This window comes from Pinus tabuliformis, chromosome 8 (genome assembly GCF_031772625.1).
Source record: "Pinus tabuliformis cultivar Carrire ecotype Pingquan chromosome 8, CPIR1, whole genome shotgun sequence".
Classification (NCBI taxonomy): Eukaryota; Viridiplantae; Streptophyta; class Pinopsida; order Pinales; family Pinaceae; genus Pinus; species Pinus tabuliformis.
Window position 1 is genome coordinate 1,695,895,495 of NC_142294.1, and position 288,358 is coordinate 1,696,183,852.

A 288,358-nucleotide genomic window follows, 5' to 3' on the forward strand; every position below is an offset into this window, starting at 1 on the left:
TTTCCACTAAAACTTGGACCTTTGTCATTTAAAATAATCTTAGGAATTCCATTAGTTTTTGAGTTGCGTCCATGAATTGTTTTGTATTATACTTTCTTCAAAAGAAAGAGAAAGATATCAAAAATGGGCATACTTTGTTAATCAATCCACTACCATCATGGTGACATTCTTTTATTCAAATTTCATTAAACATGTAATAAAATGTATTGAAGCTTCTTCCCAACATTGACATGGTATAACTAATGGTTGTAGGAGACTTGGGGTCTTTATTGTCTCTTTGTTATTCAGTTGGAAGACCATACATTTATCCACAAACTATTGAACATCAATTTTAACTCTTCCTAGAAAAAACCATTCTTGATATTGTGGTACTTTTTCAAGAACCTTGAATGTCCTCCTACTAGAGAAGTGTCCAATTCCAAAATGACCTTATGTCTGAATTGGGAATTCTTACATAAATAAAGGTAATATTGCTAACACAAAAGACCATTCTTCCACACAATTTATCTAATTCACATATGTCCTCCTGTAGTTGTTGAATGATCTTGCATACTTTCTAGACTCACTTCCATTTTGTCATTACTTCTTCCACCCAATCAAATTGTGGAATAGAAATAACACATAGTAAACCCTCGGTTTCTTCCTTTTTACTTGATAGTGCATTTACCACTATATTATGGTTTCCTTTTATGTAGACAATTTCAAAATAATTAACTATCATATTTCTAACTCATTTTTGTTGCTCTTCTAAATATAATTGTTGCTCCAAGAAGTACTTCAAACTATCAAGATCTAATTTTACATTGAAGTGTCTTCCTATTAAGTAAGGGCACCATTTTTAATTCTATGTATTTTGACCAACATTTCATTTTTATAAATGTATATAAGTAATTTATTTCCTTTAAGTTGGTTTCCTTCAAAGGAAAGTGGCCTTCCTTATTGCATTAAAACTACACCAATGCAAAATCCTAAGGCATGACACTCCACACAAAAAATGCTTTTGTAAAGTTAGTTGTGGTAAGGAAAAGAGTCATACACAAAGCCTCCTTAAGTTTTTTAAAGGATTTGGTTATTTCTCGGATCCATGAAAATGCTTCGTTATTTAATAATGTTATTATAGGTGTTGTTATTTAATTATAATTCTTGAAAAACTTAAAATAATAAACTATCAATCCTAAGAATCCTCTAATTTTCTTTGAGGTTTTGGGATTTCCCATTCCATCATAGCTTTAATTTTGTTAGGGTCCACATCGAAACCTTCATGAGATAAAATATGACCCAAATATTGCCCCTATTGAACCCCAAAGGCACACTTGGAAGGATTTTCATATAGTTATTACTCTTCCAATAATTTTAGGACCATATCAATATATTGTACATGTCCTTTCCAAGGTTTGCAATAGATTAATATGTCATCAAAAAATACTAACAAAAAATTTGTGTGAAAGAGTTTGAAAATAGAATTCATCAAGCTTTGAAATGTTGGTGCATTAGTAAATCCAAATGGCATAACCAAAAATTCATAATGAACCTTACATTCTCTAGAAGCTGTTTTTAGAATGTCCTCTTGTCTTGTTCTAATTTAATGATATCATGAATGGAGATCCAAATTAGTAAAGAAAATTGTTCCATACAATTCATTCAATAATGCATGAATGATAGGAATAGGAAACTTATATTTTATGGTCATTTTGTTGAGTTACCAATATTTTGGACACATACCTCATGCACCATACGTTTTTTAAGGAGCAACACTAGTGAAGAGAAATCAATAGCTAGGTTGAATGATTTTAGCCTCTAACATTTCTTGAATTGTGCACTCCATGCTACTCTTCTATGCATATGGATACCTATAAGGCATAATGTTAGGTGGTACACTTCCTAGTTTTAAATGAATAGCATGGTCATGATCTCAAGTAGGAACAAGATCCTTAGGCATCTCTCCAAATACTTTGGAATCGTTGTTGATAATTTTTGGAGATCCACTAGAGAAAAGAAAATAAATGTTTGAACATATAAGGAGCAAAAATATGCAATTACGCCATGGTGTCCCTTTTTTAGTAATGTTTTCATGTTGTTAGAGCTTATCACTTTTTAGGGTTTCCCTTGGATACCTATAAGCTTAATTTCCATTCCTTCCAAAGAAAATCTCATGAAAATATTTTGAAAATTAAAGGTTAATGTTCTCAATGATTATAACCAGTGGACCCCTAAGACAAAATAACTAGACCCACATGAATTGAAATCATGGGACTATCTAATAAATATTGCCCCATATCTAGCTTAATATCGTGGCACTTATCTACATAATTTATTATATCTCCATCTACAAGCATTACTTGAATTTGCAATGTTGGAAATACAAAGCAATTGAGAAGTTTTGCTAATTTGTAATTGATGAAGTTATGGGTACTACATAAATCAATTGACAATGTTACCTTTTTCCTTTTGGTATATCCTTTTGTTGTGAGGGTTTATGGATTATCAACACTATCCAATGCATGACAAGATATAGTTGGAGTAGTCTCTTCTAGATCCAAACCTTGTGACGGTTCCAGTTCTTGATCTTCTTCCTCTTCATAGTTTATATAAAATAATTTATTCATGTTGCATTTATGCCCCATACTATACTTGCCATTAAAATTGAAACATAGTCCCTTTATTTTTCTTTTAATTATTTGTTGAGGTGTCAACATTGTTGGTTGAGTGAGGTTAGGATAGGGAGCATGATTCTCTTTATAGTTTTTAGTGAGCACTAAGGGATCCCACCTTTGTAAAATATGGGTTTCAAACTAAATTAAGTGGGGCCCCTTAGTAAAAGTATGTCAATAATAGCTCCAAGAGTTAGCTCAATCGGTCAAATCAAGTGCCTCGCCAATGGGAGGTCACAGGGTCGAATCCCGAAAGCTCTTGGGGTTAGGTCAGTAAATAGGCCGAGGGGTGTTGATGCCCTTCGGGTGGCGTCCACTCAGTGTTTAAAACCCTGGACGTAGCAGCTACCCACTGACCCGGGTATCCGTGAACCAGTAAGTGAAAAAAAAAAAAAAAAAGTATGTCAATAATCTCCATATGGAACTTTTTTTTGCACATGGAAGTTAATGGTTTACTATCCTTCTTTATGCATATGATATCAATGTTGAAGAGTATTTCTATAGTTGATTAATTATGATGCAATGTTGCTCACATGCACATGATTGTGTGATGCATTTTGAAAATTGATATAAGTATTTTCACAACATTTTGACTACATATATGAGGTAGGTATTAACATGATATGAATTTCATTCTTTATAGAGTGGGAATTACATTATTTGATGTTTTTATAGTATGTGTGTGTGAATACTGAATCATTCTTTAGTAGATCATAATTGGAAATTGATCGTGAAACGATTGCATGATGGTAAAATTTATACATTAAAGTTATGCCAAGAACCATGTCATATCATATTATAACTTCTTAAAATTGTATTAATCAAATGATATATGTCTTAAGTTTGAATAAAGTAGTAGTTTTTCTAACCCCAAGGGTTAGCTTAAGTGGTATAGAGCCAAACATGAAGTTTGTTTATATTGTTGCTAGTTTTTGTTGATCACAAGTCCAACTCTCTTCAATTCCCCTAAAGTGAGGCCCCATAATCAGGGTTGGAAGTTTAACCACTTTATCATCCATGAAATGTGGGTAAGTACTCTAGGATTTCTTGTCCTTTCATTCCAAGTTTAAAAAAAGGCAGTAATTTTTCTAGAAATTTTATCTCCAAATGATTTTAAAATGTGAAAATCTACATTCTAAAATGCATGAATGTTTTATGTTCAAACCATTTGTATCATTTGTGTGTGTGTGTGCGTGCGCGCGCATGCACACACAGACATGAATGAGAAAATATTATATTACTTATTTTGCACAAATTTTTGTGTGTGCGTGTAGGCACACGCACACACACATGAATGAGAAAATACTACATTACTTATTTTGCACTAAGTTTTATACTGAGTGAACTTTTAAATTAGGAATATTGGCTAGAGTAACATGGTTTCTTTTCATATATGAAATGATTTTAGCCCAAAATTAAAAGAAGAAAGATATAAGTCTCGAGGATGGGCCATTATATTTTGTTGCACAAGATACCTAAGTCTCTATATCATTATGGGTATTATATTGAGTTAATATATTTATTGTGTGAAATGAGGTTATTAAAAGTAAATACATGAAGTTTGGATTATGATATATTTTTTCGAGTCTGTCTCCACAATCTTATATTATTTGGTGGTAAAAGAAATATGATGAGACTCTTAATTAATGATAGTTTATAATAGGTTGGATTTATATTTGCAAACTCGAAGCAACCTTGGTGATATTTTGAATGGAAATTCAAAGTTATGATTTTAATCTATGACTATAAATTCATTCACCCTTTCATACTATCACTCTCTATATGTCATTTGATTCAAAAGAAAATGGTATTAGTTGATTATTTCGTAATTATATATCCATAATTTAAGTTGAAATTACACTCATATTATGTGAAATTTGTATATGATAAAAGAGAGTCATCGTAATCCCCCATGTTTACATTTTGTACTTTCCTAATTTGTTGTCCCTTACCTCAATATTCGTTGAATACTATTGGCATATAAGTTGAAAGACATATGGGAAACTAAAATGAATTATTTTAAAAAGGAATATGAAGTAGAAATAAGAATTTGAATTTAGTGTTTCATAATGTTAGGTCCTTGTAATACTAGTGTAGCCACATATTGTTATTGGTGTGCTCGATTGAAACCCACTATTGTTATTCTTGATCCCTTACATTATTAATTTTATGTAGGCCCTAATTATATTTTAATGGTTTATGTTTGAACCATTTGTATCATCGTTGTGTGTGTGCATGTGCGCGCTCATATGAATGAGAAAAAACTATATTACTTATTTTGCACCGAGTTTTATGCTCAATGAACTTTTAAATTAGGAATATTGGGTAGAGTAACATGATTTCATTTCATATATGAAATGATTTTAGCCCAAAATTAAACAAAGAAAGATTTAAGTCTCAAGGTTGGGCCATTATATTTTGTTGCACAAGATACCTGAGTCCTTATATCATTATGGGTATTACATTGAGTTAATATAATTAGTGTGTGAAATAAGGTTATTAAAAGGAAATACATGAGTCCATCTCTACAATCTTATATTATTTGTCGGTAAAATAAATATGATTAGAATTTAAATTAACAATATTTTGTAAAAGGTTGGATTTATCTTTGCAAACTTGAAACCGCCTTGGAGATAAATTCAAAGTTATGATTTTAATTTATGACTATAAATTCATTCACCCTTTCATACTATCACTCTACATATGTCATTTCATTCAAAAGAAAATGGTATTACTTGATTATTTCTTAATTATATCTCCATAATTTAAGTTGAAATTACACTCATATTATGTAAAAGTTGTATATGATAAAAGAGAGTCATTATAATCCCCCATGTTTTCATTCTTTACTTTCCTAAATTGTTGTCCCTTACCTCAATTTTCATTGAAGACTGTTGGCATATAAGTTGAAAGACATGTGGGAAACTAAAATGATTTCTTTTAAAAAGGAATATGAAGTGTAAAAAATAATTTGAATCTAGTGTTCCATAATGTTAAGTCCATGTAATACTAGTGTAGCCCCATATTGTTATTTTTGTGCCCAATAGAAACTCACTTTTGCTATTGTTGATCCCTTACAATATTATTGTTATGTAGGCACTAACTATGTTTTGACCCTTTAGACTCCTATATACCAAGGAGGTATTGTCATTTGATTCGTCCAAGCATTATTTATTTATGTGATATAAAGGGAGGTTTCTCCCTCGAAGTGGCTTATTATCTAGTCATTGATATATTTTTTCTTATGTTTATGTGCTATTTTGATCTTGTTACATAACATTTGGTATTAGAGAAATGCTTCTGCGTCCTCATCCCTTCGATCTTGAGAGTGCATTTGCAACAACATTTTTCTTCCCTTTTTTTATTAAGGTCCCAATTCAAACTTTATTTCCAGAACTTGACAAGGAAGAAAAAATTATATTGGAGACTAAAGAAATAACGAAAACAAGAATTTGATAGCTTCAAAATCAATCAATTTCAACGTATCTCATTAAGTGGAAGAACTCACATGTCAAAGATTCCACATGGGAGGATGATTATTTCATACATAAGCATCCATAACTACTCAAGCATTGATGACAACACTTTTTTGAGGCAAAGGGGCATGTTAGGTCACTATAATACTAGTGTAGCCCCATATTGTTATAGTTATGCCCCATAGAAACTCACTATTGTTATTGTTGAGCCCTTACATTATTATTGTTATGGAGGCTCTAATTATATTTTGAGCCTTTAAGCTCTTGTATATACCAAAGAGGTCTTATCATTTTAATCATCCAAGAATTTCATTTATGTGATGTAAAGGGAGGCTTCCCCCTCAAAGTAGTTTATTATCTATTCCTTGATCTATTTTTTCTTATATTTCTATGATACTTTGATCTAGTTACATAAAACATAATTGGTGATATAAATGATGATACAAGAAGTATGTTTAGATGCAAACAAAGTCTATTTGAGATTTCCCTCTTTCATAAGAAAGTCCCTTCTCATTTTTGCTACACACTTTGTCTTTTATACTATGTTATATGTCTTATTTAGCATATTTAATAAACCTTAGTGGAGTGTGTTTTATGACATTTAGTATGTTTCTTTAGCATATTTATCGATTTTATGAATGATATATATGATATGTTTTAGTAAGGGAAATGTCATGAAAATAAGGCCTAATGTAAGTTGGCAAGAGAGATGGTGAGAGTAAAAACGCCCAATGTAGTCTAGTAAGAGGGATGGAAAAAAAGAATAAGATTCTCAATTAATTTTGAAGCTAATATTGAAGAATTCAAGCAACTCATACAAATTGGTCACATTGACTTAGAAAGGAAACATGTTTTCCCACCACCCTTTACTCAACCTAATGAACCATCATGTTGTAGTGTTTTCTTCTCAATGATGTACGAAAAGAACCCACTTAATATTGTGGATGACAAACAATCTCAACAATATAAATGGCTGCTAAACATTGTAGATATGCAGCAACTGATAGAAACAAAACCTGCCAAAATTCTGATCTATGCCACAATCATAGTTAAACAGCAAAATAAAGAGTAATAACCCCAATTATCCAATGGAAACTAGATATGTAAAGAATAATTTTATAATAACACCTGTGAAGAGAACATATAAATGTTACCAATCCCCCTCTATGGGATGGGTTCTTGGCTATCCTCAAACGTCTTCAGCTTTTGTAGAGTCTCTCTCCTCTATAATGCATAAACCCAACAAAAATATGGTGTGCAACAATGAAAATAATCAGAGTTACAACAGTGAGTGCAACAATGAAAATAATCAAAATTGAATAATGAATGGAAAACCATTCTATTTATAACAAAATATTGGGTTATCCTCGAATAATGAGCAATAATAAAATATTATTGATCCCATTCTTGGAATAACCACTTGGAATATTTTATTATATTTGTTTAGGAGGGAAAAAAGTATTAAAATTTTTATTTAGAAATAATACATAAATAAATTATTTATTTATCATCTCAAGGAATTAGTTAAGGAATAATAAACAAATAAGGATTTATTTAATTATTCCTAAGGGATTTAGTCGAATTTAACAAAGAATAATTATTAATTACTGATTAGTTAATTATTCTTAGAGAAAAATAAGATAAATAATGATTTATCTGTTTATTTTTCATGATTGGGTCAAATTTGACAAGGAATAATAATAAAACAGTGGTTAAATTAATTATTCCTAGAAGAAAATCAAATAAATAATTATTTATTTAATTATTCTTCATGGGTTTAACTATAAATTACTTAATAAAGGTGGTTTATTAGGTAATTTCTCACAGTGAAATAAATTTTACTAGGGTAAAATTGGCTTTACATGGTATACTTTGATCCATCTAGTAAATTAGGCTAGATGATCAATTTTTTGGTGATAACAGATTGCCTCCCAACGTACGAGTGTTAGGAGAAAAACGTATGACTGAAGTGTGTTGTAAAGACACAATCACTTAGACAACGCAAGGGAGTCAAGGAGAGAGAGAGATAGAGAGAGACCAATGAAGTTGAATTTGAATTTGAGAGAGGATAGGGACAAAGGGGGAGAGACTAATGAAAGTCTCATTTTATGTTATGGTACCGGACCTCAATGAGGTGGGGGAGGCATACCCATACCCGCAAAGATAACTTAGTACAAAGATAATGGTTCGCCTAGAAATATAAAATTGAGCAATGAAGTACATGTTGAATGGTACATGACATATTGGCATATCAGAGCCAGAAAATAATATAATGTGTACCATATACATAATGCACCTAGTAAAAACATGAGTTAGGACTGAATGCAATAATATCTAAGTACATGAGATACAAAGCCCCTTCCCTTAAGAAATGGGAGGGAGGGAGGGTAGAACGACCGCTGAAGCCCTGTTGAATAGGGAATGGCTCTGTAAAACTGAATGGATCATCTGAAGGAGACGTGCATGCTATGGAAACTATGATCAGTAGCAACCAAACCCATCAACTCTGCGAAACTGCATCTAGGGCTGTAGCATAATAGGTATGCATCCAGGCATGTGGGGGGCTACCTGAAGGACCACCCCCGCATGAGGTCTGAATCATCTCACACACCCCTCAGAATCACTGGTACAATCTATTGCACCACTCGACCATCAAGTGTATGGATCACGAACATGAAACAAACAAGTCAAAGGGAAATAATGATAGTCTATGCTCAATCCAAGGCACCAAAAAAGAATGGAAGTTGGAACCAAAATACAACGTAATCTAGGTCGTTCTTCTAGAATAAATGAGCTGATGTCGATAGAATAGGGCCCACAATGGATGAGGCAATAAGGATCCTCAACTAAAGCACGAGGGAAAATAGTAATGTGACTGATGGATTGACACCAGGGATAATAGGGAAATGGTACTGAGAGACAAACAAACGACTTCCCTTGTCAAAGCATAAAGTGCATGGTTGACCTGGCAGCAACTGACTCAACTCCGGAGGGGATGGGGACAGTATGACTGGGGGCCAAAATGGGAAACACATGATGAACGATATGCAAGTATGGATGGAATGCGGTGACATGATATGATGGGACATGAAATAGACTCCAAGAATGCAAGGGTGACTTATCGTGGATGCTCTGAACAAGGGTGACTCATCACGGATGCTCTGAACAAGGGTGACTCATCACAGATGCTCTGAACAAGGGTGACTCGATGGCACTGCCACACAGACTAGGCCCGATGGGGACCATGAAAACATGAGTAAATGATGGTTACTCACGATGAAAACTAACATATGGTATGACAAGTATTAAGAGGAGGTGGACCTCAAAGTACAAGTGTCGCTTTATGAAGAAATTTGATTTTGAGAGGCGATGAAGTGACCTTTGTTGGAAAAAAGGCTTCATGGTGAAGTGTTGAATCATCAAAAACTGAGGAAGACCCATTATAGAGTGTGGTGAGAGCTTTCCAACGGTGCTAACGGTTTTTCAAACTGAGCTTTGGTCTAGTTGCAATGTGCGATATAAAAACTGTGAGTTTTCCTATAAAATGGTGTTTTCCCTCCAATTTGAGAGGAGGAAAAAGCGCTAAATCTTATGGAGATCGTAGCAGACAAACCTACCATTGGAATTCGGATCTATTACCTTAAGGAAAGTGGCCTTACTTGTCTAAATATGGCCTTAATGCTTCTTGGAATGATGGTTCCTGGTGAAGAATTAAGGGAAGAGGAAAATGATAATGAACTACTAGAGGAGGTCTAGAATCATCCTCACCCACTAAGTCAAACATGGGGACTCTATGGACATAGAGTATAATATTTGAAGATATGGTATCAAACATCTATGATATGTTATGTGCATATGGCTTGCCGGAGATGTTGGTAGGACAAATTATCCAAGGAATGGGAGGATAATCGACCATACCTAGATTTGTTGGGATCTAGGCTGAGACTCAATTGAGAAGATAGCCAAGGGAAAACCATCATGCCCCCAAGCATGGGATACTACCCCCAATCATATGTGATGGAGGGGACTGATCTGGTATGCAAAGGTGGGAATGATTCCCATAGTAGGAGGAGTTTGTGGAGCGCCATTGTGTTCTAAGTGCTAGAAAAAGGGATTCAAGCATCTCGATCCAACTTGGCATGAGATCCTCCAAAGGGGATGTAGGGGCTTATGTTTCCCCCCCAGTCTACTATGGGCATACTAGATGTATTTAGAGTTATGGGATCCAAACACTTATATGATACATAATATGATTATGCATTTTATATGACGATAATGGTTCGCCATTTGTTTGGTTATCTTTTGAGGTATACATGTGATAAATGCTAATCTAGAATGTTGTTTGCAATGGTATCTACATAGTGATTTTGGGCTCTAGGGACATGAATGAAAGTAATGGTTTCAAACTCACGTACCAATAGCTTCACTCGTAGATATTTTCTAAATAGGACTTGGTTATGCACATGATACACACCATTCAATTGCATGACAAGTAGCAAGGAATCTAAACGAACATGAAGATGAAGGATACGATGAGCAAGGGCATTGACTAAAAAACCTATCACTGCATCATATTCAGCTTGATTATTGGTGGCATATCCAATGCACATGCCATTTGAAAGGACTAACGTATGAAAGGGGGTAAAAATGGCCCAGGCCACTGAGGCTATATTCCAAGAGAAGTGACTTGCACCGTTGGCATCACTAATATATGGTGTGGATGATGGATCCATCTGAAAGGTTCAAAAGACAATGGATGAGATGATGAAATCTACCTAACTTCATGGCAGAAATAAAGACACACAAATCAAAGGGATGTGCTATGAGTGAAATTTCTTGAGGTAGAGTGCATTGAGAGAATTAGGAAGGAAATGGCCTTCAAAATCCTCTAAAGAAATTCCCCCTTACTTAAGGGTAGGGGTAATCAGGGGTAGAAATAGCTTCCATGGTGTCCTCATCAGGCTAGGAGATGGGTAGACGGGAGGAAAACTGATTACATGACATGACGGCATTACCTGGTGCATCAACCTGAGAGAGAAGGTTCACATACGCATCGTCTTGAATGGTAGACAACAGAATGGTAGATGAAGGGTCTACTGATGTTCAGACTTGGGATTTTGTCAAAGGAGGGTCATTAGAAATGTGCGCAACAACCTTAGGAAGGTTTGTTGGCGAGGAAATCAAGGATGCCAACAGGTAAAGCATAGGGCTTGTGGTGTTCGTCATCTCAACATTGGGGGGAGGGATCACAATAGTAGGTCCAGAGTTTCCATGTTCTAGTTGACTGGTGGTACCAGAATCCACAAGTAGCGGAGTAGAGGCTGTTGGCATTATGAGATAAGTGTTGTCCTTGATGGCAAACCTCACTGATGACAAATCATAGTACAGAAGGTCAGCAGCAAGGAATTGATGATCAGACTATAAGAAGAAGAGAAAGTTCATACACGCAGGTTCGTTATGCCCAAGTCGCGTGTACACGCAGGTTGGCTTCAGCAAAAGCGCGTGTATGTGGAAAAGTACCTTTGGTCCATGGCGGTTATTCCTTGGAAGTTGTGCCTATGGTTTTGGACCTTGGCGTCTCGGCAGACGTGTTGATCCCTAGTTTTGAAGTTGATGGTATTGGATTTCTATGGTTTTGGCTCTTGGTATTGAACAAGGCCTAAGGCTATATAAAGGGAAGGAAATCATTAGGCAAGTGTATCTGAAATGTCTTGAATATCTGATGAAGCATTAGATCCAGTATGCAGGTTATGGGTTGATGATGCATTGCTTGATCTGAGCTAAGGAGAGATCTCATCGGTTGATGGAGAGCAAGATCTAAGGAGAGATTGGGATCAAATGGTTTGAAATGAACTATCTTTATGATGCTTATTCTAGATCTACATACTGACGCATGTATTGTTCTATAAGTATTATGAGTATGATTGATGTCTGGTACAGCTGCAAGTTATGAGAAATTATTTTTAGATCTGTACGCGGGTTGTCTTTGGCGAAAGCGCGTATACACGCGGGTTTGATTCATCGAAGTAGCGTATACATTGTAAAGCTTGATATTTGAAGTTGCAGATGGATCTGATGGTTATTACAGAGTTCTGTGTCTGCTCTGTGTTCTGGTGACTGTTGTTAACAGGGTTTCAGTGATTCAGAGTTTGATGATTGTTTTGAGCTTCAATGATAGTTATGGGTCCAGTATGAAAATTGGATGAAATGTGGCCTTTCAGATTATATGTTGTGCTTCAGTGTATCCAGTCTGAAAATTGATGAAACGTGGTACCTGGAGGAGAGAAGATTGTAGGCAAGCACCTACGTACTAGTATCTAAGCTAGTACAAAAGCTAAGGGAGATCTTTGGAGCATTGTAGCAGGTAGCAGCCTGTGTACTAGTAAATGGATCGGCTAGTACAAAAGCAAAGGGGGTTGTAGCTCCCGTACTGGTATAAGACTGCACCAGTACAAATATTGTAAAAGTATTTTCTTATTAAGAAGAAGATTGAGATGACTTGCAGCAGGTGGTTTTCACCCACATTGGGTTTCCACCTTATATCTTTGTGTTCATGTGTGCGGCTTTTGTGTGATGATCTGTTCTGTTATACTGCACCTGTTTACTGTTAATATGGTTAATAATGTTCTGATGCATTTACTGAAGATAAGCTAACTGAATCATAAGATTTCTAGATATACGCTAGTTGCTTTAGACACAGCAGCGTGTACACGCGGGTTCACTTAACTGAAGTAGCGTATATGTTTCTAAGTATGAAATGAAAAAGTTTTAATGATCTGATAATACTGATTCACCCCCCCCCTCTCAGTATTATTTCCAACAATTGGTATCAGAGCAGGTCCTTTGATAGAAGCTTGATCGCTTGAAGGAGATCCGTGGAACAATGGGAAAGAAGCTTAAGAAGAAAGCTCATAAGAAGAAGAAGACATCTCAGAAGGACTATGACAGTGGGAGAATCAATTGGGGATTAGGTATAAGAGGCTCTTCAGATTCAGAATCAGATTCAGAATCATTATCAGGTATGAATGTGTTATCCTCTGATGTTCCTGCTATATTTCCTTGTGAAAGTGATGGAAGTGATAGTGAAACTACTGAACATGCTTTTATGGGTGAGCAAGAAAAGTATCAAATAGAGGCAGTATTTAGAAGGCTTACAGACAAAGTTAAAGATCAACAAGATCTATTGAACAAAAGGGAATGTGCTTTCAAAGAAGAAGTTACCAAACTAAAGGCCCAACTAGAAGAAGGAAACAAGGTAAGAAAGCTACTCAAGGACAAGGAAGACCAATGTCAAAAATTGCAGCATGAAGTGACATCATTAAGAAAAGAAGTCAACGAAAGAAGCACAACCATCAAGAAACTCAAAGATAGATCCAGCTACTATGAAAATCTTGAAGCTACGATCCTCTCACTAAAGGAAGATCTTGAAGAATCCAAGAAGCAGAATGAAGATCTACACCAAGCAATTGAAAAACAAGACAACGAAGTCATCAGCTTAAAATCACAGTTGGAATGTGCCTTCAGAGTTCGTCAAATTCAACAGGATCTGTATGAAAAGCAAGAAAAGGAGATACTCAATCTAAGGCAACAAATGGAATAAGGAAGAAAAGATGGAGAAGACATGAAGAAGCAATGTCTAGAAAAGGAGGAACAACTTCAAGTTGAGGTAAATATCTTGAAAGGTAAATTAGAAGAAAAGGATAAACTTTTGAGATTTCAAGATAGTACTAAAGCCTTGGATGATATTCTTAGTAGTCAAAGGTCTCCTGCAATCAAGACTGGTCTTGGTTTTCATGAATCTGTTGAAGGTGAATCTAGCTCACAAGGTGAGGCAAGGAACTCTAAAGAGAAAACTAAAATGATCAAAAGGGAGATGAAAGGTCAACCCCATCAACAATCAAGGAAAGAGACTCCTCAAAGAAAATCGTTTACTCCTCCTATGAATAATGTTGAATGTTATGTATGTCATAATCTTGGACATGTTGCAGCTAGATGTGGAAGAAGAAGGGTTCAAGACCATCATGTAGAAAGATCATCACATTCAAGGTACTTTAATGGATATTGCTTTGCTTGCAATATGTTTGGTCACAAAGCTGCTGATTGCTACAGGAGGAATATGAAATATGTAAGATGTTATGCATGTAACACGCTTGGACATATAGCAAAGGAATGCAGGAACAAAGGATGGACATCACACCAAAAGGAGAAAACCTCATCACACTTGAAGATATGGAGGAAGAAGGAAGTACAGTCAGCACAATGTACTGAGACACAGCACAGCACAGACATATCAGACTCAGGGGGAGCTGAAAGTGTAAAACTTCAGTGTCCTGAATCTCATACGCAAGTTTCTTAAAGGGAAGTCGCGTATATACGCGAGTTAGACACTGAAAAGTCGCGTATATATCAGTCTGAGGAAAAGCAGTGGGGACAGGCTCAGAAAAGGGATCTGACATGATTCAGTCCATTATTTGCTCTATTGGTTAATTGTTACAGTCTGTTGAGGATGTGTAAAAATGTTTTGATACCTGTAAGATGTCTAGAAGTGTTTTGATCCTAACTTGATGATGATGATGTCTTGATGCTTATTGCTGATATATGCATGATCAGATCTAACAGATGGCACAGGTTGAGGGGGAGCATATGCCTTTAATAATTCATTGTTGGCATATTCCTTGGTGATGATTCTTATATGGCTAAATGATATATCTTGCTATGATGTGGTTGTGAGTTGTCTATGATAAAATCTCATATGATTCTTGGGGTTACATAGTTGATGATCAGATCAGATTTATGGTTGATTCTTTGATGATGCATATATGGTGCTTACATGGTGATCTTCATAAGGACAAGGAGAAGTACAAAGCTTGAATATACATCTTCCTCACTTGATGATGGGTCACTCATATACTGTTGTTGTCATATGCATAAAAATCATACAGTTATAATGCAGGCACTCTTGTGGATAAGGATTGTTGCTGTTGATGATATCAAGAAGTTTTGTCAAATGAGCTTGAGCTCAAGATACATAATGCTGATACATGGATGACTACTCAAAGTTGCTTTATTGGAGACATGGTGATGAGTTCTTATCTATATGATGATAGGTTGATACTTACATATGTTGATTGATGCAGATGTTCCCAAGTAATGATACTTGGATCATGTAGATCTTGAAGTTGATGTAATGGCTATGGTGGTTTCACATGTAATGTGAATGATTTCATGATGATGTTTAAAAGGAGGAGTTGACATCTATGTTCAGACATACCTTACTGCAGGACATTTACAGGTTGCTGATATGAAAATGGTTGTACGCGAGTTTCATAAGGCCTATCCGCGTATATACGCTTGTTTATGTGGATGAATACGCGTATATGGAGTTTTGAAGGAAATCAGCAGGGACAGATGTTGGTTGCAGAAAGTCTGATATGGGTCCGACAGAGATCATCTGGCACAGATTCAGGGGGAGCAGATAATCTTCCAATGATGCATTGTTGGCATTATCTTAAAACTTTTGGTTCTAGTTCACATTTGTTGTTGGTTTCAAGTGGAACAAAGGCGAAATTGGTTGCTGATCTGAATGGTGATTATCAGATGCTGATAGTAATTTTCATAAATCTTGGTCTTTCGTCTCTATGTCATATATCTCTTTTGTGGTATCTCTTTCATGGTGTCGAGGTCATGTAATGGCCTATTTTGGTTTCCCCACTATGCCTGGGATGATTGATGCAATATGATTGGTTGTCATATGTAAACTTTTGATGTATCCCCACTTGGTTGGGTGGATGAGTCAATTTTTGTATATCCTCACTTAGTTGAGAGATGGATGTATGTATGAGTCTTTGGTGATAGGAAGGTCTTTTATGATGTATAGAGTCATGTTCTTCTTAAAGAACATCTTTTGCAGATCTTGCCTACAGTCAGGAAGAGCATGTACAACACACTTCAGCGGTACAGAGATTCAGCATGTTCTCAGGGGGAGCATGGACAGATTGGTACACCTTGGCATATACAAAGGGGGAGACTATTCAGAGATTTCAGCAGGTACTCAGGGGGAGTATGGACAGTGGAATGATTCAGCAAAGGAAGAGAATATCTTGGTCCACCCTTTTCCCTTGATGTCAAAGGGGGAGAGTGATTTGGTGTTGTTGCCATCAAGTCCAAAGGGGGAGATTGTTGGCATTATGATGCATGTGTTGTACTTGATGGCAACCCTCTCATAGAAGAATATCTCACTTATGTATAACTGGGTGAATCTTCAGAAGAGATATCAGATGTGACTGATGGAGGACAGCTCAAAGGAATCAGATGATGAATCTTCAGAAGAGATATCAGATGTGACTGATGGAGGACAGCTCAAAGGAATCAGATGATAGTTCTAAGTTAGCTTTGCCATCAAGTCCAAAGGGGGAGATTGTTGGCATTATGAGATAAGTGTTGTCCTTGATGGCAAACCTCACTGATGACAAATCATAGTACAGAAGGTCAGCAGCAAGGAATTGATGATCAGACTATAAGAAGAAGAGAAAGTTCATACACGCAGGTTCGTTAAGCCCAAGTCGCGTGTACACGCAGGTTGGCTTCAGCAAAAGCGCGTGTATGTGGAAAAGTACCTTTGGTCCATGGCGGTTATTCCTTGGAAGTTGTGCCTATGGTTTTGGACCTTGGCGTCTCGGCAGACGTGTTGATCCCTAGTTTTGAAGTTGATGGTATTGGATTTCTATGGTTTTGGCTCTTGGTATTGAACAAGGCCTAAGGCTATATAAAGGGAAGGAAATCATTAGGCAAGTGTATCTGAAATGTCTTGAATATCTGATCAAGCATTAGATCCAGTATGCAGGTTATGGGTTGATGATGCATTGCTTGATCTGAGCTAAGGAGAGATCTCATCGGTTGATGGAGAGCAAGATCTAAGGAGAGATTGGGATCAAATGGTTTGAAATGAGCTATCTTTATGATGCTTATTCTAGATCTACATACTGACGCATGTATTGTTCTATAAGTATTATGAGTATGATTGATGTCTGGTACAGCTGCAAGTTATGAGAAATTATTTTTAGATCTGTACGCGGGTTGTCTTTGGCGAAAGCGCGTATACACGCGGGTTTGATTCATCGAAGTAGCGTATACATTGTAAAGCTTGATATTTGAAGTTGCAGATGGATCTGATGGTTATTACAGAGTTCTGTGTCTGCTCTGTGTTCTGGTGACTGTTGTTAACAGGGTTTCAGTGATTCAGAGTTTGATGATTGTTTTGAGCTTCAATGATAGTTATGGGTCCAGTATGAAAATTGGATGAAATGTGGCCTTTCAGATTATATGTTGTGATTCAGTGTATCCAGTCTGAAAATTGATGAAACGTGGTACCTGGAGGAGAGAAGATTGTAGGCAAGCACCTACGTACTAGTATCTAAGCTAGTACAAAAGCTAAGGGAGATCTTTGGAGCATTGTAGCAGGTAGCAGCCTGTGTACTAGTAAATGGATCGGCTAGTACAAAAGCAAAGGGGGTTGTAGCTCCCGTACTGGTATAAGACTGCACCAGTACAAATATTGTAAAAGTATTTTCTTATTAAGAAGAAGATTGAGATGACTTGCAGCAGGTGGTTTTCACCCACATTGGGTTTCCACCTTATATCTTTGTGTTCATGTGTGCGGCTTTTGTGTGATGATCTGTTCTGTTATACTGCACCTGTTTACTGTTAATATGGTTAATAATGTTCTGATGCATTTACTGAAGATAAGCTAATTGAATCATAAGATTTCTAGATATACGCTAGTTGCTTTAGACACAGCAGCGTGTACACGCGGGTTCACTTAACTGAAGTAGCGTATATGTTTCTAAGTATGAAATGAAAAAGTTTTAATGATCTGATAATACTGATTCACCCCCCCCCTCTCAGTATTATTTCCAACAAAGGCTCCACTACAAGTGGCCTCGTATTCACGAATCACCCCAAGGCAATCACAAAATTCATCGAGATGAGGGCAACAATGGGAATAATGACCATGAAGATCACACAGGGCACAAGGGTGGTTTGTGCGAAGCATTTTGAGTTTCTTAGGTGGGACCGGTATGTTATCATGGACTTCCGGAATATTCGACTCAGGGAACGCTTCATGAACCAATTGTTAAGTTGAGGAAGTTCAGGAAAATTGTTGGTGGTGTGTCCAACAACTTCACACAAAGCGCACGGGGGTGTCGACTTTGGGGCCTTAGGGGCTGGAGGAGGTTGGGGAGCCTTTTCCTTTGAATCTTTCCTTTTGGCTTTGGCCCCTTGGCCAGATGCTTTCACAATAGAAGTTGGTTCCTATTAAGGTTGTGATGGGACTGAAGAAGCGGCAGGGGTCATGGGGAACAGTTGAATTGGGGGCAAAGTGTGATAAGGTCTTGGCTAACCAAGTGCAATGTTTGCAGGGGGATTGATGTTCCATACTGGGATCCCTAGGGTCATGTTAGGAAGGACCAGTGAAGCCATGAAAGGTATGGAAAAAACTCTCAGATGGGGGAATAAGAAAGGTATCTGGCCAGCAGGATAATGTCCCGGAGGAATAGCTCCTGGATGGTTAAGACCTGCAGGAATAGTTCCTGGTGAGAACATAGGAGAGGCACCCACAAATGGACGAGGACCTGGGGGAGTGGGTCCAGAGGGTTCAGCTAGAAGAGAAACAATAGGATGTTGAGGAGCTAGCTATTGGTCAGGTATACCGCATTGTTTAAGAGCAGCACGTGATGCTTGTAACATGTAAACACTCATGGAAGTAGGTTCAGAAATGGCAGGGGGAGGACCAGGGAAAGCACCCAACAATGACGAATCTTTATAGACTCTGGGTGAGACACTGGTGCAAGGAATTGAAGGTTGGTTGTCGGACATCAATGAGATGATGGACTCAAGGGAGGTCACGGATGTCAGCTTGTAGTAAGTCCACTGATCAATGGTAACGATCTTCCCTTCATGGGGGAAGCACATCTTGCAGAACACCACAGATGCAACAACTGACATGGCATATGTGTAACTACAACCTAAGAGAATATTGTAATCCAAAGGGGCATTGATGACTTCAATGTCGACATGGACAGTATTTCCCACAAGGGTCACTGGATAATTGCGGTACATGTCGAGGGGATGGGAGGAGTTTCCATCCCAAGCATGCAAAGTGATGGTTGGGGGGGACAACTCAGGTGACTTAATTTGTTTCCAAACAGCAGCAAACATCACACAAGTGGATGCTCCTTCATCGATAATGCATCTAGAGATGATGGAATTATGGATTCTAACTGGTATCTGGAAAGCAACTGATGAAGGTAATGGGGGGTGCTCTGATGTATCAACCAGAAAGACAATCAAACGATCGTCAGAAGGATCCTCTGCACCCAAGGTAGTTAGTAGAGCTTTCTTTTGGGAAGGGCACGACTAAAGGACTTCCAATGTCATCATGGAAGTAGGTGATTGTGCCAAGTCGTCTACTATACTGTATGTATGGGAAGCTTTGTTAGAAGCCGCATTATGGTGCAATAGTCCCTTTGGGATCTTGGGAATAGCCTCAACTTTAGGTTGAGGGATTTGTAAAGGACCATTTGGTGTCGTAAGAGGCTTAGCGAATACTTTGTTTTTGGACTCAGTAGCAGATGAAGTGGAGGGCTTTTCATATTGGCGCGACCAAGTTTGGAGGTTGATATTGGACAGGTTAACCTCATCAAAGTTCACCATAAGGATCCGGTAGTCACCAAGACCAGAAGGTTGGGAAAGATGGGTTTCTTGACTTGCCTAAGGTTGAGCAGCAACAAATCCTTGCTGAGGGAAAGGATCTGTGAGCATGGTCGATTGAGATGGTGCAGGATTCTGAGGCAATTGTTGATCTCGAGAAGTTGATTAAGCTTCCCACATTTGGCGCATCTGAGGTAAAAGAGGACACTCATGTGTATAGTGGCCATGTACACCACAACATGCACAAGTCTTATTCATACGAATATATTTTTCTTCTTGGGATATCCACCCTGTTTCTGGTTGTTGGTGTTAGGCTAGTGCCCCTGGGGTTCACTAGGCTAGTTGCCTTGGTTACCCTGGTTACCCTTGTTACCCTTCCCCTTATTCTTTTTCTTCGAATTTTTGGGATTGGTATCACTCTATTGCACAAACACCTAGCCCTGAGGGGGCGGTAGCTACTGGGGCTAAGGATGCATGGGATGCTATGGCGCTAATGCTTAAGGGGCTGGAGCGCTAAGCTGTGCATAAGGAGAAACAGTTTGGTATAGGAGTTGGGGCCTTGGAAACATGTTGTTGGTAGGAGGGGAATAAATGTTGGAGCAACTAGTTCCCCCCTACAGATAGCCATAACTCTACTGAGAATATGGCGAAGAGTGTGAAATGGATCCAACGATATCGTCAATGGTGTGAGATGCCCTCGGTGCATTGGCACTTCCAGGATGATGGAGGTCTAGAAATTTCTTGATGAAATATAATCTAACATTAAAGTAAAAGAAGCCAACATAAATCACAAGTAATTATCAAGGTGGAGGAATCAAACCCTAATTCCTATAAGTATTGATTTCTCAACATCTAGTAATAGGGCCAACCAAGCACTAATTGCATCAAAAACTTAAGACATGAGGATAATAATATGCTATCAATGAGACTTAAAACTTTGGAGCATCCCATGCCTTAGTGTTTATGGTTTTTTGAACTATTTTTTACAATTCATGTATGTATCTTTATCACTATGGGCCTACATAAGTGATCACATATAATAGTAACTTGTGCCTAATAACAATAAAGATTCCAAGAAGCACATGTAGCACCAATTCCATTAAGCATGGTTTTTGCATATTTCTTGTAATTGTAATTGGATATACGTTTGTAACTAAATTTAATATTTAGAGTCTATGAGATCATAGTAAATTCTTTTTTTATGGGACTCGTCCTTACCTTCCTTTGTAGGGATTTGGCTCACAAAGTACTTACCAATTGGAATAAGTTTAATAAGGAAAAAGATTTCAAATACTACATAGGAAGAGTTGGAAATGAACATTAAAGGGGTATCTTAAGGATATGGAGGGTATAAATATCAATAGTGGTATGAAAGCATAAATTATCAATTGGTTTCTAACCAAAATATTTTTCAACCTAGAAGCTAGATTTAGGGTGCAATTCCTTGAGTCAATCCAATAGCATATTCCCTCACTTGCATACTAACATCATCGATCATTTTGTGTCATACCTTATGAAGCCTCTCAAAATATTCATAATAATTGCAATTTTTGTAGCTATAGTGTCATAAACCTATGTTTGGATTATAGAAAATCATGTAGATTCACAAGCTAATTCAATTTGCTAAAGCAAGAGACAAGAATCTACTTCTACTCTTTACAACAGAAGCCCATAAAGATCGAGAAAATAATAATCGACAAGAGGAAGATAATCAATGGCACATAACACAATAAATATCCGGGGAATCCACAGCTCAAAACCCCACTATTTGTTTTTGTTAATCTAGAAAGTCAAGATGAAATTACAATGCTTGTTCTCTTTAGAACAATCCCAACACTCAGTAAATTCAATCTCCAACTCATAAGCAAGCTCAAGGCCAAAGCTTAGCCTTTTCACAAGCTCTCCAAGTCTCTATTCCAATGTGTAATTCCTATGAAGGATAGCTTGTATGTAAAGGGAAATAAAGCCTCTAAAAATAGCGCAATCCCTCAAGGATCAGTTCCTGAATGCATGCACTATCAGTGCAACTCAAAAAAAATATAAAACAAATAGTACATTGTCCCTACACTCTAGTCTCAACTAGGTCTTTCTCAGAATCGACATGCATGATTTTCTAATGATTAAATATTCAGTTAACTAGAGTAGCACTGGTGGAGTTCATTAGTGTCACCACTAACTGTTAACTCACTATTAGCTCTCTTAATCGGTTTGAGAACTAATTTAACCGAACTGACTCATGAAATTGAGTCTTTTATTTTACAGCTCACAATTATCTCACACTGGACTCCTACAAAGTAGGGAGAACATATACATGACTTCCAAAATACTTCCAACACCAATTTCCTAAGTCAAGTAATTTTAATAAACTTAATTTAACTATTTTAAGTTGCTATGAGAATAGAATTTGAATTTAATTCAAGGACAAATTAACTATAATTTCTTGTTTCCATTTCTTAACACTCCCTCTCAACAAGAAAGGGATTATCAACTACCCCAATCCTGTCTCTGTGAAACTCGAATTTATATCTTGACAATGCCTTTGTCAAGATGTCAATATCTTTCTCCTCTATGGGAATTTAATCTAATGACATGATCCGCCTCAATACACAATCTTTCAGATGATAATAACGGATATCAATATGCTTGGACCAATCATTAAACACTGGACTTTTAGCGAGTTTCATACAACTCTGATTATCACAATAAATCATTATTGGATCCATCTGCTAACCAAACAAACCAACCAAGATCTTCCTCATCCAGATAGCCTCACATGTTGCCTAACTTGTAGTCGAGTACTCTTCCTCCGCCAAACTGAGTGCAACCGATCTTTGTTTCCTTTTGTACCAAGAAACTGTCATTGACCCAATACAAAAGATCCCTCCTAATGTGTTCTTCCTGTCAGGTGGACTCCCTACCCAATCTGCATCGGTGAAGCCTTGAAGCTTCACTCCCTCTATCCATCTGTACCATAAGCCAAACTGAGTAGTTCCTCTAAGGTATCTCAATACATGCTTTGTTGCCTTCCAATACAGCTTGGTAGGCCTAATCATTGCTTGACTAAGCTAGTTAACCGAATAGCACATATTTCGTCATGTATTAACCAAGTACATGAGTGAACCCACAAGCTTCTTGTAAATAGTAGCTTCCACTACTTCCCATAAAGTAGCATCCTCCTTCCTCCGTTTACCAACTAGAGGAGTCTCCATGGGTTTACTGCTCTCCATGTGGAATCTCTTGAGTATCTCGTTGGCATACTTTCCCTGAGATACAAACAAATCCTCCTCAAACTCTCTTCCAAGGTCCTCCTTGCAATATTTGATGAGCTACTCATCACCTGACAGTATGAGATCATCTACATAAAGTACAATGATCAATAGCTTACCTTCCACCACTATGTGATATGGGTTCGTTGTTGAAGTTTCTAAGTCTATCTATTAGAAACCCTTCATGTACTTTATTGATTTATTCCTACCTACTTGTTCTATTAATTAAAAAGCTATTTACCATGTAAATACTGGAAATAAATACAAGTACATGATCAAAACATTACAGAGCATCAACTAAAGGAAACAAAAACAAGCACACAAGTGACACATTGTTTTTGGACTAATGTCCCCGGAAAAACCCAATGTGGGAAAAATGGTGTAGCTATCTGAGGGTTTGATTTATTAAGAAGTTTTAGAATACAATCTGGGTGCCAAATCTAGCTCAACCAACAGAGAATTCCCTCGGCAGTAGTACCTCTCAGTTGGAGACATATATCAGCCCCAATCTGCCCCACGAAATCTCAGCGTCAGCCTCTAGGGACTGCTTCAAATCTCTCTCGCCCAGTGTTAGCCCAGCTTCACTCTGACTTATCTTGTGTCAGCCTCTGGAGGCACTGCGTCAGCCCTATGGCCCTCTGCGTCACTCACGTTGGCCCTATGAGGCATTACGCAGCTCCTGGCTTCCTCTTTGTGAGCCCTGGTTGGCTCTGTGTGAACCCTTGGTTGGTTATACGTCCCTCTCTCTGGCTACTGCGTTGATCCTCCCGGTGCTATCTTTGCCTCTCTGCTTCTGTATTCACTACCCTTCAGTTGTAACTCTGATCACTCTCTCAACTTTCTCAGCAAACCCAGCCCCAAAAAGTCGAAATCTTGATCTCTTGGTGTGTTCTCCAAGTTACCCTCAAGCCTCCTTTTATACTTTTCTCGTTTTCAAATCAACAGCAGAGATTAAGTTCCTAGTCAATGGATAAGATTAGATCTGGCTTGATCCATGACTTTTGGACCATTCTAACACCGTTTTGTATTAATTCACATTAATATTTTATTTTCCCTAAGTTTAGACATAGGGACTCCATTAAAAATATCAACTATTTTAATATCTCCCAAACTGTCTAGAATATGTCCAAACCATTTCTGGGTATTGGAGATCTCATTTGCCTTAGCTCTCCCCCAATTTTCGTGGCTAAAGCACATCCGATGCTACCCCAAATCAACACTCCCTCTTAGTGAGGATTGTGCTCTAACAATACTCCTCACTAAGTACCACCCTGATCATCCGGCATTGGTCCCTCTGTTAATGCTAGGCCTGTTGCCCATCATTTGTACTACTGCAACCTGTACTGCTACCCATGGCCCTGCCACTACCACTGTTGCATCTGTACTACAACTCCCTCTGCATCTGTGATGTTGCCCATGGCCCTACCACTGCCACTGCTACATCTGCACTGCAACCCCTCTCATCATGTTGCATCGTGTTTCCCATAGCACTACCACTTATAACTACAACACTGTAACTCAGTTACTAAGAAATAAGTAACTGATCTCCCAACTCTGACATCTCTGTCAAGCTAGAGACACCCTCGATGTTGAAACTCCGTCTATCACTGACAAGTGCTCCGTCTCTGACCTCTGTGCTATTGCAACAACTCCATGCATATCGCATCGTTCCACACCTCTTTGTGCCATATTTTACTAGTGCAACACTCCTGTTCTTCTCACACTGCTACCTCACGTTGTCCTACGAATCCTACAATGTAGCTCCCTCTATCGATCCATCTACATCCGTCTCTACTGACATCCGCCAGTACTGCTACTCCTCTTTGGGGCTCCCGTAGAAAGTTGTTAATCCAAGAGGCTAGGTACCTTGAGGGTCCTACCCCTCATCGCCTGTAGTCCGTCTGACTACAGCTCGATGTCTCCCCACTTCCGCTCAAGTGGCGCATGAGCACTCATGGCACAATCATCATTTGTCTACACTACTTTCTCCGCCCTTGCTGGTGTTGCCTTGGTCTCGAAAGCCTCTCCTTTGCTCTTCTTCCTCAGACACTCACTCGCATAGTGACCCAGTTCCCTACAGTTCAAGCATTTGACCTTGGAGAGGTAGTTCTTCTTTCGTTTCCCCTGCTTTCCCTCAGATGCTAGGGCAGCATCCTCCTCTTCCTCCTTCTTGATTCTGATCCCCTTGTCTTTGCTTCCCATCTTGCTTAGCCTTCTGATCTCTTCTTGGCGAAGATCCACCCACATTTCCTCCCAATCTGGAAGGGTCGCCCTGCCCAGTATGCTCTGGACAAATGCCTCCCAGTCTTTTGAGACTTTGTTTAGGGTTGTTCTCACCAATAATTCTTGATCCGGCATGGCCCCTATGGAATTCATCTGATCTTGGTTCTCCTTCAATCGACCGAGGAAGGGGTTGATATGTTCTCCCTTCTGCATTTGGTATGATCACAACTGATTTTCTAGTAACATATTTATCTTCACAGAAGTATGTTGGTACAGTTTCTTTAGGGCCTCCCACATCCCATTTGTCATGTCCTTTTCGGAAATATGTGGTACTACATGGTCCTTGACCCCATCAAGAATGATGATCTTGGCCCTCGCCATTGCCTCCTCGTACTTGTTGTTATCAGTTAGGTCAACTGGGATAGTTATCGTCCTCAAGGCGAAGTGCTTGACACGAATTCTGTCTAGAACGGATAGGATTTTGGCCTTCCAGACTATGAACTTTAAGGCTCCGTCTAGCCTGTCTTGGTCTCTTACCCCGTTCACTGCCATCTCGCTCCTCCTATAATTCCCTCTTGGAATTTCTTGGTGTGACTCCCTCTGAACCTCGATTTCCCTCCTGGAAACCCTTCCGCCAATGTCAAGATGCCCCCACTCGGATTGTTAGCGCATCTGCACCACTGATCCGGATTTCTCTGCTAGAAATCCTCGGTAGCAACTCCCTCCTCATTGGCCTTGCCCTATTAGGTATTGTTCTGAATACAGTACCCCACTAGCTCCACTTTGAAACTTACCCACAGCCTCCTAAACCTTAGAAAACTGAAGGTTGGATCTCCTAGGCTCTGCGCAATCCCGGCACCGACAAATCAGCTTCCTCAACCAACTACGTCAACCCTCCTAGCCTCTGTGTGGCTCTACGTGAGCCTGTCTTTTCCTCCCATAGCCTCTACGCTACCTCTTCTTGGCTCGAACTTGATGATGCAAGCACTGCGTCACCCCTTCCTTGTTTCCTCTCTGCTATGAACGGATTTTGTCACTCGGGGCAGTTGTTTTCTGTTGTTTTTGCTTTTCTCGATTGATGTCCTTAGTTCTCATGTGATCTGCAACCACGCTCTGATACCATGTTGAAGTTTCTAAGTCTATCTGTTAGAAACCCTTCATGTACTTTACTGATTTATTCCTACCTACTTGTTCAGTTAAGTAACAAGTTATTTACCATGTAAATACTCAAAATAAATACAAGTACATGCTCAACGCATTACAGATCATCAAATGAAGGAAACATAAACAAGCACATAAGTGACATTTTTGTTTTTGGACTAACGTCCCCAGAAAAACCCAATGCGGGAAAACTGATGCAACTATCTGAGGGTTTGATTTATTAAGCGATTTCATAATACAATCTAGGTGCCAAATCTGTCTTACCCAATAGAGAATGCCCTCGACAGTAGTACCTCTCAGTTGGAGATAGATATTAACCCCAATATGCCCCACAAAATCTCAACATCAACCTCTATGGATTGCATCATCTCTCTCTAGCCCAGCATTAGCCCAGCGTCACTCTGGCTTAGCCTGCGTCAGCCTCTGGAGGCACTGGGTCAGCCCTCTGGCCCTCTGCGTCACTCACGCTGGCCCTCTGAGGCACTGCGCAACTCCTGGTTGCCTCTACGTGAGCCCTGGCTAGCTTTGTGTGAACCCTTGGCTCATTCTGCGTCCCTCTCTCCGACTACTGCGTCGATCCTCCTGGTGCTATCTCTGCCTCTCTTATTTTGTATTCAATACCCCTCAACTACAACTTTGATCACTCTCTCAACTTTCTCAGCAAACCCAGCCCCAAAAATTTGAAATGTTGATCTCTTGGTGTGTTCTCCAAGTGCCCCTCAAGCCTCCTCTTATACTTTTCTCGTTGACAAATCAACGGTAGAGATTAAGTCCCTAATTAATGGCTAAGAATAGATCTGGCTTGATCAATGACTTTTGGACAATTCTAACACAGTTTTATATTAATTCATATTAATATTTTATTTTCCCTAAGTTTAGACTTAGGGACTCCATTAAAAATATTAATTATTTTAATATATCCCAAATTGTTTAGAATCTGTCCAAACCATTTGTGGGTATAGGAGATCTCATGTGCCTTAGCCTCTCCACCAATTTTCGTGGCTATATCACATCCGATGCTATCCCAAATCAACATTCTCATCCGCTTCACTCTTCATGAAGCCCAACCCAGTGAAGTAGATATTTATCCTAGTGTACCAAGCACGGGGTGCTTGCTTCATCCCATACAACGCTTTCTTGAGTCGGCACACATGTGACTCACAGTCAAAGGTTTCAAAACCTTTGGGCTGCTCTATGTACACCTCTTCCTCAATCATTCCATTGAGGAAGGAAGTCTTCACATCCATCTGATGGATCTTCCAACCCATTTGTGCTGATAGTGCCAAAATAGATCTGATTGTTGATTACCTTGCAACAAGAGAAAAGGTCTCATCATAGTCAATCCCCTCTACCTATGAAAAGCCATGGGCCACAATTCTAGCCTTATGATTCTCCACACTACCATCTGCAGCTTGCTTTACCTTGTAAATCCAACAAGATCTCACAATTGACTTGTCCTCTAGTCTCGGGACCACATCCCAAACACTGTTTCGAACTATGGATTCATACTCCTCCACTATCGCATCAACCCAAACTGGTTGTTGCACTTCTTCCTAAATGGAAGATGGCTCTATCAACACATGTACCCATAAGTGCCATGTATCTAGTGTACCTCTCTGGTGACCTCCTTTGTGTGTGCTGAGAAGAGGGTGTTCCCGCATTCTCCCATGCGTCATCCAACAATATGTCAACCTCTATAGTGTGCTTTCTTACCTCTTTGGAAGACTCTGCCTAAGTGGATGTCTCCACTCTCTGAACCTCCACATGTGGTTGTTCCACATCAATCTGAGTGTCCCTCAACCTTAGGAGCTAAAAGCTCCTCATCCGCATGTAGCTCAAGCTCCCTCTTAAGGGATTCTCGCATGGCCTTCTCCTCATCGAACTTGATATCCCTATGAACCAATATCACCCGACTGGTTGGCGTGCACACCTGATAGTTGTGGGTTGTACCAGTGCACCCCACAAAGATCCCCAACTCTGTTGTTGGCTCAAGCTTCTTCCGTGCATCTTTAGTCACATGGTAATAAACTAATGGCACAAAAATCATGAAGTGACCAACATCTAGCCTCTTACCGGAATAAGCCTCCTATGGTGTCTTCATCTCAATTATTCGATGTGGGCTATGGTTCTGAACATAAACTGATGTGTTGCATGCCTCAGACCACAAGTGTAGTGGTAGGCCCTGATCATGCAACATTTCCCTTGTTGCCCCTACTATGCTCTTATTCTTCCTCTCGACAATCCCATTATGTTGAGGGTTATGAGGTGTCATCAACTCTCATTTAATCCCTTCCATTGCACAGTAGTTCTTAAACTCATTGGAGACATACTCACCACCGTTATCACTTTGTAGAGCTTTAACCTTCTTGCCAGATGCATTCTCTACCAATGCTTTGAACTCACAAAACTTTGTGAAAGTTTGATCCTTTTTTTGCATAAAAAATAGCTAGCATTTACGAGAATACTCATCAACAAATATAACATAATACATGTGTTTGGTCTTGAATGTTATCAAGAATGGTCCATACACCTCTTAATGGACTCTCTCCATAATAGACTCTACTCGACTATCTATGTCTCCAAAGAAAGACTTGGTGTATTTTCCCAAAGTACAACCCTTGCATGTATCAACTTGCTCAAGCGTACCTTTGGGAAGACCGGTAGATATTTGCTGCAATATCTTCAAAGCCCCATGATGCAAGTGGCCCAATCACCTGTGCCACAACTCGCTGACGTCTCATCTCAACATATTTTCCACTTTTGAACTCAAAGGAGCACAATCCTTTACCTCTATCTTATAAATATTCTGAACTCGAATCGCTATCTTATTTACTTGACCCATGGCTATGTGTTGAAGGAACGCCTTTCCTTTTGAAAAGATCACATCATAGTCTCTATCTTCAAGCATGGCAACGAATACCAAGTTCCTCGTCAATACGGGTACATGAATAACATTCTTCAAGGTGAGTGGAGCTGCATGCTCCCTCTCAAAAGTAATAGTGCCCACACTAGTAACACTATACTTACTGTCATCACCCATCTCGATATGCATCTTGAGATATTTCTCCTCCAGTTCACTGAATAACTCTTTGTCGCCAGTCATGTGGAAAGAAGTTCCACTGTCTAAGTACCAGAATCTTTCCATCATTGAAGATGCCATGCATGCAATGAGGGAAAAGTCAAATTCAAATTGGGAGGCCAAGGCGTCACCCACAGTTCCTCCTAGGGACTTCCCCTTGGACTTCTTCAATGGACAATTTGTAGCAAAGTGACCTATCTTGTGACAATGAAAGCATTTAACTTTTGTCATGTCCTTCTTCTTACCTCCATGATAAGAATCTGATTTGGAATGGTAAATTTTACCTTTCCCCTTCCTCACCTTAATCGCTAAGGCATGGTTCTCTTCATCATTAGTCTTTGATGAAGAGTTATCCCTGGTGTTCCTCCTGGACTCATCCTACATCAAATCCGACCATAGTCATTCCCAATCTGGCAGTTTCTCCCGACCATTAATAGAGTCTTGATAACTATGCCAACTCTTTGGGAGTCCAAGAAGAGCAAGACTCACCATATCCTCCTCGGCAACCGTGATTCCAACACTTCCAAGTTCATCCCAACATTGAGTGAACTTGGTCAAATACTTTGGAATCATCTCTCCTTTCTCCATCTTGATTTTACGAAGTTTATCCTTCAGTGCCATCTTCCTTTGATCATTGTTATTCTGATACAAGTTCGTCAATGTTTTCCACATAGCATGTGGGATTTCCTTTCCATGGAGACTCGAGACAATATGATCTCAAACTCCCTCAAGGATTATCTGCCTTGCCTTCGCCACACACTTCTTCCACTCAGCCAAGTTTTGTGCATCAGTAGCTGTTGGCTTAGGAATTGCTTGATCAATGAATTCCTTCAAGCCATTATCTTCTAAAACAGCCTCCATCTTTCCCCTCCAAGATATAAAATTTGAGTTGTCTTCCAAGGCATACTCAAGCCTCAACCCATGGAACGCTATCTGTCAATCCTGAAGTATGTATGCAAATTTGACTTTCACCTATAACCCAGAATCTCAAAACTTTGAAATCTCATCAGAGAGTTGATTTTAAATCAGCGATAACTCCCTCATCCGAACTCCGATTCGGCCAATTTTTTTTTTTAATTTGGGTTCTTTTCCCAAGGAATCCAAATCTGCAATTTGTTTCTAAAAGATTTGTATAGAAATTTTCATATTTTATCTGCAAACTCTCTGCCCAAAAAAAAATGTTGCTCCTATACCATCTAGAAAATCTTGTAGATTCACAAGCTAATGCAATTTTCTAAAGCAAGAGACAAGAATCTACTTCTACTCTTTACAGCGGAAGCCCATAAAGATCAAGCAAACAATAATCGATAAGAGGAATATAATCAATAGCACATAACACAATAAATATTCGGGGAAAGCCACAGCTCAAAACCCCACTATTTGTTTTGTATTAATCTAGAAAATCAAGATGAAATTACAATGCTTGTTCTCTCTAGAACAATCCCAGCACTCAGCAAATTCAATCTACAACTCATAAGCAAGCTCAAGGCCAAATCTTAGCCTATTCACAAGCTCTCCAAGTCTCTATTCCAATGTGTAATTCCTATGAAGGATAGATTGTATTTAAATGAAAATAAAGCCTCTAAAAATAGTACAATCCCTCAAGGATCAGTTCCTGGATGTATGCACTACCAGTGCAACTCAAAAAAATCTAAAACAAATTGTACTCTGTCCCTGCACTCTAGTCTCAACTGGGTTTTTCTCAAAATCGACATGCATGAGTTTTTGATGAGTAAATATTCAGTTAACTAGAGTAGCACTGGTGGAGTTCATTAGTGTCACCACTAATTGTTAACTCACTATTAGTGCTCTCAATCAATTTGAGAACTAATTTATCTGAACTCACTCATGAAACTAAGACTTCTATTTTACAACTCACAATTAACTCACATTGGACTCCTATAAAGTAGGGAGAACATATACATGACTTCCAAAATACTTCCAACTCGAATTTCCTAAGTTAAGTAAGTTTAATAAACTTATATTTAACTATTTTAAGTTGCTATGAGAATAGAATTCGAATTTAATTCACAGTTTAATTCAAGGACAAATTAAATTGGAATTTCTTGTTGCCATTTCTCAACATGGATTTCATTCCATATTAATAATTCCATAATTACATGTAGTGTGAATAATCCCATAGGCCTAAAAAATGTGATACAAATAAGAGTTGTATAAGACATTACATGCACCAAAATCTTTATTGATCTTGAATATTAGATTTGCGGTGCAAGTCCCTAGGTTGATGTAATGGAATCCTTCCTAAATTAGATATCATAACCATCAGTGATTTCACATTACACCTTTGGGTTGGCTTGTAGTTGTTATATTGGGATTTTACTCCACCTTAATACCACTAAGTGCATATGTGTTGCATATGTTGTGAATACTTCCACATGTGTAACAATTTTGAGGCAAAGATTATAAACCATTACTTGAACTAAAAGCTTTTGCTAATCCAATGGTAGCATTTTCCAATTCAAAGGTAACATCGGGGTGCAAGTGCCCATAACATATTCCTTCACTCTTGTACCAATATCATCAGTGATCTTGTGTTTTGGCTTGTAGTTGAAGGCATGCTAGTACAATGACATATCCCTACATTAGATTTTGTTTCACATTAAAACTATCCTAATTGTGTGTTGGGGTGTGCATTGTGAATATTGCCAAATGGATAACAATTTTGAGACAAAAATAATAAGGCATTACCTTAACCAAAAAATATTCCAATCTAAAAGTTAGCATAGTAATGCAAGCCCCTAAGTTGACATGACAGTAGCCTCCCTCAAATTGGTCCTAACATCATTAGTGGTTTTGTGTTATGCCTTGCGGGCTTTCTTTGGCTTGTGGTCATGGTCTATTCCATAGTAATACTTATGATTGTGTACAATTTTATTGTGAATAATGCCACATATACAGTGATTATGAGATATAGAGAGTTTACAAGGCATTATTTGCACCAAAAGCATTGCCAATCTAGAAGTTTGTTACCTTGCAAGCCATCTTTCTCATGGTTGTTATCCATGTGACGCCCATAATAAATTACAACTCTTACCACCATAATAATTTTCCTATGTTTTTTTTTTCTTCCACATTAATACTCATAATTGTGTGTCACTATTTGCATCAAAGCTTGTGCCAATCCACTATGCTCACTTTGGTACTAAAATTGCACTTTGATACTAAAAACATTAACAACTAATTGATGATTTTGTGACATGCCTTATGGGTAATCTTTGGCTTATTTCTTATTTATGGAATTTTTTTAATAATTGCAAGTTTTACTACTACAATGAGATATCCCTATGTTGGGATTTTAGACCACATTAATTTTCTTCTTTTTTTGTGTGGGTATGTTGTGAATATCCCCATGTGCATATTAACGGTAAGAATGATGATTTTGAAATTCATTACTCCTACCAAAAGCTTCATCAATATGCCAATTTCCTTCAAGTGCAAGTGCCTAAATTGTGGTGATAACTTTCTCCTTCATTGTGGTACTAGCATTGTCAATAGTTATATGTCATGCCTTAATGGGAACTTTTTGCTTCATGGTTGTTTTTCAAAGAAAAACCTTGCAAAGTAGCCCTGAAGCACCTCCCTAATTTCATTGATGATAATTAGTGTAACCATTGATGCAAATAATGGCCCTTGACCCAACAAAGACATCAAGTGAGGCACACAATAGAGGCAGTGACCCTAGGAGATCAACCCAAATACCTACATGTATCTCAAAGCACTCAACCACTTGAGATAGCCCACCAAGGTTTTTTGGAATGAGTAATCCTTGTTCACTGTAATTTACCAAATGAAGACACATTTGTGTATAACAATATATATTTATTATTGAACACTCAATGATGAATTTACAAGGCTTGGGCAGTTCTCCCTTATAGGAGTTGACTGGCCACAAACCTAAAGACACTTCCTTTTGAACTAAGTGCCTTTTCAAAACTAATTGGGTAACTTAGTTTAATTTAATTAATTTATTAATTATTAATTAATATTTATTATTTTATCATATATATATATATATATATATATAGATATATATATATATATATATATATCTATATATATATATATAGATATATATATATATATATATATATATCTATATATATATATATATATATATATATATATATATATATATATAACATTTCCTCTCCCTTAAAAACGCCTTGTCCTCCAAGCATAAGAAATGTTGGTTGTCGTTGGAGAAAATGTTTTGTCTCCCATGATGAATCTTCTTTTGGAATTTTTCTCCATTTAATAAGGTACTCCTTAATAGTCTTGGATCGTATTATATTCTCTCTGGCAGTAATATGCCTTCAGGTTCTAAGATGATCCTTCCTTCTTCGTCAATCTCGGGTATCTCTGTTTGAGTTGTTTGATTTTGCCCCAATACTTTTTTGAGACTTAATAAATGGAATGTGTTGTGGATTCGACAATTGTCTGGTAACTTCAATCCATAAGCCACACTACTTATTTTTTTGATTATTTAGTATGGTCCATAATATTTAGGAGATAACTTAATTTTTCCCTCCTTGTTTTAATAATAATTGCTTATAGTGTTGAATTCTAACAAAGACCCAATCTCATCTTCGAACTCTCTTTCGGTGCAGTGTTGGCTAGCTTGTTGTTTCATTCTATTACGTGTCACTGTTAAATTTTCTTTAAAAAGTGAATAACTAGTTGGATTTCTTCTAAGTGGTTCCTTAATGCTTGAACCTTAGAATCGTGTAGCGCAAAATCCTTCCACTTGGGTGGTTCATAGCCATATTGGGCTTGGAAGGGAGCATTTTAGTTGAAGTACAATAGGTGGTATTGTACCACAATTATGCCAGGTGTAGCCACTAAGACCATTTGTTTTTTTGTCGGTGATGAAACAACGGAGATATGTTTCCAAACATTTATTTACAACTTCAGTTTGACCATCTATCTACGGGTGATAAGTCGAACTCATGTTGAGAGATATTCCTTCTTGGTGGCAGAAATCTTTCCAAAAATTGCCTTTAAATTTTGTGTCTCTATCACTGACAATAACCTTGGGAAAACCATGTAGTTTGTAAATGTTTTTACAAAACGTCTGCAATTTGCTTAGTTGTGTCATTTTTTTATTTCCATGAAGTGAGCATATTTGGTGAGTTTTTCAACTACAAAAAATATCTTGTCCTTACCATCAAACATAAGTAGTCCTTCAACGAAATCCATCGAGATTTCCTCCCATTTTTTATTTTGGATATGTAATGGGTGAAGTAACTAGGCGCTGGGATATTTTCACCCTTATTTCTCTAACAACATCACATTCTGCAACATATTTTTGGATTTCCTTACCCATACCCTTCCATTAGAATGATTGTCGAATGTTGTAGTAGATTTTGAAGAATCCAACATGCTCAGCTACTAGGGAACTATGAGATTCTTTTAAAATTTTCATTCTAAATTTGGATGATGGAATTAGATAAATTCTACCTTTGTACCATAATATGTCATTTTTCCATTCAAAGTTGGCATATTGACTGATATTTTCAATCATAGCACCACAGTCCAAATCCTTGGCATACTCAGCTCGTATTTCGTCTAGCCAATCAGGAACAATTACCAAGGCGGTGCATGTTGTGTTGTCCTCATATTTTCGTGAGAGTGCATTAGCTACGACATTTTCCTTTCCCTTTTTGTGCAATATTTCTAGGTCGAATGTCGAAAGTTTCTCCATCCACTTTTGTTGTTCTGTTGATAATGTTTTTTGTTGAAGTAGAAATTGAATACTATTGTGATCGATTCGGATTGAGAACTTACTTCTGAGAAGGTATTGTTGCCATTTAGTTAAAGCGTGTATGATGGCAAGCATCTCTTTTTGGTAAGTCGATTTCAAGTTTTCCCTTTTGTTAAGATTCCTACTTTCGAAGGCTATAGGATGGTTGTCTTGCATTAATACTGCTCCAATTCCAAATCCTAAAGCATCACATTCGACTATGACTAGTTTAGAGAAATCTGGAGTTGCCAGTACTAGTGTGTTTGACATCACTTCTTTTAGTTTCTCGAAGCATTCATCTGCCTGGTTACTCCATTGGAAAGCGTTATTTTTTAACAAGTTTGTCAGTGGTGCAGTAAAATGTGCGTAGTTCTTTATGAACCTTCTGTAATACCCAATTAAACCTAGAAATCCTCTCAGTTTTGATATGTTCTTGGGTTTGGGCCATTCTTTAATTGCTTTAATTTTGTTGGGGTCCACTTTGACTCCTTCCCTGGAAATGACGTGTCCCAGGTATTCAACTTCCTTTTGCCCAAAGGTACATTTTGATAACTTGGTGTAAAATTGATTCTTCTCCAATACAAAAAGTACTTCCTCTAGATGCTTGAGGTGCTCCTTCCACGTTTTGTTGTAGACAAGGATATCATTGAAGAAGACTAATACAAATTTTCACAAGTATGGATGGAAGAGTTCGTTCATGGTTGCCTGGAAAGTGGTTGGTGCATTTGTTAAACCAAATGGCATTACCTTAAACTCATAGTGTCCTTCATGAGTCCTGAAGGCAGTCTTTTCGACATCTTCTAATCTCACTCGAATTTGATAGTAGCCTAATCTCAAATATAATTTTGAGAAATATTTTGCGCCATGGAGTTCGTCTAGCATCTCATTAATGAATGGAATAGAGAATTTGTGTTTAATAGTAATTTTATTTAATCCTCTATAATCTATACACAACCGAAAAGATCCATCTTTCTTCTTGACTAATACTATTGGTGCAGCATATAAACTTCTACTTTTCGTAAACTCTGTGTTTTAACAAATCTTGTAAAAGTCTTTCTATTTCTATTTTATGATGATGGGGGTAGCGATATGGTTTTACGTTTACCGGTGTCAAATCTAGGTTGACTTCAATGATATGTTCAATTTTCCTTTCAGGGGGTAATTTCATCGGAAATTCTTGAAAAACCTTGTCATATTTCTGGATTAGGGATGTAATTTCAGACTATTGGTGAATCCATTCCATTGATAATAGTTCTAATTGTTGACATTGTGCGATGAACACCGAGGCTCCCTTGTGAATGAGCTTCTTCATTTGCAGAGTAAGAATGACTTGGGTAAGTGGAGCTTGGAATCCAAACAACTTATACTTCCTTCCATCCATTTTGAACTTAATGAATTGTTTTTGGTGGTTCGCAGAATATGCCCCTAGTGTTTGCAACCATTGTACTCCTATGACAGTGTCTACACCTCCTAAGGGAACCCTATAAAAATTGGACTCCATTTCATATTTGTCCAGTTGCATTTTAAATTTATGGTACTTTCATACTCCATCTATTATTTTTCCATCTGCCACCATAACTTTTAAATCTACTATCGGATAGGCATAAATGTGCAGTCTTTTTGCACCATTGGCATCTATAAAGCTGTGTGTACTTTCTGAATCATTAACACGATAACATTTTGTTTCTTAATATTTCTTTAAGCTTCAATGTTTGTGGTTGAGATATCCTATGATAGCTACCAAAGAAATTCTTGGCATATTCTCCTCTTCTGAAGCTGGATTAGGAGTCTCATTCTCTTCATTTTCTTCATCAGAGCTATCCTTTGAAGATTCCTTTGTTTGTTCTGCTTCGAAAATGTAAAGTTTTTTCAAAGTGCATCTGTGACCTAGAGAATATTTATCTCCACATGTCCAAAAAATTTCCATCTTTTTTCTTTTCAAAATTCAATTGTTGTTTTCCTCCTTCACATATATGTGGCGGAATGTACTTACCAGTGTTCTTTCAAGATGACTTACTTGTCTTCCCTTTCGAGTAGTTGTTGGATTTTTCGTTAATGGCATATGGTGTTTTATGGAGCTTATATTTTTGCTCAATAATTATCATTGCATGTCTAGCTTCTTCAATGGTTTTGGGTTTACATAGTTTTAATTCTTCTCGAATATACCCCTTAAGTCCACAACTATACATTTTTAGCAGCTCTTCATTGGAAAAACCTCTTTGTCTTATAGCTCATACTTCCCACTCGTGGGTGTATTCACTTACATTTCCTTTTTGTTTGAAGTGAACGAATCTTTCGTAAACATCGTCTTCTTCTTCTTCATGGAACCTTTTGAGCAGAACTTCCACAAAAAATTTGCAATTGAATGCATGAGCTTCACATTCGTTGGACCACCACATGAACCAATCATATGCTTCAGCCTCCAGATTGTTGGATGCGGTCATGACCTTCTCCCGTTTGCCTCTTGGAAGGTTTGCTCTAAAGATAGCATCCATTATATTTACCCAAACAATGATGCATTTATGGTCTTTACCATCGTACTTGAGCAAATCCCTTTTAATTTTGTGAAAGTCTCTTACGGGAAACTTTGTATAACACTGACTTCCTTGGAACTCTATATTCAATACTCGTGGGGCTTCGTGCATAGATGGAAATTCATGGTTTGGGAAAACTTCACCTTCTGGAGTCTTAGGACTTTGTGGTGACCCTTGAGTGCTTAAGGGATTAGAAGGTGGATTAACTCCTCCCATAAACTGGCTCATTTTGCTCTTCAATTCTTTGATATTATCTGTCATGTGGTCTTGACTGCTAATTAACTTTTCCATCTTGTTTTCTTTCAACATTGTCAAGGCACTTGTGCATCCTATCCAGTTCATCTTGAAACTTCTTTAAATACGCATCATCACTTCTATTCCCCATTTTGTCCTTTTTTTAGTAGAACCACTTTTTTTTTAATAAATATATAACTATATTAAGATTACATAATATATTTTTTTAATGAATATATCAAAACTTAGAAAAAGGTGATTTTCTAACTCACGTGATTTCAAACTGGCACGAACCTCACAACTCGGATGGTGGTCACGGTTGGGGAGTCATGTTGTTTGAATTCTAACATGGGTCAATTTTTATAGCGGTTGACGGGGCGCAGAGTGGGAGCCCAGCACCAAACGGATCACGATGTTGTAGGTTGATGTGGAACAGTGGTGTCGCACTTTTGGGGAAGGGGTCGACCCAAATGGTGGCACAACGACCATGTTTAACTACGTTGTGAACATCGCGGGTTGTAGCATTGGGTTAGCGGACAGGACTTCGTCGAGAGGTGTCAGCATTGCATTAGGATCCGAGGGCATACAGGTCAAGGGAAATCGACAATGAGAAGGAGATACTGGGGGGGAAAGCGATGGAAGCAGGGGTAGCGGAACAGTGGCAGAAGGTGGAGGTGGAAGGAATGCATGCAGTGGTAGGATGACAGTGCAGGAAAAGACACAGGCAGAAACCTCGGGCATGGGATTTGACTGCTCTGATACCGCTAGAGAGTAATTATTGCTCATTGTAATTTACCAAATGAAGACACATTTGTGTATAACAATATATATTTTATTATTCAATATTCGATGATAAATTTACAAGGTTTGGGTGTAAAAATTTCTGTTTTCCCACCCCGGTTTTCAGTTTCACCTTATTTCTCCCATGTAGTTAAATGCCCATTCCCATAACCATACATTTAACAGACTGAAAAAAATAAATATGGCTGAAAACACAAATTCTGGAAATTTTTCAGAATGCTGGAAATTGCAGAAATAAAAATCAGCAATTAAAAACAGCCATTAAAACACTGATATTTTTGGTCAACTTGACCCTGGAAAAACCCCCTACAACTCTTGGGGAAAACCAGTTTGAGAGCTCTTCTTTATTTCTGAAAATTGTCTTTTTACAGTGAGAATTATTCAGCAAAAAATCAACAAGCAAATTTACAACTTATCTCCTTTCCCGTGCCTCACAGCAATCTGGAAATTACATCAAACAGGACAACAATAAATGTTGTACGACCTCCGTTTTGTGTGCAGAAAAATCAGCAAACTGCTCCTCGATTTTTGTGCAAAAATCTGTCTTTCACTATGTGCTGAATCAGCTGTACAAATCTGCTCAACTGCTGCCTTGGAATGTGTGCCAAGCTGCTGTCTCCTTCTCCTTCCTGCTCAGAAACCTCTCTTGCTCTCTTGCTCTCCTTCTCCCAATCTGCTCATGAAAGAATGAATGACCTTTTCCTCCTTTAATATAACTCCAAGTGACTTTTGGGTGATCCAAGTGACTTTTGGGTGATCTCTAAATCCAATGGCTGAAATAGATTTAGATCAATGGTTGAGATTAAATGCTCATTTAAATCTCACTTTCTATTTTTTAATTCACCCCACTTTAATAAAGACCCACTTAGTCATTTATTTCCAAAGTCACTTTTCCTTTCTAATTTTTCATTGACTTTATAAAAGTCACTTTAAAATTAGACTTAATAACTTTATCACTTAAAGTCACTTTTAAATTAGATTTAACTTTATAAAATTATAAAGTCACTTTAGGAGAAAAATTAAATTCTTTTGGACACTTTTCCCTAGGCCAAAGATCAAAGCCTAAGGGAACCACCTGTCCTCCGGTACCAAATTTCAACACTCCCTCTTACCGAGGAAGGTGTTCCTCACCACACCCATCTTGTCTCTGAAGTAGACATGCTTGCCCCGTGGTAAGGCTTTGGTAAGGATATCTGCAACCTGCTCATCAGTGGAAATATACTCAAGCTTCACAGCTCCCTTCTGAACATAGTCTCTGATGAAATGATATCTGATCCCGATATGCTTTGACCTGTCATGAAATACTGGATTCTCCGTGAGTTTAATGCAACTCTGATTATCACAGTAAATCACTGAAGGTCTCAACGGCTGACCAAATAAGCCAAACAACATCTTGCGAAGCCAGATAGCCTCACAACTAGCTAGACTGGCTGCCATATACTCTGCTTCCGCTGAACTCAGTGCTACAGACTGCTGCTTCCGGCTGAACCATGACACTACTGCTGAACCCAACCCAAAACAACACCCTGAAGTGCTCTTCCTATCAGAAGCACAACCTGCCCAATCAGAATCAGTGTATCCTGCCAATCTCACTCCATCTCCCTGCCTGTAGTCCAGACCATAATCCACTGTCCCCTGCAAGTACCGCAAAATGTGTTTTGCAGCCACCCAGTGAACCTTCCTAGGCTCACACATAAACTGACTCATCGTGTTGACTGCAAAACAGATATCTGGTCTAGTGTTGACCAAATACATCAAGGAACCAATCAGCTGCCTGTACAATGTGGGATCCACCAACTCGGAATCCGAAGCATGAAGCTTCTTCCAGTTGGTGATCATCGGTGTCGACATGGGTCTACAATCCTCCATGTGGAATCTGCTAAGGATGTCCACAATATACTTCCCCTGCCCCAGGAAGAAATGCCCCTCCTCCTGCCACACCTCCAAACCCAAAAAGTAATGCATCAAGCCGATGTCCTTCATCTCAAACTCCGCCGCAAGATCTCTCTTGCAGTGCTCTATGAGTCTCTCTGCACCTGTAATGATCAAGTCATCCACATACAGCACCAGAATGAGAGGCTCCTCACCAATCACAATAAAGTAAAGGTTCGGATCTGCCTCACTCTTTGTGAAACCCATCCCCTGCAAGTATGCATCTATCCTGGAGTACCAGGCTCTGGGAGCTTGCTTCAGGCCATAAAGGGCCTTCTTCAATCTGCACACATGGGACTCCTTCCCATGCACCTCAAAGCCCTGTGGCTGCTCAATGTACACCTCCTCCTGTATGAAGCCATTGAGAAATGCGGTCTTCACATCCATCTGGTGGAACTTCCAAACCATCTCTGCTGCTATCGATATAATGGAGCGGATCGAAGTATATCGAGCCACGGGAGCGAAGGTCTCCTCATAATCAACTCCCTCTACCTGGGAGAACCCTCTAGCCACAAACCTCGCTTTGAATTTCTCAATGCTGCCATCTGCAGCATGCTTTACCTTGTAAAGCCATCTGGAAGTAACCACGGATTTTCCCTCAGGCCTCGGCACCACCTCCCAAACATCACTCTTCATGATAGAAAAATACTCCTCCTGCATGGCCTCTCTCCAGACCTGCTGGCTAGCTGCCTCCTCATAGCTAGAAGGCTCAGAGTCAAGGATGCTGGTAACCATCTCCATATAGCTACAAAACCTCTCAGGTGGTCTACTCTCTCTGACCGGCCTCTTCGGCTCAGCAACAGATGTGGCATCTATCAAGGTGTCCTGAAGCCACTTGGGCTTCCTCTTCCCTGAGCGCACTTCTCCCACCGGAGAATGAAACTCCTCCTCATCATCATCATCAGTAGCCTGAACTCCTGACTGTCTGTCTGCTGTCCTCCTGCCTGCACCTGAACCTGTAGAAGCTGAGGTACCGTGTGAACTGTCCATCAGTGGACTCCCTAGTGAACTGCTCTGCATGCTGCCCGGAGCACCACCCCTCTGGCTCGGCGAGCCACTGCTCACTGATGGACCCGACATCCTCATAGATGTACCTCCGGATCCTCCTGATCCCTGCCCACTGGATCCCTGCGACTGACTCAACTGCTGCTGAGGGTCTGGCTGATCCAGATACTCTAACTCCCGTGACCTCCTAAAGGCCCTGTCCTCCTCGAACTTCACATCCCGTCTGACAACAACTCTCTTCTGTGCAGGAATGTAAATCCGAAAGGCCTTTGAAGTCTCACTGTAGCCCACAAAGATACCCTTCTCTGCGGTGGGCTCTAGTTTGGTCCTCTTCTCCTTGGGTATATAGGAGTATGTAATGCATCCAAAGATATGAAGATGACCAAGATCAAGCTTCTTCCCAGAGAAAGCCTCCTCCGGAGTCATGTGCCCCAAGGCACGATGCGGACTCCTGTTCTGCAAGTAAACAGCTGTGTTGCAGGCCTCTGCCCACAAGAACAATGGCAACCCCTGATCATGTAACATGGCTTTGACAGCCCCTATGATGGATATGTTCTTCCTCTCTGCAACTCCGTTCTGCTGGGGGTTGTAAGGAACAGTGAACTCCCTCCTAATGCCTGCCTCCGCACAATAGTCAACAAACTCTCCAAGGGTGTACTCTCCTCCATTGTCTGACCTCAAGGACTTGATCTTTCGACCTGTCTGAGTCTCCACAAGAGCTCTGAACTCCTGAAACCGCTTGAAGACCTCACTCTTGGTCTTCAAAAAATAAATCCAGGTCCTCCTGGAGTGATCATCAATGAATAAAACATAGTACTCATATCCACTCAAGGGAACATGAGACATCCGACCGCTCACATCGGAATGAATCAAATCAAGTATCCCCGTCGCTCTGCTGTCACTGCTGGGAAAAGGGGATTTGGCAAACTTGCCCATCGCACAACCTCTGCAAGTATCAAAGTGATCAGTACTGAAATCTGGCACACCGGTAGTGATCTCCCGCAATGTCCTCAAGGCTCCATGATACATATGTCCCATCCTGCGGTGCCAAATCTCACACAGCTCAGAACTACTAGCTCTGCTGTTGGTACTATTGCTCAATGCCAAAAGGGGTTGGAAAGCAAACTTGTACACCTTTGCATGGCGTACACCTATCACTCTAGCTGAATCAGCTGGAGTGCCCCTGGGATACATCAACACCTGTCCTCCCCTGAACAGTACCTCATATCCTCTGTCCTCCAAAGCTGAGACGGATATGAGGTTCTTCCTCATCCTTGGCACATAAAAAACCTCTGACACCTTCAAGGGAGGTTTGGACTCTCTCTGAAATGTCACTGTCCCCACCCCGACTGCTCTAACAACTCTGTCATCACCGAGTACTACCTCGATATCAGTGCCACTCTCTGAAAGCTCTGAGAAGTACTCACGGACCCCTGTCATGTGACGTGAAGCCCCACTGTCCACATACCAGATACCTGAAGATGCTCCGCTAATCGAGGGAAAAGCATGCTCCCTCTGAACCTGTGTGGCAGGTGATCCTGCACTAGAGGACTCACACGTAGTGAACGCAAACTCTCGATCAAAACGACCAGCAAAGTACTCAATCTCTGCTGAAGCTGCCACGTCCTGGTTCTTCCCCTTCTTCTTCTTCTTCTCCGGACGCACAACTGCATAGTGTCCCATCTTTTGACAATTCCAACACTTCACCTTGGAATAGTCCTTCTGTGTGTTCCCCTGTTTACCTTTACCTTTGCCTTTGCCCCCACCACCGCTTGTGGAAGCCTACTTCTTCCCTTTGCCTTTCTTGCCTCCTGCCACCAGTGCTACGTCCTCATCCTGCTCAACTGGCTTGGCTGCCCCAAGCTGTCCTTTCCTGATCTTTGTCTGAATGCAATCATCCCAAAACCTCTCCCATGTGGGAAGGGTATCACGTGCACAAACCCCATCAGCAAAGTTCAACCATGAACGGGGGAGGCCATTCACTGCAATCCGCACCAACTCAGTGGGTGGAATGGCCTCTCCAATCGCTGCCAACTCATCTCTCACATTAGTAATCTTTGTGAGATATCCAGTTGCACTATCATTACCCATCTTAATGTTCTTCAGCTTCTCCTTCAAGACCATCTTCCGGTTCTCATTGGTACTCTGGTAGAGATTGGACAATGCTGTCCACATCTCATGGGCATTGCTTTTTCCTCTCACATGAGGAATGCAATGGTCTTTGATTCCGTCTAGAATCAGCCTCTTACCCTTATTGTTCTTCTTTTTATACTCAGCCAACTGAGTAACATCAGTGGGCACAACAACAGGGTTCTGTGCGGTATGCACCATGATATCCCAGACTTCTGCCTCCTCAAAGATACTATGCATTCTCTCCTTCCAAACGCTGTAATTTATATGCCCATCCAGCCTATCCTCCACCCTCAATCCCAATGACATCCTGCTGTCCTAAAACTGAAAAATAGCACTGCTGTAGTAAAGATAAAACTGTTGTTTATGAAAAAATCAGCTTGCTGGAATTTTCTGAGTGAAAAATCAGCAACTGTAATTTTTCTTTTTGCTGTCCCAAACTGCCCTTCAGCACTCAAGCTTTGATACCATGTAAAAATTTATGTTTTCCCACCCCGGTTTTCAGTTTCACCTTATTTCTCCCATGTAGTTAAATGCCCATTCCCATAACCATACATTTAACAGACTGAAAAAAATAAATATGGCTGAAAACACAAATTCTGGAAATTTTTCAGAATGCTGGAAATTGCAGAAATAAAAATCAGCAATTAAAAACAGCCATTAAAACACATTAAAACACTGATATTTTTGGTCAACTTGACCCTGGAAAAACCCCCTACAACTCTTGGGGAAAACCAGTTTGAGAGCTCTTCTTTATTTCTGAAAATTGTCTTTTTACAGTGAGAATTATTCAGCAAAAAATCAGCAAGCAAATTTACAACTTATCTCCTTTCCCGTGCCTCACAGCAATCTAGAAATTACAGCAAACAGGACAACAATAAATGTTGTACGACCTCCGTTTTGTGTGCAGAAAAATCAGCAAACTGCTCCTCGATTTTTGTGCAAAAATCTGCCTTTCACTATGTGCTGAATCAGCTGTACAAATCTGCTCAACTGTTGCCTTGGAATGTGTGCCACGCTGATGTCTCCTTCTCCTTCCTGCTCAGAAATCTCTCTTGCTCTCTTGCTCTCCTTCTCCCAATCTGCTCATGAAAGAATGAATGACCTTTTCCTCATTTTCCTCCTTTAATATAACTCCAAGTGACTTTTGGGTGATCCAAGTGACTTTTGGGTGATCTCTAAATCCAATGGCTGAAATAGATTTAGATCAATGGTTGAGATTAAATGCTCATTTAAATCTCACTTTCTATTTTTTAATTCACCCCACTTTAATAAAGACCCACTTAGTCATTTATTTCCAAAGTCACTTTTCCTTTCTAATTTTTCATTGACTTTATAAAAGTCACTTTAAAATTAGACTTAATAACTTTATCACTTAAAGTCACTTTTAAATTAGATTTAACTTTATAAAATTATAAAGTCACTTTAGGAGAAAAATTAAATTCTTTTGGACACTTTTCCCTAGGCCAAAGATCAAAGCCTAAGGGAACCACCTGTCCTCCGGTACCAAATTTCAACATTGGGTGGTTTTCCTTTATATAATTTCACTGGTCACAAGCTTAAAGGCACGTCCTTTTGAACTAAGTGTCTTTTCAAAACTAATCGGGTAACTTAGTTTTAATTATTATTTAATATTTATTAGTATAATTCATAGCATTTTTCCTTGTGGTTGTTATCCATGTGATGTCCATAACAATTGCAATTTTCCTAATACAATGTCATTTCTCAATATCTAAATTCATAGTCAATTGTTAATAGTAAATGTTGGGTGTTTAAGGTGAATAATCCACATGCATAGCACTTGAAAGACAAAATTGATTTATAAAACATTAGCCACACCAGTAGCTTTGTAATTTTAGAATTTAGTTTTCATTTTCAAGTCCATATTTCAATGTGATCAGAGTGTCGTGCACTTTAATTCTAACATCGTCCACAATTTCATATCATGCCTTATGGGACCTTTTCCTTCTATGTGTTTGTATGGGTTGTGAATAATCCTACATTCATTACAATTATTCCATGCCATGCATTATGGGGTTTTTCCCCTCCAGGTGTTTGTATGTATTGTTTGTGTCAATATGGCTTGTAATGCATTATTCAAACCTAAAGTTTCTCAATCCAAAGGTTAGCTTTAGGGAATAATGTTTTCAATTGATATGATGGCATCCTTCCTCCCCTCATTTTAGAACTGACATCATTCACAATGTCTATTTATGCATTAGGGACCCTCTTTGGCTTTGTTGAGGAATCTAGGGAATCTAGGTAGGATGAGATTATTCTGACGGTGATAACTATTTGTGAGGTACTTTTTACTCTTTCTTATTAGCACAATCTTCTCTTATTATTATTAGAGTTTGTTTTCTTACTTCATCAAACAGTTACCAAAACGAAAGAGACAAGAACACAAGATGTTGGCTCTCATCTAGAGCAAAACCTCCCTCTCCTAGAGAGGAAAACCCTTCTGCAAATTTCTCTTATTGAAGCTTCAATTAAAAAATGTCAAACCCTAGACCCTTGAAAAGTATAGCCTCCAAGCACAAGACACAGTCTCTGTTTAGAAACTTCCTTTTTGTCCTTCAATCAGTGCCTCCTACACTACACCTTGATCTATTTCTTCGTACTTCTTCCGGCAATTGAGGGTACTTTCCTTCGCTCCTTTTCTGGCAACTACAGAAGCCTCAGGTCTCCTTAGAGACCTCTTCTTTGTTGTCTTTCCTTCTCTACTTCGCTTGGCAGTCTTCCTTCTCCTTGATACTTAGGCTAGAGAATGAGGCTCTTCTTTCGGTATATTTCTGAGTTAGAGGTTGATCCTCTTAACCCTACTACATATCTAATTTCTTCGCACATGTGGCTGATCTAGGGCTTGAAATTGACCTTTTTCACTTGCTTTTTCCTTCACTTTAGGTGTCCCCTTCTTGCTAGAGATGGAGGCTTATTAGGTGTCTTTTCTTAGCCTAATCAAACAATGTTATGTTGTTGTACTTGTGGATCTGATGTGACGGCAGAACTATCCTCTTTTCTTTGCATGTGTGATAGAATTAGGCCCCAAAACAACCCTCCAAATTTCAGATCCCTTTCTCTCCTTCTTTGTTGACCTAGAAGCACCTTCTTGCTCCTTTTCGCACTTCTTTCTTGACTCTTTCCCTCACTTATTTCAGAGATCACTTGACGATCTATTTGAGAGGTCAAACTTCCCTATATATAGGAGATTTCCCCTCCTATTTGGATTGACTTGAGCCAATGAGGCCGACTTGACTTTAAGTGCACCAAAAATTTATTTCTAAGCCGACTTGGATAAGAGACTTGTCTTTGCTTTGGAGGATCACATTTGACATCTTTCTTTGACTCTAATAGATTTACATAGTGTAACATGCCCACATGGGTCTTTAACAATTACATTGACTCTTTGACTTTCCTAGAAGCACTTAAACATGTGCTTGACCTATCAAATGGGCAAGAAACCCATTCTTGATAATGACAAAAATAACATTTCTTCTTCTTTTACAAAGTACAAAGATCAAAATTACATTTATGAAGACCGAACCTAGTTACATTTCTTCAACACTCCCTCTTAACTAGGGAGGTATTCATAAATCATTACAAGGTGTTTGGACATTTTCAATCTAAATAATTCACATAAGAGAAATCGGATTGGCAATCCATCTGTTATAGCATCATAGTAACCAACATTGTTTCCACAACAAGGCCTTGACTGACAGCTCTATCTTTCATTAGATCAGAGCACAATGTTGGTGAGACCAATGACTATAGACACCTTCATCATTGTCTCTCAAGGTACATACCCACCCAGGTGTTCACTAAGTATGACCTTCTAGGACTATTCTTGTCTTGGGTTCCCAGCCCTCAAAGAATATCGGTCCTCTTGCCTACTCTTGTCTTGGATTCCCTACACATCCTCAAAGAGCATCGAATGCCGCATGATTAGCCAATCCTCCATTCTTTCTTCCCAAGTGAAGACACGAATGTTGTGTCATCTTTCCCTCTCAACTAAGGAAGATATGCCCATTCCTGTAAAGGAATGTACCCAAGTTCCCTCTAACCAGGGACTTGCCCAACCTCCCTCTTAGTTAGGGACTTGTCATAGCTCCCTCTCAGCTAGGGACTCTCCATTTTCATCAGTAACTTCTTCTTGTGGGTACTTCAGTTGTTTTATCAATTTCTTTCCTTCATGTCATGAAATTTAGTCGAGCTTCTTCCTTGTAGGGCATCAGCCATCGATCACTTCCCTTCTTAGCTCGTCATGTCATTCCTTTCTTCATGGAAGGTGGCCTTCTTGATACATATTTGGAACCTTTGTTATATGGATACTTCTTTCTCATCATGATTTTTCAGGAATTTCCATCCACCACATGAATGCTAGTTGTACTTGTACTTACAACCCTTGTTCCGGTAGCCCTGCATGAACTCATCCAGATATTATTCAAGAAATCAAAAATAACCTTAAATCAAATAGTACCTTACAATATATGGCTTATCATCATGACTTTTTGTTGGCTTGAATCATCATCATCCTGCATGTTCATATCTCCAAGGCCCCTCCAGGTGTCAAGGGTCCTTTGATCATTTTCTTCCTTTGTCAGAATTATTGTGCCTTCTTCTAGGAGATGTCTCAACATGTTTGTCGGATGTTGATTCCTAGTGAACATGGTGTCCTTTTATTCCTAATATCTTTATCTCATATGCTTCTTTATAGATTTTCTTATTCAACCACCTCATACTCCATATGAGGACATTTCTCATGTTGACCTTTATCAGTGAGTGAACCATGCCTTCGCGAATTTTCCTCAATGAAAGCGATCTACCCTATTCTTGACCATGCTACCAAAGAAATTCCCCATGCTCATTGATACAAATGATGACATGACTTTAACTGAAAACATAAATGCATACATACCTCATCATAGTTCTTTCCTTGATCATCTCAACATCCTTTGACAGCTTCCTAGATTGAGATTACCTCAATCTCCTTTGCTTTGCTACATGTTTCCTTGCCTACATATCATCCTTTATTGAATCCCCATAAGTGGAATTCCTATCAAGACATCTTTTCGTGAAAGTCACGAACCCTCTATTGAAGTTTCCACCGAAGGATCCTTGCAGTCCTCATCTTGCAAATGATCCTTTTTGTTGATGATAGTGGCCTTCTAAGATGATTCTTCTTGATCATGATCATTCCTTTATGCATTGATGAGGTTATCCAATGGTTACATCCTTCCTACATGAATATCTTTATCTGAGTTATCTCTACATAATGCTCCTATATTCCTGAAGATACCATTCTCATAAACCATGCATTCTATCCTACTGTTACATGTTCCTATGATACCCAAAACTTTAAAGAAGACTTATGTGAAGAAGTTGATCTCAGTCATAGTATAGGTCCAGAGGGGTTTCCTTTTGTGTCTTTTCTTCTTCTTTCACTTCTTGGGTAATGTGGGCTTCTTATCGTTTCCTTTTATTGTTGTCCTTCTTGAACTTAGGACAATCCCTTTTATAGTGTCCATATTCTTGGCAGCCAAATCATTAGGCTTTGGACATATCTCTTTTCCCTTTTTTCGGTGGACTAAACTTGCCAAATTTCCCTTTTCTCTTGGCCATAGCAACAATTGTTTGCTCCTTTGATCCCACATCATCTTTGGTTGTGAGTCGAGTCTCTCCAATTTTGTAGAGAGACCAAAGTTCATTCAACGAGGTAGGTTCCTTCTTGGCATATATACTTGATGTGAAGTTGCCTCATTCCTCAAGTAATGCATTGAACACCATAGTTGTCATCTCTGTCTAACATAACTTCTCCTAGTTCTTGCAGCTGGTCTCTCATCTCAGAGACCTTCAAGAGGTAGGGAGTTATTCCTTCTTCCTTGGAGATCTTCATTTTATATAGTTCATTACGCAACAATATCACTTCTCCAGTTGTACTAACTGAGAATAGCTCCACCAGCTTATCATAGATTTCTTTAGATGTTTCAAGTTTGGAAACATAAGGAATGAGAGGGTGCTTGATGGATTCTATCAAAATCCTTTGAGCCTTTGTTTCATCCTTATTATACTTTGCTAGGGCTTGATAATAGTGAAATTCCATTTGATGTAGTCCATAACTTCATTTTCTTATAGAAGTAGACTAGTCCTCTTTTTCCATGCAAGGAAATTAGTAGTCCGAACCAATTTGTTGCTCTCCTTGCAGAAATACATTTTGATATGTTCAAAAGAGGACATAAAAATACTTACTTGAGAGTGTTAGTGATGAAGAGATCTCATTGCTTCCTTAATGATTGAAGTTTTGGCTTCTTGGATCTCAGAGTTCTTCAAGATGCTTCCTTCAAGTTGCCTTGTGAGAGATTTGCATGTTGATGAAAACTTCTTAATGTGTAGATCTGGAGATCTTCAATGATGGGCTTGGATCTGAGTACCTTCCTTTGAAGATGATGAGTCTTTGATGTAAACCCTTCTTGGATGTACCTTCTTGTAGAAGCCTTTAGATGGAAGGCTTTCTTCTTTCTTTGTTCCTAGGATGGTGGTCCTTCTTGATGGATCTAGAAGAGGAGATGGTAATCCTCCTTGTCTTTGAGGGATCTGGAACCCTTGCTTGTAGATCTAATGCTTCAACCTTCTATGTGTTCTTGAGATACCCTTCCTTGATGCGTCACCTTAGCTTTGATACCATGTTGAAGAATTAAGGGCATCTAGGTAGGATGAGATTCTTCTAACAATGATATGTGTTCTTGAGATACCCTTCGTTGATGTGTCACCTTACCTCTGATACCATGTTGAAGAATTTAGGGCATCTAGGTAAGATGACATTCTTCTGACAATGATAACTATTTGTGAGGTACTTTTACTCTTTCTTATTACCACAATCTTCTCTTATTATTATTAGAGTGTGTTTTCTTACTTCATAAAACAGTTACCAAAATGAAAGAGACAAGAACACAAGATGTTGGCTCTCAGCTAGGGCAAAACCTCCCTCTCCTAGACAAGAAAATCCTTCTGCAAATTTCTCTTATTGAAGCTTCAATTGACAAATGCCAAACTCTAGACCTTTGACCAGTAGATCCTCCAAGCACAAGACATAGTCTCCTTTTAGCAACTTCCTTTTGTCCTTCAATCAATGCCTCCTACACTGCACCTTGATCTCTTCCTTCGCACTTCTTCCAGCCATTGATGGCACTTTCCTTCGCTCCTTTTCTGGCAACTGTAGAAACCCTAGGTCTCCTTAGAGACCTCTTCTTTGGTGTCTTTCCTTCACTACTTCGCTTGGAAGTCTTCCTTCTCCTTGATAATTAGGCTAGAGAATGAGGTTCTTCTTTCAGTATATCTCTAAGTTAGAGGATAATTGTTAATTTTAGGTATGTTCTATGCCTAGAGCAGTTTATTTCAATTTTCACAATTAGCTCCATATCTTTTCCAGATTAGCAATCACATCAGCATTAAAGTAAACTGCAGATAGAACATAAACATAAATCACAGAAGACAAGCCAAGACAAGAGGACACGAGATGTGGCGCTAGCCAAGGAAAACCCCAATGTGGGGAAACCCTTGATCAATTCTTCTTATATGTTCTTCAATATTTCAGCAGAAAGAGAGAGAGAGATAGTATGTTTACAACAGAAGTCAACACTTTGACTTATCTAGATAAGAGCATAGATCATCTCCAAGAAGATGATACATGAGATCAGTTGAAGACATGTTGCTTCAACTAATTCTCCAAGGTGACTCCTTCACCTATCATTGTGTTGCATTTCGTCATCATGTTGCACCTCACCGCACTACACCATGCTGCACCCATCATCACTATGCTGCATCTCATCATGCTTCATTAATCATGATTGTACCCATCACTATATTGCATTATGTGCCATTGTTGCACCATGTTGCCATCCTGACCTATGTGTTGGTTGCACCTTGCTTGCTTGTTGTCCCTTGCTTGCTTGTTGTCCCTAGCATGCTTGTTGTTGCATGCTAGTTGTCCCTTGCATGCTAGCTATAACATTGCATGCTTGGTGTATTTGCTGCTAAGTACCATACAACTATCCCAATGTTAGTTAGTTGTCCCTTGCATGTTTCTCTCCTTCGGAGACAGATGCTCTGGTTGTTTCGGAAGTTCCCAGCAGTTTTGGCAGTTCCGACTGTTCCCAACAGTTCTAGCAGTTCTGGCAGTTCCGACTGTTCCCAACAGTTCTAGCAGTTCCAGCAGTTCCGGCTTTTCCGGCAGTTCCGACATTTCCGGTTTTTCTGACTTTTCAAGCATTTCTGGCTTTTCCGTTTTTTCTGGCAGTTTCGGTGTTTCCGGCTTTTCCAGAAATTCTGGCTTTTCTAGCAGTTCCGGCTTTTCCAGCAGTTCCAGCTTTTTCAGCTTTTCCAATAGTGCTTTTCCGGCAGTTCCCGCTTTCCGGCAATTTCGGCTTTTCCAGCAGTTCCGACTTTTCTGGCCTCTGGATCAGGGCAGTGTTGTCCCTTAGGATCTCTCCTCCTACTAAAACCCAAAGACAAGTAGAGAGAGGAAGAGATCCCAAGTGTGTTGAAATGACTTGAAGGCCACCTCTATTTATACTAAAACGTTGAGCACATGTGGGGTTTATTTGGTTGCTGGCCGACCTTGACGAATTGTCTTATAACACATATAAATTCATAACTCCATGAATACTTATCGAAATCGAATGATCTTTAGATCAATCCTAGACCTCTCGATGAGAGGGATCCACGAAAAATATTAGCTGCCATAAATAAGATGACCCACATGGAGTTTGACCCTAGTTGCCAATTTTAACATTAATCCTCCTAACCCTACTACAAATCTAATTTCTTCGCACGTGTGGCTGATCTAGGGCTTGAAATTGACCTTTTTCACTTGCTTCTTTCCTTCGCTTTAGGTCTCCCCTTCTTCGCTAGAGATGGAGGCCTATTAGGAGTCTTTTCTTAGCCCAATCAAACATTATTATGTTGTTGTACTTGGTGGATCTGATGTGACTGCAGAACTATCCTATTTTTCTTCACACGTGTGACAAAATTAGGCCCCAAAAATATCTCCAAAATTCAAATTTGTTTCTCTCCTTCTTCGTTGACCTAGAAGCACCTTCTTGCTCCTTTTTGCACTTCTTTCTTGATTCTTTATCTTGTTGATTTCAGAGATCATTTGATGATCTATTTGAGAGGTCAAACTACCCTATATATAGGAGATCGTCCCTCTTATTTGGGCCGACTTGAGCCAGTGAGACCGAATTGACTTTAAGTGCACCAAAAATTCATTTATCAACCGACTTGAGCCAGTGAGGCTGACTCGACTTTAAGTGCACCAAAAATTCATTTATCAGCAGACTTGGAGAGGAGACTTGTCTTTGCTTTGGAGGATCACATTTGGCATCTTTCTTTGACTCTAATACATAGATTTACATAGTTTAACATGCCCACATGGGTCTTTAACCATTACATTAACTCTTTGACTTTCCTAGAAGCACTTAAACATGTGCTTGACCTATCAAATGGACAAGAAACCCATTCTTGATAATGACAAAAATAATAATTCTTTTTTTGACAAGTACAAAGATCAAAATTACATTTATAAAGACCAAACTTAGATACACTTTCTTCAATGGGCTTGAAGTTGTTATCTATGTAATAACCACTTTAATTGCAAACCTTATCAATGTAATGGTATCTCTCTATACTAGTATTTTGTTCCACATTAATACTCTCATCAATGTATGTGTCACAATGTTTGTGTTGAGTTAGTATAGTAAATATCCTACAAACATAACAATCAAAACATAAAGATGGTTTATATGACATTCACTGCACCAAATGCTTTGCCAATCCAATGGTTGGCTTTAGGGTGTAGTCCCAATATAACTTTCTCCCTCACTCTAATACTCCTCAATACTCTTTTGCCAATCCAATGGTTGGCTTTAGGGTGTAGTCCCAATATAACTTTCTCCCTCACTCTAATACTCCTCAATACTCTTTTAGTTGTGGTTGTTCAATGTATATAGTGAATATTCCCACAATGGTTGGCTTTAGGGTGTAGTCCCAATATAACTTTCTCCCTCACTCTAATACTCCTCAATACTCTTTTAGTTGTGGTTGTTCAATGTATATAGTGAATATTCCCACATACATTTCAATTGGAATATAATGATGGTATATATATGTCATTATCTGTACCAAATACTTTGCCAATGCAAAAGTTAGCTTTGGGATGCAAGCCCCCAAATAGGTCTGAGACTAACATTGTTGGTTGTTTCATGTTATGTCTGGTAGCCTTTTATTTGGCTTGTATTTGTTATCTGTATGTTGTCCATAATAATTGCAAATCTTACGACTACAATGACATCTCATATTCGAATTTTGGTTCCACATTAATACTCATCGTTTGATTGTGTCTCCACATTAATAATCTCCTTTTAATTGTCTGTTAGGTGTGTATGTTGTGAATAATCCCACATGAATAATAATTGTCAAAGCTAATTGTGTGGGTTGTGAATAATCTCTTGGACCAAAATTTTCCCAATCTAGAGGCTAGCTTTGGTACGTTAATCATGTACTAACATCAGATCATGGAAAATTCACATGGGAAAAATCCAGTTATGAAAAACACTTGTTTAAGTGCAAAGCTATTACAGAAGAATCTGTGCATGTCCACGTAAAATATTTACCAAATTTTCAAATTTAATTCAGTGCAGTATAGTCAATGACGCATAGCAAAGCTGAACTAAACTGACTATTCAGCCGAACCAGATTTACATTGTTTTTCTGTACCGGAAACTTCAATTCAGCGAAATTTGATAACTATGTGCCGCGTACGCCCAAATTGGCTTGTAGTTACTATTTATGCAATGTCCATTATAATAATTCTTACCACAATAGCATATCTTTGTGTTGGCATTGTGTTCCCCATTAATATTTGCCTCTCCTTCTAGGGCTACTATGCTTAAGCCCATAGTGGCAATGATGGACTCTCCAAGAGTTCTCTTGTATGTTTCGGCTTGTTTAAGGTAGAGCTATTATCACGTTCTTGGAAACACAATCCTCGACATCTAGGGCCAAAAAAACAACCACATTGGCATATCTGTGTTGGGATTGTGTTCCTTGTTAATATTTCCTCCCCTAACGCTACTAAGCTTGAGTGCAAAGTGGCAATGGTGGACTCTCTCCCGGAGTTGCCCTTTTGTATGTTTCTACATAAACAAGGAAGTGGTATCATCATGCTCTTGGACACAAAATCCTCAACATCTAGTGTAGCGGCAAAAACAACCACCACCCTCTAGAAAACTATTAGAATTGTCCAAGTTGGAGACACGTAGTAATGATTGTTTTGTCCTGCGCTCTTTGTTAATCGGAGTTTGTTTTGTTTCTTACTGTTTTTAAATGTCTCAATATCTGCAGCAATAGGATAATGACCTCACTCTTGTAATCTTCTTAAAAGGGTTTAACTGTGTTTTTTCACCTTTTTTTAAAAATCAATAATCAAATTTTATCTTCACAACCATTTTCAAAATAGCGTTGAGGAATACCATATCTTAACATGCCTTGAGAACCATACCATATATTTTTACCATTTAGGTAATGTAGGGCTTGTAGGAATTGATGATGGTCATGACGTGCTTGAGGAATTATAGTATATACAATAGTGTGTGAAGTCACTAGAGAACTATTGCTGATGATAAAACTACTGATAATTTTTGTGCGGTCTTCTGCAGGAAGTCTGTATGGATCAAATTGAGAACCGTTGCTGATTATTCTGATAATTGTGACGACGTGACCACAGAAGTGGGGTCTCCTGTAGACGTTTGAGGTGGTCATACATCCTTCTCTAAAGATGCAGATTTAAGTAAACCCAATGCAGATCTCCAGAGTGACACACCCTAGCGCTTGCTTGAGTAGGATTTGCATAAAGCTAAGTTTCTTTATAACAGAGCTATCTTTTGTTATCCTCTCCGGGGAAGAAAATTTGTCCTTAGTACGCCCATTTTTATGCATTCAATAAAAGGTACCCATTTTGGACATTATATACTTTTGATATAATGCTTCTCAACTGCTGTACTGCGCTACTTAACACATTAAGCTATGTTCTGAACGAAGGAGTATTGCCATTTTGATCCCCTAAGTATACTTTTAAAGTATTCATGTAATACACAATAGTACAAGGCCCGTGCACGATAAAAGCATGACTAAAATCCACATCGTCAAAACCTTACCATCCAAGTACCCAAATAGAGTCGTTGAACGAATGGCATCCTGCTCTCCACGACAAGGGAAAAAATGAATAACGATGGTTTTATTACACAAGAAAGATTGTCCTTAACAGACCCGCTGTTACGCATTCAATACAAGGTACCCATTCTGGATATTACATACTTCTTGATATAATGCTTCCCAACCACTGCTCTATTTCGAAACATTAAGCTACAATCTGGCCCAAGAAGTCGAAGTAAAGGTATTGACATTTTGATCCCTTGGTGTTATTTTAAAATATTAATGAATTACGTAATAGTACAAGCCCAGGCCACAATAAATGTATGACCAAAGTCTACATCTTCAAAATCTTACCATCCAAGTAACCAAAGAAAGTTGTCGAATGGCATACTGCTCTCGATGACAACGTAAAAAATGAATAATATGATTTTATTACAGAAGCTGCACACAAACTTGACATGCCAAAACAGGTTCGGTCAAGAAATATATGAGTGCAGCAGAGCTATGGAAAAAAGGGCTCATTCCTAAAACTCTAATCAGTGTGTGGCTAGAAGGCTTCCGTCATTATAAACTAGAAGACATTTGCACGAGCAGACCGTAGCGCTTCTTCCAAGTCCTTCATAAACCTGCATGCTCAAAGCCACGACAATTAAGTAATAATTTTTAGGCAACAACTTATAATTAAAATATTTTGGCTATTCTACCTTTTGGAATTAAGAACCACCGAGCCTCCAAGAATAATACGTGTTCCTGTATTGGCCGCATTTTGCAAAGCTACTGTGCGTGCTTCCTCATATGTTGTGCCACCAACAATGAAAATGACAACTTCTTGTGGCCTGCAGAAAGTAAAAGCCAAATAAGGGTGAACTAGCCGAGAACAACAATCCAAGATAACTTACATCGGTATTTGATTCCGCTGGTTCTGGTTTACATGGCAACCAGAGACCAATTACATACCTGACCTGCTGATAATGGTTTCCAATAAATGGATAGTCAATGTCTCTCAGACGTCCCTTCACTATACTTTCAATTGTGTTGTATAAAAGAGGTTGGTGCTGAGTATAAACATTTTCTACACCCTTCAAACATTGTATAAAAGAATCTGTCAGCTTAACAAGAAGGTAAGTAGCCGCAACCCCTTGTAACAAAAATTCAATTGCAGAATAAAAAACTAAAAACCACCAAAATCATATGTTGTTCACGCTCGAACAACGTCTTGCAAATGAAATTCCTTCCATATTCCATTGGTTTGCAATTAAATTAAAAAAACAAAACTGGTATTATTAGTGACATAGCAATCAAACCTTCAATCCACGAGCCATATTACGGGCTCTATTGAAAAAATCGCGATTCCCAAATAGATCGCCAGTTCGCTTATCAACGCCAGCCTGTTTTAACAGAAAATGAACAAGCTGCAGGAGCACAAAATGGTTTCATAAGTAAATAATATAAGACAATAAATACCTTGAAATGACATTAATCCCATGATTGTCATTCTAGAATCTCAAGGAATCGTCCAGTTAGGTTACCCCAGACTTGTATCTGGTTGGTCGCGAAGCCAACTTGTGCACAAGCTGCTCCAGCTGAATTGGACTCTCTTTCTCATAGCGCAAAGCATACAACATTACCAAACGTAAGCGGTCCACGTCAGAAACACTTTCATCATTCAAGTGATTCATAACTGCCTGCACATTAATCAGCAAAGTATAGCTTTACCAACTAGTTACAAGGTATGCCAATTAGCATTTATGCCACAAATATAATTACTGCAAGCATGTTAACAACTCTCTGGACTGTTAGAAGCTGTACTGCTCTTTTGTGGGATGCTCATTGTTAATACAGATGCAAATTTTCAAATGACTCATAAATATAGACATTTATGTCAAGACTAATCTAGGTTGCTTATTTCTTAATTTTATATTAACTTCAAATCCCAGAGGTTTGGTCAAAAATAAAATGTTGATATCATGAAAATACATTAATCATGATGCTAAAGCTCAGAACGGACTCTGGAAACTACTTTGCTTCATGACATTTTCCACTTTGAACTCCTGTTGCATCTGCAGAAATAGCTATGACAACCTATTTTATAGTCTTCCTTTGCAAAAAGGGTCTACAAACCAATATCATTTTCATTGGCTAATCGCTATACAGATTTTCCTAACACAACTTAACACATGCATTCCACTTCCTCTTTTAAAGACCTGTATTTGGAAAGTTTTGCTTGAAACTCCCCACATCAAAGCACGTCCAGAACTCATTTTCAAATGTGATTTGTAACCGTGCTCACTTCAGCTCTAAATAATAATATCATCCAGAAACATAGCCACAAAATTTTCAAGACATGATTTGAAATATTATTCATCATCCCAGAAAGGTATTACAGATATCGGTTCTGTCACCCCTCTTTTCAGCAGGGGCAAACTTTTGGTGAGAAGAGCAGTTTGCGGCATGGCATAGCCCTTCTTCATGATCTTTGCATTCTGATTTTTGGGTTCATTCACATTTCCGAAGGCAGTTTACATTGAACACACCTCCTGAGACAGTTTCGGAGCTATTTATAGACACTTGAGCATCTCATGGGTGTGCCACATGGACAGGTATGCAATGCTCTCCTCATTGGTCCATTTGGAGCTGATTGACACATGATTTGATGACCGGTTTGCACTTATGGCAGCTGCAGGATAATTTGATGGTGATTAGGATGACTTATGATAAGGTGACAATCACTTGAGACACCCTTGATGATGTGGGATTGCCTTGAGGGTTTGATTTGAAGAATTAATGAACTGGATTGAAGATTAATCCCTTGGGTTTAATGATCCAATTTGTGGCTTAAAGGGACATCCCCATGGTTTGTGGAGGCACCCTAACCCAAGGCATGACCATGGGCCATCATGCGAGATACTATAAGGAGGTGTTGGACCATGTTTTACATGATATATGGCACTGTTTGAAAGGTGGCATCCATCCAAGGTCAAGTCACATTAAAATTAGAGGAACATTGGAGCCTTGGAGGTGAAATATTGGGGTCCTCTCCACTCTGTAAGCAGCATCAAAGTAAATCAAGCAAAAATCAAGGTGGATGTTGGACCATGATTGGAGGCTTGGACCATAAGATTGTTGAAGACCATTGACTTGGGGTTGTTTCATCATGTATTGACTTGTTGACTTCGAAAGGTTACCTCAAAAGTCAACATGTTTCATGGCTTGGTTCATCCTCTTCAAAGATTGTTGACTAACTGCACCCACATCTGGAGGGCCTTTGGAGGCAAACTAGGCAGCTTGGACAATTTCTTCTCTTGATTGGGAGTATCAACTTCCCTTTTGGACTTATCTCATCATACTCATTGTACATGTGGCTTGACCACTTTATTTTCATGTTGTGTTAGATTACTTGATTTTAGGAGTTAGATTTAGATTGCTTGATTTTAGGAGTAGATCTAAGGAAATAAATCAAATATTGATATTTTATCGTAAAGAAAGTTAGATCTCACTCTATAAACAGAGGAGATCTTCCTTGCTCTATACACAAGGGGGATGTTGCTTGCAGAAGCTCCTTGCCCATAGCTGTTGCTCATTCATCTAGATTACTCATTCAGTTTCTCATTCACATACATGTGCCTACAAACCATGATACATTAGATGTTTTCCTCACTTTTAGATCCCAAATGCAATCATGTTGACATGCAAATTGTTGATGGTGTACACATCTGAATTGGATATTGTTGTGACTTTTACTGGGTGGTGACAGAGATCTTTGCTAAAGTAGGATCAACCAATGTTTCATAATGTATAATTTACTGGTATGTCCCATCTTACTGTGATCTGACAAAATTTAACTTGAGAAGTGTGTCATCTCCCATGGTCAATGTGTGCTATTGGCTTACTTACTGAGGGAGCACTTCATATACCCCTTCATACATAACACTTTCCACCCTATTCCCTTCACCTCCATTCCATTCATGAAAAAGGAGTTTGGCCCTTCACGCTTGGCTCTTCAAGGTCATTGTTCAAAACGTCTATATATGAGAATGAAAGCTTGAAAGTTGAAATGCCTAGTAAGTAGAAAAATGCCCACGATTATCGATAGAATATCTAAAAGGGCAAAGAGGAAAAGAGCAAAATGAATGAAACTGAAAGAATGTAAAGCCACCTCATATAAGCCTATCTCCATAATCCCTAGCTTGTCTAAAGAAAATATAAACAGAAGGGATGTGTTCAATGAATAGAACACCAGATAAAATAGAAGAAAGGCATAGTGAAAATGAAGATAAGCAATGACAATCAAATGATGAAGCTCCCTCTCAAATGCAGATACAAAAAAGAAGAAAAAATCCTAGCTCTTGAATGTTAGATAATAAAAATGATGGAAGACCAACACCTCTATGACTTGTGTGCAGTGTTCTCAGAACCCGACTGGAGCAGACTGAACTGGCTAGTCTAACCATTTTCAAAGGAAAACCAGTCTGAGACTCTGAACTGATGTCATGGACCAGAAAAAGCCGATTCAGTACCAAATTTACCTTTTTCCACCGAACTGACCAGTTTTGTACAATGCAACCAAGGACCTTTTGAACAAAATTTTTATTAGAAAAGCACAAAAAATTATGAGTGAGGAAGCCTAGTATTTGACCATATTTCCCTACTAATGCTATGCAATTAAAGGTAATGTTAAATTCTGTTAATTTAATGTAACAATGGTATGTTCTATGCTTAAGAGCAATTTTCTTCAATTTTTTTGTTAGCCCAATATCAATATCCAATTTAGCAATCACATCAGCATGATAGCAAAATGCAGATAGAACATAAACATAAATAGTAGAAGACAAGCCAAGACAAGAGGACACAAGATGTGGCACCAGCCAAGGACAAACCCCATTGTGGGGAAACCTTTGATCAATTCTTCTTATATTCTTCAATAGTTCAGCAGAGAGAAAGATAGTACAAATTACAAATCTGATAATTTATGACAGCACCAAGAGGCCCTAACCAGAGAAGTCAACGCTGGTCAAATAGGGCAGAATTCTTCCTCTAAGCAGCTCGGTCAAACCCAGTCAACTTCGGCCTCCAACAGCAAGCCCAATCAGCTCAAAACAGTCCAAAAAAGTCTAGTCAAATGCTGGTCAACGAAAGTCAAACTGCGCCCAGCCCTAGGGCAGTCAACGCTGGTCAAATGAAAAGTCAGATCACCTTGATTTTAGTGCCCAGATCTATGGCCTGCTAGGAAGAGGATACCTCACCCAATCTGCAGTCAAAACAGGTCAACGCTAGAGGTCAACGCAGTCAAACAGCAATCCTGCAGTTCAGTCAACGCTGGTCAACACAATCAAACAATCAAACAGAAAATCGTCCTCCTTCCTTTGCACGTGTGAGAGACAGCTGCCCAGATTTGCATACCCAATCACAAGAGGAGAGAGAGAGATGATGAGATGAGATGATGATAAAATGACTTGAGGTCTCCTTTTATATGCAACGTTGAGGATGAGTTGGGGGTTTGAATGCCTGTTTTGCTTGCTGGCCGACCTTGACAATTTGTCCATAATATAAATAAATTCGTATTTTCATTTGTACATGTTTGAATCGGATGATCTTTAGATCAATCTTACACCTCTCGGAGAGAGAAATCCAAGAAAAATATCAGTTGTCATAAATAAGATGACCCATGTGGAGTTTGGCTCTAGTTGCCAATTTTAACAAATTCTTGAAGTAAAAGTGATCTTTTTACTTAAATTTTTAACATTACCATTAATTGACTCAAGATGTTTGAGAGTGGTTCCAATCTCATTGGATTTCATATAGAGAAGGTATATTTTTAGATTCCACTTAAAATCTAGCAAACTTAACAATTTTCAAGATTCCAAGATTAGGAGGATTACAACATTTCCATTGGACTTTGTCAGGTATGACTCCTCTATCATTACCTTACTAAAAATGTACCCATCAATCAAACAAAATCTTGACTTGACTTGCTAAGCTTTTTCTATCTTATTTTAATGCTTAGAGGGTGATATTGATGACAAAGATCCAAATATAAGCAATATTCTGATGATATGTAGGTATTTGTTATTGCAAGATTTATTTGGATGCTAGAGGGCATTTAGGGCCTATTTGTTGATGTATTTTAGATTCAGAGATGGATTGCACTCTGTGCTATTTTAGTTGTGTACCCTTACATGTTGCTATATAAATGAGAACTTTTTCTTATTTATGTATAAATGCTTTGGATTCATATGGATGCACACACACACACACACACATATATATATATGTTTTTCGTTAAAATTTTGAATATTTTGTGTTTTTGGTTGATTGGTTTTTTGGTCTGGTTTTTCTTACCAAATCTAGTCAATTCAATTATGATAACATTGCTTGATGGTCATGTCATGGAGGATCCTCTTTTCATTCCCTACCAAAAATCATCACTTAACATGCCTTATTTTATGTTAGAATTTCTAAGTCTAACACGTTAGAAACCCTTCATGCACTTTACTGATTTATTCCTACCTACTTGTTCTGTTAATTAACAAGTACATGCTCAACACATTACAGATCATCAACTGAAGGAAATAGAAACAAGCACATAAGTGACACCATTGTTTTTGGATTAATGTCCCCGAAAAAACCCAATGCGGGAAAACTGGTGCAGCTATCTTAAGGTTTGATTTATTAACCAAATTCATAATACAATCTGGGTGCCAAATCCGGCTCACCCAACAGAGAAAAATCTTGGCAGTAGTACCTCTCTACTCGGAAGCAAATATTCTGGCTGAAACCCCAGATAAACACTCTGGCAACTCCACAGCTCCAATATGCCCCACGAAAACCCAGCGTCAACCTCTAGGGACTGCGTCATCCTCTCTGGCCCAGCGTCAGCCTCTAGGGACTGCGTCGTCCTCTCTGGCCCAGCGTCAGCCCAATAACCCCTACGTCAGCCTTTGGAGGCACTATATCAACCCTCTGGCCCTTTTGTCACCCACGTTGGCCCCTCTGAGGCACTACGCAACTCCTGGTTGCCTCTGTGTGAGCCCTGGCTAGCTATGCGTGAACCCCTAGCTGGTTCTACGTCCCTCTCTCCGGCTACTGCGTTGATTCTCCCAGTGCTATCTCTGCCTCTTTGCTTCTATTGCCCCTCAACTGCAACTCTGATCACTCTCTCAACTTTCTCAGCAAACCCAGCCCCAGAAAGTCGATATCTTGATCTCTTGGTGTGTTCTCCAAGTGACCCTCAAGCCTCCTCTTATACTTTTCTCGTTGACAAATCAATCACCGAGATTAAGTCCCTAATCAATGGCTAAGATTAGATCTGACTTGATCCATGACTTTTGGACCATTCTAACACAGTTTTATATTAATACACATCAATATTTTATTTTCCCTAAGTTTAGACTTAGGGACTCCATTAAAAATATTAATTATTTTAATATCTCTCAAATTATTTAGAATCTGCCCAAACCCTTTCTGGGTATTGGAGATCTCATGTGGCTTAGCCTCTCCACCAATTTTCGTAGCTAGAGCACATCTGATGCTACCCCAAATCAACACTCCCTCTTAGCGAGGACTATGCTCTAGCAATAGTCCTCACTCAGTATCACCCTGATCATCCAGCATCGGTCCCTGTGTTGATGCTAGGTCTGCTGCCCAACATCCTCTACACTACTGCATCATGTACTGCTACCCATGGCCCTTCCACTACCATTGTTGCATCCGCACTGCAACTCCCTCTGCATTCGTGTCGCTGCCCATGGCCCTGCCACTGCCACTGTTGCATCTGCACTGCAACCCCTCTCATCATGCTGCATCATGCTGCCCATAGCACTACCACTGCTGACTACTGCACTGCAACCCAATTACTGAGAAGTAAGTAACTAATATCCCAACCCTAACATCTTCATCAGGCTAGAAACACTCCTAATGCTGAAGCTCCCTTTGTCATTGACAAGTGCTCCCTCTCTGACCTTCGCACTGCTGCAACAACTCTATGCATCTCGCACAGTTGCACACCTCTCTGTGCCATCCTACACTGGTACAACACTCCCGTGCTTCTCACACTGCTGCCTCATGTTGTCCTGGGAATCCTGCACTGTAGCTCCCTCTCTCGCTCCATCCGCATCCGTCTCTACTGACATCCGCCAGCACTGTTACTCCTCTTCGGGGCTCTCATAGCAAGGCCTAATCTAAGAAGTTGTGTACGTCAAGGATCCTGCCACTCATCGCCTATAGTCTGTCTGACTACAGCTCGATGTCTCCCCACTTCCGCTCAAGTGGCGTGTGTGCACTCATGGCACAATCATCGTCTGTCTCCACTTCCTTCTCTGCCCTTGCTGGTGCTGCCTTGGTCTCGGAGGCCTCTCCCTTACTCTTCTTCCTTGGACACTGGGTCGCATAATGACCTAGCTCCTCACAGTGGAAGCATTTAACCTTGGTGAGGTCCTTCTTCTATTTCTCCTGCTTTCCCTTAGATGCTAGGGCAACATCATCCTCCTCCTCCTTCTTGATTATGATCCCCTTGTCGTTGCTTCCCGCCTTTCTTAGCCTTTTGATCTCTTCTTGAGGAAGAGCAGCCCACATTTCCTCCCAATCTAGAAGGGTCGCCCTGCCCAATATGCTCTGGACAAACACCTCCCGTTCTTCTGAGACTGCGTTCAAGGCTTTTCTCACCATCAATTCTGGATCTGGCATTGCCCCTATGGAAGTTAGCTGATCCCAGATCTCCTTCAATCGACCAAAGAATGGGTCGATCTATTCTCCCTTCTGCATCTGGTATGATCGCAGTTGATTTTCTAATAGCATCTCCCTCTGCACGGAAGTATGCCAATACAATTTGGTCAGGTCGTCCCACATCTCCTGTGTCGTGTTCTTCTCGGCAATATGTGGTACCATATGATCCTTGACCCCGTCAAGAATGATACCCTTAGCCCTCGCCATTGCATCCTCGTACCTATCGTTATCAGCCGAGTCAACTGGGATAGTTATCGTCCTCAAGGCGAAGTGCTTGACACAATTCTTGTCAAATATGGATAAGATTCTGGCCTTCCAGACTACGAAGTTTGAGGCTCCGTCTAGTTTGTCCTGGCCTCTTACTTCGTGTAGTGCCATTTCACTGCTCCTCTCCTTCCCTCTTGGAAGTTCTCGGTATGATTCCTCTGAGCCTCGATTTCCCTCCTGGAAACGCTTCTGCCAATATCGAGATGCCCCTCTCCAATCGTCTGTGCAACTGCAACACTGATCTGGATTCCTTGGCTAGAAATCCACCTCAGCACCAACTCCCTCTACCTTGGTCTTGCCCTATTAGGTATTGTTTTAACTACAGTACCCCACCAGCTTCACTCTGCAACTTACCCACAGCCTCCTAAAGCCCAACAAACTGAAGGTTAGAACTCCTAGGCTCTGTGTAATCCCGGCACCAGCGAATCAGCTTCCTCAGCCAATTGCGTCAGCCTTCCTGGCCTTTGCGTGGCTCTGTGTGAGATGGTCTTTGCCTCCCTCTGCATCTGCGCAGCCTCTTCTTGGCTCAATCTTGATGACACACGCACTGCGTCACCCCTTCCTTGCTACTACTCTGCTAGGAACAGCTTTTGTCACTCGGGACAGTTGTTTTCTGTTGTTTCTACTCTTGCTCGGCTGATGTCCTCAGCAATGTTGCACGAAGCAGGGGCGAAGCGGAAGCGTTTTTTGGAAGCGGGGACGCGGAAGCGTCATTCTCCAAAAATCTAGGAAGCAAAGCGTCCGTAGAAGCATCTGCTCTATATATCTATATATATATATATATATATATATATATATATATATATATATATATATATATTTGCATTTATACTCAAAACAAACATCCCAAATAGCAAATTAATTGTAGAAGACATGAAAACATGCATATTTTTGCATAAATCAAGATAGATATAACATGCATTGTACATTAATGATTAATTATTCGAGCATCAACCATTTAGATGCATCAACCATCTAGAATCCAGATTCTTCTCCTCTTTTCTAGCCTTTGCCTCTACCTCGATTGTCTAGGGATATTAGTCAACATTGCCCAATTTTGATCAAACTACCTAATTCAAGACTTAAAATATGGTAGAAAAAGCTTAACATGCTTGATCGATGATTTTGACTTGATTGAAAGGTAATTTTTTGCTAAGGGCGTGCCGCGTGACAAAGGAGTCCAACAATTAACACCACCAACACTAGGGTACATATAGGGCTTGGTGCTCTTGACTAAATGCTAATCGCATACCTTCATACTTGATATAATCTAATGAAATGCCACAATCCCATTGATCCTGAATTCCTGAAAACTGTTAAGTCTGTTGAATTTTGAATAGGATATGAAATTCTATTTTCTCCATATGAAGTCCAATGAGGCTGGAACCACTCTCAAACATCCTGAGTCATTTCCTGGTAATGTTAAAAATTTAAGTAAAAGGATGAAAATGAAAAATAAAGGAGAATGTCACTTTTACTTTAAGAATTTAACATTACCATGAAGGAGCATCTGCTATATTTATACATTTTTTTGCCTTCATTCCTCACCCTAACCCAAGGTGGACCCACCCCCAACAAGCAAACTCACCTAAAATTAAAAAAAATTGAAAAAAAAACGATTTTCGAAACGCTTTTCCGGAAGCGTACGCTTCCTCCTCCGAAGCGCCACACTTTCGACGCCCGAAGCGCGCTTCAGCGCTTCTATACCACGCTTCCGAATTTCCAGGAAGCGACAAAAAATTCGGAAGCGGCGCTTCCAAATTTCGGAAGCGGCGCTTCCAAATTTCGGAAGCGCGCTTCCGACCAAGCTTCCTAGGCGCTTCCATACGGGACGCGCTTCGGGGCTTGGAACCGTGGGGGGGGAGCGGGGGGGGGGGGCGCTTCGTGCAACATTGGTCTTCAGTTCTCCTATGATCTGCAACTATGCTCTGATACCATGTTGGAAATTCTGAGTCTGACACGTTAGAAACCCTTCATGCGCTTTACTGATTTATTCCTACCTACTTGTTTTGTTAATTAACACGTTATTTACCATGTAAATACTAGATATAAATACAAGTACATGTTCAACACATTACAGATCATCAACTGAAGGAAATAGAAACAAGCACACAAGTGACACCGTTGTTTTTGGACTAATGTCCCCAGAAATACCCAATGTTGGAAAATCGGCGCAGCAATCTGAGGGTTTGACTTATTAAGCAGTTTTAGAATACATTCTGGGTGCCAAATCCGGCTCACCCAACAGAGAAAAATCTCGGCAGTAATGCCTCTCTACTCGAAAGCAGATATTCCAGCTGAAACCCCAAATAAACACTCTGGCAGCTCCAATATGCCCCACGAAACCCCAGCGTCAGCCTCTAGGTCTCTCGGTTTTCCAGAAGAGGAGCAGGTTGGGGTTTGGGAGTAGCAAAATCCATTGATTATTGACCAGGAGGAATCTGCACCTTCTCCAGTCAAGCGAGTTTCAATTTGGCTTTGGGATTGGGAGTAGGAGGAGCTTGCACCAGCCAAGTTATTTGTTGGATTGAAAACCCTTTTGATCGCCATCTCTCCTTGCGATTCCCCTTTTTGGTCCACCAAATTCATAATCTGGTGCGTCTGCCGAGAGGGAGCAGCGTTTGGAGGTTGTGTTTAGGAGCAGGCAAAGCAACGTTTGGAGGTTGTGTGGTATACGTTGTGGTATACACTGTTTCACACCTCTCCATACCTTGACCATTCTTACCGCCATTACCATACATGGCGCTGATTCCACCGCCGCTGCCTACCGGAGCGGATTCCACTTATGCAACTGCTATAGAAGTCCTCCACCCTATCAAATCTCCACCGGTCCATGTCCCCACAGCGGGAGGGGTGAGCAACTCTACAAATTCAAATTACCATACCTGTTATGCCTGTTATGCCGGAGTGGATGCCTGTTAATGTTGTCCGGTTTGATACACAGGTTTGTGTATTACGTTGATACACAGGTTTGTGTATTACATTGATACACAGTTTTGTGTAATACACTCACCATGTATTTACGTTGCCCCACCCATATACTTTAATGTTGTCCAGTTTAATGCGTATTGATATTTGAATTTGTTGTCCCATCATATCAGAATTATATTTTTTCCCATTAGGAGTAAAATTTTGCAGCAGAAGTATTTTTTTACAGTACACAGTTTTAAAAATGCATTCAATCATATCTATTGTGGGAATAGTTCTCACTGGCAAGGAAAACTATCCTGAGTGGTCCCGCATGATAAAACACACCCTCATTTTCAATGAGTTGTGGAAAGGAGTGTGTATTGGAGACAGAGACAAAGAGCCAAAACAGCCTAACTCAGACAAAGAGTTCGCCATTTGGGAAAATAAGAACAGCAAAGCTTATGCATTAATCGCAGCATCTGTAAATGAAGAGGTGAGTCACCATATTTCGCCATTTTCAACTACTTTCGAAGCCTTACAAAAGCTGAAAGAACTCTATGACTCACATTCTGCACTTGAAGTTGTTCAACTCATGATTAAACTCTTCACTCTTGAATTGCAAAATAATGATCCTCTTGCTCTTGCATCCAAAATAAAGTCTATAATGCATGATATCAAAGTCACTAACATCGAATTGGATATTCCTCTTATCGCTTTTCTCAAGGCACTTTATCCTACTTACTCCAATTATCTTGAGTCATTGCAAGCAAATGGAAATCTCAAAGATATTACCTTTGACTCTCTTGTGAAAAAATTTGTTGAAAGAGAGAAAGCTTTTGGAAAGAAGACAACCCCTGAATCTTCTGAAGAGGCTATGTGCCTTGCTCATAAAGAAAAGAATCCTGCTCAAGATTCTTCCAGAGGAAGAGGTGGTCGAAGAGGAAGAGGAAGATATTTCAGAGGCAGGGGGGCAGACACTCTCAAGGAGAAAAGGCAGATTTGCACTGCATACGCTGCAAAAGAAATGGATCACATGATGCCTCTACATGCAAGTTACCATGGGACAAAATTGAGCAGCAAAGAAACCAACAGAAAGGTAAAACTAATGACACAAACAAAGGTAAAGCACCTGAATCTGCTCATTATGTGGTGGCACAATGTAATATTGGAGTAAATGAAGATTTATTTAATGCTTCACTTGCTTCTTGGAAAAATGATTGGTTGCTTGATTCAGGAGCAATTTGCCACATTACTCATAGAAAAGATTTTTTTGAAGAATTTATTGACAATGTTGATGGAGCAATATACTTTGCAGACCAATCAAAAATCAAGCCATTAGGGCTTGGCACAATCAGGCTTAAATTGCCTGGTCTTCCAGACTTTCTTCTACATCATGTTCTATATCTCCCACAAGTGAAGAGAAACTTCTTGTCCTTGGTCCACATCTGCCAGCAAGGTCACTCCATTCATATGTTTGATGGCAAGCTTGAGGTGAGAAAAGCATCTGACCACTCACTTGTCATGAGGGGAATAGAATAAGAAAGGCTTCTCAAGCTGCAAGGTACCTCTGCTCGTGCACAACATTTCCCATACAATTCTCATTATGAAGAAGGTACACTTCCATCAAGTTTATTATGACATGCTAGATTTGGACATTTGAACTATCACAGCCTCCGCTTGTTGAATAAAAATGGTGTTGCTAGTTTGCCTACAATTCCTAGGAAATTTAAGCAATGTGATGCTTGCATTCTAGGAAAGCATAGCAAACAATCTTTTCATGATTCACATTCAAAAGCACATAGAAAACTTGAACTCATTCATTCAGATTTATGTGGTCCAATGCATGTTCCTTCTGCAAATGGAAATAAATATATGATAACATTTATTGATGACTACACCAGAATGTGCTGGCTTTATTTATTGAAGAACAAATCTGATGCTTTTCAAACATTCAAGAACTTTCATAAATTGATTGAAAATGATGCACAATCTCATATTGGGTCCATTCGCACTGATAATGGAAAAGAATACACATCAAATGAATTTGAAAACTATCTTCGCCAACATGGGATCAAACATCAAACAATTGTACCTTATAATCCCCAACAGAATCGTGTAGCTGAAAGAATGAATAGGACAATCTTAAATATGGTACGCTCCATGCTCTTCTTCAAAAATGTAAAAATAACGTTTTGCACTAATGCTATTCTATGTGCTGCATATATAAAGAATACATGTCCATCTAATGCTATCAGAAACAAGACTCCCTATGAAATGTGATATGGGCACATTCCTTCTATAAAGCATCTTAGGGTCTTTGGTTCCACCTGTTATGCCTTGATACCAAAGGTACATAGAAATAAACTTGGTGTAAGAAGTCGTAAGTGTATCTTCTTGGGGTATTCGAACACCTCCAAAGCATATTGTCTCTATGATGAAGACAATAAAAAGTTTTTTGTATCTAGAGATGTAATTTTTCTTGAATCATCCAAAACTGACAATGTTGTTGAACGACAACTTGATCGCTTGGAAAGATTCACAAATGCAAAATCATTTCAAGAATTTGATAATCAGATTCCACATCTTGAAGGGGGATTCCTATACTAGATCAACATCTGGAATCTTCTTCTGAAGAACTCTCTCCCCCACATGAAACTCCAACAACGGATGATGCTTTAAGTGATGTGATTGATAGAATTGGGAGACTCAATCTTGATTCAGTCCCAACTCAATCAACGGAGCAACCCGGACCATCTGAAAAAGGACCCCCAAAGTGGCTGACAAAGACACTTGAAGGTGTTCATCCTCATGAGGTTGAAAAGACAGGAACTAGAAATTCAAACCGGCAAAATGGAGATGATGTAGATGACTCTAATTCACCAGTTGATATGGATGTTTCTTATGATTGTGAATTGAACTTCTCTACTGATTTTGAACCAGCTTCCTTCAAAGACGCTACTTCTCATGATGAATGGAAAGAAGCGATGCAAAAGGAGTATAATGCCCTCATAAAGAATGGCACTTGGAAACTGGTTGATCCTCCATTAAGAACCAAACCAATTGGCTACAAGTGGGTCTACAAGAACAAGTATAAAGCTAATGGCTCACTTGACAAGCATAAAGCCAAGCTTGTGGCAAAAGGTTTTGCACAGAAGGAAGGGGTCGATTATGAGGAGACTTTTGCCCCCATAGCATAATGGGCTACCATCTGAACACTCTTTGCCCTAACGGCTCAGAACGGTTGGAAAGTCCATCAGATGGATGTAAAAACTGCTTTCTTGAATGGATCTAAAAGAGAATGTTTTTATGTCCCAGCCTGAAGGATTTGTTGTGAAAGGACATGAACATGAAGCATGCAAACTTGGGAAATCCTTGTATCGCCTCAAACAAGCACCGCGAGCCTAGTATGAAAAACTAACTGAGCATCTTCTAAAACTCAATTTCAAACATTTTGATCTTGATGATGCAACTTTATTTGTTAAGAAAGTTGGCAAAACAGTTGTATATCTTGTGGTATATGTAGATGACCTTTTGATGACAGGGAACAATGAAAGCTACATTGCATCTATAAAGAAGGAATTGGGAAAAAGTTTTGAAATGACTGATTTGGGCTATGTTCATTACTATCTTGGTATTGAAGTAACTCAACATCCGAAGTCCATATTTCTTTCTCAAAAGAAGTACATTGGAGATCTGTTGAACATGTTTGTCATGACAGAATGCAATCCTCTTACTATTCCAATGGAACAAAACTTAAAGCTCACATCTATTGAAGGAAAAGAATTTGAGGATACAACAAAGTATAGACAGCTTGTAGGAAGTCTCAACTACCTAACTACTACCAAACTAGACATTTCGTTTGTTGTTAGAATCCTCTCCAGGTTATGCAAAAGCCTTGTGAAGGACATTGGTCTGCTGCAAAAAGAGTTCTAAGGTACTTGAAGGGAACTCAAGACTTTGGAATCAAGTATACATAGGTAGACTTCAATTTGATTGGATACTCTGATTCAGACTTCGATGGAGACAAAGAAACTGGGGTATCTACTTCAAGATATGCTATGAGTCTTGGATCAGGAGCTGTCCCCTGGAGATCACGCAAACAATCAGTTCCAGCAGATTCCACAACAAAAGCAGAATACGTGGCAGCAACTGAGGCAACAAGAGAAATTGTGTGGTTCACGAAAATTCTTGAATATTTGCAGATAAAACAAGTACAATCAACTCCATTCATGATTGACAATACCTCTGCAATAAAGTTGGCCAAGAACCCAAAGTTCCATGATCGAACGAAGCACATCAATACTAAGTATCATCTGATTCGACATCCTGTTGAGGCCAAAACAATCCATCTCCATCATTGTTCCACTAATGAGCAAATTGCAGACATCTTCACCAAAGCGCTTGGAAGAGAAAAGCTTGAACGATTCAGAATGATGCTTGGACTCACCAACATCCCCTCAGATTAAGGGGGGAATGTTGACACCTAATCATAAGGATTGGGTGAATGAATATAATTGATGTCAATAAATAATAAGAAATATGAACAGCCATCGGGAGATGAAGTGGACAATCTCCCTCATGTATATAATAAAGACTGACCTGAAGGAATAATATGAATTAAGTTAGTGGAGTTACTACATGGCCTGAGACTACGCCCCTCTCTCTGGCTACTGCATTGATTCTCCTGGTGCTATCTCTGCCTCTCTGCTTCTATATTCACTTCCCCTCAACTGCAACTTTGATAACTCTCTCAACTTTCTTAGCAAACCCAACCCCAGAAAGTCGAAATCTTGATTTCTTGGTGTGTTCTCCAAATGACCCTCAAGCCTCCTCTTATACATTTCTCGTTGACAAATCAGCGGCTGAGATTAAAGTCCCTAATCAACGTCTAAGATTAGATCTGGCTTGATCCATGACTTTTGGACCATTCTAACACAGTTTTATATTAATATACATTAATATTTTATTTCCCCTAAGTTTAGACTTAGGGACTCCATTAAAAACATTAATTATTTTAATATCTCTCAAACTATTTAGAATTTGCCCAAACCCTTTCTGGGTATTGGAATCTCATGTGCCTTAGCCTCTCCACCAATTTTCGTGGCTAGAGCACATCCGATGCTACCCCAAATCAACATTTTAGTCCCGTAGGAGACACACTTTGTCCTAAGAGTTGATGTCATGTATAGGAGCTTATGCTTGTCTTTCATAATTAAATTTTGGAAAAGTAATAAATTAACATTTATTTATATATGTTAGGAGGAGTTATTAATGTTTACATCACCTAACTGCTCACAAAAGGATTATCATCACCACTACAATTGAAGATTTCAATGTTCATTTCAAAAAGACTACCACATTAGTCATCCACTTGGATGCATCAGCTCCAACATTGAAGAAGATTGGTCTTGTATCCACTTTGTATTAATGGCCAATGAAAACATTAATTTGAGCAAAGGGCACACCTTATGGCCAATTGATCAGTAATGCACCCACTTTTAAGGACATTTTTGAAATACTCCATTGTAAAATAATCTCCTTGTTGAGAATTTCAAGGATGAATTACTCATTTTTGTAAACTGCTCATGATTTGAGAACCTATGGTAAGAAGGCCCATCACTTTTGAGTTGCACATTGTATTGAATGGCAATTTCGAGGCTCCTCTTCTCTTATAGAAGAGGTTTCCCTAATCCACTTTTACTTGTTGGAGAATAAAGGGAGCTAGTCTACTATTCATTTTTGGTACTTTTCTTTCCACTTGTGTAAGCTTTTCATAGTTCCTAACACAGATCGAATATCTATAGGTCTTGAAGCAGCAAAGGATTGACAAATAGTGAAGACATCCAAGGGGTAAAAATCCCCTTTCTATCCATTGGCATCTTTGAATTTGTCAAAGGTAACTCCTGAATGAATGACTTTTCCATTAACGTTCAATTGCTTATATACAGTGAGGTGACCATTCGTTTCATATTCAATGGTCCATTCACATTCTTTTATTTATTTACAATTTCAGGACCAAAATCCAAAAGGATTATGGCCAACATTCTCCACCCCCTTCCCCCTGTTGTAGAATGTAACCAAGTTCGGTCTTCATAATGACATGATCTTTGTAAAGAATGTAATAAAGAGAACAAAATTATTTTTGTGTACCTTGCTGCATGGGTTCATGAGCAAGAGGTTTATTTATTTGTTAGTGGCTCCCATTGAAAGCCTTAGCATTTATTGATATGACAAAGAGTCAAGTCATGTATGAAGCAGCTCTTCTTGAGCATAAGAAAAATATATTTGTGTCATAAACAATGTCAAGTAGCCCTCCAAATGACAAGCACCATCCTCTCTGTCATGTCAGCTTGGAAATCAAATTAAAAGGCAGTCAAGTCAGCTCAAATAATAGACACATCGGTTCAGAAATACAAGTCGGCTTATTTATGGAGACAGAACCACTATATATACCCCATTAGGGTCTGCGCAGAAGGAGTGACAGAACTTAGATACATCTGAGATTTTCAGATAAGATTACAGGGTTTCAGAACTTCACATAAACCTCTGCTACTTCGGATATATCTGAAATTTCGCTAATAATCTCAGTGATATCTCGGACAAGTAATGGAATAGGAATCTTGGATGAAGACTATGTTGCAGTGTTACAGTTGAAGAAGTCGTCTATAAGTCTTTGGATGGATATTACAATCTCGGCATAATGAGAAGGAGCAGTGATGACAGTGACAAAGATAATCACAGTCTCAACTATTACAGTCTCGGCATAATAAGGAGCAGTGACGACAATGACGAGGATGATCACAATCTCAACCTAATGATGACGGAAGGATCTCGTAGTGACACACTTTATCTCGACTTACATTAAGGTGCAGTCATGATCTCATCACAGTCATGATCTTGTTCTTGAAAGTTATGATCTCGATGAAGGTGCAGAGATAATCTCAGTGGTGATCTCAAGGAGCAGTCATGGTGCAGAAATGATGATCTCGGTGAAGCAGTGATGATGATGATGATCTCAACAGTAAGAAGAGGATTGGTGTCTTGGTCTTGGAGTGGCTTGACAGGTCAAGGGTCATGATCATGGTATTTGTCAACCCGAATCTCTATAAGAAGAACTTTGAGTGGGTTTTCCTCTCCAAGAGGGAGAGGTTTTGGCCCTAGCATAAAGCCAACATCATGTGTTCTTGTCCCTTTGTTTTCGGTGGCTATTTGATGAACTAAGAAGACACACTCTAATAATAATAATGATTGAAAATTGTGCTAAGAAGTAAAGTTAAACACCTCAAAAATAGTTATCATGAAAGAAGAATCTCATTAACTCTAAATGCCCTAGATTCTTCAACACCCCTGCCTTAAGCCAAAGGGGTGCTTGTGAGCCCAAGCATCATTTTGAAATTTTCAAACTTTTACCTTCCGAGTGGTTTGGTAAAGATGTTTATAGTTTGCTCATTTTTGAAACAATGTCTTAAATTAATAGTCTTGGCTTCTACATGATATCGAACCAAATAATATTGTGTTATGTGTTTGGTTCGATCATGGAATCTGGGATTTTTGACCAACTTTATTGCAAAAGTGTTGTCGACCAAAAGAGGAGTAGAATTCACTGTTTCTCCTACAAATCTTCGAGTATTTTCCTAATCCACACAGTCTTCTTTGTTGCTTTTACAATTGCCACGTATTCAACCTCTATCATGGAATCTACTAGAATTGATTGTTTCCATGACCTCCAAGAGACAGTTGTTGATCCAAGGCTCATGAGATAGTTTGAAGTCGACACTCCATTTTCTTTGTCTCTATCAAAATATGACTCTGAATATCCAATCAAATTGAATCTAAGTTGCACTAAAATTGATACAGGAACAGATATGAATACAGGGTTTGAAACGGATACAACAAATTTTCAAAAAATGTGGATACGATACGGCAAGGAAATGGCACTCACACACACATGTAAAAACAAAAAGATTATATATATATAACAAAATAATAATTTCATATATATATTCATCTTTTAGAATCTAGATTCTATATCTAAGAATACATAATCATCATCATCAATTCAACACAAGCATTGTCATCATCATCAGTGATTGTTATAACATTCAATATATTATCAAGTTTTTGTTTCAAATTTCAATTATCAACATGACAACATCATCGCCAAAATTACTAATGCACACTACATAGTACAAAATACAAAATGAACTATGACTAATATTCTACTATCGGATGGCATATTATGGTATTCAATGTTCATTGTTCAAAATTTTAAAACATCATCATAAATTACATTTACATATCATCAAATATGTCTTCATCCATGAAATTAAGATCCACATCCTCTCAAGGAGTGGGATCATTGCTGCCATGTCCACTTGAAGATCCATCTATTGGTGACTCCTCATCATGCAAAGTCATATGAAACATGGCATTCAACATCATATCCAAGTCAAGCAACTTTGGTTCCACATCCCACAGTTTGGTGTGCCCAAATTTGTATTCGTCACTCTTGTGTGACAGAAGGCGAAGGTTCGAATGAACATACACCAGTTCCTCAGCCTTTTAGGAGACCAATCTATCTTGCTTCACCGAATGTATGAAGCCATATGTACTCCAGTGCCTTTCTGCTAAAGAGGAACTAGCAACCCGTGACAAGATCCTGATGGCCAATTTTTGGAAATGTAGAAGTTCCCCACCATAGTAGCTTCACCAATCAATTGGACGTAATCTGGTCTTGTCCCGCATAGAATCAATATCAACACCCAAACTCTCTAATCCCACAAAATGAGCAAACCCTGAACGAATCTAAATCTCAATTTCAGGATCTACAAAAATCTTTCTTAAATCCTTGTGAGACTTTTGGGTCTTTTTCTGGTACGATTCTTTCTGGATCACTTAGCAACTCTACAGAATAATATTTTGGATTCACTGCATAGGCCAAAAAGTGCAATGGTGTGGTCATCTTGTTCCACTTTTTGGTCAGTATAACTTTCACTTCTCTATAAAAGACTTCATTTGGGTCATTCTCCTGAGTATTATAAACACCCTTATCTTCTCTATCATGAAGTCAATGCCCTCATACACCTCTCCCAAATTAGGCATATTTGTGTCAAAATGCGTAGCAAATCCACAATTAGCTTAGTAAATGCCAAGAGGTACTCCACCCTATCCCACCATTCATCATCAATAACCAGCCTTTTCACTGTTTATGCTCTTTCAGATTGAGATTGCCTCCATTGATTCCAAAGAGAATTGCATATCATTGATTGCAATGCTTTTTTCACCTGCATAAACCTTTCAATAAATTAAAAACCATAATTGATTGAATACCTATTGTGAGCCACGAATCATGACATTTGAAAATCTAATTTACATATTTGAATTTAGAGTCATAGAAATTAGAATTTATGAAATAAACTTTAAAGTTTAGGTACCTTAAGGAGCTCCAACTTAGCATATTCCCTATAGGTGCCTTGGGACAAGTGGTGGTTTGTGATGAAATCTTGAATTTCATTTGCCTCTTCAAAAATAACTCCAATCCACCCAATTTGCTTCCCCATCTTGCTCAACATGAGGTTCAAAGAATGTACAGCACAAGGGGTCCAAAAGATGTACTAATATTTGAATTTAATAATTATGCTTGCTGCTCTACACACTGTTGCATTGTCGATTATTACCTGGATAAGATGCACTAATATTTGAATTTAATAATTATGCCTGCTGCTCTACACACTGTTGCATTGTCGATTATTACCTGGATAACATTTTTTGGCCCCACCATTTCAATTGCTTCAATCAAGATGTCAGCAATGAATTGGGAATCTTTCAGCTGCCCCTCACAGTCCACTGCCTTCAAAAACATTGCCCCCTTTGGGCTTTGAGCAATCACATTGATCAAAGGCCTATTCCTTTGATCTTTTCATCCATCAGATATGATGGGCACCCCTAAAATGCACCATGAATTATGAATGATGTTTAATTTAGCCTCCAAATATAACTTCTCAACACTCAACAATGTAGTGTGGACCTTCTCATATCCAAGGATCTTATACCTTTTTGGGGCTTCATTCACTGCTTTGATCATCTTTGCATAGTAAAAAGATCGCACAAGACTAAAGGGAAGGCCATTTGCATAAATGCATTAACCTATAGTTGTGTATGCCTTCTCTCAAGGATCGTTATTAAAATTATTTTCAAGTTGTCCCAAATTAGACCGCTTTGAACCAAGGTTGCCAATTCCATAAAAGGGAAGTGTAGGTTTTGATGAAGATGCTCCCAACCTTGTTGGTTGTTTGAATTGAGAGACAAGATTTGTCTCATTTGCTTTACCATCTTCCTCACTTGTTCTCATATAGTTTGACTATGTAAGCTTTGACTTTGCAATAAATTTTCCACCATGTATACAATATGAGTTTCGAATGATTTGTCTCTAGTGGCTTAAAATCTTTTTCCCCAAACTAGTGACCATCTTTCATTTACTATAAAATATTATATAATATAGATAGAATCCAAGGAAATTGTCATATTTGTAAAAAATGGTAGGAATTCATGAACAATTAATGCATATAATAAACATTTGATATGGTTGTCTACATATTTAAAAACTTCAATAGCTTTATGTCCTGAAGTACCAAAAATAAAGAACAAAAACAACAGGAAAAGGATATGACAAGGGTTCAAAAAGTGTTGGAAACTTGGAGGAGACATTATAATAAACAAATGTTGATAATCAATGTAGTCTAACATCAACATCTATAATAATAAGTGTAACAACATTGTCTCAGGTACACTTATTATTATAGATGTTGATGCTTTGGCCCCTTAAGAAATGTAAGAGAACTAGAATTCCAATCGATGGAAATTTATAATTGCCATTGACAATGCTAATAGATGTTGACAATTGGGAGTGCTCTTTGTGTTTTTTATATTTTTACATTTATAACTTTTAAAATTCTTTGAGTTTGAATTTGTATTTGTTAATTTTCATCTACTACAACCTTCGAATGCTCACAAAACAAAGAGAAACGCAACCCATTTGATTTTTTGTGAGCACAACTTCTCCAACCTCTCCATGCGCTGCCCATTGCATAGACTTGATGCTAGAGCACATTGGGAAGTTGGAGTGGGTGCAAGATGTTGTGCAAGAATGCAAGAAAATTACCAAGTATATTTATAATCATGCTTGGGTGTTGAACCTTATGAGGGAATTCACACAAGGTGAGCTTAGTCGTCCAACTGTCACACAGTTTGCTACAAACTTTCTTTCCCTCCAAAGCCTTTTGTATGAGTACCAAGCTTTGAGAAGAATGTTTTGTAGCCAGCGATGGGTATTTTGGAAAGATAGCACAAAACCAGAAGCATTGTCTGTGAAAGCATCTGCCTTTGGTGATAGTTTGTGGGACAAAGTCACTAAGATTGTCAGCTTCACTGAGCCCCTTGTGAAAGTCTTGAGATTGATGGATGGAGAGAAACCTGCAATGGGATATATTTATGAGGGCATGGACAAGGCCAAAGAGGCCATCAAAACTTTCTTTAAGGGAAATGAATCTAAATATCTCCCTATATGGTAAATTATTGATTCCAAGCAGGACATGCAACTACATTCACCATTGCATGCAGTAGGAGCATATCTCAATCCGAGCTTATTCTATAATGCGGAGTCTAGCACTCAAAGAGATCTCAAGGTGATGAGAGGTGTTAAGATATGCATTGAGAAGATGTTCCTGGATCAAGATATTCGGGACAAAATCAACATACAACGAGATATGTACAAGGAAGCATCTGGCATGTTTGGATTCAGCTCAAGCCAACGTCTCAAGGACAAGAAAATGCCCTGTAAGTGTAGATTGTTAGAACTTAGGTTGTAATTTTGCTAGTTCTCTTTTATATGTTTGGCATTGCAAACTGATAATCTTTGTTGTTATTTTTTTACAGCTCATTGGTGGATAGATTGTGGCACTAAGGCATCACAATTACAAGAATTCGCCATCAGAGTTCTGAGTCAACTCTGCAGTGCTTCTTCTTGTGAGCACAATTGGTCAGTGTTTGAGCACATCTACAGCAAAAAGAGAAACGGATTGGAGCATGAGAGGTTGGAGAAGTTGGTTTTAATCTACTACAACCTTCAAATGTTCACAAAACAAGTGCAACCAAAGGATACAAATCCATTTTTATAGGGTACTATTGCTTTAGAGTTTGATTGGGTTGTGGAGGAGGAGTCCCATGATTTGAGTTGGCCTGATGAAGAGACTGAGGATCACTCCAGTTTGCCATCTCAAATGGAGACTCCAGATACACTTGCCTCATAGTTGTTTCAGCCTTCTGATGTTAGCACTAGCTCCATGAGGGCTTACTGTAGGCGTAGTCGTCCATAAGTGATGAGACTCAAGATTGTTATAAACTTATGAGACAATCACTTATCATTTATGACCTATGTATTTAAATTTTGAACTTGCTGACATTTTTTATTTTAATTATGGAATCATGAGTCATTTTCTTATTCAGTATCTAAATGTTTTGCTTACAAAAATTGAATATGTTATGTTGTACTTTTATAGATATGAAATGATGTTATGAATTATTGCATATATTGTGGTTTTTATAACTTATACGAATTGGAATTATCATTAGTTTCTTTTTTGTGCTTAAAATTTACCATATTTTAACATTTTTTTGTATTTTGACAAGTCTTATATGAGTCTTATAATGGTTGTTCCCGAGTCTTATACGAGTGCCGTGACGAGTCTTATACGAGTACGAGTCATGCAACATTGATTAATATAGAAAAAGCATGTTTCTAAGGACATGACCATTTAGGAAAGGGAAATTGCCTAGGTATATAAGCAGGCCCTCATTTGTAGCAATCATCATATCATACATTCTATATATAAATATATTACTTGTCCTATAATGGATATTTACATATTTTAGATCTTCCGAGTATTTTGTTGTGTATATGAACTTTGTTAATAACATTTGGTATCAAAGTTGTTTGACCCTCTAGCCGCTCAACCATTGCATAGAGTTAGTCTAATCCAAGCCTTTGGCCATCAACTCGTCGTCAAGTTTGTTGTTGTTCAATTGAGTCTTTTCACCAGACAACGTTTGGAGGTTCTCCATTTTGCTATTAGGCCTTTGGCCATTAAAAAAAGAAAAAATAATAAAAATAAAAATATATATATTTTATATATACATAGAGAAAGAAAATATTTAAAAAAAAGAGTTAAAAAGAAAGACAAAGAAAAAAGGAGTCCAAAAAATAAAATTTAAAAGTATATATATACGAGAAATATATTATAAGGAAAAATTATTATATATACTTCAAAAAAATATTTAAAAGAAAATTCATTAAAAAATATTATATATAAAAAGTTAGTAGAAAAATAAAAAAAAATAAAAGGTGTAGCTCGAGCAGGTGCCACCGAGCCAGTAGTCGTCGCACCCTTCCTACACTGGCAGCCTCCAGTGATCAAATTTGAAGGGTTGGACTTAATTCCAATTAGAAGGGCATATATTCATACATCCATAATGAAAAACTAAAAATAATAATACATTTCAATTGGCAATAGTATATTATCTTAATATTTCATTTTCAATCATGTTTAATGTGCCTCTAGGCACAAAAATTCCTAACACACATGCATTACATCTACAAATATATAATCATCTTAATGATTTTTATATTTTTTTGGATATTTTTATAAGATTATTACCATGTTGAAAATGATAAATGAAAAGTTCATATTTACTTGACCATGGTGCACATAGAAAGCATGGATTCTTTGATTAGTCATTATCATAGCATTTTATTTTGGTCCTCAACCTACACCACAACCTGACAAACTAACCATTTCTTGAGGTTAAAAGTTAAAGCATAATAAATTTGAATAAAATTACTCAAAGTTACCAAAACATGAAGTAGCTTCCGACCTACTTTTAAATTTGTATAGAAGGGTGAACCATGTGTACCTTTACATTTAGTACTTTGATCGGAAGGACTTGAAAGAGTTCGATAGTTGGACCATGCCTTTTTCAACAGGCCATGGAGAATGTTTTTGGGTTATAAAGTAATGTTACCGCTTTATAGAGTTTAGAAGATTGTTTTGAAATGAGTAGCTTAAGCTTTCATCTCAGCTAGGATCCTTATTATCTTGTGAGTTATAAGGATCCTTATTATCTGTATATTTTTAATAGTCACTTAAATTTATTGAACAACATAAAAGGAATTTCCACCGTATTGCAATTTTGACACCAAACATTAAGGTGATCACAATCTTGTGATGTGAATTTCCTCTTGATAATGTGATGCCCAATTTCCCATTGCAATAATTTTTTAGATGTGTTCCTTGTGCTCCTCCTCCTTTTTCCTAATGTTTTTGTGTTAAATTTTGGTATGTTCTATGCTTAGAGCAATTTACTTCATTTTTCATATAACCCCAATGACAATATTCAGATTAGCAATCACATCAGCATGATAGTAAAGTGCAGATAGAACATAAACATAAACAGTGGAAGACAAGCCAAGACAAGAGGACACAAGATGTGGCACCAGCCAGGGACAAACCCCAATGTGGGGAAACCCTTGATCAATTCTTCTTATAATCTTCAATAGTTCAGCAGAGAGAGAGATAGTACAAATATACAAATCTGAGATTTTATGACAACAGTAGAAAGTACATCATTCTGCTAATGATGACAGTTCAAAGATGCAGCCCTGAATTCTCATGACAGTCTTCAATCAGTCATTAAGAGTGTTGTAGCATATCCTTTGAGTTCATCAATCTAGTAGCCCTTGTTGCAACATGTTAGCACTGAGGTTTGCTGCATTATAGGTTATGGCAAGTCCTGTAGCAGTAGTTCCACCACACAGTCAGGAGACAAGTCCTTTTAGGACTGTAGTATACCTTGAAGATCCTTCTCTCATGCTACACTGCCTTCTAAAGGTGTTGTCCACCCTTGACAGCCCTTAACTCAACCTCTAGTTGTGTGTTATGGCCTGTGGCCTAGCACAACAGCTAGCTGTAGCTTTCTGCTTGCCCAAATGATATTCAAATGGCAACATTTTCTTCCTGAAGATCTCAGCCTAGCTGTCTACTCTTAGCAGCACCCAAACACATAACCTATTCTTCCCTATGCTGACTTGAAGGCAGACTTCTCCAATGCAATGCTTCTCCTTATGACTGTAACTTCCAGCCTTGCTAACAACCCTTTAATTCAAGCCTTAAGGCTGCCTTATTTGCCACGCTGTCACCTACAGCACACAAAGATTTCCACGTTGTCCATCTAGTCTTCTTCATGTTGTCAACAGGCTTCAATTAGCTGTGTTAGGGTCTCTCCTTGGCTGCAGTTTAGATGTCTCCCTTGACTGCATATTAGGCCTTTCTTAACTGCAGTTAAGGCCTCCTTTAGTCAGCGGATTAGGGCCACCTTTGGACAGCAGATTAAGGGCTTCTTCATACTGCGTATTGGTGTTCCTCTTGACAGCTACAGGTCTCCTTTTTAACTGCGGCCAAACCTCCTCACAAGACATGACTGTGGCTAGGGCTTCATGACTGCAGCTAGAGCTTCATGACTATGGCTAGGCTTTATTAACTGCGTCTAGAGCTTCAATAACTTGGACTGCGTATAAGTCCCCTCCATGACTGCGGCTTGATCTCCTTCAATCTGCGTCTAGAACTCTTCCCTCACTGCGGCTAGGGCACCTTGTCTTGCTGTGTTTAGGGCTTCTTCATGACTGTGCCTTGATCTCCTTTAGAACAACAGTTAGGGCATCTTCCTTTAGGACTGCGGCTAGGGCTCTCCCTCTAGACCTCTCTTTCCACCAAAACCCAAATGAGTGGAGAGAGATCACAAGAGATGTGTGTCAAATGACTAGAGGTCACCTCTATTTATAATGCAACATTGAGGTTGAGCTGGGGTTATTTGCTTGCTGGCCGACCTTGACAAATTGTCAAATAACACAAATAAATTCATATCTCCATAAATACATGTCGGAATCGGATGATCTTTAGATCAATCCTACACCTCTTAGAGAGAGGAATCCAAGAAAAATATCAGTTGTCGTAAATAAGATGACCCACATGGAGTTTGGCCCTAGTTGCCAATTTTAACACTCCCTCTCAACTAAGGAGAACTCCATCTGTTAATCCATCTGCTAGTCCATACTATCTTTGCCATCAATGCGGTGCCCTACACTGCTCTGCTCTGCTGAAATATGAAGAAGAAGAAGTGACCGAGAATGTATCATACCATTCTCTACTGACCCGAAGTCAATCCCAAATAGAGAGTATCTCATACCACTCTTACTGATCCGAAATCAGTTCCAAATAAAGAGAGTGTCTCATTGCACTCTCACTGACTTGAAGTCAGTTCCAATTGATCCCAGATCAATATCATCCTAACATAGGGAGTATGGTACCACACAATGCGTCCATTGGTAGTACTATGGTCCCTATCCTCATTTCCCTATTCATTGGCCAGATGAGAGGTACTTCCCATGAATCCGAGACTGCATGGGTAGGATGTCTAGCAAGAGAAGGATGAACCACTCATCCTAACTACATGTCGCCATGGGGTATCCTAGGGGAAGGCTGAACCACTCACCCTATGATTGTGTCTCAGCAGGAGAAGGATGAACCACTCATCCTGCCTACATAGAAAACCACTAGGGGAAGGTTGAACCACTCACCCTATGGTTGCTCATTGCTCCAAGAAGTACCCCATGCCCCCCCGAAGCTCCCAGAGTTCAATATCCATATCATACAGGACCCTCAAGAGAGGTCTCTCCATGACTCCTAGTCGTTCTCGGAAAGTCAAAAAATTGACCTTTACCAGGGACTTCATCAAAATATCGCCAACTTGCACATCATTCCCAATGTGATGGGGCCTTATTGCTCCTCATTGTACCATATCCCAGATAAAGTGGTACTTGATGTCTATATGCTTGGAGTGATCATAGAACACGGGATTCTTCAACAATCGAATCCCACTCTGCTTGTCACAGAAGATCACGGTGGTATCCAACACGTGTCCAAACAGCTCACTGAAGAGCTTCTCCAACCAGACAGCTTCACACGAGGCCATACTCACAGTTATGTATCCGGCCTCAGCAATGCTCAAAGCAACCGACCTATGCTTCCTACTCATCCAGGATATCGAAGCAGAACCCAAAGAGAAACAGCACCCATAAGTGCTTTTGCGATCCTCCACACTGCTTGCCCAATCAACATCAAAATAACAATGCAGCCTCACAACTCTTGCAGTGTATCTCAGTCCATGAGTGATTGTGCCCCGAAGATATCTCAGAAGATTCTTGGCACCAATCCAATGTGAGTGATGAGGCTCAGCCATATGTTGGTTCAACATGCTAACTGCAAAACATATATCTGGACGAGAGTTCACCAAGAACATCAACGCTACTATGAGTTGACAAAACTCAGAGGCATTTCCCAATTCATGTCCAGCAACACTACCACATAACTTCTTAAAGTTAAGTACCATCGGGGTAGTCACGGGCTTGCAGTCCACCATTTCAAATTCGGAATCCAACTCCCTCTTACTTTTGCCAGTGAGAGGGTCTGTACCTATCAGAAAGAGGTCGTCCTCATAAGGTACCAATATGAGAGGTCTATTATCCACAACCTTAAGCCAAAGGTTTGGATTGGCTTCACTCCTAGTGAATCTCAGCTTTATCAGATAGTTGTCAATCCTCTTACACCAAACCCAGGGTGCTTGCTTCAAACTATAGAGAGCTTTCTTCAACCGGCATACATGAGATTCCCGATCATGAATCTTAAACCCCTTCGGTTGTTCCACATCTGTGGTCTTACTATTACATGAAGGGAATGGTCCTCTTGTAAGCTTTCCTACGATATATCTTGGACATGTACCTTCATGCTCTTCTTTGAATTGAGGCATCCCTGACACCATCTGTCTCACATCGGGTAGGGCCTTACAATGAAGATGGGCAGACCTCCAGTGCCACTGAAGAGATGTGTCACATGACATGGTCCCCAATGGACTTCCTGCAACTTGATACAAAGTGCCAACCCTGAACCCAAGAGTAAAAGCATTTTTAAAATTCCTTTTCCAAGCACGTACCTTTCCTTCGATGAATGCCACCTTGTAACCTTTGTCTTCCATTGCCAAAATGGGCACCAAGTTCTTCTTGAGATCAGGTACATAAAGAACTTCTTGTAAATGAATCGTGTTACCCTAATTCAATTGAAGGGTAGCATTCCCTGCACCCCTTACAGGATAGGTGGAATCGTCTCCAAGAATAATCTCCAAGTTTGTTTCCTTCTCTATTAGATTAGAGAGAGATTCCTTGTATCCGGTGAAGTGCCTTGAGGCACCACTATCAATATAAGCCAATTTCCAAGAGTCCGTAGGAGAGGTAGTGGAGAGGGCCGATATAAGATAATACTCCTTTTGCTTATCAGAAACAACATTTGATTCTTCATACTTGTAGTTCTTGGCCTTCTTGGAGGATCGACCATTTCCTTGATGTCCTACATTCCTCTTTCCTTTGCCATTGTACCTGTCATTCCTCCAATCATTGAAGTAGCCCCTGGAACGATTGTGATCATCATCATGTGATGCGCCCCTTCTATTTGGACACTCCCATGCATAGTGGCCAAACTTATTACAAGCAAAGCATCTGCCTTTCCTTCCACCCTTAGATTCGGGCTTTCCATTGAAATGACCTTTAGACCTTGCATTATTTCTCCTTTTGGCATGAGCGGAGAAAGCATTAGGGTTGCCTCTATTAGAAGGCATTTCTTGCTCCACCATCCTAGTTTCTTCTTGAATACATCTCGACATCAATTCTTCAAACCCCAGAATTCGATCATTATTGAGAATAGTGGTTCTAAATATATACCACTCAGGTAGGAGTCCTCCAAGGGTAGTGATAGTAAGTTCCCTTTCAGATATGATTTCTCCAATCGATAGAAGATCATTCTTGATCTCAGTGATCCTTAAAAAGTAGGATTGAATATCCTCGTCCTTGCCCTTCTTAATATCCTTCAACTTATTTTTCAGGAACAAAATTTGATTTGCATCACTAACCTTGAACATGCTTACTAATCTGGCGTAGATCTCCTTAGAGGTGTTTAGGTCAGAGATGTAGGCCAGCAAACGCTTGTCAATGGAATCTCTGATAATCTTCTTCGCTTTGACTTCACCCTTGGTGTACTTGTTCTTTGTAGCAGCCGGTGCACTTGATGGAGGCTCAGGGATTTTACCCTTCACATAATCCAACACTTCTTATTCTTCCAATGTCAGATCAAGAGACATCTTCCATCCATGATAGTCAGACTTTACAAGGAGCTTGTCTTCAGCCAAGAAGAGGGATGAGGAACCCATTCAGCGTTTGACCTTGTCCAATTGTCTTTGGTGATTGCTCTTTCACTCTTGCTTGGGCTTTGTCTTCATCTCAGCTCCGATACCATGTTAAATTTTGGTATGTTCTATGCTTAGAGCAATTTACTTCATTTTTCATATAACCCAATGACAATATTCAGATTAGCAATCAAATCAGCATGATAGTAAAGTGCAGATAGAACATAAACATAAACAATAGAAGACAAGCCAAGACAAGAGGACACAAGATGTGGCACCAGCCAGGGACAATCCCCAATGTGGGGAAACCCTTGATCAATTCATCTTATAATCTTCAATAGTTCAGCAGAGAGAGAGATAGTAAAAATATACAAATCTAAGATTTTATGACAGCAGTAGAAAGTACATCATTCTATTAATGATGACAGTTCAAAGATGTAGCCCTAAATTCTCATGGCAGTCTTCAATCAATCATTAAGAGTGTTGTAGCATATCCTTTGAGTTCATCAATCTAGTAGCCCTTGCTGCAACATGTTAGCATTAGGGTTTGCTGCATTATAGGTTATGGCAAGTCGTGTAACAGTAGTTCCACCACGCAGTCAGGAGACAGTCCTTTTAGGACTGTAGTATACCTTGAAGATCCTTCTCTCATGCTACATTGCCTTCTAAAGGTGTTGTCCACCCTTGACAACCCTTAACTCAACCTCTAGTTGTGTGCTATGGCTTGTGGCCTAGCACAATAGCTAGTTGTAGCTTTCTACTTGCCCAAATGATATGCAACATTTTCTTCCTAAAGATCTCAACCTAGTTGTCTACTCTTAGCAGCACCCAAACACATAACCTATTCTTCCCTATGCTGACTTGAAGGTAGACTTCTCCAATGCAATGCTTCTCCTTATGTTTGTAACTTCCAGCCTTGCTAACAGCCCTTTCATTCAAGCCTTAAGGTTGCCTTATTTGCCACACTGTCACCTAAAGCACACAAAGATTTCCACGTTGTCCATCTAGTCTTCTTCACGTTGTCAATAGGTTTCAATTAGATGCGTTAGGGTCTCTCCTTGGTTGCGGTTTAGATGTCTCCCTTGCCTACGTATTAGGCCTTTCTTAACTGCAGTTAAGGCCTGCTTTAGTTAGCAAATTAGGGCCACCTTTGGACAGTAGATTAACAGCTTCTCCATACTGCGTATTGGTGTTCCTCTTGACAGCTACAGGTCTCCATTTTAACTGCGGCCCAACCTCCTCACAAGACATGACTACGGCTAGGGCTTCATGACTGCAGCTAGGGCTTCATGACTGCGGCTAGGCTTTATTAACTGTTAGGGCTTCATTAACTTGAATTGCGTATATGTCTCCTCCATGACTGCGGCTTGATCTACTTCAATCTACGTCTAGATCTCTTCCCTCACTGCGGCTAAGGCACCTTGTCTTGTTGCATTTAGAGCTTCTTCATCACTGTGCCTTGATCTCCTTAGAACAACAGTTAGGGCATCTTCCTTCAGGACTGCGGCTAGGGCTCTCCCTCTAGACCTCTCTTTCCACCAAAACCGAAACGAGTGGAGAGATCACAAGAGATGTATGTGTCAAATGACTAGAGGTCACCTCTATTTATAATGCAACATTGAGTTTGAGCAGGGGTTATTTGCTTGTTGGCCGACCTTGACAAACTATCAAATAACACAAATAAATTCATATCTCCATAAATACATGTCGGAATTGGATGATCTTTAGATCAATCCTACACCTCTCGGAGAGAGGAATCCAAGAAAAATATCAGCTACCATAAATAAGATGACCCACATGGAGTTTGGCCCTAGTTGCCAATTTTAACATTTTGCTACACTTAATGCTAATTTTGGGTAGCATCGAATGTGCTCTAGCCACAAAATTTGGTAGAGAGGTTGGGGCACATGAGATCTCCAATACCCAAAAAGGATTTGGGCAGATTCTAAATAGATCAGGAAATATTAAAATAATTAATATTTTTAATGGAGTCCCTAAGTCTAAACTTAGGGAAAATAAAATATTAATGTGTATTAATATGAATCTGTGTTAGAGTGGTCCAAAAGACATGGATCAAGCCAGATCTACTCTTAGCCATTGATTAGGGACTTAATCTCCGACGTTGAGATATTAACAGGAAAAGTATAAGAGGAGGCTTGGGGGTCACTTGGAGAATACACCAGAATAATCAGTGATTCTATTCTCTAGAGCGGGGTTTGCTAAGAGAGATAGAATCAGTGATCAAGATAGCAGCTGAGGGGCATTGAGTACAAAGAAGCAGAGAAGGCAAAGATTGTGTAAGGTGAGCAGCGCAACAGCCAAGGAGAGTGACGCAGAGCCAGCAAGGGCTCACACAGGGCCACACAGAGGCAGCCAAGTGTTTCGCAGAGCACCAGAGAAGCCAGTGTGTCTGCCGCAGAGGCCCAGAAAGCTGACATAGGGGCTCCTGGGACTGATGCATGCCAAGAAAGGCTGACGCAGGACCAGCATGAGACAGAGAGGGGTTGACGTAGTCTAGATTGGGCAAACATTGGCGTTGTAGAGCAATTTTGTGCTGAGGAGCTGCTGGAAGGATTTTCTGGGGTTTCAGCCAGGAGATTTCTCTCAAACTCTGAGATATAGCTACTAAGGAAATTCTCTGTTGGGTAGGCCAGTTTCGACACCCAGATTGTACTCTGATATTGCTTAATAAGAAAACTCTCAAATAGCTGCACCAATTTTCTTGCATTGGGTTTTTCCAAGGACATTGGTCCAAAAATAATGGTATCATGTGGTGTGTTTGTTCTTGTTTCTTTTATTTGTTGATCTGTAATATGTTGAGCATGCACTTGTGTTTATTTTCAGTATTTACTTTGTAAATAATTTGTTAAAGAAAAATAACAAGTAGGTAGGAATAAATCAGAAAAAGTGCATGAAGGGTTTCTAAACTAAGTAAACTTAGAAACTTCAACATGGTATTAGAGTGTGATTGCAGATCACAGGAGGACTAAGAGACATCAAGTGAGCGGAGCAATAGCAGCAAAAAACAGTTGTCCCAAGGTGACAGAAGTTGTTTCTAGCAACACAGAAGCCAAGAAGTGTGATGCAGAGCCACGCAGAAGAAGTCCGGAGCTACGCAGAGCCTCGGAGGGGCCAGCGATGCTGACGCAAAGGGCCAGAGGGCTGACGTAGGGCATCCTAGGGCTGACACAGACCCATCTGGGGTGACGCAGAGCCAGCGTGAGGTAGAGAGGGGCTGACGCAATTCACAGAGAGGCAGTTGCTGGAGTCTACAAGGCTGCAGAAATATTACAGAGTGGAGCTAGTGAGGTACTGTAGTCAGAGCAAGGCCAGAGGATTTGTTATCGAGGGTTTCTAGCCGAGGAACCTGGATCAGCAATGCAGTTGCACAAGACGATCAGAGTAGGGGGCATCTCGACAAGCAGTAGAAGGATTTCCAAGAGGGAAATCAAGACTCAAAGGGAGTCCAGAAGAGAACTTCCAAACGGGAAATAGACTTAGAGGAGTCGAACAGAGAACTTCCAAGAGGGAAGTAGAGGAGCGTCATGGCACTACACGGGGTAAGAGACCAGGATAGACAAGACGAAGCATCGAAGGCCAGAATCTTATTAGTGCTTGACAGGAATCATCTCAAAAACTTCGCCTTGAAGGTTATAGCTATCCCAGTCGACCCCAATGATAACGACAAGTACGAAGAGGCGATGGTGAGGGCCAAGTGCATTATCCTTGATGGGGTCAAGGATCATGTGGTACCACATATAGCCGAGAAGGAAACAATAGTTGAGATGTGGGAGGCTCTCAAGAACCTGTACCAGCATACTTCTATGTAGAGAAGAATGTTGCTCGAGAACCGGATGAGGTCGTATCAGATGAAGAAAGGTCAATCAATTGACACCTTCCTCGGAGGACTGAATCAGATCTGATACCAGTTAACTGTTACAGGAGCGACACTGGATAAAGAACTTATGGTGAGGACAGCCGTGAATGCTGTCTCAAAAGATTGGGAAGTGTTTGTCCAAAGAATCCTAGGCAAAGGGACTCCCCACCTTGGGACAAGATGTGGGCAGCTCTTTGCCAGGAAGAGATCAGAGGATAGTCAAAGACAAGTCACAACAGCAAAGGGATCGAGGTCAAGCAGGAGGAGGAGGATGTGGCCCTAGCATCTGAGGGAAAGCAGGATAAGCGAAAGAAGAAAGATCTCTCCAAGATCAAGTGCTTCCACTGTGGGGAGATGGGTCATTATTCGACCCAGTGTCCAAGTAAGAAGAGTAAGGGACAGTCTTCCGAGACTAAGGCAACGCCAGCACAGGCAAAGAAAGAAGTTTTAATAGACGATGATTGTACCATGAGTGCACATGCACCACTTGAGAGGAAGTGGGGAGACATAGAGTTGTAGTCAGATGGACTACAGGCGATGAGGGGTAGGATCCTTGAGGTACCCAGGCTCTTGGATTAGACCTTGCTATGGGAGCCCCGACGAGGAGTAGCAACATTCGTTGAGTGGGTAGAGGCGGATGTGGATGGAGCAGCAGAGAGAGCTACAGTGCAGGAGTGTTGAGACAACGCAGAGCTAGCAAGTTCCAGCAATGCGAGAGGCACAGGAGTGTTGCACCAGTGCAGGAAGGCACAGAGAGGTGTGCAACGGTGCGAGATGCAGGGAGGTATTGCAGCAGCGCAGAGGTCAGAGAGAGGGAGCACTTGTCAGCGACAGAGAGAGCTTCAGCATCAGTGGGTATTTCTAGCCCAATAGGGAGGTCAGTTCGGAGATCAGTTACTTACTTCTCAGTAACTAAGTTGAAGTGCAACAGTGAGCAGCACGATGCAGCATGAGAGGAGGTGCAGTGCAGATGTAGTGCTGGGAGAAAGGACCACCAGCAGCACGGATGCAGAGGGAGCTGTCGTACAGATGTAGCAGTGGCAACGGCATAACCATGGGCAGCAGTACAGGAGGAAACAGTGCAGAGGATGGTGGGCAGGTATGCCTAGCATCAGCACAGGTACCGATGCTGGAAGATCAGAGTAAAATTCAGTGAGGGATATTGCTAGAGCACAGTCCTCGCTAAGAGGGAGTGTTGATTTGGGGTAGCATCGAATGCGCTCTAGCCACGAAATTTGGTGGAGGTTGGGGCACATGAGATCTCCAATACCCAGAAAGGGTTTGGGCAGATTCTAAATAGATCAGGAGACATTAAAATAATTAATATTTTTAATGGAGTAAAAATAAAATATTAATGTGCATTAATATGAATCTGTGTTAAGAGTGGTCCAAAACACATGGATCAAGCCAAATCTAATCTTAGCCGTTGATTAGGGACTTAATCTTAGCCGTTGAGATGTCAACAGAAAAAGTATAAGAGGAGGCTTGAGGATCATTGGAGAATACACCAGAGTGATCAGTCATTCTATTCTCTAGAGCGGGATTCGCTAAGAGAGATAGAATCAGTGATCGGGAGAGCAGCTGAGAGGCATTGAGTACAGAGAAACAGAGAAGGCAAAGATTGTGTCGGGTGAGCAGCACAGTAGCCAAGGAGAGTGATGCAGAACCAACAAGGGCTCAGGCAGGGCCACGCAGAGGCAGCCAAATGCTACGCAGAGCACCAAAGAGGCCAGTGTGTCTGACGCAGAGGCCCAAAAAGCTGACGCAGGGCCTCCTGGAGCTGACGCAGGGGCAATGTGAGACACAGAGGGGCTGACATAGTCCAGATTGGGCAGACGCTGGGGTTGCACAGCAGTTTTGTGCTAAGGAGCTACCGGAAGGATTTTTAGGGGTTTCAGCTAGGAGATTTCTCTCAAACTGTGAGGTATAGCTGTTAAGGAAATTCTTTGTTGGGTAGGCCAGTTTCGGCACCTGAATTGTACTTTGATATTGCTTAATAAGAAACCCCTCAGATAGTTGCATCAATTTTCCCGCATTAGGTTTTTTCGGGGACATTGGTCCAAAACTAATGGTGTCATGTGGTGTGTTTGTTGTTGTTTCTTTTTGTTGCCGATCTGTAATATGTTGAGCATGCACTAGTGTTTATTTTTAGTATTTACTTTGTAAATAACTTGTTAAAGAAAAATAACAAGTAGTTAGGAATAAATCAGAAAAAGTGCACGAGGATTTCTAAACTAAGTAAACTTAGAAACTTCAACACTTGAACTTTTTTTCCTTTAAAATGTTTTTGTTACACTTAGCTTATCTACATGAAATGATGCTTCCTTGCAGCATATCATTTGTGAAAATCAAATTGGAGTGAAGCATAACAAAGCTCCACTTTAACCACCCAAGCCATTTTGTTTGTCAAAGTGCTCCAAATCCAAATAAAAAAACAATTCACCCATGTCCACATAATATTCCACCTAATTCAATTGAAAAATATACTAGCAAATTAGTTTTTGGAATTTTCTTCATATGATCATTTTTCCCTTTATATTAAGGTGATCTAATAATCTGCTAGCTAATCTCACCTAGCAGCACTTTTTGATTTGAAATCATCGCGTCCACTAATGTATGAAACTAGTGGGATTAACAACACTTTTAACCATTCAAGTGATTTTATGTGCAAAAATGTTAAAAAAGCTTCACCCTGTACACACACTGCACCTAAATCAATTGAGCAATATAAAATCTGGGGAAAACTTAAACCTAAATCAATTGAACAATATAAAACTGGCAGAGGCTTTTAAAAAAGAAAAGTAAATAGGCCTTTCTCAAGTGCAGTCGCTCTTGGAAGTGACAATCTTGATTCATGTTTGATGCATTTTTCTTGCAATACAATCAAAACCCTCATGCCGAAGGGGCTGACCCATGTGTTCAACACCTTCACCTGCTCCTCCTCGCCACACTAAAACTAAATAAATCAGAACATAGTTATATGAAAACAGCGAATGCCTCTGTGCATCTTGAGCGTGACTTGAATTGTTGGAGAGGAATCCAAATAGAGATATATAGTGTAAGGGAGTTTGGAATGTTGTATTCCAGAAGCGGAAGGAATATTTTTTGACCAGCCATAAGCATATGTGTGCCACCGTAGATAATCGGGAAATTTTTTCGGCAGGCTGCAACCTTTCACAAAACATTTTATCATATTATTTAATTTTTTTTAAAACTAGTAGAAATAGAGATTTAAATTTTTTTTTTACGTGTAATTTTATCTTCACGCTCTTGGGATGTGCTAGAGCCCTCTTGATGGGCTGTGACAGGTTCAATTTTGAACCATGGCCACCTCTTCTGTGCCATCCACAACCAGCTTCTCCACAGCCGCAACCATCAAATCGCAGTGCTGCTCTGTGAAATCGTCACCGCTGCAACCATACGAATCGTAGCGTTGTTGTACTCCTTCAATCACCACCGCCATGGTAAGCAAGCCACAAACATTATCCGTGCAAAATTGTTCCATCGGCCGTAGGATTCGACAGTTCTCGGTACACGTTACAGGAACATTGCTGGAGGTTTGCGCTGGAATATATCCATAACATAATCCATTATACCCGAAGTTGGAATTTAATCAAACATAAATACTATATAAGAAGGTACCTGTTCACACATCGTCTGTATATAAATTTCGTACGGCCTGTTGCAATCATATTTTCTGGAATATGGGCCCGTACATCGTTGTCAATAACCGTACCTCCAAAGGTCACGACTAGTGCGTTCAAGGAGTGTCTTAATTTGATTACATAGAAAGTCAATAATCATATATAGAATTCATAAAAGAAGTGAACAAGATTACGTTAAAACTGAATAATTAAATAAATGTTCAGAAATTATATTAAAAAAAGAAGACAAGCATAAAGTGGACAGATATATACGAGGGAAAGCAAAGTGTTACAATTGGAACTAGATTATGTTACTATTAAAACTGAATAATAAAATAAGGCTCAGAAATTGTATTAAAAAGGGAGAAAATATAAAGTGGGCATAAATATATGTGAGAGGAAGCGGAGTATTACAATTGAAAAGAAAATATATGTAAAAGGAAATCCAAATAACGGTTAAGTATAAAATATATATATTAATAAATATTTCTAGTATTTCAGCAGTCTGCACCTCTACAACAAATTGCCATCTAAAGAAAAGAAAGACACAAAAGGTATGAAATGGGGATATGCATATCCACAAAGACATAAGCATGGGAAGAAACAAAAACTACCTCAAAAGCTGCCACCTGCCCTGCATTACAAGCTAGTTCCTGTTCTGTATGCGACAAAGACATTAGCTTTCGTTCATCAACAATCCTGCTCAATTCAGTAACCATTGTCACATGCTTTGAAACATTTCCATGCATCTTCTTGTACTCGGGATAATTGTCGACAAATTTGGCCATGTCCTCTGCATTTGAACAATCAGTTTCTCATATTTCCATCAAAAAGATAGAAGAGTACAGGTTATAAATACCATTCTTGTTGCCATGAAAATTGTATGTCTAATTAGGTGAAATCCATCCAGGAATACTATCTTCTAAAGTAACAAAATACTCAGTTGCAAACATGCCTAGTGTCTGGATATTCTGGTTGCTCTTTGCCTTCTGCTGGAATTCGTCCACCATACGTTTTATATTCATTCCAAGATCACCAAAATTCTCAAACATGTTTGCTTTAAAGAACGTATCTTGTTCTGATGAAAGCACTACCTCCTATTACAGCAAACATTAAGCTTAGATATCTTATGCATGAAACACAAAACATAAACAATCAGTGAACTAAAAAGTAAAGTTGAAACTGAAAATCAAACCTGCTGATCTTTGGGAACTTTAATGAAAGTTCTTAAATCCACTTTATTATCTTTGATCTCCAAAAGTTCATGCACCATTGCCTGAAGATAAAAGAGAAAAGGTGCCTTAAGACAGAATCATGAGGAGGTTTTGTTACTTTGTACAATTAATAGCATGCTTCGCACAAATATGGACTGTAATAGCTACTGCTTAAATGCAATCCAACTAAATTAAAGAGGTGCAATTTGCCAAGGAATTACCTGATAAGTCCACTGATTCAGTAAGGGGGTAACTGGATCATCCCGTCTATCAAGTATCAAAAGCAGTGGAGAAATTTCTGATCTTCGGAAGTCAAAAAGTGCACTCTCCTCTTCATACATGAGTTTCTGCAAAAAACCAGCTATACATAAAGAGCTAATATTCTTTTGAAATAAGGTAGTATCCAACAATCAAATTGTACAACTACTGGAAGCAAACAAATGTTTCACACTGACTGAATACTATTCCAAAATGAACAGAGCTTTCATGTTCACAATTTGCGTACAGCAGTTTCTTGTGCAATCCTTCTAGCAATATCTGAGCTCCGCTGAAATCGAATGATGGGCCGACGTTTGAGTGCCAAGAACACTGCAGATATGCCATCACGCACTCTATCACAAAAGAGCTGGGTGCTCTGGGGATCTGCAACTGAAGGAAGCATATAAATATAATTTGAGGGCATATTGAGCGTGAAATGATAAGGATCCATGGAAACAAAATCAGCATAGAATTCCTGCATGCACAGATTCATGTTATCATGAGTACAATCTGTTATTTAATCACATGTCTGTAACATGAACAATTAATAGCAACTAAAACAAAACCTTCTGTGATATCTGCCACCATGAAGTATTATTGTATCATATTAAACAGGATATAAGCCAGGACAATCATAATCAATTCCCCCTCTAGTCTAAAGTAGATAAATTATAATATAATTAGTTTAATTGTGATTAAATTCAATATTCATAAATACAATAATGCTTACAGTAGAACTCCTACAATTTATACAACAGGAACTAAATATATATACGGACAAATGCCCCAGTACCATGGCAGTTTTCCAACTCAAGGTGCCTTACTTCTTGCACCAATCAACACCAATTGCCCCGCACGTTCTCTTTATACAGGGCACACTGTTGGACATCCACACTTGCCAGACTCATTATGCCTGGCCAACATTTCACCATTTCCAGATTCTGCTGAAAATGAGGCCATGGTGTTAAGGCATGGCTCCCTAGGGTATTTGGAGACTCGCACAATAAAATGTAGTAGCATGTGGATTTACATTTTGGTACCAGGAAGTTTCCCCTTGTACTCTCCCTCACTACATAAATTGCATAACACTTCAACTTTCTGGTGAATGAGAGAAGGGAAGTGTAAGTTTTAATAAGGTGGGGAGAAAAGCCAACAAAGTAAAAGTGCAAACCCAAGTGGGTCCAAGGCTCTGGTCCAGCCCAAAGTTGGATATAGAAGTGGAAGTAGAAAGTGGCAGAGAGAAGAGACATCCTTACAATACTATGTCTCTGTAAATAGGCTGATGCAACGCCTGATTATGCTCTTCGGGGGTACCCAGAGCTGCGGAACCCTTCCTATGTGATCATACAACAAGCTTGATAGTGAGAACCATCCTCCGTAACATTTGAGGCCAAGGAGCTCATGATGGAGGTTAGACTACCCGTTATATCTTAGATCTGCTATGGGAAAACGTAACCATGAGTAATTAGCCTCAGGTCACTGCTAATTACTCCTCCATTCATACTGGTGTTTCTCTAGTCAGAGGGGTGTCCCTAGTGCTCATGCACTATCAACACTTGGAAATATCTGTGGTTAGTATGAGTGATAAGCACAAAAACCATTTGTCATTGGTGTGCATGAAAGCAACCAAGAACACAAACAGGCTTAAAATTAAATAACATGAAAGATTCCACTTCATTGCAGCTAAACTATGAAAACTGAAAGAAGAGATGAGCATGCACTTTGTTGTCGCGTAGAATGTCTAGGCACTACGACAATGGTTCAGATCGGGGGCTATCACCTTGATCCCCAATCTCTCCGTTTAAGTTGTCTCCCAACAGCAGACTAAGGGGGGAAGAGGATACTGAAATGGATAGAAGAACTACTTGGAAACCAACCAATCTGGGAGACACAATTAAGTGATCAAATACTCGTTTAAGATTAAGCAAGATTTTTGTAATATCCCGTTTCAGGGATATTCCCCAAACCCCAGTAAACTCCAACCAAATAACACACAAGTGAGGTAGTAGCCGGGAAGCTCAAAGTGATGTAAATAACAGTAATGCAACATACAGTAATATAAACACGGAATACAAGTAGATACTCAAGAAATGCAGAGAGAAATGCTAAGCCATTTTATTATACTAAGTAATGGAATGAGTACAAGAGGTGATCAGGAAGATAGCACCTCGACTTGCTCAAGGCAAGTGAAGAAATACACTCAGAATCAATGTGGAAAAAGTCGCTGTCGGGATTAATTCGGCAAGGGTCCAAAAGTTGAAAAAGTCGGCAAAGTCGGGAGTTTTTTGAAAAAGTCGGCAAAAAGTCGGCAAAATTAAAAAAACACAAAATTATTCATTTTTTTTAATTTTTTTTAACATCTAGAGTATCCACAACATCAAATAAATGCATTTCCACATAAACATGTAAAGAAAGCTAATATATAATATGTATATGAAGTCTAGTGCTGCATCACATATCAAAATAGTGAATCCACTCCTGAATTTTGAGTCCTGTCTGAGTTTCAACTCTCAAGAGTCAAAATATCAACAAAAAATATAATAAATGTACATCATGAGTCATCTAAAAGTCATCAAGTAATCACTAATCAGTCACTGAGATCCTCTTCCCCTTTTACGGGAATAGGGAATGGCTTTGCCTTTTCCTCTAGAGGAAGAAGACCCTGCCCCTGAGGATACAAAAGGAAATGGACTCAATCGTCCTCTAGAAGCTGATGGAAGAGGTGGCCTCTGTGCTACGCTGCCGTTGCTGCTGCCCACCCTAGATGGTGTCACCTCCTCCTCAGCATCCTCATCCAGCTCTGCTACTGCCTCCTGACCCTGATGTTGCTCCACCTCCTCCTCCTCTATCTCTAGCTCTCCCTCCTCTGCAACTGCTACATCCTCTAGATCCACACCTAACCAATCCGGGATCGTGTCCAATGAGATGGCTTCCACATCAGTAGGTTTCTGAAGCTGTCTCACCCAAAATCGAAGATTGTAGTAGACGTATACCATGTCATTGAGGCGTTTGGATTCCAATCTGTATTAGGGTCATAGATTGTAAATTAGTACTTAGAAAATTTAAATATTAAAATTAATCAAATGAATTCAAAAAAATTAATTTGAAATCTTTTTAGTTTTTACCTGTTGCGCTTTTTGGAGTGTATTTTGTCAAATACACTCCAGTTGCGCTCACACCCAGAGGAACTGCATGTTTGGCTGAGCACTCGAATGGCAAGCTTTTGGAGATTTGGTACTCTGGCACCATAGCTTGTCCACCAAGCATCTACAAGTTAAAAAAAAAATGAGAAACATAAAAAAAAAACATTGAAATTCTAAACTTGAAAATTTGAAACAAACTGAAACTTACCTGGCATTTTGGTCGTCCTATTCTGAATAGCCATGTCAAAACAAAATGTGCCAGTGGCCATCCTATAGACCTCCATTTCTTTAGAAATCTCCTCACGTTCTCGCCTAGATGACACCATCCTCTCGACACAAGTGAAGAATCCATCCATCACCTCGGCATCAAATCTGAAACCACAAGCATAAGAAAATGCAGGGTTGAGGTAGACACCTGCAGCATGAATGGGGCGATGGAGGGTATTGTTCCATCGCTGATCAATCACTCCCCATATGACCTGTTGTTTCTCCAACCCCTCGTCTCCCTTATCTGCATAATAAGCACGGATGGCTTCTTTGGCCCTATCCATGGCCTCATACAAGTAGCCCATTGCGGGCTTCTCTCCATCAACCAACCGAAGAACCTTTACCAAAGGTTCTGAAATGGCACACACCTCCTCTACTCCTGCCCAAAAGCTCTGATCATATGAAACTAGTCTGCATATGCCCTCTCCCTCCGGTTTGCGGCTAATAGATAAAGAACGCCATTCCGCTGAGAGAAACATGCTCTTCACCTCCCACATAGAATTCAACAGAGACTGAAGAGATATGAAAGTAGTGGCAAATCGTGTAATGGCAGGCCGCACCAACTCTTTTTTGTTGGTGCATTTTCTCATCAAGCTAAGCACAGATGAATGATTATAAATAAATTTTGTTATGCTCTTGGATGATTCAACAATATCCCTCACAGTAGGAATTTTACCTATATCCTCCAACATCAAGTCAATGCAATGAGCAGCGCAAGGTGTCCAAAACAAGTTAGGATACCTCTCCATAAGCATCTTGCCAGCTGCAACATAATTTGCAGCGTTGTCCGTTATGACTTGGACAACATTGCTTGGGCCTACTTCCTGAATGAAGATGTCCAACAACTCACATAATAAACGTGCATCTTTAATGTGGTCAGATGCATCAACAGATTTCATAAACATTGTCCCCTTGGGACAACTAACCAAGAAGTTAAGAAGGGTCCTACCCTTCTGATCAGTCCAACCATCTGACATGACTGTGCATCCAGTGTGCTCCCATGATGCCCTAAACTCTGCCAATCTAGTAGTGCACTCAGTCTTTTCATCTTGAAGAAGAGGCCCTCTCAACTCTGCAAAGGTGGGGGCTTTGTACCCCGGGCCAACGACAGCAACAGCATCAAACATAGGCTGGTAGAATGGGTTTGTCTTGGCAATGTTGAAGGGAACATCGCTCCATAGAAGACACCTACTGACCAACTTGTCAGCTTCTGCCTTTTCCTTTTTTTTCAATGATGATCTAATCCCAGGTTGTGAACCAGCTGCTGTTCTAGGAACAAAAAAAGATGAGATAGAAGGATGAGTACCACTACCCAATGTACCCATGGGTGAGGAAGGTGATGCTGCTGTAGAAACATTGCCACTCTCAATTCCCCCCACTCTTGAGCCCCCTGCAATTTGGTTTCTTAGTGTTGCCCTGGTGTCTTTTCCTTCCTCTTTATCCATCAATGATTGAATGGCCCGTCAGATGATTTCTGGAGTTGTCTCTTTGCAAAGTTCAATATTTTGGCCTGGAATTTGCCCCAAATGGAATTTTAATCTGTTGATGCCTCCTGACATATGCTTTCCACACAATTTGCAAGTCAAATACATTCTATTGACCGTCCCAGTTTCAGGTATAACATCAGGCTCACCAAACTCCCACATAGAATCCAAAACCCTCGGCATTTTGTTTTAAACTTTGAGCTGGAATTTAAAGTTTAAACCTGGGCACAAAAAGAATGGAAAGAAATTCAAATCAGCAAAATTATAATTAGTAATTTACTAATTTGTATTGCACTCAGAATTTAGAAACAAATTAGTAAATATTAAAATAATAAATATTAAATAATAAATCATAAATGTATGTAGTATGTACAGTGAAATAATTTATTACAGTCATAATTTATTACAGTCATAATTTATACAATAATTTATTACAGTCATAAATATTAAACGAAGGCTGGAATAAAAGAGCCTGCTATAGAAAATGTTGTTGTGCCTAAAAATTTGGTGCTTTGCCTCTGTTTCAGTCCCCCCAATGGTTAGCACATTTTGATTTGATGGCTTCAGGCATTGTGTCAAAATGAAATGCGTATCACCCTCAAGTTTCAACAATGATCCTGAGCATGACTGCCCAGAAAAATCCAACAAGGGCTCCGCTTGTTCACATTTAAATTGGTCATGTGATGTATAGTCAGAGTGACCTATTCTGCAGTCTAGATTCTAGAAATGGTGACAAGCTACCATAAATGTGTTGATTTCCAGCAATTACATTACAAATGCCAAGATAGAATATGGGGGGACATGCATAATAGCATATCAATAGCAAGTTAATTGTTCATGAAGTGTGAAGTTAGACCATCCGATATTACAATATTCCAGGTATTCTAAATATTCTGCTGCATATAAGAGTCATGTTTGTTACACGTGAGTTGGGGCTTAGCAAATTATTTTCACTTCAGCTGAACTTCAATCATCTCAGGTCTAGCAATAACATCATTTTGCCATTAACATTATGGAATAAAAGGTCAGGTTATGCCAAGCAGGCCTGTAGTATGGTTCAAACTTCAAACGAAGGCTGGAATAAAACTTAAAAGAGCCTGCTATAGAAAATGTTGTTGTGCGGCTGTGCCTCCAAAATTTGGTGCTTTGCCTCTGTTTCAGACTTTCAGTCCCCCCAATGGTTAGCACATTTGATGGCTTCAGGCATTGTGTCAAAATGAAATGCGTATCACCCTCAACAATGATCCTAACTTTAAAGTTTAAACTTTACATACGTAACAGCTATATACTATATAGTATAAACAATCAGCTTGACGGCAGCAGCTAGCAAATGCACACCCGTGACCCACTTACCTTGTCAGCTTGACGGCAGCGGCTAGCAAATGCAGTGTGCACACCCACTTCGAACTGGAAACCCTCGTAGTCGTTTCTCCTCCACAGCGAACAAGCCAAGGCCCAAAACACAATGAAAAAATTAAACGACGAATTCTGGTTTTTATGCCCGCGGACGGAATTTTTTTAAGTTAGCCGACTTTTTCCCATCGACTCCCGATTTATTCCCGATTAATTCGATTTATTCCCGATTTTTTCATTTTTTAAAAAGTCGGCAAAAAGTCGGCCGATTTAATCCTTTTTTTGAAAAAATCGCATTTTGGGGAATAAATCCCGACTTTATCGCGACTTTTTCCACACTGCTCAGAATAGCAAGGAAATGGCTTCTCTCTGAACTGCGTCCAAGCTGCCGGAGAACTGTTGTGCTGTTGCTGCTGCTGGAACCAAATGAGGATTTGGGGTTGTTCCCCTCCTTAGAAAATGCTGAAACTTTGGAATCAGCCTCTTCTCAATAAACCCAGAAAAGCCCAGAAAGCTTTTCCAAAATCGCTAACCCCCGAAAACCAACCCCTTGAGGATCCATGCAATCCCTCAAGGCTCTGCGCTGCCACTGAATAGAACTCTCCAAAATTCTGCCTGAAACTCTACCAAAATCCTCCAATATGCAAGGGTTGATCCCCTGCTCAATCTCCTAGCTCAAATCCTCCACAAAACCCCAATCCAGAACTGCTTCCTAGAAAGATTGCGTCATCCTCTCTCAAGACTACGCAGTCATCAATATGCAAGGGTTGATCCCTGGCTCAATCTCCTAGCTCAAATCCTCCACAAAAGACTGTTGAAAGCTACCTTGCCCGAGTAGGCACTCGAAGTCCCCTAGGGCTAAGGGTGAGATCTCCGAACGGAGACACTCAATGCACTAAATAGTGTTGCAGACAGGCTAAACAACCAGCGTGCTCTAAGTCGAAGTGACTAGCTCCAATGCACATAATCAAATGCCAAAATGAGGAGGCTCCTCTCTCCTTTATAGCATTGGCCTATCTCAACCCTAAGGCCCACCTCCTCCAATGTAGCCTCCCTCTTGCCACGTGCTCCTATCCATCTGCGCAGTCCCTCCAAGTGTTTACGTGGGCCCCTCCTCTACGTGGTCCTTTGGCCCCCTTGGCTCCCCCTTTAAGTCACAACGTTGTGCTACTAGCGAGTGGCTTTATTTAAAAATTGAGTTATGCCCCCCCTTTTCTCACCTTTTTATTTATTAATAACTACAGAAGGCAAAATTGAGCAAAATCGAATATTCCAATTAGCCATGGCTAATTAGGAATATTACAGTCTCCCCCCGCAAAATGTTGCTTGTCCTCAAGCAACTAAAGTGATGGATGCTGCAAAATTTTCTCACTCTCCCAAGTGGCATCCTCATCTGGTAAATTCTTCCACCTCACCAAGAATTCCCGGACCGTCCTGCTCCGCAGTTGCCTCTCCCTGGTATCAATAATAGCCTCTGGCTGCAACACCAAATGCCCCTCATCATCAGTGGGTGGTAGCTCATCTGTCACTATCACATGTTGTCCCAATGCCTTCTTCAGGCATGATACATGAAAGATGTTATGAATCTTGCTGCCTTGGGGTAGCTCCAACTCATACGCAACCTGTCCAATCCTGAATATCACCCTGTATGGCCCATAAAAGCAGGGCTTGAGCTTCTCAGCTCCCTTTTGCTTCAGTGACGACTATCGGTATGGCTGTAATCGTAGGTAGACCAAGTCCCCTACCTCAAACTGTCTCTCCACCCGACCCTTGTCAGCATACAGCTTCTGTTGGTTCTGCGTTGTAGCCATATTATCCTTGAGAGCTCGGAGAATATCCTAACTCTCTTGGATCCAAATCTTGGCTCTCGAAGCCTTGCTAGCACCAAACATCACGTCAGCAAAAGATAAAGGATGATATCCATACAAAGCATAGAATGGTGACATACCGATGGACATGTGATGTGTAGTGTTGTAGCAGTACTCCCCCAGATGCAGCCACTTCAGCCATGCTCTCTACTGCCCACTGACATAGTTATGCAAATAGCCCTCCAGCCACTTGTTAATTATCTCTGTCTGCCCGTCCGTCTGTGGGTGATAACTAGTACTCGGTGTCAACTCCGTCCCCACTAGCCAAAAAAGCTCCTGCCAAAACCCACCCATGAAACGGCTGTCCCTGTCACTGGTGATGGTCTTAGGAAGACCATGTAGCCTGAAGAGCTCTCTGAAGAACAGCTCAGCCACCTGCGCTACAGTGTAGTGTGCGAATATGGCGAAAAAATGTGCATACTTTGTCAGTCGATCAACGACGACAAAGATGCAATCCTTGCCATGTGCCATGGGCAACCCTGTGATGAAGTCCATCGAAATACACTCCCATTTCCCCTCCGGAATGGGAAGAGGCTGTAATAATCCTGCGGGATGGCTCATCTCCCCCTTGTTCCTCTAGCAAACATCGCACTCTCGAACATGTTGGAGTACGTCCTCCTTGAGGCCCTTCCATGAAAACCTCTCTCTAATGGCCCAGTAGGTTTTGGTAAACCCCTGATGGTCGGCCAATGGTAAATCATGTGATGCTTGAAGTATCTTTTTCTTGAGCTGAGATCCCTCAATCATGAAGATCCGGTCCCTGTAATAGATGATCTCATCGACCACCCGTGACCCTGTACCTATCATCCACCACCTGCCCATCCAGAACCTTACATGCAAATCTGTCCTTGGAGTAATCTACTAAGAGGCGAGCCCTCTAGTCTGCGTCCAAGCTCATAAGAGACAACGTGGCTGGTCTACGAGAAAGAGCATCTGCTACCACGTTGTTCTTACCCTTGACATTCTCAATGTCAAAGTCATATGCTTGGATCTTACTAATCCACTTCCGCTACCTCTCCTGTAGTTGTTTCTGCTCCAAAAAGAACCTGAGGCTATCGTGATTAGTCATCACCCTAAAACTGTTACCCACTAAATACTGTCGAAACTTGGCCAATGCATGCATGATGGCCAGCATCTCCTTGTCGTATATAGAATACAACCTCTCGTGCGGAAGGAGCTTCCGGCTCTCAAAGGCTATAGGGTGACCTCCCTGCATCAATACTGCGTCGATCCCCTCTCCCGACGAATCACACTCCAAAACAAATGGCTGCGAAAAATCTGGCAATGCAAGCACTGGGCAGCTGCTCAAAACCTCCTTGAGCCTGTCAAAGGCTCGCTGCGCTGTATCCGACCAACTGAATGCCCCCTTCCCCGTTAGATCTGTCAGGGGTGCAGCAAGCTGTGAGAAACTCTTGACGAACTTCCGGTAGTAAGTACAAATGCCAATGAACCCTCGGAGTTCTGTCACATTCCTCAGCTCCAGCCAATCTCTGATGGCCCTAATCTTCTCCTTGTGGACCATCACTTCGTCCACCCCTATGATGTGTCCCAAGTGTACCGTCTCCGTCAACCCAAACTCACACTTGGAGAGCTTGGCATAGAACTGTTGCTCCTCCAAGATGCGCAATATTGTCTCAATGTGCTGGAGATGCTCCTACCAAGTTCTGCTGTAAATGAGGATATCATCAAAAAACACCAACACAAACTTCCTTAAGTGACTGCGGAAGATGTGATTCATACAAGACTGGAATGTAGCTGGGGCGTTGGTTAACCCGAAGGGCATCACCAAAAACTCAAAGTGCCCATAGTGACACCTGAAGGCGGTCTTGGGAATGTCCTGTTCCCTCACGCGAATCTGATGGTACCTAGATCTCAAATCAATCTTTGAGAAGAACCGTGCTCCTCTCAACTCATCCATCAACTCATCGACACTGGGTATGGGGTACCTGTTCTTTAGTGTCTTCTTGTTCAGGGCCCTATAGTCAATGCACATCCTCAATGTTTTGTCCTTCTTCTTCACCAACACCACGGAAGAAGCAAAAGGACTTGTGCTCGACCGAATGTGCCCAAGAGCCAGCAACTCCTAAATGGCCCACTCAATCTCATCCCGATAGGCCCTGGGATGCCTATAGGGGGTAGTAATCACTGCCTATATGCCCTGCTCAAGCTCAATGGTGTGCTCAAACCCCCGGTCCAGTGGCTATCTTGGCGGAATGTCCCCAAATACTGTGGCATATCGGTCAAGGATGGACTGTACCTCTGGGTGCACCGTTTGCCTTGTAGTCCCTACCTCTGATGCACGCAGCTCCACTGCCCACTCTACATCTCCCTTCCGGAAGACTGCCTCCATCCGATGAGCCGAAACAGTCTGAGGCGGGTATGTGTGTTGTCCCCGTATCTTCTCATGCCTCCCTGTCTTCTCATCATCCCACTCCATCTCTAGGGCCTTCCAATCTGTCATGACCTTCCCAAGAGTGATAAGCCACTAAACACCCAGTACTATGTTGGTGTCCGGAATATTGACCATGAAAAAGTGGTCAGTCAGTGTGTAGGTGCCCATCGTCATTGATAACTCAAGGACATAATGATCACACACCATGGTCTGATCTCCTGGGACCAAAACTGAGAATCCATCGAAGCTCTCTGTCTGTATACCTCTCCGCCCAACCATCTATGCATCGATGAAGTTGTGGGTTGCCCCACTGTCAACCAAAACTGATACTCGTTGGTCACGTACTGTCCCCCGTACACGCAGCGTCAAATACTTGAGAACTCCTCGCAATGCTGCAAGGGCTCCTTCGGTAGGTGCAAAAGCTGCACCACCTGCTGCGGCTGGTGGAGGCAGCAAGGGACCCTGCACGGCATGACTATCTCCTGCCTCCACATCGTCCTCCTCATCCTCTTCCCCACTGCTCACGGAGAAGACCTGAATAAAATGTGCTTTGCCAGCAGCACATCTATGTCCTGGTGCCCACGGCTCCTTACAGGTAAAGCACAACCGCTTCTTCTTCAACTCCTTCCTGGCGTCATCATCAATCTGTGCTTGTCTTGGATTCCCCTTCGGAGGCGGAATCCTCACATCCTTCCCCTTAGGCTGGAAAGCCTGTCTCTGGGGGTAAGGTGTCCGGGTCCTGGGTAAGGCATCCTGTAAGTCCTAGGTCCTACTAATAGCATCCTGGAGTGTGGCTGGTCTAGTGGATTTGACTAGACCCCGAAGTGGCTCTGCTAACCCCTCAACAAACATGTAGACCCTCCGTGTCGTGGATAGATCTGGCACCATCATTGAAACCCTCAAGAAATCTGCAGTGTAGGTCTCTGGGCTCCCGGTCTGTTTGAGCCTCCTCAGCTCAACAAAGTGTTGTTCCGGATCCCTCCGGTCAAACCTCTCCATCAATCTCCTGGTGAACTCGGCATACATCGTCACTGTGGAATGTCTAAGTGTAACCATCCCATGGAACCACCAATCCTGGGCCTCACCATCCAAATGTAATGTCGCCACTTTGATGGCCTATGCCTCCGACATCTGGTTAAGCTGGAAATAGATGTCCAGCTTCTCCACCCAAGACCTTGCCGAACTGTTTGATGAACCATCAAACGTAGGCAAGTGGAATCTACTAGCTGTGCGGTGGGTGTCTCCATCGTGATAATGCCGGTGTCCTTTGTGATGGTCGCGGGGTCTACTATCCCGCTAGAGCTGAACAAAGTCTCTGAATGAGAGAGCATCCCTGAAATCCTGCCCATAGGCCTGGTACTCTGCAAAATAATCGCCCATATGACCGGGCTCTGCCTCCTACTAGGCTCCAACCCCCGTGTCTGCTCCTAGGAAAGTGGGCATGGTAGAGCATGTAGGGGCATGTGAGGCCATCTGCTGAGTAGTATCAAGCTGAGTGGCACCCTACTCTGGAAAATGGTGGGATGTACCTGATCCCTCACCAACCTGGAAAACCTGTGGGTTCTCGCGCTATCTAGCCTCCAATGCGGTGAATCTCTGCACCATCACCTCGATCTGCGTCGACAGATCCTGCACTGATTTGAGGAGCATGTCCGCAAATCTCTTCCCGTCCTCATCTGCCATCGGATCCTCCGGCTCTGTGTCCACCACAGGCTCCTTCTATTCTACGTCCACCACAGGCTTCTCCTGTTCTGCGTCCACCACCCGAACACAATGTCCCTCTCCATAGGTGTTCTCCAACCTACGCTCAATATCTTTGTATTTCCTACCTCTGTAACAAATGTAAGGTTTCTCCTCGGTGTCATAGACTACTAGCTCCACAGGCTAAGCCAAATCTATGCTCTGATACCATTGTAATATCTCGTTTCAGGGATATTCCCCAAACCCCAGTAAACTCCAACCAAATAACACACAAGTGATGTAGTAGTCGGGAAGCTCAAAGTGATGTAAATAACAGTAATGCAAAATACAATAATATAAACACGGAATACAAGCAGATACTCAAGAAATGCAGAGAGAAATGCTAAGCCATTTTATTATACTAAGTAATGGAATGAGTACAGGAGGTGATCAGGAAGATAGCACCTCGACTTTCTCAAGGCAAGTGAAGAAATACATTCAGAATAGCAAGGAAATGGCTTCTCTCTGAACTGCGTCCAAGCTGCCAGAGAACTATTGTGCTGCTGCTACTGCTAGAACCAAATGAGGATTTGGGGCTGTTCCCCTCCTCAGAAAATGCTGAAACTCTGGAATCAGCCTCTACTCAATAAACCCAGAAAAGCCCAGAAAGCTTTTCCAAAATGGCTGACCCCCGAAAATCACCCCCTTGAGGATCCACGCAATCCCTCAAGGCTCTGCGCTGCCACTGAATAGAACCCTCCAAAATTCTGCCCGAAACTCTGCCAAAATCCTCCAATATGCAAGGGTTGATCCCCTACTCAATCTCCTAGCTCAAATCCTCCACAAAACCCCAATCCAGAACTGCTTCCCAGAAAGATTGCGTCATCCTCTCTCAACACTGTGCAGTCATCAATATGAAAAGGTTGATCCCCTGCTCAATCTCCTAGCTCAAATCCTCCACAAAACTCTGTTGAAAGCTACCTTGCCCGAGTAGGCACTCGAAGTTCCCCGGGGCTAAGGGTGAGATCTCCGAACGGAGACACTCAATGCACTAAACAGTGCTGCAGACAAGCTAAACAGCCAGCGTGCTCTAAGTCGAAGCGACTAGCTCCAATGCACATAATCGAATGCCAAAATGAGGAGGCTACTCTCTCCTTTATGGCGTTGGCCTATCTCAACCCTAAGGCCCACCTCCTCCAACGTAGCCTCCCTCTTGCCACGTGCTCCTATTCATCTGCGCAGTCCCTCCAAGTGTCTACGTCGGCCCCTCCTCTATGTGGTCCTTTGGCCCCCTTGACTCCCCCTTTAAGTCACAATGTTGTGCTAATAGGGAGTGACTTTATTTAAAAAGTGAGTTATGTCCCCCCTTTTCTCACCTTTTTATTTATTAACAACTACAGAAGGAAAAATTGAGCAAAATCGAATATTCCAATTAGCCATGGCTAATTAGGAATATTACAATTTTAAAGGATTAGATTAGATTTAGATGATTGATACCAGTGCCTTATCAAGTTAGCTATCTTGCTGAGTATATTTAAGACAAGTATTGGATGGATAACTGCTGCTTGGATGAATAACTAACTTATATGACATGTAGCTCCTAAAACTAATGTGAAATGCAAGGAAGATTAGAAGATGTTTTAGTGAAACGAAAAGCTAAAACCCAAAGCACTTAGAATACAAATTACTCTGAGTTAAACGCTAAGTACTTTAATGAAAAATCACAATTTAACAAATGCTCAAAATACTCAATTTTAAGAACTGAAAGATATACAATTTACCACAATTCCACGAGACAGTACTCAATAAAATGTTGATTACAATTACTTGAAAATTTCGCAAAACTAAATATGCAAGAAATATCCAATAATTCAAGTAAATAAATTCAAACATAGAAATAACTTTCCTTGTAAACAATGAGTGACCTCAATAGATATCAAGCATCAAAAATCCAATGCCAATGATCATGAAACTTAGCTAAAGTGCGTAAATAAGTGAAGGCCTAAGCACTTAAATTTCAATAATTAATTACCAGGAAAAAGCATGTGAAATTTAGATGCTAATTAAATAAACACTTCTTCAAGCAATTGAAATAAAATGATTTTTTTAAGTAATCCAAACCAGAAAATATTCTCTCAGATAGTCAAACTTTAGAGATATTTTAAAAATTAAGTCACGTCGACTATAAGGATTTTTTAAATTTATTTTCCACAAATCAAATTTTCTGAGGCTAAAAATGTTAACACTTTAATGACCCAAAAAACCCTATGTCAAAAGAGAACCCAAAAAAATGATTTTCAAGAATGTTGTGTCATAAAAAATTAAAATTTTAGTTTTTTTTTTTTATGTGCCAATGTTTATGAAGCTAAAAGTTAAATTTTAAAGGGCCGAAAGGCCACACTAACAATAAAATTAAAAAAGTTGATTTTTTAATTTTGACTTTAAGATTAGGTCGAAGGTGAGGAGCAGGAGCGAGGAGGATGCAATGGGAGACAGGGAAGCAGCGAGGAGAGTTTAGGCTACGGAGGAGATAGGGCCGCAGGGATCTAACAGTGAGAGAAAGCAGGGAAGATAGGGAGTTAGGGAGCCAACAAGAGATGGAAATGCGAGTTGGCCGAAAGAGGAACTCGCATAGAGAGAAGGACATAGAGATGAGGGATGAGGGTTGCGGGAGAGGGTGAGGAGCTCATGCAGAAGGATGAGGGAAGAGTTAGGGCCACGGGTAAGGAAGAGTTGCGGGTTGAGGCTGCATGAAGAGGGAAGACAATGAAGGTTAAGGAAGGAGGCGAGAAAAACACAAAAGGAAAGGAGGATTAGAAGCAAGGAAAAATGCAGGGATATGAAGAGGGTTTAGCAAGGGACGAGGGTTAAGAAAAAGCAGAGGAAATGGCCAGGGAAAGAGGGACGTGAATGAAATAAAACGCAGAGAAATGGGATGCGAGGGGGCAAAGGGTTTTGAAGACATGGCTACAGAAAAATCCGCGAGCAGAGGAGAGGGAACTATGAGGGAGGAAATGCAAGCCAATGGTAAGGGAAAACAAGGAGGCAGCGAGGGCTTCAGAAGCTCTTCAAGGTTCTTAAAAAAAAAAATTAACCCTTGGTAGATAATAAAACGCCACTTCCAGATTTGAAAATTTTGCCTTAGAATCGATCTCAGAAAACTGTCAAATCTCAGATCTGAATGTTAAACTCTCTTAACTGAATGATCTGAATTGTTTATCTCTGCCAACCAAGATTTGAGACCGGATCTTGCCCTCCAGGGCCTAGATCCATCTCAAATTTCACAAAATCTTCTTGAACAATCTCACACCTATAAAAGACAAAAGAAACAAAACCCTAGATCCCGAATGTACAAAAATAAAAATAAAAACCCAAAACCCAGATGTTAGAAACTAAAAATTATTTTACAAAGACTTCAGATCTGTACAAATAAAATACAAATCTATCAGATCTGAGGAGTATGAGTCCAACTCCGCTCCCAAATCTGTAGATTTGAGACACTTTCTAGTCAGATCTAACAATTTAGCACAATATTTTGAAAATAAATCATTTTTTAAGTTTTAGGTACTAGCCCAAGACACCCCTGCAAGATATAATTCATTAGATAATTTAGGAATTTTAATTCGAAAGGCTCCCTAGATCTTAAGTTTCGGGAGTCAGGTTCAACCAAGAAATTTCCAAAACACCCAAAATTTCTGAATAAAATGATTTTTGCACAATCATAAAATAAGTCGTTAAACCAATAGAGGTATAAAATAACTATTAAATCTTTAAAAATTAGAGATACCTGCTAATCAATTAAAAATATTAATGCTATCATAAATCCCAACAACCTAAGCAAGATACATGTGCAATAGATTGATCTACAAGAGCTATTAACCAGCAACTTATAAATAAGATCAGCAAAACTTTAAACTCAAGTTATCATAAAACACCAGAGAGGAACATTGTCATCAAGTAAAACCCCAGACTTTGTATTGTATTATTCCAAAAAAGTTTACAAAAGCTTCAAAAGCTAGTACACAATTCAATGATCGGATCCTTTAAAGACAAATGACCTATAATTTATAGATTAATTCTCTAACGGCCGATTGGCTTGATCCACGTCAAAGCAATATCGACTGTTGAAAAATATTTAATTATCTTTTAATCTCCTCCATTGAAATTATTTTACTTTTTCTAGGAAATTAGAATTTTTCATTCAATTGAATTTTAATCAACTCAAAATTAATTATTTTGAGTTGATTTCCTCAAAAAAATGACTTTGACTTTACTACCAAGGCCCAAGGGTCCCGAAGCATGAAAACCCGGCTTAAATAGAAATCCATATTTTTATATCTATTTTATTAATTGTTGAATGATGAATTACATAGTGAGAAGCCCTGGCTTAAATACAGCCTTGGGTGCCTGCCTATTAACTAATAATTACAAATAACTAATTTTTATATAACAGTGCCTTCCTCCCCAAAAAATGTTTTGTCCTCAAAGCATAAGCAACGACGGATGTTGTTGATGAAATGCTTCAGTCTCCCAAGAAGAGTCTTCTTCTGGTAAGTCTTTTCACTTGATCAGGTATTCCTTGATTACACGAGATCGAAGCTTCTTTCCCTAGTGGATATGATACCTTATGGCTCTAAAATGACCCTTCCTTCATCATCTAAGTGTTGATTTGTGATAGCATCAGATGTGCTCTAGCCATGAAAATTGGTGGAGAGGTTAAGGCACATAATATCTCCAAGAACCAGAAATCGTTTGGGGAATATTTTTAACTAGGTTCCTAAGTCTAAACTTAGGAAAATTAAAATATTAATGGGTATTATTATAAAATTGGGTGAGAATGTTCTGAATGACATGGATCAAGCCAAATCTAATCTTAGTCATTAATTAGGGACTTAATCTCAGTCGTTGATTAGGAACTTAATCTCGGTCGTTGAAGACTCAACAGGAAAAGTATAAGAGGAGGCTTGAGGCTCAATTGGAGAGACACCAAAATTGATCAGTCGGTTCGATTTTCTGGAATCGGGTTTTTGCTGAGAGAATCGAGCTAGTGATCTGTTGCAGCGAGGGGTAGTTCGGCACGAGGCCGAGAATACATAGCAGAGAGGCAAAGATAGTACCATAGAGACAACGCAGAGCCTGGAGAGACTGATGCAGAGGGCCAGAGGGCTTACGCAAAGAACCAAGGGGTTGACGCAGAGGCATCAGTAGTTGTGCAGAGGCTAGCAGAGCTGATGCAGGGCCAAGAGGCAGCGCTGGAGATTTTCGTGGGGCAAGCTGGAGCTGGGAAGGGTGACGCAGTCACTAGTTGCATGACACAGAGCAGTGGAAAAGCTTGGAGTAGCTTTCGCTATCCAGCTAAGGAGTTGTCATAGCTGTTGTGGGATCATTCACCGGTGATTAATCAGCCGAAATATCTGTCTCCGATTAGACGTACTACTGCCGAGGGCATTCTCTATTGGGTAAGCCATTTCTGGCATCCTAGTTGTATTCAAAAACTACATAATAATAAAACCCTCATATCTGCTGCACCGGTTTTCCCAAGTTGGCTTTTTTCGGGGACGATTGTCCAAAAATAACGGTGTCCCTTATGTGTTTGTTCCAATATTTCAGTTGATGATCTGTATATGAGTTAAGGCTGCATTTGTGTTTATTTTCAGTATTTATATGTATAAATAACTTGTTAATGTAATAAAAAAGTAGGTGAAATAAACCAGATAATGCAGTAGGGATTTCTAACGGGTCAGAATTAGAAATTTCAACACTAAGGATGGAAGCATTGTTTGTGTTGATCGATAGTCACAAAGTGCCCTTTTAAGGCAGGATACATGGAAGACATTGTGGACATGACTTTTATCCGGAAGGCTTAAAATATAAGCAACTTGGTTGATCTTTTTGTAGATCTGGTATGGTCCATAGAACTTTGGTGCCAATTTATTTTTTCCTTTTTGTTTTAAGGATAGTTGTTTGTATGGCTGGAGCTTGACAAATACCCATTCTCCAACTTCAAATTCTCTCTCGGTTTTGTTTCAGTCAGCTTGTTGCTTCATACGGTTTCTTGCATTATTTAAATTTTATTTTAGAGTTTGGACGACCTTTTGGGTTTCTTCTAGTTGGTTTTTAACAACTGGTAGTTTTGTCTAGATGATAGCCAGGTCCTTCCATTTTGGAGGTTCGTACCCGTACAGAGCTTGAAATGGAGTCATTTTTGTTGATGTGTGGTAAGTAGAATTGTACCACCATTCAGCGAGATGTAACCACTGAACCCACTTATTTTGTTTGTCTGTGGCGTAACAACGTAGGTAAGCTTCCAAACATTTATTGACAACCTTTGTTTGGCCATCTATTTGAGGATGGTAAGCAGAACTCATGTTGAGGTAGGTTCCTATATGATTGAATAATTCCTTCCAAAAATTACCCTTAAATTTGGCATTTGGCATCTTTATCGCTCACAATGACCTTTCGAAATCCATGTAATTTGTAAATACTTTTGGCAAAATATCTCAGCAATTTGTTTTATTGAGTCTGATTTCTTCATTGCAATAAAGTGAGCATACTTGGTGAGTATGTTGACTACTACAAGAATCTTATCTTACTGTCAGATATAGGTAAACCTTCAATAAATTGATATTTCTTCCCATTTCTAATTCGGAATGTTTAAGGGATGAAGTAGTTTGGGTGACATAATATTTTCACTTTTATTCCTTTGACATTTATCGCATTCTGCTACATATTTCTGAATATCATGACTCATTCCCTTCCAAAAGAACGATTGGCGTGCATTATAGTGAGTTTTAAAGAATCCTACATGTTCAACTGACAATGAATCATGTGACTCCTTGAGGATCTTGGTTTTAAACTTGGAGTTTGAATTCAGATAGATTCTTCCCTTGCACCATAGAATTTTGTTCTTCCATTTCAATCTTGAGTTGTGTGGAAGGTTATTGATTATAGCACTTGTTTCTAGATCTTTTGCATATTCACTTTGAATCTCATTAAGCCATTCAGGAACAACTACTGAAACTGCAAGGAGTGTCAGTTCTTCGTCTTTCCTAAATACGGCATCTACCACTATATTGTCCTTTCCCTTTTTGTGTAATATCTCCATGTCAAAAGCAACAATTTTTTCAATCCACTTTTGTTGATGTTCAGAAAGTGTTTTTTGTTGGAGGAGGTACTAGAGACTCTTATTGTCTGTTCATATGGAAAACTTACTTCCCAAAAGATATTGCCTCCACTTGGCTAGTGCATGCATAATAGCAAGCATTTCTTTGTTGTATGTAGATTTAAGATGTTCTCGTTTATTGAGTTTCCTGCTCTCAAAAGCTATTGGATGCCCATCTTGCATTAACACTGCTCCTATACCGAAACCTGAAGCATCACACTCAATGATAAATGGTTTAGAGAAATCTAGAGTTGCCAATGCTGGGGCATTAGACATAACTTCCTTCAATTCTTCAAAACACTTTCCTGCTTCCTCATTCCATTGATATGAGTTCTTCTTTAAAAGGTTTGTTAGGGGTGTGGTTATATGTGCATAGTTTTTAATAAGTCTTCGATAATGTCCAGTCAACCCTAAGAACCCTCTTAGCTTGGATATATTAACTGGTTTGGTCCATTCCCTTATAGCCTTGATTTTATTAGGATCCACTTTTACTCCATGGGATATTATGTGTCCGAGATATTCTACTTCTTCCTTCCCAAAGGTGCATTTGGACTTCTTGGCATAAAACTGATGCTCTTCCAATAGCATAAGAACTTTCTCCAAATGTTGTAGGTGCTCCTTCCAAGTTTTACTGTAAACTAAAATGTCATCGAGGAACACTAACACGAACTTCCTTAGATATGGATGGAATAACTCGTTCATAGTAGCTTGGAATGTTGTTGGTGCATTGGTTAACCCAAAAGGTATTACTTTAAATTCGCAGTGACCTTCGTGTATTCGAAACGCAGTTTTTGGTATGTCTTCCAAGCTTATTCTGATTTGGTAATAGCCTGACCAAGTTCAATTTTGAGAAATATTTAGTGCCATGTAGTTCATCCAGCATTTCAGTGATGAAGGGAATTGGGAACTTGTTTTTAATTGTTATTTTGTTTAGTCGCCGATAATCAATGCATAACCTAAATGATCCATCTTTCTTCTGCATTAATACAACTAAAGCAACATACAAACTTTTCCTTTTTCAGATGATGCCACACTTTAAAAGATCTTGGATTAATCTCGCAATTTTCGTTTTTTGATGAAGTGGATATCGATACGGTTTGATGTTGACGGGGTTTGATCCTTCTTTGACTTCTATTGTATGTTCGATTTTTCTGTTAGGAGGCATTTTCATGGGCACGTCTTGGAATACTTTTTTGTGCTTCTAAATCAGCTCTTGTACTTTGGTGCTTCTTCGCTGATCAATTTTGAAGTTAACATTTCTAATTGGTGACATTGTACTACATAGGTTGGTGCTCCTCTTCGAATCATTTTCATCATTAGGGATGATGATACGATTTGATTCTCAGGTACTTGAAATCCATAAACTTGTACCTATGCCCTTCCCATTTAAAGCTTATAAATTGCTTTTAATGGTCGGCAAAGTAAATGCTTAGGGTATGTAGCCATTGGATACCTAAGACCACATCTACTCCTCCTAATGGTACAGTGTAAAACTGAGATTCTAAATTAAAGTCTTGAATCTACAATTTGACTTTATGGCATTTCCCTACCTTTCCAATTTCTTACCGTCAACTACCATAACCTTCATGTTGGGCATGGGAAACGAAAAAATGTTGAGTCTCTTTGCCATGGTTGAGCCCAAAAAATTGTGGGTGCGAACCATTACATTGTCCTTCTTAATATGTCATTTTAATTTTAATATATGGGCTTGTCATATACCTGTCATAGCCGATAGTGACACTTGCGGAATGCCCTCATGATCCAGTTCTGGAGAGAATTCTGGGACATCTTCAATTTCTTCTACGTCTGATTCATCATTGTCTGAATCATTAGTTGCTTCACATTTATACAGGTTTTTTGTCTCTTGTCCTTTAGCACACCTATGTTTAGGGTCCCATTTTTCGCCACAGTGTTTGCACTTGCCCTCTTTCATCCTTTGCATTTCCATGATAGTTTTTTCTCCTTCACAAAGATGTGGTGGAACATATTTTTGGTTATCCGTGTTCACAGACTAGGGAAACCTTCGTCTCAAATATACTCTTTCAACCTTTGACCACAACATCTTTTCAAATTTCTTTATAGCAGCGTTTGGTTTTGTCTTGCTACTTCTATCGGTGTAATGTCATGAAGCTCAAGTTCTGCTTGTAGATGGGGTTTAAGTACCGAGGTGTGCGATTGAATGAGACGAGTTTCTGATAATCCAGGTACACGTGTTGCTAAAGTCTCACATTCTCGAGTGTATTCATCCACATCTCCTTTTTGTCGCAATTTGGTGTGTTGAGAAGAACTCTTCTTCCTTGACACCTTGGAACCTTTTAAAGAACGCGTCCTTAAATTTCCTCCAACTAATAGCAAGTGTCGTCTTCTTCCACCACATATACCAATTATATGCTTCGCCCTCCATTTTCATGGAAGCATGCCTGATCTTTTCGTCACCATTGTCAATATCGTAAATCTTGAAATATTCTTTTGCTTTATTGAGCCAAGCAACGCTGCATTTTTCGTTACCGTCAAATTTAGATAGATCAACTTTTGCTCTTCGTTGATATGTCACTATCGGCGAAGCGAAAAAGGGGTATTGATTTGAAAACGACATATTGGTGTATGGATTCCAGAGCTACCTATTTTGAAAATTCGTGTTACTATTTTCTTGATTAGGAATGGAAGATGCCTTTGGACACTCGGGTTTCTCATGTGTCTCTGATGATTTTGACGAATCTGGAGAATTGAGATATTGAGTAGCCTCATTATTCTGGAGTATTTGATCGGGTGTAATCTTCAGGCTGGTACAAATACAACCCAACATCACCATAGCTTGATCCACCTTAACTAAAAGGTTTGCCTGATCCTTTTTGAATTCATTCTTGCTCTCCTCGAGCTGACTCTTTATTCCCTTTGTTGTGCTCTGGAGCTCCTTGATTTTATAGCCTTGTCCGGTCATCTTAGTCTCAAGTCCCTTATTGAAATCGGCCATCGACATTGATGAAGCCATCGAGCAGGTCTGAAGTGGAGTATATTTATCTAGCTTAACTCTTTTGCTTAACTTGATCCTAATTTTTTTTAATTAATTAAATCTTTTTTAAATTGATTTTTTTTAATTATAACTAAATTAATTTATAACTATATATTAATTATATCAATTAAATTATATAGTTATTAAACACTAATTAATTATATAATGAATTAATAGTTCAAATTAATATGAGGAATTAATAATTCAAATTAATAGTATGAATTAATAATTCAAATTAATTCAAATTGTTGACCCATGACTTCGAGAGGTTGACCTTTGGACGCGTCGATTGGGAAACGGGCCAGCAACTGGACAGGATGTTAACGATGCCTCCGAACTGCGGGAGCTGGTGTGCTGAACGGAGTGCAGGGATTGATGAACGGAATTCTGGCTGGACAATGGCTCGATGGCAGATGTCAATTTCAGGACAGGAACGGGTTGAACGGATGGGTGGCGGAACACTTCAGTGTGGAGGGTTGATGGATGAAGCAGCGTCAGGGTGAAGGGTCATGGTTAGCGAACAATGTACAGGGATAGCAACGGTGAAGGTGTGAAAGCATTGTACGGATAGCAAGCCAGCAATCGACTCGCTCTGATACCAGACGAAGCATGAAAACTCAGCTTAAATATATTATTAATTATTGAATGATAAATTAGAGAGTGAGAGGCCCGGGCTTAAATATAGCCTTGGGTGCCCTCTTGATCATGCCCTTTGCTTATTAACTAATAATTACAACTAATTACTTTTTATATAACAAGTCCAAAATCTCTTGAAATTTTCAATATTCCATTCACCTAGGACCTCCAAAAATTAATTCTTCTAGAACCTGCGAATTTTTTTAATTTTGAGAATTGATTTTTCCTAGGACTTAAAATTAACTAAATTTCTGGCTTATAATTTTAATTTATTTTTGTCAGAAAATTTAATTAATTGACTCATGAGGGAATTAATAATTTTTCCAACCCTCAAATAATTTAGCCATGGTGTCTAAATATGAGGGACCATGCACTAAAATATTTTTTACATCAAGATATTACAATTTAATACATGAAGGGAGAACACCTATTCATTATAGACCCTCAATCATTTACCCAATTCTGCGACTCAAATATGATCTAATAGACCAAGTAATTTGTAATAAAGCAATTTAGCTAATTAGCTTAAATTACTCCCAAATTACTTTACGAAAACTCGACTAGAACACTAAGACTTACCTAAAATCTTGACGACAAAATCCACCCTAGCTTTGGGGTGAGGTTGGAGGGAAAAACTTTGTTGATCATCCGTATTTAGAAATACGCATGAATCGGTGAGACAAAAACCCTCCTAAGATAGAAATTTTCACCAAAAAGGTAGGATTACCTAGGTTGTTACATACATAGATGGTCTTACTAGGATCATTTACATTATAAACTTGCAGAATGGGTTGACAATCTTTACAAAAAGAATATTGAAGATGATGATGAAATCTGGATAATCTTCACTGCCTGAGCATGATGGAATCTGCTTGCGAAAATGTACATTGTTATAGGGTAGTTGACGCAGAGTGGTCAACACACTTTAAGTGAACAGATTCAAAGTCAAGGCACTTAGAACACCCACACCACTGTAACAAAGCAAGATCATTCAACCACTAAATTCAAATAGTTGTACAGGCATTGCATAAGCAAACCCTATCAATGTATTAGTCAAAAGAATGTTTGCATCATGAAGAAAAATACAAGACTTTCTGCATAATAAGCACTGCACGGAGTGGAGGCAGCAATAAAAGAAAGAATGAATGTAAGAGTGGAAAGCTGGTAGTAGACTGCTGCTCAATGAAAAACCTCCCTTTGTCTGCCCTCTTGATGCTGTTTATTTAGGATGAATGGACAAGTACCTCTGATGCATGAAAAAACTTTAAAAAGCACCCACCACAACATGCTTGATCATAACCTCTCAACTGCCTGAAGAAACTGCTATCCATCAATGGGTCAAACTTCTATTTGAGAATAAAAATATGCACAATAGGCTGCATACTGCTATATACCAAACTGTCCAGCAATAAGAAGTAGTGCTGTTTTGCATGACTGCTGACTTGTCATACATGCTGCAATAAGACTGCTACAGCACCCTAAAACTCAGTTGAACCAGTCCAGAAGAAGTTCAAAGTCAAATCTGCAAATCAAAGACTGGGCCACTGGCTGATACAAGATGAATCTACTATTAATTACTAGTAAAATTCAAGTTCTTGACCCTGTTCAAGCATATTATCAGTGTCTTGGATAATACACCTGTTCTGTATTACAAACTATCCAAAATTACCCCCTCCTAGATCTGTTTTATGCCAAAGTTAGTAGGTGAATGTGCTAGGAACTACATGATAACTAGCTGGTCTACTTGGTAAAGCATCACTTTGCTGCCATGTGTCAAGTTCTCATGAACAGAAGTTCTGTTATCTGACCACTAACTCACTAAATCTGCCACTGAACAATCATTGTAGCCCTCCTACAGCCACACACATGACTGCCCTGTCAACACAACCATTGAAATGTGTAACTCAATGCAAACCAGAATTCCAGTTATAAGGAAGAGGTCAAGATGCCTTTCTAAGAATACAATTTCTCAAATTAGCTAATCATGCCATCATAAGAGACCAAGTCATGTCATACAACTAGGTGAAGATGTCGAACTAGGCTTTCTACAATAACAAGTATGTCAAATAAGCAATAGGAGGTTGACCTCTCATGCCAGAATGTTAATCCCAATAAAAACAAATCAAAATTGAGTTTTAATTTTCCGAAAAAAGCACCAAATCTAAGGTGAATTAGGGCATGAGCTTCCAAACTTAGTGAATAGCCTCTCCTATTAAATTTAGAACTGAAATTAAAAGATCGATTAAGCTTGACAGATTTAAAAGGTGCCAAAAACACCAACAAGGCCCAAGGGTCAACCTAGGGCTCGTTTGATGAGACAACCCTTCCAATGGCTGCAACGTGTCACGCTGAAAACTTCCATATCCTCGGCTTAAACCAGTTCATGACTGCTTGCTGGAACCATGAGTCTAGAACCCATACCTGCCAAATATGGTAATGCTAAATATAGGCATACCAAAAATCAATGTTGAAAAAATCAAAATCGGCAAAAAATTGGCAAGGGTCCAGAAAACATCGTTTTGGAAAAGTCTGCGAAAAAATTAAAAAAACACAAACATTAAAAATACATAATATATTCATTTTTTAAAAACATTTAAAGCAACAACGACATCAGATAAACACATTGGCACATAAATATGGAGAAAGAACTGATATATATATAATGGATGCCAAATCAAAAATGTTCCATCATAGTCGATACTGAATCCTGAAGTTGTCCAATCAAGGAGTCAAAAATAGAGAACCATTACAAAATGACATGACATATATGAATGTATCTCATCATAATGAGGTAGATGTACAATGACAACAAAAACAAAACTAGCAGCTAGCTAATGCCCTCTCCCCCTTTTACAGCAAAAGATGATAGGTTGTTTGCCAATCCTGCCCCGAACAAAAGAAGGCCCTAGCACTCCAGCAAGTCTCTGATGGTGACTGGTGGGTGTAGAACTAGGCTCATCAATCTCTCTAAAAGATGATGCTAATACTGCCACATCCTCCTCTCACTCATCCCACCCGCAACTCCCTGTTTCTGGTGCATTTCCTCACAAGGCTAAAAACAAAAGCATGGTTATATATTAACTTTGGGATGCACCTAGCCTAATCAATCACCTCCTTGATGAAGGAAAGTTTTGCCATATCCTCAAGCATCAAATCAGTACAATGTGTAATGCATAGAGTCCAAAACATTGAACGATGCCTATCCATAAGCATCCTACTAGCAGCCACATAATTGGCTGCATTATTAGTTATGATTTGCACCACATTGGGCAAAATGATCTTCTGAAGGAACCTATCCAACAACTCACATAGCAACGTTGCATCTTTTACATGTGCAGATGCATCCACTGATTTGATAACCATAGTACCCTTGGGACAATTGTTCAATTTTCTACAATAATGCACAGTAGAAACTGATCTTATGATCTAATAATTACTTTCCAATGATTTCCAATCAAGTTATCTTTATGTCACATATATCATTAAGAAATTACACACAGAAAATCTCAATAGTAATGTAATAAAAATAGTAGGATCATAACGAGACAGTCAAGCGCAATAGAGACACAAATTTACCCTGGAAAACCCAACCTTGTGAGAAACCCAGCGAGTTTTCTTCTAAGGAGAGATTATTCTTCAGCAATATTTACAATTTCAAAAGAATTCTAGGAATATGAGCCACAGATTCAAGTCCAAGATACCAATCAAATATGGCCAAATACCCGCTAGTCAATGCTGGCCAAAAAACCAAAATTCAGAAAAATTAGTGTTGGTCAATGCTGGTCAACAATCTGAGATTTCGGCTTGAGGTCAACTCGTTCCTGTGGTCAACTGTGGTCGACTGCAACCCAAATCTGCACTCAGAGTTTTCTTATGTGATCAAAGTTCAAACTTGCCTCTTTCTCTACGGTCAAAATCAGCCAAGCTCTCTATCAAACATAGCAAACACTTGGTCAAACAGAGCAGGACCAACTCATTCTCGGTTGTTAGTCAAGGTTGTCATTGATGTCAATATGGCATTGATGAGATGGAAAATATTCTTGTGATGCGTGATGTTTCCCTAACCCTAGGGAAATCCTAGCTTTACATAATGCTCTAACCCTAGTTGAAGCAAACACTAATCCTAATCATATCCAAACTATTGAAGAAGTTCCAAGTGTGAAGACCTTTCATATAAAACCCTAACCTAATCCCAATCCTAATCCTTTTACATATCCTAATGAAACCCTAGTTCTACTATGTATTTTCAAATGAATAAAACCCTACATAGATGAATCTTTAGGCATTAAAATATTAATGCAAGTCCCATATAATATCCTAGCCTTATTGAAGCATACACACCATATATACATGAATACCCAAATCCTAGCAAATATACCTTTATCCATAAAATGGAAAGCCTTTTTTTATGATGCCTTTATTATATAAAAATAAATACTCTATTAAAATGAACTAAACATTAACCCTAGCTATGTTGAACATAATACATATCACAAATACATGGACCCTAAAAAACGTTGGATGGATGTGCTTCACAAAATGCTTTCATCAAAGAAATATGAACAAATTATATGCTGGACTTTTCACTGAATATGTCTTATGTTTGTGGGCTCAACGAAATTATGTCAGCTCCTCTAGTAACACTTATTCAAATTGCAATCTTTATCTGCAATTGTTGGACGTATAGGTTACGCATTCAATACAAGTCGGCTCCATTTAAAATTGCCAAGTCAGCTCCCTCTATAGCCAACAGACGCGTCTTTTAACTCAACATAGCTATATATATGAGTCAAAAGAACTCGTTGATTGGACCATTGTTGAGCAGGAATAAGAAATCGATTGTAGAGCAACGAAAAGCGAGAAAAACCTGAGAATTATTATACAACTTGTAAGATAAAAAGAATATCAGTGGAGCTGCAATTTTTGGGAACAGCGAAGTTTTGAACAAGCAAACTTGTATATGATAGTTGTGCAGTATAAATCTGTGATAACACGTTTGCGAACCTACCAGTGAGAGTTGGGAGCTCGGACAACACAAGACTCGGACCTGGTGTATCTATTCAGAAGGCTCGGTCAACACAGAAATGCTATCTCTCATAACAGAAAAGCTTTTGGCTAGGATCTCTTCATTGACACAGATACCTCTTGCTGTGGTTCGGGTTAATTAGAACTGTGGTGGGCTCGAACATACCATTGGTGCAGCAATATTTTTCAGTGGCTCGGAGAATTTCCTATTTAGACTTCTTGTACAGTGTGATCAATTTCTTTGACAGTGGCTCGGATGGTTTATTGAAGGGTTATCCTCATATCTGGAATAATACTATGACAAATATTACTCTCGGACTTGACTTGCTAGCACTGTTGTAGCCTCCACAACAGAGCACAAATCTATACACAGATACTCGGACCTGTGGGCTGGACAGACTTGTGATATCACAGATTCATTGAACAGTGGCTTAGTTATCTCACAAATTCGTATTGGACAGTTGCTTGGCTATCTCACAGACTCTGGTGGCTAGGAATTCTAGTTGAGACTCAGACATACAGTGAACTAGCAGTATACCTAATATTGGATAAACAAGATTGCTTTTGAAACTAATTGAGCATACATTAGTTGGAGAGTTGGGTGCTCGATAGTGACTAGAATTTGGAGCAGCCTTTAAACAAAGGTATTGAAGACCTTGAGAATTTGGCAATTCAGACATCTTGATGTGTCATTGAAGATAGTTTAGAGTTTCTGCTTGGCACATCACCAAACATTCTTGAAGACTTGGTGAAAGCAACATCTGAGGATTGTTGAAGACACCTTTTAGAAGTTGGAGACTTTGATTGAAGCCTTCTGGAGTGACCTTGAAGAAGGTTCCAGATTGAAGACCTAAAGGTTATCCTTGGATCAATTAAATACATTGTGCATTTCTTGATTGGGCTTTGGGTTTGAAGTACTCTTAAAGGAACGTTGTTTTGAAGATCTTTTTGAGCACATTGACGACACCTTGGAGCATCTTGTGAAGACACTTTGAAACTGAACTTGGAAATATTATTGGAGATCATGATGCATCATTGATGTCATCATGAGGTGACTTGAAGAAATTTTTTAGGTACGATGAAGAGCAGTGGTGACACCTTCTAAGAAGACAAGGTTGTCATTGGTGATGTGACGTGGAGACTAAGGGAAGGCATAGTTGAAGATTGACAAGGCTCGTTGAAGAAGACATTGGGAAGTATAACCAAATATATATTGACGAAGTAAAGTTAAGGGTTGGAGCGCAAGAGGTTGGAGCCTCGAAAAGACAAGGTTGGTGCCTTGGAGGAGAGGGTTGGAGCCCTAGAGGATCGGAGTCCTCAAGAAACTAGGTCGAAGCCTGAACTGGATATAGGGTTGGAGCCCTTGAGGTTGGTGCCTCAAAATTAACAAGGTTGGAGCCTTGGAAGTCCAAGTCGGTGCTTGGCAAATACAGGTTGTGTGAAAATTCTATCACTACAACAACTAATTTATTTTACCTACTTATTCCTCAATAAGTTATTTATGAAACCCTTCTGTAAACATTAAAATAAATTATGTTGCAGATATCACACCATAATACAGAAACAAACACATGCACAAGAATCAACACAGATATTTTTGGACAATTGTCCCCAGAAAAACCCAATGCGATAAAACCGGTGCAGCAGAGGAGGATTTTATTATTCAGCAATTCTTCAGTACAACTGGGTGCCAAACTGGCTTACCCAACAGAGAAAAAATTCTCCAGCACTTCTCCCAGTCTCAGCGTCAGGCTTGTTGGCCTCTGTGCAGCTCCCAGACCCTCTACGTCAGCTCCCACTGCTCTACATTAGCATTGGGCCTCTCTGCATCACCCACGCAGGCTCTCTAGTGACTGCACAGTCTGCTGCCTCTACGTCTGCATATGAGGCTCTGTGTCTGCCTATCCAACCTCTACAATGGTCTTTTAGTGTTGTTCAAGACTCTCTTTTCCGTACTCGCTGCCTCTTGCTGCTCTCCAGACCACTAGTTCGAATTTCTCAACTAACCTCGCTCTAAAAATCACACTGACTAGTCTCCCTCAGTATGTTCTCCAACTGACCCTCAAGCCTCTTCTTATACTTTTCTTGTTGGTCCTTCAACGGCTAAGATTAGATTTGGCTTGATCCATGACTTTTGGAACCTTCTAACCCAGTTTTATATTAATACCCATTAATATTTTATTTTTCCGAAGTTTAGACTTAGGAACTCCATTAAAAATATTAATTATTTTAATATCTTCCAAACTGGTTAGAATTTGACCAAACCATTTTTGGGTCTTGGAGATCTCATGTGCTTTGGCCTCTCCACCAATTTTCATGGCTAGAGCACATCCGATGCTACCCCAAATCAACGAGTTGGAGCCTGGGAGATTGAAGATCGGTGTCTTCATCTAGGGTTGGAGCCCTACATATATTGTACTTGATTTATTGTAAAGAAGAAATTAATAAAAGCATTTATTCTTATTGTTCATTTTGTTTTCTAAATATAAGTGATCTAACTAGTAAAAGTAACAATTGAAAAGAAATATTATTCACCCCCCCCAGTATTTTCAACAATTGGTATCAGAGCCAGTACCTTCACTCAAAGCCTAACAGCTTGAAGGTAGATCCTTAGAACATAAATGGCAAAGCCAAAGAAGAAAGCTTCCAATCCTCCTAAAGATGTCTCTTCCTCAACCGTGAAAACTGAAGACAATGAAATTGGGAAAGTTCGATTGTTCAATGGAAACTTTGATGTATGGAAGGTAAGAATGAGAAATTTCTTAATGGCTCAAGGCGTTGAATGGGAATCAGTGATTACTGATAGCACGATGGACAGAGAATCCAAGGAGTAAAATACAAGAGCAATTAAGGAAAATTTTGGATGGGCTACCAAATTCTATAAAGGCCAATTTCGAAAAATGTTCATCAACAAAAGATATATGGGAAAAACTTCATGACCTTCACTCAAAAGGAGCATTGACCATGAACTCTAGTCAAGAAGATGATGGAAAGCAATAAGGAAATCCAGAGCCCATTAAGGAAGCTGAAAATAAGAATGATGACATCAAGGCCAAAGAAGACCTAGAAGAAGAAGAAAGCAAAGAAGACTTTGAAGAAGATCTCTTGACTAAACTCATAGCTACCATGGAAGAGATTAATAGTCTGAAAAAGGAAAATGAGGAACTTAAGAAGAAAGCACAAGATGGTGACCAAGACAAGACAAGGAAGAAAGTTGACCTTTTCAAGCTTCAAGTACAAGAAAAAGATGAGGAGCTCACCAAACTTAAGGAGGAATTTCATCAAAACAAAAGAAAGCATCATGAAGAAGTCATACCCATGACAAATCAATTGGATAAGGCAAAGAAAAGGGAAGAAACTTTGTCAAGCCACCTTGAACAAAGACTCAAGAGCTTGAACAAACTTGAAGCAGAGATTGGTCAATACAAGGAAGAGGTCTCCTCCCTTAGATCTCAACTAGAAGAAGCAAGGAAACAAGCACAAGGAGCTGAGAAGGTGATGGAAGCTTTTGTATTCATAGAAGGACAAGTTGATGAAGCAGAAAAGGAGAGAAACACCATTACATGCCAACTAGAAGAAAAGGATGATGACATCACCAAGTTAAGATTAGAAATCACTTCTCTTAAGGCCCAATCATGTGAAGCAACCAAGATGAAGGAAGAAATGGAGATCACTCTATCAAAGAGAGCTGAAAAATGCAAGAAAATGAAGGAAGAAATTGTCTTTCTTAAAAAGGAAGTTGACTTGCTGAATAAGAATTGAAAATTTCTCAAACCCTCGATGACATCCTAAGTCATCAAAGGTCTCCCCTTGATAAATCAGGTCTTGACTATGTAGGTGAATCTGTTGAAGAAAGTGTAACTAGGTTCGGTCTTCATAATGACATGTAATTATGACTGATGTAAATGATGTAATAAAGAGAACAAAATTATCATTGTAAACTTGCTTCATGGGTTTCATGAGCAAGTGATTTTAGAATAATAGGATTTGTCATTTAGAGTCTAGAATTAATGTCATGTACGAAGAGCTCTTCTTGAGCCTATGTTTAATATATACAAGTCTATAGAAATGTCTAGAAGCCCTCCAAAGACAAGCACAATCCCTCTTGAAGAAGTTGGCCTGTAAGATGAATTAAATATATCATGTCCGCTTGCATCAATAGACACATCTCTTGACATTGTCATGTCGGCTTAATATGGTTGAAGAAAAGTGTAACTAGGTTTGGTATTTGTAAACTTGCTTCATGGGTTTCATGAGCAAGTGATTTTAGAATAATAGGATTTGTCATTTAGAGTCTAGAATTAATGTAATCTATGAAGAGCTCTTCTTGAGCCTATGTGTAATATATACAAGTCTATAGAAATGTCTAGAAGCCCTCCAAAGACAAGAACAATCCCTCTTGAAGAAGTCAGCCTGCAAGATGAATTAAATATATCATGTCAACTTGCATCAATAGACACATCTCTTGACATTGTCATGTCAGCTTAACATTGTTGAAGAAAAGTGTAACTAGGTTTGGTATTTGTAAATAAAATTTTAATCTTTGTACTTATCAAGAAAAATAAATATTATTTTTGTAAATTATTCGAATGAGTTTCTTGCTCATTCCATAAGTCTAGGAAAGCTCAAAGAATCAAAGTCATGTCCCTGAGCATGAATATGGGTCAACCTAGTGTCAAGTAGCCCTCCAAGACAAGCACCATCCTCCAAAGAAGAAGACTGCCAACAGCGCAATGAAGAAAATAGTTAAGTCAGCCTCAAAATGTATATTGAAGAACAGTCATCTCGGCTTAGTTGAAGTGACAAATCTATTCATGAATTCAAGTCGGCTTGCCTACAGGACAAACCACTATATATACCCAACAAGATCTGTGCAAAAGCAAGAGAAGATATCTCGGATTCTTTGGAGGCATAGCTACAGGATCTCATACAATTACAGTGAGTAAGACCTTGCAATCTATGGAAGGGCCATTGTTGTCTATGGAAAGGTCTCTGAAACATTGTTTAAAATGCAACAAGAGACTAATAGGAAATCACTCAAAGGTCCTCTAATGCCTATGTAGCAAAAGAGGAGACATAAAGAGAGATATATGAAATGCTAGAACATATACTCTCTAAATTATAGAGAAGGTCACATCACTTAACCTACACAAAAATAAAGGTATCAAAGAATGAAGAAATATCTTCATGAGATCTCAATTGAGAGATCTAAGAACGATGATAAGAATGCACTCATCAGTAAGGTAACAAATATCAATGAACAAAGAAGGATACCTCACTCGGCAATTTGTGGTCTCTATGCTAGAGAGAGAAAGACAAGTTACAGTCTATAGTATTAAAGGATAAAAGAATTCAACCATGTGCAGAAAGAAAAGGTAAGGTTGGTCCTCAAGCAAAGACAAAAATAAGTATAGTTAAGATTCAACACTATAGAAAGATTTTGGAAGTTCATATCACTGAAAGATTGATGAAGCTAAAGAAAAGCACTAAGGAAAGAGGGAGTATCGAATCTCTCCTATGAGTAAGATAGTATCCCTCACAAAAGGATCCTATCATAAGCTCCTATATCTTGTGTTATAAGATATGACAATGATAATAAGATGCATCATGGCATCATGAAAGCATTAGAAGCAAGAGCTCGTGACATCACCATGGATATCATGAAGGACAAAAGGAACAAAATCCATGGCAGTCAAACATGAAGGATATAGCTCTTGGGAATCTCATTGAACATTGAAGGAAAGAAATATGTCATTTGGGACAAGGCTCATCATACATTAAGGCAAAAATGAAACATCTGCCAGATAGGGATATGCAAGATCCTCAAGATTCTCTGAAGGAATCCTCATCGGAGGGTTCACTAATCTAGAGAGGGAGCAAGTGTTTCATCAAGAACTCCAACTTATGGAATTCATGGGATAATGGTGTGATGACATGAAGTAGATCAAGGGATTGAAGATCTTTTCAATCAAGGGAGTTGTTGGAAGAAGCCTAGATGACCTAAAGGTAAAATTAGGTATGTATGCTTGTATATTATAATGTCATGTCATATGGTTGCAGGGAACATGAATCATTACTTCTATCTTGAAAAGGATGATCAAGAGATCGTCTCCTATGAAAGAACGCGAGAAGGCATAAGTCACACTAGATGAAATCAACATAAAATATCCTCATCTGAAGTATGAGGTAGTTGACTAAGAAACTCTGATTGAAAGATAGAACGTGTGAGGAAGGAAGAGATCGTGAAATATGCAACCATGATGAAGGCAATCAACATCCAAAAGACCAAGAAGATTTGACTAGGAAACCTCTTGGAAAGATATGAAGACTCTAATGAAAGTCTGAAAAATATGAAGACCTTTGACAATAGATATCTTTGGGAGATGTGTCAACATGTATGCACGATGTTGATACCTACATGAAGATGTCATGATGAAGAGCCATCTCGTAAGGTATGATTTAATTTAATATGATGTTTTGATTTCTTGAATAATATCAAGATGAGTTCATGTAGGGCTACTAGAACAAGACTTGGGAGAGGCTATCCCAGAGAACCAGTTGGTCAGGATTGCATTAGATGGGTTCACCCAGAAATGGGCTGGATTCATACATGACATTGTGGCTAGAGAGCACTTTCCATATTGGAGGAGGATGTGGGACAATTTCATCTAGGAGGAGATCAGGAGGAGTGATATGGTCGACAGTCGAAGTGGTGGGGGAGGTGAGAAGGAGCCATTTCTCTTCTAGTGAAGGGCAAGAAGAAGACCAAGAAGGGGTCTTCTAGTGGAGCAAAGAAGGAGAAGAGGAAGCAGAAGGAGAAGGAGAAGGACATGAGCAAAGTGAAATTCTTTGCTTGTGGGAAAATGGGTCGCTATGTTGCTTAGTGCCCCAATTAGAAGGGTAAGAAGAAGTAAGGAGTTGCATCCAAGGCTTCTTAGGAGCGGGAACACGAAGCGACATTTTCAAAAGCTTGTGGATCGAGAGCGAATCGGGAGCGAATTTTTATATAATATATATATTTATATATTTTGATGAATATATGTCAACAAAAGCATGTAGAATGATGAATTAGATATAAAAAACATAAAAACATGGATTGAACCATATAACATCAATCATTCAAAAGTTATAATCTTCATCAACCACGCCCACAAGTTACTAATATACAACATATCGAGTCTCGTGATTCATCAATCTTAAAGTTTCAAGCTTTCCAAATTCAATATATAACATTTATCATCATTTATCACTAATATTGTACTTGTAACCATTACCATCACCAAGTAACCAAACTATAACAAAGAATATCTAACATGAAATGAAATGTTGCAACTTTTAACTTTCACGAAGCATCATATTCATAATTCATTACCAATGAGTTATAACTGCCAACTTCAAACTTAAATTGTCATATATAGTTTACAAAAAATATCATAATAAATATGAAAGAGTCAATAGTTACAAAAACTACTAGAAACTAGAAAAGACAAGTAAATCTATTATTTACTGCTTCCTCTAGTTCTTGTCACCATAAGAAATGTCTAATTTCTGAGAAGCTTGTGGTGATCTACTGGGAGTCTCCTCCTGCATAGTCGGACGACCATGTCCAAAACTAAATCCAAAAGGCACATGACCTCCACATGAAGATGTAGAAGGAGGTGGCAACAACAAAGGTAAAGCTTGTGGAACTTGAGCACTGCTACTAGATGATGGGGGTGGCATGGTTGTTGTTGTTGCCTCATCATCATCTTTCAAAAGTTTTGTTTCCGTTTCTTCTAGATGTAACACTCCATCCTTTGGGTTGTTGTCCCAAGTGATATATGATGTCTCATCACGAGCCTAGTCACAATAATGTGTCATAGTGCACAAAAGCCAAGCTTTCTCCTCGTATTTCATTAAGGTTGCTCCTTCTCACATTATGGATGAAGTATAGGTGCTCCAACACCTCTCTATAAAAGAAGTATTTAGAACCTGTGAAAGCACTTTTTTTGCCAATTTTCCAAAATTCCCTGGCATCCATACATGTCTCACCATGTGACAACATCAAATCTGTCCCTACCTTCCGTTGCATGCAAAGAACCAAACACTCCAGTGCTAGTGAAGTATTTGCCTAATTCAAGACACAATCTAGCAGACTTCTCCCAATGAGGGACCAACTTACCCATTTTGTACCTCTGGATTTGTATGGGGTTTGGTCCTAACCCCACCCCTAGGTGCAGGTTTTCCCAACCAAGATGGAGAGTAGTATTTTGGCATAAGGACATACGCCAAGGCATGTAGTGGAACATTAAGTTTATCCCATCGTGCACACACAAAATTGTGAATAATATCATACAAGTTGGGACCTTTTTGTTGAACAATATGTTTTATTTGCCCCAACATGTTATCCATCTACTCATAAACTTCTTCAATCATTGTTGCATTTGTATCTGCAAAATGAATTATGTTATAAATGGGCTTGGTGTATTGCAAAACATCCCTCACATGTGCCCAAAACAGACCATCAAGAGCGGTATCCTCCACTCGTTCAAAACCTTCCCTGTCAAGTGCGATTGGAGCCCTATCCTTTAATACCTACAAGTGTTGACTTGATACCATGCTAGCCAATGGCTCTCTTACCTTCAAAAGGTGCCTGAAGGTGAGGTAATAGCTAGCAAATCTAGTCATTGCAATCTGTTGTCGCACAGAATGGTTGGGCATCGCGACAATGGCTCAGATCGAGGGATGTCACACTGATCCCCAATCACTCTATTTGAGTTGTCTCCAAATAGAAGACTAAGGGGGGCACACCCTATAGAAATGGAAAAATGAAAGATTAGTTGGGAACCAACCAACCTGGGAGACACAGCTAAGCAACCAATACTTGTTTTAAATTGCACAAGATTTTTAAGGATTCAAAATGATTTGAAGAAAGTGATACGAGTGCCTTAATGAGTCGACTATCTTGCAAAGAAAATAAGATTCAAATAAAGGATGGGAAACTGTTGCTGAAAAGATTTGATTATCTCATATGCAAATGCAAAACTTAAAACTATGTGAAATGAAGGGACTTGGTTAATTTTAGTTAAATGAGGGCCTAAAATTATTTTTGAAACATGTCTTAAATGTTACTTAACTTAAGGTTCAGAAAGGTGGTGATATAAATGTGAACGCTGGTACTTATACCAGCACCGCAAAATGTAAAATCGACACAAATAATTACTGAAATGCACAATGGACCGAAACGTAAAACGCTGGAAATAAAACACTTTTAAATTCAAAAATTCATTTGTATGAAGTACTCAATCAAGGTCATTAGATGCATAAGTAAAACGAGATTAGCCCTACTTGCATAAGAATGTAAAAAAACAATTGAACTTCCAAAATTAGACTAAATGTTTTAAACTCAGATCACATTAATGGAATACCAATCTACTAATCTGCTCTTAAATCAAATGTTAAAGCCAACAATATATTATAAAACAATAGTCCTGTAATCATGCAATATTCAAAAATTTCTATGTATAACAGCAGAAAATTGTAAATGACACACTGATAACTACAAATTCAGGAAAAAATTTTAATTTAATTCTTTCTGATCTATTGATGTATTTGATCTAAAAAAACTCAGAAATAAACTATTGAACAACAGTAAATCAATTTTCAGAAATTTGTTTGCAAAACTTACTGAAGCTAACTTCTATTTTTGCAATTATACAACAGTAAAAAGATAAATTAAATCTGCTGCTAAATTCAGAAAATTTATGAATTTAATTCTTTCTTATCTATTGATGTATATGATCTAAAAACTCAGAACTAAAATACCAAACAACAATGAAACAATTTTCATAAAAAAAAATTGCAAAAGTTACTAAAGCTAACTTCTATTTCTGCAATTATACAGTAGTAAAAATGTAAATTAAATATGCTGCTAAACTCCAGCTAGTTGCAAATTTATGTCAGTAATAATCCTGCTTTCAATTAGCTCAATGAGAGAGGTAAGGGTTTAGAGGGTGTACACCAGTCAACCCTCAGGGGCTTGAAGACACCTGAAGATGAGCTTCCCAAGTCACTGAAGATATTCAACTCATAATTTTTTGTGAAAAACTTTATTAAATTTTTTTGGGAATTTTATGGAGAAAATTTGTGAAAAAATTATGATGAAAGAGGCTGCAAGGATGAGAAGAGGGAAGCCGAGAAAGAGGCTGGAGATGGCCAACGAAGGGCCTCAAGGCCCTAGAAAATTTTCCTACAATCTTCTTGAAATTTCTCTTTAACCTGCAAACAAAATAGGGATGTCCTTCGAGCCTCAAATCTTTCTCTGGAATCCACAAAAATCACTTGCAATTTTCAGATTTTTTTCTGCACAAACAAAAGACAAAAAACCCCAAAGCATGTATATACAAAAATATCTCTGTTACATGGGAACCACTCCCAAGAGTTGGGAAACATGTTCCAATGGTTCTTGCGTTCCCAGGAGCTTTGGAACTATATGGGAATGTTCCCTTTTCAACGGGGAGTTGCAATCAGAGCTTGGGAAAGTTCCGGGAGCTTTGAAGACTGTCCTTTTTTTAGTTCTCATGTTCCCTCGGGTTGGGGAATACAAAGACTGTAGAGAAATATGTTGAACTGCCCAGAAAACATGAGCCTAAGTTGAAACCTTCGCAAAAAGAAAGGCCAAAGACATCCTTAACATTGATATCCTTAATTGAGAAACTGGAGCAATCTCTTGATAGATTAAGGAAGTGTGTGGCACCTCGATGTAAAGGCGATATCTAGGATGTCATGTTGATGAGTATTTATTTTGTTGTTTATTTATATATATGGCAGAAGATTGTGTGTGCACATTGTATGTGGCAGTCAATGCTTAAACATTAGAGTTTCTTTACCTTTTTCACTTAAGAATAACTAGAAAAACATATGTAAAATTGTTCCTTTGTATTTTTAAGCCAGATTATTTCAAAGACTCTTCATGTGTCATAATGAACTTAACATTTTAATATTTTATATATATATAAGGGAGAGACTCAAGGAGAGAGACACCCAAAGAATATATTTATATATAAGAGAGATTATATATTTATCATTTATATATTTAAATTGATTTTAATATTTGAATATTTTGATTCAATATGAATTTTGATTATAATATAAATTATATAATTAAAAAATATTTTTTATTTTTTTATTATATGATATTACTGCTCCCGATTCGTCGTTTCTTGTAAATTTTGGGGAAACATCTAGATGTTCCCGACACCCGTACCCAAGTTCCCAACGTTCCCACATTTCATAAACTCATGCAACATAGAAAAATATGAAATACCCAAAACCCCAATGAATTAAAAATTTGATATTTACAAATCTACAATAATATTCTACAGATCTAACAGATTTGCAGATCAAAGCCCTCTATTAGCCAAATTTAAACAATTTTGCACAAATTTAGAAATAAATTGGAAATTTTAAAGAGGCACAAGCCCAAGAAAAACCCTACAAATAAAATGTTTTGTAAGATGACTTTAGAAATTAAAAACAATGGGCTCTTTAGATTCTGTGATCTGAGAGTCAGTTGATCTAGCTGAAGATTTCCCCAAATGCCTAAATCCTGAATGATAACTTTTGCAAACTTAGATCTGATTGTTAGATTAATAGAGATAAAAAATAATCATAAAATCATCAAGAAATAGAGATACCTGCTACTTCTATCAAATCAAAATGATATTTTAAAAACCCAGAAATTTGTGCAAGATACATGTGCACAGATCAATCCTCAAAGGCTATTAACCAACAAATGCAAATAAGAAGCAGCAAAGTATTAAGAACAATATTACCACATAAATCTGAAAGAGGAACACCACGATATGAAACCCCAAAGTCTTTGTGTTTTATTAACCAAAAAGGGTTACAAGAGCTTTCTTAGAGCAAGTACACGATTCAGAAATCGGATACAAATAATGGAGAGAGGCCTCTCGTTTATAGAAAAATTCTCCAGCGACTAGTTGGCTTGATCTCCGTCAAAGAAATCTCAACAATTGATGAAGATCAAAAGAGCTTTTAATCATAACCTATGAAACCGGATTCGTCCTAACCCCTGGACGAATCCCGAATCGGACGAATCGGACACGATTCTGTCCTGACACGTGTCATATTTCCATGACTCGTCGTGTCATATCCGGGTACGTCGTGTCATGAGCGTGTCAGAAAAATTTGGAACGTGTCACGATTTTTGGTTTCGGATTCGTTTTTAGGGGTTTAAGTTCGCTGTTTTCATTCGCATTTGACCGCATTTGCAATTTGGAGCGACCGAGCGAGTAACAGGCTGTATCTGGAGCGACTAACAGCGATTTGGAGCGAGTAACAGCGGCGGACCAAGGTTAGTTTGCTGAAAACGTGGGTAGTTCTGAAAACTGGTTAGTTCCGGCATTCTAGAAATATACCTTGCCTCATGTTTATCTCGAACTCACAAGAAAGTGTTCATCAATCTCATGCCATTATATGTCGTGACTCGTGACTCGTTCCTAATATAGAAGCTGGCAGATGTAAGAGCCACCCATGGTTTAAAGAGATTGCATTGTGATTAGCCACCGGCCCACCCTAAAATGATATTCCCAGCAATATTATACAAGTAAAACTGTCTACTGTAGTTAGCTCTGGACATAGAATGTCATTACATTGAGGCTCTCGCTCTCATTACATAGTGGCTCGCACATCTGTGGTTTGATATATAAGACTCTTATATATGAGTCGGTCACGAATGATGGACTGCTCTGCCTGATTATCTTGATGTTTTCACACTCAATTTCTGCCAGAGACACTGAAGTATGAACCTTGAGAGGCCTTTTAGCCTTGCCTTCAATGAAAGAATTGTTTATTGATCAGTCTTGATGTCAGACCTTGTCTGGCTTGTCAAACAGTGTTGTAGGTTTACTTCAGGCGGCAATCAGGCCTGTAATAAGAAAGTGCTGAAGATGTTCTTGTGACAATGGTACCTGCAAGATAGAGAATATTGCACGAATCCCAATTCCCGAAAGAAAAATAAGTAAACCGGAACCCTTAAACAATACTTACCTTTACCTGCAACAAGGATTAATGCAAGAATACAACACTTCCCAAAGTGTTAATAATAGAACAGCAGACCTATCTACAATAAATACCATAAAAGGTTGCTAAACTAAAGTATGAAAATAAAACTTACCTTGATATATCTTAAAATGCTAAACTAATCTTCTATTTGCATGAATTGGTCAAGAGTCAAGACTCAAGACAATTACAATAATTAATAAAACAACCTTACCTTGACTTACCTTACCCAAATAATCCACTCACTGCTTCTGTATAGACCAACAAGACCACTGTTTCCAAATTGGAAGCTAATACTGATATACATCAATGACTCTGAGACTGGGAGTTGTGCAAAAGCTCTCTGGCAATGACTGTTTTGCTTTATCTTCTTCCTTTTCTTTCATATCAGTCACTGTCAGGCTTCAGCAAATGTTTGTTTCTTGAGCTGATCCCTGGTGGGTTTGCAGAAGCATTGAAGTTAGGTTCTCGTGCAAGTGGGTTCTAGACTTCTAGTGGTTGAGCCTCCAGGGTTTGATCTCCTAATGTTTCCTACTTCATCATTTTGCTACAGCTGTCCTATTAGTTTCATAACAGTGAGAAAATCAAACTTAAATCAACATAAAAACCCCTCACATCTGCAATGTGCATAAATCTAATATGACAGTGGCATAACCTTATTATAATTTTCACTGTTTGTTTCAAAGTGCTACAGTACAGCTCAGAAAGTACTGAAAATTTTCTAATTATTTGGCACACTTGGCACAGGGAAATTTCATTAGTAACTCATCACTACCCTATTGCACATGAGTCAGACCTTGGCCTGTCCTGGCAGTGTAGAAGTTTTGCTGTTTTCATTTTAAAATTTTTACAGCAGTTTGACTGTTTGTTCATTTTTTTTACAGGTTGAGGTAACATGGCTCAATCAACGGCAGGGGCAGCAAGGAAGGGCAAGAATGTCATGGGTAGAGATGCTCTTCCTCCCCCAATATCATCAGAGTCTGCTGCAAGTAATCTTGAGGGAAGAGGAGTTAAAGACAATGAAAAATATCCATTGTGGAAATATGTCGCAAGAGAGGATGGGTCAAACAGCAAGGGAAAGGGAGGAGGCAATGTGCAATGGAAATGCAGCTTTTGTAACATTTCTTTCACAAGCACATATCACCGTGTGAGAGCACATTTGTTGGCTATACCTGGTAAGGGGATTGGAGCTTGTAAAGATATTCCTAAACCAAAGAGAAAAGAGTTGGTAAAGGAGGCCCATGTTGGTATGGAACATGTGGCACTGGCTTCAAAATCAAAAGCACCCAAGGGCAAGAATGAAGACCCCCTTCCATTTTTGAGGAAAGCCACCTCCAAATTTCCATTTGAGAGTTCTACTTCTACTGGGGGACAAGCATTAAAAAGAAGATCACTTGGTCCAATGGACAGGATTTTCCAAAAAGAGAGACGGGACGAGCTTGATCTCACCATTGCCTTCTTTTTCTATCAAAACTTCATATCATTTAATGTTGCACGTTCACCTTTATTTGTTGAGATGTGTCGAGCTCTAACTCAAGGGGCTCCAGCAGGGTATGTGCCTCCTGGGTCAGAGAAGCTGAGAACCACATTGTTGACGAAGGCAAAAAAAGAGGTGCAAAAAATGCTCGAGCCTATTAAGGCATCATGGCCAACATCTGGGGTTAGCATTGTTTCTGATGGATGGACAGATCCAGCACGACACCCAATCATCAACTTCATGGTGTCTTCCTTGAATGGTCCAGTTTTCCTGAAAGCAGTGGATACACTTGGCGAATACAAGGATGCACAATTTATGGGTGAGTTATTTATTAGAGTTATTGAAGAGGTAGGTGTTGATTCTTGTGTGCAAATCATTACAGATAATGCACCTGTTTGCAAGGCGGCTGGCATGATTGTGGAAGCTAAATATCCACAAGTGTTTTGGACACCTTGCATTGTCCATTCATTGAACTTAGCACTGAAATCCATTGCTTCTGATGTGCTTTGGATTGGAAGCATTATTGAGGATGCAAGACATATCCGTAACTTTGTGCAAAATCATACAAATGCCCTCACTATCTACAAGGAGTACAGCAATCTATCATTGTTGAAGATTGCTGATACACGGTTTGCATCTTCATTCATGATGTTGAAGAGGTTGAGGGAGGTCAAGACTGCTCTTGGGTCCATGGTTATTTCTGAGTTTTGGTCTTTTTGGAGAAAGACAGATCAGGCAGCCTCTAAAAGAGTGAAGGACACGGTACTAGATGATGCTTGGTGGGAGAGGGTAGATCTAATTATTCAGATCATGGACCCTATCATCTCTTTGCTTCGAGTTGCAGATACAGACAAACCCATCCTAGGAGAGGTTTATGAGGGATGGGATTCCATGATTGAGTCTGTGAGGAGCATTATTCTACAGAGTGAGTGCCCCCCGTATGAGACATCACCAGAGGCCTTCTGCGATACCATACATGATATTCTTGTCCGCAGATGGGACAAGAATTGTACACCTTTACATTGTTTGGCTCACTCATTGAACCCCAAATACTACAGCCATGAGTGGCTGAATGGTGGACCTTCCCGCAGATTCCCTCCTCACATGGATGGTGAAATCTCACAGGGGAGGAAAGAGGCGCTTCAGCGGATTTATCAGGATAGTGCATTGCTTGCTGAGGTGGAGGATTCCTTTGCAGAGTTTTCCACTGGCACTGGTCGGTTTGCAGGTTATGATGTGATTAGAGACAGGGGGCTTAAGAAGCCCTACTCTTGGTGGGCATATCATGGGGCAACAAGCCGTCCTCTTCAGCAGTTAGCCATGAGGCTCCTCTCTCAGGTGACTTCATCCTCTTGTTGCGAGAGGAATTGGAGCACATATGGGAATTTGCATACTGTGAAGAAGAACAGGCTTGAGCAGTCCAGGGCAGAGACAATGGTGTATGTGCACACCAACCTTCGTCTTATTTACAGGCAGAGGGAAGAGTGGTTGAGGGGAAAGACAAAGATGTGGGATGTCTTTCCTGAAGATATGGGTCTGGACACCACTGTTGAGTTGGCATTGGCCAACATGGATCTCGGTGATCCAGTGCTAGACCCTATTAGTTTTGATGACTTAGAGGGGTCAACCTCCATACCAGCAGATGCAGAGGCGACTATGGATACAGGGGAGGAGGAGGATGCAGAGGAGAGCAGTGGGGACCATGATGATGGGGACAGTGATGCTGATTCTGATGCTGATTGATGCCTTGAGGCTTGTATACCTATAGTTGTTTTATATTTTCTATTTCTATTTGCCATTGGCATTGCACCAACACTACCTATGTAACAGATTTTGATTTGATGACTTAATGAGAAAACTACAGTTGTCAGTGTGTTTATCTTACTATCTTGTAGTTGTAAGTTGTCTTTCAGTTATGAATTATGAATCATGATTTAAATTTTTAATAGATTTATCATTTATCATTTATGTGACCAGTACCACTGACATTTATTTGAATTTTGTATGTACTATGCATGCTAATAGCTATAGATGAAGATCTATGTTTGAAATCAATAAATTTGTATCATTAATTAAAATTTGTGTAAGAAATATGCTAATAACTAATTTTTAAGATATATCATCATATATATATATATATATATATATATATATATATATATATATATATATTTTAAATATATATATATATATATATATATATATATATATATATATATATTTTTTAATAAAATAATATATAACGTGTCCTAACGTGTCTTGTTCCGGGGGTCAGCGTGTCCCGAATCCGACACCACGAATCCCGAATCCTACGTGTCCCGAATCCCCGTGTCAGGTGACTTAGATCATAACCTTTGAAATAAAGTTATTTTTTGAGTAGATTCGAATTTCAATTTTAATTTCTTTTTAATTAACTCAAAAATGATTATTTTGAGTTAATTGCCACAAAAAGTTGACTTTGACTTAACTACTATGGCCCAAGGGTTCAAAATATCTTGAAATTTTCAATATTCCCTTGGCCGGGGACCTCCAAAAATTAAAAACTTTAAAACCCATGAATTTTAAATGTTGGAGAATTTAATTTTTCCTATGACCTAAATTAATTAAATTTCTGGCTTTAGCATTTTAATTTATTTTAGCCAGAAATTTTAATTAATTGATTCATGAGGGGATTATTAATTTTCCGGCCCTCTAATATTTAGCCATGGTGTCTAACTATGAGGGACCATGCACTAAATATTTTTTACATGAAATATTACATTTCTAACCCATGAAAGAGGAACACCCGTTCGTTATAGACCAATCGTTAGAATTATTCCCAAATCACTTTTCCAGAGACTCGATAAATAACACTAAGACTCATTTAAAATCCTGACGACAAAATCCACCCTAGCTTTGGGGTGAAGCTGGAGGGAAAAAATCTGTTGATCATTTGTGTTTAGAAACACACATGAATCGGTAAGACTAAAAACCTCCTAGGATAGAAATCAACATCAAAAAATAAATTTAGCTAGGTTGTTACATACATTTGTCTTACTAAGATTATTTACATTACAAAATGCAGAATGGGTTTACAAAACTCCAGTGTACATATAGCTGATAATGATGAATCTGTGGATCATCTGAGTGCTCGGACATTATGGAAATCCATGCACGAAAAGATGTACAACTATGGGGTAGTTGACATGGAGTGGTCAACACAATCTTCAACAACTCCAACCTTGAGGGACTGCGAAAAAGCCCATGGGTATTGCTATGATTGGTAATCAATTGTACAAATCACCAATCCATCTTTATTGAGCTTGTTTATTCTTAATAATACCATGCATCAAAAGGTTCATTGTGTGAACCAAACACCCAGACAAAAATATGTTTGGGTATTTATCCTCAATGATTGCTCCTGTTGCCTTACAATTAGAAGCATTATCAGTGATGGCTCTAATAACATTGTATGGCCCACTACTTTCAATTGTTTGAAGTGTTGGAAAATCAAAGTAGTTATATTAGGGTTTGATTCTCCTTTCTTGATAATTACTTGTGAGTGTGTTGGCTTATTTTACTTCTTTATTATCTTATCTTTCATCAAGCAATTACCATATTATGTGTGTATGAAGATCACAAAACAAGAGACACAAGATGTAGGCACTATGCCAAGGAAAAACCTCCCTCGAGGGGAAAATCCACTCAAGAAATTCTTCCTTTCAATAGTATTCTTTGAGACTTTTCACCCTAGCCAAAGACCAGACCTTCCCTCCACCCCAAGTCAGCCTCCCAGATCTTTGACCCCTTTCCAGCGACTTCGACTAAGCAATAGCTTCCGGCATCAGGCAACTTCCGACAACAATGAAACTTGGAATACTTCGATCTCCCAATCTAGGGCACGACAGAGAGAGAGAGAGAGAGAGAGGCACCGAAAGTTCGATTTTCTTCCTTTCCTTAGACTTCCCCAAACTCGCACTTCCTTTGGTTTTCCAACAACAAACTTCGCACTTCCCCAACTACTTCTTTAGGGAGTCCACTGGTACAGAGTTCACATGGCACTTCAGCTGACACAGGCACAGGTGCCGATATAGGTTCTTCAAGGACAGGTGCTGGTACAGACACACCAAGGTCAGTTGGCAAACCTTTAGTTTCACCAGAGTAGGAGGCAGAGGATGAGATTCCCTATGGGGAAGCTTCTTTAGGTAAGAGGAGGTTGAAGTGGCTTCAAGACACCTTGAAGGAAGCAGAGTCTGATGGTCTTCCAAAGAGGGTGAACAGGGAGAGTGTGCCACCTGAGCAGTTTTGGAGTTATGTAGCCAAGGCTACCAGCATTGTTGACTCTAAGCCTACTAGCTATGAGGAGGTTGCTAGCTAGGAGGTATGGAGAGAGGCTATGGTGGAGGAGTATGCCTATTAAGAACAATGTCTGGGAAGTGGTGCCTAGGCCTTAGGGCAAGTTAATTGTGACTTCCAGGTGGCTCTACAAGATCAAGCATGATGTGGATGGCAGCATTGAGAAGTTCAAGGCGAGGTTTGTGGCTAGAGAGTTCTCACAGATAGAGGGAGTTGACTATGATGAGACCCTCGCTCTCATAGCTCGGTACACTTCTATCTAGTCCCTTACTTCTATTTCTGCAGAAATGGGTTGGCAGATCCATCAGATGGATGTGAAGACCACATTTCTGAACAAAGGTATAGAGGAGGAGATGTATGTTGAGCAGCCACAGGGCTTTGAGGTACTTGGGAGGGAGACCCATGTATGTCGGTTGAGGCAAGCACTCTACGGACTTAAGCAAGCTCCGAGAGCTTGGTATTCGAGGATTGATACTTACTTGTAGCATAAGTGTTTCACGAAGAGTGATGCAGATCTGAACCTATACTACATTGTTGTAGGGGATGATCTGCTCATTCTTGTATTGTATGTTGATGACTTGTTCATTACTGGGGCAGAGACACTAATTAGTGGTTACAAGGAGGATCTTGCTATGGAGTTCGAGATGAAGGACATTGGGTTGATGCATTACTTTTTGGGGCTTGAGGTGTGGCAGGATGAGGGGCATATCTTTCTGGGGCAGGGGTAGTATGTTGTGGATGTGTTGAGAAGATTTCACATGGCAGACTGTAGACCCATGTCTACTCCTATGATCACTAACTAGAAGAAGCTTCATGCTTCAGATTCTAGTTTTGTTGGATCCCACATTGTACAGGCAACTTATTGGGTCCTTGATGTATCTGGTTAACACTAGGCCAGATATATGCTTTGCAGTGAACACACTTAGCCAGTTCATGGTTGAGCCCAGGAGGGTGCACTGGGTAGCTACAAAGCACATTCTTCGCTACGTGCACGGGACTGTTGAGATGGAGTGAGGTTGGCAGGTTACACAGATTCAGATTGGGCAGGGTGTGCTTCTGACAAGAAAAGCACTTCAGGATGTTGCTTTGGATTAGATTCAGCAGTTGCGTCGTGGTTTAGTCAAAAGCAAAAGTTAGTTGCTTTGAGCTCTTCTAAGGCTGAGTATATGGCTGCTAGCCAGGCTAGTTATGAGGCCATTTAGCTTCACAAGTTGTTGTATGGCCTATTTGATCAAGATTTGAGACCGACAGTTATTCACGGTGATAATTAGAGTTGCATTAAACTCATGGAGAATCCATTGTTTCATGACAGGTCAAAACACATTGACATCAAATATCATTTCATCAGGGACTATGTTCAAAAGGGGGCAATGAAGTTGAAGTATATATCGATAGATGAGCAGGTAACCGATGTTCTCACGAAGTCCTTGCCAAGAGGCAAGCATGTCCATTTCAGGGACAAGATGGGTGTGGTGAGAAACACATTCCTCGGTAAGAGGGAGTGTTGATTTTTAATGTACCTTGGACAAGTGGTTTCCCATGGGTTAGTCTCTGCCTAGGGAAAAGTGTCCAATATAATTCTTTTCCTAAGTGTGACTTTATAAAGTGAATGTGACTTTATAAGTGGTAAAGTCAATGTTAAATTATAAAGTGAAAAGTGACTTTAGACATAAAGTAAAATGTGGATAGTTTAATTAATGGGTGAGTTAAAAAATAGAAACTGAGAATTAAATGCACATTTATTCTCATCCCTTGATCTAAATGAATATGAGCCATTAGATCTTAGGGTTGCCCAAAAGTCATTTAGGGAAACAAAAGGGGGAAAAGAAAAGAGAGACTCCATTCATTCTTCATGAGCAGATTGGAGAAAGGAGGCTAAGAACTGGAGAAAAGTTCTGACGGAGAAATTTGTTGCAGCAAGCTGAAGGAGTGATTTCTGGGCAAAGATGGGCACGAAAATCAAGGCATAAAAGACAACAAAAGGTACAGTACGAACAACATTTAATGTTGTGAGCTAAATGTCGTTCGAGAGAAGTTTTTGAGGTGAAAAAAAAAACATTTTGAAAAATCCATACAATGGTATGGAAATTCGTATAGCTATACGGAAATCTGTATCCGTACAGTACATATTTTCAACTTCAAGTGGGCATGGAAATCGAGGCAAAGTGGGCACAGTTTTCAAGGCGTTTTGCGCTGAAGAGATAAGTTGTATTTTGTTGTTTTGTTTTGTCTGCAAATGTATTTTTCCTGAACTTGAAGGATAAATAAATTTGAAGAGCTCTCTAACAGGTTTTCCCTGAAGAAGATTGAAGGGGTTTTGCCTGGGTCTAAGTTGACCAAATATCTGTGTGTATTTTTAAACGTGTTGTTGGTATGTTTATGTCCATATTTATTTTCAGCATGTGTTGACAGTCCCATGTGTTTTAATTTGAAAATTTCATTTCCAGAATTCTATATGTTGAATGTATGTTTATAGGAAAGGGCATTTAACTGAATGGGAGTGATAAGGTGTAATTAAAACCGGGTTGGGATTGCAGGAAACTTTTTACTCATCAAATTTCAACATATATTGCAGCGAGTTTGGCGAAATGTGAAGTAGTGTGGCTTCGGTAACTGCTCGTAGGATTGGTTGATCAGGTGCAGGAGACGACCATAATGCCAGGTCGAAGCACATACCAAGACACGGTACATAAGGGCGCAGTGAGGCTCACAAAGCCTTTGTCCCAAGACAAAGTTCGTATACTTCAAGGACGAGCTTGAGAAGTTTGTATACTTCAGGGACATGCCCAAGTGGTTAAGTTAGAGCGAATGGTGATGTTGTTGCATCAAGGGGCAGACATTCTCCCTAGGTTAGAATATAAATAGGTCAAAGTATTGACCACGGGCCACAAAACATGGTTAGGAAAAATGGCCCAGAGAGCATCGAGGTCCAAAGTGCTCCCCGGTTGGGCAAGTGAGTGCCTCTAACATCGGACTAGAGAGTTACCATTCAAATAGCATACAAGATCAGTAATAGCCAAGGGTTTCACCATAGGTCACAGGTGTTGACCAAGTTCCAAGTGACAACTTGGATAATTGGTGAATTGCTCCAAGTGACGACTTGTTGAGCATGATGTTGATGCAAGATGCTTTCCACAGGTAGTGGATTGACACATCAACATAGCTAGCTCATTCAAGGACAGTCATTCTCTCTAAGTCAAGTATGTTGACCAAGATTAGGGAGAATGGTCTGGCAAAGGACAAACATTCTTCCTGAGTCAAGTATGTTGACCAGGATTAGGAAGAATGGTCCTAGAAGCCCAAGATTACTCAACAATAGAGTTGAGTAGGTGGTTTTCAACATCAAGCTCGGGATTACTCTCCAGATAGGTTGAGTGAGCCCATTTAGCATCATGGTCTAGATTGAAGACTTTGGATTTGGGACCAAAATACTCAAATGGATTAGGTGTGTCACTAGAGTTTCACCACGACTCAAAGAGATTGATCAGGATGATGGTGAGTCAGAACTAGTCAATATACCATGGGTCAGAAGCACCGACCAGAATCATGGTGAATCGTTGATACTAATGATGTACCATAGGCCAAAGATGTTGACCAAAATTATAGTACCTAGTTGACGTTGTAGATTCTTACCATAGGTCAAAGATGTTTCCCAGGGTTATGGTAATCAGATGATGTTGATGTTGATGATAAATGAAGAAACTTTTCTTTAAAAAAATTGTCAACAAGAGAACATCTAGATAGTCATTATGAATACCTCCATAGCTAAGAGGGAGTGTTGAATTTTGTAGTTATGGTCGATCTTCATAATTAATATTTTAGCCCTTGAAATATGTAACACATGCTCTTCATATCAGTTTCAAAAAGAAAAGAAAAAAATATAATGATTAATATAAGACATGTTCTCCATGTCAATTTCAAAAGAGAAAATTTTGAATTTGTGTCTCCAAATTTGTTAATTCAGCCCTCCTCTAAGTCAAGTCGGCCCCAGTTGAAGAGAGGCCTATTTAGGCCAACTAGAACACTATATATAAGGCACTCAACCTCCTCCACAAGACACAAGAAGATATTTTCTGGGCATCAAAGCGAAGGAGAAGAAGGAAAAGGACAAAATTATCTCAAGCATCTTTCTCTCTATATCTTTGACATCACACGTGATTCTCTCTCCTACTACAACTTCATACATGTGAACTTTTAAACAGTTTTCGGCAGTAGGTCCAAGTTTCTAGGCGATAAAGCCGACTTTTAGGGTAGATTTTGGGAAGCCGAATTTTGGCCAAGGAAGATCAGGCAGGGCCAAGTTTGTTGGGCAGAAGTTTGACTTAAAAAGAGGGAAGTTTGGCTAGGTTTGACCATTGTATTGTTGGTCAGTTTAAACATCGTAATTGACTAGAAGATCTACGTGTATCTCTTGTTGAACTGAAGAATTTATCTAAGGAAAAGGTTGTTGCATTTTTCCCCCAAGTGGGTTTTCACAGGGTAAATCTTGTGTTATATTTGTGTATTGTGATCTCTACTATCCTTGTGCATTTATGGTTGAATTTCTAGTGTAATTGCTTAATGATAAACTAGAAGTGCTAAAATAATATCTATATATCATTGGAAGTAATTATCAAATTTTCAAAAATTAGTGTTTGTATCAATTGCACTTGAAAACTCAACAAAGGATGCTCTAGATAAGCTAAATTTGTTTCTAAGGAGGCCAAAAATTGATGCCCTAGGTATCGATTTTCAACAATTACCTACTTCTAAGGAAAATGGAGTTTGATGGAGAGTTATAAGAATTCCTCCACTAGGAACATTCATTACATGTTATACAATGAGTAACATATGCAATTCTCAACTAGATAGCCTTTAAAATTTATTTTCAACAAATTAGGGCATAAACAAGCATAATCTAGAAGCAGCAATTCCATACATTAGACAATTTCAAAATAATAATCTTCAACAATAGGCACTTACAAGATAGCATGTAGTATATACATCCATTCACCAAAGAAATAGCTCCAAAGACAATCCAAAATAGCTTCCAACATTAAAATCCATCCAAGATACTCCAATAGCCAAAGTAGTAGCAAATGTGAGTTCTTCTAGAGAGGCCAAATGTTGGAAATACTGAGAGGGGTATTTCCTTTTATGTTGTTCATTTTATCACCAAATATATATATATATATGGAACACAGAAATAGATAGCTGAAACAAATGCTTTTATTAACACAAATAGTGCAATGAAATAAATACAATATATCGCTGGTTGCAATCAGTTGCCAAGAACCAACTTGGAATTTTGTGAGGCTCCAACCTCCAGAGCACCAACTCTGTTCTTCCAAGGCAATAATTTTGCACTTAGGAGCACCAACTCCCAAGGATTCTAGTCCTTTCAGTTCTGAGGCTCCAACCCAAACCTGGTATAAATTGTTTTGTTGTATTTCTCAACTCCCAAACCTGCTGAGCTTTTGCTTCACTCTTGTTCTCCTGCTTCTCTTGCCTCTACTGCCTTTGCCTGAACTTTGGTTTCCTCTAACTCTGATTCTTCAACCACACTTCCTTGTTTTTTCTGTCTTTTTATTTCTGATGCCTCTGACTATTCGTTTCCGCTTCCCACTGACTCTTCAGCTTCTTCCATGCTTGCTTCAGCTTCCTCTGCGCTGGCTTGTCCTTTGGCTTCCCTCTTCTCCATTGATTTAGCTTTTCGGTTTCCTCTGTGTTGGCTTTCCATACAGCGTCTTGGCTTTTCGATTGATGTGTGTTAAAACTGTAACAGAGCCCCATTTTTTTTAATGATAACAGGCATACACAGAGACAGCATTGTTTAATGGACATGCCACATCCCAATCGCAATCGCAATTGGCTTTAGTTCAGCCTCCAAAACTATCAGGAGCATTCCTTAATGTATTTTTGCCTCCAAACCCCGCGCATGGCAAATATTCAATTACACAGGAAATATGAGAAAAATGCAACAAAAACTCTAAAGGGCGGACTTCAAATATATTTCACCCGCAACTATTCCTGTATCGGATCCGCTACATAAATCGCAATCGGCAATCAAGGCTTCCGGGGCTTTTCCTTTGTATTTTGGTCTTTACATCGAAACTCGCCAATACATTGAAAACCTTTACACACAGAGCTCAAGGTTTATACAATCGAGTTTATAAAACCCATCGGGTCCGGCTGTGCAATCGGAATCGGCAAAGCGAGGCTTCCGAGGGTCCTTTATATATTGACCCCATGACATCGCCGATGGTCGACAGGCCTATCCTCCTACGAATGCGATATAGCATTGAGTTGCGTTACAATCGGACCATCGGGTCCGTGACATACATCGCAATCGACGCTCGGGAGAGTGACAGCCCTTTGTGTATTATTGCGATGGGCGGATGCGATATAGCATTAAGCCATAGCACAATGTTGCAGCGGGTCCGCATGTATTGCAGTTGTATAATATACATATAGATATCGCAATCAGGGGTATGGCTCCCGATAGCTTATTCGCATGCATATGACCCTTTTGTGGCATACATTGTTCCGATAGCTCCCGATAGCTCTGTCTGCTTCCTCCATTGCTCCAATGGCTTTGTTTGCTTCCTCTGGCTCTGTTTGCTTCCTCTGGCTCCTCGAATATTGCCATATTGACATCAATGACAATCTATGTCAACAATCTCCCCCTTTGTTATTGATGGCAATATTCTTCTGCTCTCCCCCTTTGACATCAATGGCAAAGGAATGCACACGGACTCCCCCTGTCGAACTACTCCCCTTGTAGAACTGCTCCCCCTATCCTGCAACCTCTTTATGAATGAACTTGAGTGATGTTAAAGAGATAACCCCCATCTTTTGACGCAGATGTTCAAATGCCTCTCTAGGAAGAGGTTTTGTGAAAATATCAGCTATCTGCTCCTTAGTACTGATATATTCCAAGACGATGTTTTGTTCAGCTACTTGTTCACGAAGGAAATGATACTTGATTGGTATGTGTTTGGTCCTTGAGTGCATCACTGGATTTTTGTTGAGACTGATAGCACTTGTGTTGTCACAATAGATGGTAATCGGTTGATCTGTACCTATGTTGACATCTTTTAGAGCTTCCTTCATCCATAGTATTTGAGTACAACAGTCTGTTTCAGCTATATACTTGGCTTCGACTGTGGATAATGATATGGATGACTGTTTTTGGCTGAGCCAAGATACTAAACAGTCTCCTAGGAAGAACGCATTTCCACTACTACTTTTCCGATCATCTATACTTCCAGCCCAATCAGCATCGGTGTATGCAGTTATAGTCAGTCTTGAGCTCTTAGGGTACCAAAGACCGAAATCAGGAATTCCTTTCAGATATCTGAAAATTCTTTTTACAGCGAATAAATGGGATTGTTTGGGAGCATATTGAAATCTTCCCACCATTCCTATTGCCTGCATTATGTCGGGTCTTGTAGCTGTTAAGTATAGAAGGGCTCCAATTACTGACCTATAATGAGTTGCATCTACTGGAGGGGAGTCACCATCTTTGCTCAATTTGCAGTTTGTGGTCATAGGTGTTCTCATGGGTGCACAGTCCTCCATTCCATATCTTTTGAGCATGTCTTTTAGATATTTGGCTTGAGATATACACAATCCTGCTCTGGTTTGAGATACTTGAAGTCCAAGGAAGTGAGATAGCTCTCCTATCATTGACATCTCAAACTCTTTTGACATGTTTTGAGAAAATTCATGGCTCATTTCATCATTATTGCTAGCAAAAATCAGATCATCGACATAAACAAGAGTAACTAGTAACTTACCTTCATCTGTCTTTATGTATAGATTACTTCCAGCCACTCCCTTTTTGAAGCCTTGTTGTTGTAGATAGTGATCCAATCTTGCATACCAAGCTCTAGGAGCTTGTTTCAACCCATATAAAGCCTTTTTCAACTTACAGACTAAGTCCTTTCCTTTTGTTAGATCAAACCCTTCTGGTTGCTCCATGTAGACTTCTTCCTTGAGTTCCCCATTTAGAAATGCTGATTTTATGTCCATTTGATAGATTTTGAATCCTTTTGAGCAAGCAAATGCCAAGAACATCCTGATAGCTTCCATACGAGCTATTGGTGCAATTGTCTCTTCAAAGTCAAATCCTTCAATTTGTGAATAGCCTTTGCAGACAAGCCTTGCCTTGTTTCTAATAACCTGTCCTTCTTCATTCATTTTATTTTTGAACACCCATTTGGTTCCTATTATGTTCTTGTCCTTTGGACAAGGTACCAACTCCCATGTCTCATTCTTCTCAATTTGGGACATTTCTTCTTCCATGGCTTTTACCCAATGAGGATCCTTACTTGCTTCTGCAAATGTTTCTGGTTCTATCATGAATAGAAGAGCAATAACATTTCTCTTTGGTGTAATTGTCATCCTTCTTCGGGTTTGCATCCCTTCATCTCTATTGCCAATAATCTACTCTTCTAGATAAACTTCATCTTTGAAGGGGTATGAGGTGGTCCTTTTTCCTCTTCTTCTTCTTCCTGATCTATTTCTTCTTCTTTAGGTTCTTCTTCTTCAATGAGAAGATCATCTTCATGTTCTTCAATTTCTTTTTCTAGAAGGTCTTCGGCAATCTTTACATCAATGCTTTCCACTATTTTCTTTAGTCGAAAATTGTAGCACTTGTAGGCTTTGCTTCGTGTAGAGTATCCAAGGAATATCCTTCATCAACCCAAGAGTCAAACTTTCCTGGTGAGCCATCATTGATTTTTATGAAGCACTTGCTTCCAAAGATATTGAAGTACTTTACTAAAGCAGGTCTTCCTTTCCATAATTCATAAGGAATTTTTTCACAATTTGGTCTTAATTGAGTTCAATTTAAGGTATAAACAATTGTCCCGACTACTTCTCTCCAGAATTTTGGCTACAAGTCTGCTACTAATAACATTGTTTTGGCCATTTCTTGAACTGTCGGATTTCTTCTTTCAACTACCCCATTTTGCAGGGGTGTTCAGGCAGCAGAGAATTCTCTTTTAATTCCATGTATGTTACAAAACTCATTAAATTATTTTGATGTGAATTCTCCCCCTCTATCTATTCTAAGGCACTTAATTTTTGAGTCCTTTTCATTTTCTACAAGTGCTTTTAGATTCTTAAAACAGTCAAATGTTTCAAATTTATATTTTACAAAATATATCCACGTCATCTAGTATAGTCATCAACAAATAAAACAAAGTACCTTTCTCCTTGGAGTGTCTGATTTCTAGTTCGTCCACATAAATCAGCATGGATGATCTCAAAGGGCTTTGATGTAGAGAGCTCCTTGAACTTATGGCCGGCTCTAGTTTGCTTTCCATGTTGACAGGGACCACATACTCCTTGATTTGGTTTGAATAGCCTTGGGATGTCTCGTACAGCTTTAATCTTGCTAATATTAAAAAGATTTTCGAAGTTTGTATGTCCAAGTTGCTTGTGCCACAACCAACTTTCATCTGTCTGACTCAGGTAGCATTTATTTTCTTGAATCTTGTTCAAAATGTAAATGTTGTCTGGTGTTCTCACCCCTTTCGCCACAAGTTCCCCTGCGGAGGAGTTCCTTATTTCACAGTCTTTGGTGCTAAAGACAACATTATGTCCTTGATCACAGATTTGACTGACACTCAGAAGGTTGTGTTTGAGCCCGTCTACTAGCAGAGCATCTTGAGCTTTTACTTTTCCATTGATGAGGGTAACAGTGCCTTTTCCCGCAATTCTACCCGATCCACTTCCAAAGGACACATTTCCTTCCTTTTTGCTCAATGAGACAAACTTCCTTTTGTCCCCTGTCATGTGTCTGGAGCACCCACTATCCACAAACCAATGGTTTTCATTATTTTGAGCATACAGAGCCAAGCCACATTTATCCATGTTGGGATTCTCACTACTTGCTTTTCTCCTTTTGAGTGCGCAGTTTTGTTCATAGTGTCCATTATTGTAGCATAATGAGAAAATCAGATCAAATTTGGTCAAGGGATCAAACGAATTGAAGGTTTTGATTTGTCCCTGCCTTTTGGGGGCATATGGTTTGATTATTTGATCCTTTAGCTTTGGTGTTTCACTCTTGTGAGCCATGCAATGTCTGGCTTGATGACCAAAGTTTTTACAATGAAAACAATGTCCAAGAAAGATAGTTTTGTACCTGTTGTAGTAGCCACGGTTTGAGTCAATTTCCTTCCTTGGAATTACTCCCGCTTCATTCTTTGGATTTGAGATGGGCCTTTGATGGAATACTGGTTTGTATTTGCTATAGTATCCATGATTCGAATCCATATTCTTCTTTGGAGTTATTCTCTCTTCATTCTTTGAATCTGGAATGCACCTTTGATGACATATTTTTTCTTCTTTTGGGTTGCTGGAAAGTGCATCGGCATAGCTTTTTGCATTGTTCTTAGTGCTTGATGATTCTCCTTTATAGCCTATTCCAGACTTGTCATGTTGAGGTTTTTGAATTTTCAGGATAGTCTCAAGTATTTGAGAGCTTTTCCAACCCTTTTTTACTTGCTCCAATTCCTTCCTCAGAGATACTATTTCAGCTTCACGTTCTTCGCAAGTCTCTTCTTTTTCTTTTAGCTTTGTTTCCAAGAGATCTTCTCTTCTTCTTGTTTCCTCGTTTTCTACCTTGAGAGAAATGATTTTATTCCGTAATTTCTCATTTTCTTCAATGGCACTTATTAACAGTTCATCTACATTTCCTTCTAGCCCTGAGTCATCTTCATTTGTGAATGCCATGAATAATGTTTCTTGGCTTTCATCATGGTCACTTTCCTCATCTGATTTCCTTTTGATGACTACAAATTCATCCTCATCAGACTCATCTTGCTTAGAGAAGAAGTTCTTCTTATTGGTCCCTTTCTTTTTGTATACCCTTCTTTTAGAATTTCCTTCATCATCACTATCATGTTTATGAGGACATTTTGCAGCATAATGACCTATTTTTCCACATTTGAAACAGATAAGAGGGTACTTACCTTTTAGCTTAGATCTTCTCTTCAGCTTTCGTACAAATTGAGCCAATTCGGATTCCACATCAGAGTCATCACTACAATCATTCCTTTCTTTCCCCTTCTTTGATTTTGAAGCCTTGAATGCTGCATCTTTGGAGCTTGGGCCACCTTTCCTCATCTCATAGGCAGTGAGGATTCCATGGAGTTCATCCATCTTGAGAGTATCTAGATCCTTTGCTTCTTCTATGGCGCTTATTTTGGAGTCAAATCTGTCTGGAAGAGATCTTAATACCTTTTGAACAATGGTACTTTCTTCAATCTTTTCGTCCAATCCTTTAAGGGAGTTGACCACTTCAGCTACTCGGAGGAAGTATGATGAAATATCTTCTTCATCTTCCATCTTCAGACTTTCAAATTGCCTTCTATGAGTCTGAATCTTTGCCTTCTTGAATTTTGAGTCTCCATCATATAAGCCAACTAGCTTATCCCACATTTCTTTGGCAAAGTTACAATTCATGACTTTTGTGAACTCGAAATCAGTGATTCCACTAGTGATGGAGTTCAAGGCTTTTGCATTTGCAATGTAGGCTTTCCTCTCATCTTGATCTGTTGGAAGAGTGGGAGGAATTTGGTACTCATTTTGAACGAAATGCCAGACTTCAGGTCCAAGGGACATTAAGTAGTAGGTCATTCTCTTTTTCCAGAAACCAAAATTAGTGCCATCGAACAGAGGAGGTCTTCCTGATGCTTCGTGATTTCTCATCATGGCTATGAATCCTTCTTCAAGCTGTTAGGCTAATATGAAGAAGCCCGCTCTGATACCAACTGTTAGAAATACTGAGAGAGGGTGAATCAGTATTTCTTTTTATGTTGTTCTTTTTATCACCAAAAACATATATATATATATATGGAACACAGAAATAGATAGCTGAAATAAATGCTTTTATTAACACAAACAGTGCAATGAAATAAATACAATATATAGTTGGTTGGAATCAGTTGCCAAGCACCAACTTGGACTTTTGTGAGGCTCCAACCTCCAAAGCACCAACTTTGTTCTTCCAAGGCAATAATTCTGCACTTAGGAGCACCAACTTTGTTCTTCCAAGGCAATAATTCTGCACTTAGGAGCACCAACTCCCAAGGATTCCAGTCCTTTCAGTTCTGAGGCTCCAACCCAAACCTGGTATAAACTATTTTGTTGTAGTTCTCTGCTCCCAAACTTGTTGAGCTTCTACTTCACTCCTGTTCTCCTTCTTCTCTTGCCTCTCCTGCCTCTGCCTGAACTTCGACTTCCTCTAACTCTGATTCTTCACCCACACTTCCTTGTTTTTTCTGTTTTTGTATTCCTGATGCCTCTAACTGTTCATTTCCACTTCCCACTGACTCTTCGGCTTCTTCCACGCTTGCTTCAGCTTCCTCTGCGCTGGCTTGTCCTTTGGCTTCCCTCTTCTCCATTGATTTGGCTTTTCGGTTTCCTTTGCGCTGGCTTTCCATTCAGCTTCCTGGCTTTTCGGTCGCTGTGTGTTAAAACTATAACAGAGCCCCATTTTTTTAATGATAACAGGCATACACAGAGACAACATTGTTTAACGGACATGCCACGTCCCAATCGCAATCGCAATTAGCTTTAGTTCAGCCTCCAGAACTATCAGGAGCATTCCTTAATGTATTTTTGCCTCCAAACCCCGTGCACGGAAAATATTCAATTACACAGGAAATATGAGAAAAATGTGACAGAAACTCTAAAGGGGTAGACTTCAAATATATTTCACCCGCAACTATTCCTGTATCAAATCCGCTACATAAATCACAATCGATAATCAAGGCTTCCGAGGCTTTTCCTTTGTATTTCGGTCTTTACACCGAAACCCGCCAATATATTGAAAACCTTTACGCACGGAGCTCAAGGTTTATACAATTGAGTTTATAAAACCCATCGGGTCTGGCTGTGCAATCACAATCAACAAAGCGAGGCTTCCGGGGGTCCTTTATATATTGACCCCATGACATCGTCGATGGCCGATGGGCCGATCCTCCTGCAGATGCGATATAGCATTGAGTTGTGTTACAATCGGACCATCGGGTCCGTGACATACATCGCAATCGGCGCTCGGGAGAGTGACAGCCCTTTGTGTATTATTGCGATGGGCGGATGCGATATAGCATTAAGCCATAGCACAATGTTGCAGCGGGTCCGCATGTATTGCAGTTGTATAATATACATATAGATATCGCAGTCGGGGGTTTGGGGTGATGGCACATAGCCGAACCGCCGATTATCACATCGCCGATACATATGTATATATGCGCCTATATACATAACCTTCTCCGCTCCGATAGTGTATTCGCCATATAACTAAGTCTTTCTGCCCCCAATAGTGTATTTGCCATATATGTAAGTCTTTCTGCCCCCGATAGTGTTAAATACGCATATATATCTGGGTTTATGCCTCCGATAGTGTTAATGCATCCTTTGCTCCTTTGATAGCTCCCGATAGTGTAATCTGTGGCATATATGGCTCCCGATAGCTCATTTGCATGCATATGACCCTTTTGTGGCATACATTGCTCTGATAGCTCCCGATAGCTCTGTCTGCTTCCTCCATTGCTCCGATGGCTCTGTTTGCTTCCTCTGGCTCCTCGAATATTGCCATATTGACATCAATGACAATCTATGTCAACACCAAAAATTCCAAGTGCAATGATGATTGATCACAATGATGTGATCTCAAATATATATGAGTCCTACTAAAACAAATTAGAGCAAGAAGCCCCTCCTAAGTCATAAAGTAATGAGAAAAATCATTCTAGGTCACATGCCAACATAGTAGCTTATTGTCGCTCAGATTGTATAGGCACGGTGCGACAACTCAGGTCGGGGGCTATCCTCTGATCCCCGACCTCTCCGTTCTAGCTGTCTCCCAACAGTACGCTATGGGGGGTAGTCCCTATGGAAGATGGAAATGCAAGACTTATTGGTAACCAACAAGTCCGGGAGACAGAATTGAATGGCACAGCCACTTGGTGGATTTTAGCAAGTTTTTAGACATTAGATTAAATTATTTAGGAGACCAGTGCCATATGGAGTCAACTTACTTGCTTTAGATCAATTATGAACTAGGTGAACGAATGAACAACCACTGTTTGATGAATGCTTGACTATCCGAGATGAGATGCGAATCCTACAAACTAGGTGAAATGCAAGATTCAGGAATCTTGGCTTATTTTTAATTATATGCCTAACTAAATGTATCATTCCTCTTAACTATTTTGAAGCTAGTCTCTAGAGTAGGTTGTGAGAAAGAAGCCAAGGGGAAGCAAGCAAAGGCTTGGTTGACGATACCGCCCCTTAGGTTCTAGCCACCCAATGCCTCTGGCATTGCAGAGACTATGGCTATGATGATTGCAAGTTCATCGTGTTAACCACTAAAGAGGTGCTAGGCTCCTCAAGCTAGATGAGAAAGGTGGTCCTATTCTCTATCAACCAAACTTATGCTTCAAGTTAAATTATTAACGCAAGACTAATCCTAGAATGCAAAGATGAGTTGAGTGCTTCTTACGGTGAGATTGTTTAATGTTCCTTTAAGTACTTAGTTATGATTGATCTTCAGTTATGACAATAAGTACTTGACAATGGCAAATAAGAGACAATCTCTACTACAGGAATATGTGCCAATTTTACAAGAGATAGCCAAGATGTAATTGCCCAAGTATTAAACAACAGGATAGATGTTCTTCACAATGATTTTCCAATATAGAATTACCATTTGCAATAGATATGAACCATAAATCTAATGACAATTAGAGCACTTATCCACTTAGAACAATTGGCCAATGATTCTTTGTAGACAATACAAGATGCCAATGAAAATTACTCAAAAGAGACAATAAGATTATCAATGCTCTTTAGACAATTAGAAGCTTTCCAAGTTATGTCAACAAGATAATGCCAATGTTGTAATTAGATTCCTCAATGCCAATGTGTAAGAGAACAAGAGATACCAATATCCAATGAATTCTTAGATTTATCCACTTAAGCAACCATTCAACAAGATTATTGGATTATGTCAAGTGCTTTAGAGAGTGAGCTTATTAGTGCAAGTTTGGAACTTATGAAGATCTCACAAGACAACAATATGTTAGTGCTCTTATTAGCGATACCAATTGTCAAATCACTTTAGGAGACTAAATGTAAACAATGCCTTCAATTATGAGCAATAATCCAACTTTTAGGACAGCAGTAAGTTGACCAATGACAAATATGCCCAAAACAGTCCCAAAATATCTCTCTTTTGATTAGATAAAGTACTTTAGATGCGAATACAAATCATGAGAAAGCTGCCTATGAATGAAAGATTATAAGAGCTTATACCACTGTTATATTTAAGAGCTTAGGATGCCTTCAAAATAGTAAGATGGTCACCCAAATTTGCAATTTATACCAAACAGTGAATGCTCACTTTTTATGAGTGACTTTAGCAAATATGTCAAGTGTTTTGTCAATGGTTCAGTGTCACCTTTATGAGAATTTCACCACAGTTAGGAAAAGATCAGATGCCTGTAGCAAAGCAGTGAGGAGAATAAGGGTTTGGAGATCAAACCACTAGGTCTTGAGGTCTTGAAGAACTTGCTCACGATTCCTTCAATGGAGAGGCTACCTGAAACCAAAATTTAACTTGAAAAATTGTTGAAAACACAAGATATTAGCCTCAAAAAATTATTTGTTGAAACCCCAATCAAAGATAGACGAGATATGTGGGAAAAAATGAAGGGTAAGAGTTGGCAACAAGGCCAATTAGGTCTGTGGTTACAGTAGAAAGGCCCTAAAGGCCTGTCGTCAAGGGGGCTAAGGTAGCCAAGAGGGAGGAGAGGCCTCACAAAGGGCCGCGGCCAAAGAAGAGAGGCCTTAAAGGCATGCCGCAAGCCCTAAAGGGACTGCGGCAATGTGAAGGAGGAGGGATAAGGGAAGCCGAGGAAGAAAAAGGGGTCACAGAGGTCAGAAGAGGCTGCGGCAGAGGGGAAGGAGGGCAGCAGAAGGCAGACGGAGGAGGAGGCCCCACAAAGGGATGTGGCCAAGGAAGAGAGGCCTTAAAGGCATGCCGCAATCCCTAAAGGGACTGCGGCCTACGAGAAACAATCCTTAGGGACTGCGGCAAGGTGAAGGAGGAGGGATAAGGGAAGCCGAGGAAGAAAAAGGGGTCACAGGGTACCCACTTTGGGTGGGTTACAAGGGCCAAGTCCCTAAAGGATGCCAATGGATGGGATCCACCCCTTTAGGAGCCTCCTATAGTTACTCAATGAGGTTTGGCCCCAATCATCATGATGAACCCCCTCATCAGTAATATGGCTTATGGTTTGTGGCCTTTAACCTTTTGATACTCCTATGTTAGATGCTTTATGTATGTGTGTTCTGGCTTAAGCTAGTCCATTTTTGAGCTTTGCTCTTAATGATTTTGCTGGAGATTGGCTACATATGCAGTGCACCCTTTTTGTATTAAGGTGATGTATATTATGTTTTATTAATAGTCACAGAAAGCTTTAAGGTCAAAAATGGTGACCCTAGAGCTTCCTGGTAATAATTTAAACTCCCACTATCTTAATAATAACATACCACATCAACCACAAAATGCAGCACTTTTTCATCATAAATGATCATATAAGTTTGAACAATGCCTAGAAGATTAAAAGGTGCATTTCTATAAACCATAGAATTTGTTCTACTATCATTTGCTTTAACCTCAATTTTCATTCATAAATTGACTTTTCCTAGCTTTCATTGAAAAAAATTCACTTAAGAGTGGAACATGTGGCTTTTTAAGCAAAAAGCATTCAAGAAAATTCAAACAATTGTGTTGTCCATAGAGTTTTGGTTCAGGGGTGAAGATGGTGGCATGTCAGGCCACCCGCCAAGGTTCAATTACCCCAAGACATGAATATTTGTATGGGGCCAGGTGCACATCCTAGATGGCTTTGTATCGATAATACCCCCAATCATAGCAGTTTAGCTGAACGGAAGTGTTTGCCCCTTGGGGGTCATTTTCCCTGTACAAGCAGGGCACTCACAGTGCCCAACCTCTTTGGGCCAGTTGTAATGCCTCCATTGAGTTTGATGTTTTCCGTAGAGTTTGAAAGCAGCTCTTTCAAAAATAAATGTGTTAAAAACCCACAATAACATAAAGCCCCTATCCTTTCATATTTTCAATGATCTTGTGCATGTGCATTTCTGTCAAAGATGCAAGCTCAGGTTCCATGAAAGTTCATTTCTGTGGACTGATATTTGAATCATATCAAAAAATGAAGAAGACTACTTATATAAAGTTTAGCAAAATGCCTGAATTCAATCATAAAAGAGTAATGACAAAAAATGCCATTCCAGATCTGTCCCAAATGTCTATCACCATCAAAGAGCACCTAAGTTTGTTTTACTCAAGCAAAAGCGAAATACCTGAACTTGCTGCACAACTTCATGTTCATCAGAATCTCCAAGAATCTGAAGGTAGTGAGTCTTCAAAATATTAGAAAAATCTGCATTCAACACATAAGTTTAGCAATAGTTATATGCAGACCAACCATGCTGAAGAATCAAATAATTAAACATGACAATGATAAAAAAGATGAGCTCTTCTAGGTGCTTACACAGGTGATATTCACCAAACCGTGGGTTACTTAAGTGCCGTTTTAGATGTTGAATGTTCTCTGCTGTTGGGCGCAGAAAGCAAACCGCTTTTAGGTGTGTCATTACTTCTTTTGAAAGAGAATCCACTGTTTCTACAAGAAATACTTCCTTCTGAAGTAATTCTGACTGCGAGAAAGCCACACTTATAATGCTGACCTGCAACAGATAAAGATGTCATTGTATCCTCATCAAAACAATACGCAGAAATAGATGTATAAGGAAAATAGTCAACCAAGCAACCATTCAATAGTAAGAAACCCACTCTGCATGTCAAAGCCCCAACACCATGTTAACAAAAATCAAGAAGCCACGTGCTCATCGGAGTACTAACAGGCACTGCTTGTCATTGTTGCACATTTACCAAGTACAAATAATTCACTTCAACGAAAATATGCAAACTATATTTCCCACAAATCTATTGAATGACTATACCAAATATTTGTCCTAATGAACTCAAAGCTGCAATCAACTTAATCAAATTTGCATAGAGATGAAATTTGTGTTTTACAATCATGATGGTAATAAAGAGAACAAAATGATATAAAGTTACTCTATGATGTAATAAGATAAAGATTTATGATCATTAAATACTTGTAGTTTATTGTCGCTGCGACAAACACCCTCCAAAATTTTGCCTACACTTGAATTTTGGAGCCTACTTGTAATCTTTGTGATCTTATGATCTGTCTCTCCATAGTCACTTCATGGTCGATTGATGCTTGTTAACTATTTGAGTCTTCTCCTCAGATTGCAAGTGTCAAAGTTACTTGCTCACACATGTTTGTCTTCGACGAATTCACAAACACACATCTTTCTATGCAAGCTTAGATAAGTATTGCATAGCTCTTGAAGGTAAGGCTTGCACAATCACTAGTGACAGTGACTGTGCAATCCATAAGCACAATGTACTATGCAACACCTGTCGACAATTAGTGCACACTCTCCATTGACAATCTTCCTCACTTCGATTGCAATTGTACTTCTATTCCCATGAGTTTTCCCAACTGTTGCTTTTGCGCACCTTGGCTTTCACAAGTGTCGCTTTCACTTTCCCGACTCTCGTTTTTGGTTGCTTTCACTTCTACAAGTAGCACTTTTATGTTCTCTTCGTAATAGCATGCGTCGCTTTCACTTTCTTTAGCTTTTGAAAGTGTCGTTTTCACTTTTTCTTATTGTTGCAAGTGTCACCTTTAAGTAAGGGAAGTGTCACATCTAGTAAAGGGAGTCATTTGTACACTATTGAAGGGTAGCCTTGATGTAGTCTCTTGTACTATTATGTTCTCTATCATAAGTGTATGCATTAGACTCATTCTCCAAGTCTTGAGCACTGTTTTGTTAGTGTCATCACTTGTGTCGCAAAGTGTATCTCAAGTGTCGCACATCGAGGTAAGTGTTGTTCTATTGTCGTTTCGATGAGGACATGTTGATGTTGGGTGGTAAAAGTTTCATTGTCGAGTTGTTAATCATCTATAAGTGTGTGATCATGTTCAAGTCATGTTACGGTCCCATCTCCCGCCTCTTGGGTCCCATACTTGGTCATTTTCTAAAGATGATCCTTCCTCGATCAACCTCCCTCTAGTCTGCCTCCCTGAACTACGCATTGTGCAACCTCGGCCCTCAATCACCTTGTCCTACCTATTGGAATTGTGCAATGCGCAGTCACTGCCTCCAAGGACTGTGCATTGCACAGTCACAGAAAGTGTTGCAGGAAACGTCCCCCCCCAATCTAAGGCCCGAAGCGCATCCCGTACGGATTCGTACAGGAAGCGTCCCTGGAAGCGCAACACCAAAATTCGGAAGCGCGGTTCCGCCTGTTTTGGACGCTTCCTGAATTTTCCGAAGCTTTCCTCTGAAGCGCGCTTCGTACGGAACTTCGGTCGTACGAAGCGTGGCGCTTCGGAGAGCGAAGCGTACGCTTCATGTACAGTTCCGTACAATTCTGGAAAAGCGCCGCGCAAAGGGAAGAAATGTGATTTTTTTTAATTTTAGCTGACTTGGCATAAAGGGGGTGGGTCCACCTTGGGTTAAGGTGAGGAATGAAGGGAATAAAGCCCCCATTCGTTCCTCATTTGCTCACTTTGAGTTTATGAGAGTTGGAGAAGAGAAGAGAGGAGAGGAGAAGAGAAGAGAGGAAAGGAGAGGAGAAGAGAGGAGAGCTTGGAGGAGTGAAGGAGGAGCTAGGAGAAGGAGGAGGAGCTTGGAGCAAGAGCTTGGAGGACTTCATCTACAAGAGCTAAAGAGGTAAGTTCAAACCCCAAATTCCCTTTTTTTTGACATTTTTTTTGTATTTTTCTCCTCCCTCTCCTACTCTTTCCCATTGTTTCTACTTGCTCCTTTACTTGCAGGTTGTCCACCACCTATATCCATATTCTAAGATGGTGTTCTTTTGGCTTCTATTTATCATTCCACTCTTGGTTTTAATGATGGCAAGGGGGAATAGGAATAGAAGGGAAGAAGCACAAGAGGACAGTGATCCCAATATGAGTGACCCAATGTATGATGAGGAGGAAGGGTTTGAAGAGGAAGGGGATGATGTTGAACCTGAAGGGGAAACTGAAACATTAGAGGGGGAAGCTACATTAACACCCTTGTGGAACTATGTGACCAAACTTGATGGGGGAAACGGTGGTGGAAGCTACAAATTTGTGTGCCCTCATGGTTGTCATGGAGGAAAACCATATAATGGTTCATATACACGTGTGAGGAGGCATCTTTGTTGGGTGCTGGACAGTGATGATAAACAGGGTCTTGTGGGGATACAAATTTGCCCAAACATTTCATCTGAACAAAGAAGAAAATACATCCAAATAGAGAAGGCTGCACAACAAAAAAACAAAAAACAAAAAACTCATTCTGAATCAAGTGCAACCTCTAAATTTGGTAGCTCATCTCCTCATGGTACTTCTGCAAGCTCTGGAGGTAGAAGAACAATAGGGGATTTCCTTAATGTTGTTGGGAGGGATGATGTGGATGGAAAGACAGTCCGTTTTCTTTGTGCTTGCGGTGTACCATTCAATGTGCTTCACTCTCCCTATTGCAATGAAATGGTAAAGGCCATCAATGAAGCCCCAAAAGGATACAAGGCCCCCAACTATGAGAAAGCTAGAACAGTGTTATTAGAAAGAGAAAAAGCTAAGGTTCAAAGAGCTTTGACACGTTTTACAAATGAGTGGGTAGATTCTGGGGTATCCATTGTATCAAATGGGTGGACAAATATTAGAAACCAACATTTAATAAATGTTCTTGGTGTTTCTTCTAGTGGTGCAGTATTTATTACATGTCATGACTCCTCCTCCATCAGTGCATCTGCACAAAACATTGCAGATCTCCTATTGCAATCAATCAAAAATGTTGGTCCGAATAATGTGGTTCAAGTGATCACAGATAATGCAACAAATTGTAAAGCAACAGGAAAAATTATTGAGCGTACTCATCCACACATCTTTTGGTCTGGGTGCCTGGTTCACACATTGAACCTTTTGATGCATGATATTGTGAAGCACAAAGAATGTGGGTGGATTACTGAGCTTTACAGGAGAGGGAAGCAACTCACTAAATTCATCACAGGGCATACAAGGGTAAACCACTTCTATGGCACTTACTCCAAGTTGCAGTTGCTTAAACTTGCAAAGACAAGATTTGCCAGTTATTACCTCACCTTTAGGCGACTAGTGAAGGTGATACAAGCTTTAACTAATCTGGTGTGTGTTGAATCATGGGATGAAATTAACACTAACAGACATGGTGCTAATGCAGTCAAGGACACTGTTCTTGACATTTACTTTTGGTCACAGGTTAAATATGTTTTGCAATTCACCAAACCAATTTATTACATGATCAAGTTTGCAGATTCAGATCGACCAGTAATTGGGGAGGTGTATGAGCAAATGGATAGCATGGTGGGGCAGATTAAAGACATTGTTGAGCCTAGAGATATCAACTTGTACAATTATATTCGTGTAGAGGTGGAAAATCGATGGGAAATGCTAAATGTTCCATTGCATGCATTAGCATATGTTTTGACACCTAAATACTATCATCCATCATGGCTTTCAACACCAGCACCTAGGGGGGGAAGCAGGAGAAAACCACACCAAGATCAAGAGGTTCACAAAAAATATATGGCTGCATTGAGTAAATTAATCCCTAATGAGGAGGAGGCTGCATTGGTACGGAGACAGGTGAGCAACTATACACTTAACACTAGTCCATTTGGGAGCATGCATGCAATTAGAGATCGAAAGACTTTTTCTTCTCTTGAGTGGTAGAACATGCATGGAGGGGCTACTCCACTTCTACAGACTTTGGCATTGAGGGTGCTATCACAGGCGGTAAACACTTCTTCTGCAGAGAGGTGTTGGAGCTCTTATTCTTTCATCCACAGTGTTAAAAGGAACAGGTTGAGTTTAGACCGGGCAGAGAGCTTGGTTTATGTTCATTACAACTTGCGATTGTTGTCCCATTACTGTGAAGATGCAAAGTCTAATAAAGACCTGTTGATTTGGGACAAGAATCCAGAGGAGCCCAATTTGGAGGATGGAGTGTTGCAATTAGAGCAATTAGAGGATGCCCTTATCCAGGGATGTCCATTGTGGTATGAATTTTCCTTATAAAGCATTTCTCTAATTCATGTTTTTAATTTTTTTGTTAACTAGTTTTTTTTTGCATGAATTTTTTGAGCGATTCCAGGATGATGATGATCGTGTTGATATGCCACCCCCACCCCCATCTGGTCCCTTGGTTCCTAGGTTCCCTGGTTCAACACCAACAGCAGGGGGTTCTTCTTCATCAGTTTCAATGCCACTGCCACAACTTCCACAGGCACCATCTTCTTCATTGCCACCACGCCGCCACCATGTGGAGGCCCGCTGCCATGTTCTCTTCGTGGTGGAAGGAGGAGAGATTAGTAGATATATTCACAATTTACTACTTTTGTCATAGATTACTCATTAGACTTGTAGGCTTGTGAATTTGAATTTTGAACCTTTTTTGTCTTGGCGGTGACCAAGTGACATATTTTGTAAACATTATTATTTGAATTTTGGACATGTTGACAATTGCTCACTTGCTAGATAAATCATAATATGGTCTATGTTTTATGTTTTATAATATGCTTAAATGTTTTATGTTTTATAATATGCTTAAATGTTTTATGTTTTATAATATGCTTAAAAATTTGATGTATGTTTGTAATCGCTAGAATATAGATGGTTGATGTACATACTAGTAACTACAATGGAATCATGGATGCCATATCTATCTTGATTTATCCAAAAATATGCATGCTTTCATGTCTTCTACAACTAATTTGGTATTTTGGATGTTTGTTTTGAGTATAAATGCAAAAAAATATAAATATATATATATAGCAGATGCTTCGCTTCCTAGATTTTTGGAAAATGACGCTTCCACGTCCCCGCTTCCAAAAAAGGTCCCCGCTTTGTGCAACATTGGCCACAGAGCTCAGTCAACCTCCTGCCTGTTGAAGAATCTAGGGCAACTAGGTGTAGAGTGATTCTTCATTACTTCATAACAATTTATGAAGTCTTTTTACAATTTGTCCTTATTAGCTTAATCTTCTTGTTCTCTTATTAATGCATGTGTGTGTACTTCATCAAACTGCTATCAAAATATAAACAACAACACAAGATGTTGGCTCTCTGCCAGGGCTAAAACCTCTCCTCTTGAGAGGAAAACCATTCAATCTCTTCTTATAGATTTTTAGATGATGAATACCAAGACCCTTGACAAAATAGACACCAGGTTACCTCCAAGACATTTGTCACTATCCTCTGCTCTGTTTAGTCGATGATTCATTGTACTCCTTCTCCTTATGACCTTGTTGTCCAGTCACTATCTTTGATTCCTTCTTTTCTTGGCCGCCACAGTTCTTCGTTTATATTGATGTCTTGAGACAGACTTGCATACTCTTGTTGGTTATGATACTGATTAGATATGCCACCACCGAGATTTGTAGTCACAGTATATATTTACACGAGCCACCACCAAGAGTTGTTGTCACAATATATATTTACACGAGCCACCAGTGAGAGCAAACACTGTATATATATATATACATATATATATATACATACATATATATATATATATATATATATATATACATTCCTCCTTTCGAGAGCTATCACAGCGTATAGACTTCTGAGAGACCCTTGAGATACATGAGAGACCTTGACATACTGTATGTATATTGTAGGCAAACTTCCGAGATGTTTACCACGCTCACTGTGTATGCGTTTCTTTTCTTCATTGACTGTAATGTGAATTGATCAGCAGACTTCCGAGATATTTACCTCGCTTGTTGTGTATGCGTTCCTTTTCTTCATCGACTGTAATGTGAACTGATCCGCATACTTCCGAGAGTTATCACTATATAGATATAGACCTCCGAGATAGACTTCCAAGAGTTTGACATTACCGTTGATCACTTCACCAAGATAATATTGTGTATGCATACAATCTTCGTTGATTGTAATGAAGGATCTGAAGACTTGTTGCTTTAGAATTCACGTCATACCTTATATATATGGTTCAACGATAGTAGCTTGAGCCAACAGGAGTGCCTTGAATTTAGGCCGACATATCATCAGGGAGATTATAGCATTTTTGTAGCACGGATTTGCATGAGGATAGTGACACTTGTTCTTGGAGTGTAAACCTTTGATCTTATGACTATTATAATACTTATGGTGAAACATAAAAACCTAAAGACATCAAGAAGTCCTTGACCTATGGTAATCACATCTTGCTCATGAAACCCATGATGCGAGGAACAATAATTTTCTTCATAATATTATAATTACAAGTCATAATGAAAACCGAACCTAGTTAAATTTTCTTCAACACTCCCTCTTAATTAGGGAGGTATTCATTAAATGGTACAAGGCTATTCTCAATACTAAAGAGATCTCATAAGAATAGTCGGACTAGTAATCCATTTGTATAGCATGATTATAACCAGAATTGTCACATAGCAAGGCCTTGACTAACAGCTCTATCTCTCAATAGATCAGAGCACAATGTTGGCGAGACCAATGATTATAGACACCTTTATCATTGTCTCTCAAGGTACATACCCACCTGGGCGTTCACTAAGTATGACCTTCTAGAACTATTCTTGTCTTGGGTTCCCAGCCCTCAAAGAATATCGGTCCTCTTGCCTACTCTTATCTTGGATTCCCTACACATCCTCAAAGAGTATCGGGTGCCAGATGATTACCCAATCCTCCCATTCTTTCTTCCCAAGCAAAGACAAGAATGGTGTCTATCTTGTGTCTACATTTCCATTCATGGCCTTCATCTAGACTTACGATTGTTAGTCTTGGTCTTGTGCATGATACATGAGATGGAAAAAACACAATTGTCACTCCTTTGTAATCAGGGGTGATCCAAAACTCCCTCTTGATCAGGGACCAATCAAAGCTCCCTCTTAACTAGGGACTCTTTCATTCATCAGCAACTTCTTCATGGGTCCTTCAACTACTTGATCTCCTTCCTTTCTTTGATGTCATGAAGTCTTTGTTCAAACTTCTTCTAGGTAGGGCACCATCCATCGATCACTTTCCTTCCTGGTTTGTCATGTCATTGCTTCCTTCATGGAAAGTGACTTTCTTGTCATACATCAGGTTTTCTTGACATCTGGCTACTCCTTTGTCATTTGTCCATGCTTTGGAATACTCTTCTCATGGATGATTTGTCGTACTTGCTTGTTTACATTCTTCGACCTAGTAGCCCATCATGACTTCATCCTAATATTGCTTTAACATTGCATTTTCTTTTGTTGGATGGCTTCTTCACCACAACATCTTTGTAGAGTAGAATCAGTTATCTGCATATTTCATATCTCCAAGGCCTTCATCAGTGTCAAAGGTCCTTCCTTCCTTTGTCAGAGTTGTCCTGCCTTCTTTCGGGAGATATCTTCAAATTATCTTGTCATATAGTAATTCTCGGTGATCATGGTGTTCTTTACATGGTTGATCTCTTTCTGCATTTGCTTCTCTTTGGATAAATTGATCAACCATCTCGTGCTCCTTGAGAGCACTTCTTCATTTCTTGCTTCCTGGACTGTCAGCGTTTCTTCTTGCTTCTTAGTCAGCAATATTATACTCCTTATGTGAGCATATCCTTTGTTGAACTTCATTGCAATGTAGTACATGCCTTCGAGCATGTCATCGGTGAAAGAGATTCTTTCCTACTAACTATTCCCAAGACTCAATAATATACAAATGACAACATGACTAAACTTTGATGCATACATACCTCATCTTGATTCTTCTTTGATCATCTTGGCTTTATTAGGTTGTCCTTGGTGTGGCCCTTCTTGCTTCATCTTAGCTTGCCTGCATATCATCATTTCTTGAATACCGTGAATGGTATTCCCAATGAGACCTCTGCTTTGGTTCATGAACCTTCTTTTGAAGATTCCATCATAGGATCTTAAAGACCCTTGCCTTGCAAATATTTCTTTTCTTTTGATGATGGAGGTCTTCTAAGATTTTGTTGTAGCAGCTACAACCACCCTCCAAAATTTTTCCTTAGCTTCATTTTGGAGCCTCCCTACCAACCTTTCACAGCAGCATGTCTTGCCTTGTCAAGTACACAAGCTTCAGTGATTTTCTTGCAGAAACACAACATGACTATCAAAGTTTGATGCATTCCCCTCACAGGTTGTTCCTCCAGACTTGGTCCAATTGCAGACTGAGCAGCTCCCTCAAGAAATTGCGCAATTCTGGAGGGAAACTAGCCTTCCCTCCAGAAATTGCGCAATTCTGTTCGGTAGCCTGCTGGGCTCCAGAATTGCACAAATCTGCCAATCAGGCTTCATCCAGAAAATTGCATAATTCCACCCAGCAAGGCTGCCCAGCCCAAGAATTGCGCAATCCTGGGCAACAATCAGTTGCTCTGCCCAGAAATTGCGCAAATCTCCTGGGCAGCCAGCCCAACTCCCTTCCATAAATGCACATTTCTCCCAGTAGTTGAGCAGCCTCTTGCATGTGCAGTTGAGTTAACCGGTTCCCTCTAGGACCGAGCAAAAACGATTTGCATGCATGGGTTGCTTCTCTCAAGACAACATGCAAAGGCATCCCCTGATTCAGGAATCTACTTTTAGCAATTGGAGGTTGCATGCAAGGATCATTTCGGAAACTTCCTACCAAGTGTCGCTCTTCCTAAATTTGTGGCATGCGCATCACATCTTCTATTTTATCAAAACTCATGAATCGGATGCTGCAGAGCTCATTCCTCACATTAACCTTGCAACTCTGACATCCCACATCGCATCTAGGAGTCGTCGACACATTCAGCTCAGCTGTTTTGGGGTAAGCCCGCCTTCCATGTCTTGTGTTGCATTTCTGGCGCTTTTGTGTTTCGCTTCATATGAATGTTGTCTACTTGATTTCAGTGAGCGCTTGCTGTCGTTTTGATACATACTAGCACTGTTTCAATTTTCGTTTACATCTCACTGATGTCGCATGCATGAAACAATTTTCACGAGCAGTCGCCGATTCGGCGACTCGCCTCACCCACATGCATGTTGTTCCGTTTTCTTAATCTGTTATTCACCGTTTGCATGCACGATCATTCACTTATGCTTACACCCAGTATCGCCATGCATTCACATTCGCTTTCAGTTGCCCGTCGGTGAGTCGGGCAACCTTGGCCTGGACTCTGCCTCACCAAGACAACATTGCGCAATCCTGAAAGGGGAGGCTCTGTCTTCCTCTTAGGAAATGCGCATTTCTGCCCAATGGTTGTCCTCCAGTCTTACATTGCGCAATTCTGAGGGACAGTGACTGTTGGCCCAAAAAATTGTGGAATTCAGTCATTGAGCCTACAACCATTATTAGCAGAGATTGTGCATTGCGCAATTCCAACAGTCAGTAGCCACGATGGACTATGCATTGCGCAATTCCAGCAGTCAATCAACGTCCTGACAACCTGAACTATGCCTTGTGCAGTGTTGGCAATCAGTCTCCCGAGCCCCCAGCGGAATTTAACCTTCATGATTAGTCACACAAGTATGTTGCAAGTCAGTTCTCAAGTTCGTTTTGGTTTTTGACTGACAGATTGTTTGCCATAAGTGTTGCCATGTCTCCAAGTATCGCAGGTGTTCATCTGCCTCTTAGCCATAGTTTTCAAAACCGGCCTTGCTAACCGATTATCGGTCGATTAGCAGGCCCACCGATCGAAACCGGCCAAAAAAACCCGATCAGAGGGGGCACTTCACCATTTTTTGCAGAAAACCGGTCCTAACCGGCCAGTTTGTATCAAACCAGCTGATTCCGTCCTAAATCGGCCAGTTAGGAGGCATGCCCACCGTGAGCCCAAAAAGTGACTATTTGACTGTGTTTTAGGGGTTTTGGAGGGAAACTACGGGTGATTTCCCTCCAAAAACACCCTCTCCAAGCCTTTAAGAGGCCCCTCTCCCTCTCATTTGTCTCACACATCTCATTTGGAGTGTTTGTGAGTTTGCCTAGGAGCTTGGAGAGTGTTGAGTTTGTGTTGGAGTAGTGGAACAGCAGAGTTTAAGCTAAGTAGTAGTCATCATGCCTCTAAAAGCTAGAGATATTGCATGGGCTCATTGTGATATGATTCAAGGCAAAATGATCTGCAAATATTGCCAAAAATCCATTCAAGGAGGGGGTATTAACAGGTTCAAGCAACAATTGGCTGGGATAGGAGGCCATGTAAAGCCATGTGGAGCACCAAATGAAATAATAGGGCATATTAGGGCAGAATAACTTCAGAAGTTTGAGACTCAAGTCACTGAACCAATAGAGAAGTTTGTGACTGCAAAGTTTGGGAGTCGAGACTCAACCAACTGAGTTTGATCATGATGACTCATGAGAAGTTTCAAGTGATAATGTTGATCACTATTATAGTATTATCATATATGTAGACTTGAGTCTTGTAGTAGGCCACTGGCCCCATAGTTTGTAGGCTTTGTTTTTGCACTCTAGAGGCCATTTAGAGCCTCATTGCTTATGTATTTTGTCGATGATATGTATTGCACTCGGTGCCATTTTGATATATTCACCTTTACATGGTATATAAATGAGCAATCTTTGCATATTTTGTCTCTATTGGCTTGGAATCATGGTTTTAAATCTTAAAAATAGTTTTTTCATTAAAAATTAATTATTTAATGTATTTTTCTAAAACCGGTTCGTTTAGACCAAACCAGTCCCAATTAGACCGGTTTCGGTCGATAAACCAGTTCATTAGGTGGACCGGTCCAGTCACTGGTTCCGGTCGGTAAACCGATTCATTAGGTGGAGCGGTCCGGTCACCGGTTCCAGTTTTAAAAACACTGCTCTCAGCAGTATAGGTACAAAGGTTTTCAGGAGAGCAAAGTCGAAACACCGTTCAGAGCACGCTTGGGGATGCAATTGATCAAGTGTCTATGAACTCGCCTACCCACGAAGACATCAAGTTGTTTGTAGACAAGGACATCAAGATATGACGGCAGCAGCATCACAGCAAGCAGCACCATGAACAGCAGCAGAAGGCAGCATACCGGATGTAATGAACACAAGAGGAAGGTTGTTGACAACACAGAGACAGAACAAAGTTGCAAGCTCAAGCAAATATACTTGTGGTGAAAGCAACTTTGGAGACTCAGGTTATGAGGTGACGACGCGACATGAAGATCACACGAAGGCAGAGAACGAAACAGAGGAGTTGCATGTGCTCAAGCAGCAACTTAAGGAAGAACAGGAGATGCACAAAACAGAGAATGAGTTGCAATAGGAATAGGTACAGCAGGGGGCGCAACATGCACAAACGGATGAAACTGCGCCTGTACAAGTTATAGATTCATCCCAGCAACTGGCACGGAGCAGACATGGTGAGTGGTGTTGTTGATCGCATGCAAGGGAATTCAACAACATGCATGTCATTGTGCACACGCATGCGATCTAACCCATTTGGCATACTCACCAAAGCAACAACAAGAAGCAAGTCCAACTGGAGTTGAACATGTAGTTGACAGTTGCTGCGCATGACCACCAGCACACACTGGAAGATCAGCACGGACACTATGCATCAGTGTGTTGTCGGTTCGTCTGCACCCAAGAAGACCACGAGCATGCTATCAGACGAGTTGGACAAAGGAGCCATATCAATGCACCTGGATGCAACGAAGACAAGAGTTCGCTTCAGCAAGATTTCACCATTGAGTGCACGGACAACCAAGCTTGGCATTAGCTCACCACCTTCACCATCACAAGCATGTCAAAGAGTTGGTCTCATCACAACAGACCGAGTGTCAGTGATGTCTTGCATGGTTTGCTCAAGCCATTTTGTCTCACATGGGCACATGTGCATTGTAATGTAACGTCTTGTCAAGTGGAAGTTCAAGTATCGATAGTTGGATGTAGCAGTAATAGAGTAGATGAAGAGTCATGAGGGTAGATGAACTATCACAAAGGGGAATGTCAAGGGTCACCCCACCCTTTGCTATAAATATTCTCTCATAACTCATTGTAAAGGCTTTTGGTTAGCCAAGCTTCTGATAAGACTATCTTGGAGAGAGCTTGGACAGTATTGTAACGAGCCTTGGCTTCTCCACTGCGCAGAGCTAGTATATCTCTTTGGAGGAGTAGGCAGTTGTGGCTGTAACATTCCGCTGTCGGAACTAGTGGTTGGACATGGATGTATTGTATGACTGGAACTTACACTTATTAATATAACAAAACCAACATGTTTCATGCATATGTTGTATTGTATTTCAGCAATATGTGTACTCTAAATGATATATGTATCTGTTTTCTTACACATGCATGTATAGCTATTTTTGTGTATGTATGTATGAATCTTTCTGAAACTTGTTGTTGGTTTAACCATCACTTTGGTTTGCTAGCTAACTTGACTTCCATGTTGTGATGCATCTTTGTTCGTGTGTTCCCTTCCAAGCCGCGTACTATTACAAGCTTCCAAGGGGCGCACTCACTCCACCCTCAGTGTATTAGAAATTTAGAACCTCTCATGCACCTTCCTTGACATACTGCAGTTGTCACACCCTTGCTACCAACAGAGACATCTTTCTTGCCTCTGTGCGAAATCGCGGTCAAGGCATTATCGTACCACCCACTGATGGGACTCCTACACCAAACAGTCTGAGGTCTAACTGGGACTTCTTACTGGGGAGATCCCCTTACATGTTGGTGGGTCCAACACCGTCAACATTTTGTCACTAGGAAGGAGGGCCAGATGACAAGCTAAGTCCTCACATATGTTTTGAATCTCTACATATCTATCAAGACTAACTACGAAGTTGCTCTTCCGGAGTGTATGTCTTATGGAAACGACTACATAATCTCGAAAGAGTTTCGGATAACTTGTCACATAAAACATACGATGGTGGAGGCCACGTAGCCTTGGTTAGGCACACGGTCGGCGTTGTAGGCTCATGCAAAAGACATGGAATCTTTGAAGAATACATGACCTGCACGCTGTTCATCTACACGCTTCGAGGGCACCCCATGCACTGGTGTGCCACGCTACCTGAAAAATCTATTCATTCTCTTGCTCATCTAGTTGCAAAGATAGACCGTGCTTTCAATCACTTTAACCATAAAGCACTCAATCAAGAAATTATGAAATTATGAAAAGCACCCAATGAATCCGTTGATCAGTTTTACACACGCTTTTGTAATCTTGCATACCGATTTCCCGAAGATGAAATTGATTGGGAATTTCTTTATGGAAGATTTGAGTATCTTCTTCGCATATCCGAACCCCGCTCAACACACTTCAGTGATGGAGCTGCGCAATCACAGGCAGGCACAGTTGTTGTCACAAGTGACTGTCCGCCTTCACCTCATCAAACAGCTCCACCACTACGAACTGATGTGGGAGATCATGCACACACATCTGTTGAACTATCACATCCTCCCACCCCACCTGCTCTTGATATCTGCGCAGATTTGGCTTGCAAGCCTATTGGTTGTCACGTGGATTTGTTCCCTCAACCTCCGTCCCCACATTCTATTGATCCTCTTGATTGTACTGCCTTGTGTTTTCCCATTTCGGACTACTCACCTGTTATGAACGAGGATCAAGTTGTTGACGAAGTTGGTGTTATGCAACCAACCTGCGCCATCATTCATGATGAGTGTGTGCGGGAATCTAAAGAAGAACCCATAGTGAAGGATGACTCCCTTCCAGCCGCGCCTCATCGCTTTATCCTGACATCCCTTGTGATTCTTCCACTGCTGATTTCCCCTATGAAAACTCATTTCTGGATGTTTCTACTTCCGATCGTTCACAGGACACGTCGAATGTCAGTTTGTCATTACAGTGCGGAGAGGACACATCTTCCTCCAAAAATCTGTCCAATCTGTCATCTGTTATTTCTGAAAACACAGAGAGTGAACATCTTTGCTTCTCATCTACCCCTCTACACGAATCATCAAATCAAGAGGATGTCGGTAAACATCCTGAATTTTCTAATCTTGGTTGTCGTGATCTCTCTAATTCTTCATCTGATCACGATGTTGATTCAATCGTTGTTAATCTGTCTAAGACACTAGTCTACGATGATCTATCTGTCAACGAAGTCGAAACCCCGCAAACTGTACAGGCACTTCGGCCCGAGCTGATGGTTATGTCAGGCCCGAGCTGTCTTGAGGTTGGTTTCACTTCTGGTTAGGAAATTGTTGAAAGACTCAAGGCTCCGCATCACTCTCTGCTTTGCATTGAAGATCAACCAAACACCCAAATTTCGTTTCCCCCACTCAAACTACATGATCCCATCGCTCATGCATTGGAGGAATCTTACACGGCAAGCACACATGCACAACGTAAGTGGTCTACCTTTCTCACGTTTGCTTGCATGTCACAGTCAAGAGAATGCATACACTCAACATCTGCACGCAATGTAGCACAGCACCATGGCAGCTCCACAGAGTGCATGTCATGCGCTTTCACTCATCTTTGTTATGTGGTCGCTTGTAAGCTTGAAGTGTGTCCGTATTCATCATTATATCTTTCATGCTTGCTGGTTTGTGCAACTGCGATGTTCGCAAACCGTGCCTTCACCAACATGGGTCAACCAATGCGCCGGTGGCTGCATTGGAAGTATCACTTCACGTGAGATGACCCATGCACTATTAGCTTAGGAGTAAGAGTAGTGTTTTCTTTTAAGTTGTTTGCTTGCATGCATGTTTGCTTCTTTCTTCGTGTGTTTGTTTGCTTGCTTGCTTGTTTGCTTCTGCATTTGCTTCTGTTTCTTGCTTTGATTTTTGGTTAGTTTGTTTATTATTGTCCATAGGTTAGTTTCGCATGGACCATGTGCGACTCTTGAAACAAGCTAGGTAAAGTACAAGAGGACTTGTACAACTATCAACATTTGGTTATCTGTTGTTCACTCTCTTATGTAAGAACTTGTTGTCTTCAGTCCATGATACATCAATGGAAAATACGTACTATTCGAAGTGAACCTTGGTGAAAACACAACGCTCGTGCGCTAACTAGTATCACCTACTCTAGTTAGTTGTTTTTGGGTTAATCCTTGTCAACTCAGTCAAATAGAGTAAGGTGAGGGGGAAAACCTTAAAAAGCACGTCAGAGGTATACATAAACTACTCCTCTGAAGGAACAACCTCTTCTGCTCTCAATAATTCAGGATCCCTCTTCCACCTCTGAAATGAATAAGTGTTATGCACGGTTATGAAGATGAAAAATGACAATGTAAAAAAATTTTGAAAAATGAAAAAGAGTAAGGTGAAAGAAGAGAAAGGCTTCCTGTACAGAGAGGTGATGCAAGTAACTCCATAGGGGTACTGACCAAGCCAGCGGAGTGATGCTTGTGCTCCTGCATGACTCCGTCGGGGTAGTGTCCAAGCCTGCTGGCAACGGAGCAACACCAGAGATGAAACTGAGACTTTGACGACTATACTACTTGTGCATCATATACTACTCTCAACCCCAATCGAAACAACTGTGTTGCCTTGGCTTCGAATGTGTGACCGACCAAGGGCTTGGCAAATGCTATATCTTACAAACAAGCAAGTGTGGAAACCAAGATGAACTGAGAACTAAACAATACTTCCGGAGGTGTTAGACTTGCTTTCCACAGCCAAGAGCTGGACTTCTACCAGTGTGTTGCTAAGTGTTGTAGCGGCTACAACCACCCTCCAAAATTTTGCCTTAGCTTCATTTTGGAGCCTCCCTACCAACCTTTCACAACGGCATGTCTTGCATTGTCAAGTACAAATGCTTCAGTGATTTTCTTGCAAAAAGACAGCCTATCCATCAAAACTTAAAGCATTCCCCTCACGGGTTGTTCCTCTAGACTTGGTCCAACTGCAGGCTGAGAAGCTCACTCAAGAAATTGCACAATTTTGGAGGGCAACAAGCCTTCCCTCCAAAAATTGCGTAATTCTGTCTAGCAGACTGCCAGGCTCCAGAATTGCGCAAATCTTCTAGTTAGACTTCATCTAGAAAATTGCGCAATTCCTCCTAGCAGGGCTGCTCAGCCCAGGAATTGCGTAATCCTGGGCAGCGATCAGCGGCTCTATCCAGAAATTGCGCAAGTCTCCTGGGCAGCGAGCCCAGCTCCCTTCCGAAAATGTGCATTTTCTCCTAGCAATTGAGCAGCCTCTTGCATGTGCAGTTGAGTTGACCAGTTCCCTCTGGGACCGAGCAAAACCGATTTGCATGCATGGGCTACTTCTCCCAAGGCAGCATGCAAAGGCATCCCTTGATTCAGGGATCTACTTTTAGCAGTTGGAGGTTGCATGCAAGGATCATTTTGGAAACCTCCCACCAAGTGTCGCTCTTCCTAGATTTGTGGCATGTGCGTCACATCTTTGATTTTATCAAAACTCATGAATCGGACGCTGCAGAGCTCATTCCTCACATCAACCTTGCAACTCTGACATCCCACATCGCATCTAGGAGTCGTCGACACATTCAGCTCAATTGTTTGGGGTAAGCCCACCTTCCATGTCTTGTGTTGCATTTCTGGTGCTTTTTGTGTTTCGCTTCGTATGAATGTTGTCTGCTTGATTTCAGTGACCACTTGCTGTCGTTTTGATACATACTAGCTTGTACTAGCACCATTTCAGTTTTCGTTAACATCTCACTGCTATCGCATGTATGAAACAGTGTTTCATGAACAGTCGTTGATTCGGCAACTCGCCTCACCCACGTGCATGTTGTTCCATTTTCTTAATCTATCATTCATTGTTTGCATGCACGATCATTCACTTATGCTTACACTCAGTATCGCCATGCATTCACATTCACATTCACTTTCAGTTGCAGCCTTGGCCCGGATTCTGCCTCACCAAGACAGCATTGCGCAATCCTGAAAGGGAAAGCTTTGTCTTCCTCTCCGAAAATGCGCATTTTTGCCCAGTGACTGTCATCCAATCTTGGATTGCGCAATTCTGAGGGATAGTGACTACTGGCCCAGAAAATTGCGCCATTCAGTCACTGAGCCTACAACCATTGCTAGTTGAGATTGCGCATTGCGCAATTCCAGCAGTCAGCAGCCAGGCTAGACTGTGCATTGCATAGTTCGAGCAGTCAGTCAGCCTCCTGACAGCTAGGACTGTGCCTTGCGCAGTCTTAGCAGTGAGTCTCCCGACCTCCCGGCAGAAATTGCACAACATTCATGATAAGTCACACAGGTATGTTGCAAGTCAGTTCTCAAATTCGTTTTGGTTTTCAACTGACAGATTGTTTGCCATGAGTGTTGCCATGTCTCCAGGTATCGCAGGTGTTCATCTGTCTCTCAGCAGTACAGGTACAATGGTTTCCAGGAGAGCAAAGTCGAAGACACCGTTCAGAACACACTTGGGGATGCAATTGATCAAGTGTCTATGAACTTGCCTACCCACGAAGACATCAAGTTGTTCGTAGACAAGGACATCAAGATATGACGGACCAGCATCACAGCAAGCAACACCATGAACAGCAGTTGAAGGCAGCGTACTGGATGCAATGAACGCAAGAGGAAGGTTGTTGACAACACAAAGGCGAAACAAAGTTGCAAGCTCATGTAGATCTACTTGTGGTGAAAGCAACTTTGGAGACTCATGTTATGAGGTGACGGCGCAACATGAAGATCACGCGAAGGCAGAGAAGGAGTTGCATGTGCTCAAGCAACAACTTAAGGAAGAACAGGCGCTACACAGACAAGAGAATGAGTTGCAGCAAAAACAAGGATAGCGGAGGGCGCAACATGCACAAACGGATGAAACTGCGCCTATACAAGCTTTATATTAATCCCAGCAACTGGCACGGAGCAAACATGGTGAGTGGTGTTGTTGATCGCATGCAAGGGAATTCAGCAGCATGCACGTCATTGTGCACACGCATGCGATCTAACCCATTTGGCATACTCACCGAGGCAACAACAAGAAGCAAGTCCAACTAGAGCTGAACATGTAGTTGACAGTTGATGCGCATGACCACCGACACACACTAGAAGATCAGCACGGACACTATGCATCAGTGTGTTGCCGGTTCATCCGCACCCAAGAAGACCACGCACATGCTATCAGACGAGTTTGACAGAGGAGCCATATCAATGCACCTGGATGCAACGAAGACAAGAGTTCTCTTTAGCAAGATTTCACCATTGAGTGCACGGACAACCAAGCTTGGCATCAACTCACCACCTTCACCATCACAAGCATGTCAAAGAGTTGGTCTCATCACAACAGACCAAGTGTCAGTGATGTCTTGCATGGCTTGCTCAAGCCATTTTGTCTCACATGGGCACATGTGCATTGTAATGTAATGTCTTGTCAAGTGGAAGTTCAAGTATCGATAGTTGGATGTAACAGTCATAGAGTAGATGAAGAGTCATGAGGGTAGATGAACTGTCACAAAGGGGAATGTCAAGGGTCACCCCACCCTTTGCTATAAATAGTCCCTCATAACTCATTGTAAAGGCTTTGGGTCAGCCAAGCTTCTGATAAGACTATCTTGGAGAGAGCTTGGACAGTATTGTAACAAGCCTTGGCTTCTCCACTGCACAAAGCTAGTATATCTCTTTGGAGGAGCAAGCAATTGTGGCTGTAACGTTCCGCTGTCGGAACTAGCGGTTGGACATGGATGTATTATATGATTGAAACTTACACTTATTAATATAACAGAACCAACACGTTTCATGCACATGTTGTATTGTATTTCTGCTATCTATGTACTCTAAATGATATATGTATCTGTTTCCTTACGCATGCATGTATAGCTATTTCTGTGTATGTATGTATGAATCTTTATAAAACGTGTTGTTGGTTTAACCATCACTTTGGATTGCTAACTAACTTGCCTTCCATGTTGTGATGCATCTTTGCTCGCGTGTTCCCTTCCAAACCACGTACTATTACAGGTTTCCAAGGGGTGCACTCACTCCACCCTCGGTGTGTTAGAACCTCTCATGCACCTTCCTTGACTTACTGCAGCTGTCACACCCTTGCTACCGATAGAGACATCTTACTTGCCTCTGTGCAAAATAGCGATCAAGGCATTACCGTATGACCCACCAAACAGTCTGAGGTCTAATTAGGACTTCTTACCGAGGAGATCCCCTTACATGTTGGTGGGTCCAGCACTGTCAACAGATTCTTAATCATGATCAATTTTCTTTCATCGTGGATGAGGTCCTATACTAGGTATGTTCCTTCTACATGACTATCTTGAGCTATATCTGCCATGCTCCTAATATTCTAGAAGATATTTCTAACCATGTATTTTGTTCTTATTGCAAATGCTACTTCTTCATGAGTATCTAGAACTCTATGCTCGAAGATGTTTCTAGTCATGCAATTTTATTTTTATTCCTACATGCTCCTATCCTATTCAAAGCCTTGAAAGAAGACTTGAAGTAAAGAGTTTGATTTAGTCATAGTAGAGATCCGCAGGATCTTCCTTTTTTTGCTTCTTTTATTCTTCTTTCATCTCTTGAGTCATGTGAGCTTCTTCCCTCTTTCTTTTGTTTTTGTTGTCATTCCTAATCTTAGGAAAGTTCATTTTGTAGTGTCCATATTCTTGACATCCACAACATTGGATTTTGGACATGTCTTTTGTTGTTTGGTCTTCATGGACCAAATTTGCCAAATTTTCCCTTTCTCTTGGCCATGGTAGCAAATGCTTGCTCCTTTGATCCCACATCTTCCTTTGCTTTAAGTCTGGTTTCCTCTATCCTGCATATAGACCACATTTCACTGAGTATGGTTGCTTCCTTCTTGGCATATATGCTTGATGTGAAGTTGCCCCAGTCCTCAGGTAGAGCATTGAGTCTTACAGTTGTCATCTCTCTGTCAAACATGACTTCCCTAAGCTCTTGAAGTTGATTTCTCATTTCAGAGATTTTCATGTAGGGATCTATTCCTTCCTTTGTTATCTTCATCTTGTAAATTCATTCCTTAGAAATATTACTTCTCCGATTGTGGAGACCGAGAATAGCTCTACTAGCTTATCATAAATTAATTTTGATGCTTCAAATTTGGAGACATAAGGAATGAGAGAGTCTTTGATTGATTCTATTAGAAATCCTTTGAGCTCTTGTCTCATCTTTATTGTACTTAGCTAAGACTTGAGTTTGTTCCTTAGCAGGGATAGTGATACTCCCTTTAACATGTCCGAGGAGTTCATCCTCCTTGAGAAGTAAATCAGTACTCTTCTTCCATGCAAGAAAGTTGTTGGTACCTACCAATTTATTGCTTCCTTGCAAAAAGGCATTGATGTATATTCAAAAGGGGACATATACTTGCTTAATAGATTTTGAGATGTAATGGATTTGCTTCCTCCTTGAAGATTTGATGGCTTACCTTCCTAGGAACTTGATGTTCTTCAAGTTGCCTTCTCCAAGTGGACTTGCTTGATGATGAGATTTGTTTGATGAATTATAGCTTGATGTAGGTCCTGCTTTGATCTGCTCTTCTTTGTAGGTACCTTTATGTAAGGCTCTTCTTCTTGCTATGTAGTTTTCCTTGATGAGTGATAGGTGATAGGCCTTCCTTTCCTTGAGTAGCTTTGGCTTGATGCTTCAACCTTGTGGATGACTTTCCTTGATGAGTGTTCTTGAGTTTCCCTTTCCTTGATGTGTCACCTTAGATCTGATTCCATGTTGAAGAATCTAGGGCAATCTGGTGTAGAGTGATTCTTCATTACTTGATAACAATTTGTGAAGTCTGTTTACAATTTGTCCTTGCTAGCTTAATCTTCTTGTTCTCTTGTTAATGCATGTGTTTGTACTTCATCAAACTGCTACCAAAACATAAACAAGAACACAAGATGTTGGCTCTCTACCAGGGCTAAAACCTCTTCTCTTGAGAGGAAAACCCTACAATCTCTTCTTATAGATGTTTAGATGATGAATACCAAGACCCTTGACAAAATAAACACCAGGTTACCTCCAAGACGTTTGTCACTATCCTCTGCTCTGTTTAGTCCACGATTCACTGTACTCCTCCTTATGTCCTTGTTGTCCAGTCACTATCTTTGATTCCTTTTTTCCTCAGTCGTCACAGTTCTTCGTTTATATTGATGTCTTGAGACAGACTTACATACTCTTGTTGGTTATGATATTGATTAGATATGCCACCATCGAGAATTGTAGTCACAATATATATTTACAAGAGCCACCACCGAGAGTTGTTATCGCACTATATATTTACACGAGCCACCACCGAGAGTTGTTGTCACAGTATATATTTACACGAGCCACCACCGAGAGCAAACATTGTATATATATATTTGTATATATATATATATATATATATATAGTCCTTCTTCCTAGAGCTATCACAGTGTATAGAATTCTGAGAGACCTTCGAGATACATGAGAGACTTTGACATACTCTGTGTATATTGTAGGCAGAATTCTGAGATATTTACCACACTCACTGTGTCTGCGTTTCTTTTCTTCATTGACTCTAATGTGAACTGATCCACAGACTTCCGAGATCTTTACCTCGCTTATTGTGTATGCGTTCCTTTTCTTCGTTGACTATAATGTGAACTGATCCGCAAACTTCCAAGAGTTATCACTGTATAGATATAGACCTTCGAGATAGACTTCTGAGAGTTTGGTATTACCCTTGATCACTTCACCGAGATATTACTGTGTATGCATACAATCTTCGTTGACTGTAATGAATGATCCAAATACTTGTTGCTTTAGACTTCATGTCATACCTTATATATATGGGTCAACGATAGTACCTTGAGCCGACAGGAGTGCCTTGAATTTAGGCCGAAATATCATCAAGGAGATTATAGCATTTTTGTAAAGAAGATTTGCATGAGGGTAGTGACACTTGTTCTTGGAGTGTAAACCTTTGATCTTATGACTATTATAATACTTATGACGAAACATAAAAACCTAAAGACATCAAGAAGAAGTCTTTGACCTATGGTAATCACATCTTGCTCATGAAACCCATGATGCAAGGAATAATAATTTTCTTCATAATATTACAATTACAAGTCATAATGAAAACCAAACCTAGTTACATTTTCTTCAACGCTGCCCTTAGAAATTGCACAACTTTCTTCTCCAGTCAGTCTCTCTCTGCACATTGCGCAGTTTCAATCAGCAGTTTGTCTCTCTGTCTCTCTGAACTATGCAATCCAGTGGCCTAGTCTCTCCCTTGAACTACACATTGCGCAATCACAGTGAGCAAGCCCTTCCTATCTGCCTCTTTGACTTGCTCAGCTGCGCAGTCTCATGCCACCTAGTTACATTTTCTTCAACGCTGCCCTTAGAAATTGCACAACTTTCTTCTCCAGTCAATCTCGCTCTACCCATTGTGCAGTTTCAGTCAACAGTTTGTCTCTCTGTCTCTCTGAACTGTGCAATCCAGTGGCCCAGTCTCTCCATTGAACTACACATTGCGCAATCACAATGAGCAAGCCCTGCCTATCTGCCTCTTTGACTTGCTCAACTGCGCAGTCTCATGCCTCCCTGCCTCCCAGAATTGCAGTGTCTCATGCCTCCATGCCTCCCAAAATTGCACATTTCGCAATCACAGTGAGAAAACCTTCATCACTGTCTCACTAACTTGCCCAATTGCACAGTCTTGTGCCACCCTATCTCACAATACTACACACTACGTAGTTTCAGTTAGCAAGCCCTCACTATTGTCTCCTTGACTCCCTCATCTATGCAATCTTCCCCCTTTGACTCCAGATACTGTGCTTACAAAATCACAGTCATGAGACCATCACTCTTGCCCCCTGGAACTCCGCACTGCGCAATCCTTGAGTCTTCTCCTCTATCTTGCACTCAATCCCAGGTCCAATCAGTGAAGTGCATAAGGAGAGTTAGACTAGGAGATTCTCGGGCTGATGTTGTCTTTCCATGTGTGGTTTCCATTTGCATGTACTATATCTTGATATGATAGGATGATGTTCAAGGAGGATGCTTAGGTGATCATGCAAAAAGACACTTGTGAAGCTAGAACCATGAAGAGATCATCAAGCGAGAAGATGAAGGTACACAATATCACGAAAGAAGATTAAAGATCAAGATCACATAAAGACTCCATGTCAATAAGCCTCTTGGAGGATAAATATGAAGCACATGCAAGATTAGTCATGAAGATATCAAGTCAAAGCAACAAAAAGAGCAGTTTCGCAATGCCATATCATCAAGAAGTTCCATGTCATCAGTGCCAAGTTATGCCTTGTACAAGTGTCATCATAATGTCATATGTGTCGATGGGCCTTGCCACATGATGTGGAATGCAATTATGTATTTCCAAAAATTTTAAAAATGTAAATGTGTGGAATTCCAAAGTCACATGTGGAATAGGAAAAGTCACATATAGACTAAAGAGTCACTTGGAAGTCCAAGAGTATGCTCCAGTTGTTACACTAAAGAAGGATTTGTTTGGACCTTGGGCATGGTATTCTTGGATTGAGGGTTATTTGATTAGTCTTGTATTTCTGATGGAAGCAAAAGGACTCACATGCCAGAGGGAGCAGTAGTGGCAGAAAGAATTGCCTCCATGATAGAGGGAGCAATGAAGACAGAGTGGATTGACCTATGAATTTGTGATAAAGGATGTCAGTTGGATACATTGCTTCTTGGGATTAGAAGTGATCTGGGACGATGGACTCTAGGATGACCAGAAAGCAGTTGTGATGAATTTAGTTAGTTGAGCAAGGCATGTGTACAGTTGTTATTCACAAATTCAGCTTGGGGTTTTCTATGATGAGCAGGACGCTGACAACACTACTGAAATTGAGTATATTGTAATTTGTTTGGCAAGTTATGCAGCAGGGTAGATTCAGGATTGTTTTATCAAGTGCGGGAGACAACCATGATGACAAGTCAAAGCACATGGAGTAGTGAGGCCCCTATTTATTTCTATGATTGAGCAGGTTGTTGACATTCTCATTAACCCTGTATCCCTAGAGGAAGTTGGGGTACTTCTGGGACAAGCTTGGAGTGACTGAGAATGCTTCCCTTGGAGTGTTGATGTTGTAACATCTATGTGCAGAGAATCTCCCTTAGGTCATGGGGCTTGACTAAGAAACCATGGTTTACGGTTGGGGAGATTGGTATGGATTAATCCCTTAGGTCATAGGGTTTGACCAAGAAACCATGGTTTACGGTTGGGAAGATTAGCCCTATAAGCATCAAAGCCTAGATTGTTCCCTTAGGTCATGCGATTTGACCAAGAAACCATAATCACGGTTTGGGAATTTGGCTCAGTAAGCATTAGGCCTCAATTGCTCCCCCAGTCATGCATTTTGACCATATTGCCATGGGGTTTGGCTAGTCGGTTGAGCTTGTGTCGCATAGCATCAAACAAGTACTGCCCCAAGTTTCAAGATGGGTCAGGTGGGGTTCCTAACATGTCTCCAAGTGACGACATGTTGAGTTGGTGACCTAGAACTAGTGGGTGACGAGTTCCTCCTTTGATGTTGATGCAGGGATGCTTTCCACATGGTTCTGGTGTTGAACATGTGTTAAAATTGGCAACTAGGGCTAAACTCCATGTGGGTCACCTTATTTATGGTAGCTGATATTTTTCCTACATTCCTCTTGTCTAGAGGTATAGGATTGATCTAAATATCATCCAATTCTGACAAGTATTTATGGAGATATGAATTTATTTGTATTTACTTGACAAATTGTCAAGGTCGGCCAACAGCTAAATGTGTGGTACACATGCCCAGCAAAACATATAAGTACAAGCGAGGTTGATTCATTATCAACTCATCTCATCTCAACTCATCTTCTCTCTCATCATCTTATTGGGCAAGCAAGAAGGACAAATTAGGGCAGCATCTCTCACACGTGCAAGAAGAAGGACGAATTAGGGCAATGTTGACTTTCTGAGCAACGTTGACATTTCTAAAGTTGCATTGACCAAATGTTGGACTGTTTTATGGAGTGTTGACCAAGAGAAGACCTGTGCTGATTTTTAGGGGCTACGTTGACCAGCGTTGATCTGAAAGTTGACCAGCGTCGACTGGTTAGGGCTGACCGCGGATTGCTGAACTTTTAACTACTATTTGACAGATTATTGTGGACTGTTTTGGGCTGTTGAAGACCGAGTTCTTCAAGTTGACTAGAAGTCAATCCAGGGCTGTTTTGACCAAGTTTGACTTGGTTGATTTAGGATTTGTTGTTGTTGTTATAAAATTATAGAATTCTGAATTGTACTATTTCTCTCTGCTGAACTATCGAAGATTAAAGAATTGATCAAAGGGTTTCCCCACATTGGGGTTTGTCTCTGGCTAGCCTCCACGTCTTGTGTCTCTTGTCTTGGCTTGTTTTCTGTTGATCGTTAATGTTCTATCTGCACTTTACTTTATGTTTATGTGATTGCTAAACAATGGCTAATAAAAGGATTTGAAGTAAATTGCTCTAAGCATAAAACATACCATAATTTAACATGGTATCGAAGTTGAGGTGAACACAAAGCCCAAGCAAGAGCAAGAGCTAGAGCAATCACCGAAGGCTGTTGGAGCAATCTTAAAGAATTCATGGGGTCCTCAGCACACTTCCTTGCTGAAGACAAACTCCGTGAGAAGTCTGACTATCACGGATGGAAGATGTCTCTCAATCTGACATTGGAAGAGCAGGCAGTGTTGGACCATGTGAGAGGTAGAATTGTTGAGCCTCCATCAAATGCATCTGCTGCAGCAAAGAACCTATGTTGCCAGGAAACGTGGGTGCGGGGACGGGGACGGGGACGGGGACGGCATTTTTGGAAACAGGGTGCGTGGGTTCGTCGGGTAATATAATAATATTAAATTTTAATAATTATATTTTATAAATTATAAATTTATAAGTAATAATATATATGAAATTTGAATTTGTATATTTTTTCAACTTTAAACAAGAAAACTTTAATGATAATCATTTAAATGGGACAGATTTTGTCACACACAGCTGACTGAGATACACTAGCCAAGTTTCCTACAAACTCAAGAGTACGCTCAAAAATCCTAAAGTATTCTGAGTTCTCAAAGACTCAACATTTTAAACTTTATTTTATTGGGCTGCCTTGTGTGTTTGGTGGGACAGTAGTGAAATATATGCTGCCAGCAGCCATAATTTATACTTTAATGTAGCCACAAGCCTAAAAAAAACCACATAATTTATATGTTAATGAAAAATGTAATGATTCAATTTTCCAAAAATTAAAATATATATACTATGAACTGTTTTTCCTGAACAAATTCTGAACCATTTAATTGGATTTTGTTGATCCATGGTGAAATTACATTGCAAGGGCAAGCAACACCATTGTTAGAGCGTAGATAATGAACTGGCTTGAATGTTGTGTAGATGATTGAGTTGAAAATTTGAAATACATTCTCACTGAACGGTTTATATTGTAAAGAATAGCACAGAGCTATATTCAGTGTATGAATGCAATTATGTAATGCCATTCATTAATGCAAAAAAATGATGAAGATTTTCTGCGCTTTATTAATCTAATTGCAACTATTTCAGGTTAAAAGAACTGAAACGTATACTTCTCATATTATAGTATATAGTATATAAACTTAAAAATTTAACAAGTCTGGGCTGAGTAGAGATAAGTTTGTGGCATTGTCATCTCCGTTTAGGGCTTCGGTTGGGTACAAGAGTCTGCATAGGGAGGCCGAGGTTTGTTCCTTAGTGAACAGTGAGCTGTTTTGTGTAAACAGTGGCATGAATCAAGCCCTACAGCTCAGTGTTTGACAACAACAAGGAGGAGGGACTATGCCGCAGCTGTAGGAGGCAAATTGAGTGTATAAAAGTGGACTGACAGTTGTGGCTCATGTTGCAGATAGTCCGAAACAGCAAGAAATTGTGACATTCATTCCGGCAATTCTGCTTAATGTAGTTGAGCCCCTGTGGGTGTTCACTGTTCAAATGTGTAATATAATGCACCTATATTTTTCACATGTGGATCTTGTGAAACTTTTGCATGGAATAATAAAATTGAAAACGAAAACTTGTAAATACCACTGCCGCTGAAGCTGCTCTATCCACTACCGCTGAAGCTGCCCACTGCTGTTGAAGCTGCCCACTGCCGCTGGAAATGGTAAACGGGAACGGCTCAAGCCTCAACCAAATGGAAAAAACTTAAAAGTTAAATGAAATCAGTAATCACGTATCAGATATTTGCTTGTGTTTATTCATAAAGAGTTAAAGTCTTAAAGATTTAGGGTTTTTAAAGTTTTTTACCTTTGTTATAAGTTATTTTTAAAATTTCAATAAAAAAAATTATTTGAAAATTAAATTTTTAATATAGTTTTTTTTATGAAGAACCCAACCCGAAGAACCCGAGGAACCCAAGAACCCGTTAAAGGAAAAGAACCCAATTTTTTTTTTGAAGAACCCGGTTCTTCATGGAAGAACCCAGTTCTTCTGGGTTTGTCTAGGAAGAACCCGTACCCGAATCAGGTACTTGGGTGCGGGAACCCGGGACGGGTTCGAGAACCCCACCCCCGGGTGCGGGTACCCATGCAACATAGCAAAGAACAAATGGACCAAGGGAGAAGTCAAAGCAAAGAAGATCATCCGGGACTCTATCGACAAGCACCTGGTGGCCTATGTTTCCAAGCTGACCACCTCCAAGGAAATCTACGATAGACTGGTGAGTTTATTTAAAGTTAATGATGCAAATAAATTTTGTTCCTTAGAAATAAGCTGAAGGAAATTAAGAAGGGCAAAGATGAGAGTATGCAAGCATATTTCTTAAGGATCACCGAGATCAAGAATGATCTCCTATCTATTGGGGAAGTAGTTCTTGACAGGGAAATGACTATCACAACTCTCAGAGGGCTACCACCTAAATGGTATATATTCAGGACTACTCTTCTCAACAATAATCTAATTCCTGGATTTGAGGAACTAATGGCAAGATGCATTCAAGAAGAAACAAGGATGGAAGAGCAAGACATGCCCGCACTTAAAGGCAATCCCTCTACCTTTTCTTCTCATGCTAAAAGAAGAAACCATTCTAGGGCTAAATCCAAAGTTAAGGCCGGAAGGAAAGGTGGAAGAAAAGGACGATGTTACAATTGCAACAAAATGGGCCACTATGCGAAGGAGTCCCCTGATAAAAGGGACTCACACCATGACGATGATCAAAATCGCTCTCAAGGCAATCAAAGGAATAGCAGGTCCAATGGCAGTGGTAAAAGGAATGTTGGAAATCAAGGCAGAGGTCAACCCTTCAAGAAGGCAAGAAACTCCAAGTATGAATCTAATGTTGTTAACAATAAGCAAGATGAATATTATCTACCAGCGGCCCTCTCTACTACTGCTGTCCCGAACTCGTTGGGAAATTGACTTATTGATAGTGGTGCCTCAAGGCACTTCACTGGTTACAAAGAAGCTCTCTCTAATCTGATAGAGAAGGAGACCAACCTGGAAATTGTTCTTGGGGACAACTCAAAATATCCCGTGAAAGGCATAGGGAATGTCACTCTTCAATTGAATCAGGGAAATACAATTCATTTACAAGAAGTCCTATATGTACCTGATCTCAAAAAGAACCTGGTGTCCATTTCGGCAATGGAAGACAAAGGCTACAAGGTGGCCTTCATCAATGGCAAGGTACGTGTATGGAAAAAGAACTTTAAAGATGCTTTCACTCTTGGGTTTCGAGTTGATTCATTATATCAGGTCGGAGGAATTCTGCTGGGTGTCATGTCTTGTGAGTCGTGACACATCTCTTCAATCCAAACTATGGCATCGGAGGTTTGTTCACCTTCATTATAAAGCTCTACCCAATGTGAGAAAAATGGTGACCAGGATGCCCGAGTTCAAATTAGAGCAAGAAGGTGTATGCCTGGGATGTGCCGAAGGAAAGCTCAAAAGGGGACCATTCCCCTCAAGCCAAAGTAAGACCTCCGATATATTGCAATTGGTTCACTCAGACATATCGGTATGATGCCTGTGAACTCCTTAGGAAGATATTTATATTACCTCACTTTTACAGATGATTATTCTCGCAAGACTTTGATATACTTCTTGAAAAAGAAGGATGAAGTGTTCTCTTGGTTTCGTCACTTCAAAGCCTTGATCGAGAATCAAATCGAAAAGAAGATCAAGATCTTAAGGACTAATAATGGGACTGAGTATGAATCCAATGAGTTCCATGACTTTTGCAAAGAGATTGGCATTAAGAGGGAGACTACAACACCATATACCCCTAAGCAAAATGGTGTGGCGGAAAGGAAGAATCGTACGATTGTGTAAGTTGTCCATGCTATGCTCCATGATCAAAGACTTCTGAAGTTTCTATCGGCTAAAGCTACGAATACCGCCGTATATGTGCAAAATCAATGCCCTCATCAAGCATTGGATTCCAAGACTCCCAAAGAAATGTTCACTAGTAAGAAACCTGATGTATCTCGTTTTAGAATTTTTGGAAGTCTTGTATATTTTCATGTGTCGAAAGAGAAAAGGAATAAATTGGGTGCATTTGGAAAGAAAGGAATCTTCGTGGGCCATAGTGAAAATACTGAGGGCTATAGAATCTATGTGGCTAGTCAAAGGGAAGACGAGATTAGCCATGACGTCACCTTTGACGAAGATATGGCTCTTAGCAAAGTTGACAATCTTCCTACTCTAAGGGAATCTAAAGAAGCCGACACCAGGAAACCGGAGCAAAAGGAAGATGACACAATGCCCGATGTGGAAAAACCTATGGATCCTATTAATTCCCCTCAGCAAGAGCCTTCCTCTTCTAAGAAGAGGCCTTCATGGCTTAGGGGGACACTTGATCATGCTGAAGGACACATTGCACCCAAAGGGACTTTCCGGGAAAGTAAGAAATCGGCCAGGTATCAGGGATACTTGACCATCATGAGCACGATCATCCAAAATGAGCCTTCATCATTTTCAAAAGTTGTCAAGCATCAAGTCTGGAAGGATGCTATGACTGAGGAATATGAGTCCATCATGAAAAACGATGTCTGGGATGTGGTCCCCAGACCCCAGGACAAAGTCATTGTCACTTCGAAATGGCTCTACAAGATAAAGCATGGAATTGATGGAAGCGCTGAAAAGTATAAGCCTCGTTTTGTCACTCGTGGTTTCTCTCAGAAGGAAGGTATGACGAGGCATTTTCACCTCTTGCCCGATATACCACCATCCACTCGATCTTAGCCCTTGTTGCTTCGCAAGGATGGAACCTACATAGATGCATGTCAAGATTGCATTCTTGCATGGTTCGATCAAAGAAGAAGTCTATGTGGAGCAACCCGAAGGATTTGAGATTCATGACCGGGGATCTCACGTGTGCAGGTTGAAGAAAGCGCTATATCCTTGACTTATGTTCCCAATAAGATTCCCAAGGGCTATATCCTTGACTTTCATAGATTCTAACCATCTTTCATGCTTCTCTATGATGATGTCCCAAGTTCTTGCCTTCAATACTTCTATGATGCCTTGATGCATCCCATTTAGTGAATCATGATAGCCACATCTTACAACAGAAGACTTAGGAATTTGAGAAGAACTTAGGTGAGGAAGACTATCTCAATAATAGAGATCTCTTACTTCCTCTTTCTTGGACGAATTCTTTTCAGCGTCCTCTACTTCTTTGGCGATAAGGGTTTCTTCTCTTCCTCTTTTGTTGTCCTTCTTGACCTTAAGGCAATCTCTTTTGTAGTACCCATATTCCTCACACCCATAGCATTGAATTTTAGACATGTCCCTTTTATTTTTCCAAGAACCAGACTTTTCAAATTTTCCCTTTCTTCTTGTCATTGCATCCTAAGCTTGATTTTTCTCACCTGCTCCCACATCAGATTTGGCCTTTAGTCTAGATTCTTCAATCTTGCATAGTGATCATAGATCTTGGAATGGAGTAGCTTCTTTCTTCCCATAAATACAATTGTAGTGCATTTAATACAACTATAGTCATTTCACTATCAGACATGACTTCTCCCAGATCTTGTAGTTGATCTTCAACTTGTTGAGTTCTTGCATTAATGAGATGACTTCTCTAGCAATGCTTACGGAATATCTTGCAAAAAGACATTTTGACATATATACTTACTTGATAGAATGCCCCTTCTTGCTACTTCCTTGATGTCGATGATGATATAGAGGATAGAAAACTTCCTTTTGATGAAGATAGTTTTCTTCAATAATGATCCTTGATCCCACAGAGAGGGAGATCCCTTAGATCTTTTAATGATGATAATGTCTTCAATGGTAGGGATCTTGCTTGAGAGAGATCACCTTAGAGTCTTGATGACAATGCCTCTAGCTTCCTTTGGATGAATAGACTTCAAAACATTTCAACTTGATTTGTAGATCCTTTCAACTTGAGTAGATGTAGGGTTTTGGCCTTTTCCTTCTTGATGATGATCCCAATACTTCTTTGTAGACTTCTTTGATCTAGGGTTATGATGCTTCAAGATGATCTTTGCTTTGATGCCTTCCTTGAGATTTGATCCTTGAGTGTCCCTTTATAAGATGCCCTTCCTTGACTTAGTCACCTTAGCTTTGATACCATGTTGAGAAATCTAGGACATAGAGATTAAGTGATTTCTCTTCTATTAGTAACTGCTTGTGAGTGCTTTTTACTTCTTTAGATTAGGATCTTCTTTTACTTAGGTTATTAGTGTTCTTCTTCATCAAACAGCTACCAATCATAAACCATAAAGAGACAGAGACAAAGAATATCAGCGATCAACCAGGACCAAAATCTCTCACTCTTTGAGAGGAAAACCCAAACAAATTCTTCTTATAGAGATTCCAATTGATGAATACCAAGACCAAGACCCTTGACCTATCTGCCACTCCAAGACCAAGACACAAGATCCTTAGTCAACAAAAGTCATCGTTCTACTCCTTCCTCCTCGACTTCTTCTTCAATTGTGGCTTTCTTCCGCTTTGGACCTTTGGCCTTCTTCCACTTCGGTTGCCTAGGAGGACTGCACTTCTCCTTGGATTCCACTGTTGCAACAAACTTCGGCCTTCACGGTTGCAATAGACTTCTCCTCTTCTCAGCCTTTACTACTTCAATAGACTTCTCTTCTCGGCCTTTACTGCTTCAATAGACTTCACCTTTCCTCGGCCTTCACTGCTACAATATACAAGTCTGCAATTTCGTGTGTGTGGAGGTAAGTTGGCCCACAAAACAGTCCCAAATCAACACAAAATACCTCGCTGCTCTTTCTTTCTTCCTCGCTAGTAATTCAGCTGCCTTGATGACCCTCGCACTTCAGATCTTGACTAAATTGTACCACTGAAATTTTGTCCTCTGAATTTAGGCCAAGCTGCCTATTTATAGTGGTTTGCCTCTGTAATTAGCCGACATGAGTGTATGTGAGCCGACATGTCCCTTGGAGGGTTTACATTATTTCTTTTTGAAGTCGACTTGAGGAGGAGACTTTGCTTGGTCTTCGAGGGCTAATTATACTTATCTAATGACTCATACAAAATGTAATATGCCCAAGAAGGGTCCTTCATACATGACATTGACTCAATTTGACTTTATGACCAATCCTAAGGACTCACAATGGGAGTCATACTAAAAATAAAATTCCTTGCTCATGAAACCCATGAGACAAGCATTACAATAATAATTTTATTTTTATTCTTTTCATCAATTACATAAAATCACAATTACACATATCATTATTTAGACCGAACCTAGTTACATTTTTCAACATGCCTCCCAGTGTCCTTGGAAGAAAAGGAAGGGAAGGCAACATGCATCAGCAACCAATGTTGATGATGATGATGAGCATCCACCACAGAAGAAATCAAAGGAATATTTCTTGTTCTCTACTCTTTCAAGCACTATTATTGATAATAGTGATATTTGGTTGATGGACAGTGGTGCTTATAGGCACATGACAAGTTTTCAAGATTCTCTCACAGATTTGGCATAGAGGAATTTACCATTGCAAGTGGTACTTGGAGATAATGCCAAGTATGCAATGAGAGAAGTTGGGACAGCTTCATTTCAGCTAAAGTCTAAAGATTCTCTACACATTAGAGATGTTTTGTTTGTACCAAGATTGAAGACCCTGCTCTCTATCTCAGCGTTGGAGGATAAAGGTTACAGAGTTGCATTTGTACATGGTTTGGTTCTTGTATGGCCTAAGGGCTCGAGCATAGACTCAGCGAAAGTGATTGATATTCAAGATAGAGGACTATACAGATTGATAGGACGATCACCCCAGGCACTGGTACATAACAGTATCAGGTTATATGAGTTATGGCATCGGACATTTGCTCACCTACATTACAGGGCTTCGCCAGCATTAAGGAAGATGGTTACAAGTCTTCTAGAGCTTCAGGTAGAGCATGATGGTGTTTGTAGGGGTTGTGCACTTGGAAAGAATGCCAAGGGATCTTTTCCGAGCAGTGATAATAGGTCCAAGAAGATCTTAGATCTAGTGTATTCAGATGTATGTGGACCGATGACATTATCATATTTGGGTGGCTACTTGTATTATGTGACGTTCATTACCGATTTCTCCTGAAAGAGTTGGATCTACTTCATGAAGACCAAGGGTGAGGTCTTCAGCAAGTCCCAAGAGTTTAAGGCTTAGGTAGAGAATTTGGCAAGGAAGAAGATCAAGGTTTTGAGGTCAGATAATGGAGGAGACTATATCTCCGAGGACTTTAGTGATTTTTGCAAGGAAGGGATCAGGAGAGGTAGATAGTTCTTGACAACCCTCAGCAAAATGGAGTTGCAGAAAGGAAGAATAGGTCCATTGTGGAAGCAGTGAGGGTGATGATTCATGATTAGGATCCATCCATGTTCTTATGGGCAGAGGCATCCAGCACAATTGTTTATTTTCAAAACAGGAGTCATCATCAGATATTGGAGGACAAGACTCCTGAGAAAGCATTCACAGGAATGAAGCCAAAGGTCAGTCATTTGGGGATCTTTGGTTGTCTAGTATACATTCACATGCCCAAGGAGAAGAGGAAGAAGTTAGAACCTTTTGGGAAAAAGGTACTTTTGTGGGATATAGCAAGACTTCGAAGCCCTACAGGATATACATTCCAGGACAACGTCTGATTGAGGTTAGTCGGGATGTTACTTTTGATGAGGAGGTAGCCTTCAGGAGGTCCAAAGAGTCTCACATGGAGATTGATAGTGAGGAGCAAGAGGCTCTGAAGGATGCAGGTACAGGTCCCTCTATTCCAATTGATCATCCTTCAGACTATCAAGAGGAGCCAAGAGAGCCAATGGACTAGCCTAGAGATGTTGCAGAGACCAAGAAGAGATCGAACATGGCTTCGTGACACTTTACAGGATGCAGAGAGGCATGCAACTCCTAGGGAGAGAGTGGACAACCGGTTCTCGAGCTATATGAAATTGATGAGCCACATCATTGATTTTGCACCTTCCAGTTATGAGGAGGCAGGAGGCCAACAAGTTTGGAAGGATGCCTAGATGGAGGAGTATCAGTCCATCATGAAGAATGATGTGTGGTAGATAGTTCTGAGACCAGCGAAGAAGTCAGTGGTGACTTCCAAGTGGATCTATAAGATCAAGCATGCATCAAATGGCAGCATCAAGAAGTACAAAGCGATGTTTGTGGCGAAAGGGTTCTCCCAGAAAGAGGGAGTTGACTGTGAGACATTTGCTCCAGTCACCAAGAACACTTCTATCACGACTATTGTTTCTATTGCTTCAATGAAGGGTTGGAGTTTATATCAGATGGATGTAAATATTGTGTTCCTGAATGGTGTGATTGAGGAAAAAGTATACTTGGAGCAACCTCAAGGCTTTGAGGTACATGGGAAGGAGTCACATGTCTACAAATTGAAGAAGGCTTTGTACGAACTCAAGCAAGCACCCAGGGCATGGTATTCCAAGATTAATAGATATTTGATGAGCTTGGGATTCACCAAGAGTGATGTGGATCTTGACCTTTACTTCATGGTTGTTAATGGTGATCCTTTGATCTTTGTGTTCTGAGGGATTTGGCCTCAAAGTTCGAGATGAAGGATCTTGGCCTAATGCACTATTTCTTGGGATAGGAGATGTGGCAAAGATCAAATAGATCCTCCTCAGACAAGGGAAGTACACTGTTCATATTTTGAGGAGATTCGACATGATGGACTACAAGTCCATGGCTACACCTATGACAACAAACCTGAAGATTCTGAGTGATGATTGATAGAGGAAGATCCATAGATTTAGGTATTATAGTCGACGTCTAGGAATTTCTTGGTTTGATGCATTATTTCTTGGGATTGGAGGTGTGATAGAGATCAAATGAGACCCTCCTCAGACAGGGGAAGTACATTGTTCAAAGCTTGAGGAGATTCGACATGATAGACTACAAGTCCATGCTACACCAATGACAATAAATTTGAAGAATCTAAGTGATGATTGAGAGAGGAAGATCCGCAGATTTAGGTATTATAGTCGACGTTTCGAAACCACTTATAGTCGACATTTCTAGAACCACCAGCAGGTGGTTCTGAAATGTCAACTATAAGTGGTTCCAAAACATCGACTATAATACCTAAATTTGTGGATCTTCCTCTATCAATCAACAATCCCAACCATAGAATCTTAAAACAATAATTTGAGTGATTCCGCTTCAGATTCAAATTTGGTGGATCCCACAATGTACAAGCAGTTGATTGGATCCTTGATGTACCTAGTTAACACCAAGCTAGATATTTGCTTTGCAGTGAACACCCTGAGCCAGTTTATGGTTGAGCCAAGGCATGTACATTGGGTGGTAGCAAAGCATGTGTTGAGGTACCTGCGTGGTACAGTTGGATACGGTTTGAGATATGTCTTAGGTGGTGAAGTGAGGCTATAAGGATATACTGATTTAGATTGGGCTGAGAGTGTAGAGGACAAAAAGAGCACCTCAGGGTGTTGCTTCAGCTTGGGATCAACTATGATATCTTGGTTTAGTAGGAAGTAGACTTTTGTCATGCTCAGTACAGCAGAAACTGAGTATATCACAACCATTGCCACAAGTCAAGAAGCAGTGTGGCTTCAAAAGCAACTTGTAGGGTTATTTGATCAGGTGCTAGAGACGACCTTGATACATTGTGATAATCAAAGTTGAGTTAAACTTAAGGAGAATCCAATATTCCATGACAAGTCGAAGCACGTTGAGATCAAATATCACTTCACCTGAGACATGGTGCAAAAGGGAGAAGTGAAGCTCCAATACATATCCACAAACAAGAAGATTGCAGACATTCTCACCAAGCCTCTGTCTAGAGCGAAGTTTATATACTTCGAAGACAAGCTTGGCATGATGTAGAATGTCTCTCTCGCTGAGAGGAGTCTTGATTTTGTGCAACATTGAGCAGACATTCTCCCACAAGGTCATGTTGATTTGACTAGTGGGGGAATGATACATTCACCCATGGGGCCATGCTGATTTGGCTAGGGGTGAATGGCCCAGGGGTAGACATCCTCCCATGGGGTCATGCTGATTTGACTAGGGGAGAATGATACATTCACCCATGGGGTCACGCTGATTTGGCTAGGGGTGAATGGCCCATGGTACTCACATTGCTAGCTCTAGGGTGGAGTAATCTATTTTATAAAGTGGGTTTGAATTGTTTATCTAATAGGGTTTTTTAACCATTAGTGGGGTTAACAATTCTGGTCTAATGTTGAGTTGTCATGTAGACTTGATAAGTGAGGGGGTGAAGGACCATCTCTATGAGTGTCCACTCAACATTAGAGCTCTATATAAATAGATAGACATGTGAGAGGCAAATCAATCAACATAGCAAGTTCATTGATCTTTTCTAAGTGGAGGAGAAATTGAGCTAAGGAGAAATCTGTTGGAGATCCATCTTTATCATTTATCTCTCTCTTGTTCTAGTCGCACATTTGAGAAGGAAGGATAGTTTGACTAGCCGAGTTGACCGTGTTCTTGAGCAACTTGACTAGTTGCACGTGTGAAGAATTGATTGAGTTTGACCACTAGAAGAGGTTGCATGTATGAGGGTTTGACTGCAAAGTTGACTACAGCGCATGTGCGAAATATTGATCGTAGACAACAAGTTTGACCACAAGGACGAAATTTGACCACATACTACAATTTGACTAAGATTTACTTTTGCTTGTTTTATTTGATATTGACCAGATTGATTTGCTGAAATTTGACCAAGTTTGACTAGTATTTTGTGCACAGATTTCTAGACATTATGATTTGTAAACCCTATTGAAAGACAATTTCTCCTTAAGAAAAGATTGTTTGGTTTTCTCCCAAAGTTGGGTTTCCCAAGGTAAAATTATTGTCTCCATTGTGCATTGTTGTCTTTCTATGATCTTTACTATTTCTATTGCATTTATTGTTGAGACTCTCTAAGTATAATTTATTCAATGATAGCAGTGGCATAAAAATGTTATTTGAAAATCATTAGGAAATAATTATCTGCAAAAAACTATATTCTACAGCACTTGCCACAGAATTTCAACATGTTCCTAGGGACATCAATGAGAGTTGTACGACTAAGATAACTATTGGGAAAAAGTTCCTCAAATTGATCATCAATTACTACATATTCAAGTTACAAGAAAGGATTAGCAAGAGTAAAGAAAATTTGGACTCCCCTTTTTCATCTTGTATGCTTTCTCATGGTAGCAAAACTGATTCGTTGAACTTTTATTTTCCCACCTCCCATCAATACGATTCAATGTGAGAGTGTTATGATATTGATGATTGTGATGTTTGTTTGTTATATCGCATGATTAATCATAGGGGTAGGAAGTACAATATTGATCCAATGATATGTTGGCTACATCGATTACATGATTATAATTAGGTGATGTAATATGTACTAGCATAAAGTAGCTATTTGCATTGCATATTGTGTGAGCATTCTAAGTTCTAACATCCTGCATTCTCATATTATGTTCATCATAGATTAGCTTGCATTAAGATAGATTTTACTTTCTAAATGGATTTTTAATATCCTATAAAAAACACGGGTGATACCCTACACCTAGTGCACATGCTCCCAAACAAGATGACTTGGATGTGCAAGCTACAGGTCTACGAGCCTAGGGATTGTTGGAGTTCTCATGAACTCATCGTTCTAGCTTATCGATCATGTTCTCTACGGTGAGATCATATCCACGAGTTGGAGCTAGATGTTACCCACAAAATGGGTAACCCCATAAGAGATTTTTTCTCCTACATTTAACAACCAGCAAACAGCCCCTACCAACCACAATTTGACAATGATATGTTTATACTCGTTTGTTTTGGCCATTTAGTATGAATAATGGGGTGATCTAGAAGATTAATAGACCTTGACGATAATTTTGTTCTCTCACCTTATCAAGGGAGTTAATCTTTAGCCCTACTCTAGTGGGACCTTACTTGACGCCTTAGGGTATAGGAGGGGCACTACTGGAAAAACCATGATTGAGATAGCATGTTTCATTCTCCCCTATACCATACTCAAGACTTTCCATGCCACATTACAAGCCCCATATCTCACCTCCATTCTTCGGGTCTAACTTGTCATTAGTTCTTGGGATTTGGCACTCATATGTTCACATATCTTGAGTAGGGCCAAAAAACTTTGCCCTGGAGGTTGATGCAACTAAAAGAACAGAAAAAGCATATCATGGCAACAAATGAAACAAATAAAGAAAATCAAAATGCAAAAGATGGGCAAGCATAAAGATTAGCACGTGGGCAAAAGCCTAGTATGAACTCTACCTTTGCTTATACAATGAGGGTGTTTATATAATCAAGAGTTGATGCTTCCCCTTTGTGACTCTTTGACTACCCTCATGACTGTTCAACTTCCTATGACTTTTCAACTTACATGACTCTCCATATTCATGTGTGTCCTTTGGAATTCCACTTTACAATATATTTTGAATATAATATACATGGTCCACAATGATGATGTGGCATATGACAACTCATGACACATCATGACATGACACTGCTGACATGGACTGCTTGATAATGTGGCAATGTCAAGCCACTGTTGTTGTTGTGTCTTTGATGTCTTCTTGAGAACACCTTGTCTTCCACCTCCTCATGGCCTGGTGATAGGAAACCTTGATGATCTTAAGTCTTGAGTTGTGGTCGCAAGTTGGTGTCCCTTTGCTTTGCTTTGATAGATGAGCTTGCATGCCCAGCTGCAAAGATGTCTTTCTGCATGCTTCCCTTCTGCATCTCCTCCCTCATCATCCTGTCATGGTGTGAGAGAGTACCTGCATCTGCAATTCACTCATGACGAGACGATATCAATTTGAAAACCCCTAGTCTAAGATAGAGCATTTGGATCCATAAACTGGGCCGAGACCGGGTGACAAGTCAGGAGAGAGGGCCCAGTGACTGCGCAATTGCGTAGTTCAAGCAACCAAGGGTCAAGATTGATCACTAAAACTGCATTGTGCGCAGCTCAAGCCAGGCTGAGGGAAATATTTGTGCAATCCAGATTGAGGGAAAAATTTGCGCAATCCAGACTAAGGGAAAAGATTGCGCAATCCAGACTAAGGGAAAAGATTGCGCAATCCAAACTAAGGGCAAAATTTGTGCAGTCCAGACTAAGGGAAAATTTTGTGCAGTTTAGACTGAGGCAAGGGGGACTGGGCAACTGCGCAGTTTAGAGGCTCAAGGAGAGAGCTTGATGCTTGTGCTTGCGCAATGCGCAGTTCAAGTTGGGCTGGAAGAAATGATTGCGCAATCTTGAAGGCCAAGACACGGTCTTGAGCATAGGAACTGCGCAGTGTAGCAGCCTTGAGAGGCAGGGACTACGCAATGCGAAGAGGGAAGGTCACACCTTGAGGTCTGGAATTGTGCACAGTGCAATGCGCAATCCAGGCAAGTCGAGTTGTTAAATTTTCGGTATGTTCTATGCTTAGAGCATTTTATTTCAATTTTCACAGTTAGCTCAATATCTTTTCCAGATTAGCAATCACATCAGCATAATAGTAAATTGCAGATAGAACACAAACATAAATCACAGAAGACAAGCCAAGACAAGAGGACACAAGATGTGGCGCTAGCCAGGGACAAACCCCAATGTGGGGAAACCCTTGATCAATTCTTCTTATATGTTCTTCAATAGTTCAGCAAAGAGAGAGAGAGATAGTACATTTACAACAGAAGTCAACACTTTGACTTATCTAAATAAGAGCATAGATCAGCTCTACGAAGATGATACATGAGGTAGTTGAATTCAGTTGAAGACATGCTGCTTCAACTGATTCTCTAAGGTGACTCCATCACCATGCGGCACCTATCATTGTGTTGCTCATCATCATCATGTTGCACCTCACTGTGCTCCACCATGCTGCACCCATGATCACTATGTTGCATCTCATCATGCTTCACTAATCATGACTGTACCCATCATTGTACTGCTGAGCTCTTCATTGCACTATGTTGCACCCAAATGCATCATACTACTGCACCTCTCAGTGTTGTGTGCCCTATGCTGCATTGTACATCATGCTATTGCATTGCTGCTCCTATGTGCACTAAGCTGCACTATAATTGCAACTCCCATTGTTGTACCAATGCTGCACCATGTACTTTCATGTGCCATTGCTGCACCATGTTTGTCATACTGTCCATGTTAGCTCTGCTATTACTTTCAACCTTTTAAGGACAAATGCAGGCCTGATTGGGTTATTAATGATCAAAAAGGGGGTCGCAGTAGTTGGTTTTCCTTCCTTCATTTTCTTTATAATTCTATAGCCCCCACTACTTTCGTTTCCTCCTCCTTCATTTTTCTACATTCCCATAACCCCCCTTATCCCTGTTTTACTCCAAATTTCTTTATTAAGCCGTGTTACCTTAGCTCCCGGGTGCTTTAGTTTAAACATCATATAACCCAATAACTCGACCGAGCGCCTGTCACAAGCCTTTTTCACGTCATTTCATTTAACAAACTTGTGCGTTAAAGTCCGGTCGTCCGCCGCAAGATATGACGGCGTTCGCACCTCACGATCACGCAATCTGCTCGCATATTAATCAGCGGGGAAAGTGGTTTCCATCCTGTCATATCAGCCACGTGTCGTGCGATGTATGGGATCGCACCCCACTGTACGTTTACCGCCATTTCCTGTAAGCGGTGCGGGGAAAACACTTATCGTCGTCCCGTACGATTCCCGCGCGTTATCTCCCGCAGAGTTCCCGCTCCCGATTACCGTCAGATCTGCCCACGAAAGATCCGACGGCTCTCAATCTCCCCATCATCCATCTCTCCATTCCTCCTATCAAATGATCTCGGTCGTCCGTATATGTGATCCGACGGTTCATAGTTACTCTGCCCCGCGTCTTCCCATCGCCTCTCGCCATGAGATCGCAGCCATCCATCAATTCCATCCAACGGCTAGCATTCATTCCCTGCCCTTCGTTCATTTTCCATGCAATTTTCGTGTGTTTGGCCTATACCATGCTTCCAAGGGATGAAGGCGATCGTCCACCAGCACTCTGCACATATTATCTTCAACTACCTCATTCAAGAGACAGCATGGCCAAGGAAGGAAAGTACAGCCTCGAGCAATTAAATGCCTTCAGCAGTTATGGAGCTCCTTCAATATAGCACTCCATCGGTTCGTGAAGTACAACAGAGTACCAAAAAGGGTCATTTTGTTCATTAAAACAATTAGATTGTATCAGAGACCCATATCAAACAGTTAATGTGGTTGGTGGTCCATTATGACCCCTCCACGCATAGGATAGCAGATATTTTGTAATCAACTTCCATATATACCGAAAAAGAAGATGTAATGAAGGTTGATGGATATTGTTTTGATGTAAAGTTCAACTTCTGGAGACTGTAACTACTGTGATACCTGCAGCGTCAAGCTTCTTTTGTTGTTAATTGCTCACTTTCCACTTCTTTTTTGTTCTAGGTTGTGCCTGTTTTGCATTTTTCATGTGCTCTTGATGTTTAGCATTAGAGGGGCTGTCATCCCACCTTTGTGTTAGAATCTAGTATGTATTATTGAAGGTGTATGCAGGTTTTTGTTTTCTTGGTGCCAGAGAGCTGTCATCATGTCTATGCATTAGAAAATAGATTTACAAACCTTTTAACTGGTTGCAGCCGGCCATCACAAGGTCCTATGCATCTGCTGGTGTGGTCAGTATTCTCCATATTCACCTGTTCCTCAAACTGTGAGTAATTGGTGGTCTAAAGCCTTGTAGTCTGGGGGTATTCACCCATGTCTAAGGTTAATCATAGTAGAAGTGGTTATCTAGCTTGAATATGCATCATTCCTTCAATTCATCCACCATTTTCCAACATTTTTGTTGAGTTTGTAATGTTCCCGAGCATCTCTGAGATACAACCTAGGAGAGCTTCTTGGGGTGATAACAGTCCCATGTGCTTGTTGCACCATGCTTGCCACACTACTAGCATTGTTGTCCCATTGTTAGTGACATTGCCATTCCATCTTGTCACACTACTAGCATTGTTGTCCCACTGTTAGTGACATTGCCATTCCATCTTGTCACACTACTAGCATTGTTGTCCCACTATGTTTGCAATATCGTTGTCCTAATTGTATTGTTGTTGTTCCAGTTGTATTGTTGTAGCATGTCATCATTGCTATCATGTTGCCCATGCATCTTGTTGCACTATCATGCATTCAAACTTCATGGGTCACCTTGCTGTCACATTCTTAGCACAGTTGTCCACGTCCTTCTTAGCAGGCTAATCTAGGGCTGCAAAGACACCTTACTGCTGCCCTCCAACAGACCTTCAAGAAGTCCTTCAAATCTGTCCTAAAACTAGGACTATCTATCCACTAGCAAAAGCATCAAAACAATAGAACAACCATACCTTGCTTATCAACAATCTGTTGTCCTCCTTGTCCTTGAATTCTGTACCTTCCTCTGTAATCTCGGCCCTCTGGTTAGGGCTGACTGTAACCACTGTTACAGCCCTAAAACTTGGTCGTCTAAGCTTCCAGGACTGCAGATTTTCTTCCCAAACAAATCCTCCCTACTCGTTGTCCATTACACCACTTACAACCCTCCTGTTTAGGCTTTCGGTCCCTCAAACAACCAGCATTCTTGGCAAGCTGATCTAGGGCTTCGTAGGCCTGCGTCTAGGGCATCATAGGCCTGCGTCTAGGGCATCATAGCCCAGCGTATAAGGCAACGTATATCTTGTTGAGGTTTCCTCCATAGTTGCATTAGAATGACTACGTTAGAGGTAAGGGCTCCTCTAGGTTAGCGTATCTACCATAGTTGTGATTTGACTTCCATTAGGGCAGCGTAGAGGTCCCTTCCATGGCTATGATCTAATCTCCATTAGGGAAGCATAGAGCCTTTTCCTTTTGACTACTACTAGGGCTTCATCCTCCTAGATTTCTCTTCCACTAAAACCCAAAACAAGTGGAGAGAAATCAAGAGTGAAGTGTGTGTAAAATGACTCTCAAGTCATCTCCTTTTATACTAAAACGTTGAGCACATGTGGGTGTTATTTAGTTGCTGGCCGACCTTGACGAATTGTCTTATAACACAAATAAATTCATAACTCCATGAATACTTATCGGAATCAGATGATCTTTAGATCAATCCTACACCTCTCAATGAGAGGGATCCAAGAAAAATATCAACTGCCATAAATAAGATGACCCACATGGAGTTTGGCCCTAGTTGCCAATTTTAACACGAGTGAAGTCAAGTTGTTGGTCGGAAAGCCTCTTCGAGAATGGTTAAGTTTCGGACTAGTGAGACTAGTGTGTGAGGTGATAAAGTTTCAATTGTGATCTCACACTTAGAATACTTGACAACACAACAACATAGATCACCCATGACACATAAACAATGCATTTACCTCCGTGTGACAGCCTTATGACCAATTACGACAAGTGCGACACTTAAGATACACTTTGCGACGACCGTGACGACACTTGTGCGACAATGCTCAAAACTTTGTGAATGAGTGCGACAGATGTTTGAATGGTTAGAACAACTCATAGACAGAAAGATAGACCCTCGAAACCATCAGAACAAGCTTCTACACATTGCGCGACAGCCAATCATGTGAAAAGACGACAATATACCCAACTTGCAAAGGGGAGAAAAACACTTCAAGAAAGTACATGGAATGAGTTTCGTTGTTTGCGACAACAATGTGCAAGACCAAGGAAGGCTCTGAAATTAAGTGTAAGCCAAAATTTTAGAGGGTGTTGTAGCATCTACAATACCACCCTACGAATGGAGAAAACACCTTTGTGAGGACTTAGTCTAGATATTAGAAGGAGATCTTCGTTTGAAGCAGTAACATGCCATTAACATTCAAGTTTCATCCACTTAGATGAATTATTGATCTTAGTCTCTGATGGATGGTTGTTTTCACTAAAATCCATGTTGTTTTTGTCAAGTGCTTCACAATAGCCCAGGTCGTGAAGGCACCCACTACACAGGTACCCAGGCCTTCCAAAGAAGTACATGGCCTTAGCAAATGTGGCATTGAGACACTGGAGCCTCCTGACAACATTAGCAGATGACACATGTCCTAGAGTACCTCGAGGACCCAAGACGTTGGTCAACTTTGACCTTGCTTTGAGGATTCTTCATGAGACACCATTTGACCCAGTGTGCCCCAAGGCTAGCCTTGACACAACCTAATGGATAGGAGTTGATTCAGAGCACGGATGAGGATGGTCCCCCATTGATAAACAAGGGAGGGCTTATTGCATTAGAGGAAGCCTTAACACTCGAAAGAAGCAAGCTTTATTTCACAGTTGGAGATCCATGGAGACCACTTGATGGCACCCCAACTGCACTTGGGACCCCAAAGGAGGATATGAGGTAAATTTGAGGACTATCCCTCAAATTTTGGATCATTCAGGCATCTTCACACATTTTGGCACCTCAACACAGCCTGACATGGCATTTGGAGCCCTAATTGGGAATGACATTAGCATTTAGGGAGGCTACAACTCACATGTGTGGGCTAATTTGGTTTATTTTGTCATTAGCTAATGGGTTGGCTTGTTGGCTTGTAACCCAAGTTTATTTCATGTCAAACTTGTTTTTAGGGGCTTCATTAGGCTAAATTAGTTGTGTTAAACCTCATATAAGTAGAGGTTAGTCACATTTCATTTGGATCATCACTTGTGGATCAATTTAGCCCTCTTAGAAATTTTGGTCTAGCTGAAATTTGTCTTGTATCTTTTGGAGATGTTATCTATTGTCAATTTTTTCTTACAGAGCTATTCTTTGGTATTGGACATGTCATTTTGGAGCAATAAAGGATTGGTTCATGCATTCTATCTTGTAAGTGTTCCTTGTATTTGATATATCTTTATATTTTGTGGTTATTGCATGGAATGGTTAATTGTCTAGGGTTTCTATGTTTTAGTTGTTGAAAATTATTCTATGGAATCTTAGCAATAGTATTGTATGCATTACCTATCATAGAATTTGTGTAACAATCCCATGAGTGAATCGTTCAACTAGCTCTCCTCATTGACTTTGCTCCCTCACAAAAATGATAGTTAGGGTTTGAAACTAGGGTTTCATATTCCCTTACTCCTTGCTAGGGTTAGTGTTTCCTCCTGAGTAGGCATCTCATAGACTACATCACCCAAGGTCAAGGCATTGGCATTGTTCACATTGCTAATCATGCCAAAAACTCTCATTAATTCATTCTTTTCTTCCCCAAACCTGAATTTTGGACTCTTAAGGAAAGTTGCTAGCAAGGGTTAGGGTATTTATTTCAACTAGGGTTGACCACGTTGCCTAGTGGAGGGATTCAATAATTGGTTGCGTGGTACTTCCCTCAAAATATACCTTTTCCCATGGCTAATTCCTCCATTTTAGGGCTAACATCTTTTGCCTTGGGTAAATTTTGCCCTTGGCTTCAACTTGGGGCTTGTTAAAAGCTTGTTGTGCCATAAATTGATCATAACTACCCATTTCAAGCCTTTCTTGTGCCTTGTGATCCTAGTTAAGCATGTTGACCTTACTTACTCATAAACCCTAGGTCACTTTGTGCCCTAATTAGGCCCCTTGGAGAACACACATTGCCTTATTGTGCTAGTTAAGCCATGATCTTAAGGAGAGCATCCCCCCTTGGCCTAGTTTGTTACCATTACCCCTTGAAAATCGATATATCCTTTAGTTGACTTAATATAGGGAAGCCTCCCTTGTGGTGAAAGTCCACTAATGAGGAGGTAAGTGGTTGTGGTGACAATGGGACACACCTCGTAGTTTTGTCACTTAGTCTAGTGCTTGTCTTGTGAGCTCCCCTCACAAGACCTACTAGATTTTGAGGCAACAAGGCCACAGAATAAAACCCCTTCTATCTTTTCAATTTTGGTGGTGAAAGATTCCACCCTAGTTGACATCGCTTTTTGTCCTCTCTTTGTTGTGACACAAGTATTCTGGCTAAACGCAACGAATTCTTCTAAATATTGATCTTTATTCCTTGGAGCAGTGAGATTCTGTGGTATTGTTTTGGTACAAGTGAACCCTTGAAGAAGGCAGTGAAGACATCTTTCTCTCTGTTTTGGGCACAGGGCTATCCCTTGAAGATAGTGAGATTGTCTATCGGATTGGATCTTCTTTGTCTGATCATAGAAGGCTATCAAATTATATCATTGAGGGTTAATCATCTTGAATTTGAGCACAGAAGGGCAGCGAATCCCATGTGGAGATAACTTCTCATGGGTCTGGGCATGAATTAAGGAATAGCGTGGTCATTCTCTTCTTGATACCGCTCTGGTACAACCAAATGCATCACTTCCTGTAGCATGCAAATTGAATCAAGGTTTAAGGAGGAAGTCTAAAACCCTTGAGGCACAAGGACAATTTTAGACAACAAGAATTTCCTTGGGCTCGGTCTACCATGAAATTGATTATGCCAAAAGAGTGAAGGTCTAGATAGGTACTAATATACATTTGCTGTTGAGAATATCAATCGTGGGCACAAGAGCAAGATCGAATTATGGTAATGATTGTGGGAGCAAATATCTATCTGAAGACTACAGGTTCTATAGGATCATCCAAGTGCCAACATTCATTCAAAGCCTAATCCTGAAGCAAATTGGCCAGTAAGGGTTTCCGAAGCGAATTAGAGCATAAAACGCGAGACTATACTAGTTGCAAGAGTCTAGCTTTGATCTAACTACATTGAAAAATGAGGCGTTTCTTGGTAGCGGACAAACGGATCCTGTAGCAGCATAGGCATCCGAAGGGCTCAATTTGTGGTTGTGAAATAACCCAGTTCGATCCCCTGAAGCAATGCAGGCCTTCTTTAGCAGAATAAACGGCATACAAAGGACCTAGGACATCGTTGTTGAAATAACCAAGGCACAAAACTTAAGAACAGGGACATGTATCAATAATTTTGGTTAGAGAATCGTTATATTACTATCTTTGAACTATATTGTGAAATTTTGCCCCGTTATTGCGGGAACAGTATTCTATTTATGTGGGACTATTGTATTGTGGACAAAAAATTGAACTCATTACATGTCATATGGCACTATTCAATTTGTCGCATTATTAATAGGGTTTGTTCAGTCTATTGCATCATTAAGAGGATTGACTGAAGATTTTATTAATTGCATTGAATTATTGTGCACTGAAAAAAGACTTAGTAAAACCCTAGTACCTTTGTGCAAAAAAAAAAACCTAGGATATTATAGAGAGCACAAGACAGGTTCATGGCCAACAGAGGGTTATTACGAGTGGAAACTAGGCTGAGACTATTAAGGTGAGCAAGCAACAACAATAGGATTCAGACTAGACTAAAGTATATTGGGACTCAATCACCAAAGTTGACGGGGAGTTTAGGGTTGGTCTCAAACAGACAGGAGCCCACGATCAGTCGTGAGTGGAGCAGCCGACAAAGGATCAATATGGGTCCCAGTAGCCATCGAAGCAAAGATGCCAAAAAAGTTGTGGACATGCGTTGGGGCCATGCGTGAGGAGCCATTGAGAAAGGGTCACACAGTGCAGAGTGTAGTCAAGTTAAGGATGGGCCAATCAAGAGGGAGGGGCAGGGTCTGATGCAAGTTGTGCCACAAAGTAGTGTGAAGGATCATGCCGCACTGGGCATGATCAAGTAGTTGTAAGATGTAATGGCCAGCAGAAGTCATTGGGTAGGGGATCTGCCATGACAAGCTATGAGAAAATGTGTCGGTAGGGTTCAACCAAATTCCAACAAAACATGCTACGAAGGATAGTACCAGCAGAGTTTTCCAACAAACTGGCAAAGGTCAACCCTCAAAAGGAGAGAAGGAGATCATACCAATCAGGGGATTGGCAGTAAATTTTGTGGGTTTCTCAAAGGTTTGAGACAGACCCACATCAGTGCTAGGACTTAGCATAGGAGCAAGTGACATGCTATGGGTGCTAGGACTCAAGTGGAGTTTGCTCTCAATCTCGATGGTCAAGAAGAAGGGGTTTGGTGTAGATTACAAGATAGACAAGCACTAATCAAACCTAGGGGATCTAGCTTAGATGGTAGCCACGTCACTGGAGTTAGAGGGAGCAACTTGTATAAGCTAATGGGCCAGCCTATTTGAGCAAAGGCAGGAAGCAAAATCGTGACAAAGATGAAAGAATAGGGAGTTGTTTCTAAAGGTTGACCAGCTCAAAGGGAGTCAACCTTTAGGTTCAAGAGGGGAGGAGCAATCAACAAACTCTTCCCAATATGTCAAGGTCTCTTTATACAAGATGACCTTATAAGATTTTCAAGAGTAGGATGCTTCTAGGAACAAGTTCACAAGGAGTGGGTTTTCAAGGATGATGGTAGGAAGTCTTCCAGTTCAAAGGCAGTAGCCATTGCAACAGATGTAGATCCAATATCAAAACCAATTCTAGGTTGTAGAAGTACCTCCCTCACTAAGAGGGAGTGTTGATATTTCTAGCTCAACCAAGTACTTCTGCATAAGCCTTGTGTCTAGGCGGGCAGAAGTCGCCCACAGTCTCCTTAGAACACTTGCTCTAACGTAAACAAGAATGCTAAAGTAACTTAGCCTAAGTCGAACTTAGAAAAAAAACACATATTATTATGTTAGCTTATTGAGCTAAAAGAAACTTAGCAAAAGCAAATAATTCACTTTAGTGATTATGTTTTAATCTTAGTCACAAGCTGAAAAGTGGTTTGGGCCCTAGCACTAATAATTTCTTAGAACTCGTGATTCTTAAGTTGCTTCTTCTATTCGCCATTGAGCTGGATGTTCATAGAATTCAAATCTTTGGTGACTCAAAGAATGTTGTGAATTGGTTCAATAACACTGTTAGATGTCATAAGCACACACTATGTCCAATCATTGAGGAAATTCACTCTTTAAAGCAATATTTTGACCATGTTTCATACTGCCATATTTACAAAGAAAGGAACACAATTGTTGAAACCTTGTCTAAAGAAGGCACTGCTCAAGCTATGGGACTATGGCAGACCACAAAGTATTTAAATGGATAGGAACATGTTTCTTATCAGCGGCCCTTCATGGAGGGTACACTGCAGGATTCATGATTTTACAGACAGGATTTATATTTTGATCATCATGGACAGTGATATACATATTTATTTTTGAACAGCTCTGCTGACATAGTTATGTTTGCTTTTTGTATAGATGTATATATTAACTTATATGACTCACATATGACAAATAGTTTTATGATGTATCTTTTGTGGACAAAATTGTCCAAGTTTTGACAGACCTTCATTGGCCTCTAGGGCCGATGGCATTTTCGAGAGTGCAGATGATGCACATTCAGAATGTAATTTTCAGTTTTTATTAATTGAAAGTTGCGATTTTTTCTTCAAAAAAAAGATGCTTTAATATTAGTCATTGATCTCAAGTGAGACGAGATCTAATCTCGACCATTAATCACTTTGGAAATTAGGGTTAGGGTTGGGGATTTAACTCAATGTAAATTTATAAAAGCAAGGCTAACAAGTGGAGAAAGAAACACTACCACAGCAAAAGATTGAGAGAGGAGTTTCAATGAGCAGTGTGCTAGGTTCGAGGGAGTGCAGTGAGACTGTAGATCTAGATCTGTAGAGAAGATCGAGCATCAATCTAGCGCAGATTTGTTGGATCAAATCTAGGTTTATTTGTATTTTGTATTTTTCTTAGTTGGGCCATTATCCCAGGATGGGGACCCACATAAATTTGGATTATTAATGAAAAAAATTGTTGGGAAGAATTTGTGTTGTTTTATGAGATCAGTTATTTTATTTTTGCTTCGGTTGAATATTAAGAACTTAGTCATGCCTTCATTCAGTCGATTTGTAATCTGCTAGGTCAATAAAGTGTTATGTGTTGGGTTCAAAGGAAAATTTACACAAGCATGGTCACTATGCATCACAGTGTCCAGAAAGGAAACAGGGTGGAGGGGAGTCACAACAACAGGAGATAACAGCCTCAACAGAAACTCAGATTAGTGAATTTGTTGTGAAATCAAGAGCTTCAGGCTAAGATTTAGCATGATTTGGAGCAAATGCAAAATAGGGTGATAGGGAAAACATATTTAATTAGAGCAAAGCATCTCATGGGGCCATATAATAGCAAAACTAACAAAGCTTTGGAATTCTTTCCACTAGAAACTTACAAAGAACTATTGCTAACAGAGAGGAATAAGGTTGATAAGCTTTCGAAAATGACAAAAACCTTAAGGGGCCAAACAGTGGTGGAAAAATTGATTAATAATTTTTACTTGTTATGGCAAATTAAAACCCTGTATTCTATAGTTCCAACCCATAAAAAATATACAAAAGTAGACATTGCATACAAAAAGATGGCCACATTCAATTATCCTCTCAACAGAGATTGGAATTTGCTTGCTCGATTTGGAATATGAAGACTTGTCCAACAGTTGGTGAACAAAAGCACACAACACTCAACACTTGGTAGCAATACAAATCATTTCTCTACTTGAATTCTACTTTTGTGATTCTGGTACTAGAAAGTTGCTTCTTCTAACTGATTGTTGTTAGGATTTATTTTTGTATAAAAGCGAGCAAAGAGTCGATTGCAAAGGATTGTGAGTTTTATTTTTGTTAAGTATTGTAATTTGGACAATATCTTTTTATCAGTGTATTAGATTGAATTCTTCTGATAGTGACAATCTATGTTGAAGCTCTATAAAGTTCTTCTACTCTTAATAAAAAGATTTTCTTCTACATAGTTGTTTTTTTATATGAACAAATTTAAAGAGTGGTTACTCCATACCATTTCCCCCTTCATATAAATTGCTTGATCAATTCCCTTTCTTGATGTCATGAAATTCAGTCGAGCTTCTTCCTTATAGGGCATTAGCCATCGATCACTTTCCTTCTTGGTTCGTCATGCCATTCCTTTCTTCATGGAAAATGGCCTTCTTGATACATATCTGAAACCTTTGTCATATGGCTACTTCTTCATCATGTTTCTTTCAGGGATTTCCATCCACCACATGAATGCTAGTTGTACTTGTACTTACAACTCTTGTTCCAGTAGCCCTGCATAAACTCATCCAAATATTTGTCAAGAAATCAAAACATAACATGAAATCAAATAGTACCTTACAATATGGCTCTTCATCATGACATCTTCATGTATGTATCATCATCCTACATACATGTTGACACATCTCCCAAAGATATCCATTGTCAAGGGTCTCTATCTTTTTCAGACTTTCATCAAAGTCTTCATAACTTTCCAGGAGATTTCCTAGTCAAATCTTCTTGGTCCTTTGGTTGTTGATTGCCTTCGTCAGGGTTGCATATCTCATGATCTCTTCCTTCCTCACACATTCCATTCCAAGGAGCTTTCAATAAGAGTTCCTTAATTGTAGTCAACCACCTCATACTTCATATGAGGACATATTATGTTGATTTCATCTAGTGTGACTTATGCCTTCTTTCAAAGGAGGAGATCCTTTTCCCTCGATCATGCTTCTCAAGATAGAAGTAGTGATCCATGTTACCTGCAACCATACAACATGACTTTATAATATCAAATACAAGCATACATACCTCATTTTACCTTTAGCTCATCTAGGCTTCTTCCAACAGCTTCCTTGATTGAAAAGATCTTCAACCCCTTGATCCGCTTCATCTCTCATGTCATCATACCATCATCCCATGAACTCCACAAGTTGGAGTTTTTGATGAAACACTTGCTTCCTCTCTAGATTAGTGAACCCTACGATAAGGATTCCATCAAAGAATCTTGAGGATCTTGTATATCCTCATCTGGTAGATGTTTCTTTTTGACTTGATGTATGATGAGCCTTATCCTAGATTGCTTCATCCTTTCCTTCAATGTTCAATGAGGTTCTTAAGAGCTATATCCTTCATGTTTGACTGCCATGGATTTTGTCCTTCATGATTCCCATGATGATGTCACAAGCTCTTGTTTCTAATGCTTCCATGATGCCACGATGCATCTTATTGTTATGGCCATATCAAAAGATTGAGGAGCTTATGATAAGACCCTTTTGTGAGGGATACCATCTCAATCATAGTAGAGATCTGTTACTCCCTCTTTCCTTGGCCCTTTTCTTCAGCTTCCTCCACTTTCCGGCGATATGAGCTTTCTTTTCATAATCTTTCCATAGCATTGTTCTGTCTTGTTTGAGGACCAAACTTCCTTTTCTTTTCTGCAAATGTTTGAGTCCTTTAGCCTTTGACACTTTTGCCCACAACTTGTCCTTTTTCCATCTTGCATAGATACCACAAGTTGTTAAATGAGGTAACTTTCTTGTCCCAAGGACACTTGTCACCTTGCTCATCAATTAGTGCATTTAAGAACAAAGACGATTAACTTCTTATCATCTTTCTCAGATCTCCCAATTGGGATCTTATGAAGATATTCCTTCATTCTTTGATACCTTCAATCAGGTGATATGACCTTCTTCACTGTATTTCAGAGAGTATATCTTCTAGCATTTCATAAATCTCTTTTATGTCTGATTTCATAAGAATCCTATGAGTCCCTTGATCCTTTTTCATGCATTCAAACAATGCTTGACCTTCAGAGACCTTTCCATAAATATCAATGACTTCTCTTCCGAGGACTATATCTATCCTTCTTTTTTATGCAAAGAATTTTGATGACCCAACCAATTTATAGATCTCTTTGTAAACACAAAGTCATTTAACCAAACTTGATTATAAAATGAAAGATAGTTACTTGACATGTGAAGATAAAATCTTCACCTTGATCACATTGAAAGTGGTTGAAGCAAATGCATTGATGCTTCCTCCAGATGAGATCCTTGACGATAGGAAGATTGCCTTCTTGCCTTCAAGTTACTTTGACTTATACATCTGATCCTTATGATTAACAAATTGTTGATAAACTTGAGATGGCACTGTATTGCTATCACATAAGTGGACATGGAACCTTATAGTATGCAACATTGTGTAGAACCATAGAGTATTGAGGCCACTGTTCATGATGATCATCTTACAGTATTGAGACCCATCAGTTAGTATTACTATGGTTGTCCATAAAAACTTCTATATGTTATCGAATGAAGTTTTGGGGATCTGAGATGTCAAGACTGTTCTTTTTATAGAAAGGATTCTATCTGACTTGAGGTTACTATGGTATGGCATAGACTAAGATTGTGAGGTACCGAAACTACTGCCATGTACCTGAGTTCTGAGCACTTGTTCTAACATCTAAACTTCATCTTTTGATTGAGATTACTTAATCATATTGTGGCACCAAGACTATGAAATTATCTGAGAACTTCAAATAAGGATCCAAATCAGTCTTCCTGTAGGACTAAATAGACAAAAGCCCTTGCCATTGTATATTGTTGTTGTAAACTGATCCTTCAATCCTTGAAGTAGGTTTTGAAACACGAAGCCCTTCAACCTTTGATGCCCTTCTTGAAAACTGATCCTTGAATGTCTCTTTTTGTTGCCCTTCCTTTGACTTCAGCATCTTAGCTCTGAAACCATGTTGAAGAATCTAGGGAAAATTAAGTTAATAAGGTTCTTCTCGCCATGATAACTATTTGCGAGGTATTTTTAACGTTTCCTTATTAGCACAATCTTCGATTGTTATTATTAGAGTGTGTCTTCTTAGTTCATCAAAATGTTACCAAAACAAAAGAGACAAGGACACACGATGTTGGCTTTCTCCTAGGGCCAAAACCTCTCACTCTTTGAGAGGAAAACCCAAACAAAATTCTTCTTATAAAGATTTCAATTGACGAATACCAAGACCATGACCCTTGACCTATTAGGCCACTCCAAGACCAAGACACCAATCCTCTTCTTTGTCACTGCTGAGATCATCATCATCACTGCTACTTCACCGAGGTCATCATTATTGCACCACAGAGATCATTATAGTTGCACCATTGCAGCACCTTTATTGAGATCATTGCTACTCTTCCACTAAGATCATTGTTGCTCCTCCATTGAGACTTTCACCATAACACCGAGATCTTTATACTAAGATATGTATATATATACCGAGATCTTCATCATGCTTATGACTGTGTCTTTATGATTACTTCTATGCTCAAATTATAGCTGCATCTTAAATGTATGCCGAGACAGAGAGTGATACTTTAAGATCCTCCTCTTCACAAGAATGTCGAGACCGTATGCTGAGACAGAGGTATTCCGAGAGTGTATTACTAAGAGATCTTCACTAAACATATGCCGAGACTGGGACTGTGTCTTAGTATGCCGAGATAATGCTTCGTTAAGATTGTGAGGAGGTCGAGACATCACCGAAAAACACAGAGATCCTTCTTCTTTCGCAACACTAAACTGTTGTACTCATCCGAGATTTTCGAACCACTGTACTTGTCCAAGATTTTAGAGGATCCGAGTTCATGTTCTGTCTATAATGCAGATCCTTTTCACGCCTATATATAGTGGTTAGCCTTGTGTATAAGCCAACATGAGAGACGGAACCGTTGTGTCTCTTTATTTGAGACGACATGACTACTTTTTATTCATTTTTCAGACCGACACGACGAAGAGGATTGTGCTTGTCATTTAGAAGGCTTCTTGACATTTATATAGACTTGTATACATTAAACATAGGCTCAAGAAGAGCTTCTTCATACATGATATTGACTCTTTGATTTAACAATAAATCCCAAGGCTCTCAATGGGAGCCACTAACAAATAAACCTCTTGCTCATGAAACCCATGCAGCAAGGCATGCAAAAATAATTTTATTTCTTTTATTTCATCATTTACAAAAATCATGCCATTATGAAGACCGAACCTAGTTACACTTTCTTCAACAGTGGATATTTTAAATGCTAAAAAAAAATGAATATTTTTGTATTTTTTTAATTTTGCCAACTTTTTCAAAAACCTCCCAACTTTAACGACTTTTTCAATTTCTGGACCCTTGCCAATTTAATCCTGACTTCGACTTTTTCCACATTGATATCAACCTTACCCACTGAGTTCAGTTCATCATGGACAGAATCAGGGTGCACAATCATGAGTGATAAATGGATAGATCAAAGAAACAAACCCTTTATTAATCTCCTTATATCTTGTCCAAAAGGCAAAATGTTTCTCAAATCAGTGGATGCCTCAACCAGAATTAAGAGTGCCCAACTCATTTGTGAAAAGATGGAGGAAGTTGTGCAGTGATAAATGGATAGATCAAAGAAACAAACCCTTTATCAATCTCCTCATATCTTGTCCAAAAGGCAAAATGTTTCTCAAATCAGTGGATGCCTCAACCAGAGAGTGCCCAACTTATTTGTGAAAAGATGGAGGAAGTTGTGCATGATGCGGGAGCAGAAATTGTTGTGAAAATTGTAACCCACAATTCAGCTAATTATATGGCTCCTAGTAGACTTTTTTAGATTAGCCATCTGTTCACATTCTGGACCTCCTATGCTACACATTGCATAGATTTAATGCTTGGGACATTGGCAAAATTGCTTGGATACGAGAGGTTATAAATAAGGCCATAACCAAATACATTTACAATCACACAAATGTCCTCAACACCAATATACACTGGTTCATCCTACAATGACCAGACTTGCAACAATTTCATCTCCTTGCAATCTGTGGCTGACCAAAAGGTAAATCTCAAGAGGATGCTTTTGGGACCCAAGTGGATGGCACCTAAACATGGAAAAAGCCTCCGAGGCATAGAAAGTGTTGTTCTTGTGTTTAATAATGATTTCTCAAAAGACGCCAAAGAGATCATAAAAACCCTCCGGAACATAGAAAGTGTTGCTCTTGTGTTTAATAATTGTTTCTCAAAAGATGTCAGACATTATTGTGTATGACAGAACACTTGTTAGAGTGCTCAGGGACTTGAAAGTTTTTCAATGTTCAATATCAAAGTCAAACTTCATTAAATTTTCAAATTACATTTATAAAAAAATTTGAATGTTTGACAATTGACTTTGATCTTTCAGGATGGTTTGATGATGACAAACCCACCATGGGTTACATTTATGAGGCAATGGATCTTACCAAGAAGGCCATCAAAAGAAGATATATGGATGAGGGGGGCAAGTATATGCCTCTTTGGGATATTAGTAATTAGTAATTACTAATGAGCGTTGGGATAGATAATTGATTCCCCCTTACATGGTACTGGGTATTTTTTTTAACCCAGCATATTTTTATGATAAGACCAGATTTAATGAGAATAGAGAGGTTGATAGAGGGTTTATGATATGCATTCAGAGGGGCCTCCCTGATCAAAAAACACAAAGCTGCCTATGCTATTGCTATACCAAGAGATCTACAAAGTTACCAAGTAACTTTGAAGGCTTGATCAATTCATTAATTTGAATTATCCTTTTACAATCTTCAATCCTGACTCTTGAACCCTTACTACTTGCTAGGCTTTTAGTGGTTAAACGTAGGCAGTGATATGCCAGATCTTAAAAGATTTGTCATTTGAATCCTAAACCAGACTTACAGTGCTTCAGGTTTTGGGTGCAAATCTTAAGCAATTCTGGTGGAATAGATATCCATCAAGCTTGGCAATTAAACGAAAGGAAGTTTGTTATTTGCCGTGCAGCCCCTTGGGGTTTGTCTATTGAAATATTTCAAAAACAAAAGGGAAGCTATGGGAAGTTCAGATTATAAAACCCATATTTATATTAATTCAATAGAGGATTGACATTTAGAATTGAAATCTTATTTCATATTTGGCAGTGCCAATGTTTTAGAATAGAAGGCCGGATTAGACTTCACATGGACTAACAAGTTGGAAGTGGTATGTATTCTGCCTTTGCAGATTCCATCCCAAGTGGACAAGATATCAATGAATCTTTATCATCTATGCCAGTTACTACAGTTTTTCTGTCGCACTTCGACTACCATAAGATGGGTCCTACCAGACCTTTCCACGGCCAGAACTCCGGCTCCATTACATCAACCCAGGTAAAACTCTGGCCAGCACCATAGACACCAAGCAGGTAGAGAAATCAGGACGGAGAAAAAAAAGTATTGATGAGCAACAAAATACCATCATAGGGAGATGCCACTATAGTAAGAAAGCTTCCAATTATGGATATTATACAGACAACAGTCAAGGCCAGAGAGGACTCACAAGGCATGACACTGAAACCACTGGGAAAGTTAGTACCGGATTGCGGAGTGAGTGAGGATGTTGTCACATCAAACCACGGACTGGCACCCCAAAACCACCGAGTAACAGCAACAAGGAGGGTCAAGTGGATGCCATGATGAAGTCCATGACTATGTTTGTTGATAAGGTAGTCTATATTATCTTGGCAGTCTGAGAAAGGGGTTGGCCACAAGAAAATGCTAGTAATGAATGTATGGGATACCATATTTCCTTGGGGCTGCCCAATGAGTTGGGATGGCCCTCTAAATCCAATGATGATAACCCACCTCATTCTTCTGGTATCCTGGCTCCTGGAACATTAAGCTTTCATTGTTATTTCTTCTATGAACTCCAGCTTTGATTCGTCCTTCGGAGCTTTTACTTTTTAGATTCTATGGTATTTAAGAATTGTACTGGTTCAGTGGCCACTGGCCTATTATACCTAATTCAATATTTCTAGCGGAAGTACACTTAGTGGGGTATATTAAATTTACCCCCAATTTTGAATTTGTTGTGGTCCACTTGCCCCCAGTTTTTGCAATATCCTCTGTATTTTTCTGTGTATTTAACAGAATTCAAGCATAATTCAAAAAAAGGCATTCGAAAGCAGGATTCACCGAACGAATTCAAGAGATCAATTACCATGGACTCATCACACAATTTAGCATTCAGCCCCAGATGAAAACAGCATCTGAATTTTCCATTTTAATGGACGGTTCTTCATCATTTGAACAAAACAGAAGAATAAAAAGACGAAAGAACTGCGCCTTGGGTGCGAGGCCTCGGTGGCAGAAGGAAACAATCAGATCCTTCGGTAGCAGAAGGAAATTGGCATTTAATTTAACATTACAGCAAATGAGCACTGGTCCTAAGAGTGAACATACCGTATTTGCGTCCAGAACGAGGACTTTCATGCCTGAAATGTCGCGAAGCATTCTGTTGACATAGTCCCTCACCGCAGTGACGACCACCATCTTTTCTCCGCATCAGACGATGAAGAATCTGAAATTCTTCGAACTGTTTATCGATGGGATCCAATTCTACTTCCGATCCAGGGTGCCCAGATCTTTGCTTGAAATAAGCTCGATAGGCTTCGGATTATTGAATGGGAAACTAAGGACGAGATCCTATCAGGGTCCTCACTTGACGAAATGGAGCTTAATCTCGTTTGTGTGTGAATAGCTTCTAGTCCTCCATATGACTGTGGAGTAGCCATTTCAAAGGTAGTCAGCGGGCGTTCGGGGTTAATCAATACTGTTGAGGTAACGGGCACTCAAACCGCCATACTTAACCGGGGTTACATACAAGTTTGAAATACAAATGGAACTTCCTCGTATTGTGTGTACGGGTGTTAATGGATAAAACTTAGAATCGAGAAGGGAAGGAAGAGGAAAAGGAAGAGCAAGAGTAAGAGATGTGGTAAATCGTTCATTCAAAGATATCATAAAGTTTTTGGCATTGTTTTTTTAGCAAGGGGATTGTTGAAAGGTTGGGTCACTTCATCATCAATTTGAATTGGAAAAACACTGAATTGCAAAGAGCGAAAAACAGGGAACTAATTGTCTCATAGACTATTTTTAGTCTATGGACCTTAAAATATCATTTCATTTCATTGTATAATGACAAATTGACCTAACATGTACGGACAAAAAGGTATTGAATTATTATGGCTAAACTCTTAGTTAGTGGAGTTGGTTTCGATGGGAAACTAAATGGTATTTGATTATGGTTAAAGTGAAGTCATTTTTTACTAGAAACTAAGTTTATTTAAAAATAAATTATTGAATTAGTATGGTTAAATTCTTAGTTAGTGGAGTTGGTTTCGATGGGAAACTAAGTTTATTTAAAATTAAATTAAGTAATTATTTTGATGACTTATGGTTGTTATCAAATGGCTCAAAGATGATCATCATTGTTTGACTTTAACTATCATATTTTTGTTGGAAGAGATAATGCAATTATATATTGAGCTAACTAAAGTTTTCTTTAAAAACAAAACATGACAATTAATCCTTTATCAAAAGAGGCTACCCATATGGAAGTTGGAACATGGTTCATTTATATGGAGGTACTGGGTGAGAGTAGTATTATTTTACGTTCTACAAATCACCATTATAACTTGTTGGGGTTGTGCTTGCTAATATATTGTGTACAAGATTATAACATTTGGCATAGATGTTTTGATATAGTTTTTGTGTTTTTTAAATGTCATTTTTTAGTTTATTTGGGAACATAAATCACATCTAAGTTTTATGGATAATCCTCAATTGATTTTATTTTGTGAATGTAGCTCTTAGCTAACCTTAATGAATAATTCTCTCCATAAGACATTATTGTGTCTGTAGAGGAGGGGATTGAGATGGAGGCAGAGGAGCAAGTAGGCTATGAACCGAAAGATAGTGGTAATGATCTAATCTAGGTAACCACCCCATATTTCAAGGCCAAGGAAAAAATTGACAAGTTTGAAGGCTTATCAAAGTATTTCCCCAATTTGTTCCCTTTTTAGAAGATATTGCGATGGAAGAGGTTTGGGAATCAATTTGTGGATCGGAAGGAGAGGTACCCAACTCAGATTTTCCAAATCTTGGAGTTTCGCAGCTCCCAATCCTAGTAGCATAGGTTTGTAGTCAACATTCTTCAATTTCTTCATGGCATTTTCCTAAAACACCCCCTCCATTGCTATCAGATCATTTGCCTACTTTTTCTAGAGTTGAAGTAGTGTGACACTCTATACAAGACCTTTTAGAAGCATCTAAGGGTTTCGCCACCTATGAAGGTGTCTTTCTTTCCAGGGCTTTCCTAGACATAAATCCTCCCCAGTGGATGCAACACAACCTTCTTCGAATAGTTTCCTTAAGGAGTTTTTAGCGTCGAATGAAGGGGAGGACCAAAACTTGGTAGAAAGTGGTGAAAGGGCACTAGAAAAGCAACCCCATATCAAGGTTGGAGGCGATTCAAACTCATCAAAAAATAAGGAGTTTGGCACAAAGAGGAAAAAAAGTCATTGTGTTAAGAAGAAGACAAGTTGGCCAAGGTTATGTTTGGTTTTGGGTGTTGATGTTTGTTGGCATTATGTTTCTGGTATGGCTATATGTTACAGATGTTGTACTTGATGGCAACTCCCGTGGCAAGGCTCTCATTTTATTGAAAAATTAAGAAGGACGCAGGAAATCAGTTCAGAAGGTGCGTACCCGCAGGTGTACCATGCAGAAGCCGCGTCCAGAGACGCTGGCCAGCCGTTCAGGAGGTGCGTCCACCCAGTGCACACTTTTCAAGACAGAGAAAAGCACACGTGGGGGTTTCTTGTGATTTACTCTTGGTATCTAGCCGACGGTATTGTGTTATTAAGGTGTCGGCTCGTGGTATTGTTCCATGATTTGAGGAAGAGCTTGCCTATATAAAGCAAAGGAGATCATTTGGCTTGAAGGTGTCTTGGGTTGAATATCTTATTGGGCTAGATCTGGTCTAGATCTAAAGAAGGCGAATCTACAAAAGGACTGAGATCTCTTTGGCGCATGATCAGATCTGTAGATCTGACTGTTTGGGTTACTCTTAAAGTCTTGAAATCATTCATACCCGAAGGTACGCAGGTACAGTGAAAGGCAAGTGCGCCGGGACGCAGTGCAGTAGAACGAGACCTGCGTGGGGACGCAGGGCAGAGTAATATTCTGGTGCGTCCGGGACGCAGTACAGAAACAGGCGCACTGCGTGGGGACGCAGAGCGGAATAAGGTTCAGGTGCGTCCCTGCAGCAACAGGACGCGGCGCGATAGTGTTTTTGGGTGCGTCCCTGCAGCAAAAGGACGCAGTGCAGTTGAAGGAACAGTGCGTGGGCACGCAGCGCAGCGGAAGGATACCTGCGGTTGTACGCAGGAAAGCAGAAGGTGAATTGCGTCGCGACGCAGGCCACAGAAGGGAAAACTGCGTCTCTTTCTTAAGATGTTCTGTTGATTGTATTTCTCTGTTGATAAGGTGTTCTGGGTTAATTCTGTTATTGCTGATCTGATAACTGTAGTGGACTGTAACTGTTATGTACTTGATGATCATTTGATGCTTTATGAAAAGAAGTAGGGGGTTGTAGCTCCCTTCCAGGAGAGACTGGAAAACGAGAGTGAGAGAGAGTTGCAGCTCTCTGCAGGTTGCAGCCTGCGTACTGGTAAAGGACTGCACCAGTACAAAATCATTGTAAAAGGAGTTTCTAATTTTGAAAGAAGATAGAGACATATTGCAGCAGGTGGTTTTCACCCACATTGGGTTTCCACCTTACATCTTGTGTTCTTTGGTGTGACTATCTGTTTTCTTGTTCATGCTCATTATTTTTATGGTACTGACATGCAAAAATAATTCAAAGATCAAATAAGGAAGATTTATTAAAAGAATTAGATAATACTGATTCACCCCCCCCCCCTCTCAGTATTATTTTCAACAATTGGTATCAGAGCAGGTCCTTCAGAGAAGCTTGATCGCTTGAAGGTAGATCGTTCATCATGAGCAACTACGAGAGAGAAGCATCAATCAGGCCACCGGTTTTTGATGGGACAAACTTCAACTATTGGAAGGTAAGAGTTACTGCATATCTTCAATCTCTTGGTACAGAAGTTTGGGACATCGTAGAAACAGGCTACGCTTTTCCTTCAGCTACTCCTACAGATGCAGCTGAGAAGAAGAAGTATGAAACAAATGCGAAAGCAGTCAGTACTCTATTAGGATGTATATCCCAAACAGAATTCATGAAGGTAATGCACTACAAATCCGCAAAAGAGATATGGGACAAAATTGTCACGAGCTATGAAGGAGATGAACAGGTAAAGCGTGCTAAACTTCAAACTCTCAGGATTCAGTATGAGACTCTCAAGATGTATAATGATGAAAGTGTGGCTAATTATTTTCTTCGGGTAGATGAGATTGTTAATTGTATGAAAAATTTGGGTGAAGAAATAAAAGAGGCTATAGTAGTTGAAAAGGTTCTAAGATCATTGTCCCCCAAGTTTGAATCTAAAGTGTCTGCAATAGAAGAAAAGGAAAATCTCCGAATTCTCACTATGTCTCAGCTACATGGAATTCTAACTGCTTATGAAATGAGAAAGGGAGGTCCATCAGACAGAAGGGAAGCTGCTTTCAAGGCATCAGGCAAAGAAGATTATTATGAAGCAAGCCATGTTCCAGAAGAAGAGGAAGAAGAATCAAATTTTGTCAGAAATCTTCAAAGGGGTTCTGGAAGGTTCAGAGGTAAGCTACCTTTTAAATGCTTTGCTTGTGGAAGAGTAGGTCATTATGCTGCAAAATGTCCTTATAAGGATAAAGGAAAGGAACCTGCTAGATGGAACAAGAAACAAAGTGCAAATAAGAAAAGCTACTACACCCATGAAGATAGTGATGGTTTAGCAAACAGTGATGAAGATGAACAAGGTAATAAATATAAGTTGTTAATGGCATTTGAAGATGATGATTATATGGATGTTGTAGATGTGGATAACCTTTATGATGAAATTACTAAACTCAAGAGATGTATTGAAGAAAAGAATGTGATCATTGATACTCTACAATTTCAAATTGATGAAAAGGAAAAACACCTTGAAAAACTAGAAGGTGAAATTGTTGGTCTTAGAAAAGAGATTGAGAAAACAAAAGCTATTAATCTTAAGTTTGTCAAAGGATCTGAAACTTTGGATGAGATTATCAATGTGCAGCGGTCTCCTCTAAACAAGACAGGTCTAGGTTATAATGGAGAAACCTCTCAAGCATCCACCTCAAAAAGTTATCTTGATGCGGCAAGAAGAAATGAGCAAAAGAACAATGAAGATCATCAGGTAAAGCAGGGACGTATTACAAACAGAAACTATCAGGGGCAATCCATCTTAAGGGTGAACAAAAGCTACAACCAGCCACAGGTAAAATCTTCTCAGTTTGGTTCAAGAATAGATGAAAATAGAAATTACAATCAGTTGGCTGGTAGATTCAATAACCGCAGAAGCTTCTTCAATGGACAATGCTTTTCTTGCCATAACTTTGGTCACAAAGCAGCTCAATGTGTTGCATATAAAACAATCATGACTAGGGAAGCTCAAAAACAAAGAAGTATGACAGGGATTACAAAAAGGACCTATAACAACTTTTCGGTTCTTGAAAATGAAGTTGAATGTTCTATTTGCAATAATTTTGGTCATGAAGACTCTGAATGCAGGAGCAGGTTTCAGCAGAAAAAGGAACAAGAGCAGAAAAAGGAACAAGCCTCAAGCACCAAAACATGGAGAATAAAGGAACCTCAAACGGAAAGATGTGGGATAGCATTTTATGCAGAGGGACAGGAAAATCTATGGTACATTGACAGTGGATGTTCGAAGCATATGACAGGTGATAAAGAAAAACTTGAGTCTTATTCTACTTTAGAAAAGGGAAAGAAAGTCTCTTTTGGAAATGATACTCCTGCAACTATAAAAGGAAAAGGTATTGCTCAGTTAAAAGAAAAGGTCAAGGCTGGAAATGTTTTGTATGTTGATGGATTGAAGCATAATCTTATAAGTGTCAGCCAGATGTGTGATCAAAGAACCGAGGTTATATTCAGATCAAATGGATGTCTTGTTCGTGATCTTGATACAGGTAAAACAGTGCTCAAAGGCAAAAGAACTCCAAATAATCTGTACATATTTGAAGAAGGACAACAACAATGCTATCTGAGCAAGGATGAAGAGCACTGATTATGGCATCGAAGGTTGGGACATCTAAGCTTCTCACAAATAAGGAAAGCATGCAAATATCAGGCAGTTCGCAATCTTCCAGATATCAAAATTCCTGACAACACCATATGCAAATCATGTCAGTTTGGAAAACAAACCCGAACTAACTTTCCAGAGAAAGAAGGATCAGCTAGCATGCCTCTTGAGCTAGTACATACAGATACATGCGGTCCCTTCAGAAAAAGGACACCTCGAGGAGAAGAATACTTGATATTATTCATTGACGATTTCTCCAGGTTTGTCTGGTTAGGACTTATGAAGCACAAAGATGAAGCATTCGAAAAATTCAAATCTTTCAAAGCCTTGGTTGAAAATGAATCAGGTCACAAAATTAAGTGCCTCAGATCTGACAGAGGTGGGGAATTTACTTCAAATGAATTTTTCGATTTCTGTGAAGAACATGGGATAAGAAGAGAATTCTCTACAGCAAGAACTCCCCAGCAAAATGGAGTTGTGGAAAGAATGAACAGAACAATCCAACAAATGGCTCGTGCTATGCTTGATGAATTAGGAACTCCCGCAACTTTCTGGGGTGAAGCTGCACATGCTGCGTTATTATTCTCAACAAAACAAATGTCCGGGTGAACAGCACTCAAACTCCTCATGAGCTCTGGAGTGGTAAAACTCCTTCGGTAAAGCACTTCAAAATCTTTGGGAGCAAATGCTATATCAAGAATACTGATGAGCAGCTTGGCAAACTTGAACCTAGAGCAGATGAAGGCATTCTTCTTGGTTACTCTCCATATAGCAAAGCATACAAATGCTACAATAAAAGACTTGGCAGAATTGTTGACAGCATTGATGTAGTGGTTGATGAGAAGGGATACATTCCTAGGCAAGTACATCGTGAAGACATCGAAGAAGATGAAGGCTACCCTCAAAGACAGAATGATGAAGAAGAAGAACCTCAAGAAGAACCAGAGGAGCAAACAAGAATAGAAGAAAAGACTCCATCCAGATATGTTCAGAAGAACCATCCAGAATCTCAGATTATGGGACAGAAAGAAGCAGGTGTACAAACTAGAAGAACAATTGCAGAAGCTTCAAGCTATTTGGCATTACTCTCCTCGACTGAACCACAAAATGTGAAAGAAGCATGCAAAGATGAATGTTGGGTGAAAGCAATGGATGAAGAACTTGAGCAGATCGAAAAGAACAACACTTGGGAGCTGGTTCCTAGACCAAAAGATAAGAATGTTATCGGGACAAAATGGGTCTTCAAAAACAAATTGAATGAAAATGGAGAAGTAATTAGAAACAAAGCCAGACTTGTTTGTAAAGGATATGCGCAGCAAGAAGGGATAGACTTTGAAGAAACCTTTGCTCCTGTTGCAAGACTTGAGGCCATCCGAATGTTTCTTGCTCTCTCAAGTTTTCAAAACTTCAAAGTATTTCAAATGGACGTGAAATCAGCCTTTCTAAATGGAGACTTGGAAGAAGAAGTATACATTGAACAGCCAGATGGGTTCATTCTTGGAAATGATCCAAACCTTGTATGCAGATTGAAAAAGGCTCTCTATGGTCTCAAACAAGCTCCAAGGGCTTGGTACTACCGCTTGGACAAATATCTTCATCAACAAGGCTTTTCAAAAGGATCAGCAGATAGCAATCTTTATATAAAAGTTGAAAATGACAAATTGCTAATTCTTGTTGTGTATGTAGATGATATTATTTTTGGCAGCAATGAAGAAGCTATGAGTCAAAACTTTGCCTTGGTCATGCAGGAAGAATTTGAAATGTCCTTGCTAGGAGAACTAACATATTTCCTTGGTTTGCAAATCCAACAAAAGGAAGGAGGAATCTTTTTATCTCAAACCAAGTATCTCAAACAGATTTTGAAGAAATATGGCATGGAAGATGCAAAACCAGTATGTACACCCATGGTCACAGGATGTAGCCTCAGTGCAAATGATGATTCTGCAGCAGTACATCAACCAACCTACAGATCTATGATTGGAAGTTTACTTTATTTGACAGGTACCCGCCCAGACATCATGCATGCAGTAGGAATAGTTGGAAGATTTCAGGCAAATCCGAAGGAGACTCATCTTCAGGCAGTGAAGAGAATTTTCAAATATCTTCAAGGGACTCAAAATTATGGCTTATGGTATCCTAGAGATACAGATCTTACACTTCATGCTTATACAGATGCAGATTGGGCCGGAAGCATGGATGACAGGAAAAGCACAAGTGGAGGTGCATTCTTTATGGGTTCCAGACTCGTATCTTGGTTCAGCAAGAAACAGAGTTCAATTGCCTTGTCTACAGCTGAAGCGGAATATGTTGCTGCTGCATCTTGTTGCACCCAACTCCTTTGGATGATGCAGACTTTGCAGGATTTTCAAATCACTTGTACACCACCAATCCCCATCTTATGTGACAACACAAGTGCAATCAACATCTCAAAGAATCCTGTTATGCATTCAAAAACCAAGCACATACCAATCAAGTACCATTTTCTCCGGGAACAAGTACTTGAACAGAAGGTCAAGTTGGAGTATGTTCCTTCTAAGGAACAAGTTGCGGATATTCTCACCAAACCATTGCCCAGGGACACTTTTGAATACCTCAGGCAAAAGCTGGGGGTTGTTGATGCATCATCTTATTGTTGAACCTTTTTCTGATTGATGGTACAGGTTCAGGGGGAGCACATAATGCATTGTTGGCATTATGGAGGATGGTTAGAAGGGGATCTTGGAAATGGCTGCAATATGTCTCTATCTCTTTCATGGTGGATTATGGTTCTTTGTTGCAGATCTGGTTCGTATTCAGGGGAAGCATGTTCCTAGGGGGAGCATACCCCTTTGCCCTTGATGTCAAAGGGGGAGAATGACGCTGAAGTTTGTGAGGTTGCCATCAAGTCCAAAGGGGGAGATTGTTGGCATTATGTTTCTGGTATGGCTATATGTTACAGATGTTGTACTTGATGGCAACTCCCGTGGCAAGGCTCTCATTTTATTGAAAAATTAAGAAGGACGCAGGAAATCAGTTCAGAAGGTGCGTACCCGCAGGTGTACCATGCAGAAGCCACGTCCAGAGACGCTGGCCAGCCGTTCAGGAGGTGCGTCCACCCAGTGCACACTTTTCAAGACAGAGAAGAGCACACGTGGGGGTTTCTTATGATTTACTCTTGGTATCTAGCCGACGGTATTGTGTTATTAAGGTGTCGGCTCGTGGTATTGTTCCATGATTTGAGGAAGAGCTTGCCTATATAAAGCAAAGGAGATCATTTGGCTTGAAGGTGTCTTGGGTTGAATATCTTATTGGGCTAGATCTGGTCTAGATCTAAAGAAGGCGAATCTACAAAAGGACTGAGATCTCTTTGGCGCATGATCAGATCTGTAGATCTGACTGTTTGGGTTACTCTTAAAGTCTTGAAATCATTCATACCCGAAGGTACGCAGGTACAGTGAAAGGCAAGTGCGCCGGGACGCAGTGCAGTAGAACGAGACCTGCGTGGGGACGCAGGGCAGAGTAATATTCTGGTGCGTCCGGGACGCAGTACAGAAACAGGCGCACTGCGTGGGGACGCAGAGCGGAATAAGGTTCAGGTGCGTCCCTGCAGCAACAGGACGCGGCGCGATAGTGTTTTTGGGTGCGTCCCTGCAGCAAAAGGACGCAGTGCAGTTGAAGGAACAGTGCGTGGGCACGCAGCGCAGCGGAAGGATACCTGCGGTTGTACGCAGGAAAGCAGAAGGTGAATTGCGTCGCGACGCAGGCCACAGAAGGGAAAACTGCGTCTCTGTCTTAAGATGTTCTGTTGATTGTATTTCTCTGTTGATAAGGTGTTCTGGGTTAATTCTGTTATTGCTGATCTGATAACTGTAGTGGACTGTAACTGTTATGTACTTGATGATCATTTGATGCTTTATGAAAAGAAGTAGGGGGTTGTAGCTCCCTTCCAGGAGAGACTGGAAAACGAGAGTGAGAGAGAGTTGCAGCTCTCTGCAGGTTGCAGCCTGCGTACTGGTAAAGGACTGCACCAGTACAAAATCATTGTAAAATGAGTTTCTAATTTTGAAAGAAGATAGAGACATATTGCAGCAGGTGGTTTTCACCCACATTGGGTTTCCACCTTACATCTTGTGTTCTTTGGTGTGACTATCTGTTTTCTTGTTCATGCTCATTATTTTTATGGTACTGACATGCAAAAATAATTCAAAGATCAAATAAGGAAGATTTATTAAAAGAATTAGATAATACTGATTCACCCCCCCTCTCAGTATTATTTTCAACAATGTTATGATGAAGAATACGGCAAAAACGCTGGAGAAAAACCTAGTAGGACGAGCAAGGTGTAGGAAAAGAGCATAAACACCTTGAATGCTTGAGTGAATAGAGAAATAGTGCCCAAAGTGTAAAAAAAAAAAAAAAACAAAAAAAAAAACTCGAGAGTCGTCCTATTAGCAAGAGGTTGGATCCAATTGAAATTCAAGGACACCTCAAAAGTAAAATGGGTTACACAAAGGGTTTGGTAGATAGACTCCACCCCCGTAATTTTAAATTTCTAGTCTCCACCTTTCAACGCATGTAGAGAAAGGATAGATATATTCCCAATTTAGGTGTGTCTCCCTGGTCTTCCCCCAAATTACTAGGATGAGCTTACATTCAAATATTTGGGGAACTCCTTGGGTACCTACCTAGACCATGACTCCTCTTACTTGACAATGGGGAACATGTCCTTAGCCTGCATTTTGGTCAATATCAACCTCCAAGAAGGCTTAGCGAAAGAAATGGATATCAGCCAAGAAGAGGAGAGACTGAAAATTCTAGATTATGAAGGCATTACATTTAGATGCAGAAGATGCCACAAGTATGGTCATTTGGTTAAAGACTATGAACTATCAAAATATTTGAAGGCACGTGTAGACTCAACACCTCTCAAGAACAAGGAAACAAGGTTGTCCCATACCTTTGGAAAAGAAAGTAGTCCAAGAAGGAGAGGCCCCAACCACTCGGGCCTTGGAAGAAACATCCGACCAGATCTTGGTGCAGAGAGTCCTCTTAAGTCCATAAGCGAAGGATGCCCCAACGGCCTATGGAGTGGGTGCAGAGGGGAGGTCGAAGGAAGGTAATTTTGTGGTTCCCGCTTCTAGTTCCTCTTCCTTTACATTTCCTATTTCTCTTTCAGTAAATACAGTGTCAGATACTAGGAAAGCTTAGTCTTACTCGAAAGTAGATGCTCTTTCCTGCCTCCTCCACCTTACTGTTGAGCGATGGAAAAGGTATGCATTTGCCATTTATTTCTTTATCTTTTCCTTTGAATCATAACTCCTTTACATTCTAAAATGGTAATATGTTAAAGAATTATGGTAGAATTAAGGAGATTTGTGATTGATACAAAATAACTGATTATTGTCTTTTTCTATACGGAAAATGAAGGAAATGGAAAACCACTATTTGGGAGGAAATGACAAAATAGAAGCAACGGTTGTCCCTTCCCCGGGAAGTTGTATCCAGACAAGGAGATCAAGATCGGAGCGCATAATCCAGGAGAAGAAAGGGAAAGCGCGACATCAGCGCAAGAAGACAAAATGATAAACTGGAAATCAAAGATAGAGCGAATCCCTCAGGATCCTTTGATCCTGAGGGATTGCTGCTTCAGAACTTATCTGTACTCTTGATATATCCGCCTAGCCATTATAAAAAGGGACAACGCTTGTAGCCCAGGGGGGCATGTATTATCATTTTGCAGAACTTACTGTTGTGTTGTTACTTTGATCATCGACTCTTGTTGGTTAAAACAGAGTACGATTGCTTGTAAACTTTTTATACATGATTAATACATAAATCAGTTGTCGTTCCATTCCTTCCTACTGAATTAGCCCGGCGGTGCTTCACTAGCGGCTAAGGGCCTGGCCCTGGTGGATCCACTTGCTACCTGTACCATTATTTTACAGTTCCAGTCGTGTGATGGTTTGATTTACTTTTCATTACCTTGAATCGCATTGCTTTACAGTTTCCTGTCTTTACAAGTTCTAATACTTTATGGAATCATTTTATTGCATAAGTTGTGATTGAATCACGTTGTTGTTCCCTTCCTATCATAACAAGATTATTATCCTTTACCACTTTTATTGTTATTCATTTCAGTTATAAAGTATCGCAGTTCATTACATATTGTTGTTCATTTCCATTTAGGGTTGTTGTTCATTTCTATTAAGTTAGCATTGTTGTTCATTCATACCAGATAGGTGTTATTTCTTTCCTGCAAGTATTTGGTTTTGCTTTTAAGTATTTTGCAGTAAGCGTGTTTACTACATTTCTGTTAGCAGCATTAGTGATCTATCATTTCCAATTAATTGCTTTAGTGTGGAGTGTAAGATCAACAACTGTAAAGGACATTGGCTATCACTGTCTAAGTTCTCAGATTGTGGATCTTGTTTATATTTGATTTCATTTATATCAGTTGACAGAGGAAAGAGTTATCACTACTGCATCCTTGACTGATAAATTGTTGTAGTTTTCTGAGTGAATGATTTAAGTTCCAGAGCATTAAGTTTCTTTTGATTGCAATTAGATTTTATTTCAAGCATCCATTTACTCTTGTATTTAGCACTGTACTGCAAATTAGAAAACATTACTCTTGAAACAAATTGCCCGCCTCAGACTGAGTACACTCTTGAAATAAAAAATCGTATCTGGATTGATAATTAATGTAGGATAAATAAGAAGTTTCTTTTTATTGCAATTAGATTTTATTTCAAGCATCCATTTACTCTTGTATTTAGCACTGTACTGCAAATTAGAAAACATTACTCTTGAAACAAATTGCCCGCCTCAGACTGAGTACACTCTTGAAATAAAAAATCGTACCTAGATTGATAATTAATGTAGGATAAATAGGAGTTCAAAAGACACCTTTTATACCTCAACATTTTGGCGTCGTTGTCGGGGAGAGTGTAGCCATTTGTTTTTTTTTTTTTTAAAGAGAGTAGTGTGCATTTGATAAGTGCCTGTTAGGAGAGAATTGGGTATTAAAAACGAAAGGTAAGAACCTGCGTACGGAGCATGTAATAGCCCTGCTCCCCCGCCCACTTTCCTACAGATTTGTTGATTACTTTGGGTAGAAATAAGTATTCGAGTTGTGTGCATGACTAAACAGAAAAAGCCTGAAAAGAATCCAAAACCACTACCCAAACCTGATAAAGCTAAGGGACTGGTGACCCTTGGTCGATCAACCTTTATAGACGATATCATCAAGAAAGCAGAATCTCAGCCATCAATAGGTCCTAGAAAAGTTTCTTCTAGACAACCTACTAGCTCCCTTCGGGCCACAGAATCACCATCTGTAGCCTTTGCTGAGGTACATAGCCAAATAGAAGAAACCGAGCAAGATTTTCAAGAAATTGAGAATTCTCACCCAATTTCTTTACAAGAAGGGAACTCTACTAATCTCTATGAAGGAGGAGGAGAAACAAGGGAAACATAAGAACCAAGATCTCCTCTTGGAGTAGTTCAAACACTAAGCAGCCCAAATAAGGGAAGTGTTGTCAAGATCATCCAAAACAAAGCTAAAGAACCTGTGTTGGGCAATTTATTGGGCTTAAATTGCTGCATTAAATTATCAACCAGGGAAACTCGTGAGCTTGTGATGATGCCAGCAAAATATATGCAGGAGTAGGCAACTAACTCTATGGCTAGCGAAATTATTTAAGTTTCGATATAATATGCAAGGGAAGAGGCTCCTAACTAAGGAGGTCCTGGTTGTCCTTCCCTACAGTATCATAGAGAAATCATTGATTACATGAAACTAAAAACTTGAAATGAAGACAAGAGAATGAACTTAATTATTGTTTAGATTCAAGTAGAGAGAGAGAGACTAACTTAGTCTCTTGATTGTCCTCTCATGTACTAATCCAAACTAAACTAAGATTCATTCATAAGCATGAGAAATGAAATGACTTGAAACATAAAAGCACAAAAGAATGAATTTCAATTACCATATAAATCAATGGAGAGAGAGCCTAACTTAGACTCTTGGTATCTCCTCATATGATACTTGAAACATAAAAGCAAAAGAATGAATTTCAATTATCATGCAAATCAAATAGAGAGAGAGAGCCTAACTTCGACCCTTGGATATCCTCCCATATGTTGATAAGATTTTGATTTAAAACTCATTCATCAATCATAAACAAATCCTCAAACATCAAACATCTAAGCAAGTAAATGAAATAAGATCTAATATGAAATAACATGCTCCTTTGATCCTTCTAGAGTGAGCTCAATTCTCCTAAGAACAAAGTGACAAGCTATTCCATATACTACATTAAGGAAAATTAAATCTAAAACTACATAATGGAAATAAAACTACATAATAGAAATGTATGTAAAATGGAGCTTTATTCTATTCCATCATAAGCTGGATACATGCTCTAAGAGTCCTCCCCTTGGAATGGAGGAGGTACTCCTATTTATACAATGAGAGGAGATAACAAACTCATAATGATGATCCACTAATCTCTCTTTAGTTCCATACATTTCTCAACCATCTAGACACATAACCCTATCCTCCATGATTTCCTCCATGAGGTCCATGATCTTCTCCATGATCTTTTCCATGAGGCTTATCTTATCAAATTCGAATTTGATCATTCAAGGCCACATAAAGATGCCCTGGAAGCTTCCTTTGTACCTACACATGTCAACAAACTCATTTTAATTGTTAGGTATAAGTATAAGCATATTATTTTCTAAAGTTTAGCCATAAATTCACTTAAAAATGTTAAGAATTAATAAACTTTGGAAAAGCATTGTTATAACCCAATAATGAGGTAAATGTAATGATATGGAGGTGGAATGGAGGTGACATGAAGGTAAAATGTGAAGATATTGGTGAATAATGGAGTGAAAATAGGGACTATTTTGAGGCCCAACATCTCCCCCAAACTCAAGGTATTGTAGTATAGTGGTGAGTATTCCCGCCTATCACGCGGGTGACCCGGGTTCGATCCCCGGCAACGGCGCCAAAATGTTGGGCAATTTATTGGGCTTAAATTGCTGCATTAAATTATCAACCAGGGAAACTCGTGAGCTTGTGATGATGCCAACAAAATATATGCAGGAGTAGGCAACTAACTCTATCGCTAGCGAAATTATTTAAGATTCAATATAATATGCAAGGGAAGAGACTCCTAACTAAGGAGGTCCTGGTTGTCCTTCCCTACAGTATCATAGAGAAATCATTGATTACATGAAACTAAAAAATTGAAATGAAGACAAGAGAATGAACTTAATTATTGTTTAGATTCAAGTAGAGAGAGAGAGACTAACTTAGTCTCTTGATTGTCCTCTCATGTACTAATCCAAACTAAACTAAGATTCATTCATAAGCATGAGAAATGAAATGACTTGAAACATAAAAGCACAAAAGAATGAATTTCAATTACCATATAAATCAATGGAGAGAGAGCCTAACTTAGACTCTTGGTATCTCCTCATATGATACTTGAAACATAAAAGCAAAAGAATGAATTTCAATTATCATGCAAATCAAATAGAGAGAGAGAGCCTAACTTCGACCCTTGGATATCCTCCCATATGTTGATAAGATTCTGATTTAAAACTCATTCATCAATCATAAACAAATCCTCAAACATCAAACATCTAAGCAAGTAAATGAAATAAGATCTAATATGAAATAACATGCTCCTTTGATCCTTCTAGAGTGAGCTCAATTCTCCTAAGAACAAAGTGACAAGCTATTCCATATACTACATTAAGGAAAATTAAATCTAAAACTACATAATGGAAATAAAACTACATAATAGAAATGTATGTAAAATGGAGCTTTATTCTATTCCATCATAAGCTGGATACATGCTCTAAGAGTCCTCCCCTTGGAATGGAGGAGGTACTCCTATTTATACAATGAGAGGAGATAACAAACTCATAATGATGATCCACTAATCTCTCTTTAGTTCCATACATTTCTCAACCATCTGGACACATAACCCTATCCTCCATGATTTCCTCCATGAGGTCCATGATCTTCTCCATGATCTTTTCCATGAGGCTTATCTTATCAAATTCGAATTTGATCATTCAAGGCCACATAAAGATGCCCTGGAAGCTTCCTTTGTACCTACACATGTCAACAAACTCATTCTAATTGTTAGGTATAAGTATAAGCATATTATTTTCTAAAGTTTAGCCATAAATTCACTTAAAAATGTTAAGAATTAATAAACTTTGGAAAAGCATTGTTATAACCCAATAATGAGGTAAATATAATGATATGGAGTTGGAATGGAGGTGACATGAAGGTAAAATGTGAAGATATTGGTGAATAATGGAGTGAAAATAGGGACTATTTTGAGGCCCAACATCTCCCCCAAACTCAAGGTATTGCATGTCCTCATGCAATCTATGGTATTGCATGTCCTCATGCAATCTATTACATTACTTTTTGAGCTTTGGCTTAAACTCTGCATGATATTATTTACATAACTTTTGCAAAGCGTTATTTTGATGAACTACAACTTGGTTGGTTCTTGTGTTTCAACCATATTTTGTTTGTTGCATTCAATGTATGATCTTTGCATATTGATAATGCGATTTTTATTGCAGAGTATTTTGTTGGAATGCATCATGGTTGGTTCTTGTGTAACAACCATGATTGTATTGGCATCCAATTAACTTTCAAATACTTTTGTCAAAGCCATTTGTATACTCATGTAATAGTGGCAGAGTATTTTTGTTGGAATGCGTCATGGTTGGTTCTTGTGTAACAACCATGAGTGTGTTGGCATCCAATTAACTTTTAAATACTTTTGACAAAGCCATTTGTATGCTCATGTAATAGTGAATATATTTTGAAGGTAAGTGGGGTTAAGAATGTGATATATGAATGTGGATGTAATATGAATGTGATATATGAATGTGGATGTATCCTTCCCCTTAAACGGATGATTTGGGCAATTATGTGAAATGGGGAAAGCAAGGAAAAAGGAAGTGAAGTTTTTCCAAAAATTATTATTCCAACTTTTCAAGGAATTTAATGGTTAAAAGTTAGAAAATATCATACCTTAACTTACCCTTCCAAAATGGATGAGAGTTGTGCACGTGTGGCTGCAAAAACTTTTGTTCATGGTCTTCTTTACTTGGTTGGGAAAATCATGCATGAATCATGCATGTTCAGCTGCCACAATTTTGCTCTGAAGTTTTTTTCTTCAAGTTGTGGATGAAAGATGGAGCTGTATTGTCGTATCGGCTGCTGGATCCTCTGCTACTAGATGATGAATCTGAGGAGTCTGCTGATCATGGCTGAAAGTTGTATCTGCTGCTGGATGATGAATATGATGAGTCTACTGAATATGGTTGTATATCTATAAGGCTTGGAAGGTATATAAAATATATAAGTTACATTTCCCTCCCAGCCTTATTGATTGAGTTGTCCTCAAGTGATGACAAATTGGCTTCATATGCTACAAAATATGGGTCTTCAAGTCTTCAACGCTCGATGGCACAAATCTTACTATGTGATTAAATGTGTCGATGTCGAACATAGCAAGAAATTGTTGACTTAGTGGCCGTTAATGAATGCCCCTAGCCAACACAAGAGCTCCCACCATTGATTCCAATGGGAGTCAGGATGCCTAACACATCTTTGTAGGTACGAATAAATTTGTCGTGGTCGAGTCACCTACAAGATCCAACGAACAAGGGATATTAATGTACTCCCATTGTTCATTGGCAAGAGTACTTGCCATTAAGGCATGCAAGCCTCTAGGTGTTTTTTCAATGATACTTAGACTCTAGGACTTTGACTCAAGCAGGGTTTTATTGCGGAAATGAAGGGGAATGGTAATGACATGGAAAATGACAATAAGGAAATGCATGGTGTATGAATAAGAACTCTTGCTGTGAAAAATGGATATGGAAATGGGATGCTTTATGGACATGGACAATTGGTGGAAAATCTTTTGCAAAATGGGAGTGTAAAATAATGGTTGTGGACATGGATTTGTCTGTAGAATTTTTCATGAAATTAGTCGATTGAAGACCAATTGTGCGCACAATGTAATCTCCTTAATGAATACTTGATTATCCTGTAACCTGTAAAAAAACTTGGTACAAAGAAAACATAAGTGTGCTCTAGAAGAAATGGCCAGTTTCTTCATGATTCTTACGCAAAAATTTCATACCAAATAAAACAAATTAAGGACAAACAAAGTGTTAAAATTGACTTAATCATGATATTAATATCAATCCATTTGTGAAAATAACCATGAAGAGTAATACTCCCTGTTTGTGTCAGCTGACTTCTGTGCATGGCGAAAAGTTTGGCATCATAGATTTGTTGTGTCCTGCAGATTAGTACGTTATAAAAGCATACAACAATATCAATTTGCCAACTCTAAACAAGTTAGTCAACATTTAAATAATCCACCAAATGTTCTTTTAAATTATGCTTCCAAATGTTCCATTATTTATTCTCAAACCTACGTGAATTTTGTGAATTTTTTTTTATTTTTATTTATTTATTTATTTTCTTTTAATTTCTTTTCTTTTTCTTTTTCTTTCCTCTTTTTTTTTTTTTTTTTTGCCCCTATATCAACTGTTGCACTTTCAATTAATTCCTGTAATTTTCATGATTCTCTCAAGTTTCATGCCCCCAAAGTGTTGTTTATGCCAGTGCCCTTCACATGCCAATGTTTTTTTTTTTTTTTAAATCCTTCTAAACAACAATACAACAATTGTTAACTATTTATTATTATTTTTTTTTTTATTGTTTTTTTTTTTTGAAACTTGATAACAAAAGATAATATATTATTATAATATATTAATATAATTAATACAATCATATTAATATATTAATATAATTAATATATTAATACAATTATATATATATAGTAATACAAATCAAATATTAAATAACTATATAAATCAAAACATATCAATCAATAATAAATTATAACTAAATATATAAAAAAACAAATCACACATTCAAAACCAATCAATTATTAAAACAAAATGATATCTAATAATATATAAATACATATCAAATGAAATCAAATCATTAAATGAAAATCTATAAATATAAAACAATTATAAATAAAAATTAAAATAAATACAAAACCAATTTAAACTAAACATGGAAACGAATTCCAAACCAAACATGAATATTGGCAGGTGAAGGGATTGACTTTGTAATTGCAAATTTTGTACGTGGTACAGGCGCTCCCTTTGGCATACAATTTGGAGTAGTGTGTTTTCAATTCACTCTTTGTTGTATGGCTGATCACACTGTGGCCCAGAACATCGCCAATCATGCTCTAGCAATGCAGCGTCTTGGCAAACTCGATGAAGAGCTGGATCATGTAATGGACTGCAAAGCCAGCGATATATATGTTGCAGCAAAGCAAAGAATGCACTCCATAATGCGCAAAGTCAACTGCGCGTTTCTGCCACATGTACACCGCCTTCAATATCCAACAACAAGAAGCATTTCTTCTTGTGTAAAGCATCAATTTCTTCCTTTGATATCTGCCCCATTTCTATTAGCTGCTTTTTATACAAATCCAATGCCGTTGGATGGTTTCGAATCACCTTATACATTTTAGGTTGTGTAAAAGATGGTTCATCGATCTCATTGTGTCCAAACCTGCGGTAACAAACAATATCCACAACAACATCAGACTGGAATGTCTGACGCCACTCGGCAGCAAGTTCACATGCATGCACCATAGCTTCCAGATCATCACCATTTACATGGAAAATTGGAGCATTCAAGGCGTTTGCAACATCTGTACAGTATTGCGAAGACCTTCCAGATATGGGATCAGTTGTGAATGCAACCTGATTATTGACCACCATGTGAATAGTCCCTCCAGTGGTGTAATTAGGAAGAGCACTCAAATGCAATGTCTCATAGACCACTCCTTGACCAGCAAAACTTCCATCTCCATGAATCAATATAGCCAAGTTTTTCTTCCTCTCTTTGTCATTTGAATAATACTGTTTTGCTCTAGTTTTCCCAACCACAACAGGATCAACTGCTTCTAAGTGACTAGGATTAGCAACTAATGAAAGGTGGATCCTTTTTCCACCTTTGGTAGGCCTATCATATGATGTCCCCAAATGATATTTCACATCTCCAGTTCCGGTGTACGATCCAAATTCATCAGACGCGGGCTTTGTGCCACCACTGAACTCGCTGAAAATCTGTCTCAATGGCTTCCTGACGACATTGCCCAAAACATTCAATCTTCCTCTATGAGACATACCTATAACAATGCTCTCCACCCCCATATCAGCTGACCGATCAAACATTTCCTTCATACCTGGGATCAAGGTCTCAGCCCCTTCGAGCCCAAACCGCTTGGCAGCAGTCCACTTTGTAGCCAAGAAATTCTCAAACTGTGAACTCCAGATGAGCCGATCAAGCATTACGAGCCTGCGCTCTGCATTGTATCCCCTGGGGATTACTGTCTCAATCTTTTCCCTCAGCCAATTACACTTATCACGGTCTGGTATGTGCATGTATTCATAACCAATGGTGCCACAGTAAGCTTGTTCCAATCGATTCAGAATTGACCGTAAAGTCTGCACCGGCCGATTCTCAGACAAGAATCCTGACATCCTCCACACGCCGAGAAAAAACTCCCGGTCCAGATCCGCCTCTGTGAATCCATACAGCCCTGGATCCAAATCCACCGGAATCTCCCTCTCCTCCAACCCTAGAGGATCCAGCTTCGCCTTCATGTGGCCATCCACCTGATAAGCCCTCATGCTCTCTTGAATTCTCTTGTGAATCTGTTGGCAGTGCTCCTTTCTCTTGTAGAGACAGATATCTTCGGGCCCCTTCTGGATCTTTCACAAAACCCCGCTTATGTTTGATACCATCAGGAAGGACATATGTACTTCGAATAAGATTTTCATTTCCTGGTATCCTGGCCACTTCAAGGTCATGGGCGACATCGAGTGAAACGAAGCATAGCTTTTCCTTAACATCGTCCATGATGTAAGTCTCGTCCTTCATATGAATAGCCCGATAGGAAACAAAGATGCAAAGATAAGTCAAGATCCACATGTTTTGTACTAATTAGGGTAACTATGGGCGTTGTATTATGCTCTTGAACATCTCCATTTCTGGCCCTTTTCGCAGAACGTAAAGATGTCGACACCAATTCGTTATCATTTCTGGCCTTTTCAGAGAAGACATGGAGATTGACAAAAATTTGAGATCGTTAAAGTTTTGTGGCCGCTGCTTCAAGATCGCTCCCACAACGACCACGACCGTCGTAGTGCCATCGCCGGCCACGATGTCTTGGGACTTGGAAAGCTCCACCAGCATCTTTGCAGCGGGCTGCAAGACTTCCATCTTGTTTAGGATCGTGGCCCCGTCATAAAGTTATTCTCAGCTTCGAACGTGGGAATCGAACGATAATCTTTAGGTGCTGGAGGTTAAACCTTATATGTTCTGCAACAAAACCCTAAAAACCCTGGTTGCAGTGTTATTTTTGCTTCTCCATTGTTCATGAAAAACAGAAGAATGAAAGTCAATTTTTTTATTTTTTATTTTTAATAATAATAATATATAAGAGATATATATATTATTATTACATGGAATTTTTTATTTTTTATTTTTTAAACAACAAATCTTAAAAGAAAATATTAAAAGAAATGAAAACGTTATTTTTTATTTTGTATGTTGATTTCATTTATTGCTTTAGATTTTTGGTTAAACAACAAATTAAAAAACAAATTTTTTAATTTGTTATTTAAGTTAAAAAAAATTTAAAGTTGTAAAATCAACAAACTTTTTTTATTAAAACCTACTATTAAACAATAACTATAATGAAGTTTTTTTTAAATATCTAAAAAAACAAAAGAAATGGTTATTTTTTATTTTTATTTTTAATAATAATATGTATATATGATACATATATTATTAAAATTTTTATTTTTTAAATCTAAAATTAAAAAAACTAAATTTCATCTAAAAAATTAAAGATGTTTTTTTTCATTCACAAAATTCTTTATTGTCATGTTGCACATTAGTTCTCCAGCAAGAGTATTTTTATTCGAACGAAATCAATAGATTTTCTGATCTTCCTGATCGCACGAAGCGCAGGAAGAGAGCATACTAATCGATTGATTCGTTTTTATTCATGCAGGGGGGTTTCAAAAAGGATTGAATTTAAAACTAACTAAATATTAAAACATCAGAAAACTCAAACTTAAACTCCTTTGTGAAGATCCTGCTGTCACCAGGTCTCACAAATTATTTTGTCTAAAGAAAAATACTATGACTAAATTAAATTCCTAATGCCTAATCCCTTAACACCATCCCCGGCAATGGTGCCAAAATGTTGGGCAATTTATTGGGCTTAAATTGCTGCATTAAATTATCAACCAGGGAAACTCGTGAGCTTGTGATGATGCCAGCAAAATATATGCAGGAGCAGGCAACTAACTCTATGGCTAGCGAAATTATTTAAGATTCAATATAATATGCAAGGGAAGAGGCTCCTAACTAAGGAGGTCCTGGTTGTCCTTCCCTACAGTATCATAGAGAAATAATTGATTACATGAAACTAAAAACTTGAAATGAAGACAAGAGAATGAACTTAATTATTGTTTAGATTCAAGTAGAGAGAGAGACTAACTTAGTCTCTTGATTGTCCTCTCATGTACTAATCCAAACTAAACTAAGATTCATTCATAAGCATGAGAAATGAAATGACTTGAAACATAAAAGCACAAAAGAATGAATTTCAATTACCATATAAATCAATGGAGAGAGAGCCTAACATAGACTCTTGGTATCTCCTCATATGATACTTGAAACATAAAAGCAAAAGAATGAATTTCAATTATCATGCAAATCAAATAGAGAGAGAGAGCCTAACTTCGACCCTTGGATATCCTCCCATATGTTGATAAGATTCTGATTTAAAACTCATTCATCAATCATAAACAAATCCTCAAACATCAAACATCTAAGCAAGTAAATGAAATAAGATCTAATATGAAATAACATGCTCCTTTGATCCTTCTAGAGTGAGCTCAATTCTCCTAAGAACAAAGTGACAAGCTATTCCATATACTACATTAAGGAAAATTAAATCTAAAACTACATAATGGAAATAAAACTACATAATAGAAATGTATGTAAAATGGAGCTTTATTCTATTCCATCATAAGCTGGATACATGCTCTAAGAGTCCTCCCCTTGGAATGGAGGAGGTACTCCTATTTATACAATGAGAGGAGATAACAAACTCATAATGATGATCCACTAATCTCTCTTTAGTTCCATACATTTCTCAACCATCTAGACACATAACCCTATCCTCCATGATTTCCTCCATGAGGTCCATGATCTTCTCCATGATCTTTTCCATGAGGCTTATCTTATCAAATTCGAATTTGATCATTCAAGGCCACATAAAGATGCCCTGGAAGCTTCCTTTGTACCTACACATGTCAACAAACTCATTCTAATTGTTAGGTATAAGTATAAGCATATTATTTTCTAAAGTTTAGCCATAAATTCACTTAAAAATGTTAAGAATTAATAAACTTTGGAAAAGCATTGTTATAACCCAATAATGAGGTAAATGTAATGATATGGAGGTGGAATGGAGGTGACATGAAGGTAAAATGTGAAGATATTGGTGAATAATGGAGTGAAAATAGGGACTATTTTGAGGCCCAACAACCTGAAAAGCCAAAATCCCCCCAGATAATAGTTCAGCAAGGAACATTCATCATCCCAGACCAAGGAAGTGTTGTTAAGGCCATTCCTACTCCTTCTAGTCAGCTTAGGAATAACTCCCTATAAATCTGAGAAAGATATTGGCACATATTTGATCAAATGGCCCAAAACCAACAAACACCTCAAACCTCCACACTGCGATATCCCATTGTAGATACTGCAGTTAATGCACCTATGAAGGCGATTCCTCTCCAACATATTCCTACATTCCATGGCCTAACGTCGAAAGATCCAGATGCATTCCTGTTTGAATTTGATGTATTATGCGGGGGGGTATGACTATACCACCGATCCCCAAAAGCTAAAACTATTTCCATCCACATTAAAAGGCGCAGCTTTATGATGGTTTATGGGGTTAGGTGGAGGTGTTATAAATGACTGGGATCATATGAAAGGGGCTTTTCTAAAGAAATATCAGGATTATTGTAGGTATAGAGAATTAAAGAATGAAATATTTCAAATTACAACCAAACCTAATGAAACATTGGAGGAATATGTAGAACGCTTTCAATACAATCTCTAGAGATCTCCTTATGCATCTTTACCCTTACCTGACAATGTGTTAAAAAATACATTAATTAAATGGATGAAGGAACAATGGGTTGAAACACTAAACATTATGGGAAAAGGTGACATATATCAAGAAAGTTTTACTGACACTATTTACTTATGTATCAGGAGTTCGAGAGGCAGTACAAGGCTAAAACCAGCAAAACATGACATAATCACAAGGGACAACAAGATCTCCGGTGGAGGTGTAACCTGCGCAGAAATTGGGAATCTACTGGAAGACTTCAAAACCGATATTCTAGGGACTCTAACAATGCAACTCGACATTATGCAAGCTAAATAAAAGCAAGTAGAAGCATAGCCAAATCTGGCAATCTTCTGCCCAAGATGCAGAAAGAAGCACAGCCATAAAGAGTGCCCGCTGGATACAGTCCAAGTCTATGCCATCTGCACGAAAGACCACTCCACAGAAAACTGTCCCTCACTCTCGGGCCTGAAAGCAGTCTACAAGGAAGCGGAAGAAGAAACAAAACCAATGTACCTACTCAATCAGCGCCGTCAATGGTAGCCATGACAAACAGGTATGCCTATTGATCCATCCTCTTCTTTTCAGTCTCCTCAGTATAATGCTCAGCAATATAATGGAATGTGGCAAAATCAACCACCTTTCCCTAGCTGGTCACAACAGCCATTTCCTACATCACCATGGCCAAATCAAACAAATCAAACCAATTGGCCAAACTTCCCTTACTGTCCACCATTTTGGCAAAATAATGCATATCCGACACAATGGTCACCCTCCACCTCGCAGAGTCAAACCTGGCAGTCGAACTGGCAAAGACCTATGAATCAGCCAGTCGGAACGATTCCTCTCCCTCAACCTACACTGCCAGCACCATATACATTGCAACAAAATCCTCATACCAACTTAAGACCGCAACTCCCAGCCCAACCCAACCCGAACCCTAATAATAGATCGGTTTAATATGTTCAAATAATCGAAGCAGCAAAACTAAAAACTGAGTTAAGGGAGTGCAATGACCTTCAATTAAGGTTTGGGCACATAATAGAAACTGAGGGAGATAAAAATGCTCAAGTTGAAAATCCGTTACCTTTAGAACAACCACTACAAGAAGAGGATGTGGTTACACAACAAACTCACGATCAAGCAACCACTTCTTCTCCCCCATTCCCATAACGACTAATCATACCGCGCCCAATAAAACATCCTAACTTTGATCTTCTGGGAGAACTAAGAAATTTGTTATAAATATCCCACTCCTCCAGGCTATCCAAGAGATCCCGATCTATGCAAAAACAATCAAAGAGTTATGTATAAAAAATCCAAAGAGGAGAATAACAACTAACCCAATCGTCCAAGTAGTCGGCACCCTATCTGACTTAATATCAGGAAGAGAGGCACCCGTAAAATATGAGGACCCAGGGAATCTTATAGTTACGGTGCAAGTCAATGGACACTCGTTTCCAAATGCCTTAGTTGATTTAGGAGCTGCAATTAATATTTTAAGAACCACCACTTGTCAAAAGCTTGGTATTACATCATTAGATCCAACCACAACCTTATTGGAGTTGGCTGACCGATCGGTAGTCAGACCAGAAGGCACACTACATGATGTAATGGTCTCTGTAGACTCCTGGGAATACCCTGCAAACTTTTTGATAATTAATCCCAAAAACCAGCTAGATGGACACCCTTTAATCTTAGGTAGACCTTGGCTAGCAATTATTGATGCTTACATTGGCTGCCGACAAGGAAGTATGACTATAACTAGAGGGAGTAATGTCAAGAATTTAGCTTTATACCCTCCAGCCCAGCCAAGCCTAACAATAATGAAAACTAACAAACAACCTGTATCATATCTCACAGAAAACATTAGATCGCCTTTAACCATAGAAGATGCCCTCGAATTTAAAGACCAAACAGAGGATGACATCATTAACAATTTCATTAACCAACCAGAAACCAGATCCCATGTACAATGTCACATGATAGAGGCAGCATTTGATAACGAACTAGAAGATGATCCCCTCAAAGACACTCATGATCAATCAATACCTACTACCTCTGTTTCAAACAGCAAAACTATAGAGATTGAGCCAGGAAAAACCTTGAACATTAACAAAAACCTGACTCCTGAACAAGAAAAAAAGCTGGTCCAACTACTGAGAAAATACAAGGAAGCTTTTGCATGGGATTACCCAGACATGCAAGGAATTGATCCCCAGCTGTGTACGCACCACATTTATACAGAAAAGGATGCTAGACCCGTTCGCCAACCCCAACGGAGACTAAACCCTCATCTTAAGGATATTGTGAAAGCTGAATTACAAAAACTTTTAGATGTAAACTTTATTTACCCAATATTTGACAACAAGTGGGTCTCTCCACTAGTAGTGGTGCCAAAGAAGAATGGAAAGTGGAGGATATGTGTAGATTACAGAGAATTAAACAAAGCAACCCAGAAAGACCACTTTCCCCTTCCATTCATTGATCAGGTATTAGACACGTTAGCAGGAAAGAAATTCTTTTCTTTCTTAGATGGCTTCAGTGGATACAATCAGATCCAGATTGCCCTTGAAGACCAGGATAAAACTACTTTTACCTATCCTTGGGGAACATTTGCTTACAGAGTCCTACCCTTTGGCCTATGCAATGCCCCTACCACATTTCAAAGGGCCATCCTCAACATCTTTTCAGACTTAATAAATGAAGGGCTCGAAGTATATATGGATGATTTCACACCGTATGGAGATGATTTTGAGCCAACACTAGACACATTGGAAAAGGTGCTGCAAAGATGTATTGCCACCAGGCTTTGCTTGAGCCATGAAAAGTGTCATATGATGATGACCGAGGGACTCATATTAGGTCATTATATCTCAACAGCTAGAATACAAGTAGATCCGGCTAAAATTCAGATAATTTTGTTAATACCTACTCCTACCACACAAACAGAGGTACGTAGTTTTCTGGGATTTTCTGGTTATTATAGGAGATTCATAGAGCATTTTTCTCAAATAGCTGCACCTCTATACGCACTAACTGGGAATGTTGATTTTATTTGGACAGATAAGTGTGACCGTGCTTTCGAGGATCTGAAAAAGCTTGTATTGACAACCTGTTGAAGCCCCGAAAATCGGGTCGACAATAAGGGGGATACCCGCCCGGTCTGGACCTTGGTTGGCAGCTCCTTATCCGTTTGGTATAGCGGGTCCGACTGGGGATAATGGGACCAGTTTCCCAATCTATGGGTGTGTGTATGTAGAATTGGATGTTGCTGATCTAACAGTAACTATCTAAGCTATTCTAATTCAAACTTTAATCTAATTCTATACTATGGTAATCTAATAAAAACAGCACATCTAATCTATGCTAACCCGAGATGTAACTCTTCTATTATGCGATCTAAAGAGATTTCATATAATAACTGGTAATAAAGATCATTCAGTGATTATAAGAAAGGAAATCAATTAAGATGAACTATTTCGCATAAAAAGTTAGGCAAAACAGTTATGAACATCATATCGCATAATAAGCTATTCATACATTAAACATAAATAAATAGCTACCACTGTACAAAAGTGCCAAATGGTAACTCAAGCATTCATGCAATAACATATAAACAACTAAAAACTGTATATCACTTTAACATATAAGCAGAAATGGTCAAGAGATAAAAGTACCATTTATGACTGGTCCTACTCATAAGCTTCAAGCAATAATGATTTATTTCTCCTTGTTCTAACATCTACTAAGAGTACAGAAGTGCAAAATCAGTAGCAGATATCAAATGCAAACATCAACAAATCTTGATCCATTCATTCACCAAAACCTCCTCGGAGGGTGCAAAAGTGCATGTTCTGAGGACAAGTTTTTGATAAATTTCTAGACCCTTCTCTAAATGCATGAGAAGGGTTTAAATACTACTAACTAAATAACTTAATTACACATATTCAGGATACGGTTTAAACGACCGCCCTTTTTCTAAGCAAAATTATTTCTAAAAATTAAATTTAATATCTAACTATTTCTGCATTTGCTCCTTAATGTTGCGAGCATTCAATATTTGCCTGGGTAGAGTCGGCTGACTGTCTTCCGCTTTTGGTTGAGCTAAGCAAACAGAAATGGCAAGCGCTGGCACCATTTTTTCCAGCAAAATAGTAGATATGCTTTAGAATCATCTCTGGCTATGTGGATTTACTGTGTATGCTCAGTAATAACCCAAATTCCACTTGGTTAACCCTTAAATTGCCTCTGCCTTTGCTTTCTTGCGTTTCCGAGCTTACGAGTGACTAAGCAGTTAAGGACTTTGCTTTTTGAGCAATTTTCTCAGCGATGCGCGATTAGCGCTAGGCGCTAATTGCGCATCGAAAACTGCCTCCGTTCTTTGATCCGGGCCTTTCTGGTGCGTTTTTCGCCTTTAGCGCCTTTCCTTCACCGGGTATAAGCTTTAAAATTTTGCAAACATACTGCTTTTGTGAACTTCTACCCTTGAGCGTTAAATCACCTGTTGATATCAGCATTGTTCAACCATTCATTGAACCATGGCTCTGACTGATAGATCTGTAATGAATAGCTCAGCAGCGCTCTGAAATTTGCAGCTCTGTTGCATGCGGTATCCGTTCATGAGGGCATTTCTTCTCTGCTTCCGAGCATTGGAGCTTTACCTTTTTCCTTAATCGCTCCCTACACATTGCTTCATATTGTTTCTGTCTTTCCTTCCTGCAGTTCACACATAAGGAGAGCGTAATGATAATAAAAATTGACAAGAAAGCTCTGAGCTCTACGGATGTACAAAAACATGCCACCTGACGTGAACTAACTCTTCGAAAAACACAAAACTGTCTTTCATTAACACTTGGCGTACATTCATTAATTTTCATTAACGCGCGCATTCAATTTTTCTTGAATGTTGAGCCGAGGAAAATCTGCGATGGACGATCTTTGCGATTCGCATCGCATCATCGCATTTTTATCAAGATGTGTTATCGCAGGGTTGACCGATCACGCAGATCAAAGAATTACAGGTTGTTGTTTCGCGCGATTGCAGGATCGCAGTATCGCATTATCGCAAGATCGCAAATTGTTACAATTCGTTAAATAGTTATGTGTTGTTTTTGCGATGTTGCGATATGCGATGTAGAATATCGGCCATTGGCAATTTCTTAAATTTTTCGTTTATGAGCGTTTCTTAATGTATGTGATGCGATGGATTTCGCGTCGCATTCTCGCAGTTTATCAGTTTACTCACAAGGAAATGTCCTATCTTCTTCGCGCGATGCGATATTTTCTTAAGGAGTATAATACATGAGTCTTAATTGAATTTTTGAATTTTTTACTAAGAGTCCCCACTTATCTAGTGTTATTGCTAATACTAAATAAGGAGGGGGGTTGTTGGTGGCCACAACAATTGGCAATTCACTTGGAAGAACTAGTTATCTCTGTTTTCCTATTGAATTTTTCAAACTTCCAAAACATAATTTTTTTTAAGAAAATTAAACTTTGTTATGGACAGATAGAGTACATTATGCTTTAAATTATCAATGATATTTTGTTTCAACCTCTTTTCATTCTAATTATTTGCTTCCTTAGGCTAGTCCTTGTATTTACATCAGCCATTACTTGGTCTTGTAAAGATAAAATAAAGTCTCCTCTATAAACTAGTTTTAAATATGCTCATTTGTCGTAGGTAGAGCCTCTGCTGCCAGCAGGCGTTTATAGCCTCGACAGGGTTACCTGTTACCCAGCAATGATCCTGTATCCTACTTAAGGTGACCTACAACTTTCAAAGAAAAATCCATATTTACACTTATTGCTTTGATTTTCTTTTTATTCTTAAAGAACAATGTCTTGGTTTGGTAGCCAAATTATGACACTGTCACTCACTTGATTCATAACTTTGTTGAACAAGCTGGCTCGTGATGAGACCCCTTGTCTTTTGATTGCAACAATCTTGAGTCATTGCCCTGTTGTGGTAGACAGTATTGGCAAAGTCAGCAAGTTATGATATATGTGATCATGATAAGCCGGCTTGTGATGAGACCTCTTATTCTTCAAGATATAGTGTATCCTTGGATTATCCCTCTGAAAGCTGCAATTTTCCTTAGCAGGGAGGAAGTCATTGTTTCTTTAAGATAGCTCTGGACGACAATAATAGAGTTTTTGGAAACAACTGTTCTACAAAGAATCTTCATTTTGTTATTGATACCTTTCATTGTACTAATATAAAACAATTTCTTCACTAAAGGTTGCTTTCATCAAATTTCTTGAAGTTGAAACTCGTATCATATCTAGGCTAAAGTTTTTAACTGTATCTATCAATAATAAAGACCAATTTTCAAAATATTTGCTATTTATACAAGCGAAAAGCTCAAAATCTGAAAGAGAATTGGTGTCTTTTTCATAAATACCTAATGTAACCACTCACAACTGGTTTTATTATGAAAAGAAAAACTATTCTACCAAAAATAGAAGAATAATCTTCTATGGAAAATATTTCTTGAGAATTTGTCCATTAACAGGCAAAGGATCCCTCCTACCTGCTAAATCCTGTAACACAAATGTTGATGGACCTATGACTTCAACAATCTGAAAAGGACCAAGCCACATCCTTTGAAATTTTGTGTGTTTGCCCTTTTCTTCATGAGCCTTATCCCACTTTAAAACTAAATCTCCCATCTGAAAATCTTTTCTAGTCATTATGTTTGAATCAAAAGAGGATTTTACTAGCGCTTGATGATGAGCATGTGTTTTCTTAGCTTGTTCTCGTTGTTCTTCTAATTTAATTATTTCCATTTGTCTCAGCTGTAAAGAGGAAGTGGGTATTTCATCAATGTATTGTACTAAAGACAAAGAGGGAATGGCTAAGTGAGTTGGAAGAACCACTTCTTTTCCATAAACTAAATTAAAGGGAGAAGTGTCGATTGAAGCTTTTTGCGTTATCCTATCTGCCCATAAAGCATATACCAAAGCTTTGTGCCAATTCTTTTGATTCTGGTCAACTGTTCTTTTAATAATCCTAATTAGGTTTTTATTTGTTGACTCAGCTAACCCATTGCCTTGCGGATAGTAATTGGCTGAATATTTAAGTTTGAATCCTCTTTTAAGTGCAAAATCAGTCATTGCATTTCCAGAAAAGTATGATGCATTGTCAAACATTAAAGCAGATGGCAATCCAAACCTAGTGATTATAAATTGATCAATGAACTCTATAATATTTTCAGAATTAGTTGTCTTAAGTGGAACTGCTTCTACCCATTTTGTGAAATAATCTGTTGCCGTGAGGATGTATCTATGCTGCTTAGAAGAGTGAGGAACGATCTCACCTATTATGTCCAAGCCCCACTGACTGAAAGGTTGCTCGATGTTTACCGGCTGTAGTGGCAGGGACAACTTCTTTTGTCTTCCAACAGTAGTTTGGCAGACTTGACATTTCCTCACGTAACTGTGTGAGTCTTTGAACAACGTGGGCCAGTAATATCCTGTGCGTAAGATTTTATGTGCAGTAGCATCTCCAGCATAGTGTCCGCCTACTGGCCCATCGTGGAGGTCCTGCAAAAAATTTTCAGTTTCAGTTTTTTCAAGACACCTAAGAAGAACAAAATCATAATTTTTTTTGAAAAGAATTCTTAGAGCTCTTTTCTTAGTATGATCAAGGTGTGAAGGAGCATACCCGTTCTTAAGATAATAAATGATATCAGCATATAATGATTCTGCATCGTTCAGACTTACCTCACCCATTTGTACCTCTTCAGATGGAGTTTTAGAAATTTGTGATGCTCCGGCCAGCATTTTGCAGAAGCCTTGACCTCTCACAATGTTTGCTGGTTTGATCTCAAGGTCGTATTCCTGTAAGGCAGTAACCCAATTGGCCCTTTTTTCACCCACATCCTTTTGTACTAGAAGATTCCTTACCGCTGGAAACGGTACTATGATCTTAGTATGGGTTTTAAGTAAGAAAGGTCTGAAGTACTTGACCGCTTTGAAAACAACATAAGCCTATTTCTCCACGTCAGAATAATTGAGTTCAACACCTTGTAAATTTGAGCTAAAAAATGCAATTGGAGCTTCCGCTTTTTCTTGATTCACTTGAGTTAGTATCGCGGCATATGACTTATTTGAGGCAAATGTGTATAAAATAAAAGATTCTGAAAAATTCGGGGTTGCTAAAGATGGAGCATTAATAATAGCTTGCTTGATCAGGTTGAATGCTTCATGTTCATCTTGACCCCATTTAAAATTTGAATTCTTTTTAATCATGGTTTGCAAAGGAGACACGATTCGCGAAAAATCTAGAACGAATCTCTTTACAAAGTTGATTTGACCAAGGAAAGATTGCATGGCTTTTTTGTTATAAGGTAGGGATATTTTAGAAATTTCTTTGATTCTGTCGGGATTAATGTGAATACCGGACTTTGACACTATGAATCCTAGAAGTTTTCCTTCACTTAATGCGAAAAAAGATTTCTTTGGGTTAAGTGAAATTCCATACCTTAAACACCGTTGAAAGATTTGTTTCAGGTCTTTGAGATGGTCGCTTCGCTTCTTGGAGTACACTGTTATATCATCCAAATAAATTACTACAAATTTATTGACTAAACCTTTGAATGCGATGTCCATGGCTCTCTGAAATGTAGCACCAACATTAATCAAACCAAATGGCATCTTCCGATATGCATATGTGCCCCATTTAGTTCTGAATGTGGTTTTCAACTGATCATCAGGATGTACCAACTCTTGATTGTACCCTAAAAATTCATCCAAGAAAGACATTAGTTCTGAACCTGCCACCGCCTGCAGTATTTGCTCCATAGGTGGAAGAGGAAAATTGTCTTTTTGACAGGCTTTGTTAAGATTCCGAAAGTCAATGCAAATCCTAATATCTCTGTTTTTCTTCCTAACGGGTACCATATTGGAGACCCATTTGGAATGCCTGACGGGAAAGATTATCCTGGCTTTCAGTAACTTGTTGAGCTCGGTTTTTATCTGATTTTCTAAATTGGGGTGGATTTTTCTCAGTTTTTTTTGGACAGGTTTTTCGTTATCGATCATGGGAATAGTATGCTAGATGATAGAAGTGTCGTATGTTTTCATCTCATCATAATTCCAGGCAAAAACATTTTTATATTGTCTCAAAAGACGAATATACGCTAGTTTCTCTTCAGGGGCTAGGTCGAGGCCTAGATTAATGTTTTGTGGTTTAGTATCGGTCCCTAGGTTTACTAATTCGTAGTTCAAGGTTGAACTATAGAGTTTTGAATTGGTAGACCTCTTAAACCGATCTTTCAAATCGTATAAGTCTTCTAACTTAACCACCGACTTCGGTATAGCATTATTAGTGCTATTTTGTTACAATTGTCGCTCGTGTTGGTCTTCGCCAATTATTTGATTGGAGTAGGATCCTTTAGATGTGAGGAAATTTACGATATCTGGATCATCATTGAATACTCTCCAATTTGTGATGTTGTCAGGAATGGACGGTCTAAAGATTAATTCTATTGAGAATCTATCTGGACTAAAATCTTCGGAGGGAATAAGCTTAGAAGCTACGTTAGCCAAAAGGTCTGCACTAGTGTTTTGGAGTCTGGGGATTGAAGAAATATTAAACGCTATGAAGTGCTCAGTCAGATCTTGTACTAAAGATTGATAGTGTTTTAAGTGACCTGATAAGCAATGGATAGTGTTACGTACCTGCTTAACCACAATCTTAGAGTCTCCAAAGACTTGAAGATACTTGACATCTAACCTGATTGCCTTGTACAGGCCTTGAACCAAAGCCTCGTATTCTGCTGTATTGTTTGTACAATCAAATTCGAGTCTACATGTAAGCATGATCTTTTCTCCTTCTGGACTAATCAGAACGCATCCTGCTCCTGCTCCTTCGTTAGATCTAGAGCCATCAAAAAATAATTTCCAAAACAAAGATGTATTTACAGGTTTATCTAAAAAATTAATACATTTCGAACTATCAGTTCGAGAAAAATTTTCAACTTGGGACAAAGCTGAATTTTCTAAATAAGGTGACACATGAGCATTGAAATTACCGAGGAAAGAATCTACCGAGTAATTGCCAATGATACTACTGTTATACGCTACCGGTTCATTTTCTCCCTCTAACTCCGTTACTATGTACTTCTGGTGTAGCTCTCGTTCAACTTTTATTTGATTCGGTTTACTGTTGTAGGGCAGCCACATGTGCGACCAATCAGTTGCGAAGTATCCATGGAGTTTCTCTGACCAATCCTTGCTAAGGATTAAGCCATAGAATTCTGGGATGTCAGCAACTAGAATGTCAATAACCTGACATACTTTCGGGTTGGATGACAATCTTATGGTTACTTGATTTAGTTCGCCGATCACTTCGACTTGAGATCGATCGAGCTGAACTATACGCACTGCGGATTTCTGTGGTTGAACATTTAATTTGGCACATATAGATTTGGGTAAAATATTCGATGAAGCACCGGAATCTACCAAACAATTGTGCACATTTTTATTGAAGATTTCATAAGTAAGGAGAAACGGGGGAGTGTGAGATCTTGATCTTCCTCCAATCAAGGCGATGTCATTTGAGTCAATCTTACTGATTGCGTTCGTTGGAGGTCTTCCCATGTTGTGGGAAGCTTGAGAAAGTACAGCGGCAGGCAAAGGCGCAACTGGAATGGCATGTAATTCTTTCATCATTATCTTCTGTTGATGTTTCAACTTGCTCAGTTCGTAAAGGGTGATATTAACCCTAGTCCTTTTCATGTCATCAATAATATTGTAGTCCATTTCATCCGACACTATCAGTGTTTTTGATGGAGTCGTTTCATCTGCTTGGACTGGGCTAGTTTGAGTCGCTTTGGATGTCGTTTTCTTTGTTACGACTTTATCTTTTGTTGCAGAGCTTGCACTTTTTTGTTTAGGGGTAGTTTGGGGAGGATCAAGCTGATTTTTACTTCGTGTGCTAACTAGAAATACTTCTTGATCTTCCTCTTGTGGGAGGATGAAGTCCCACATTCCTTGTAATTCCATAACTTCTTCGTCATCGGTCTGCCCTTCAGTGGCAATTTCCTCTTCCTCTTCCTCGGATTCAGCATTTGAAATGGCATTGGGTGGCTTTGCATCCGTTGAAGGACCTCTTTTAAAAGCTCTGTAGGGCTTTTTCGAAGAAGTTTCCGCTACTTGTTTTTTTATGTCGACCATCTCATTGGACATGGTCTTTAGAACTTTATGCAATCCTTCTAAATCAAAAGGATCTTTTGGTTGTTTCTTCTTGGAGTCTTCCTTGAAGGTGACTTTTTTGGACTTATGTTCCTCTATCGCGGATCTCTTTTCCAGGGCTATTATTCGTTTTTCTACTGCTATCGCCTCTTTCATGTTTTCAGCTAAGGTTGTTTTATTTGCCCTGTCCACGAAGATGGCTATGTTCGATGGCAGAGCGGTAATATACCATTCACATCGTACTTCTTTGCTGGGCTGAGAAGCAGTAGGAATTTTGTTGAAAATTTTGTTGAACCGTAAATTGAAATCCTTAATAGGCTCTCTAGCTTCGGCTTTAAGATTGGATAGGTCATTGATTAACGTTGCCGTTGATCTGTCATCACCAAACTTGGTTAGGAATTGGTCCTGGAAGATATCCCAACTTGTAATGGATCCGAAGGGTAATGAAAAGTACCATGACCTGGCTGTCCCTTGCAGTGTATAGGGAAAAAGCCGAACAACAACATCTTCATTAGTAACCCCATTGAGATTAATGGAAAGCATGAAGTTATTTATGTGCTCTTCTGCTAGCATACCTGCCTCAGGATTGAATTTGGGCAGCCATTTCTCAGGATGGGCCGGTATTTGACTCAAGGGTGCAGGCATTAAGACTGCCCCAGGGTTGTTCCATGGAGACTAGGCCATCGTTGAACTGCTAATAGAGGAAAGTGCAGAAGATGATGCCTGTGGCTGGGAGGATGAGGATACTATGATCGTAGATGATTGAAGAGGGGTTGTGGGAGTTCCAGTGGATGGATGAATGATGATCTGGAGTGGAGGTGTGGATGGTTGACTTCGCGGTGAAGTAGTTGAGATGGATGATGCAGACGAAAGAGTCTCACTGTCAGACTCTTGCGGTGATTTCCTTGCTCTTTTCCTGGTGGGAAGAGGTAATTCGGTTGGCTGAATGCCAAACTTTTCACTCTTTAACCTGGTCAGGGGATGAGCAGGGTTGTACTGCGAAGTCACGCTGCCTTGAGATTTATCAGACCTTTGAGGGGAGATGGAAAATCGCTGAAGTTTGTGAATCAGGGATTCGACTTCAGGAGGTTCAATGGTAGATTGGTCTGAAATATCAGGGTGTGTAGCAGCGGTTGATACTCGAGCGACTTCTGATTCTGGATTTAAATGTAATGGGGAAGTCGAGGGAGATGGTGAGGGCGATTTACTCTCAGAATGGTATTCAGATTTGGATTTACTTGCCATTCATAGTTCATGCCCTCCTTCTAGCGCCAAATATGTTGAAGCCCCGAAAATCAGGTCGACAACAAGGGGGATACCCGCCCGGTCCGGACCTTGGTTGGCAGCTCCTTATCCGTTTGGTATAGCGGGTCCAACTGGGGATAATGGGACCAGTTTCCCAATCTATGGGTGTGTGTGTGTAGAATTGGATGTTGCTGATCTAACAGTAACTATCTAAGCTATTCTAATTCAAACTTTAATCTAATTCTATACTATGGTAATCTAATAAAAACAGCACATCTAATCTATGCTAACCCGGGATGTAACTCTTCTATTATGCGATCTAAAGAGATTTCATATAACAACTGGTAATAAAGATCATTCAGTGATTATAAGAAAGGAAATCAATTAAGATGAACTATTTCGCATAAAAAGTTAGGCAAAACAGTTATGAACAGCATATCGCATAATAAGCTATTCATACATTAAACATAAATAAATAGCTACCACCGTACAAAAGTGCCAAATGGTAACTCAAGCATTCATGCAATAACATATAAACAACTAAAAACTGTATATCACTTTAACATATAAGCAGAAATTGTCAAGAGATAAAAGTACCATTTATGACTGGTCCTACTCATAAGCTTCAAGCAATAATGATTTATTTCTCCTTGGTCTAACATCTACTAAGAGTACAAAAGTGCAACATCAGTAGTAGATATCAAATGCAAACATCAACAAATCTTGATCCATTCATTCACCAAAACCTCCTCGGAGGGTGCAAAAGTGCATGTTCTGAGGACAAGTTTTTGATAAATTTCTGGACCCTTCTCTGAATGCATGAGAAGGGTTTAAATACTACTAACTAAATAACTTAATTACACATATTCAGGATACGGTTTAAATGACCGCCCTTTTTCTAAGCAAAATTATTTCTAAAAATTAAATCTAATATCTAACTATTTCTACATTTGCTCCTTAATGTTGCGAGCATTCAATATTTGCCTGGGTAGAGTCGGTTGACTGTCTTCCGCTTTTGGTTGAGCTAAGTAAACAAAAATGGCAAGCGCTGGCACCATTTTTTCCAGCAAAATAGTAGATATGCTTTAGAATCATCTCTGGCTATGTGGATTTACTGTGTATGCTTAGTAATAACCCAAATTCCACTTGGTTAACCCTTAAATTGCCTTTGCCTTTGCTTTCTTGCGTTTCCGGGCTTACGAGTGACTAAGCAGTTAAGGACTTTGCTTTTTGAGCAATTTTCTCAGTGATGCGCGATTAGCGCTAGGTGCTAATCGCGCATCGAAAACTGCCTCCGTTCTTTGATCCGGGCCTTTCTGGTGCGTTTTTCGCCTTTAGCGCCTTTCCTTCACTGGGTATAAGCTTTAAAATTTTGCAAACATACTGCTTTTGTGAACTTCTACCCTTGAGCGTTAAATCGCATGTTGATATCAGCATTGTTCAACCATTCATTGAACCATGGCTCTGACTGATAGATCTGTAATGAATAGCTCAGCAGCGCTCTGAAATTTGCGGCTCTGTTGCATGTGGTATCCGTTCATGAGGGCATTTCTTCTCTGCTTCCGAGCATTGGAGCTTTATCCTTTTTCCTTAATCGCTCCCTGCACATTGCTTCATATTGTTTATGTCTTTCCTTCCTGCAGTTCACACATAAGGAGAGCGTAATGATAATAAAAATTGACAAGAAAGCTCTGAGCTCTACGGATGTACAAAAACATGCCACTTGATGTGAACTAACTCTTCGAAAAACACAAAACTGTCTTTCATTAACACTTGGCGTACATTCATTAATTTTCATTAACGCGCGTATTCAATTTTTCTTGAATGTTGAGCCGGGGAAAATCTGCGATGGACGATCTCTGCGATTCGCATCGCATCATCGCATTTTTATCAAGATGTGTTATCGCATGGTTGACCGATCACGCCAATCGCAGGATTGCAGGTTGCTGTTTCGCGCGATTGCAGGATCACCGATCGCAGTATCACATTATCGCAAGATCGCAGATTGTTACAATTCGTTAAATAGTTATGTGTTGTTTTTGCGATGTTGCAATATGCGATGTCGCATATCGGCCATCGGCGATTTCTTAAAGTTTTCGTTTATGAGCATTTCTTAATGCATGCGATGCGATGGATTTCACGTCGCATTCTCGCAGTTTATCATTTTACTCACAAGGAAATGTCCTATCTTCTTCGCGCGATGCGATATTTTCTTAAGGAGTATAATACATGAGTTTTAATTGAATTTTTGAATTTTTTACTAAGGGTCCCCACTTATCTAGTGTTATTTCCAATACTAAATAAGGAGGGGGGTTGTTGGTGGCCACAACACAACCCCAGTGCTAAGGGGCTCAAATTGGGATTTTCCATTCCAAATTTCATCTGATGCTTCAGACACAGTGATTGGAGCAGTCTTTGGGCAGGAAGAATATAAAAATCCATATGCAATTTATTATATTAGCAAGAATCTATCTCCTGTTGAACTAAACTATATTGTAATTGAAAAAGAGTTTTAGCTGTAATACATGCTGTAAATAAGTTTAGACATTATATAACTGGGTATCCTGTAGTTTTATACACAGATCACTCTGCCATAAAATACTTAGCAAATAAACCTGTTACAAATGGTAGAGTAACAAGATGGTTGATTTTATTGCAGGAATTTGACATCACAATAAAGGATCGACCTGGAAAAGAGAATCCTGTAGCAGATTTTCTCTCACGAATGCCAAAGCCAATGGACACAGCAGCAGTCGAAGATCAATTCCCAGATGAACATTTGTTTGCTATTACTGTCAGAACACCATGGTACACTGATGTTGCAAATTATTTAGCAGTAGGTAAATTACCCAAACATCTAATGCCCAATGAATGAAAACAGATAGTGCAGCGCAGTACCTGATTTTCATGGATTGGGGGCTACCTATTTCATACAGGGGCAGATATGCACATCAGAAGATGCGTCCGCGAAGACGAAATATTTGACATTCTGAAAGCTTGCCATGACAGACCATGTGGCGGACATTTCGCAGACGCAGGACTGGTCACAAGGTTTTACAAACAGGCTATTACTGGCCTACAATCTTTAAAGATGCTAAGAAATTTGTTCAAGCCTGTGATATTTTCCAAAGAGCAGGACGCCCTGGACAGTCCGACGAAATGCCTTTAAATCCACAGTTAGTAATCGAACCATTTGAGTGTTGGGCGCTTGATTTTATTGGTCCAATTAACCCATCATCAAATCAGAAAACATACATTCTAGTAGCAACAGAGTATGTTACCAAATGGGTGGAAGCAGAGGCACTTCCAAGAGCTACAAAGGATTTTGTAATACATTTCCTTTTCCAAATATTTGTGCGATATGGCCTCCCGAGGGACATAATCACAGATGGAGGACCGCAATTTGTAGGTAATAAAATTGCTGCAACATTAAAAAATTACCACATTCGGCACAAAATTACCACCCCGTACCACCCACAGGCAAATGGCCAAGTAGAGAGCACAAATAAAGTGATAGAAGTGATACTGACAAAAACAGTTGCATCACACAGGCGTGATTGGGCTTCAAGATTGCCAGAGGCCTTGTGGGCATACCGAACAACATGGAGAAATACCACCGGCCATTCACCATATCAACTAGTATTTGGAAAAGAACCCATCTTTCCAATAGAATTCGAAATACAAACATTAAGAACAACACAGGAGGTGGGTTTGAATTTAAATGAAGCCCAGACTAGCAGATTACAACAAATCAATGAGCTAGATGAAATTAGGCTCTCGGCTCTTCAACACACTGCATTAATTCAACAACAGAGAGAAAAATGGCACGACGCCCTTATCAAAAAGAAAATCTTCCACGAAGGAGATTGGGCACTCCTATACGATTCCAGGTTTCAGGATTTCCCAGGAAAACTCCAGACACGATGGCTTGGACCTTATGAGATACAGAAAGTGCACGACAATGGCACCATTACATTGACTACCATTGATGGATCTGGACATTCGTTCAAAGCAAATGGTCATCGAGTGCGACTTTACCACAAACCGCTCACTCGGGAATCCTTTTACCAGCAATTACGGGAAGATTCCACTATGTAGATTCTTGCTAAGGAAGATAACCCCTCCTCAGCAGTAGTTCATTGAATAATTCTTTTGTTTTTGAATTTTGTATATAACTTTTTTCTCTTTAATTTTGCCTGTATAAACTGTATTTTTACAGATTTTTACTGATGTTCCTCTTAATGGACAACAATTTTGCATGCTTGTATTTTTAGTGTTGTTCCTCTTAAGGAACAATTGTTGTTCCTTCGAAGGAGCAGCAATCGTTCCTCTTAAGGAGAAACTGTTGTTCCTTCGAAGGAACAACAACCGTTCCTCTTAAGGAACAATAGTTTTGAGTGCTTACATTTGTTTGTTGTTCCTTAAAAAGGAATAGTTGTTGCTCCTCTAAAGGAACAACAACTGTTCCTCTTTAGGAACAACATTTCTGCGTATTTCACAATTTTTGTTGTTCCTTTTAAAGGAACAGTTGCTGTTTCTCTAAAGGAACAGATATTGTTCCTCTAAAGGGACAGCATTTTCGCACCCTCATTTATTTTTGCTATTCTTTTTAAAGGAACAACACTTCTGCGTGTCTATTTTGTTGTTCCTTTTAAAGGAACAACATTCCGCGTGTTTATTTTTGTTGTTCCTTTTTAAAGGAACAACACATTTGCGTGTTTATTTTTGTTGTTCCTTTTAAAGGAACAACACTTCCGTGTGCTTATTTTTGTTGTTCCTCTTAAAGGAACAACACTTTTGCCAGATTGTTTTTGCTGTTCGTCTTAAAGGAACAACACTTCTACCAGATTGTTTTTGTTGTTCCTCTTAAAGGAACAATACTTCCGCCAGATTGTTTTTGTTGTTCCTTTTAAAGGAATAACCCCCTTCACATTTTTTATTTTTTGTTGTTCCTTCTAAAGGAACAACACTTTTTGAGTGCATTTTTTGTATGTGTGCTTCTTAAAAAACATCATTTAGAGAATTTTTGTGAATGGTGGTTCACTGTTCATGATCCCTTCAAGGCACAGATATAAATTTATGCAAGGATACAAAAACTAGAGGATACTGAAATCAGCAAACCAAAGAAAAATCATTATCTTTAGAGAAATTGCTTTGTATCGATAAGAAAAAAGAGGAAAGGACACAACTATTTATATCACTTTGCTGTCTTTATTTTCACTAAAACTAATTTGATTGATTACTTTTATCGTGCTGGTTCTTCCCTAATCTTTATAATTCTCTTTGATCATTATTATTGAATAAGAATAAGGGCATATTTTCCTCTATTGAGATGTTCAAACTTCTTCCACCATCCCTACTCTTAAGGAGTGTTGAGCCATCCTCTGTATATAAATAGGAAAGTGCTATATAAGAGAAAAAGAAAAAAGAAAAAAAAGAAGAAAAATTATATATGATTACTAACAATTCTATGATTTGTCAGATGAAGGATAGGGGGTCTCATTAAGAGCCAGCCTACCATGATCATAAGGAAGCAGTGAAGTGGCATTCCCACTATGGCCACCACACCAGGGTTATGATCCAAGAGGCACATCAGAAAAATAAAAAAGTCCTTGGAACAAGAGGTCTCATCACGAGCCGACCTGCCCACCTTTCACTCCTTCCTGGTGAATGGCATTGTGATTCATCTGGTTACCAAGCCAGCACAATGACCTCCATTCTGACATCACAAAGCACTTTCCTAGGCATACATAAAGGATTATGGTTCCAAGGGTGAAAAAGCAACTTTGTCAAGGTTATGAACACTTGTGGGCAATAGAGCTCTGTTGATGGTATTGAAGTCATATTTTTCACACATCAATAGTCATTATAAACCCTTTTCTTATATCTTTATCTTGATTTCAAACGAGATTATGCTTTAAAGTCCTTTCAAACCTCTTACACATGAAATATTGTTTGAAAATCAATCATAGTGGTTAAAGTGGATAATGACCGCATAAGTATTTTTACTTACGATAGCTGTCGTCTTCCCTATTTTTCGCATCATTTCATAGCATTTCCATATCTATTCGTGATTTTCATCATAAGCCTCGATTTCAGTAATTCGCTACTTTTTGCAATCATGTCATGGATATATACGTTGTTCATTTTTTTACGGTATGGTTGCCGTCCAATACACTGCTCCTCCATTTGCTGGTAGAGGACAGCCTATAATATTTCAGGGGGGGGCGGGTGATCTCCTAAATACACTAGCAGATGTGTCAATTCCTTATTTGGAGGTACTACGACTCCAACAGATCCCGGAAATAGCAAGTTTAATGGTATTGATATTTTCCAATATGCACAGATGTGCTGTTCCATTGTCATTTCTGTGTTTTGAAAAAAAATTAACAGTGTGCTAAGCTTAGATGAAATGGGAGGCAGAGCAATACGCAGCAAACCGCAGGTGCTAATAATTTTCGACGTTGCACGTGATCTAAAAATCACCCTATGAGTGATCTTAGTTAAAGATTTATTAAATGAAGGTATTATAGACTCATGTGCTAGTGTGTGTCCATGTTATTTTAGGCAACGGATCGATCAGATTGCAAAATACACAAACATTAGAAAATGGAAAATAGTAGAGAAACACAGTAAGAAAATACAAGAACACAACAAATTAATAAGGAGTTCACCCTATCCTCCAGGGCTACGTCTCCGGTCCAGCTTTTAGTAGTGGCCTTCTTTTATTGTGTCTTAAGCAGAGAATTACAATGAAGGAGCTCAATATGAGTCTCTTGAAACATAATTGCTTGGCAGGGTGGTTCTTGGATTCCCCAAGCCAATAGAGTGCACAAACTCTTTTCCTTACCAACTCTTGACCTTTCTGGTCTTTAATGGAAGGAGCCCAATGTGGTGCTCAGTCTTGACAGATCCTCTCAAGGATGGCTTGAACCTCTCAAGCTCTCTGGTGCTCGAGGCTGCCTGTGGTCAGCTCAGCCCTTTGTCTTCTTTCTACTTTTTTGGTTCACTGTATTTTCTTCGTTTTCTCTGTCTTCTTCCTTTTCTTCTCTTCTTCGTCTTCTGTGTCTTCTACTTTATCTGTTCATGGCTTTAAAGCCATTCGATCTCATGGCTGTTCAACTCCCCTTCCACCTCCGTCGGATCGCCTGTTGCAGCTTTGCTTGGAGTTCCCTGTCTCGGCGTCATCATCAGGCTCATAGGGAGTGGCCACTTGTCCTCCTATGAACTGCGCTAGCTTTTTCCTCGTCGGTTCGATTCTTCGGTTACGTCGTGGAATGAGTCATCTGCCACCTTGGCAGTCAAATCAGACGTCAAAATTCTCTCTGTCGCAGCTTAATCCCCTATCAATTCTGGCTTTCCCATCGGGCGCGATCTCAGTTGTTAGATCTGGAGCCCCCAGATCCGACGCCATTCGCTCATTTCACGCAGTTGACTTGCTCGACCGTTAGTGCACTATGAGCGGTGGTTTTCTCTCTCCTCTGCTTGCCACGCATCAGGCGTTGAGTGGAATTGCTAGGTTTTAGCCAAATCCGTTTGCTACCCAAGGGTGCCCTCAATAAATACTGCTAGTTTTTGGAGCGCGAGTCCCACCTTTAGCCTTTGGCACTTTTTCCCCACGGTTCTCCTGGCTTCCATGCGACCGAGCATTCGGGGCCTCTCCTTCTCGAGGGGTTTTGCCCAGCATCAGAAACTGCCTCCTTTTCCCGATCCGGGCTTCCCAGGTGCCAGTTTCACCTCCTGCGCAGTCTCCATGGGCCTTGGTCAGCACGCTTTGACCGAGGTTCTCGTCGTTCCACGCTGGCCGCCAACTGCCACTGTTCAGAGGTTTTTTCTTATCGCTCTGTGCTCTTGAATTTGAAGTTTGTCCTGATTTGATACAGTCATGGTTCTCTGATAATTCTTCATGGATCCAATTCAGATCATGACCTTCCCACTGAAAAAGCTTTTGGACCACCAAAAGTTGGTTTTCAAGCATAGACTAAGTGGGTACTGTTGTCTCACTTGTCCAATCTCAATCCACTTTGCATTGCTTGGTTTTGAACCCTTAAGCCCTACTCTAAGGTACTGAACATCTCCCTTGCGCGTCGTCCTCACCTTCCTGTCCAGAACTATGTCTTCCTGCAATTCATTAAGATATTCAGGTAGCAAGTCATCAATAGAAGGCAATTGACTTTTCTCTTCAGGATCCTCAATTAGAGAAGGTTGAAACAATCTCAAGCAATCTGCATTTATGACTGAGTAGATGTGCATGCGAGCTGGTAGATCAAGGCAAAAAGCAGTTTCACCAATCTTCTCAAGTATCTTGAAAGGTCCATACCTGATGGGCTTTAGCTTTTTACCTTCACCTTGCATCCTGTCCTTGCTAATATACAGCCAGACTTGGTCACCAACTTGGAAATTATGCTCTATCCGATGCTTGTCATGCCTAGCCTTGTATTTGGCTTGGCTCTTTTCCAACTGTTCCTGTACTGGCTGGTGGATCTCCTGGATTTGTTCAACGAACCTAGTTGCCCTGTCCACATCATTGTGTCCCTCAACTGTGGTATCTTTAACAAAGACAAAATCCAAAGGATACCTTGGTGTGAAACCAAAACATGTCTCAAAAGGAGATCTCTGTGTAGAAGAATGTTTTGCTCTATTGTAAGCATGCTGCACATAACACAAGTGTTCATCCCAAAGCTTAGGATGTTTTCTGCAATATCCTCTGAGTAACTAGATCACTGTCCTGTTAACTACTTCTGTATGGCCATCAATTTGTGGATCAAAAGTGGTGCTTTTCTTCAGTTTGGTGTCCATTAGTTCCCACAAACTTGACTAAAACTTCCCCACAAATCAGGTGTCTCGATTAGATACAATGGAAGTGGGTAATCGAAAATGAACCCATACATGTTCAAAGAACAGTTTTGCAGTTTGTTCAGTTGTAATCTGTTTGTTACAAGGTATCAAAATACATATTTTGTTGAACCTATCCACAACAACATATAGATAATCATGACCTTTCCTAGATTTAGGCAGTCCTCCAACAAAATCCATGGAAACACTTTCCCAAGGGTGAGAAGGTACTGGTAATGGAGTGTACAAGCCTAGTTTTCTGTTGCTGGGCTTGCTTTTAGCACACATAGTACACCCTCTTACATATCTAGAAACCGTCTCATTCATTTTTGGCCAATAACAAAATCTTTGCAGTTGTGCAACAATTTTACTTACCCCAAAGTGACCTGATATCAGAGAAGTGTGTGCTTCTCTAATTATATTTACTCTCTCAGTTTGTGGAATGCAGAGTTTCCCACAATGGTATAAGAGTCGGTCCTTTACATGATAATCCAATTCTTCTACCCATTTGCCTTGACTCAAAGTTGCATATACATCTTTAAAATCTATATCTTGAGCATATTGTTCAATGTAGCTTTCATGTAGCACAAAATTATGCTTAAGTATAGTAGATGCATTTATAATGGGTCTAGATAACATGTCTACAACTTTATTGTGTATGCCCTTTTTATATCTGATGACTAAATGAAACTGTTGTAGAAAACCCATCCATCTATAGTGTCTTGATTGCTGCAACTTAGTTTGGGAGTGTAGATATTGAAGTGGTTGATGATCAGTATGTATTACTGTCTCTTTGCCCATTAAGTAATGTTTCCACTTTTTCACACTCTGAACTAATGCATACAATTCTTTATCATATGTAGGATAGTTAACTACTGCAGGATTAAAAGTCTCAGAATGATAACATATGGGTTTACCGTGCTGTGTCAACACTGCTCCCATGGCATAGTCACTGGCATCTGTTTGGATCTCAAATGGTCTTTGCAGATCAGGCAGTGCTAGTACAGGTGTTGTACTAATCTTTTCTTTCAAGGTGTCGAAGGCTTTCTGATGTTTGCCTCCCCACTAAAACACCTTGTTCAATCCTGTTAAAGCATGTAAGGGAGCTGCAATTGAGGAAAAGTTAGAAATGAACTTCCTCCAATACTATGCTACCCCTAAGAAGCTTCTCACTTCTGTAGCAGACTTGGGTGTAGGCCAGTCTACAATGAATGCCACTTTAGAGGGATCTATCTTCAATTCACCACCCCTACTATACGACCCAAATAATTTAGAGATGTTTTGCCAAATTCACATTTTGAGAGTTTAACATGAAGTTTTTCTCTTTTCAAAACATCTAATGTCTGCTTAACATGCTTTAAGTGTTCTTCCCACGTTTTACTAAAAATCAGAATGTCATCCAGATACACAATAACAAAATCATCAAGAAAAGGTCTGAGTACATCATTCATTAATCTCATGAAAGTAGCAGGAGCATTAGTTAAGCCAAAAGGCATAACTAGCCACTCATACAATCCCTGCTTTGTTTTGAAAGCAGTCTTCCATGCATCTTGTTCTGCCACTCTGACCTGATGGTATCCATTGTGCAAGTCTAGCTTGGTGAAATAAACAACTTCCTTCAATTGATCTAAAAGATCATCTATGCGAGGAAGGGGATAATGATTTTTGATTATTATCTTATTGAGTGCTCGGTAATCAATGCACATTCTCCACTTGCCATCTTTCTTTCTCACCCAAATGATTGGTGACCCACATGGTGATGTTCTAGACCTGATGAACCCCTTCTCGAGCAACTCCTGCACCTGCTTCTTGGTTTCAACATTCTCTAAAGTAGACAACCTTTTATACCTGTGGCTGCAATGTTTGTTTCATCTCTCGAGTCTGACCCTAAATATTTCTGAATAGCTGCAACACTCTTCTTCTTGCCCTTGAATTTCTTAGGTCTCAGCTCTAGATGCAGAATCCAATAATGCTCATCATCATGCCCATCCTTTTTATAGTGAGTGCATGAAGCCTTACTTTTCTGTGCAGTGTTAGCCTTCCTTGCTTTCCACTTCTGCTTTATTTTCTCCTTGCTCTTGCTAGTAGTGGGTTGGGATGGTCCCCCAACTTATAGATTTCCATTCTTTCCTCTAGCTTCTAGATTAGTAGCTTGTACAGATACCTCATCTATGCTAGTGGGATTGAACATGAGGATGGCATGCCTCATGTAGCTGTGTAGACCACCAATGTACTTCAACAGAGTCTCTGGTGAGTCTAATGAGATTCCTAGAATCAATGCTCTCTTTCTAAATTCTTGAGTGTACCCTTGCACACTTTTCCCTTTTAACTGCCAAAGAGTTTGCCAACTCATCATGGCTTGTTGCATGTAGGCCAATGGATAGAACTGTTTTTTGATTGCAGAAACAAATTCGCTCTAGACAGAGATAATATTACCATGTCTTTTCAGGTCAGCTTGAGTTTTGCCTTCCCACCAAACCAAGGCAGTGCCTCCTAGGCATAGGCTTGCTAGCTGAATCTTGCTCTTATCTGAGTCGATGTTCTGTGCTTTGCAATAAACATCAATTTTTCTAATCCAATTGTCCAACTTTTCTCCATTTAGCTCTTCATCATATATAGGCAAATCAAATTTAACATCTAACTTGATCAAAGATGCTTTCTTGTTATGTACAGGGCTATTAGGAGGTGTGAGAAAGATTTCCTCTTTCTCGTTTCCTTTTGAGCGGTCATGGAAATGTGATTCATTTTCTCCTTTGTCTTGTTTAGAGCCTGATGAGTCTTCATCCTTATGTTTTCTAAAGTCCTTATACATTTATTCTACCATGGACTTTATGGCTAGGAAACTTTCTATGAATTGAGGGTTTGGACCCATAGGACCTTCCTCTGACATCAACTTCCGAGGATAGACTCTCCCAATCTCAGGATTAGTTTCGACCAACTCTCCTTCTCCTAATTTGAGCTTTGATCTAGTGAGCATTCACAACTAAACCAACACAAGCTTATCTAACCTTACAACCTAAAGCTTTGATACCACTTGATCTGAAAATCACCCTATGAGTGATATCAGTTAAAGATTTATTAAATGAAGGTATTACAGACTCATGTGCTGGTGTGTGTCCATGTTATTTTAGGCAATGGATCGATCAGATTGCAAAATACACAGACACTGGAAAATGGAAAACAACAGAGAAACACAGTAAGCAAATACAAGAACACAAAAAATTAATAAGGAGTTCACCCTATCCTCCAGGGCTACATCTCTGGTCCAGCTTTCAATGGTGACCTTCTTTTATTGTGTCTTAAGCAGAGAATTACAATGAAGGAGCTCAATATGAGTCTCTTGAAACAGAATTGCTTGGCAAGGTGGTTCTTGGATTCCCAAGCCACTAGAGTGCACAAACTCTTTTCCTTAACAGCTCTTGACCTTTCTGGTCTTTAATGGAAGGAGCCCAATGTGGTGCTCAGTCCTGACAGATCCTCTTAGGGATGGCTTGAACCTCTCAAGCTCTCTGGTGCTTGACACTGCCTGTGGTCAGCTCGGTCCTCTGTCTTCTTTCTGCTTTTTGCTTCGCTGTCTTTTCTTCATTTTCTCTGTCTTCTTCCTTTTCTTCTCTTCTTCGTCTTCTGTGTCTTCTACTTTGTCTGTTCATGGATTTAAAGCCATTCAATCTCATGGCTATTCGACTCCCTGTCCACCTCCGTCGGATCGCCTGTTGCAGCTTCGCTTGGATTTCCCTGTCTCGGTGTCATCATCAGGCTCACAGGGAGTGGCCACTTGTCCTCCTACGAACTACGCTAGCTTTTTCCTCGTCGGTTCGATTCTTCGGTTACGTCGTGGAATGAGTCATCTGCCACCTTAGCGGTCAAATCGGACGTCAAACTTCTCTCTGTCGCGGCTTAATCCCCTATCAATTGTGGCTTTCCCATTGGGCGCGATCTCAGTTGTTAGATCTGGAGCCCCCAGATCCAACGCCATTCGCTCATTTCGCGTGGTTGACTTGCTCGACTGTTGGCGCGCGATGAGCGACAGTTTTCTCTCTCCTCCACTCGCCACGCGTCAGGTGCTGAGTGGAATCACTAGGTTTCGGCCAAATCCGCTTACCGCCCAAGGGTGCCCCCGATAAATACCACTGGTTTTGGAGCGCGGGTCCCGCTTTTAGCCTTTGGCGCTTTTTCCCCACGGTTCTCCTGGCTTCCATGCGACCGAGTGCTTGGGGCCTCTCCTTCTCGAGGGTTTTGCCCAGCATCAGAACCTGCCTCCTTTCCCCAATCCGGGCTTCCCAAGTGCGAGTTTCGCCTCCTGTGCAGTCTCCATGGGCCTCGGTTAGTGTGCTTTGACCGAGGTCCTCGTCGTTCCATGCTGGCCGCCAAATGCCACTATTCAGAGGTTTTTTCTGATTGCTCTGTGCTCTTGAATTTGAAGTTTGTCCTGATTTGATACAGTCATGGTTCTTTGATAATTCTTCATGGATCCAATTTGGATCAACACATGAAATTTTAGAGAGAGCAGGATTGATTGCCTACCTGACCCAACTACAACAGTCCCATGAAACGGTGGCCATCAAATTTCTACAAAATTTGTAGGAAGATCATTCCATGGTGAGGGGAAGGCAAATAACAGTAACAGATGCAGTAATTGCTAAAGTATCTGGACTACCAGTTGTTGGACCAATATGGACCCAGAAAAAAGTGAGACTTCAAGAGGCCATAGCTATCTTTCGAGACGAAGGACAAAACCTTACCGTCAAAGGAAAAGGAGTCCTGCCTGCAACCCTGGGAGAACCATGGGCAGAATTAGCCAGAATAGTGCAAAGCTACATCACATGCGATGGGAGAAAGGATGTGGTAAGACCACGCCATCTCAAATTATTAGCAGTATTAAGACAGAAATGTGCTATAAATTTGCCTGCATATTTAATTTCTTTATTGCATGACGTCACTTGGAGCATAAGGAAATCACGTCATACAGAAATGGTAGTAAGTCATCATGGTTTAATTTGATTAATAGTCAGTTATAGTCTTGCTCAGCAGCAGTCTAGTTGGGAAGAATTGGTATTTTCAATAGACGAGGGATTAGCCTTACCAGCCCTGAAAAGAAAAAGAACCATCAACACATCAACTAGAACGCAGAAACACAGACAGTTTCTTAGATTAAGGAGAAGCAGGGGAATGTTTGGAAATCTCCAAGATAATAGTAGCCAACCTTTAGAAACACAGGACTTCGAGGATGAGCAACCCCCACAACTCGAAGGAGGGGAAAACGTGGAAGAAGAATTGGAAGAGGAATTGGAGGAAGAAGTTGAGCAGTCTGGTGTAAGTCCACTACAAAGTCCATTGCAGGAAGGCGAATTGGCCCAAATTTTGGCCAATATGGGTGAGTATATTCAACCACAGAGCCCGCTCAACCTCAATATTGAGGCAAGGCAATCACAGGAACACTCTGCTCACAGTAAGAGTGCATCTAAGGAGATGAATGACGAGGAAGAAGAAGAAGCACAATCACAGGAACACTCTGCTCACAGTAAGAGTGCATCCGAGGAGATGAATGATGAGGAAGAAGAAGAAGCACAGTCACAGGAACACTCTGCTCACAGTAAGAGTGAATTCGAGGAAATGAATGATGAGGAAGAAGAAGAAGCAGAAGCCACTTAGGAAGTGGCAGATCAAACCAGGGTTACCTCCCCTGAGGAACCTAATCAGGATGACGAGAACACTAAAGAAGTGTTCCAAACAGAAAATATGGAAACAAGCCAGGGCGAGGGCACAGTCCCTGAAGAACAAAACCCAACTAAGCAGCCAAGTCTAGTCAAGGAAATAGTTGTTCCTCCCAAGAAAAAGAAGAAGAAGATGAATGAAATCAAGAGGCTGCGAAAGGAACAGAAAAGGCTACTAAATGTAATAAAACAACTCAGACAGCAGATAAGGGCCCTAAAAATGGGGAAAATCTCAAAAAGAACCCCAAGAACAAGAGATGCAGCCACCCGAATGAAACCCCATAAAATAAAGGCCACAGGGACTCAAACGGAGCCCATATCCATTCAGGACAGCAAGGAACAACATGCGGCTGTTACAGATGCAGTGGCCCAAATAGAAGATACACCAGTCTGTAATAAGGATGTCCAAACAGAGGCATTGTCCTCTAGCGTCACAACTGACTAGACAAATTATGATAAAGGGACACAGACTGTAGGAACCAGATGTCGCAATAAGAAGATCCAGGTAGATCTTCAACCCAAAAGTGTTTCGACGGACAATGACCCTAGGGTAGTAAAACTCCAAGAGGATCTGGCACAGGCTCAATAGACTATAGAAAAGCTCACAGAAGAGATTGTTCCTTAGGAAAAATATCAAAAGTTACAACAGCAAGTAAAGAACATCAATGCATCAGAGAGCGAGGCCTTCGATAAATGCCGGAGGGCAGAGGAAAAAGTCGAAAAGGTAACAAATAGACTAAAAACAATAAGGAGTCAAATGGATATTCTCTGTTCTCTATATACAGATGTCCTAGCATGTAGGGCCCTTGCCAAAAATTATGCTTTGTTTTTATTAGAAAGATATTTGCAATTAAAAATTAAAGTTATTAAGGCAGGGAAACCTATAGAATTGAAAACTGTTGATGATTTTATAAATTATTGTAAACACTATGGAGTCAAAGTTCAGCGTTTACTCTATGAATTTTATTTGCATAATTTTATCTTGGAAGAGGAAATGGAGAAGAATCCCAGTCCTTTTGTGGGAGATATCCAGTTTCAAGCATTCATTTCGTTTGCTGCCAACCAGTTAAAGTGGCTCAAGGCCCATAACACCTTTCAGAGACAAGAAAATGGGTTAGACCTTTGGGTTAGGGGTGAACCGAAAAACCCATTACAACTGTGGATTAAGCATAAAAGCCTAATGAAAAAGGAGGGTGTGATCCAGACATTGGGACCCATCCATAAAGACATTGTCCAGCAAGGGGTAGAATATTGTTGTCCATCAAAGACCATGCCATAACAGCAGCTAAATTCCAATGTAAGACTTCCAATCGGAATATTCAGGACAGAGACCCATTCAATTACAAAAATTTTAAGTTAGCTGTTGATCACCTGGTTACCTATGGTAACCTTATCTTGAGGGAAGGATCATATTAGCTAGGTTGTAGATTTTGAAGCCCTATTATCTGGTATCCTGCAACAGAATATAAGGCCATCTATGAATTACCTGAAGGGCAGACAAGGCACATTTTTGAAGTTTTAGCTACACATCATGGTTTTAAACCACATCATGAAAATCCCTCAGCCTATTCCCTAACTGCCTTGCATGTAAATTACATGGTTTTCATGAGGGCATGAAAAAGGGTAAGCAAGGGGGTGTTTTGAACCATGGAAAAGGTATGCATTTGCCATTTATTTCTTTATCTTTTCCTTTGAATCATAACTCCTTTACATTCTAAAATGGTAATATGTTAAAGAATTATGGTAGAATTAAGGAGATTTGTGATTGATACAAAATAACTGATTATTGTCTTTTTCTATATGGAAAATGAAGGAAATGGAAAACCACTATTCGGGAGGAAAAGACAAAGCAGAAGCAATTGTTGTCCCTTCCCCAAGAAGCCGTATCCAGACAAGGAGATCAAGATCGGAGCACATAATCCAGGAGAAGAAAGGGAAAGCGCGACATTAGCACAAGAAGACAAAACGATAAACTGGAAATCAAAGATAGAGCGAATCCCTCAGGATCCTTTGATCTTGAGGGATCGCTGCTTTAGAACTTATCTGTACTCTTGATATATCCACCTGGACATTATAAAAAGGGACAGCGCTTGTAGCCCAGAGGGGCATGTATTATCATTTTGCAAAACTTACTGTTGTGTTGTTACTTTGATCATCAACTCTTGTTGGTTAAAACAGAGTACATTTGCTTGTAAACTTTTTATACATGATTAATACATAAATTAATTTCCGTTCCATACCTTCCTACTGAATTAGCCTGGCGGTGCTTCACTAGCAGCTAAGGGCCCGGCCCTAGTGGATCCACTTGCTACCTGTACCATTATTTTACAGTTCCAGTTGTGTGATGGTTTGATTTACTTTTCATTACCTTGAATCGCATTGCTTTACGTTTCCTGTCTTTACAAGTTCTAATACTTTATGGAATCATTTTATTGCATAAGCTGTGATTGAATCACGTTATTGTTCCCCTCCTATCATAATGCGATTATTATCCTTTACCACTTATATCGTTATTCATTTCAGTTATAAAGTCTCGCAGTTCATTACAGATTGCTGTTCATTTCCATTTAGCGTTGTTGTTCATTTCTATTAAGTTAGCATTGTTGTTCATTCATACCAGATAGGTGTTATTTCTTTCTTGCAAGTATTTGGTTTTGCTTTTAAGTATTTTGCAGTAAGCGTTTTACTACATTTCTGTTAACAGCATTAGTGATCTATCATTTCCAGTTAATTGCTTTAGTGTGGAGTGTAAGATCAAAAACTGTAAAGGACATTCGCTATCGCTGTCTAAGTTCTTAGATTGTGGATCTTGTTTATATTTGATTTCATTTATATCAGTTGACAGAGGAAAGAGTTATCACTACTGCATCCTTGACTAATAAATTGATGTAGTTTTCTGAGTGAATGGTTTAAGTTCCAGAGCATTAAGTTTCTTTTGATTGCAATTAGATTTTATTTCAAGCATCCGTTTACTCTTGTATTTAGCATTGTACTACAAATTAGAAAACATTACTCTTGAAACAAATTGCCCGCCTCAGACTGAGTACACTCTTGAAATAAAAAATCGTACCTGGATTGATAATTAATGTAGGATAAATAGGAGTTCAAAAGACACCTTTCATACCTCAAAACTTACAACTCTTTCCATTTCACCCTCAATGGTTACATGTCTGTGTCCTCAAGGTCAGAGTGGCTACTCTTCCCATGTGGTTTCAACTTCAAAGGATAACTTAGAGAAGTCAGGGGAAAGGGAAATTTTGTACAATCTTTGATCCTGATTGGCACTACCCATAATGATGGTCTTATAGGGGGGCTCATGAAGGGCCTCCAAAATTGGTACAAGTTAAGGCCCTTCTAACCTTTCCTTCCACACTTAATAATGTATTTTTTAGCTTTCATATGTTCTTAGCAGGGTTAACAGATGATTGTCATATCTTGTGTGCCTAATGCATTTATTGTGCAAGATATTGAGAATATTTGATGTAGATCATGCAGTAGTCCAACGAGAGAAAAATACAGGGCTTGTCCCCTACTAAAGGATAATCAAAACTTGGTTGGCTCAAGGCCACTATCACTTCTATGTAGTTGCGAAATCATCAGGGAACTAGATCCTGCTTTCTAGGATTTTTCGAGGGAAGCATCCCTCTCTTCAAGGAGTTTCCCCTCAGCGTTTTTGTATCAATAAGGGGCTTGAGTAGCCCGTTAGGGATTCAAAATCTTGAATATTATAGTTAGCAGTAATGAAGGCTTTTTACTTGATATTCTAGTTATGTAATATTTCATGTAAGACCACATTTCTTGATTAATGAGAAACACTCTTTGGTTTCTAGACTAATTTTCCTTTATGGGACTTGAGTTTCCTTGGGTTAGGGCCCAACCCAGGTGCTCAAGCCTGGTTGAGGTCCAACACAAGTGCTCAAACCCTCTTCTTGTATTCTTACATTCCATGCATTTAGTTTAGTTATACATTTCTCTACAAATCTCATCTCTAAAAATATTGTCTTTGTAGGGTTAGTGAATGAGCTTGTCTCCAAGTTTTTTTTATGCATATTGCTTAAATAAATGTGCAACAATTTATTTCATGTAGTGATATTCTTTACATTTAGTAATTCAACTCATCTTTCTGTTATTTTATTTTTTGCAGCTAGCTAGTTTATCAACCATTCATGCATTCTACTTTTAGTTAAACAGTAGTGCTTAATTTAGAGTTCTTGGGTTTAGGTAGTACTCTTTTTGTGCACTTAGATCATCATCATTTTTCTCCTTGTTACACATTTTTTCAATCTATTAGTGTGTAAATTTATGTCTTGAAAAGCTACATGAAACTCCATATTTTCCTATTTGTTGCATGAATTGATTCGTCAAAGATACCTAGGCTTGGGAAATACTTCTTTACCCTTCTCTAACCCCCCCTTCACCTTCTTCATCCCTCAAACTGCATCTAGAACACATAAAACTACTCTTAGGTATGTTTCTTGTAGCAAAATAGGGGCATCCTATAGCAGACCATAGATTGCATCATAACACCTCAAAATTTGCATTGAAGGCATGTTCATTGTTCCTTAACACATTAGAATGCACATCAAACCCTGCAGATGGAATTTACAAGTTCATTGACCTCCTCGAATCGTTAACCTAGTAGTTGTAGCAAAATTGATTTCTTTTCTGCAAGTTAGGGTTTACTGCTTGAATGTCCTCTTTCATTTGCAAGTTGGTTTTCCATGCATAATAGAGTAGACTTGATTTTTTTTCCAACTTCTTTGAAATGATTTGCTTTAATTTCCTACAATTAAAAAAGTTTATTTGTTGTGCTTTCCTTTCTTTCAATTATAATATTGTTATTTGTTGTCCTTTACTTTTCTACAACTAGAATAGGTTTACATTATGTCCTTTACTTTTATGCAAATTAGAGTAGGTTTACTTGTTGTTCTTTACTTTTCTACAACTAGTGTAGGTTTACATTTTGTCCTTTACTTTTCTTGCAACTAGAGTAGGTTTAGTTGTTGTCCTTTGCTTTTTTGCAATTTCTAAGTATTTATTGTAGCATAGAGAGAAAAAGTGGTCTTTGTACAACTTAGTTTCACTTCAGTTGCATCAGATCAACCAAAGAAGAAACATTGTATGTTGCACACATAATGTTGACCTCTCTTAAGTTTGTACAAATGCGAGATTGATAATTAAAGTTGAGACCTTCAAGAGTTTCAACATTCTTACTATAATACTGAGGGCCATCACTTTTTGGTGTCATTGTTGGGGAGGTGTCAAAGTATGAATTAATTTCTTCCTTAGTTAATTCACCTCCTTCATTTTTTTGAAAATAAGAAAAAAACCACGAAAAAATTGCATTAGCATTCTCATTTTAAAAAACCCAAAAAAAACATTTCTTTCATGCCTCATAGAGTTAGGGATAACACTAGAATTTTTTTGCCTAAAACCCCCACTCCTACAAACATCCAACCTTCACTTGTTAATTGTGAGCCTCCCACTCTATCTGGAGAGGATATAGAGGCCTCTTTAGGTGAGAAATCAAGGATTTATGAGGAGCTTGTAGAAGTAGAACAACCTCCATCGCCCACTAATACCATGGCTAGAAACATGCAGCCTTAAGTTTTTCCCATCAAGGAGGCAAATCAAAATCCAAAATAAAAAATATTAACCTCACTACTCTCCCACATTTCCATGGAATGGCTACCGAGGACCTTGACACCTTCATGTTTGATTTTTTTTATAATCTGCGGAACATATGATTATACTTCAAATGAGCATAAGCTCAAGTTGTTTCCTTCTACCTTCAAGGATGCATCCCTATGTTGGTTCATGAGTTTAGAAGGAGGCAACATCACTACATGGCGACAAATGCAAAAAGATTTCAACACCAAATACGTGGATTATTGTAGAGCAAGAGATATAAGAGATGAATATTCAAAGTGACCCAAGGGCCATATGAATCACCAAAAGACTATGAGGTAAGGTTTCAGTTAAGCTATAGGAGGGCACATAAATACACCCTTGATCTGGATTCTTTGAAACTAGTCTTGATCTAGGGAGTCAGAGAAGAACTTATGGAGACCCTCAATGTGTTGGCTAATGAAGATTTTTATCAACTCAACTATGAAGATATTAAAAGAATGTTCAAAAACCATTCTAGAGTTGTTATAAAAAGAGGTAGATCCAACCAAGGTTTGGTAAGTCCCCCCTCCTCCACTTCAACCATTAAGAATGAAATAGGAGGTACGTTGAAAGATTTTAAAAGTGATATCTTACAAACCTTTGCCTTGTAGATGAAAATACTACATAATAAGAAAAAACAAGAGGACGCAGAAAGGGCATTAGCCATATTCTGTCATAGATGTACTAAGAGGCATCTTAGAAATGAGTGCCCCTTAAATGTTATAGAAATACATTATGTGTGTGAAGAGAACAACTCAAATGAAAAATTCCCTTTTTTTCTAGGTTTTAAAATGGTATACCAAGGAGAAAAGGGAGGCATAGAGTGTAGAAATTAATTGTAGGTTCATTATTGCTCATGTAATGTTCTAAAACTTGGTAGTTTGTCTCTACCATTCACAAAATCCTGATAATTATGTTAGCTCTTGGGAAGACCCAACAAAGCTAGAGCTACCAATATTATTCTAGAATAGTAACACCAACCCTGATAAGCGCATCACAACACTGTGTGAACTTTCTTAGTGCTGCGGAATTGATTCAACCTTCTACATTTTGATGCTTTGAAGCTTGTCCTTCAATGCCATCTTCTTGTGGTCACTATTGTTCTCAAACAAGTCTGCTAGTGTTTTCCACATCATGAATGGAGTTTCTTTCCCGTGGATATTCGATACAATATGATCTCTAACTCCCTCCAATATAATCCTCCTCACTTTAGCTACATCCTTATTTCATTGAGCGAGATCCTGGGCATCAGTTATTGGGGGTTTTATTACACCTGCCTTAATGTAATCTAGTAGCCTGATATCATCTAATACTGCCTCCATACAGATCTTCCATGCCACAAAATTTGCGGTTCCTTCTAGAGCTTACCAAAGCCTGAGTCTGGTGGAAGTCATTTTCTTAGTCTTGGAGAAAACCTGCAATATTGATCTTGAAATTTGAAACTCCTGCAATAATTTTGAATTCTCTTCTCTACTATGAATCTAGCTTCAATACCATGTAGAAATTAATTGTAGATTCAATACTACTCCTGTAATGTTCTAAAACATAAGACTCAAATCTGCTATACACATATGCGGAAAGCAATTCACGATTGAGAAGCCATATCAAAAACACGCAACATGAATCAATACACATAACATGGGGATATATCTAGGGGAAAGAAACTATTCAAAACCCCTTCCTATTTGTATTGAATTAATCATAAAATGGAGAAGAAATGCAATGCTTGTTCAAGCCCGAACAATCTTTACACAAGTATAATCTATCTCAAACAATCTCTGCACAAGTATAATTTATCTCATTGCCTCACTAGCTGACTCTGGCCAAAACATAGCCAATTATGTTGCCTACCAAACTCCTATTTCCTTGCGCTATTTCTCAAGGAATTAGTCCCTTATTAATTATGGAAATCCCCATCCTGAACTGTGTAATCCCTATAGACCCTTCTCTGACTGCATGCACCACTTGTACAACTTGGATAATTATACAACTAATAGTACACTACCCTTGAACTCCAATCTCAAATGGGTAATTGAATTAAAATGTTACAACTCAAATTAACTCAACCTAGGCTCCTAAAATTTAGGATTCACTCTACACAACTCAATTTAGGTCCTCAACTCAAATTAATTGAACTAACTAAGTGAAAATAACTTAGTTAACTCATTCAAGTTGTCTTGTGATGTGGAATTACAATTTTCTGCTAATTTAATTCAAGGGAAAATTAAATCATGATTTTTCTTGTTGCATTTTCAACACTCCCTTTCAACAAGAAAGGGATTATCAGATACCCCAATCCTACCTCTATGGAACTCAAATTGTCATCTTCACAAAGCCTTTACCAAAATATCTGCATCTTGTTCCTTTATAGGAATGTATTCCAACAACACCACCTCTACACACAATCTTGTAGACGGTGATACGGGATGTCGATATGGTTGGATCGATCACGAAAAACTAGACTTTCATAGAGTTTGATGCAACTCTAATTGTCACAGTAAAGCATAGTGGGATCCATCATCTGACTAAATAACCCAATAAGAATCTTCCTCATCCAGATAGGTTCACAAGCTGCTTGACTGGAAACCATGTACTCTGCTTTTGTTGAACTGAGTGCAACTGATCTTTGCTTCTTTTTGTACCAATGTTGTTGACCCAATACTGAAAATTCCTCTTGAAGTGTTCTTCTGATATGTTGGACTACCCGCCTAATCTGCATCTGTGAAGACTTGAAGCTTCACTCCCTCGGTCCATCTGTACCAAATACCATACTGAGTAGTGCCTTTGAGGTATCTCAACACATGTTTGGCTGCCTTCCAATATAGTTTGGTTGGCTTAACCATTGCTTGACTAAGTTGGTTAACTGCATAACACATATATGGTTGTGTGTTCACCAAGTACATAAGTGAACCCACAAGCTACCTGTAAATAGTGGCCTCCACCTCCTCACCTAGAATGGCATCCTCTTTCCTCCAAATGCCTACTAGAGGAGTGTCCATGGGTTTGCTACTCTCCATGTAAAACTTCTTTAGTATCTTGTTCGCATACTTGCCCCGAGGGACAAAAAATTCCCCATCTCCTTGCCATACTTCCAAACCGAGGAAATAATGCATGAGTCTTGTGTCCTTCATCTCAAATTCTCTTGCAAGATCCTCTTTGCAAGATTTGATCAACTTCTCATCACTGTTAAAATCAAATCATCGACATATAACACTATAGTCAACAATTTACCTTCAACAACAATATGGTAAAGGTTTCCATCTACTTCATTTTTGGTGAAGCCCAACCCAGTGAAATAGCTGTCGATCCTAGTGTACCAAGCATGGGGTGCTTTTTTAAATCCATACAATGCTCGCTTGAGTCTGCACACATTTGACTCTTTGTTGAAGGTCCCAAATCATTTCGTTGTTCAATGTACACCTCCTCCTCAATCACTCCATTAAGGAATGTTGTTCTCACATCCATATGATGCATCTTCCATCCCATTTATGCTGCAAGCACTAGAAGTGATCTGATAGAAGAGTACCTTTCTACTGGAGCAAAGGTCTCCTCGTAATCAATTCCTTCCACCACAGATAACCCCTTGGCCACAAATATGACCTTGTGTTTCTCTATGCTTTTGTCTGCTGCTTGCTTCACCTTGAAGATCCACCTCGAACCTACCATTGACTTGTTCTCTCGTCTTGGTACCACTTCCCAAACAATGTTTTTGATGATGTAATCATATTCCTCTACGATGACATCAACCCATACTGTATTTTGCACTGCTTCATCGAATGAGGCTGGTTTTCTCTCAACTAGCTCACTCATCAGAGCCATGTACCTAGTGTATCGATCTGGTGACCTACTTTGCCTGCACTATGATGTGGGTGCTCCCACATTCTCTCTAGCATCATGCAATAATTTGTTAGCTTCCTTGGTGTGCTTCCTTCCTTCTCTAAATGTCTATGCATAAGTGGGTGCCTCCACTCTCTGCTCCTCTGCTTGTGGTTGCTCCACAACATCCTAAGGTTCTTCCTTTGGTGTTACACGTCATTTTGTCGCATTAGGAAAATTACCATCGGTTTGGATCTTTCTCTATCCATAAGTGTGTTCCAAGGCATCCCCTTTCAAGGATAGAATCCAAACTATCCCAAAGATAATGAAATTCCTAGATCTCGTGGCTCCAAATCCTATTTTTGGCTTCCTATGCAGTTCCCTAGTCAATTTCTATGCATACGTAGAAAGGTCCATTATAAACTATGCATAAGTGTGCTTTGTCTTACACTGTGGCCTACGCACATGACTTAACACATGTAAAAATAAAAAGAAAAGTCTAGAAGCATTTTTAGTCGAATCTTTCCCAACTAAGAAGCTTCGAATGGATCCTTATTCAGCCCTGATCCCTCCCATCATGGAGCTGCCTCCCTCTCTTTGTGGAACCCCTATCCCACCATTAGTGGATCTCACCCCTTGGGAAATGGATCCCAAAATTCCCACTCTTGGCTTATAAATCTAACACGTGCCTGAGGATTGAGGAATACTATTGGAAGTAGGATTATGCTACAAAAATAAGGCTAGGAGGTTATTCATCCAAGGAGAGGGTTGGATATTGTGAGAAGAGGCTTGCAACATCAAGGCTTTAAGGTTGTAGGTATGTTAACCATTTTATTAATATAAAAGCAACTCTTCTTTCTCAATTATGTCTTTGTTGCTATCATTTGTGGGATTTCTTAATCACCCACATAGATTATGATTGCTTTTTTATTCAATTTACGATATATGTTGAGTTAGTTAGTTCATTTATCTTTTATGCTATATATTGGATGCTTTGATCCTTTGTATACTTTTGTCTATGCAGATCTCCTTCGCGACATCATGGAGAAGTTGTGGGAAGTGCTGGAATGGTCTCTAAAGCATCAAGAAGAAGCGAATGATCGAAGGCACTGAAAGGGACTTCATTAGACATTTTGATTAAATGGTAAGTGACCTCTCCCATATTATTTGTTTCAGTTAATCATAATCTAGGGAAAGGTAGCAATTATTTCTTGTTTGTTACTAGATTTCTTTGAGGTCTAGGGAGATCCGTCTTATCCGCAAGAGGGATTAGTTCACCTAACAAATTGGCGACTCCATTGGGGAACATCTCACTCTCCATTTTTCTCTTTGTTTTGACCTTTGATCCTTTAGCCATAGCTCTCTCTGAGTGTTTTAAACTTTTGAAAATATGAATTTTGTGTTTTAATTGACTTGCTTTTATTTTTCCTAGAAAATTCTCATTGTGAGCACTTTAGCTTTAGGTAGAGAGTGCACATCTGCGCACTTTTATCTTTGCAACAGTGCGTATGTGCATTGGTTTGTTCTGTGACCTATGCACATACCTGGAATTTTTGAAAATTTCAGTTTTCTCTTCCTCAAATCCATAAATTTTGCTTTTTCCTGTTTAGTTACACTTGTTTGTACCTTTAGAGAATCTTCATCAATTTGATTGGGTGTTTTGAATTTTCTATTTTAGAAAATATTAATTTGAATTCCTTTGGTCATTACTCATAGGTTTGCCTTAGTTTCTTAACAATTTTTGCATGATTTTGCTTTCATTTCTGCAAAAAAAAATCCCCCTCATTTGTCAATTGAATTATGTCTGTGTGTTAATCGCCTTTGAGTGTAATCACTTTTAAGCTTTGGAATTTTCACCCAATTTCCTTTACTTACATTCAATTGGTTCTTTAATTACATTGGTGAAGGAAAATAGTCTTGTTGTTCTTTTGTTGATTTGGAATCATCTTGTGTTTGAAGAATTCTCTTGCATATATTACACTTGCATAGTTAGAATTCTCATTTCAATAACATGAATGGAAATTGTGCATAGATTAGATTGCATGGTTTGGCACTTAGGGTTTTGAATTGCATTGGAAAATTAGAAGTGGTGCATTTTGGAGTTAGAATTTAAAGAAGGACCTCTCCCCTTACTTTATATAGAATTCATCAAAATGAAAAGATCAAAATATCACGTTCGATTGCATTAAAGTTTTGAGTCAGGTCATAACACCATTTGTTTCACATCCATTTACCGTGTGAGTAAGTAACAACTTTAAAAAACAACGCTAATAAAATCAATCTATAAATTTTTATTATTTTAGGGCTCTTTTCCACCTACATTAGATCAGGTTGTAGGGCTTTGAAATAGGGAAGTTAGGTAACTTTCCAAAGTTGCAAACAAACATTAGCATATTGAGATAGGGAGTAAGTCCATTTCTTGCAATTTGGCTCTATGAAGCTCGCCTTAAAAGGAGTTAAAGACCAGATCATGTCAGAAACAATGGAGTGATCAACCCCACTTCATTGGTTATGGTAGAGTGATTTACACGTATAAAAAAGGACGTCAAAAGGTACTTGGGAGTCACTAAGAAGTAAACCTCATATTAACCATGTTGAGGAACTTTCAAGGGGATTGAGCTTTGTTACTCTGCCCTTGCGTTTACATCCAATCTGTGATTGTCCCCCCAGGTTAAATTGTTTTAAGTGGTAACCTTAGAGACCATAATATTAGGGCTATTACCCAAGGTGACGGCAGAAGGGAAGTCTTTGTTGTACCTGGAACATACATTGGCTAGACTCACTTGGACCTTTTTGGAGGGTATTCTTCATTTGAGATGGCATAAATGAAGATTACTTGCACTAGATCATGTACATTAAGCAGGTTGTCAGCGTAATTGGTTCCACCCACTCTATCTTTATTCACTTTTCACATTGATCTCTATGACGTTGGATTTCATCACCAACTAGTGATTTCACTGTGAAAATTTTGTTTGCATGGTTTGACTCCTTAGATTTACTAGCGCATGTTATTTGCTTGTTTTTTACTTTTTACAGACCTTAGGTGTGGATTGTGATTTTCAATTGTTAATATTGGTAATAAATTTATCTAAGTTGAATCTAATGGCAACAATGTCGGAAGTTACTGATAAAGAAACCCATTTTAACGGGAATCCTAGTCCTTTTCCTGACTTTGCAAATGTCAGTCCTCCTTATATGGCTACGTTGTCACTTCCCAGATTCACGATAGGTTTACTGGTGTGGTTGTTTTCAACTTCTTTAATCCAAAATACCCAAACTATTCCACCTCAATGAGTTCATCATCTCAACATCACCAACCTCATGTTGACCCTTTACCTTCTTCACCCAACATGTCCTCTTCCCTTTCTTCTTCTTTGCTTGGTAAAAGCCTTGATGCTAGTAACCAGGTGACTAAGAAGAAGAAGAAAGGGAAGAAGAAGAAGAAGCAAGATAAGAAAGAATTCAACCAACCAACCATGGCTATAAGTATTGGTAATGTTGAGGAAACTTCCAACATGCATTGCAAGTCCAGATACCCTTGAAAGATTTATAAGGGTGACCACTGCCTTATCAATTGTCCTGGTATTCCTAAGATCTTGGAAGTATGGTAAAAAAATTATTATCAACTTATTGTTGATCCATCAACCAATGATTGTGAGGTTCCTAGGAAAAAGGGTAAATTTAGGTTTCCTTGTAGGTTATGCAAAGGGATTCATCATAGTCACCTTTTCCCTCATATGGATGAAGCCTCAAAATTGTTGGAAAAACTTACTGTTCCACAACAACAACTTCCAACTGGTTACCGTAAAATTTCTCCCAACCTACCACCAGTTGACGAAGTGATTGATCTAATTCCAAGTACAGTCAATCCCACTCTTCAATTGGAGAGTGAAACACGTATCACTCAGGTTGATGAACCATTGGTTAATCAAGTGGTCGACTCGATTGAATCTTTAGTCAATCCTACTCTCCGTTTAGAGAGTGAAATTAATATCGCTCAAGTTCTTGTTACTTCAAATTATTCTACACATGGGGGTGTCAGGTTTCTATACCAATAGGAGTCATAATTTTGAATACCTAAGGTTAAGCCTTGTAATATTGTACATACCTTTGCTTTCTGCAAATATTTTCCATATTATTTAAAATATTAAAAAAATGTAAAGAGGGTATGTCCTAAAAGAAAAATCAAAGGACAAAAAGAAAAAGAGAAGGTCAAAAAATGAAAATATATGAACCCCAAAAACAAAAAGAGACCATGAAAGTGTGCAAGTCTAAAAGCCACTACTATTTACTTTTATGCATAATAATGATTGTGTGCATCTTGTTATTCATGCGATAGTCCATGGCACTAAAACTATTTAATCTTGGTTATTTCATGCTTTGAATTTTATGTTTATAGTTAGAGAATAAAATATGACCAAACAGCTTAATCTCGACAGATCAACTTATAGGTAGAGAAATCAAATGAGCTCATCAGTTTAATCTGAGCCCTTGGAAGACATAAGGTTAGACTTAGATAGATTACTTTTCAAAAGAAAAATGGATGTTAAGGGTTTGCTAGTCTAAATGCACCCATATAAAATGAAGAAAAAAATGGTAGGGTAAGTAATGGGTAAGTAGAAGAAAGGTTGCTGAAGTATAAAGTTGATTGGATAAAAGCACATTTATCATGCTTGACTATATGATTAAATGTGCATGAGCAGTAAATAAAGCATGAACAATGGTTTACAACTTGATTTAATTAACTCCCCACTCAATCATTTCACCCCTTTGCTTACTGATTTCCCCATTCATAAGTAAGCTCTAGTACTTAAATCCTTCAAGTCATAAAGGCTCAGATCATTTCTCTGACTTTTGGTGAGACTGGCCCCTCAGCTTAATGACTTATGGACATTAAGTGCTAGAATTCCCTTCATAAAAGTCATTTCCCTTCATTACCCTAATATAACCCCTTTTTATAAGGTTAAACACCATTTGCCTATGAAAAGTAAAAATCCCATGTTAAGTCACATTTTCACTCAAAAACCCACAAAAGGCTCTATCCTAAGTAGAAGTGTTAAATGATTATGTGGGGCATCACAATGAACAAATCGCGCCTAAAAATCATATTTTACACTATGCCTAGTGTATTTTACATTCCCACACATTCATTTCATATTAACATGCTAACCTAATGTATTACCTCCCCGATATAATTTTTCCCCGTATATTAATTAAATCCCATAAATAAATAACCCCGACCCTTAGTTTAAATATAAATTATAGTTGACCCTCTATTTCATTCTTCCTCGATGAACCCTTCTTAACTCACCAACCCTCGGCAAAATTAAGAAAATCCCTTAGTTTAAATATAAACTATAGTTGACCCTCTATTTCGTTCTTCCTTGACGAACCCCTCTTAACTCACCAACCCTCGGCAAAATTAAGAAAATCCCTCTGTTTAAACCCATGGTCCCACTTCATTAAAAACCCTTCCGTTCAATTTTTTTTTTTTTTGACAAATTCGGTTGCTATATTAATGGCTGAAAAAAGAGGAGTCAGTTCTCTTGGAGTACAATATGCTTTTGGTGATTTGGATCAAAGGAATTACAAAATGGGATCTTTCCTTGATCCTTGTTCTGCTGGTTTTACCTCTAAAGCTTCCTGAGCTGCTATAGACTCTTACATAGTGAAATAACCAAAATTTACATTTGCATAACATCTTTAATCTATTTCTATGTGGCTTATCTGCCTTGCCGTGGACTCTTCCGGATTTGGGTCCGGTTCTATCTGCTTGGCACTGGAGGAACTAGTTGCTGCCTTGTTCTTTTTGTCCATCATATACTGCAGTATTGCTATGGATTCCTCAGCATGGCTACAACGGTTCGACAGATTTCTAAATTGCTCATGGAGAGAGGCTACCCTATGCAGAAAGAGATCTATCTCTGCTCTGTATTTATCATTGATGGTGCGATATTGATCCTCCATTCTGGTCTCCAGGTTCCTGACCTGATTCTCCAAGGTGCGCTGTTGCGCCCTTACTTCCTCCAGTTCCGCTTGCAGGTCCGCACAATGGAAGCAATCCTCGGAGCGAGCCATGCTTGCTTCAGGGCTATTGCTATCCAAAATCCCTGCAACAATAAAAGAAACAAAAAACAGGGGAGCACAAGCTTGCTTGAGGGTGCTGATGGTCAAACAGGAGCAGGGAGGAGCTGTCCAGAGGTTCTGATAGGCGCGGAAGGAGTAGGGATAGCTTCTGAGGGAAACGCAACAAATCGTTGAAGAAGACGAGACAGAGGGGACATTAGAGAACTGTTGCTCGCGGAGGTAACAAAGCACAGAGTAATGAAAATAGCGATATGAGGAATAATAAATAGGAGGAGAGTGCGTAGATCGAAGGCGGGAAGGGAGCATGCTTATCTTGTTGGAGATATGGAATATCTGCAGAAAGTACTGGAGCATATCCTGCAAAGCTCGAGGATCGGGTCCGAGAAGACGTTTACGGGCTGGGATATTGAAACTTTCAATGCCCTTGAGTATTTCACGAACTTCATATCTATTCAAGATCTTTATGCCATAAGCTGTTCTGCTGTCGGCCCAGATCGCATGATTCATCTCAGTGATTCTGTCAGTGATGCAATGCTTGCTGCTGAGGAGATGTGACTGAGTCATGGCAAGGGTTGGAAGGACTCGCTGGAGTTACAGCTCAGGATGCCGATGGGTCTTTCGCATGCTTTGTTGGCACGCTCATCCACTTTTTTATTCAATTTACAGAGAATATAGTAGTATTTGATATCTTCCATTGCCTGATGGAGGATCTGGTTGCGTCGGTTAATTTGATGAAGGAGAGTATTTGGTGTGTTCTACTGATGCACCATGAGGCGAATAATGACTGAGGAGTCCCCAAAAACCTTCACCTTTTTTATTCCTAGCTTGCTTAACTGGGTGAGGCCCTGGAACAGAGCTAATGCTTCAGCTCTGTTGTTAGAGTTCTTCCCGAGACCCCATTCATAATGGAGAATACATTCTCCATTGGCATTACAAATCAACCCTCCTACTCCGGCTAGACCCGGATTTGACTTGGATGCCCTGTCGAAAAATAAGGGGAAGATGTTACAGTTGCCTATCCAGTTAGCAAATTCTTCTTCTTTTAGTCTCAGTTTCCATGTACTGACTTCTCCTTTTGTCTGAGTCTCCCTCCTGCGTGCTTCCTGAGAATTGGGATTGTTCTCCAGGATGTAACTGATTAATTTTCGCTCCTCTATGCTATAGTTTGCTGCATCAATCTTGCCGGTGGTGTTACTTGAGATTGTTTCCAGAGCGAGTGTTTTAGCTTTGTGGCAAATTTTACGAATGCTTGAGCCTTTATCCTGGAAGACTTTATGATTTCGAGCTAGCCAGATGCGCCAAAGTAGAGTGAGTGGGAGGGTGTTCCATACTCTCTTCACCAAACTACTTCTTTTTTCTTTCCAGGGGCAATCTTTCCTCCATTTATATATTGTCTCTGCTATAGTGGGCTGGGGCTCCCAATTTATATTTCCTATTGAGGCCATTTTCCCCCAACAACCAACAGCAACTGGACACTCTATGAATAAGTGGTGCATCGTTTCCTCTGATTTGCAACAGTTCGGACATCTGGATGGACCAATAATGCCTCTTCTTCTTAGATTTTCAGCTGTTAGAATTTTACCTTTCAGTAAGAGCCAGATGAAGAATTTTATTTTTGGAGGAGCCTCTGCTCGCCATACTATTTTCCAATGATTCCAAAGGCTTATTTGATAGATGCTATTACAGAGGTATTGATGACCGGCTTTAACTGTATAATTTGTTCCAGATGCATCCCATCGAAACCCATCCATTTCACCTTCTTGAATGGGAGCCTTGCTGTGAAGGAGCATCTTTAGAGAGTTGAAGCTAGATTCTAATGCATTGGGAAGCTCAGGAAAATTCCAGCCAATCCAAACATGGGAGAGGGAGTCCCAACTTGAGATTTGAGACAAATGGTATAATCCTTTATTGTTAAGCCAATTTATAACAGGAGTTGCCTC

General features: G+C 39.5%; 3 protein-coding genes and 1 non-coding gene across 4 annotated transcripts; 1 reads left to right on the forward strand and 3 right to left on the reverse strand.

The window, feature by feature from the left end:
• Positions 1–56,237: 56,237 nt before the first annotated feature.
• On the reverse strand, positions 56,238–220,015 carry LOC149242780 (vacuolar protein sorting-associated protein 45 homolog). The gene is made up of 13 exons (XM_089374317.1): positions 219,735–220,015; positions 160,876–161,071; positions 160,685–160,764; positions 96,650–96,877; positions 96,366–96,491; positions 96,126–96,206; positions 95,886–96,027; positions 95,545–95,723; positions 57,700–57,855; positions 57,475–57,582; positions 57,128–57,249; positions 56,875–57,006; positions 56,238–56,796 (listed from the first exon to the last, which is right to left on the reverse strand). Exons 1-13 carry the CDS (start codon positions 219,822–219,824, stop codon positions 56,742–56,744), a joined length of 1,695 nt encoding a protein of 564 aa, XP_089230443.1. The 5' UTR covers positions 219,825–220,015; the 3' UTR covers positions 56,238–56,741.
• On the reverse strand, positions 96,957–101,584 carry LOC149242781 (uncharacterized). The gene is made up of 4 exons (XM_089461041.1): positions 99,754–101,584; positions 99,528–99,669; positions 99,366–99,423; positions 96,957–96,980 (listed from the first exon to the last, which is right to left on the reverse strand). Exons 1-4 carry the CDS (start codon positions 101,255–101,257, stop codon positions 96,957–96,959), a joined length of 1,728 nt encoding a protein of 575 aa, XP_089317167.1. The 5' UTR covers positions 101,258–101,584.
• Positions 220,016–234,483: 14,468 nt separating the features above from the next.
• TRNAD-AUC (transfer RNA aspartic acid (anticodon AUC)) lies at positions 234,484–234,558 on the forward strand. Its single transcript has one exon. It is a non-coding gene; the product is annotated as a tRNA-Asp (tRNA).
• Positions 234,559–238,981: 4,423 nt separating this feature from the next.
• On the reverse strand, positions 238,982–240,322 carry LOC149242783 (uncharacterized). The gene has a single exon (XM_089371009.1). The coding sequence runs from the start codon at positions 240,320–240,322 to the stop codon at positions 238,982–238,984; it is 1,341 nt and encodes a 446-aa protein (XP_089227135.1).
• Between the last annotated feature and the right edge of the window lie 48,036 nt (positions 240,323–288,358).

What these genes read in the sequence shown, in the direction of transcription:
- LOC149242781 (XM_089461041.1), bottom strand. Translation starts at nt 101,257, where the DNA reads ATGGATAAAGAGGAAGGAAAAGACACCAGGGCAACACTAAGAAACCAA. An exon ending in TAGGACGACCAAAATGCCAG is followed by an intron (nt 99,670 to 99,753) that starts GTAAGTTTCAGT and finishes TTTAACTTGTAG; the next exon opens with ATGCTTGGTGGACAAGCTAT. An exon ending in ACTACAATCTTCGATTTTGG is followed by an intron (nt 96,981 to 99,365) that starts GTGAGACAGCTT and finishes TCATGGTGGCAG; the next exon opens with ATATCACAGAAGGTTTTGTT.
- LOC149242780 (XM_089374317.1), bottom strand. Translation starts at nt 219,824, where the DNA reads ATGGTGGTCGTCACTGCGGTGAGGGACTATGTCAACAGAATGCTTCGC. An exon ending in GTTTGGTGAATATCACCTGT is followed by an intron (nt 160,765 to 160,875) that starts GTAAGCACCTAG and finishes TGTTGAATGCAG; the next exon opens with ATTTTTCTAATATTTTGAAG. An exon ending in GGATTGCACAAGAAACTGCT is followed by an intron (nt 96,492 to 96,649) that starts GTACGCAAATTG and finishes GGTTTTTTGCAG; the next exon opens with AAACTCATGTATGAAGAGGA.
- LOC149242783 (XM_089371009.1), bottom strand. Translation starts at nt 240,322, where the DNA reads ATGAGGGCTTATCAGGTGGATGGCCACATGAAGGCGAAGCTGGATCCT.